At 43.6% G+C, this 244080-nt stretch overlaps 10 protein-coding genes and 2 long non-coding RNA genes across 21 annotated transcripts; 6 read left to right on the top strand and 6 right to left on the bottom strand.

The window, feature by feature from the left end:
* Positions 1-1041: 1041 nt before the first annotated feature.
* Positions 1042-11217, bottom strand: LRRC73 (leucine rich repeat containing 73). 2 transcript variants are annotated; one of them, XM_083434660.1, is made up of 6 exons: positions 9784-11217; positions 8838-8998; positions 5921-6043; positions 3375-3475; positions 2960-3143; positions 1042-1588 (listed from the first exon to the last, which is right to left on the bottom strand). In XM_083434660.1, exons 1-6 carry the CDS (start codon positions 10053-10055, stop codon positions 1518-1520), a joined length of 912 nt encoding a protein of 303 aa, XP_083290786.1. In that variant the 5' UTR covers positions 10056-11217; the 3' UTR covers positions 1042-1517. The 2 variants fall into 2 exon arrangements, with proteins under 2 accessions (XP_083290786.1, XP_083290787.1); XM_083434661.1 differs by lacking the exon at positions 5921-6043 and having other exon boundaries at positions 9784-11208.
* Positions 11218-17962: 6745 nt separating this feature from the next.
* On the bottom strand, positions 17963-28126 carry YIPF3 (Yip1 domain family member 3). The gene is made up of 9 exons (XM_083434657.1): positions 27861-28126; positions 25901-26101; positions 24428-24534; positions 23803-23848; positions 23373-23465; positions 22996-23127; positions 20640-20753; positions 19415-19538; positions 17963-18412 (listed from the first exon to the last, which is right to left on the bottom strand). The coding sequence occupies exons 1-9, from the start codon at positions 27957-27959 to the stop codon at positions 18291-18293; spliced, it is 1038 nt and encodes a 345-aa protein (XP_083290783.1). The 5' UTR covers positions 27960-28126; the 3' UTR covers positions 17963-18290.
* A 31-nt stretch (positions 28127-28157) lies between these two features.
* On the top strand, positions 28158-37010 carry POLR1C (RNA polymerase I and III subunit C). 2 transcript variants are annotated; one of them, XM_083434659.1, is made up of 9 exons: positions 28158-28286; positions 29327-29398; positions 31106-31213; positions 32997-33129; positions 33631-33747; positions 33989-34138; positions 34737-34886; positions 35611-35727; positions 36360-37010. In XM_083434659.1, the coding sequence occupies exons 3-9, from the start codon at positions 31124-31126 to the stop codon at positions 36476-36478; spliced, it is 876 nt and encodes a 291-aa protein (XP_083290785.1). In that variant the 5' UTR covers positions 28158-28286; positions 29327-29398; positions 31106-31123; the 3' UTR covers positions 36479-37010. The 2 variants fall into 2 exon arrangements, with proteins under 2 accessions (XP_083290785.1, XP_083290784.1); XM_083434658.1 differs by lacking the exon at positions 28158-28286 and adding an exon at positions 28330-28611.
* A 374-nt stretch (positions 37011-37384) lies between these two features.
* Positions 37385-72591, bottom strand: XPO5 (exportin 5). 2 transcript variants are annotated; one of them, XM_083434623.1, is made up of 32 exons: positions 72294-72591; positions 69530-69651; positions 68160-68232; positions 66131-66268; positions 65751-65933; positions 65329-65355; positions 64640-64825; positions 63881-63957; positions 63008-63107; positions 61902-61985; positions 61278-61403; positions 60697-60787; positions 60081-60209; positions 59325-59440; positions 57703-57858; positions 56914-56955; positions 55850-55939; positions 54358-54557; positions 54043-54142; positions 52858-53039; positions 48148-48248; positions 46384-46480; positions 45659-45795; positions 44841-44938; positions 43970-44016; positions 43045-43142; positions 41659-41721; positions 41414-41496; positions 40893-41000; positions 40576-40716; positions 40225-40389; positions 37385-38891 (listed from the first exon to the last, which is right to left on the bottom strand). In XM_083434623.1, the coding sequence occupies exons 1-32, from the start codon at positions 72396-72398 to the stop codon at positions 38754-38756; spliced, it is 3603 nt and encodes a 1200-aa protein (XP_083290749.1). In that variant the 5' UTR covers positions 72399-72591; the 3' UTR covers positions 37385-38753. The 2 variants fall into 2 exon arrangements, with proteins under 2 accessions (XP_083290749.1, XP_083290750.1); XM_083434624.1 differs by having other exon boundaries at positions 43045-43139; positions 72294-72557.
* Positions 72592-73118: 527 nt separating this feature from the next.
* Positions 73119-85544, top strand: POLH (DNA polymerase eta). 3 transcript variants are annotated; one of them, XM_083434636.1, is made up of 10 exons: positions 73119-73427; positions 74894-75028; positions 75520-75737; positions 77144-77313; positions 78632-78735; positions 79322-79441; positions 80804-80927; positions 81581-81646; positions 82519-82691; positions 83016-85544. In XM_083434636.1, the coding sequence occupies exons 2-10, from the start codon at positions 74943-74945 to the stop codon at positions 83857-83859; spliced, it is 1905 nt and encodes a 634-aa protein (XP_083290762.1). In that variant the 5' UTR covers positions 73119-73427; positions 74894-74942; the 3' UTR covers positions 83860-85544. The 3 variants fall into 3 exon arrangements, with proteins under 3 accessions (XP_083290762.1, XP_083290761.1, XP_083290760.1); XM_083434635.1 differs by lacking the exon at positions 73119-73427 and adding an exon at positions 73440-73808; XM_083434634.1 differs by lacking the exon at positions 73119-73427 and adding an exon at positions 73463-73742.
* Positions 85545-86438: 894 nt separating this feature from the next.
* Positions 86439-98406, bottom strand: GTPBP2 (GTP binding protein 2). The gene is made up of 12 exons (XM_083434637.1): positions 98078-98406; positions 94379-94405; positions 93691-93875; positions 92765-92873; positions 92269-92466; positions 91992-92166; positions 91564-91783; positions 90738-90873; positions 90142-90200; positions 89583-89754; positions 88904-89068; positions 86439-88606 (listed from the first exon to the last, which is right to left on the bottom strand). Exons 1-12 carry the CDS (start codon positions 98261-98263, stop codon positions 88409-88411), a joined length of 1830 nt encoding a protein of 609 aa, XP_083290763.1. The 5' UTR covers positions 98264-98406; the 3' UTR covers positions 86439-88408.
* Positions 98407-98476: 70 nt separating this feature from the next.
* MAD2L1BP (MAD2L1 binding protein) lies at positions 98477-107322 on the top strand. The gene is made up of 4 exons (XM_083434662.1): positions 98477-99723; positions 100467-100931; positions 101048-101319; positions 104127-107322. The coding sequence occupies exons 2-4, from the start codon at positions 100847-100849 to the stop codon at positions 104664-104666; spliced, it is 897 nt and encodes a 298-aa protein (XP_083290788.1). The 5' UTR covers positions 98477-99723; positions 100467-100846; the 3' UTR covers positions 104667-107322.
* LOC310674874 (epoxide hydrolase 1-like) lies at positions 107291-121329 on the bottom strand. Its single transcript, XM_083434645.1, has 9 exons — positions 121179-121329; positions 115303-115513; positions 112654-112834; positions 112263-112493; positions 112033-112162; positions 110540-110745; positions 109500-109608; positions 109147-109272; positions 107291-107707 (listed from the first exon to the last, which is right to left on the bottom strand). Exons 1-9 carry the CDS (start codon positions 121205-121207, stop codon positions 107506-107508), a joined length of 1425 nt encoding a protein of 474 aa, XP_083290771.1. The 5' UTR covers positions 121208-121329; the 3' UTR covers positions 107291-107505.
* Positions 121330-147700: 26371 nt separating this feature from the next.
* RSPH9 (radial spoke head component 9) lies at positions 147701-165850 on the top strand. Of its 3 annotated transcripts, none has more exons than XM_083434663.1 (5): positions 147701-148021; positions 149707-149866; positions 150972-151101; positions 151867-152013; positions 165168-165850. In XM_083434663.1, the coding sequence occupies exons 1-5, from the start codon at positions 147795-147797 to the stop codon at positions 165326-165328; spliced, it is 825 nt and encodes a 274-aa protein (XP_083290789.1). In that variant the 5' UTR covers positions 147701-147794; the 3' UTR covers positions 165329-165850. The 3 variants fall into 3 exon arrangements, with proteins under 3 accessions (XP_083290789.1, XP_083290791.1, XP_083290790.1); XM_083434665.1 differs by having other exon boundaries at positions 147703-148021; positions 165138-165850; XM_083434664.1 differs by lacking the exon at positions 165168-165850 and adding an exon at positions 163916-164123 and having other exon boundaries at positions 147703-148021.
* Positions 165851-166673: 823 nt separating this feature from the next.
* LOC310674889 lies at positions 166674-167692 on the top strand. The gene is made up of 2 exons (XR_014509815.1): positions 166674-167362; positions 167477-167692. It is a non-coding gene; the product is annotated as an uncharacterized lncRNA (long non-coding RNA).
* On the bottom strand, positions 167634-197811 carry MRPS18A (mitochondrial ribosomal protein S18A). 3 transcript variants are annotated; one of them, XM_083434677.1, is made up of 6 exons: positions 197684-197811; positions 194774-194805; positions 190283-190387; positions 178385-178508; positions 177262-177334; positions 167634-168048 (listed from the first exon to the last, which is right to left on the bottom strand). In XM_083434677.1, exons 1-6 carry the CDS (start codon positions 197781-197783, stop codon positions 167904-167906), a joined length of 579 nt encoding a protein of 192 aa, XP_083290803.1. In that variant the 5' UTR covers positions 197784-197811; the 3' UTR covers positions 167634-167903. The 3 variants fall into 3 exon arrangements, with proteins under 3 accessions (XP_083290803.1, XP_083290801.1, XP_083290802.1); XM_083434675.1 differs by lacking the exon at positions 197684-197811 and adding an exon at positions 197551-197683; XM_083434676.1 differs by lacking the exon at positions 197684-197811 and adding an exon at positions 196819-196846.
* LOC310674890 lies at positions 197722-212314 on the top strand. Its single transcript, XR_014509816.1, has 4 exons — positions 197722-197815; positions 210250-210357; positions 211292-211387; positions 211995-212314. It is a non-coding gene; the product is annotated as an uncharacterized lncRNA (long non-coding RNA).
* The last annotated feature ends 31766 nt before the right edge of the window (positions 212315-244080 follow it).

Genomic DNA, 244080 nt, shown 5'->3' with positions numbered 1-244080 from the left:
CACACCCCTGCAATTTAGCAATAAAAACCCCTCCCATTGGGGCTGACAATGAGTTCCTCCCGCAATGAAAATTGCTGTAGGGTCAATGTGAAAGAGAGGGTTGAATGAGAGGTGCTTGTGTGCATAGATCGATAGGGATGTGGCCACCTCCACTGCTGGCAAATGGCCCAAGTTATTACCTTCAAGGTAATGCAGCCTTCTGAAATTAGGGATACTTCAAGAGCACCCAAAGTGTGCACTCTGTCCCTATGCAATTTTTTCTCCTGGGTATTTCTGGTAGCACCTGTGACTGCCTTGAGTGTCTTAGTACAGTCATTATGGAACTCAAGGGCATTCACTCCAACTTATTTGGGGAAAATAATTATTTAGGCCAGGGGTCAGCAACCTTTTTCATCTGTGGGCTGGTCCACCGTCCCTCAGAACTTGTGGTGGGCCGGACTATATTTTTTTTGGGGGGGGGGGAATGAACGAATTTCTTTGCCCCACAAATAACCCAGAGATGCATTTGAAATAAAAGCACACATTCTACTCATGTAAAAACACCAGGCAGGCCCCACAAATAATCCAGAGATGCATTTTAAATGAAAGGACACATTTTACTCATGTAAAAACACGCTGATTTCCGGACTGTCAGCAGGCTAGATTGAGAAGGCAATTGGGCCGCATCCAGCCCACGGACCTTAAGTTGCCTACCCCTGGTTTAGGCTATATAAGGCCTGGTTCACAGGAGCCTTCTGCTAACAGAAATCAGCTTTCTCTTTGTGGGGGTTGTAGACTTAATTATCAAGTGCTAAGTTGCTTTCTCAGCCCATTAGAGGCAGCGCAACAAAAAATGCATTACTATAAGGTTGCATTGTCTTTGTCACAATGCAACCTCATAGTAATGCATTGAAGACTGGAGTGCCTGGCGTGCTCTGGTCCATGGGGTCACGAAGAGTCGGACACGACTAAAGAACAACGTAAGGTTGCATTATTTCCCTTAGTGAAGCTGCCTTGCTGATGTGTAGTTAGAAAGGAAAGAGCCTCATGGCCACAACTGGGCCATTTCTGTGAACTTTATATAAAATTCTACTTAAGACATAGGTACAAGCAATAAAAAGTATCTGTTATACATAAATATACACATCTGAATAAATACAGCCTCCCGCAAAGATTAGTCAAGAATGGATGGTGCGACCTAAAAATACAGCAACTGGACAATCACAAGCAACTGACAAGTTGTGTGACACAGACACAGAGATTAACTTGGGTCACGTCCCAGTGTGGAGCTAAAAGTGACTTCAGTAAGACACAGTGTGTGGATCTGCACTCAGGGCAGGCGCAGCAATTACACATAGACATTAGGCTTTCACACCCATCTGTTTGCCTAGTGCATACACTCACTTGCAAACACACAAGCACAGTACACATTCACACATGATATATGTGTGAATGCACTTTTTTTTTTTTAAAATAAACACAGTCTTTCCACATACATGGAAGTGATGTTCTCATCAGAGGCAATGGGAGTTTCCTTTTCACATCTCTGTTTCTGCTAGAAGACTTTCTCCAAGGCCCGAAGTTACCAAGACCATCTGGGAACTAGAATCTGTGAAATGGAGAAAAGGTGGTTTTAGCCAATGAACAGGATATGGAGGGGGACAACTGTGATTTGTAGCTGGATCCTAAGCACAGGGCTAGGAAGACTCTATTATAAAGGAGAACATGAAGCGTTAAGTACAATTCAAGAAAGCACCAGCTTGAGCACTCCTGAAGTGAAGCACTTGGCAATTAAATAATTCATTTGATGCCTAAAGTGTATAGCACAATACTCACCATGTCTACGCAGAAGTGTCTCTTATTGAATTCAATGGGGCTTACTCCCAGATAAGTGGGATTACAATTGTAGCTGCAGACCATGGCCACATAGAGTCCCATCCCTTCCCTTCCTCCCCAACTCCCTGGATTCCTATGTGCTGTTTCCGCAGACAGGCTGTGTGGTTCCACTAGCCTTCCTTAACCTGGTGCCCTCCCTGTTTCCAGCATCTGCCAGTTTGGTCAACGGTCAAGGATGATGAAAGTATAAATAAGCACCAGGTTGGGGAAGGTAAGGGTTACACAAGCAGGCAGCTCCTCTGTTGTAATTATTGGGCTCCAAGTGCAGTATCAGAACACCCATTAGGATGTGCTGCCTCTTGATTTGAAGTCTGCACACTACAAAGTTTCCATTTCCAAAATACACAGTTAAAAAGGAGACCTGCTAATGTGAAGCTGGATTAAACTCTGTGCTTAGACATCCACAGTTAACTTGCTCTAGTATTTTCCTTTTCCTCTAGTATTTTCCTTTAACTCCTGGAGACAACGGTAGCTCTCTGCTTGATAGGCACATGAGATGTGCTTTACAAAATCTTCGGGTTTCCATTTAAGGCTTTGCCCTATAATTACACAAAAGAACCCAAATGGGATACCAGACTTTGGTTTTTGTTCAAACAGGAGATTACCACCCCTTCATAAGCCAATTTGTAGGGTTGATTTCAGAAAATCATTAGCGGCTGGATTGCATTTCAGTTTAGTGCTGCCAGTGCATTTGTGCCAAGGACTAGATTTCATAGTGTAGGAAAGTGTTTTCATCCCTAACTAAGCTCTATTCTAATATCAATACTGGGACAAAAGTATACGCTTCTATGTGTGCATTTTAGCTCAGCTGGTAGAGCATGAGACTCTTAATCACAGGGTTGTGGATTCGAGACTTGCCCTGGGCAAAAGATTCCTGCACTGAGGGGGGTTGGACTAGATGACTCTCATGGTCCCTTCCAACCCTATGATTCTATGATGCTCTGAAATACCAGTACTGAAATTTTGTGACCTTCAATTTTTTGAGGGCCTGAATGTCATGGTTTCCCATGGTCAGCCTCCCCCTTCCAGCTTCACCTCCCCCCATCTTCCTCTTCCTCCTCAGTGGAGACCCCAGCAGACTTACTGCTCTGGCAGATCCAGTTGTTCTTCTCTCTTGCCATGACTTCACGAGTCTCCGTCTCGTCGTCTTCCTCACCCTCAGAAAGAAGGTCGGAGATCTGCTGCTGAAGTTCAGGGCTGATGTTGTTCTCTGCCAGGATCAGCGTCCGCAAAGCTGTCGGGTAGTTTTCCACCATATCCAGCAGGATCTGAACAGAGCAAGAGTCGAGAGGCTGGTTGGTAAGCAACTCAGCTTAGAGGCAAGAGAACCAAGGAAGGAGAACGCAAAGGGGCTCCAGTCTTCCTGACAAACTTCCCCTGAGACAGGGCATTTGGGGAAATAGTGCATTTAGGGTAGATAAAAGCAGACGGAACTAGTCTGCCCACTTCCATGACTTAGAAGGCGAACGGAAGGCGGCAAAGGACCATGTTCTCCTTACCAAGGCTGATTGGTTGGTGAGTCCCGTTCCTTCCAAGTCCAAAACCTCGAGGGTGCGGCTGGACGCCACAGAAACTGCCAGCATTCCTGCTATTTGGTCACCTAGATGGTAGAAAGTCAGGTGTTAGAGGCCATGTTGCATGCAGCCATTCCAGGAGTGGCAGAATTTGTTGGGCAGTACAACAACCTCAACTCTACCAGCACCTCCTCACTCCCCACCCCCAAAATGGCACTTGTTTAATAACGCCACAGATGCATTCAACAGGTGCAGTTTTCTACTCTCACTCAAAGGTGCTGCACCTGTTTAATGTCTGCCTGTTAAAGACACTGGGGGGAGAGTGATCACTTTATGCATCTGTTTTGCTGCTGCTGCTGCTGCTTTTCTTTATCTTCTTAAATTGGCTAAGGGGAAAAAATGGTACCTCTCCACCTGGGATAGCAGCACATAACCTCTAGGCGAGCTTAGTCTTAATTAGAAGGAATTGCTTCTGGGTCAGAGAAGAAGCCTTCTGCCAGGCTTTAAGGCCCGAGCACCTCTCATTTTGCAGGGTAAACCCTGACAGCGGAAAGGCAGAAAGAAGAAAGGCCTCGCCCAGTTTTGAAAGGGCAAGATTAGGTGGGGTGTGCTGAGGAGCGTCTCATATTTGCTTCCCTGAGGCAGGAGGGATGGGGAGAGGAGAGAGCTGCCTGGTCTAGTCTCTTCTCTCACCAGCTGCCAATTCTGCTCAGGCAGCGCAGCTGCAGAGAGAGGCGGTTTCCATGGTAACCACTGCTGGGGCTCCTCTCCTCTTTGCTGTATTTGGAAGAAGATGAGGAGGCAAGGGCGGGGGAAGAAGCATGGTCTGACTCCCAAGCCCAGTGGCGGCAGCCTACATGGGGCTGCAAAGATAACATTCGGAGGACGGGTACTGCCACACTGTACACAGGAAGAGGAAGTGCACATAACCTAAGGGCTGTATGGCGGGCTGCTCTTCAGGCCTCCTCAGCTTGGAAGCAAGTCTCATCCCTTGCAGAACATGGTAGGCCGCCATCTTATATTCTCCCAGGCCCAGGCTGGCAATTGTCGGTTTCATTTCGTATTTTGAATGGCCAGGTTCTTTAATAGCCTATTGCCTAGGCCTTTTTTTAAAAAAAGGCGCAAAGGTGGAAATGACAAAGGGCACACTAGTTTACACACATAGGCAAACTCTATCAGGAAAAGAAAGGGGTTGTAGCTCAAGGGCAGATCACACAGGCTGGGAAACATTCCTGTCTGAAATCCTGGAGATCTGCTACCTAAGTACAGACCAGGTGGATGGAGCACCTCTCTGCCCCTTCAGGTGCCTCTGGACTACAACTCCCATAATCCCTTACATTAACCATGTTGAGTGGGCTGATGGGAGTGGAAGTCCAACTTCTGGAGGGTGGCATTCTCATTCTTGGTGCAGATCGAGATGGACTGACTCAGTAAAAAGCAACTTTGGCCCTCTGTGGATGCTAGCTGCCAGTCATTCAGCAACTTCCAAATTGGACCATTGTAAGGCACTCCATGTGAGGCAAGGCCTTCAAAACTGCCCAGAACCTGCAAACAGTGCAAAATACTGCAGCCAGGGTGCTGACAGGTGCAGTGGTGGATTTGGGTACTACTATTATGGTAGCCTGTGTGCCACCCTCATGTTTCCTTCCCAAAGGCAAGTGAGGAGTAGCCCAGCTTTGAGAAGGAGGTGCGAGGGCTCTGGCAAGGTTTAGAACCCTCCTACCTCCTTCCCAAAGCTGGGAAAGTGCTAACTAGGCTTTAAGAAAGGGGGGGGGGGGACGACAAGACTCTAGGACTCTCTCAGAGCCCTCATGCCTCCTTCCCAAAGCCCAATGCCTTTGAGAGGGCGCCCCCCCCCAGCTCAGCACCCAGTGTGTGCACTTCTCACACAGCCCTAAATCCGCCCGACAGGTGTTTGGTGATTTGATTCCATCATATTGGTTTTCTGTTATCAGAAACTAATCACTGCTGATTAGTTTCAAGCTCGATTCAAGGTGCTAGGGTTGGTTTTAAAAACCCATAAACAGCTTTGGACCTAGGAGCTGCCTCAACCTCAAGAGGCAAGGCTGCTTTAAAGCAGGGTCAGGACCTTCTCTGCTTTGGCACCCAACTATGTGGAATGCTTTGCCAAGTAAGATGTGCTGGGCCCCGTCATAATACTGCAGTTGCAGGCATAGCTTTTGACTGATTCATTTTCTGGTAGCTTAGTATGATGGTGGTTTTGGAAACGTTAAATTAGCTTTGGGTTTATTTTCAGAGAGTGTGTGTAATATTGGAATGGATACTTGTTTCACAGTGTTTTGTTATCTGCTCTGTTTGCTGCCTTGAGAAATTTAAAAAATACATAAAATAATGAAGAGAAAGGGCCGAGTTGGATTGTGATTGGACTTGTCCTAGATGTGGGCTCTTTAACTATCGTTAACCAAGCAACATCCCCACTTGTTTAAAAGAGAGAGAGAGAGAGAGAGAGAGAGAGAGAGAGAGAGAGAGAGAGAGACATAAGCCACGCACGATATCCATGCTCCTCTCACCCAGTGGGTTGTAGTCCAAGTTCAACACTCGCACCTGGGAACTATGAGCCACTGCAATAGCCAGGCGCCCCCATCCTTTGGCTGTGATGCCAGGGTTAGCACTGAGAGTCAACTCCTTCAAACCTAAGGGAAGCCAAGTGAGTTTACACAATCACAAGATCTCACTCTTGTATTCAGGATTATAATCAAGTGCAAAAATACTGCCCTTTTCTTCTCCCTGCAGAATCATGGGTGTGGATTAAAATCTCCAATCCGCATTTTACATTTGCTTTAAAATACTACTACTACAGTCATACCTCATGATATGGACGCTTCAGGTTACGTCTTTTCAGGTTGTGTCCCGCAGCGACCCGGAAGTACCGGAAAGGGTTACTTCCGGGTTTCGCTGCTCATGCATGCGCACAAGTCCCAAATCGCTCCGCGCACCTGCATAGATACGGCGCTTCAGGTTGCGCTCTTTTCAGGTTGTGAACAGGCCTCCGGAATGGATCCCATTTGCAACCAGAGGTACCACTGTAGTACTACTACTAATAACCCCTGAATACATTTTAACCACACTTTTGGGCAAACTATCAGGATGGTTAAAAGGACAGATTTCTTAAGAACAAACTGTGGGAGAGTTGTATGTTAACACAAGTTGTATTCAGAGACATTAAATGTGTAGTTAAATTGTTGTCCTCCACCCTTTTAAAGGCTTCTTGGATCAGAAGTGGCTCAAGTCATTTTGGTGGCTGGCAAAGGAAACTCCAACAGCACCCACATCCCCAAGGTTGATAAAAATAAAGGGAAAAGAAAACTAATCTGTACCAAGTCATCTTGTGAATGCTTGATTAGAATTTGACATTTTGATGTTTGCCACTCTCGGCTCCTTTGGGAGAAAGGGTGGGACACAGTGGCGTAGCATGGGGGGTGCAGGGGGGGCCGGCCGCACGCAACATCTGGGGGTTAGGGTTAGGGGGCGCAAATCCACGGGTTAGGGGGCGCAAATCCACGGGTTAGGGGGCACAGATTACTTGCCTTGCCCCGGGTGCTGACAACCCACGCTATGCCACTGGTGGGACACAAATATAATAAGTAACAATTAAATGTTCCTGAATGCCCTGCAACTTCGGCAGCATTTGATGACATGCTACATTTGCCCATGTGAACACACACGTCAGCTGAGTCTGATAACTGTAGACATAAATGTTGTGGAAACTGTTCCCAAGATAAGCATTGGGAGAACATGTTGTGCTAATTTTCACATGCTAACAGGATACAAGCAGAATAATTTGCATCATACTTACAGAGTTAATTTTCTGGTATGATGCTGTCTGAACGATGCCCTTATTTGTCTACACTAGAGATGGGAAACCTTATTATTTTTATTATAAAATATATTACCCGCCCTTCACCAGCAGATTCCAGGGCAGGTAAAAAAAAATAAATCCCTCCAGATGTTGTGGACTTTTTCAACCCCCATCAATCCTAGCCAGCATGGCCAATGGTCACAGATGAGGGGAACTTTAATCCAAGAACGTACGGAGGACAACAAGTTCTTGATCCCTGGGCCCACAGTATCTGATCCCTTTCCCTTTCACAGCTACAGTGGTACCTCGGGTTAAGTACTCAATTTGTTCCAGAGGTCCGTACTTAACCTGAAACTGTTCTTAACCTGAAGCACCACTTTAGCTAATGGGGGCCTCCTGCTGCTGCTGCACTGCCGGAGCCCAATTTCTGTTCCTAACCTGAAGCACTATTTCTGGGTTAGCAGAGTCTGTAACCTGAAGCGTATGTAACTTGAAGCGTATGTAACCCAAGGTACCACTGTAGCTGCAAACCACCCCAACCACAGAAACAGCAGGCCCCCAAAGAGGACAAAGTGCTATCACAAGAAGGACAAGAAGAAGCAAGAAAGAAGAGCTCTTTAAGGTAAAAGGATGATCTCATGCTAAAAGGCAGAGGGGCAATGTTTCTTTCTAACGGATCGTGTTAAACACCGAGGTTCCAAATTTACCAGAATACACACAACAGATCTGCAGTGCCCTTATTTTTCTTTCTCCAGATTTTGCTCTTGCAAGCCTAGTGGCATGCTTAATGCAGTAGAGTGGAAGAGGACGGCTGAAAACTCGGTCAAAGTATTATTTTCCAGTCCGCCAGTCTCCAATACTCTTTTCTCAAAAGACTTTTGATTTAGCTCAAGATAATTCCTTCAGCAAAAAATAACCTTTGGTGATATTTCTGAGTAGCACCAACAGATAAAATTCACAGCAATAGGGCATTTCAGAAAAAGGAAAACGGCTTTTAATGTGACAGCATCAAGTTTTGGTTGCAAAAAATAAAATGCAAAACAACTGCAAAGCCTACAGATCCTCACACTGACAGTGAGAAATGACACTGTTTAGTTCTATAACAGGACAAAGTATAATTACTTCTATTCTGAATGCCTTCTCTCCCAGAATGAGAATCCGTTTATTCTTAGCAAGCCACAGATCCTTAGCCGACAGAGTAAATTTCACTATAATTTCACTGTGCTGAAAACTCAGTGCTACAATTTGTCAGGGGGTCTCTTTACTCTCTGAAGAAGAAAAACAATGGTTTAAAGGGATGTCATGAAGGCAGAGCAGACTTGTTCTCTGTTGTTCCGGAACCAGCATGTGAAAATTGCAGGAGAGCAAATTTTGGCTAGAATTCAGGAACAGAAACTTCCCCAATGGTTAGAGCTGTTAAACAAAGAACAGGTTGCCATGGGAAGTAATTAAGACAGCCATCTGTCAGGTATGCTGTGGTTGCATCCTGTACTGCAGATCCTGTACTGAACAGGGAGTGGACATTACCTCCACAACCGTTCCAACTGTAGAACTGTATGAACAAAGATCTGAAGTCCATTATGAGCTCCAGAGATATACAAGAACTCCACACACCCAGTTTTGCTTACCTGACTTGGCCCCATCAGGAGGGAGCAGTCCACAGATCAAGTTAATACCTTCATCACCCAGCATGCAGTCCCCTAAGTCCAAGGCCACTAGTGAGGGATGGATGGAGAGCGCTGGGTTCAGAAGAGCCAGACCAGCGTCTGTCAGGGGACTTCCGTGGAGGCTGTGCAAGAATAAATGGTTAGGAATTAAACTATCGTTCCTCAAGAGTCGCAGTTGACTTCACCCAGCTCAAACTATGACAAAGAAATGCAGTAAATAAGTTAACGGGCGATTCATGCCAACAACTCTAAAAGACGAAGGTTAATTAAAGGAGTCTTTGAATCTGCTTTCTTACTCCCCACTCCGTTCTCTGTCATGGTAGCAGATTCCTTTATCACTATGGTTTCCTCCCCCACCTGCGTTTCAGTGTCCTACTCTTCCTTCTGACACAACATACATCGCTTTGTCCTGGGTTTGCTGCCCTGAGATATGCTGGAATTTTGCTTAGGGTAATAAAATGTTGCCCAAATCCAAGTTTCACTGTTTCTGTTTAAGAAGATTAATCTGTATTGGGTTTGAAATAATCTAGAATGCTATCATCATTTTGGATTAGAATCACAACCTTGCCCTCAAAGCCCTTTTGGGGTGTGTGGGAAACTTTGCACCTACAGCAAAAGGTTAGTTAAAAGGTGTTAAGGACTAACAGCTCAATTATATATCCATGTCTACTCAGAAGTCAATAGGATTTGCTCCCAGTAAGGGGTTTGGACTACACAGATACACTAAACAATTTTGGAAGCCCACCAGCAACAGCTGCAATCCTATGCACACTTACCTGTGAGTAAGATCTATTTAACATAATGGGGCTTACTTTTGAGTAAACATGCATATGAATCGGACTGCAAGACTTCTGCCAGCAGAACTGGGCACCTTTCCTCAAGTCCTACTAAGTAGAGGGCTACTCACAACAAAGACTGGACAGAGCGGTTGGTCTTCAGGGCTTCAGCCAGTTGCTTGACCCGATTGATATTGGAGACAATCCCCAAGTTAAGATTAAGTTGAGCTAAGGAGTGAGATTCTGCGACCCCCCTGCAGATGCGGCCAAAATCTCTGTCGGAAAGCTGACAGCCCCGGAGCGAAAGCAGTTTGATGGAGTTCTCTCTCAGGCTCTCACAGATATCCCGAATCTCGGCACTTGATAAAGTCTCCCCAGAGATCTGGATAGATCCCGGCAACATATTTATATCTTTGTGAATAAAACACTCTCAGCAGCAAACTAATCCGGATTTGTGCAAGCAACGTGCAATCCAGAGCAGTGCAGGGATTGCTTTGCAATCCGGATCAGAAGAGGTAAGGAGCGCGTTAAGGAAATCAGTGGACCGACGGTTGTGCAATCCTGTGCAAACGAAGCTGGAGGCCACGGTGCAATGTTACAATACCCGAATTCAATGTGCTATTCGGCTCAGGCCAGAATACAGTACTTCTTGTACGCAGTTCAAATAGGTGCTCCTTAAAGCAGCTTTAAGCGTTGCGCAAGCCGGATCCGCGTAGAAACTTCTATGCGACCCGGATGCATCAAGGTAAATTCTGTGCAACTCCAAATTAAAGCATGTGGACAACAATAATGGGTACTCTCTAAGATATGTCAAAAGCAGAGCGCTTTCCAGTCCCGAGCAGGGTTGTGAAGAGGGTAAGGTGAGCAGACCGGGATAAGGTGGTGCAGGCAGATGCCAGGCAATGTGAAATAACAGGAGCAAGAAATGCAAATCCAAATCGGTGCCAGATCCTTTCTGGAATTTCACACGAATAGAAAAAAACGAGCGTGTGTGTGTGTGTTCAGGCTTCTGCGCAATCGGAGAACAAGCCGCCGTGTCCGCCGGGGAAGGGGTGGGGGCGGGCTGCCGTGCCCTCCAGCTTCAGGCGTCTACGAAAGATCTTCCCCCTTCCCCGGCGCCCTCCTTGCCACCCACAGCAATGCAGCCTCGGTCGCTGAGGCTTGTACTGCCGCTCCTGCCGCCGCACCTGCTCCGCCTTTACTCCCGGGCCCGGGGCAGATCTGACGACTCCCGGGCGCGAGTCCCTCCTTCGGCCGCCGCGCCTGCTCCTCCTCCTCCTCTTAGCGCACCGGCGGCTCCCGCGGCAGCGCCCAGCGCATAGTGCCGGCGGCGGGACGGCGTCGCCAGCGCCGCTGCAGAGACCGGAGCTGCGCTGTCTCCTCCCTCCTTATGCCCCCCGGGTGCGCGTGTGGCGGGGCGGGAGGAGGGAGCGAGGGAGGAGGACCCAGCTTTGTTTGGCGCTGCGCCGGTTCCTATGGCCACAGCCAGGCACCGCAGCCTGCGCTCTTGCCAAGCCGGGCCACGCGGCTACTGCCGCCCCGCCGCCTCCCCAGGCGCGCTGTCCTGCCCCGGGCTCCACCTCCAGGCCCTCCCCGCCGACAGGGGCTGTGCGTGAGGCCGGGGCTGACGGGATTTCATTTAGATCCAGGCGCTCGGTTGGTGGAGGAAGCCGGGGCCGGGCGGGGTCCTGGAGACCTCCGTCTTCCCTCTCGGCGAGATGCTTTGCGCCATCTCTTGGATGCGACTGTGCGGCGGATCGTGGGCCAAGCCGCACCCTGTGACCCAGAGCTGACCTTCAAGGGAGTGGGGTCGTGGAGGGGGGGGGTGGGATTGGGACCAGCATTTTCGCGCTTCCTCGGCTGCGATGAGAGAAATGAACTCTGCAGTTGCTCAGAGGCGCCCCGTTTTGACGGCGCAAGTTCCAGAGCAGGGAATCTGCCGCTTAGAATAGGTTCGGATGGGGGCCTCTCCACGAGTAAAAGGAGGCATGATATACAGTATGTCTGTTTTATCTGTCTAGTAGTTTAAACAGCAGCGGCAACGGTGGCTGGTAGATCCTTCCCTGTTTCCAGCACCACGTTTCCAAAATGGCTGAGAAGTCAAGCTTGGACATCCTCCGTACCCCTCACGTCCAGGTCCTTATTCCCAGCAAGACCACTCCTGCAGTCATAAAGACAATTCCCACATCATCTTTCTTTTAATGGAAGCACTCATGGGAATGTGTTTTTTTTTCATCTGTACATTTTTAATAGATCTGCTCTGTTTATATATAGTTTTGATTTTATAAATGCTTAATTGTTTTTAATTATTGTTCTTTTCAAAAAGTTTTTAGCTGTTCCTATTTTATCTGTAAAACGCTTTGAGTCCCTGTAGGATTCATGCGAATGGGTGAGTGGAACACCCAAAATGATAGTAAAAATAGCCTTTGGTTCTCTGAGTGGCTCTGCTCTGCTCCTGTATTCATGAACTCTACAGGAGCAGGAGCCAAAGGGCAGTACTGTACAGTAGAGGTTTGTACTGTATTAAAGGATTACACATCTCTTAATCTGTGTTTCATTTTACCTCAGCTTTAGGTGTAAGCAGAAATGGAGATGCAAGATAAAGCAAGGTCTGCAACTGAAGGAGCAGGAGTGTTAACCTTTTGTATATGAGTATATCCACCCAGAGCAGGCCAGAAGGACTTATTCCTGCCATTATGGAATGAGGGAATTGGGGAGGAACCACTTTGCCTTTCCTCCATTGCTGCTTAGAACAGTCTCCCAGAACACCTGTGTGATCCCAGCTCTCTTCACTTATTTCAGCAGCAGCCTCCCCCAACCGGGTGCTGGTCAGTCCCAGTCAGCTCCAGCCAGCATTCCCAAAACATTTGGAAGGCACCAAGTTGGGGAAGGTGGACCTACAGGTAACTAGGCCCATAATCAAGCCTAAATGTATGTGACTGAGTTGCACATTCTCTGCCTGTTTACTCCTACCTCTACTTCCTTTTCCTGCCTTGTGTCAGATTTTTAACAGCCAGCGCCTCAGGGCAGTGACCTGAGCCTTTTCTGTAACATTCCTTATGCACACACAGTGCTAATTAGCAAACAATTTATACTTCACTTAAGTGCTGCTTGCCATGTAGACTGAAGGAAAGTGAACAGAAGCAGCTTTTTACAGGAACACAGATATGAACACATCTGATTCAGTTCGGGATCTGTTTACAGCTGAATTAGATATTCCTGAAGGGGTTATTAGGGCAATGAGTACATTCTACTCAGCCTCCTTCTAAATAGCTCCATCTGATTAAACCTGGGATGGTTGCATGAAAATCACGTGCTCTTCCAGTGTGCTAAACTGACAGTGGATGTTGACAGCTGGAGAGGGGCGGGGAAGGAATTTCCTTTAGTGGAATTAATAGTGTGGGCCTCAGCTAAATAGATGGGTACATGAAGGCTCTGTGAGCGATAGATCTCATCAGCCACACCAAGTCTTGTTGAGTAGCCTATTCTCACTGTTATAATCCTGTATCCTTTCTGTGTTACTACTGCTTGCTCCCAGTGATGGCTGCTCTTTGTTTTCTTATGGCATTGTGGATGTACATTCATGGTACCATATGAAGACACAGTGACCAGAAGCGTTGAAGTGCCCACAATCAAGAGGAACTGCAAGTGTGGAGGAAAGCAGTAGGTGTGAATAACTCTGATGACAAGTTCTTTTTTTAGCAATAGTGGTGTTAAGGGATAGGCTGGGAAAAAGAGCCAGGAAACTGAAGTTCCTCTGCTCTGGCAGAAAGTTCAAAGGACAGCAAAGGGTAGGAGGCATTCATCCGCAGTATGCTCAGTGATGCAATTCTCTGCCCTGAGGAGTTTGTGGTCTAAACTAATCTAGCCATGATTTTGCTTTTCCTCAGCTGGAGGGTGGCAGCTGGTATTAAAAAATAGCCTGGCAGGCACAATTTTTACAAAGAAGCTTTGCTTACTTCAGCAAGCATACTGCGCAGGGCTTTTTTGGCTGCAGCTCTCTGCAATTAATTAAATGCTAGGAACGCAGAGGAAAGGAGCATAAACTCCTGCTACTCTCCCCTTCTTACTGGGCAATGGGTTGTAACATCAAGGGCCCTAGGAGCTTTGTACCAAGGGGGGGGGGGCAGGCAGGCAGGCGGGGAGCAAAGCCCAGAGATAATGGCTAGAACAATAAGTGATGAAAATGTTAGTGGGACTGAATGGGGTTGGGACTATTAGGATCAGAAGCCTAGAGAGCTTTCTACATATAACTAATCTGCTAATGCAGAGTCCAAACTCCAAGCAAAATCCATTTTGTCTTGTAATTAAGGGGGGAAATAAAATAAGCACTTGAGCATTAGTTGCAGGATAAAGGAGAAGAATTAGAAGACACAGAAGTAAGAAACACAATATTGGGGAATATAATAGCCGCTTTGCAGTTTGGAATAGATGACCTGGCTTAGGACTTGCATTTCATTTGATTCTCCAAAGGCTGCACACTGTAACCAAAATAAACAGTAGGACAAGCCATAGAAGACTCAGATGACAACCCCAAAGCTTTGACAATATGGTCTGCATAATTGATGTAATAACATCCTATGGCATGAAAGGTAAAGAATATCAGGTGCCTGCCATTTATCTGGTGATTGAGCATACTCCAAATTATCCAAAGTGCTTCGGCCAGGAAAGTACTGGACTAGGCCGTGTTAATGGTCTGGTTATATACAGTTTTAAAGATCCAGGGATAAAGGCATGCAAAGAGTTCCAGCCTAGAAATAAAGCAACTTCATATGATTTATGGTTCCTCACTAATATATTAATTAGGCCAAGCTGTTCACGATAGGCTTGCATTTCAAACCTTTCCTTCTCTTCAGTTGCTGTTGGAACACTTGCCTAGCCCAAAATATTTGAAGCCAACATAATAAAATTAGGAAAAGGTAGCATAGAGATTTCAGCTTTGAAAAAAAAACCTTGATTAATCTTAAGCAATTAAATCCCCACTTCAGATTTTTTTAATGATAACTAATCAGCTTCCATCTGAAAACAGATTGCAGGATGGTTACCAGGGTAAAGCAGTGAGAATGAAGCATCATTTCAGCCCTTTGGACCAGCACAGTATTTGAGACATGGATGTTACAACTCTGCAGCAAAATCAGTTGCAATTCTCAATTAAATTATGTCTCATTAGAAAGACTGTTATTAGACATAATAGCGTAGGAGAGAGGACTCCAGGGATGTATCCAACTTCTGTTAAGAGGTCATCATTATTGCTTGCTAACTAACTAACTGCTGACATCTTCCCCTTCATTCCCCATCCTTGCTTTGAAGGTGACAGTTTGTGATATCTTCATTACCAGGCCCGTTTCTTGTCTGTTGGGATATATGGCAGGGCTCATAGATTCATACAATTGAAGAGTTAGAAGGGGCCATGAGGATCATCTCATCCAGCCCCCTGCAATACAGTAATATTTCACCCAACGTGGAGCTCTGATTGGGTGGGAAGCTTCCATCATATCCATGGAGAGATTCTTGCTGCTGATGGGAGATAAAACAGCTTGGATCTGAACCTTTTGGGATTTGCCTGCTGGTTTCTCCCTCCCCCTCCCCCTCCATTGTAGTACAGTCCAACATGCTGTATCTACCTCCCTGAAGCTCAGCACTGGAACCCCATAGGGACATGTACTGAGTCCCTACCTGTACTCATTGTATACATGACTGTATTTCATCTGATCCATCCACTGTAATTAATAAGTTTGCAGATATAATGCGTCTAATTCCAGGTGGAGATGAATCAGCGTACAGGGGGGAGGTTCAAAAAGTATCTACATGGTGCTTAGCGAATAACTTGTACCTAATATTAGCAAGACAAAAGAGATGGTGATGGACTTTCGGAGGAAGAGAGGGGAACTAGCCCCATTATATATCCGGGGGGGTGGGTTGTGTGGAGAGAGTCTCTTCCTTTAAATTCCTGGGAGTTTACCTTAGTGAAGACCTCACTTGGAAAAACAATATAACTCAGGTGGTTAGGAAGGCCCAACAGAGACTCCATTTTCTCAGGGTCTTTTGAAAGAACAATGTTAAACAACAATTGATGACCTCCTTCTACCGGTCCACAATAGAAATTGTCCTTATATTGTATCAGAGTGTGGTACGTTGGCTTGACAGCCACGGACAGAAAGTCTTTACAGAGGGTGGTGAACACAGCCCATGATATCATGGGCTGTCCCGAGCCCGCTAGATGACATCGCAAGGGATCGTTGCCTTAGGAGAGCATTCACATCCCGGGCAGCACCTCTTTAATCTTCTACCCTCGGGCAGGAGGTATAGAAGTCTAATCAGTCTTACCAACAGGCTAACAAACAGTCTCTATCTGTGGGCTGTTAGGCTGCTGAACGGAAAAGAATATAGTGCAACTGACTTTTGGGGTTGGTGTGTTGTGCGATAAGCACACAGAGTGCAATGAGATTTGAGTGTTTGGGGGGGTGGAGGGAGGCTCGGATAATTTCATTGTACACAGGTTGTACATTGACAATAATATGTTGCATACCACCTGGGAGGGTACCTGCAACCCCAGGAATGGCTTGGGGCATAAGAGATGTATTGGGACGTTGAGCAGGAAGGCTGTACTAGGCAATCAGCACTCAAGCCATGATTCTTCAGACCCAAGCCACTGCACAGATGAGAATGTAGGGCTAAGAACTGTCAGTGTATGAATGTGAGCAAGACAGAATTAAATTAAATATTTTGAGTACATACACTCATTCGGATACTTGAGCCCAACCTGTATAGCTTTCCATCTGGCCAATGTGTCGGCCGCTGGGCTTTTGGTGCGCAGTATAGGCCATGTGGAAGATACAGCAGCATTTCCCATCCCCCCCTATAGTTTCCCACATGGCTGGGTTATTTAAAATAAAGAATGTGGTAACCCTCCCATGCAGACATAGTTTCAAATATATGATGGCAAATCTGGTAAAATTGTTCCAGTTTTTCTGACAGTACCAACTATTATGTTACCGTTTTCACAAGTGAGAATGGTTTACCACCATTAAAAGTTTTATTCCCTTACTGGCTAAGGTATTTGTAGGAAACATTGGCCTTATCACATTGAAACCCAGTAATCTGAAAAGGCACTGGAAATTTAGAAGGATTTGTAAGGTTCAATATTCATGATACATCCATTAGTGTTAAGAGTTGCATTTTATTTATACCATTTTTTCAAAAAAACAGAAACCTTTAATCTTTTTCTTGTTAAATGAATCTCAATCCCTCTTTTCTATATCCCTGATTACGCATTGGCTGCTTAAAAATAGAGAGAATTAGATCAGGGCAGAAAAATAAATGAAAGTGCTTTGTGTTCTAGTGGAAATTGTGAATAGAATGTACCATGCCACATGTATCAGCAAATGTAACCTAACTAGTTATGGTAATTATGGTCTAAAAAAGGCTCAGCTTTCTGTTATCCAGAGATTAATAGATCTGGATTTTTATCTGAGAATTTCAGCTGTTAAGTCTTGCTCTCCACTATTCCAAAGCAATATTCCTAATTATGTAACTGTGAAGGCTTCACACTTGTCAACATTAACTAATTACAAAGATAGGACAGCATTTAAGTTGACTTGCTTTAATGATCTGCTCTCTGCTTCACTAACTGGCCAATTTAATAAGATTCTGCTTAATGAACATCTTTGTTCCAGTGCAATCAGAGGCCCGTGTCTAAACATGTTATATTCAAAGACCTTTTGAAATCAATGGGCCTAAATTAGTCATGTCCATTATTTACAATAATACAACTCAGTAAATGGAATATGTGGGTTATGTCCTTTTGTTCTGCAATTTATATAAGGAATCCAGAGAGAGGTTGTTTCTGTATTAATAACTCTAATCAGAAAAGCCAGTGCCACTGGTATTTCTTTTTAAATGATGACTTTTTCCTTATTATTGAAAAGTAGCTAAATTCTGCCCTTAATTCCTTTCAGGCTCTTATGCAAATTTATCTGTATTCTTAGACTAAACCTCCAGATTTAGGAAGGAGAAAGTGTGGAGGATAGCAGCAGTTGGGAGAGAACACCACATGGACGAGGGGGAATTAAAAGAGGCACAAAGGGTTGACCACTCAAATTCATCTGAGGTCTGCACGGGCTCATAGCCTGCCATGGTTTGCATCAACCAAAGTCAAATGCTGCTCACTTGAGGGAAGCAACTTGGGCAAATGAAATTATAGGTTTGGTTGGATTTTAGAACATAGCAGGAGAACAAACAGGACAGAACTATCTGCTCTGCTCTTCTTAATTTATGACGAGGATCCAATGGAAGAGATTGCTCAGAACAGACATCCATTAAATTTAATTCTTCCCTCAGCAAAGAGGAGGATTACAAGTACACAGGCTAAAGAGACAAGAGCAAGAACAAGAGGTGTATGGAGGAAAGTGAATGAGCTATGCAATCCAAGCTAAGTGGGCCAGAAAAAGAGCTCTGCCCAGTACAATCTGGCCAAAACCGGACAAATACATCTTCTCTCTCTTCTGCTGCTCTCCGTTTCCAAGGGGAGATCTGCAGATAAAGCCAGGTCCTGCTCCCGTTACTTTGTCCCTTTTCCCAGGTAACAGCAACAGAGTACATGACCTATGTAGAGGCAGGGGGCACACAGTCTGTAAGGCTATAAGTTAAGTCCCACTGCTTTGGTTGTCATGTTCAGTACCACAGAGGAAACAGCTGGAATGTCTCTGGGAACTCTCTGAAAAGGAGGGATGTTGGGTCCTTCCAATGTGTCCAGGATGCCTGTGAGAAAAGGAACAGGTCTAGTCAATATTAAACATAGGCTGTACTTACATCAGTTTTGTTTCATATTACTTTGGCCCTTTGCTGTTTCACAGCATTAATCTCTTCAGCCTCCTCCTATATGTGTGTGTCTTCCTGGATGTTATTTTTCTCAATACATGTCAAATCTGCAGTTCAGTGAAGCGGTGGGTCTTGAGATGGAACTGTGTATATAGCCAGCTTCCAGAATCATGGTGTAGCTGAGCATTGTGCTCTTCATAGCAGATGACATTAGGAAAGTATTTTGCTACATGGGCAACATGCCACAGATTCACTCTGCCCACCAAGGCAGAGATGGGGCAGTGCAAGACTGCTGTTGGTTCAGGCTGAATAAAGTTCAGGACTTGATATGATAAGCAGTACAACTGTTGCAGATCATGAGACGTTGAATGCAAGTGTTAACATAGCAGACTGTACAAAACGTTGACAGTTTCAGTGCACTCTCAAAGCTGCTCGAAAAACAGGCCTCTACCTACCTGATCAAGTTCCGTACTGAGTAACACAAACAAAATCTACTCCCTCTCAGACATTTTAGGGACTCAGAATTCATTGCTTTTATTTATATAACATGAGTGTGTGTGTGTGTGTGTGTGAGAGAGAGAGAGAGAGAGAGAGAGAGGGGAGGAGGGAGAGAAGTGGCTACTTATTGAGTTTAAATAATGTCATATACATCTGTGCATTCATCACAGTGACAAAAGTGTGGACATTTACCATGTACAGAAGTTTCAGCTCTGCAGGAAAACCATTATGTGTGAAAGGCCTCAAAGAAGGAATGGGGCTCAGACTATATAATTTATGAAATCCAAGTAGTTATCTGCTCACAGGGAGTGGAAGATGCGGCATGAAACAGACAATCCTTTGGGTGATGTTCTCACAGAGTTCTGAAGCCTTCATTTCAATGGGATGAAAACAACAAACAGCTGGAAGTGTGTGCTTCCAAAAACCTACATTGATCTCTCTTACCTTCTACAACCTTGTGATAAGCGAAGTGCAGATAAAGGAGGAAGAGCATGTGCAGGGCAGCAAGTGCTCCACACAAGATGAGTCGTTGGGTATGCCCCACTGTGCGTGACACCAACACAGCAACCTAGGAAAGACAGATCTCATAGGTTTCTCAAACTCTGGCTATAAAACCCAAAGTACAAATGCATAAGGCAACAGAGCTATCATTTCCTACGGCAACATTTCCCACAGAATTCACAGCCCTAAGAGGTACAGGGATGTGTGGTTTGGTTTCACATGGATTTCACTTTTAAACCTCTCAATTCCTTCTTTAAATATTTCCTATAGCTGTGCCTCCAAGTGCCATCAGAGTTTGGGTATTTAAACCAGATCTCATGGGCAACGTGTCAATGCCAAACTGAGGAAGCAGCTGTTGCCAGCTAGTGATATGACAAAATGGTGCATGAGTTTAGCAGAGGTCTTTGGGAATCCACACACCATTAAACAAGAGTCAGTTCTTATGTGCTGAAATGGAAACGAGATCCTTAGTTTCAAAACACAACATCTTTCAAGTCTCCAGTTACCTATAGCCAAAGCAGATCCAGGGGGAGAGAGGGAGAGAGAGATTCAACCGTGTCAGAAAAGCACTTACACCACCAGACCTGTGATTCCTTTTGTTAGTATTCTTTATGTGTATTTGATGGATGGCTAAAGTAGCCACCATTGTTGTCAGCATCCATCTGCCCCGAGAGACAATGGAGTGCGCCTCCAGGGGTGAAGGCAAACCAGGGTTGAAGTGACCTCCCTGGGGTGCAAGTATGGGCAGCATGCATGGAGATCTCGGGCTGCCCAGACGACAAGACCTTCTCAGCCTCGCTGATGTGGTCAAAAGGAAAGCATAGCAGTATGTTTGGAACCAGCTTGACCTCAGGAGTTGCCAGAAGGAGGCTTACAAGGTGCCATCCAACCAGAAATAACCACTGTAAATATTGTTTTAATGCTATTCAGTCAACATACTTGGAACGACAGAGGTGCTAATTTTGAAGGAGGCATTCAATGGCTGATGAGTGCATAATACATTAAACATTTCATAACCTAGGGTATACACAATCTACGGGATGCTAATAGAAAAAGAGATATAGAAGGAAGTGGGGGTGGGGGGAGAAAATGCAAATACTACTTCTTACATAGCTCTGAACAACTCCTAAAAACTGATACACATGAAGCATGACATGCTGTTACTCACCATTCTTAATGTGGAGAGGCCGCCAATCACCAGCCAGAAGATATAAAAAAGGGAGTGGAAGTGGATGTTGTAGGTGACAAAGAGGGTGATGCAGTGCCCAAAAAGTCCGTAGCCCTGTGTGTAGGAAGGGAACCCATGAGAGACAAGCATGAGGGCCTGTGAAAATCCCCAATGCAGCAGTATGTTCTGACTGCATTTTCTCACACAGCCTAAAGTGCCAGGAGCTGTACAAGTCAATGTACTGCAGCTGAATGTCAGAATTATGCCTGGCTACTAGAGCTATTAGACAAATGTCAGATTATGCCCAAGGCATGTCTGAATATATTATGGGGTTAATCACTACACAGGCCTGGAGAGTGTTTGGAAGCTAACGAGAATGGCCTAATTTCACAGTCATTGTCCCTTTCCAGTTTATTTAAAGCATTATTTAAAACATCTCTTTAACCAAAGAAGATCAATTACTTGACCTCACCACTGCACTCAAATCAACCCCAAAGAGAAAGAGCTGTTGCTCTACCCTTGGTGAAGATACAAAGCCAACTACCAAGAGGGAAATTCACCTTACAAGGGGCCTCTCGGGACTTCGTGGAAAGCATGGCCTCCATGGGGCTGTCCCTGAATAAGTCTGGCCCAACCCATAGCCACGGACATGCCTTGGACCAGGTGTTTACCTCTATGGATGTTGGTGATCTGACACTAAGTAAAAGCGAAACGAAAGAAGTGCCATGGTCAGATCACTTCCTGGTGCAACCGGACTTCTCTGCGACCCATCCCCTCTGCAGGGAGGTGGGACCAATTCGGATGGTCCGCCCCCGCCACTTAATGGATCCAAATGGTTTCCAGAGAGTGGTAGGGGATGCTTTATCCCATGTTGATGGCCTTTCAGCTGATTCCCTGGTGGCCCGCTGGAATGTGGAGTTAACCAGGGCTATTGACTGTTTGGCTCCGAAGCGCCCTCTCCAATTGCATGGAGCCCGGACAGCCCCGTGGCGGCTAACAGATTGAGGTTGAATCCTGACAAGGCAGAATTACTGTTTTTGGGGGACAGGAGGTGGGCAGGTGTGGAGGATTCCCTGGTCCTGAATGGGGTAACTGTGCCCCTGAAGGACCAGGTGCGCAGCCTGGGAGTCATTTTGGACTCACAGCTGTCCATGGAGGCACAGGTCAAATCTGTGTCCAGGGCAGCTGTTTACCAGCTCCATCTGGTACGTAGGCTGAGACTCTATCTGCCTGCGGACTGTCTCGCCAGAGTGGTGCATGCTCTGGTTATCTCCCACTTGGACTACTGCAATGCGCTCTACGTAGGGCTACCTTTGAAGGTGACTCGGAAACTACAACTAATCCAGAATGCGGCAGCTAGACTGGTGACTGGGGGCGGCCGCCGAGACCATCTAACCTACATTGGGCCGCCGAGACCATCTTGAAAGACCTACATTGGCTCCCAGTACGTTTCCGAGCACAATTCAAAGTGCTGGTGCTGACCTTTAAAGCCCTAAACGGCCTCGGTCCAGTATACCTGAAGGAGCGTCTCCACCCCCATCGTTCTGCCTGGACGCTGAGGTCCAGCGCTGAGGGCCTTCTGGCGGTTCCCTCATTGCGAGAAGCAAAGCTACAGGGAACCAGGCAGAGGGCCTTCTCGGTAGTGGCGCCCGGCCTGTGGAACGCCCTTCCAGCAGACGTCAAGGCGATAAACAACTACCTGACATTCAGAAGACATCTTCAGGGAAGTTTTTAACGTGTGACATTTTAGTGTATTTTTGGTTTCTATGGAAGCCGCCCAGAGTGGCTGGGGAGGCCCAGCCAGATGGGCGGGGTATAAACAATAAATTATTATTATTATTATTATTATTATGACCAGGGCTGGGGAACTTCCTGCTCACATGTGTCATTAGCTTCCTCAGCCTTTCCTATTTGACCCACCAGACCATTTGGGTCAAGCCACGCCCATCTGCCAATCATCTGGTATCATGCATGATGTCAAATGTGTGCATGTAAAAAGGTGGCTGAGCCAATTGGGCCTTTTGAAACACCAGCAACCGGTGGTACGCTGTGCACCTGGCTTTTGAAGCACTGGTGCTCAGATGTTTGTTGGGAGTTCAATGTACAGTGCAAAGCTCTTTGCAAGCCCCTGCTTGAGGATTTGATGTCTCAATGGTCAACTGACTATTGGTCAACATCAAAGCGCTGTGTCACCCGATTTCACATTGATGGCAGGTACCTGCCCATCTCTTGCCTAATCTAGCCCATAGGGTTAAAGGAGAGTAAAATTGGATCTACTGGCTGGATCCAGTTCCCAACCCCTGCTTTAGACACTCTTGGAGACTGTTAGTTGGTTGGAGAGCTCATTCTTACTTACCAATAGCGACAACATTTGGACCATGGTGATCTGAGCATTGCACAAGTATGCCAGGAAGTAGATGAAGGAGGAGACGCCTATCCAATAACCAAAACAGGTGCCAATTGCTGTACCCATCAATGTGCCTTCCCTCTGTTGAAAAAGCAAGAGAAGCTAGAGGAGCACTCTTTGCAAACTGGAAATGGGACTATCAAGCAGTAATTGCCATGAAACTCAACTGGAGAGAAGTCTGTAGTAGTAATTACTTGCACCTCATACACAGAACTCTCTCTCACCATAGAACGTTTAAGATACTTCAACACTCCTGTGCAGAAAGTTCAAAAGCTAAATAAGGCTCTGGCTCGTAACATGTCAGGAAAACCAGTTCCTTTGCTTACAATGATAGTATCAGATGTCTTCATTCCATGGAGCAAGATGGCCACCAATGTGAAGACCAGCATGAGGGGACCATAAAGTTCACCAGCAATCTTCTATAAAAGAGGAAAGGTGTAATTGATCAGTTAGGTGGGATTTTAATGACGGATGAATTTGTGAAGAGGAATACAAATGCAGAAAGGGAACAACAAAAGTATGGCCCCACTAGGTCTGGAATAGGAATTGCAGTCAACCTGCCCCAAAGAGCTTCTGACCTACTGATTCAACATCTGAGGACACACCAATGCACATCCACACGGGTAGAGTACCTAACCAGCTTTAGAGAGGGGGAAAGTGAAGCAGAGCCCCAACTAAACTCCCACTTTGAGTTTAAAAGCTCCCTGTTCTTCTGACACAAAAAACCTAAACCTATTATCTACCACACAAACTCACCTGGGGAAAATTAATCATCTTAACAGGTATCATAGACTCCAACAACCTAAACGAGAACAAGGTGTGCACGAGAGAGTTAATAGCTGTGAACAAATGAACAAGCAGCAAGGTCTCTTAGGACAAACATCTCATTTAACATTCACATGCAACTCTGCTAGACTAAAAATCAGGCTAGAAATTTAAAAAAATAAATAAAAATTAACTTAGGACAGATTAAAGGAACTCTGATTTACATTCATTTGATAGGGCACTCAAGGCTAAGCAATTTGTTGAATTGATACTACACAGCCCTGTTTTGCTTCTGCACTACCATCAAAAGATTGAAAATGAAAAAGTTTGGAATAAATGGTTTGAGAAATTACAGCACAGCTAGAAGAATTCTTGAACATCTCCCCCAAAGCTGCATTATAAAAGGCTGGTAAGCAAAACAGATGTGTGGTACGGTACTTGTCTCTATAATCTGAACAGCCACCTTATTAATAACAAAGATGTGGGGTGCCAGGTAACTGCTTTCTTAAATGAATTATGCTTCTGTTATTAACATAATAAACAGCAGTCTTAGGAAAGCCATTGGTAGACAAAGCAAATCTGGAAAAGTGGAAGGAAGAACCTGCCATTTGCTTACCTGTTCCGAACCTGGTTTGGCTCAACATCAAAGTAGGGCCTGAGGATATCAATGTTGGCATAGAGATTGAAAGCCTTGGAGGCTTGTCTCTTTCCTGCTTGCCACATCTAGAAAAGAGAGATTGTAAGAAACTGAACTCTCCTTTCTTAGTGCTGATGACTAGATTATTGCATTGAATTCTACAGCTTTCGCACACATTCATGCCATATTTTAGAATGCACCACGCACCAGTGATCTTTGTAGTTGTGCAACAGAAATTTATGTTGCTATGAAAGTTAAGACAGTAGTTTGCAGCTGTGGGTAGAGACTACTACCTCTTCAAATGAATGCGGAGAAGGCTCAGGCACATTGCTGATTCTTGCTCAGTTTCTCACGAGGAATGCAAGATTGTGCAATAGAGGGGTGTCATGCCTGGGCAGACCCAGTGCCAGACATTGGAGAGTTAACCAGACAGTCCACAGGTTGAGGACCTTGAGGAGCGGGCAGGGACTCATGGAACCAGTGCTGAGGATCCTTTCAAGGGGCCCTGCTGAAGAACCCTTGGAGCTGTCAAAGGAGGAGGTGAAGCCACCCATCAGTTCTTGAGAATGCTGGCGCCAAAAGGGGCAGGTTGAAGAGGGATGACATAGCGTGGGTCTTTGGACCCAGAGGCATGGCATGGCTTGTGAAGCATCTACTTGTGAGTAAGCAGGCCCACAGAACTCCTTTACTACCAGCAGTTGTGGTTAGGGTGTGGTCTAGGAAGCCAAGATATAAGGTCTCCCTCTTGAGCCCCATTGGAAACAATGCAGGTCTTCAGCTCCTTTCCCATGCCTGAACTCCTGTGATATTCAGCTTTGGCTGTTGCCTGACCTTTCCTCTGGATCACATTTTGGAACTAGACTGATTTTCAGTGCTTGACTTAGGCTTACTTGGCCTGTGCTGCACCTTCAACCCTGCTGCCCTTAGTGAGTGTTTCATGAAGAGGCCTCTTCCTCTTGGGATTGAGACTCCAGCCCCAGAGGGAATCCCCTGGAGCATGACAGGGGGATATGCAGTTATTTATTTTCATAAAATTTATTTATATACTGCTTGATTGTAATAAAAAAAAGTGTCAAAGAAGTTTACAAGTCTAGCTTATGTTTCTCCAACCAGAAGAGAAATAAACGGTCTGTTTTCTACTGTGTGGGTTAAAAGAACAGGAGCTAAATCTAATTTTGAGTAATAGGTTTTTATAAATCTAGTTCCGGCTGCACTGTCTTGCATGCATATAGCAAGGCCTGTGGCCCATGTGAAGGTCACAAAATATATGTTGTCCATCTGAGAAAGACAAATGTGAACATAGAGCCCAAGTCTATGCTCTGGAAGAAACGCCAATCAATCATTGTCCTTAGAAGATTACAGTCAATGAGCTTGCAGGAACCAGCAGTCTCCTGGGCTTAGAACTTCTTCACAGCAGAGAAGCAAGAACAAACCAAGTAGAATGCGGCTTACCTGATCAGCTACTTGCCGACCCAACTGACCCCTAAAGCCCTTCATTCCCAAGAACTCGCCATCTTCCTCATCTGCAGCTGCCGCCTCTGCGTCCACTTCTTCTTCTTCCTTCATGCGTTGGTGTATCTCACCCATGTCTTCAAAACTGGAGCCAGATGTATCATCCATATTTTCCATATCAATTACAGCAGAGCCCCCGCCCTGAAGAATGCAAAGATATGCAAAGCATTAAAGGTCGCTGGGTGCCATTTTTTGTGCCTGGCTGACACACAAGGATTACTGAAACGCATGTGCTTTGAAGCCTCAAAATAAATGTTAAGGATAGACAATACGTTAAGGAGTTTAACAATAAAGAGCATTTTTATTGTAAACACCAAATTAAACATGTATTAACAATTTCTGCTAAAAATGTGATATTAACAATGTGTCACTTACGTGAATTGCGTATTAATTCATGCTTATCAAAATAATACATAGAAAGTAGTGTCGACCCCCCCCCCCCCAGCAAATGGCAACTAGACATTGTTTTGATGCCCACAACCCAGGTCCCAGAAGCCATTTGGCTCCTGGCGTTTCTATCCCAGTTTCTAACACTGGCTCTCACCTAAACCAGTCTGTACACTACAGTAATTATGGGTGCTCTCACTACTTAAAACAAGGCCCTGATGATCAGGAAGTGGGCCTTCTCAGATACAATCCCACATCTCTGGAAGTTCTCAAGGAGCCTCGCCTTGCTCTCACTTTAATATCCTTGTGGCACATTTTAATGAAGTTTTGAATATGTTGTAAGCATAAATATTCATAGGACAACTCAGCAAAGCATAAAATGAACGGCATTTTACCTAAATAGTGGCACAATTTCGTGATACCTGCTAGTCAAAATTTTTCATTTTACAAGATACTGCTTCCCCACCTCTCCCCTACATTATATACGGGTCCAACTTAAACTTCAGGAAAAACTTTCTGACACTAAGAGCTCTTTGACAGTGGAATGGGCTCCCTCAGGAGGTTTTTAAACAGAGGTTGAATGGTCTTTTGTCATGGATGCTTTAGCAGAGATTCCTGCACTGCAGGGGGTTTGGACCAGAAGACCCTCAGCACTCCTTCCAACTCTACAAGTTTATGATTCTATGACTGAAGCCATAAGTAATACATCAGTAGACCTGGCATCCATGCCTGAAACTATCTGACAGTCAGCTCCTTAAACCGGAACATCTTCCTCCCTGAAGTATATTTTGGTTGGATATGTGTGTGTGTGTGTGTGTGTGTGTGTGTACAGACTGCTAAAAACCAAAAACATTTTGCAGTCCTCCAATACCAGATGTGTCAGTCTCAAATCAACTCCAGCAGGGCTGGAGGAAAGCAAGTTCCACTTATGACTGCAATTTTAATCCTACTTACCTGGGAGTAAGCCTCACTGAATTCAACAAAACATACTTCTGAGGAAACATGGTTAGGACTGAGGTGTATGGCCCTGACTGACAGCCGCCAGCTATGAAAATAATTACTACTTCCCCAAACTTTCAAGTAGAAGACGAGCATTTGGTGGGTTGTTGTGGTTGGTCTTAATACATTAGATAGATAGATAGATAGATAGATAGATAGATAGACAGACAGATCTCCTTTTGTAATTCTAGCCAAGCGCTGAGGACATAAATGCCATCTATGTGTTTTCTTTTACTCGGACTGAAGCTGATCTGTGGGGTTGGATCTGACCACAGTTTATCCCATTCCTCATCTAATATTGTAAATCCCATAGCATCTTGGCGGGTTGGTCGATGGCTTTACCCCGAACCGGGGTAAATTTCTATGATTATGTGAAGGGTGGCAGTTACTCCGGGTTAAGTTACTCCGGAACAGGGCAGCAAACGTAACCCGCAGGGTACATACACCATCGCGGATGGGACTCTATCCTGCACCCCTTTTCTCTCCTCCCTCCCTCCCTCCCTCCCTCCCATACCTGCATGTTGTCCTCGAAGGCTCCCCACTCCGGCGCCGCCGCCCCAGGACTCCTCGCCCCTCCGGCGCCTGCGGCCGTGGGCACCCCGGGTCCGGACATCTTCCTGCCACCAGTTGCGGGGAGCGAGCAGGCGCCCGCCCTCCTGCCTCACCCCACTGGCGGAGGATACAGGAAACCAGGGCCCCGACTGGAGATACAGGGAGAGGGACCCGGATGTAACGAAGCCAAGGCAACCCTCCCCAATAAGGTTATGGACCGTCCCAGCCAAGCTAAGGACGTGGAGACTTAGGAGCTCTCGCGACATTTCGTGACAGGCGACCTATCCTTTGCGCCATCTTGGTTGCTCCGGCCTAGGTTGCCCAAGGAGGGACCTATGAAGCCGTGGTCTGTGAGAGACGGACAGAGAGGAAAAGGAAAGCCTAACAGGTAGCACCCGAGGCCAATTTACGTTCAGCTCTAGGCCAAACCGATCCAAAGAGCGTTTTTTGACGCCACGCACAACATGGCAGGTTGAACGCGAGCAACGTGTTTTCCTTTCGGTCTATGAATGTGCCTCAGCCATAGGCTGGCCTGTATCACGTGACTCAGAAAGCGTTGCTCTCCCCCCGCCTTCCTCCTGAAAACAAAACTCGACGCCGCGCGCCGCAGCTGCGTGTTTTTTCCGCAGCCGGTGGAGGGGAAGATGGCGGCGTCCAGGAGCGTGGAAGAGATGCGGAGCCGGGTGGTCCTGGGCGAGTTTGGCGTCCGCAACGTAAGTCAAAGAGCAGGAAAGATGCCGGAGGAGCGACAATCTCTGGTCCCGAAGTGGAGGCAGCTAAAGGGCTTAGTGTGAGGCTTTCATGGGGACTGGAAGGGATACACGCGTCGAGGGCTGCGTGTTGCGTGCGCGTGGCGCCAGTCTTTGGTGTGGACAGGCGTAGTTCCTGCTCAACGATTCATATATATTTATTTTATTATTTATACTGTCTTTTTAATGACTGATGTCCATTACAAAATAAAAACCCAATGCAAAAATCCAACTAAAATACTCTACTAATACAGAAAACATCTATTGGTTGGCATATATGAAGTGGCTTCATTAAAAACAAAGTGATGTGTTAGAGTTGAAGTAATGTGTCTGAGATGCTTGGGAAGTTTTGCCTATTTTCCACATGCAAGTCGACTTATTGGACAATCGTTAGATGACCAGTAACACACGTGTAAATTCTGCCCTCTCCCTTTGTGCTGCAGATAACCTACGTAAAGTGAATATCTGCCACTCGTTCTGCCCTTTGAACACCTGAATCTGCCTTACATTGAGTCAGACCCTGGGTCTGTCCAGCTTGGTATCATATACTTTGGCTGGCAGTGACTCTCCAGGGTTTCAGACAAGAGCCTTTCCTAGCTCTAGCAGGGGATTAAGCCTGGAACCTTGTGGGTGCAAACTACATGCTATACCACTGAGCTGTGGTCTTTTCTTCTTCTAGGTCCACACAACAGACTTTCCTGGGAATTACTCTGGATATGATGATGCCTGGGACAAGGAGAAGTTTGAAAAGGTGAGTACTTTTGGTGCTTAAGTAAATGGGTTGTACATCTTCCTATTGGACACTCTAAAATGCTGGCTTCCTTTAGGCCGGGGATCCCCCCTCCAATGGCGCTCCTGTGGCCGTCCAGATGTTGTTTGACTCCAACTCCATCAGCCCCAGCCAGCATGGCCAATAGTTAAGGATGATGGAAGTTGTAGTCCATGCGCATCTGGAGAACCCCAGGTTTCCCACCTCTTCTTAATAGTTTTTCTTGTGCCTACTGATGTCCTTCATAGTGTTATGAATTTGGGGTGGGAGGAAGAAGGCTGAATGCAGCTCCCTTCTAACCCCTGGATCCAGCAAGTGTTAAAATATAAACTAGGCTAGCTTCCTGTGTTGAGGTGATAGCCAGTGTGATGAGCCGTTAAGAGAAACAAAGGAAAGTGGATCTGTGTGAGGCAGCAAATGGATGCCCTCCTCCTTCAACTGACTGGTAACTGGAAAAAGACAGAAGCAAGAATTGAGAGCTGGCAGTGAGGTGACATAGAACTACAGCAGTAAGCTGGAGGGAGACTCATAGCAACATTTGAGATCAATGTTTGATTTTTAATTGAATCTAAGTCTGCGACTATGGGAAAAACAAGACCCTCCATTGTAGGCTCAGGTTATGTGTGTATATATATATTTACATACATACATACATACATACATATATATATATACATACATATATATATGTAAATAAGCCATATATTGTAAAGACACCACAATCTCCACTGTGCCTCATTTCCAAAAGGAAACATGAACCCTGGGTAACCACCTAAACCCCTGGAATCTTGCATCACTCAGTGATTGTGGGGGCATGCAAAAATAGCAACCTGTAGGGTTGTGGAATATCCTGTCTTTCTAGATCAACCTTCTCCAACCTGATTGCATCTAGATGCTTGAGATCAAAAATCTCATCACTCCAGCCAGCATGGCCAGTGGTTAGGAATGATTTGTAGCTTTGTTCAGGCTGTCGTACTGTTCAGACAAGAATTCAGAAATGCTGTCAGCCTAGTTGGACACTATGCATCTGGGCTGTGGGTTTAAAGTGTGCTCCAGGATGCTTTTCAAAGGTACACAAATGAAAAAGTGCATCTTAGCTTGAGGTTTGTTGAGAATGATGCTGCTGGTGGTAGGCAAATGACTCTCAGTCAGAGATACAGGAGGCACCTTCATTATAATGTCTCCAAGGGCAGTTAAAACATGTTTATTCACGCAAACATTTCACTCTGGTTCAATTGCCCTTTGCTTTGTCATTAAGTTTTTACGCTGTTGTGTCGTATTGCACTGTTGTCAGTGAAGGGTGCTCTCTTAGAAGAAAGATGACACTGCCCCACCCAGCTCACCTAATCCTGAACAAGTCCTCACGTGCCTGCCTTCTTCCTTACATCCAGTCCAGGGGGTGGCACTGGCCATGAACCTCCTCCTGCTTGATCTCTGTGTTGTCCTTGTACGACTCAGGAGGGAGGTGGATAGTAGCAAAGCTAAAATTAGTTGGTTCTATCTGACATTGGCTCTGGTGTCACCTACTGTTGGTCTCCTTGCCTTCCACCCTACGGTTCCCAATGAGCACCAGCCATGGGTCCTTGGGTTGTGTGGGTTACTTGCCACATTTTATTTCATGGCATTTTTATCATATTAAACCTACAAACAATGTCCATTTTGAACACTTGTCCTTCTTGTCCCCAACAGAATTTCAGAGTAGATGTGATGCACATGGATGAAAGCACTCTGGAATTTGACATGGTGGGGATTGATGCTGCCATTGCTAATGCCTTCCGACGCATCTTGCTTGCTGAGGTATCCATTTCTCTTCCCAAGCAACTAATAAGACACTTGCAAGATAATCCTTTAGTTGCCCAGGTTTGGCTGCTACTCCTTTCTGCAAGTACAAAAAGGCCAGAATGGAGTTGTTTTAGAATATACAATAAATATATTTCAGATTTCCCTGAAAAATATACAAAAATATGTTGGGAGGAAATCTGTTGAGCAGGTTAGTTAAAGACTCCAATATGGGCAAAATGAGATGGGAGGCCTTGAGAACCATTTGAAATATATAGAAACACTTCTGAACGTTGCAATGTTTAAAATATACTTCTCTGTTGTGGAAAGCAAGCAGACATTCATGAATTTCAGATGCCATTAGAATCTAGAAAAACTGTTGTCTGGAATAGCAAGCTTGGTGCTGTGTATAGATTATCTAGTCATTTGGGGATAATTTGTATAAATCAGATTTTTAGTGTTTTATTGGATGTGTCAGTGGCCATTGGTGTTAGGCACTTTCATAGAGCATGGATCGAGGAACAGCTCTTGGCCAATGTGACTGCACAAAATGTTCAAATTCTTATGATATGAATGATAGAATTGTAGAGTTGCAAGGGATCCTGAGGATCATCTAGTCCAACCCCCTACATTGCAGGAATATGCAGGTGTCCCATATGGGGATTGAACCTGCGACCTTGGCATTATCAGCACCACCCTCTAACTAACTGAGCTATCAATGCTCAAACCCATTGAGCTGTTCCATGATAGCTTAATTCCATAATACACTTGATAGTATTTAAGGTGCCACAAGACTCCTGCTAATTTTTCTGTATTTAGAAGCAGTATAAATCTTAGTCCCCTGCATTGCATACTAACAATGAATGGTGGCATCTCTGCTTATGAGATTCTTGGTGGCACCTGGCTAGTCTTTGTTGCAAACAGACTGATGGAGTAGATAGGCCACTAGCTGAATCACACAAGCTCATTCTCAAAATAAAATGCCTTGGTAATATTTTAAACCATCCTTGATGAATTTGCTAATGGTGAGGTGTAGACAAACTTCCTGGCCCAGCGTCCTCATCAATGCACTAAACTGGTCCTCATTTATTAATTTTACTTGATTTCTTACCCACATTTTACCATATGGTTCCAGGGCAGGTTAAAGAAATTTAAAATCCAATAGTGAAGATTTAAACAAACTTTCATTTTATTTATACACCACTTCATTGTAAAAAACACACCTGCAAAACAGTTTACAAAAAGGTAAAACAACAAAACTGAGAAAAAATCACAGCCATACTTTAAAACACACAAAGGTTGAAACATGGAAACAGATTAAAATCACCATAGCTTCCTAAGCATCTGGCTGGGCTAGTCTAAACAAGAATATTTTTAGCAGGCACAAGGAGTTCCAAAGTGCAGGGAACTTACACACGCTAAACAACCAAGTTATTTCAAAAAAGTATTACGTGGCATCTGTAGTAGTTCCATTTCCGCCATTTGAAGGAGTTGAGTGGGCACATGTGGGGTAAGGTGATCCCACAGGCAAACTGGTCCCAAGTTGTCCTCCTAGAATGCCTGCAGCTGCCCCACCATGGCCCTCTCCATTAGCTTCCCCCAGAAGGGGTATTCTGGCTGATACCTGTTCCGATCCAAAGGGTCCAGAGCTAGCGTCTTTAGGAGCAGCCGCACCACAGCCTCTTTCAATGCAGGTAGGGCTGAAATGATCGCTGTAGCTCTTTATTGAGGACTGCTGCTTTGAGAGGAAATGTGTCTGGATATTGATTTGAAATGACCTTCTTTTTTTACTCTTGCTTAGGTGCCAACTATGGCCGTAGAGAAGGTCTTTGTGTACAATAACACCTCCATTGTGCAGGATGAAATTCTAGCTCATCGTTTGGGACTGATCCCTATCTGTGCAGATCCTCGTCTCTTTGAATACAAGAGTGAAGGTGAGAAGAATTTGTGGAAGATCCCATTGGCTAGGACAGACTAGAAATTAAAACAGTGGTGGCTAGTCTACAGGCTGCATACAGCCCACTAAGAACCCCCCACAATTTATTTATTTTTTACTGTTCCCTTCCCACTGTGATATTACAATGCCAAAAGGATTTTTGTAACCTTCTCTGCAATTTGTCCAGTAAAAAAATGTATTATTATTTTATTTTACTAACCTATGACTCCACTGATGTGATTGCGTAATACCAAAAGCTATTTGTGCCCCAACAAAATGTGTCTTTAAAAAAAGGCATCCCTTAGAAGTCGGCCACACCCACTCTTACACTTTGGCCACACCCACTTTGACTCCTGGCCTCCAGTGGCTGCCTGTGGGTCAATGCAATGCTTGGCCTCACAAAAGATTAGCCATCCCCTGCACCAGAAGAACCTGGGCATCCAGTGGAAGCAGCAGTTGCTCAGGGTAACTTCAGTTTATTCTTCCGTTCCTTTTGCAGAAGACGAATGTGATGAAATTAACACTCTGCAATTCCAGTTGAAAATAAAGTGCCACAGGAATCCTCAGGCAGCCAAGGAATCGTCTGACCCTAACGAATTGTATATCAACCATAAAGGTAAAGCTGCTCCTTCCTCTGCTGTTAGTGTCATGAGAGAGACAGTCCCCAGTCCCTTTGCTCTCTCACAATTGCTCTGAGATGACAACACCAGAGCTTGCTTTGTATTATTAATTGCTTTATGCCTTCCCCAGCTTCCAGCCTATTGTTTGTTTCCTTTTGTGGAGAGAGGAGTTAAGAGTTGATTCAGTTGCCTGCCTTGTTACGGACGCAAGTCTTTTTTGGCCTTTTCTTTTTTCAGTTTACAGCAAGCACATGGAATGGGTGCCACTGGGCTCTCAGGCCGACAACATGAATGCCAAGTTCCGTCCTGTACATGACGACATCCTCATTGCCCAGCTGCGGCCCGGCCAAGAGATCGATGTACTTATGCACTGCGTCAAAGGCATTGGTGAGGCAGCTGGAGTGCCGGGATGGAGTTGGCAAACTTTTTGGAAATGTGGGGCATGGGACCACTGAGATTTCTGGGTTTGGCTAGTATTTGCTCCTTGGTGATTTACAAGATGTGTTTTGCTAATATCCTTTTTACCAGAGGATAGGATGTCTTTGGTTTGTTGGAATGGGCATTCTGCATTGTTCAGTAGTTTGTCTTTGCTTTAAGGAAGAAACTTGTCTCTGGTCCATGGTGAGACCTTGCAGTTCTCATCTCTTTGCATTGTTAAAGATCTGTCTGTGACCTTGGGCTGTGTAAAGTACAGGCGGTGACCTTTCCGTGCAGGGGTTACTGCAGGATGTCTCTGCAGCTAATGAAAGTCTGCATGTGTGTGGTCCATCATGAGGCAACAGAAATAGATTCTTTCTGTTTCGAATTCCAAATGACCTAATTTCTAACCTGTTTTGGGTAGGGCAGGTAATTTGAATTATTAACCACCAAGGAACTGGTTGTGTATATAAGTTTAGGTGGCTGATTAAAGAAAAACAACAGTTCCAGGTTTCTCACCGACTGTCCCTCTCTGATTTTTTATTTAATGAACACTCTCTTTACTCAGGTAAAGACCATGCAAAGTTTTCTCCAGTGGCTACAGCCAGTTACCGGCTATTGCCAGAAATCACTCTACTACAACCTATCGAAGGAGAAGCAGCTGAGAGGCTGAAGAACTGCTTTTCTGCTGGGGTTATTGAGGTCCAGGAAATCAAAGGTATTTTGTACCTCCTCCCCTTTGAGGACTCTGTGACCCTCCAGAAACTGTTAAGACTGTAGCTCCCATCATCTGATGAGAGAGACTTGGCATCTAACAGTTTCTGGAGGGCCAATCTCTACCCTAGACTGCAAAAATCAGAGGCTTTGTTTATTGAGATGAGAAAACCAGAAATGCTGATACACCATCTCTATACCAAGTCTGGGTAAATGTGTATTCTTCTGAGGTCTCATTTCTGGCCTACAGCACCTTGCCGCCCAGGTATTTTGTCGAGTGCGGTTTGTAGAAATTGAAAACTTGGGGCTACGATTCTTTCCTTCTGCTTGTTGTCTGCACAATGTTTCAGGGATCCTATCCTATCCTATCTGACCATCAACATGTCAGGATAATTTTAGCTTGTGAACACTCTTTGAGGTCTTGGTGAGTTCCTTGAAATAGTAATATGATTTATGCACACATACTTGGGGAGTAAAATTCCCTTGAGGCCTGTTGTTATGCATAATAAGATTAAACTGTAATTGCCCTCTGGCTAGCCTGGAAAATGCCACCTTTGGCTCCACTGCTCTGGCCTTGAGGAAATTCTTTGAAACTGTTTCCTCATTAGAATATATGTCCCTTGTCTTTGGGATGCAGAAAGGTTCGTAATTCAGCAGTAGAGAGGGAACGTTCAGTAAACACACTAGCATACCTGTTTAGCATATTAAGTGTTGGTCTGTTTCTCTAGGGCAAAAAGTGGCAAGAGTGGCTAACGCTCGATTGGACACATTCAGTAGAGAAATTTTTCGTCACAATGACCTGAAAAACCTTGTGCGCTTGGCTCGGGTGCGAGATCACTACATCTGTGAGTAAGCCTTCAAATGCTTCTGTCGCTGCCCCTTTCTCTGACATTTTACTATATGTAGTAACTGTGGGTGGTAGTCATGCGTCTAAGGGGCCTCAAGTAGTTTTCTATGCTTTTACCATAGTTCTATATAAAATCTGTTTATGTATGTACTGATGTGAAACAAAGTTGCCAATCATTTTAGCTGAGTAAGGCTGCAACCTAATTCTACTTACCTGAGAGTAAATCATAAATATGAGGTATTTCTAAATAGTCAGGATTGCAGATTTAGCACCAGATTTCAGTCTTCAAACGCTTAAGCTTACCCCTCAACCGTGCTTAAAAATCTAAAAACAGTAAAGTGTTCTTGGTGGTTACATGGTTGATGGTTACAAAAGCATAAAGATTTTCAAAGAGCAAAAATGTCCTCTCTTCCCCCCACCCCCTATTGGATGTTAAGACTGTTCTGAATTCTTAGGATTATTAACAAGAGCATAAGACCACACAGTGCAATGCTGTCTATTGAGGCATTATGTTGCCAATTGAATTGCCTTGCCTGGAGCATGTTTTGGGGTGGTTATTTTTTTTTTTTTTTTTGTATTTTCAGTTATTAAACTGGCTACCTTGGATCTAATTCTATCCCGTTTCTTCAGTTTCTGTTGAGTCAACAGGTGTCTTGCCTCCAGACGTGCTGATGAGTGAAGCAATCAAGGTGTTGATAGGAAAGTGTCAGCAGTTCCTGGAGGAGCTTAAATTCATCCAAAAGAAATAAGTTTTTCTTTCTGAAAAGTTCAGCATAAGGATTCACTTGGTTGGGATTGCTGCAGCTGTGTCATGAAGGAGGGCGTCAACCAAGTCTGGGTCAATAGACAAGGAGAAATGGACCCTCTACCACAGATGTGAAAGGCTGAAGCAAGTGGTTGTGTACCTTTTACTTTTGTGGCACTCAATTTGATATGTGGCTGAAAAGGCAGGGATATGTGATGCCACTAGGCAGCTTATTGCAAAGACCAAATTTGCCAGATATATCATAAGTGGATAAAAAATACCCTGCAAGCAGAAGATGGGTAGGCTCCAGCAATTGCAATATCTTCTAAGTTGCTTTTTTAAAGACTAATAGGACCACCTTTTCTGAGAATTGCCATTAACTTTCCACTGATGTATATTGATGGATAATCTCAAAGGTGCTACACAGTGAGGTCTAATGCCTATGATGATTCTTCTGCCACTCAAATAGCAGAATTCTAAAAAATATGATGTCATTGAGCTTCTCTATTATTTATTAAATAATTTTGAGACCTCAACTGCCTATGGAGTAAGATGATTTTTTTATCCTCTAACTGCTTTATTTTAATACATGAATGGAGGTGCAGTTGGGCTGATTATTGATCTAATAGCTTATATGTAGTTTGGCAATTTCAACTGTTGAGGAGCGTGATAAACTATCTTTACCCCATATTCAGAATGAATGGCCAAGATAATTTTAGCAATGAACTTTACCTTTGAACATTAAACTAAATAGATTTTGTGAGCCTTCCAGCAAATATAATCTTGCAGCTTTTGACCTATACAAGTTTTGCCATAGTAAAAAAGCTGCTGTAAAATTCAAACATGAGAAGAGTTGCTTCAGTGAGAACTAACTGCAGAATAACTGTGAGAATAAACTCAGGACCAAGAATTTATGTATAAAACTGAAAGAGCTTTATTGACATTCAGAGGTGTATCACAATTGATTTGAGACATCTTTAGATACAACATCCCTAACAAAACCCCTTAACATTATTATTATTTTTTTCTATTATGGCCACAGAAAATTAAAAATATACTCATGACACAATAAATACAGTTAGGCTAGACTTCAACGCTATTTGTCGTGGCAGTTTTGTTTTAATAAAAGTTACACTGAGATCAAGACTTTAAGAGGGTAAATGGAAGTTGATTTGGGGGTACTAGTGAGGATCTGAACACCAGCTTAAGGCCTGCTTCCTTCACACTTTTCTATTAATGTGACCAGATCTATGCACTGCAAAGCCACTTAAAAACATACCGGTACTTCTCTCCAATGAACGTTCTTTTGCATCTCCAGCTAAACTACTGCGGCAGTTATTAAGCAAAGACCAAATTAGTGCTGAAGATTTAAACTTAAAAGCGGGCTAGGAATCCTATGCTATACAAGCAAACCCTAGCCTACTTTAAGGCCCGATTTAGAGGCATTTTGAACCATCAGGCACTGCAGAGGATAATCCAGAACTCTGCTGCTGCGTCCCCAAATGCAGCATTTCATCCTAGTTGTTAAGTATTTCAGACCAGCACAAAGTATCCCTGGGCTATTGTCGTCTACAGTACTCTGGCGTCTGACAGCAAAGACCAGAGTTCAAGCTAGGATACGATTTTTATAATGTTCTTAGGCCAAACGAGGACCGATAGTTCACTTCAGGCTTCCTGAGGTATGGCTGAGCCAAACTGACAGTAAGAGAGACTTCACCAGTTCCTGAACTGTCTCCGGTTTGATGGGATATATGGCAGAGTGCTGCTTCTCTAGAGAAACCTGAAGTCGGCCGAGACTTGTCGGGTTCAGCAATGCTCAGTGTGCAGATTTGGGTTAACTTGGAAGAGCTGGGCCTTTCCAAAGGGAAGCAGACGAGTCCTCTGGTAGTGCCATATTGAGGCAGCCACAGTGCAGGGATCCTGAAGACATAGTAGAGATCTGGCAGCATGCTGCCTTCGCTGGAAAAGCATTGTGTGCCCATGTGAAAGTTAGTTCCGACAGAACTGGTCCACTGATTGATAGGGCTGAATGGCTAGGCTCCATCCAGGAAAATGAGGTTGTGCAATAAAGCTGCAAATGGAAATAGGGAAATCCAACAGGTTTTGTGTAGTAGATGGGATGTGACGAACTCAGTCCTCCAGCCTCCGAAGCAGAAAGAGCTGGGGGGCCAGTGAGAGAGCTGAATCCAAACACAGGGGGAAGAGTAGACAAAGTAGGCAAATGGCTACCGTGAAAGAACACAGAATAGAAAAGGGGGTAGTGAAAGTGTCCTGAGCTTTTATTGCTCAAAGAGCGCAATGAGGGTTCCATCTTCTTTATCCAATGGACTTGTATCTAGGGGTGCCTTCACCTTCTTGAAAAGAGAGGGAAGGTTTCTGATATGAACTTCCTTCCTAAATTGCTCTCCAAGGGGCTTCTGTAAGGAACAAGAGAAGTCTCCATTAGGCATTGCACATGCACAATAACTCCAGTAGAATTTCCTCTGCTGAAAAAGTAAAATATCTCTCATGCCGATACAACACTTTCATTTTGCCACAACCCTTTAATTGTGAGATTGAAACAACTCAACCTTCCTGGGCTACTGGTGGTAGAGCCATGATAGGGTCAAAGCCAATTCAAGTGTCTGTAAGGTACTTTAAGCCTTGCCAACATCCTTCTATCAGTTCTGTTGAAACAAAGAGTTGACTTGCTGCATGCCAGCAACAAAATGCTATCTTTGCTAATGACTTTTCTCCCTGCTGGATGCGGGTGGCGCTGTGGGTTAAACCAGAGAGCCTAGGACTTGCCGATCAGAAGGTCGGCAGTTTAAATCCCCGTGATGGGGTGAGCTCCCGTTGCTCAGTCCCTGCTCCTGCCATCGTAGCAGTTCGAAAGCATGTCAAAGTGCAAGTAGATAAATAGGTACTGCTCCGGCAGGAAGGTAAACGGCATTTCCGTGCGCTGCTCTGGTTCACCAGAAGCGGCTTAGTCATGCTGCCTACATGACCCGGAAGCTGTACGCCGGCTCCCTCGGCCAATAAAGCGAGATGAGCGCCGCAACCCCAGAGTCTGTCACGACTGGATCTAATGGTCAGGGGTCCCTTTACCTTTCTCCCTGCTAATGCATTCTTAACAGTTGGCCTGCCACCGATTACAAGCTATGAGAGAGGTACTTTTAACCTTTGCTCTAAAGATCAGCATATTCTGCTTTCAAACTGTGATTATTTATTTAATACTTTTATTATTATATATCCTATCTTTCCTCCAAGGAGCTTTAAGTGGCAAACATGGTTCTCCGCCTCCTCATTTTATCCTCCCAAATGTACATTAGGTTGGGGGAGAGCAACAGGCTCAAGGTCACCCCGTGCGTTTCATGGCTGAGTGGGGATTTTACACATGGGTCTCCCAAGTCCTAGTCCAAAACTCTTTAACAATTACACCACAGCGGATCTTGCATTGAAGCTGTATACTTATCCATGCAGCCAATACATGCCTAGGTCCTTTTTTTTAAAAAAAAGAGAACTAGATCTCAAGAGAAAGGCATTTGAGTTTTGCTACTGTTGTGACTAACCCGAGGCTGGTGGGACCTAGAGTCAGGACTAATAGGCTAAAAAAAGCTGTCACTGATCTAACAGTAGCCTAAGTAGAGAGAGTTGTAAATTGCTTCGGGATGCCTCATGGGAAGCAATTCATAAATGAAAACAACAACATTTTTTCCCCTGGAGGTAGGAAAGAGAGCTGTTTCTGTGCTGCTTGATGCCACAACCTACCCCTATGCAGCCTGCGATCAGGCGTTTAAAATGGTCCTTCCGGCGCTTGTCTGTTACTTTCTGTAGCGTTACGTTGAGTAGCTTGGAATCAAACTGTTCCAGGGAGTCTTTCTGAATTTCTGGAATCTGTTCCATCACTGCTTTCAGCTCAGCATACCGTGGACGCTTCAAATAGCAAAGAAGATAGTGAACAGGGATCGTTACCAGAACAAAACCAACACATAAGCCCTGGGAAATTAAGAGCCTCCCTCCCAGATCCAAATCAGGTCATAGGGGGTGGTTCAGTGGGCTTGCATCACCACTAATCCTCAAAGATGGCAGCAGACAGAAAGAGAAATTCTTTCCCCTTACCAAAGCTTCATAGATCTGGAAGGCCAAGTGAACGAGAGCTGCCATACACCCGTCATGTTGCCCATGTACTTGTAAACCTGTCAATACACTTCTGAAAAACCAGGCCACTGCTTCAGGAATCATCATGTTCTTTGTAAGCGCCTACAGAAGACAGATGAACATGTAGCAAGATAACCCAGATTCTACCCATCTTCCCAGAAAAGGTGATTTCTACGATTCACTCATACTATGCACACTGTGCCCAAAAGGAATCACTAACTCTTGGCCATATTCATCTTCACCACACTCCACCCTACTAGCCCCTGTAATGGAAGCACCTCTTTGAGCAGCGGCCAGCACAGATTTGTGGTAGTTCTTTGGCAGGACAATGTATCTTTCCATGAAAGGGATGTGAAGGCTGTAACCAGGAGCGCACTGCAGACATTCTGGAGAGAGAAAAGATAGACACGTGGCAGCCTGTGAGATTTGTTCTTGGTTCCTGAGAACAAAGGCTCTTGAGTGTAAGTATTGTATAATGTGCTGTGATACTGAAGAAGGCCAAAGTAAAAAAGGCTGAAAAAGGATTTATGATCATATCAGCCATGAAAGCTCCCTGATGCCCTTCCAGTTCGTCCAGGACAATCAGCCATCTCGGACTCAGATTTGCCCAGGAACCTAGATATGCGGAGGGCACATTTGGCTGACTGAAGCTCACAACTGTTACTGAATTTCTAAGGCCAAGGGTTTCGCCAATAAAAGTTCAGAGCTCTGTTTTAGGCTTAGAAGGGTCTACTAAAGGAAAGTCTGTTTCAAAATGTGCACACAACATGGGGAAGGAATGGAAGCTCAGCTTCCTTACCTCTTGCTTCATCAAACACTTGCCCAATTCAGTGAGCTCAGAATTAGATGGTGGAGTCACCTCTGTAGACATCATCTCCTCATCTACGGGGGAAAAAAGGCAGCATGAATGCATTCTTCATGGCACCTCAGCTTCATGGCTGAGGTGGGAAACTGAGAGTCCATAGATTTGTTAGCTTAATGATTAATCTGATCCGGAATAGAGGACCTCAAATGTGGAACAGAAAGGACAATCCATTTCCTCACCATCTCCATCTGCAGCAACAGCACTGTTCTGCTCAGCACCCTTCTTTGCGACACAGCAAACAGCTGCAAATACACCAGAGGGGGAAAGATGTGAGATATTCACAGGGGAAAACACTTTACAAGACATTACACATCCCCCTCAGGACTACCCAACTTAATTCTTCCTTTGCAATGCCTTTATATGTATATAAATGCCCTGGAGGCCGTGCCCTCCTTGCTCTGTTAGCCAATCCCCCTCCCATTCTTCCACATTAACCTCCTAGGGCTTCCCCTTCTCACCTGAAGCAACAACTAAGTTCACTTTTCACCTTCCCCACCCCATTTCTAAAACCACCTCTCTTCTATTCTCCAGTCTCACTTTGTACTCATTTTCACCTTCGCCCCCGTGTTCATGTGTCCTCCCCCATCCTTTGTGTAATTTCCCTTTCACATAGGCTACTCCTGTGGGAACCTCCGGCATCTTTCTCCTCTCACATCTTCAACACCATATCCCACCCTGACTTCACACAAATCCGGGATGGGATTTCCAATGGGAGCTATGCATGATGACAGCCTTGCATTTTTATGTCTATAGGAAGATATTACTATATATTGATAATGTATAATAAGGAGGAAAGGAGTGAAACCCACCTTTGCAGAGCAAAATGTATTTCAAATGGAACAGTATTTCCTCTAAGCCTCCCATCAGGGTGAGAGGTTTGTTATGGTTGGAAACCTACATATGAAGCACTCTGGAGGTCACTAGAGAAAGGCTATTGCTTGGTTATGTGTCTTGGACACCTAAACCAAATGGCAAAGGAAGCTGTAAGACCCAGTTCCAAAAATGATGGCAATTATTTAGGTCAGTGGCTTCCAAACTCCTTATTTTCAGGGAACAATTTCTACGGACATTTATCTGCTAATGAAGTCCTGTTCCTCTACTGCAAAATCGCCACATATTGCAAAGGATTCTGGGCCACATTTTAGGTCATGCTATCAGATCCCACAAGGTGCTGGCAGAATTGTTTTGGCCTTGCTGCCACCCTGTGTGAAAATATAGTGGGCTGTACAACATGCCCAACTCCGTTGCCATACATTTTGGGCAGCTTGTCTCTCACTACTATTTTCTCCAATTAAGGAATTAATAAACTTCCAAGGAACACAGACTGAAAAGCAGTATTCTAGGCCCTATTTAGGCTTAAATTGGGTGTGCGGCGTAAGACTGAAAAATGACAGCTTTGACAATGGAAGCACTTTTGGAGCATGAAAAACAAGATTAAGAATTATCACAGCAAGCCACTGTGGTCCCACAAATCCCAGAATAAACTTACTACTGGAATTTATTTTGCTCAGAGAGACATACTACAGATGGCTAGGCTTTTCATGCAACCTACCAGTTTCACTCACCAATTAGATCCACAACTTCTCGGGTAAGCACCCTAACTAGCTGCTCCTCTAACATCTCTTGGGATTCTGGGTTGTCATCTGCTGCATCTTCGTCACTGCTGAAGGAAAAGATGATCAATTTTAAAAACGCAAGATAGACCTGAGGACTACAACTGAAGCTGAGCATGATAGCATCACCAAGATGAAGGTAATGTTGATGGGTAGCTCATCTGTCCTGGGCAGTGAGGTTCAGTCTGTCCTAGGCAGGGTTGCACTCTCCTAAAGGATCAGGTTCATAACCTGGGGTGCAATTAGATCTAGCCTTTACTTTTGATGCCCAAATGGTTATCTGTGACAGAAAACACAGCTCAGGTAGATGTCTGTTTACCCTGGACAGAAGCAATCTTGTATTTGTTATTGTTGCCCTCAGAACACTCAGGTTATGCTATTTTAATGTATTATATGTGGGGCTACCTTTGATGACTACTTGGCTATTTAAAATTGTGCAAAATACAGCCGCAAGGAACATCTCTCACTGTTTCTGGCCTATTTATGAACATAATTCAAGCTGCTGGTCTTAACCATAACTGCTTGGGACCCAGGTAATCCAGAAGACTGTTTGCACTCCCATGAAGTTGCCTGATGCTAGACACGGTTGGTAGAGCCCTTCTCTAGGCACTTCCACAATCAAGAGGAAGCATGGGAAAGGATATTTTTGGTTGCGGCACCTAGACCTTGGGGCACTCTCCTTAGAAAAGATATTCTGAACTCTTTGACCTCTGGGCACGAGGTGAAAACCTTTTAATTTCCCCACATCTTTTAGTCGGTGTTTTAGAAAATGTTACTGCTTTGGTTGCCCCCTTCCAGAGAGACTGCAGTAGTGCAGACATCAAGTGGCATTTTTGAGTAGCAGTCCCCCCGGTTTCCTTTAAGCCATCACACTTACCAAAGCACACTTCGCTGGTTGATCACCTGCCATTTCTGGGACAGCCTCTGACAGAAAGGAACAAACAAAGAACAGTAGCATGACATGAAGGCAATCAATGAGATACACTCAGGGCTGTGTGTGTTCCATGTCAAGGGGACCCAAATTATGTGACAATAAAAACTGAATTTGGTAATCCATTTAAATTATGCAAAGTAACACCTCATCAATTCTGATTCTGCTATTTATGGAAATGAGCAGAGAACTATGCAGGACATGAAAGCCTTCCCTTTCCATGCAAGACATTTTGCTCAGCTGCACTTTTCAGCCCCTTCAGCTTTTGAGAGTTCACTAAGCTTCACCTTGCTACAGAGCATGAAGCCTCCTAGACCTCGTTGTTGGGCTAAAATCTGAAGCCTGAGCCAGTGACCATTAGTCTCTAGAGAGCTGTCTTGCATCCAGGAAACCTGGTTAAAATGTGTCCCCAACGATAGTATTACCTAAGTATTTGGGCAAGCCACCATATCCCAGTTTAACAATTTTAGGTTATATTTTAGTGATTAAGATTTAACTTACATATTTTTAACTGCTGCTATATCTGTATTGCCCCTGTTATACCCAATTGCAAATTCAAATGTATCCCTATCATGTTTTATGACTTCCCTGATATTGTATGTGAGCTGGAACTGGTCTGTGACCAAATTTCATAAATTCTATCCCAGTTTAACCTGCTTCATACAATATTGCTGAAGTGAAACTCGGGGCTCTCTGGAGAAGGGGCAGGATGTAAATGTAACAAATGCATTTCAGAACCCTGAACGACAACGAAGTCTGGAAGCCCTGGCCAGTAACAGCAGCAAATGATGCAAGTCATACACATGCTGTTTCTTACCACATACAAGTAGGTGAAGAGTGGTCCAAGTATAGGACAGATAAGAGATTCATAGTGTTCAGATGGACAGGAAAGGACCAAGGGCTTCACAAACACACCTGTGCGGAGTGAGTTAAAGAAGTCTAGCATAAGCATCAGCATTTCCACATGACAAACTACTGAACCACCCAGCCCTGCGGCTGAAGCTCTCCTTTAATGATAAACAGACTAGGAGACCAACTCCATCACCAGAAATCCCAAAGCCTGATCGGTACAGGCAACTGCACAAACCGCTCCTACTTAAAATGCTCCATAAATCTGAATTGAGAAGAAAGGCTGATTTATACAGGCTTTTTATTCCTCGAAAAAAAAGGGAGTTAAACACATGGCAGGCCACAATACATGGTTGGAGGGCTGAATTCTGAAAAGAGGGCCACAAGTTCTGCAAACTGGGCTTCCTACCATTTTGGCTGAAAGTGAAGATGAAGAACTAGGATGATTGCTGTGGCTGTTTGGACAGGAAAATCATTTACTGGGAACTCTGTTGGAAATCTCCAACTTAGACACAGAGCCAGAACCATTCTGAGCCATTTCTTCCCATATTGTTTTGAAACCCTAGCAGACATGCCTCCTCCAGATATTCTGCTCTTTTCCATATATTTTTTTCTGAGAAGTGAACTATCTGCACCAGGTGTGGTCAGGTGCAGAAGGAAGGCAAAGGGAGCAGGACATCGTTAGTACTATTTTGAAAAGAAGACCTCTCATGTCATGGACAAAGAGAGGAAGTCAAAAATGATTTTGGAAGGAGAGCCTAGCAACAAACATCAGATAAAGGATACGAAGCATGGGGCGGAGTCTATAGTCAGGGATGTTGTTTAGGTTGAGAAAAGCAGAGTTGAGCAGCTCAGTTGCTAGGCCCTCTACTGTGTAGAAATCTTGCTGCATTGAAGAGCCAGCATTCCCCAGGACATGGAAACTGCAATTCAAAAGACAATTCAATTTAGACAACAAACATGACGGTTGGAAGACATTCTGCTCTGAAGATACAGATTTGTGTTTGCTTATTCATTTGTGAAAAGGAGGATTGCCTTTTGGGGTCAGACCAAAGTCCAACTAGTCCAGCATTCTGTCTCTGACAGTGATCAGTTGGAAATTCCTACAAAGCTTACAGGCAGGACATAAACTGATACCAACCCTTTTGTCCCAAAGGCCAAGGCACCCAAGGTGCTTTACACATTTAAAATATTAGAACAAACAATTGGTACAAAATATTCTCAGGCCAACCTCAGGAGTCGATGGCCCGTTTCCTTGTCTGAGGTTCCTTGTTTCTGGCTTCCCTCAGGGCACACAGGTCTTTCTTAAGTCGGCCCAGGGAAGGTGGTGGGAGTGAGGCTGCACCAACAGCTCCCAGGACGGTGATGGTTTTATTGAATGAGGCAATAAAAGTTCACGAGACAAGAAATTATAGTAGATAAAGGGCACCAAACTGCACTGTATGCCTTTTGATCTGCTGCTGTTTATGTGCATTCCACAAGTTTTTTTCCTAAATCATTGAAGTTCTTACCAGTTGTCATACAGGGTACAAAAAAAGCCCTGCATCCTTTCCAGCACTGTTTTGTAAACAGGAGAGTCATAAATTTCCAGCAGAGGCTGAGGAAGGCCTAAAAAGAGTGAAATATTATCAGTGAATAGGTTCATCTCCACAAGCAAATGAAATGCTAATGGAAGAAAAAAGGATTATTACAGGAAATCATGTAATGAGACTGTTTGGGGAGCCACCAAAAGGAGCAAACACAGATGTGGATATATAATCAGGGTTGCAGGATCTATCTAGAGCAACGCTGCTGCTATAGCTTTAAAAGCTGGTAGGAAGGCCAGAAAAAAAATGTGATACTCTAGTCACATTATCTCAGGCTGAACTAGAAGAAAGCTGGCATGTTTTAACAATTTCTCCAAAGCACATTGGACATTCTAATCATATACATTTCTACCTGTGTCAGAGATTGTATAACTTAAGATGCATCAGTGCCTGAAATGGTTTAGAAGATCCTTTGCAAAACAAATCTAAAGCAGTCGTCTCTACCTGGCATGACATGAGCACAGGCTACATAGGTACACAGAGCTAGCCACATTGTAAGATTTATGTAAGAAGTGGCCCTGAGGCAGAATTAGAATCCAGCTCCGTGTCACAATTGTACAGATCGTCTCTAAAAGTCAACCCTCCTCTGAAAATGTGGTGAATTTAGAGCAGAAGTAGGGAACCTTCTTCAGCCCCAAGGCTGCATTCACTCATGGGCAACCTTCTGGCAGATGCATATCAATGGTGGGGGCAGGGCTAGAGGCGTAAGTGGGAGCAGCAACGGAGGTGACTCTTCCTTTTGTACAGTAGGTCACATTTCAGCCCTGCAAGTCAGAGGTTTCGACACATATACCCACCCTCCTTTCCATCCAGACCAAGCAAGAGGCAGTACCACAGTTCAGGGACACATTCCAGTCACATTGCAGGAGGGTGGCGGAAAAAGTCTTGTGAGGCGTGTGGGCTGTGGGGAGGTCAGAATCGCCCGAAAGGCCACATTAGGCCCCTGGGCCTGAGGTCCCTGACCCTTGGGGTTGAGAGTTAAGATCTGGAAAGCCTCTTGGTGATGGGTCACCAGAAAATGGTGAACCTGTGTGTTATTAGGCCAATTCAACCTCCTCAACTAAGCCAGGAGATGGCAAATAAGTCAGCTAGAAATTAAAAAGCCCTTCTCCTGGGCCAGGAACTTCTTGGATCTTGCTAGAAAAACTAGGCAAATCAAAGGCTTAGGACATATCTTGAGTGACACAAAGGAAATGAATTTGTTTTAAACTCCAGACTCCGGCTTGTACAGAACAACAAACCACGTTTCATGGGAAGTGAATCAAAATTCTGCTGAGGTCTTTCTCTTGTGTGTGGGCAGCCCAAGGATCAGGGCGGCTCCTTCCTGCTCATGCAGGCACCACTAAATCACAGTTTAACATTACTTGCACAGTCATTATATGACATGGTGCCTATTCCTGTTCCCAGCAAAAATCAAGGCAGCAAAAATCTTGCACAAAAAGTGTTGCTCTCTCACACACATGGCAGGCAAGCAGACAAGTAGGCAAGAGCTCAATCCTTGGGTAACTACATTTGCCTAGGCCTACTTCAAACTCTTGTTGAGCTAGAGAAATGCAGCATATGGTTGTTTTAAGCAGAATGCCCTGACTGCAGCTAAGGTAACAATTTATGCATCTTGAAGAGAACACAGCGGCTGTAAAGATTAACACACAAGCTGTAGAAGTGCAATGAAGAGGAGCAGATACTTACCTAGGATGGCATTCTTCTCCACTTCCAGCAGGTCTAAGGCCTTTGCAAAGGTTTCCCCAAACCTGGCCACCATCTCTGGCATATACAGATTGTTATGAGTCCTGGAAGAGAGAAGGATGTTCCACAGTCACAAGTTGTACCTAACAGCTGCTTGGCAGCAGGAAGACACCATCATCGTATGAACAGCTCCTGTGTCTGGCGATGAGGAAGGCGAGACCATGCACTCGTGCATGGGATCCCCCTTCCTTACCAATAAAATCGCTATACTCTCTTGGGGACATGGAGAAGTCTCCGCTTTATCACACAGAGGGTACCAGCTGCCCCACACAACAGTTACCCTCTGTTCACCTCACCTCAGCCCTTTCAAATACTGGCTGCAATGACACCATCAAAGGCCACAATCGGAGAGAGGCCTTGGACCCCACAGGCAAATTCTGCTTCTAGCAAACTGCTCTGCACCCGCTGAGCAGCAAAGGAGAGGCCATCCCACCTCTGAAAGACACAGAGTGCCTCTCCGAGGAGGGATCACAGTCCCTGCAATGGCAGCTGACGCTGGAGGAATATACAGCTCTTAAGTGATGTGCTTGTATGCTGTAAGCAGCTGTGTGGCAGAGAGATGACCCCCTGAAAAGGAGAACAGCTCTGCGTTGTCCACACCACGCTGCCAGGGAGGAGCCTCCGTCCAGCCCCAGATGGCTTCTCTCTTGCCATCAAGGCTATCGCAGGGTCCCTCACCTGCGAGATGTGTCATCTGAGTGGGGGTGGGGTGGGGAGAAGGGTCTCTGTCTCACCTACCTCTCTCCTTTGAGACCACAGACCTCCACTCAGGGCTTCGGCAACTGCACACAGCACAAATTCTGCAGCCAAACGGCCCAACAGCCTCCGCCAACATTGCAATGCCACTGTACCTGCTGCTAGAGGTGATCAACGGTAACTCAGTATCTCCCTCTAGAGCAGCGTTTCCCCCCAAAGTGTGAGGGTACAGGGGTAACAAAGGACTAGGACGTTGGGTGGCAGGGGCAGGCCTCTCAATTGCCCTCCAGAGTCTCATCTTTCATTTCTAGAAGTCTCTAAAGGAAGTCTCTATGCTTGTGAAGACAAAACCTTCCAAGAATGTGATCAAAGTGCAACCAATGCAGCGATGTTTGCCTGAGCTTGCAGACAGCCTGGAACAATAGTTCTGAGGTGTGAACTGCCCATTCATTTCAAGGGGTGCTAACAGAGGCTGCAAGAGAGGAGAAGCATCGTATTATGAAGACTAAGTGACGACGTGTTTTGGCAAAAGCCTGCAAACACTATATAGAGGACTTTATTGTTTAAACATTTGTGCTACCCTGACTATACTAACTGTGAAGAGAATGGGAAAATGCTGCCTTAGAGGTCTTATACATCCCAATATGGCAACCAGAACCCTTTTCACAGCACTGAATGTTAACACTTACAAAGATGTTGTTTGCTAAGCCTGGTTTGAAATCTTATTGCTGTAGCTAAGATGGCTTTTGGGTCAGACCCAACTAACGTATTTAATCAACATCAGAATAGGCAGCACAGGATGCATGGTTGTGGAGCATGCATAAACTGAGTATGAACGCCACAGCCTGGCCTCTGTACAATACTATATGCCTTCCTTAAAGCGCAAGGATGAAGCTCTCAGCAATAAAGCAGGGGGATCATGAAGATCCTTGCTGGTAAGGCCAGGTGTGCCAAGGACACTGGTAGTCAGTTTCACATCTGCAGCTTAGTGCTCTATTGAGAAATACTCTCATAACGTGACTGACCCTAGCTCACAGAATTTTTTTAATACCTACTATCAAAAACTAATGTGGAATAGAATTTAAGATCTGGAAATAGCAGTGAACAGATAGAAAAATTATTCCAAGTTATTCCAAGTTTTATTCATTATGTTATTCATTTAGTGCCCTGTAGATCTCAAAGTTGATCTTACCATTTTATGATTTTACCAATGTATGTACTACCACACACTAGGTTTGAAGCAAGACCATTTAACATGTGACACATTCATCAATGCATGATTTTAACTGGTGTGTTTTAATGTCTTCAGAATGATCCAATATATTAATTACTAGGACTCTTGAAGGCCAGTCTGGATGTGGAGAATGTTTACCAAGGCCACATGAGCATTATATTTTTTTAAACCCAAGAAAAACAGTGAAAAACCTTTCCTCTCAGCAGAAGCTTGCCCCCATTGCCTTCTGCAGTCCCCAATCCACCCCGCAAACTGCTGCCTATTTACAATGTTTTCCAACATACACTCCCTATCCCTTTCCCATTCTGCCAGACTGTTCTTTCCCTCTATGATTCTGCATATTCGCAGTATTAGGATGGCCTCCGCAGGCTGATTAGTGAAGTCCTTACATGCCAAATCACAGAACAGTCCCATGGCTGCATACAGGCTAACCCGTTTCATTCCCTATTGTGCATAAAGATCTCATAGGACCAGGAGACGGTAGGTGAGCACAAAGGGTCTCATGAGATCTCTACAAAAGGAACCATTAGTCTGGTTCAGAAACTTCTAACAAAATAAAAACTACAACAAAACAATAAAAGCTGGAGTGGTTAGGGAAAATGAAGTACCAAGGGCAGTAAAAGGAGGTATTCTGCATTTAATAGGTAACAGAGCAAAACTATATATATCCAATAAGATGCAGATATGAAGCCAATATAACTGTTAAGCATGGATTCCCTAAACAAAAGATTTCCATATATTTAAGCTACTTATATGCTAAGGGTATATAATGAATTGTTCATCTTCTCAAGGGCATGACAGATAATGTTTTACACACTTAAGTTACCCTTGTGCAGACTGTGAGCTGTATCCACAGCTTTACCTGCCACACATTGAGCACAAGGCACCATGCAAAAACCCCAAAGAAGAACAAGTGCAACCATTTACTTGACATTCTCATCAGCCTGCAAGCTGCCATAATTCACAGTAGTGCCGCGTTGTGGTCTAAGACAGCACAGGAAAGGGCCTACTCAAGCTCATATTTGATTCCCCTCCCATTTCCTTTTTTAAAAATTTGAATAATTGTGTAAGCTAAGTTCACCTGAGAGCTGTTAACATAAAAAGGTGGAAGCTCTTGGCCTTTTATCACAACAGCATCCAAAAAACTATGTAGTTATGGATTGGCTACTGTAAGCTCCATTAAGCAGAAAATTGTGCCATTGCCATGAAATGCTTGGCAATTCATCCAAGTCAAAGGAAAATATTTATTTAGACAATTCATATGATACCCTTCAATATAAGTATTCCCAGGGTGGATAAAGATAAAAATACAGATTACCATGGTCAAGGCTCAGTATCCCTATTAGATACATTTTTAATTGGTCAGCCAAAGAGCTTCCATGTGGGCTTTACAATAAAATAAAACAAACCCTAATGATTTCACTTCCCATCCCTTGTTTAACTCTCTTTTGATTCTAGTAGATGACATCACCTCCACTGCTAGTCACAAGAGCATATGATGCTGCCATTATAGATGAGTTCAAAGGCTCACCTAGCCTAGTTTCCTGTCCAAAAGTCCCCATTTACCCTATTTCTGAGAGAAAGCACACAAGAAGCCAGGCAAATAATGTCCTTGTCACAGATCTCCATCTTTTTTTTTTGGGGGGGGGGAATTGGAAGTAATAACCAGTTTGAGAATCAGAACACACACTGCCACCCATATTTCTTAGATGTCTGTTGTCTATGGATTTTTGACACCACTTATATACTGTTAGCCATCACAGCTTCAAAGAACATATAAACACAAGAGGAGCCCTGCTGGATCATACCAACAATCCAACTAAGCTAACATCCTGTTCTCAAAATGGCCAGCCAGAAGCCTATGGGAAACTGAGTGCAAGCAGGACATGAGTGCAACGTTATTCCCCTAACAACTGGTATTCAGAGGCATGTTACCTTCAATACTGAGGGCAGCACATAGCCATCATAGTAAGTAGCTATTAATAGCCTTCTCCTCCATGAAAAATATATAATCTTCAAGAAGACAAAAATGGGGGAGACTGAAATCATTTCTCATGGCAATTGCCCCAGAGTGGCTGGAAAAACCTAGCCAGATGGGTAGGGTATAAATAATAAAATTATTATTAGTATTACTTAATAAAGCTCTCAAATGCTGTTGATAACCCACATATACCATGACTGTCAGGATCGTTCCTTGTTACGGTTTCACGAGTGCTGCCATTTAAGCGATCAGGGAACAAGTCATCACAATGTTCCCCAGAGCACCACGAACAACTTCACTGAGTGAGGTTGATTTGCACTCTCCTCTTCAATTTCTATCTTCAGGAAGAGTAAAGAGACCATGCACAACAACAAGGAGTGGAGGCAGCAAGCTGTGTTTTAATTTTATGTTCAATGAAATTTGGGGACACCTCCTCCAGTAAGAATTCCCACAAGTAAGTGTGTCGGGCTGTTAACCAGAAGGCTGGTGGTTCAGGCCCTCCCAGGGGCAGCTGTGGACATGATTCCTGCACTGCAAGGGGTTGGACTAGATGACCCTCAGGGTCCCTTCCAACTCTACAATTCTATGAAATGTGCAGGGTGGAACTGGGCTTCTTTCCCCTTATCTACTTCCTTACAAAATTTCAATGTGCAAGAGCTGAATTGGCCCCAATGAGGAAACACACTCCTCAGAGTACATAGCATTTTCACTACGAGACTGTTACCAAGCTGAGCTGACCCACCTTATGAGCGCAAGCAAGTTGTCAAACAGTTTCAGGACCTGCACAGAGCAGGGATTACGGTAGATTGGATTGCCATTAGACATGTACCCAACCACAAATCCTCCAGCCTTCGCCTCTTCCAAGGAAGCGGGCCAACGAGCCCGTTTTATAACGCCCAGAATGGTATACACACAAAAGCTTATCTATAGAGAAACAAACAAAGAAGGAAATATTCTAAGGGTTAAAGAGAAAGAACAACAAGAGGCCAAAGGAGTCACTTTCCTTGGAGCTTCTCAATATAGCAACTTGGTAAGACTGCTTTCTGCCTCTATGAAAACCTTGGGCATGGGAGAGGGGAAGGAAATGTGGCCCTCCGGGGCTGCCTACTTGGCCCTCGGGAGCCTCCCCAGACCACATCTCTCACTGGCCCTGTCAGCATCCTCCTTAAGTGGTTTTGCTTAGTTGGGTATGTGTCACTGAATGCCTTTTGCTCGTCTGGATGGAAAATGGGAAGATGCACGTGGGGCTGTGTGTATAGAAACCTCTGACAATGGCTTCAATTTATTCATTCATTTGTTTTATTCCTATACCGCCCTATACCCGAAGGTCTCAAAAAAGAAGATTCCGACTAAACATAAGGAAGAAGTTTCTGACAGTAACAGCTGTAAAAACAGTGGAGTGGACTCCCTCGGGATGTTGTGGACTCTCTTCCACTGGAGGTTTTTAAGCAGAGGCTGGACGGCCATCTGTCATGCATGTTCTTGTTGAGATTCCTGCATTGCAGGGGGCTGGACTAGATGACCCTTGGGATCCCTTCCAACTCTACAGTTCTAGGATTCTATGACTTTTATGTAGCTGTACAGCAGAAACCATCTGCTATTTGACTGCTTTTAGTAGTTCAGGATTAAAACAAGAAACAAAACCAGCTGCTGGTTAGGCCATGTCACTTATAAATTCCTTTGTAGGAGGTCCAGCCAAAACAATATAGATAAAAGAAGCAGAAAACCCCCCACCCTAGCTCTCATTCTCATAAATGGTCCAGATCCCAGATGTTCAAGCTTTTCTCCCCCCCCCCCCCCGAGATGGCATATGCTCAAAAAGTCCTTTATGAAATAGCAAAGACTACGCATCTACTGAGCAAGGAGAAATATTCCAGAAAACAGCTAAATCCCCCTTCTCTAAGGGTCATGCTTAATAACTACTTACTCTAGAACGGTTTAGGCCACAGGGATCTTCCATGACTGGGTCTGTAAGTTTATTATCAGCACCAACATAGCGGACAAACTCTTCAGGATTCGTCAGGACTCTTAAGAGAAAGAGAAAGAAAGAGAGAGAGAGAGAAGTCAGATTCAGTTTGAGAGCTGTTTAAAATTATGTTGCCAATGGTTAGCATGCTGAATCTCATGATCTGGATTGCTGGTGTGATTCTTGTACAGGATATTATTAAACCTTACAGCCTAGCACTGTAATCCCACCCCCCACTGTACTACATTAGAGAAAGAATGGAGGAAGTCCTTGCACCTCCTCATCTCTTCAGACAGCCACATGGTTGCAACAGGAGACATGAGTTCTTCCAAGAAAACCTTCTGCCGCGGGTAGTCCTTGAACTGGTTGCTGACCAGGACTAGGGCTTCCATGAGAGCACACTTCTCCATCTGGGTCAGGAGTAGCTCATTGGAGAGCAGCTGCTTTACATGGTTGTACAGCATGTCGAAGTTTGGCTAGAAGAAACAGATTCAAGCAAAGGTCAGTCAACTGACAGAATCACACAAAACTCGACTTCTTGAATACATGCGGAATTCCTACACAGAATATTTGGTGGGAGACTGCTTTTGTTCGAGGCAACGCCATACATTATTTGATTTAACATTTCTATCCCGCTTTCCCAGCAACAAATGTTCAGCTCAAAGTTGCTCGCAATAATCACAGTAGCATTAAAAATACAACCAACATTGCAGTCACTATAATATCAAATGTAATGGCTATAAATAAAGCAAACAACAGCAACGAATTGATCAAAACAATTAATAGAATTCAATAATGTAATAGTAACTCATTGTATTGCCAGGATACTTCCTAATCACATGGAACCTTATTCCAGAACAAAAAATGGATTAGCTGTGCCAGGGATGCTAACTTGAATAAAATACTGGGAAGGGGGCACATACTATTTGAATGGCAATGCCCATCAATTTGGGGGGAACGGCCCCCTCTAATATTTTATGGGGGGAAGGGATCTTGGCCCCTGGGAGTTGGCTCCTTTGAGCTGTGCCCTGTTGGTTATGGCATCTGCAGAAACCACAGCATTTCCAGCACCAGTTAACATATGGAAAAAACAATTAGGTTTCCCAGATGCATATGCACTGGTGCCTAAAAATACGTGTACAATTGTGAATGGGATGTTTACACATTTGCTATGGAAACCACCCAGTATTTTTCACCTCACTATGTGTGAAGCTGTATTCAGTTGCTGCTTTAGGTTCTTAGCTCTTGTATCCATATGCTGAATCTTATATATACTCCACCCCTATGTTTTCCAGCCTCTCCCACAAGGACTTCTCTCTTCTGTGATTAATAATATTAATTTATACTCTGCCAATCTTGCTGGGTTCCCCCAGCCACTCTAGGCACCTTCCAGCATTTATAAAAACACAGTAAAACGTCAAATATTTAAAAAAAATCCCGATACAGGGATGCCTTCAAAATGTCTGTAGTTCTTTATCTCCTTGAGATTGGATTGGAGGGCCTTCCACAGGGAGGACGCCACTGCTGAGAAGGCCCTCGTGGTTGAAACAATCAAGATTGACTGACTGACAGACAGACAAGACCTCAAGCGTCCATGAAAGGTGGATGACAATGATCAACGCCACTGCTACCAAACACTAACAACCACACATAGAACAAACACAGGAGCTTTAAACCACAAGGGGAATAACGAAAGCATACACACACCGCTCTGGCCTACAACACACACCAAGTAGCTCCATGACATATAGAAAATTCAATAAAGTACCAGGACAAGCTGAGGGTAATCCCGGCACATCTTGATTATTGAGGAACAGGCATGTCTTCTCACATTCTTCACTGCACGGGTCCTTGGGGCCTAGGAGAATCAGTCAATAAAGCTTGAGGATTGCATTTTTCTCTGCACATTTTAACAGAATCAGCTGTTGGTCATACTTAGAATCACAGAGTTGGAAGGGACCGCAGGGATCATCTAGCCCAACCCCATGCAATGCAACATGATCTGTAGCTTTTTTGTAGGTATTAAACAAAAAATTACCACCCCAGGTCAAAAGCCCTCTTAAAGCAGGAGCGTTTTCAGCATCTGTTGAAAGGATAGTCGAAACTCAATACAACAAGCCACCCTGGGCATGCTAAAGGCACAGGCTCCCCATTGCAAGACCACCTGACTTTCTAATGCTGATTGAACCCTTAACAGCAAGCCTCTGGTGACCATAAATCCCAAGGTGTGGGAGAGGTATGCAGAACATCTGCACAATATTTTCCGCTTTGGCTAGTTACAAGGAGGGATAAAGAGTTGCACAGCACCGAAATCGCACCCTTCCCTACCCCCAGGTAACTGGAAATGTCACCTGATATTTTATTTGGCTTTGCTGACCCATTTTCAAACCTACCTTTACAGTCATATGAGCTGAAGACTTACTTTTTTTTTTAAGTGAAAGCTGATATTCTAAGGAAACCGAATTCTATACCTAATGTAAGATTTTGTAACACTTGCTCAGAATTGTGGAATGCACAACCTTTTGTTATGATTCTCCACCCCCCCCAACACTGTTTAAATGCTTCATATAAGCATTGCTTATGTGGCATGGATGCAGTTGCTTATCAATCACATCCATGTCAATTGCATCCATAGAGAACTAGTGAAAGACGTGTGTGGTCAGTACTGAAATTTACTTCCCCCAAGGGTCCCGTGAAAGAACTGGTATCCAAGAATTTATATATAGAATTTTAGTCTAGAGTGCCACTATTGCATATAAGCATGCTACTTTGCTATGTGGAAGTTTAATCCATGCACCTATACGTTGTACAGTATGGCCAAAATTATCTTACCTTACTTTCTTCTACAACTTCAAAGGTAACAGAGGCAAAGAGCTATGGGAACAAGAACAAAAGCCACTTATCAATGGTTCATGCTTTTGAATGTGCTGCATACCAGTCACTAGTCTATGAATAGCTGTTCCAAGTCCACGAAAATGTATTTATCAGAGAAAAGTTTCCTCTTTTCTATTTCAACACAAGACAAGGATTCCATCAGGTAGGAGGAGGTATCCCTAATAGTGACAAGACCAGCACTGTGTTCAGATAAACATATTTTACCCAGGGAATTAAGTGTATCACAGTTCTTCAGCGTTCTCCATTTTGAAAACTGAGGGGTCACCTGTAAGCATGAAGGCAGACTAGCAGTAGTACAGAATCAAGTACCAAACCTCACCAGCTACTAGAAGCAACACAATCTCCCCTTGAACTTCTAGTATTTAAAAGAAACAACCATATATTTTCTAAGTATGTCTCTGCAATGTACATATGCATAAAAATAGATGTAAATACACACACATATGTACATATACATACACATACATACATACTTATATCTGGTACACACATGCACAAACTTTAAAATTCAGCCAAATTATTGGGGAGGGGGTGTTCTTAGCATGCTGGATATGGGTCACCCCAACAACAAAAATAGTCCCTCCTAGGGCATCTGTTCTCTAGAATGATCAGAGAAAAATGTTTAGCCTCCCTAGATCTATCCTATGAAATGTTTACAGGTAAGGATCTACACGGTATCACTTTTAAAAGCCTCATCATATTAACAGGATAAAAAACAGGGCTTGCCTTTGAAAGAACATCTGGCAGGTATTCTGGCCTGTAAGTGACAAATGGAAAGAGTGCCGAAACGTTAGAAAGGACACAGGACAGGATGAGGGGATCCTTTGTTTCATAGCTGAGGACAAGTTGTAGCAGTTCTATGCCATCGGATACTGGGATATCCTAGGAGAAGAGAAGAATTCAACAATGTTCAATGCACTCTGGCTTTGTAGAATGTCACTATTTATTTCTCAGGCAAATCCAAAGCAGGCTGCCTGTACCTTTAGCTGAAATGTGACAAACGTAATACTTGCAAAAATGCCACATTAGCCTATTAACAAGTTTATATGGAAAGTATTATTCAACAGAAAGCATAACAAATTAACACAAAGGTATTGCAAGCCATGAGTGGGAGTTAAAAATGACTAGCCAATGATGTGATAGAAGTTTGAACCAGTGGTTGTCTAGGCTCATTATAAACAGGGAACTTATCATTTCCTTTTTTGTAGAGCTTTTGGTGACATACTTGCACAAAGTCAAAAGCATTTAGCAATATCAGCACACCTACTGGCCTACTGAATCGTTTATAGTCTCTTGTTCAACTTTTACCATCACAGTAGAGAGCGAGTAGGCATGGGGGAAAAGTTTTGTAGCGGCAACCACACTGCAAAAGCATTGTGTGAATTAAGTCTTAGTTTTATTGTTCAAGTTCTACGGCTGGAAGCCTTTAAGTATGGCAAAATAAATGTCAGGAAATATGTAACCACATAATTAAACATTTATTACATTTACATTCTACCTTTCTTCCAAAGACCTCAAGGTGGCATACATGGTTCTCCCCACTTTCCACATACAGTGGTACCTTGGTTCTTGAACTTAATCCATTCCTGAAGTCCATTCAACTTCCGAAACGTTTGAAAACCAAGGTGTGGTTTCCAATTGGCTGCAGGAGCTTCCTGCACTCAAGCAGAAGCAGCCTTGGACATCCGGCTTCCGAAAAACGTTCGCAAACCGGAACACTTACTTCCGGATTTGCAGTGTTCGGGAGCCAATTTGTTCGACAACTAAGCCATTTGAGAACCAAGGTACCACTGTATTTTATCCTTGCAACAATCCTGTGAAGTAGGTCAATCTGAGACAGTCTGACATTCTAACCCAAGGGTGTGGCAGGAGATGATGGCAAGTGCGGCGGAAAGATTCAAGGGCAATCAAAGAAACATTTAAAGTTCTTATGTAGCTGCATTGTTGTATGCTTTCTGGATGCCTCATGATTATGTTATAAAGCAGTTGTGCTCTATGTTATAAATCAAGTGCTGCTAGGAGTTGTTTCTTTTTCTTTTCCAATATATTTCTTATCAATAAAAGAGTTGATGTGGTGCCAGCAATTTTTTATTCTGAAAGTGTGGCCCAGAGGAAAAAATTTGAGAAGCACTGTTCTAACCACTACATCACATTGGCTCTTTTGCTCTTCATAAAAATAGCAGCGCTTGAAAGACTTCCTTAAGCTAGTATTTTCCAAATATTATGTGCTACTGTAAATGTAATATAATGTGGTCAAGTTAGCATCCCCACTCCATACTCTTCAAGAGACATTGTTGTCACAGCAAGCCAACCGAGGCAGGAAAAAATGAAACATCAAGACTACATACGTCCTTTTCCATGAACCGGAACATCGGGCTAACGACACTCTCCAAGAAAAAGGTCATAGCATCCCATTGCACAAAAGAAACTGAAAATATGGAGCAGAGGCCTTCACCAGTTTTAGCTATAAGAGGAAGAAAAAGGAAAGCATTAGAACACTTCCAGATTTGTAGCAGTGTAGGCCTCTCTCTTTGGACAAGAATTTACTTTCCTACACCAGTGTAAAAAGTTCTCAAAAGTCTTGCCCTATGAACCGCACCCCCCCCCATCCAATTGTTTGGTAGCCTGTTTAAAAGCTGTTTATACTTAAAAATGAGCTTAAAAATTTAAGAGTAGGGTTTGCGTTTCAACCAGTATCAGGTACTAACCCCTTGCCCTCTAGCTGAAGAAGAAGAAGAAGAAGAGTTTGGATTTGATATCCCGCCTTTCACTCCCCTTCAGGAGTCTCAAAGCGGCTAACAATCTCCTTTCCCTTCCTCCCCCACAACAAACACTCTGTGAGGTGAGTGGGGCTGAGAGACTTCAAAGAAGTGTGACTGGCCCAAGGTCACCCAGCAGCTGCATGTGGAGGAGCGGAGACGCGAACCCGGTTCCCCAGATTACGTGACTACCACTCTTAACCACTACACCACACTTCCACCACTAGCTGGAAGGCCTAGGCTGGAAAAAATAATGAGGAACTGTTTGGGTGAAGAAAAGGTAAAGCAAAACGTCCACCACTGCTGGAGACCAAGCCTACTTCCCCTCCCATTAAGGAAACTTACAGTTCACGGGTCCAATATCAACCGGAGTGGACAGCTGATATTTCAGCCATTCTCCAGCCATCTGGAAGCCAGTTCGAGGGTCCAAGCGACATGCCATCCTTATCACCTCTCCCTGTTGTGCACGGAAAGCTGCCAAGGAAATTACACGTGAAAGGCTTGGTTTCAAAATGCTTTTAAGTTAGAGGGGCACCTACTGCTACAGCTCAAATAATCCAGTCATGTAAAAGGCAGCAGTAATCACCACGAGGGGTGTCCAGGTGGCAGCTGCTTCTGCTTGCTCACTTCAACAATTGAACATTAAGTCAGATGAAGGAAGATTTGGGATGCAGACACTTAAGCATAAAATCAGGGCATGAAGGCAACAGATTGTGCTCCAGCAACTAGGATCCAGAGTCGTATTGCTTCTGAACCCAGAGGGCCCACTTATCTACCATGGCTAATAATTGTTGATATACTTTCATGAACTGTTTTGACTGAAGGCACCGAAGCATCTCCTTCTGCTCTCAAATGGCCCATTCTGAGATTCTGTTATTGCCATTCAAACTGAAGAGCATAGGGGGAAACTTCCAAGTTATCCTCCAAAGAGATGGGTTTTACTAGAACAAAGGTAACTTACAGTTGAAGAAGCAATTAAAGTCTTCATCACTGTCAAAGTCGAAGTGAGAATATTTACAACTGGGGCTGTCTGTCTTGGAGGGAAACCCCACCTGCAAAAAGAAGGGGTGTCAGATTAAAGAGATTGAGTGGGAAAATAGTAATTTCACAGAACTCTCCCACTGGCAGAATTCTCATGTGTGTTGCAGCAAAACATTTTCAAGAACTCAGCTTGTTGAGCCACACAAATTTCAACTAGGATATAACTATGCAAGTGGCCTTATGGTATCTACTTATGTTTTTAATCTAGAGTAAGTTTAAGCAGCAAGACTTCTAGGGGGCTGTCATTTCAGAATAAAAAAGCATGGAGGGGGGAATAGGTTGTCCCTTTGGGACATGATCTGCACTAACCGAAAGGAGGCATAAATTGTTATTGTTCTGCCTTCTAGCTGAATCAAAATACCCAGTGAAGGGAGATGATGGCAGAGACCTCCACCAGCATACCAGCAGCCTTCCAACTATTTCTCAAGATTGCCGCTCCACACTTGGAAAACCAAAGGTCTTAAGAACACTCTAGAATTAAAGACTCTCGTGGCACCATACCTTCACAAGATTAGTCATAGATGCTCGCAGGTATTTTGGAATCATAGCCAACAACAGAGGATCACGTGACAGGATTTCGTGCCGAAAAAGAGCTCCCCATGTGATCTGGGTGGAAGAGCGTAGGAACTAGGAGAAAAACAAGGAATCAATCTATCAAGCTAGTAAACTCCAACTGTAATGCTCAAATGACAATAGTGATCCACACTGATCCTCTCAAGCTTAGGCACTGGTAAATACTCCCAAGCTCAGCTGAAAGCAAGCAGCAATTACTTCCAACAAACACATGCCAAAACAACTGAAACTTTTGTTCAACACACACACCACCCTTTGCTACTGCAAGCTGGATCTTCATGAATGTTGGACGGCAGGAAAGAGCATGCCACATCACTTGACAGAGTTTCAGAGAAGGAAAGGATACAAGTATGCAATAGTTACTATCCCAAGTTACATAAACAGACCAAATCAGCACTGAGAATGAAGTGTTTAAGTTTAAGCGCCATGCTGCTGACAACAAAGCCTTTCTTCCATTGAGAAAGGCACCTAAAATATTTTCAATACACAGGCACAGAGCACAAATGGCTGTTTTTATGCACAAGAGGTTGGAAAACCTCCCCCTTTACCTACCTGGCTGGGGTGGGTTGTGAAAGCTAGAAATGACTCGAGGTATTTTCCAAGGTTGACAGGTGTTTCCACATCTGATTCAGAGCCCTGTTGAGAGGGGAGGCAAACTTCAAAGGTGGATTCAGATGACAAGCTGCCACACGGCAGCTGCAGAAAACCTAGTATGGCATAGTGCAGAGCTTTCCAAACTTTTCATGTTGGTGACACACTTTTCAAACATGCATCATTTTGCAACACAGTAATTCAGTTTTACTATTAAACTGGAGGTTAAACTTGTCAGTTTGCATTTCTTAGTACAGAAAGTGTTCATCCGATGTGTTGAGATCTTTCCTATTCTAATTAATTCAAGAGGGTTCTGGAAGCTTCTCTGTGTGAAAGAAACAAGCAGAAGTTTCATGATGTTCAGTTATTCCTTCAGAGAAGCTGAGTACAGCTGGCTTAAACTCGTTCTGTTATCTTTTCTGTCAAGGTCATGATGACTACAATAGTAAGGCTAGAAGGAGACTGGATCTCTCTTTCTGTCTCTCTTTCCTTCTGGTGGGGTGTTCTGTATATAGTGTTAAGGTTTAGACTTATTGTAAGTTATTATAAGTTTAATCTGCTGCAACTGGACTTCTTATGGACAGTGCCAATCCCCAATGTATTTGATTTGTGACCATTATGCTTATTTACCTTCAGTAGCAGTAAAGCTCTGATGGATGAAATACAATTGCCTCTGGTCTATTTTTTGAGAATCTTGCAATGTGTTTAAGTTTTTACTCTGCTAACTATATGTTGGAGTTCTGCTCTGGATCAATACTGAGTAGAATTCCATGATAAAACTAACCCCTTTCCAGCCCCGGGAGGAGCACAGGGAGCGTTCATGTGACATGGCTACACACGGAAGCCAACACACGAATGTGTCATGACACACAATTTGGAAAGCTCTGGTGTAGTGGTTGGCATGTCAAACTAGGACCTGGGAGAACAGGGTTCAAATTTGCACTCAGCTATGAAGCGCACTGGAAAGAGATGGGAACTGTATAGAGCAGTTCAACTTGGGGCATGAGATTATGTAACAAGTCACTGAATAACAGTCTTGGAAAAATGCTTTGTGATGGAAAACTCACCACCAATGCATACAGCTGACTACCCAAAGAACACAAGACTTGGCAAAGTCTCTTTAAGAAAACATAGTGCTTCTCTACTAGGCCTTCACCATCTGCTGTCCTGAAAAGTACAAATAAAGCATGTATCACTATGAAATACTGTAGACATCAGTTTATGGATTTAACTTAAGTAGTATGAAACTTTAACAAGAAAACTTACTGGATTAAGTACCACATGTATCAACTCTATTGTGTCTGTCAATAGGACACGAAGGAGAACACTAGAAGCAAAGAACTATCTTAACTGAACTGTTTTATAGCACCAGACCTTCTGACAATACAACATGCTTCAGGAGGTAAGGTGTGGCCATTACTACACCAAAAAGGAATGGGCGGAAATTGTCACAAAGTAATTTTATCACATCAATTTTCAGTACCTGTGCATGGCGAAAGAAACACCTAGCATCCAGTGGCTAGTCTGATGTGGAAAATGCCAACTCACATCATTCTAACAAAATCACCTTGAGATCAAAGGCAACATGTGGTTACATCTCAAGTGGTGACTGCTGTGGGCGATATCCAAAAGTGATGTCCTGCTTAAGCAATGGGCTCTGCTTGTGTAAAATGGGACTTCTCCTTCCTCTCATTTGCACTGCAGCCTCCTCAGCACACCCCAAATCCACCTGAGGGTTTGGGGGCACTCTCTATCAATCTGGACTTGTGGATCATGGCTGGAATAGGAGGCATTCTATGGTGTGCTCCTGGTACCTTCGTCCAACTCTTGAGCCACTGGCTAAGATTTATGAGCTCCACAATCTATTTTGTGCCAAAACTAAGAGCAGCTTCTTTCCCTTGGGAAGTCATCATGCGCTCACAGAAGCGGATATTACTCACTGGGCGGCAGAGAAGATGTAGTGCATGGCAACATCCCCAAACAAAACCATCAAGGGCTTGCGATCATCCAGTTTCCCCTGAGCAGAAAACAAAGGAGATCTTTGTCACAACATATGAAATTAGCTCTTCAGCATCAACTAGCAGCTGCCAGTTCATTAGTTACCACTTATACTACATGTCAGCTTTCTTTACAGATGTGACCAATAGAAACCACAAATGCTGCTACAGGTTAACGTGTGATAGGAAATGGAGCAGTAACTCATCCAGTGCTCAAAGGGCAGACAGCTATCATACTGCAGAATTCATTCTCCCTGAACAACATGTCCCTCAAATCAAAGAGGGATAATTACCAATTTTTTGCTCTATAAGACTCACTTTTTCCCTCCTAAGAAGTAAGGGGAAATGTGTGTGCATCTTATGGAGTGAATGCAGGCTGTGCAGCTATCACAGAAGCCAGAACAGCAAGAGGGATTGCTGCTTCCACTGCGAAGCGATCCCTCTTGCTGTTCTGGCTTCTGAGATTCAGAATATTTTTTTTCTTGTTTTCCTCCTCCAAAAACTAGGTGCATCTTGTGGTCTGGTGCATCTTATAGAGCGAAAAATATGGTAATTGCAGTGCGGAACAGGACAGGACAAAATCCTCAGTAGACAAGATATAACTTTGTGGCCTTACCCTACTCATTCCTGGATTATATCCATAAATATATTCACACCAAAACAACAACAACACCTTGAAGGGGACAGAAAAGAGAAACTCACTTTTCTGCTGACCACGATCAAGAGACACTCTGCTGCTCCCACTTGAAGTTCTGGCTCATTCAAGAGCAGACATAGCATCTCTAGCAGCTTGCAGTTATCTGCTGTGATGTGGCTCATAGCCACCCAGTCAATGTAGCCCGCCAGAGTATTGAGTGCTGCTATCCCTACTCGACAACTTGCTTGTGCCTGTGAACAGAAAGTAATTGAGAGGTTATAAACAGTCAATACTGGATTCTGCAATCTACTTCACATAGTCCCAAAAGAACAATAATACTTTGGCATCAGTGACAGCAGATCCTATGGAAAGGTGAAAATAAACAGCTTTTTGGGGTTTTTTTACTAAGTTTTGGTTCTGATGTAAGTCATTAAGTACTATGAGAAACTTATTTCTCCTATGGATACAGAGGAACTAAGTAGAAATAAAGTTGATGCAGCTCTATGAAAGTTTCCCAGCATGCTTGTGAAAGTTAGTTTGGAAAAATCGTTTTAGGATGAATGGGTTCTCCTTCTACCTCTGTCATTACTCTCTCCACAAATAAAATGAGCCGTTTCTCCATATTCTTCACAATTACTCCATCAAAGGTAACTGCTAACTTATATGGGACAACCACAGTTCAGCAATAGACTGCTAGCTCAGCACAACGAACAGCAGGGGGGGAAATGTGTCTCTTTGTTCTGGCTCCACTTACTTTTGATTCCTGTGTTGCATCCATTTTCTGGAAAGGAGAATAAAGAATGAATGAGCTACTGACATGTACATGGCTTCTCACTACTAATTCCCACCCCATCATTATTATCGTCTATATTCTTCTTAAATGAAACAAGTTGAACAGCCCAACTACTACCACGTTTCAAGTTCATTTGTTTCACTTTGAGGGGTAGATCACAAAATCAAGTATATTGCAATAGCCAAGATTAGAGTTTACATATCACCTCTTCCACCCTGTAGCATTTAAGCAGCAGCAGGGTTGCTATTGTAGACTGAGGATCTCCAATCCTAACCACGCAATCCTAGTCATGTTGTTTCAGAAGTCCTAATGAATTCAATGGGGCTTGCTCCCAAGTAAGTGGGGCTAGGACTGCATCATAAGCCAAAAGAAAAGAGACTTACCATGCGTCTGTATTTGTTTACATTCTGCTGCAAGGTGTTGAGCAGGAAGCTAAAGATAGTCTCCATGTTCTGGGTGAGAGTTTGCTGGATATCACGGCGTCGCTGGGCTGGCAGAGTCTGGAAGGTCACCACATCTTCTGCCAGTCGTAAAAGTATGAACATCACTAACTCTGTCTGAGTCTCCTAGAGTCCCAAGCAAAACAAAAAACACAAATAGACAAAATGAATACAGGAATAACCTTGTGATCTTTGATTAACATATTTCAATAATGCAGGAGGAGTGCTCATATGCATTACGTCTGTATACTTTGATATAATTATATCCTACAAGTTAAGCCCAGAAAAGATGCAGCAATTCGATTGTAAGATGTATTTCATACCCCCTGTTTGGAGAGAGTGTCCAGCTCATTTAACAAATCAGGCCAGTGCTGGGGCCATTCACGCTTGATCATCTCTACTACAATGCGAGAGAGAACATCTTTAATGTGACTTTCTTCTTCTAAAATATTCTGAGTACCCTGTAAATGAAAAATTAAAGTGTTAAAAGACAGAAATTTTAGATAATCCAATACCTAAAGGTAAAGGTAAAGGTGCCCCTGCCCGTATGGGCCAGTCTTGACAGACTCTGGGTTGTGCGCTTATCTCACTCTATAGGCCGGGAGCCAGCGCTGTCCGCAGACACTTCCGGGTCACGTGGCCAGCGTGACAAGCTGCATCTGGCAAGCCAGCGCAGCACACGGAATGCGTTTACCTTCCCGCTAGTAAGCGGTCCCTATTTATCTACTTGCACCTGAGGGTGCTTTCGAAACTGCTAGGTTGGCAGGCGCTGGGACCAAGCGCTGGGAGCGCACCCCGCCGTGGGGATTCGAACCGCCGACCTTTCGATCAGCAAATCCTAGGCGCTGAGGCTTTAACCCACAGTGCCACCCGCATCCAATACCTACCCCGCAGCAAAAGCTTGCTATAGACACATTCCAGACCAAACAAACTTCACATGAAATTTGCACCCCATCCTAGCCTATCATACCTTGGGAGCCTCCATGAGCCAAGGAAACGGTTGCTTCAATAAAAATAGATCTATCAGAAAGGGACAATCTGTACTGAGACAGATCAGTAAGCTTTGAGTTTTGTTATTAATTATCCTCCAAAACAGAGGTTCCCAAACTGTGGTCTGTAGCTTTATTATTGTGGCTTGTGACATTTCTGTGGACTTGTGGTCGAAGATGGCACATCCATCACATGAAGTACACATATTGATTTTTTATTGTATTTCATGTACTTCTATTCCTTACGTAGTATTTTACTGCATTACCATTTGCATGCTATGGATTTCAAACTCTAACACAATACAAAACAATGTATAGGAAATAAAAGAAGCAATTAAAATGCAATTAAAAATCATGCCGCATCTAGCACAACACATTACAATTGTCACAGAAGGCAGAAAAATCATCAAGTGGTCTGTCAAAACTCTCAGCAACTGTCAAGCGGTACATTGGGGAAAGGGAATTTAGGGAATCACTGCTCTATAATGTCAGAGAAACTTTTTCTTAGTGGAACTGAGGGCTATATGACTGAATTGTCCCAGGAGGACAACTTAAGTTGCATTCCCCACTTGAAGGTCTCACAAACATGAGCACCCCTTCCACAGCTGATTTATGGGTTCTCTCTTTCTCACAGGTCAAATACAGTGACACAACTGCAAAGGATAGAATGGAACTGAGGTGGCTTCCGGTCCCACGTGCCTTAATGGAGACAGCCCCCATGACAGCGGGGGATTATCGGTGAATGAAAAACAAGGATGAGAGAGGGTAAATCATCTTTGCAACTTCCCCCCAGGGATGGGGGGAATGGGCTTCACTCGCAGTTCATCTTGGTACCTGGCTCTTGCTCCAGCATGGAATGTGGGAGGCGGGGAGGCGCTGATTGCAAAAGCACTTTCCCTGGCAAAAACCCTCCTACGCCGCCATTAAGAAGCAGAGGTTCTCCATTTAATTGGATCCTTAATTGGCTTTAAAGTACCGGCATTTGATGGGAAAAGGTTGCAACAACATACTGCTGAATATACCAGCTACATAGATCAAAAGTTTGAATTGAGATTAAGATTTCTTTGGCGTGAGAGTCAGCTGGGGAGAGGGAAGCCCACAGTTTGTTTATATATTTATTCTAACCTTCTTTTATATATTTATGCTTTGGCAACCCTCTCTGGAGTATAAGATAAAAAAAATATTTACAAGTGAGGAAGGGGCACTAGAGTAATATTGATATTAACAAGCAAAAATGGAAACTGCATGTGATCTGAAATGAAGAAAGGAGAGGGAGCGGAACCTCAAGCTCGCTTCCTTGAAGTACATTCTATTACTAAAAGAAATAACTCAGAAATTTAACTTCATGAACAGCTTGACTCACGTTGGATATGAGCTCCATAACGCTGTTCTTCAAAAAGACTTTCTCAAGCCGACCCATATTGTTCCACCGGAACCTGCCGAATAAAACACAGAGGCATCATCTTTACAATACACTGATAGCATAGCTAACATGGCTAGGGCAAGAGAGAAGTTTGGTTCTCAAATTGTCTCACACTACTCCACTGGAACCTGCCCAATAAAACACACAGTGAAAGCTGAAGTGTGTGGGCCTCTTAAGTTTAGAGAAAAAAGATAGGGAGGAGCAGCATGGTAGATGTCTGTAAAACTATGCATAACACGGACAGAAGTGGATCGAGAAAGTGTTTTCTCTTTCTCCCTTAACACTTGGATCAGAGGCTACCCAATGATTGGAAGCAGATTCAAACTAGGCACAAAAAGGTAATTCTTCACACAGACAATGCACTTATAGAACAAGATGTGGTGATGCCCCCCAATTTAGATGGCTCTACAAGGGAATTAGACAAATTCATGGAGGAAAGGATTTTCAATGGCTAGCAGCCACAACAGCTAAATAGGACCACCAGCCTAAAAAGCAGTACAGTTGTACCTTGGAAGTCGAACGGAAGTCCGTTCCAGAAGTCCGTTTGACTTCCAAAACATTTGAAAACCAAATCGCGGCTTCTGATTGGCTGCAGGAAGCAATGGAAGCCCCGTCAGACTTTCGGATTCCAAAAGAACGTTCACAAACCGGAACAACCAGTTCCGGGTTTGTGGTGTTCGGGAGCCAAAACGTCAGAGTTCCAGGGCGTTCAGGATCCAAGGTACGACTGTACTGGAAACCAGTTGCTGGGTGGCAACAGTGGGAAAGGGCTACAAGCTCTGCTTGTGGACTTCTCAACAATCATCTGGCTGGCCAATGTTGGAAACAGAACTCTGGACTAGGTGGCCTTTTCATCTGATCCAGAAAGGCTTCTTTTAAAGTCTCTGTCATCAACACAGTCCCCTCTGGAAACAATCAGTCATGAACATTACCTAGCACAGCTAAGAAAATAGGCAGGAGTCAATACTACACACACACACACACACACAGAGAGAGAGAGAGAGAGAGAGGACATAAGGTGGTGTTAGTTTGCTAGAAACAGAGAGGAGGAAGTGGAATCTCCAGACAGCTCAGCAAAGAGAAAAGTGGGATCACCATACAATGGAGTGATCTCGTTGCTGAACTAACACAAAAAATACTGATTATAAATTCCTTATTCAGCTTGTCACTGGGTTTCCCTTGCTATATATAAACTGTAGAAGTATTAACAACCAGAGATAATTATGGTGACAGGTGCACGCCTGATTTTCTCCTAAAAAGCTCTCAAAAGTTGCAATGCCACACCACTTGCTTTGCATTCACTTCCTTACTTCACCACATGCTCCAGAATCTGAAGACCAAAGTGTCTGACAATAGCAGTCTGTGTTATCTCGGCCAACTTCAGTCCACAGGGAACACATACTGGGCTCTTTTCTTTAAACTCTTCACAGAACTGAAAAAGAGCAAGAATTATTTTTTTAAGCAAACAAGAACGTTCATATTTAATTATTTATTACATTTATATCCTGCCTTTCCTCCAATGAGCTCAGGCATCCCACATGGCTCTTCCCCAACCTTTTATCCTTACCATAACCCTGTGAAGTAGGTTAGGCAGAGATGCATAACTGAAGGTTTGAACCTGGGTCTCCACAGCTCTAGCCTACCCATTATACCACACTGGCTCAAAAAATATCCGCTCTCCAAGATAATGCAGAGAAAGATGTGTGAGGAGGCCAGTATTGGTTTTCAAATAAACTGTTCCTAGAAAGGAAATCCCCTCACACTTGTTTTGAGAATATAAAGGGCTTGCTAAGGCAACAAAGCATATGGTACTGAAATGTGCACCAACTGTCAAAAATCTGAAGCATGTAATGGTTTTGAATGCAACCTTTAGGGTTTATAACCAGTAAAACTGCTGTTCTTACTACTCCTTTTTTCACTTTCTATTTTAATATGTGAAACACACACACAAATCTCAGTGGACTCCTCCTTCCCTCATACTTGTGGGGGGTTTTCCATGTAAGAACTGATAAGTTCTGTGCTACATAGACAACTGTGCACACATCAATTACATTACGCCCACTACAGCTTTATTTTGCCTGTCTTCTCTCTGGTAATTTCATTTATTGTGTCAATTCACAAAGCTTGTAACCAAAACCATTCTCCCTTCACCAAGTTAGAGCACTTCTCCTCAATTGTCTATATACATTAATTCATTGCTTTCTGCATCAACCTCAAGTTGCTAGAGATTACGCTAAAGGCTGTCTGCTATTCCTTCATATAAGTCTCTTATCTCTCTAGTTTCTCTCACTGCTGTTTATGCCTCTTTTATTCTGTTTTCCTACTCCTGTCTTTGCTCATCATTCCACAACCATTATGCCACCAACATCTTTCCCCTCCTGGTTTAACACCCTTTGCAGAAATCCTGCTTCTCTGGGGCTATCCTAGTATCACCTCGAATGGAAATGGAAATGCAACCAATGTTACTCTACTTCATCCAGGGTTATGTCATCTCTTTTAATTCTGGCAGCGCTCTTCTGTGCGCAATACAGAGAGAACCTATTCAAGTAGAAATACCAGGGAGGTGCAGTGGTTGGACCTAGTGGGTCCCCACTCTGCCACGAAGCTAACTGGGTGATCTTGGCCCAGTCACTACCTCTCAGGCTAACGTACCTCACAGGACTGTCATCAGGACAAAATGGGGAAGAGGTAAACTATGTACACCACCTCAAACTTCTCGGAGCTGCCTTCCCCAGCACTTCTACTACTGGATAGTTTTGGCATACTTAGGAACCGAACGTTTTGTGTCTTTTGTAGGAAATGTATACTTTTTGTGCATTCTGCAATGGGATATAAATGCAACACAGAAACAAAACAAAAAACTGGTGTGGCTTTACATGGCCTGCATCTGTTGATTTTTAATTTGTCAGTGTAGTTGGACTCTTGGGTAGGGGAGGGGAGGGAGAGAAAGGAGGAGGGTGGCAATCCCAATATAACAATCCTGGCCCCTGCCCAAGCATTCTTTCCCCTTTTATATCTGCCTGCTTCTTGGGAGAAAAGCAATGACAAACCTAGACAGCATCTTAAAAAGCAGAGGCATCATCTTGCCAACAAAGGTCCGTATAGTTAAAGCTATGGTTTTCCCAGTAGTGATGTATGGAAGTGAGAGCTGGACCATAAAGAAGGCTGATCACCGAAAAATTGATGCTTTTGAATTATGGTGCTGGAGGAGACTCTTGAGAGTCCCATGGACTGTAAGAAGATTAAACCTCTCCATTCTTAAGGAAATCAGCCCTGAGTGTTCACTGGAAGGAACAGATCGTGAAGCTGAGGCTCCAATACTTTGGCCACCTCATGAGAAGAGAAGACTCCCTGGAAAAGACCCTGGTGTTGGGAAAGGTTGAGGGCACAAGGAGAAGGGGACGACAGAGGACGAGATGGTTGGACAGTGTTCTCGAAGCTACCAGCATGAGTTTGACCAAACTGCGGGAGGCAGTGGAAGACAGGAGTGCCTGGCGTGCTCTGGTCCATGGGGTCACGAAGAGTCAGACACGACTAAACGACTAAGCAACAAAATCTGTCTTGCACTGTCGAGATCGCACCCAGCGGGCACACTCACACACTGCCACACTCCCAGGCCAGCGCGGAGAGTCCGCGGAGGAGGCAAGGGTTTTTTTTTGCTCCCGCTCACCACTGTAGGAAGCCGGCCATGCAGGATGCTCAGCCCCCTGCAATGGAGACACTCGGCCACGTGGGCCCCAGGGCGGGCATGGGGGCAGCATGGCCGTGGAGCGCCACCACACTCTGGAAGCAGAGAGGTCGAGCCTCCCCACGGCGGGGCAAGCCCTTTCGAAAGCGGAGAGGCCTCGGGGGGCAGAAACCGCCGCAGTTTCTGCTTTGCATACGGAAAGCCAACGAGGCACGACCTGCATCCGAAGGAGCAGCGGTGCGAGAGGCGCACGGGGGTCCCGAGCTGGCGCCGGCCATGTGTCTACCTGCCACCCACCCCGGCTCTCCTCAGACAGCCCCCCGCCCCAAAAACAACCCCGCGCCCGGCCTCAAGGGGCTCTTCGGGAGGCGGAGGCGCGGCGGTACCTTGAGGGCCTCCAGGCGGTACCGCTGCGTGGAGGCCGGGTCCATCATCACCGTCACCGCCTTCACCAGCTGCTCGCAGAGGGTGCTCACCGGGTCCCACGACATGGCGCTGCGGGGCTGGGGTGGGGGCAAGGGAGGAGCGGGGGGGAGAGGAAAGCCGCTGTTGCCCCAGGCAACCGGGCTCGGGGAGAGTAAGGGGAGCAACGCTGCGCCGGGTGCGACGGCCAAAGTGGCGCAGTGCGCAGGCGCAGGCGACCCCGGCGACCTTTATTCGCACACGCTTCTTAAACGCCGGCAGTGAATGCGATAGTAGCTCTACGATCGTCATGTAGAGATAGGAAAGTTTAGAGAGGCTTCGTTGTTTGACGTGGAACTTTCGGGTTGCTTCAGGCTCGCTCCTGTAATTTTTTTTTTAAACTTTTAGTCCACGCATCTTTCTCATAAAGTAAGACTTGGACTAGAAATAACACCTCTCTCTGCCTCTACTTTTTATTGGAGGGGGGAATACTTTGCCGCCCCGTTCAGCTAGCATAATGGATTTCAGCTAGTTTTCTAGTTTTCTTCCTAGGAACGAAAGTAACTCTTTCAGCTAGAAAGAGTTACTTTCTAGGGAAAGAGTTACTTTCGTCCTTAGGAAGAAAAGAGAAGTCTAATGAGCCCCGTGAGTTTGCTTTTTGTGTGTGTCCGCAGTAAATCTATGCATCATTTGGAACAATAATAAGCGGCATAACCCGTTTCTGACGTATAGTGATAGAATTGTAAAGTAATGCATGCGTGCTTTTTTATTTTATTTTAAATTGGGGTTATTGTCAGCTTCCACTGTCCCTGAACGAGCAGCTATCGCTTTTATCCCTCTCCGAAAGTGATCACACGACCGGGGGTGGAATCCAGAAAGTCCACAGAGCAGCTCAAGGAATTGCCAGTCTAACATTTCTACATCTGTCATCCCGCTAGTCTGGTGAAGGAGAGTCGCGTCACGGTGTCCCTGAGAGAATGACGTAATCGATGTCCTTCCATTATGGGGCGGAGGGAAATCCGTTCTCGGTCTATCTAGCCCGTGGCCTTATTTCCCCCCCCAAGACTACATTTCCCAATATGCATTGCGGTATAACCAACTGCGTTCGAGGCGCGGAGGTAGTTAAAGGCATGCTGGGAGTTGTATTCCCTTAGGCGTGAAGGCGGGAGTTTTAGCGGCTGAGGCAGCTGAACAAGCCTGTGCTTGTTCAGCCTCCGCGCACCCCACCTGCGGCTCTCAAGCCGAACCCGGCTCCGTTCTCTGCCTCCTCGCCGTGGCGGCCCTGTGTGGTCCGCCATGTCTCGCGGGCGGGAGCGGGTAGTGGCTTTGGCGGACATGGACTGCTTCTACATGCAGGTGGAGCAGCGCCTGGAGCCCAGCCTGCGCGGGAAGCCGTGCGCCGTGGTGCAGTACAAGACGTGGAAAGGCGGCGGGTACGGAGCTGCTGCTGCTGCTTGGCCCTGCTAGCTTTGCTGCTCTGCTCGTGTCTGCGGAATGAGGTGGGAGGAGGAGGATCTTGACCGAGGAGCTGGGGGGAAAGGGCCGTGCAGCTCAGTGGTCAGAGCAAAAGGCTTTAATCACCGGCACCCCCAGGGAGGGCTGACAAATCCAGAAATCCTGCTGAGTTGCTGCTGCCGCCCCAACCGGTGCTGATCGATCGATGTGTGGTCGATCTAGGGCGGCTTCCTAAGTTGCTCTCCCCCCCCCCCCCCAATTGCTTCCCCGCGTTGTGTTTTGTTTTTAAACTTCTTCCAAACAAGCCACAAAAAACTAGCATGCCAGGGCGTAACGTTTAAGCCTCGCTGGCTCCTTGCTGTGCTCGTTTTTATGTTTCTGCTTGCAGGGGGTTTCTTCGGCATTAAACACGAAACCTTCAGCCTTGAGACAGGACTGTCCATTCAGGCGCCTCATTCTGCTACATGTGTAGAGCAGATCCTATTCCCACCCAGAAATGGCAGTGGGAGAATATGGTTTCGTGAATGTTTTCTGGTATCAGTTCAAGGGTTTTCTGCTGATTTCAAAGAGCAAATGTTCTCGCCAGGCTGGCTTCCAGCTCAGCCTGGGTTTCCTAGGGTTTCTCTGGACTATAGACACCTTCTCCTTCCTGTGACCCATGTTTGTTTTTCTTTATCCGCTCCCCCCAAAATGATAGGATGCATTCCTGCACACTCCCAGTCTAAAATGGACTTCGGTTTTCACCTCTCAGGGTGGGAAAGCCAAATGCAGCATAATGGAATCCACTTCCCCGAGCCATTATACGACTAACAATTATATATTTCTGGACCCAATTTGATTCTAGTATTCCATAAACTATTTATAGTCTTCCACCTGCCTCTCAATATCTCCTCAAAACCTTTATAAATGTACCTTCCTCTTAAGATGGCTAAAATATTATAACGTGCAAGAAAAACTCTCTTTTAAGCTACAGTAATTTGTAGGTGGGTTTTTTAAAAACATGTTAATTTGTTAAAGACTCATTATCTAATGCTAAACTGAACCAAAAAAGTGCCCGGGTTTGTGTGTGTCTTTCATTGTCTTAAATCCATAACTTAATAGCTCATCATTTCTCCCTCACCCAACTTAGAATCATTGCAGTGAGCTACGAAGCTCGTGCTTTTGGAGTTACCAGAAACATGTATGCTGCTGATGCAAAGAAACTATGTCCGGATCTCCTGTTAGCGCGAGTACCAGAGGCCCATGGTAAAGCGGATCTCACCAAGTAAGCCCAGGATTGATTATTACGTGCAGCTATTGTTGTCCATGTGATTGTGAAGTATTCTGAAACAAAATAGGGTTCAGAATGGTTACAGATCAGCTATTCTTTTGATGAGTTTTCTGCTTTGTGGCTTAGGTTTGCTTTTTGGAAAGTTTTTGGAATCCTCTTTTGCTGTCTCTTTTCCAATGTGGATACAGTTTGTTCATTCTGGGTCTTCAGGCAGCAGTCTCTCTAGAAAGTATTTTTACCGTTCTTTGCAAATTAAACAGTCCATGCTTTCTTCAGAGTATAGTGAACTGAGCTCAATTCTTTTTCAGCCAGAGTTTATCTGTAATAGGTAAGATAGCTCTGTTAGCAGCATGCGAGGTGGGGGGACGACAACTGATACTTTCTGGTATACCCCTGTTGATGGCGTATTGCTAATTAGTTACCCCAATTATCAGTTAAGATGGAATGGGAATATTAGAGCATTGTTGGGTCTCCTTCCCACGTAGGTACCGAGAAGCCAGCGTGGAGGTGATGGAAGTGATGTCACGCTTTGCTGTGATTGAACGTGCCAGCATTGATGAAGCCTACATGGATTTAACTAGTGCTGTGCAGGAAAGGCTTCAGAAGATGAAAGGGCAGGCTATTGAAGCAGAGCTGTTGGCAACTACCTACATCCAAGGATGGCCAGACAGCCTCACAGCAGAAGAGAATACAGGCAACAAAGGTATTGCATGCCTTCAGACATACTGTTCCACTCTTTTACTTCAACTTCCCTTGCTCTTAATCCTGTGTAGATTATAATTCTATACAGAGGTATTTTCAATCTCAAACTTGTGTGCCTACAGAAGAGCATGGTGATGGTCTGGAGCCAATCCACGACTCTCAGGTTTAGCATATATTTTTCTTTTTCTCTTTGCTTCAGTGTTCATGTGAGGGTACTAAAGGTTTGAAGGGATGGTATGAAATTGGAAGTGTGCCCTTCAGAGGTAATGGATATGGTACCATGGCATTTTCTTCTTGAGCTGCAGCTTATAATACAAGTATATTTTCTCTATTTTGTCACTTTCTAATCTTTCGCGCACTTCTTGTTTAGCTTTGTAAGACCAGATTAATTTGACCTCAGCAAAATGTTCCCTAAGAAGAAAGACATGTCTGCTTTCTAACCTGCAGCAGGAACAAAGGAAGGTGATTAGTCCGCTGCTGAAAGGCCAGTATTGCAGTGGAGAGATCTGGGGAAAGGTTAAGAGTAAAAGCAGTAGGAATTGCCAAAACTGATGTACTTTGAGAGAGCTTATTGCTCAAGTCTGCGTGGCTATTTTCCATGTGGCTATTGTCTTTAGTTCAGTTCCAAATTTGGAAATTTATTTTAAGCTATTTAAGTTTACAGTGGTACCTCGGGATGTGAACGGGATCTGTTCCGGAGCCCCGTTCGCATCCTGAAGCGAACGTAACAAGTGACGGCGCGCGTGGGCAGGCTGTGTTTTGCTGCTTCCGCACATGCACATGACGTCATTTTGAGCGTCTGCGCATGTACAAGCGGCGAAACCCGGAAGTAACGCTCTCCATTACTTCCGGGTTGCCGCGGAGCGCAACTCGAACGTGCTCAACCCGAAGCACATTCAACCCGAGGTATGATTGTATTGCACATCTTCAGCTACCTTGCTACTAGTGTTAGAGCATCTTTTAAAGGCCAAATGGTATGAAACTTCCCTGTTGGGAGAGCTGTATGCTAGGTTGTGTGTTGCACTCTTACCTTGATTAATCTAATCTTTGAGACTTGCCTAAAGGGTAGCCTTCCTTTGGCTGCAAACATTTTTACAAAAATCAAAACCGTTTCCCCCCTCCTGCCTCCTCCTGTTTTTTTGCTTGCCATGCAAGTTTTCTTTCTTTCTTTCTTTCTTTCTTTTTTTCTTTCTTTCTTTTTTTCTTTCTTTCTTTCTTTCTTTCTTTCGTGGGCTTATTTGACCAAGGGTGGCCTTATAAAGAGCTTTCTGATTTCTTCCTGTTTTCTTCTTCACTAGATGTTTTACAACACTCTGTGCTTTTTGTAGCTTTCCTGATCTGTCACTCTGCCATGACAATAATTATTCTTTCAAGATTGGAGATAGGTTGCTTTGTGTTCCCCTTTAGAAGAACTGCGGGAACGTGGTTTGCGACAGTGGCTTGAATCATTGCCTTTCGGAGATCCCAGCAGTCCAGAGCTGCAGCTGACTGTGGGAGCTGTCATTATGGAAGAAATGAGGGCAGCTGTGGAATCTGTCACTGGATTTAGGTGTTCCGCTGGCATTTCTCACAACAAGGTATGTGTAAGACCAGCATGTTTGTGGTTTTGAACTCAGCACTACTAAAGCATTGTACCTCTTGGCCTCTCTATGTATTCAGTGGAATCTGTGCTGAACAGATGATTATTGTGACCTGGCACAGAAAACAGTAATGGAGGAATCAGGATAGGATTACACCCAATAATTGTAGTAAATACCATCATCACTCTGGTTTTGGTAAAATGTATTTTTATGAACAGCTCCAGAATGTGAGATTGGATGATGTGATGGACTGAAGATTTTGCCATCTAATGCAGAGCAGGATTAACAGGAATACATCTCCAGGTTGAGCCTCTTGTAAGCTTCCTAGACATAGATGTGTGGCTAGCTAATTGAGTTATTCAATAGGTTTCAACTGATTAGATCACATTTGTGTGGACCTAGTCAGTTACTAATGGCAATTGCCTCTGAACCTTCTTATACAGAGGGCATCAAGCTGGAATGAAGTATTCTGATTCGGAAGCTAGGAAAACTGCTTGTTATAGCATGCAGGCAGAACATCTTATTGTGTTTCTTGCTCTAAAACTATTGGCATTTTTATAGAAGAGATTAATAGAGGGAGAGATGATGCAAGTTGTAATAACAAAAAACATGGAGTTAGCCATTCCTGCCCTAGGCAATAACCGTATTGATGCCACAGGTGGAGGCCAGGATACCTAGCACCTGAGGGTGAGAATAGTAGATTACCTCTTCCACACAGCTATTCTGCAAAATGCTATAATTTAGAGGTAGTATTATTTATTTGATCAGTATTATTCTGTATTCAAAATATTAGGAATAAACAAATTGTTGCTAGATTTTGCAGCCACAGGCTGTAGACAAAAGTCATGTACCCAAATAAAAAGAGGGTATCATTGTATGAGGTTTCCTTTGAGGAGACAAGATTAGCCCAGACAATAAGCTCTGAAGCAGTAAATGTTTTTAGAGTAGAGATTCTCTTCTCCCTGCCACCAAACTTTCAATTTAAGAAATTCAGTAGGACGTAATTATTCTTTGATTATAAGAACCAAAATCTGACAGTATGAGAGATTTTCTATCCCTCTAGCGCCACAAATGCAATGTCTAGTTTCATTTAATTTTGAATTCCTTTCTCAAAACACTGGGTGTGATTTGGAAAAGAAAATAATCCATGATAACATTTGAAAACAAAAACTGCCTTCTCATTAGTTGCAGTATTTGTGTATTATATTCAACCTTTTCTCTAAGATGACAAAATAAACTCTGATAGACCAGGTGTGCGTTGGAAACCCGACTTGTAAAGCCAAGCTTCCTAAATTGGATACTTTCTTTCTTCTAGGTATTAGCAAAGCTGGCCTGTGGTCTCAACAAGCCTAATCGTCAGACTCTGGTGTCACAGGGTTCCGTCCCTCAGCTCTTTAGCAAGATGCCAATCAGCAACATGTATGTAAAACTGATGATCTGCTTCTAGAAGCCCCATGTGAGATTGCACTCATGAATATCGGAACTAGCATTTTTCTTCTGCACATTATTGTTTAGGGGTATTCTGGGTATACTGTAAGCATCAGACCAATGGCAGTCAAGAGATAATAAGAAGAGTGGATGCTAGAGAAAAAAAAATCCTTGTGCAAGCACCAGAATTTGGGGAGCCATAATTATTTTTCAGCCATCCTTCCTTTGTGCAAAAATTGATAAACTATCAATATTTTATATGCCAGTTTATTATTAGGTAGTGGACTGGGATTTTTCAGGCCTGGTTGCAAATGTAAATGAATTCTAATAAATATGTGGTGCTGTTTTATTATATTATCTTCCCAGTTGATTTCTTCTCCTGCACATACTAGTGTAGGCAAGGAAGAGGCTACTTGTTAATTTCTTGCTCCGTTAGGATGTCTCAAAAAGCCAAGTTTTGCATTGCTTTTTCTCCTTGTCCTGCTTATCTATCTGCCTTCTGCTAGCTGGTACACAAGAACCTGAGTCTGAAGACTTCTGCCTTTTTACACACGACAGCTTTCCTTTTCTCCCATAGCCGCAACCTTGGAGGGAAGCTTGGGGCCTCTATCACTGAACTTCTGGGAGTGGAGTATGTAGGAGAGCTGATCCAGTTCAGCGAATCACAGCTTCAGACCCACTTTGGAGAGAAGACTGGGTAAGTTGCTCACTAAAGTTCTGGCCTCTGCTACAGATTCAGGTTCCATTCATGTTTGCTTATGCTGCTGTCTTGAGTTTCCAAAGTCTCATTTCTACTGAGAACTTGACACAAACACATTAAGAGGCGGTGCATTTGCCTAAAGCCAGATGAAACATCTACAAGATTCAGGGAAGATTGCAGCATGTGCATTTTTAAAAAGCTCACTTCAGTCATTGCATTGAAGTAACACTTAATATGACAAAATAACAAAAGGTATTATGCATATACTGTGCAAATTCTATAGCGGTAGCTGTGTTAGCTGACTATTGGGTCGCTTTAAAAACTGACATTTATTATGGCACAAGCTTTCAAAGGATAGTCTGTTTCATCAGATGCATATGGAGTGTCATCCTCAGGTGACAGATATGTAATAGAGACTGTTGTTTTCACGGTCCAAATGTTCTACTCATGGTCACCCATAGCAGGAAGCTGCAATTTATTTAACATATTCGCTTCCACAGCAGATGAGGTTGTCATGTAATTACATATTTATCCAAGTGGGACAACAGAGTTTATCTGACTCCGTTAACCCCATAAGGCTATTATGAAATCAAAACAATATACCCTCTGGGGGTTTTATACAGAGGGCTGTAGTATAAACACTGACAACTGAGAAACACTGGCCTGTGAGCGTTCCAAATGGAGAACAGCCTTTCCCAAAGGTGTCATGGGTTCTGAAGATGCTCAAACTCGGGATGAAAGGGAGAAACACACTAAGAGGAAGGCATGCTTGGCAAACCCTCATCATGATCAATTCCCGCCCGGAAACCTATGTCCCCACTGTGGAAGGATGTGTGGATCCAGAATTGGCCTCTACACTCACTTATGGACTCACTGCTAAGACCATGTTTGTGGAAGACAGTTGTCCTCGGCTACAAGTAATCACCAAAAGAAAAAGATACAGATGGTAGCAGTGGATTATGTCATCAACTGTATTTTGGACATAAAATTGATGCTGATCTACCAGGATCATACTTCCATGTTCTTCCCATAATATCCAGCTTGGTCCTTGGTATTGATTCACTGCACCCCAGCAAAATGTCATAGCAGATTAGGGTGCATCACTAATAGCCACTCCATGCAGTTTGTATACCAATATCTATTCAGATGTGCTGTTAAGTGGCAGAGACACTTATGATAGGGAGTTCTCATTTGCCTTGCCTGTATTCTCTTTAGAATCTAACTCTTGGACTTGATCCTCATCTCCATTGATTTGTGTGCAGGTGCCAGATATATTGGATGTCTCTAAGTAAACAAGTAACATTTCCAACCTTGGAACCACTTATTTATTCAGCTCGAGTTTCTATATATGCTTTGCAGCTCCTGGTTGTATGACTTGTGCAGAGGGATGGAGCATGAGCCTGTGAAACCTAGACAATTGCCCAAATCCATTGGCTGTAGTAAGAATTTCCGCGGAAAAACAGCTTTGGTTACTCAGAAGCAGGTAAGAGAGTGTCCAGAGAGCCGAACCAAGTTTGTCCTGAGAGCAGGAATAAAAGATAAGGCAGCACACATTGCTGCACCCTTTCTCAAACCTAATTTGGTCATCACCTTTCAGCATCACTTTGCGCTGAAACGGTCAATAAATTGTTGAAGAATTCTATCAATGGGGAGGGGAGTGCCATATGTCTCTTGTGACCTGCTGATGAGCTAATGTAGCAGAGGAGGAATTATTCCTTGGACCATGATCTCTCTCTGCGGTGCTAGCAAATGAGATCCTTGTTCCATTTTAGCATCTAGCGCAGTGTCCTGTCCTTTGAGCATTCTGTAACCACATCTTTCCCTGCAATTGAATTGCTCCATGGCAACATTTCTGATCATGTCAAGATTATTTTATTTATTAAATTTCTATACTGCCCTTCATCCCAAGACCACAGGGTGCTTTACAATATAGAAACACAAACAAAACCAGAAACGGAAACAGTACTCTCCCCCTACAGTATTGTTTAGAGATCCGAAAGCTTTTGTTGTTCTTCTTGGCTTTCCATCTGATAAAAATGTCCTGTGGATGTTCCTTGCATATTTTGGTTTTCTATTTGTAGTAAACTGAGCAATGTCCCAAGACAGTAATAAAAAACACAGTAATTATGTATGTAGGTGCAGCATTGGCTTCTGCAGCTGGCCTTGGAGCTGGAGGAAAGACTGAACAAGGACAGAGATCAAGTAAGTAGGGAAAGATAGAGGTCCTATTATCTCATTGAGTACTTGATGTCTGAAGGAGATCTATGTGAATTGGGCTGAGAAGTGCAAGTGTGCCTGCCTCTGGTAACCATACATATCATTTGACTGAATGTAGCTTGCTAGAGGTCTGAAGTAATTAAGTATCTTCAGCAAATCGGGGTATGTCCCCTCAACCTGTTCTGGGTCGTCGTCGTCCCCGACCCTGTCCTCTGTAGTAGATTTGGGAGCAGGGATGGAGTCGAAGAGGAGGATTAAGCCCCATCACAGAAGTGGATGTCATTCCACTTGTGCCATTATTTAGTTAGCATATGAAGCCTATGGGTGGTATATCCATCTTTCCGCTAAGCACTGACTGGACCTTGACCAGCTCATTTTATTAAGCTGACTAAAGTGTGTGCCTTTAGATCACTTCCTGAAAATAACACAGATACATCCCTTTTTAGCATTGGGCTTTCCTTACAGATGTTGTCACGGTTGTGGTGAGCTGCTCATGAGTACTGAGCTCTTGTTAAAGACTAGAGTTCCTACATTTTTAGCTTCAATGGAGAATCATGGAGAAAGACAGTAGGGTTAGCTCCGTACTGGAACACATCTGGATTAATCCAGCCCAGGCAAACTCTGGCCCTCCAGATGTTTGGGACTACAATTCCCATCATCCCTAGCTAACAGGACCAGTGGTCAGGGATGGTGGGAATTGTAGTCCCAAACATCTGGAGGGCCGGAGTTTGCCTATGCCTGATCCAGCCTGATATCCACTACCCCTTTTTAAGAGTGTCTTCCTAAAATCCAAGTTATTGATATCTGAAGTATTTCTTGTCAGGATTCTTATATACTGTATATCTTTCTTCCAACAGAACAACCGCGTAGCTAAACAGCTGACTATTGGGATCCATATGCAGGGCTATAAACATACCAACAGCTTATCCCGCTGCTGTGCCTTAGCAAATTATGACGCCCATAAAATCAGCAGAGATGCTTTTGTGCTAATCCAGAACTGCAATACTGCAGGTGGCCAGCAGGCTGCATGGTGAGAACTTTTTTTCCCCTTGGACATAAGAGTGTTACTGCAGAGGAGGAAATGTTAGCTTTATCCCTTCTTCCAATGTACATATTGCAGAGTCTGTGCTAGAACAGAAAATGAACTACTAGTGGGCTGGACAGCCACGCTGTTAAGACAAATATTTATGATATGAGAACATTTATTCCGATTAGAGCTAAGATGAGGGTTGCTCATCACATATCCTTGGGCCAGCTTCTTCCACGCTTAGCAAATTGTTGAAAAATATCTGTGCAACCTTATTTTTTGAGTTTACTCCCTTTGAATTGCTTGCTAATGTGCCCTCGCCTACAGGTCTCCTCCAATTACACTTCTTCAGCTTTCTGCGAGCAAGTTTTCAGAAGCTTGTGCTTCCTCCGTGAACATTACATCCTTCCTGACGACTGACAGCCAAGGTACCCAAGCCACTTGCACCAGTGCATCCAGCCCAAATGGCAAGTCCATTGAAAGCCCCAAAAAGGAGACCCTCAAGAAGACAACCAATCCTATTCAGATGCTTTTTCAGAGGGCAGTGGAAAAGAAACAGGCCCAGGCTATGGTCAGGAACTCTCTTCCTGGTGTCAGCAATGAAATGAACTTACCATCAGTACCAGAGTCCAGTATCTGTCAGGATAAACGACTCACTCCCATTAACAACCAGATTCCAAAAGTTCCTGCGGAACAAAGTATCACCAGGAGCGACCCAGACTGCATGCAGAAACAGCTCTTGGTAGAGCAGTCTGTGGCCAGCTCTGAAGCAGGGCTCCTGGAGACCCCTTTAGAAACAGAAGTGCCTGAGGTCTCTTCAGAGCTCCCTGATCTGTGCAAGGAAAAGGAAGTGCATCCTGCTGCTGGAATTTCCCAGGTAGGGGCTGATAGGTGGGCTCTTCAGCCCTGTACTGGTGACACGATGCTGTGCGAGAAATGTAATCAACAGGTGTTGGTATGGGAGTTCACAGAACACTCGGACTACCACTTTGCTGTGGAGCTGCAGAATTCTTTCTCAGGAACTGACTCCTTCAGGCCATCTTTGCCTCCCACTAGCCCTCCAGCTAAGGGCAAAAGTAAACAGAAGACACACACAGCCTCTAGGGCCAAAAGGCCAAGGCAAAGCACAGATAGGACTTTGGATTTCTTTTTTAAGCGGCCACTTCCTTAGGATGAAGCTCATCTGAGCAGCTTATCTTGGAAAAAGAAGGCGCAACTTTATTTGCCTTTATCTATCTTATATCCATAAGTAAATAAATAAACAAACAGGATAATAAATTGTTTCAAACAGGTGCTTGGAAAGCTACAGGACTCCATGTTGTTACGAGACCCTGCACTTGGTAGTCAAGGTTGTTATGCCTTCTGCAGCACGTTCTTGCTCTGTAGCTTCAGATGGTGGCAGATGTCGCATCAAGGTGCCATATTAACAATACTACCAATTTATGGTAGTCATTGGGGCCGTCTCTAGTCAAACTGTCCCCCTCCACAGGACCTTCTTTACATTGTATGTCATTCATTTGTTTGAGTATTTTAAACTTGTAAACTGCCTTGGCAGAAGGGAGGTTTTAAATGCAATACAGTCATACCTTGGGTTACAGACACTTCAGGTTGCGTTTTTTTGGGTTACGGACTGCCAAAACCCAGAAGTACTGGAACGGGTTACTTCCGGGTTTCAGCGGATGCGCAGAAACGCCAAATTGCAACATGCGCATGCGCAGACGTGCCGCTGCGGGTTGCGAACGCTGTGAGTTGTGAACGTGCATCCTGCACGGATCACGTTCACAACCCGAGCGTCCACTGTACAGTCCATGCTTTTGAAGATCTAGAGAGGTGCTGCTCATGGGCTTTCCTAGGCCTGCTCTAGGCAACGAAATGTCAAGGGATGAACTTGGGCCCTTCTGCATCCTGCTCATGTGTTCTCTCATTGAGCTGCTTATATCAGAGTTGTAGGTTGTGACTGGCCTTTACTATGGTGGGGATTGCCCTTCCATAGGCACTTTGAGGAAGACGGTCGTTAGAGTTGAATGGATGCTGGAATATGCATTGCGCAAGTCCACAGGTGCCCATTTGACCACTTTGATCAGCGGAATTGGTGCTATCTAGGTGCCATGTGATAACTGTTCTGCATTTTAAAGAATTTGATTGTTTAGTGTGGCAGCACCTGCACTTTGGAACCCCCCCCCCCCCGCCTACTGAGATTAAGAAAGCGCCTTCATGGTACTCTTTTCATCATCTGCTAAAAACATTCTTGTTTAGACAAGCCTAACCAGATGCTTAGAAAGCTGAGGTGATTTTAATCTGTCTTTAATATTTTAACTTGTGTATTTTAAAGGATGCTTGTGAATTTTTCCACTTTGAGGTTTGTTTGTTTTTACAATCGAGTGGTGTATAAATTTTATGAAATAAATAAAGTGTAGAAACCAGTGTATACATATGGAAAGTTGAGGCAAATCTATAACATCTGTACTTTAATTTGATGGCTTGATTAAATATCTACTTGATGAGTATAGGTTTTATCTATATGAAAAAGCAGGACCTTATTTAAATAAAGTTGTCCAGTATGATTTAGGGTGTTTTACACCTTTAACTTTCCTACCTGGATAGTAACAAACATATACAATTATTGCCCCATGGTGCAGTTAGGGTATTGGACTAGGAGATGGTAGAACGGGGATCAAATCACCGCTGTCATGAAACTTGTTGTGCAACCTTGAGCCAGTCAGCCTCTCACCCTAATTTGACTCAGGGGTTTTGTGAGGATAAAATGAGGGGGGAAGGGAGAACCATGTATGGCACTTTGAACTTCTTAGAGGACAGGTAGGATATAAATAAAAGTGTCCAATTGCAGCTTTCTAATTCCTTGGATGTGATCTATAGTTAAGTATATTCCATAGGAAACCCATGATGTATGAAGTCTTCAGCTATACTTCTGGAACCATGGAAATGTGGTTACTGCTAGTGCAAAACCTAACAGCCTGTAGCACTCGGTGGTATCAGGGACAGGATTTCAAACTACGGTAGTTATAGGGCTTTAGAGAGTGCATTATTATGCACAGGTTACAGACACAAGATATCTATCTGGTCTTGTTTTGTTTTACTTCCTGCTAAAACCTTGGTCTGCTTTTTTCCCTTTTCTGTGGAAGTTGCTGGAAAGGAATTTTCCTCATAGGCAAAAATACTATCCAGTAAAGCAGAATAAGGGGAAATTTTATGTGTTGAAAGAAATTTTGGCAGGTTTGGGGCTTCTGTATAGAAATTGCAGCCTCTTTGTTGTTTTGTCCACAATAGGATGGAAACAATGCTAGCAACAGCACCCGATTTTAGGCAGTATTGCTAACATAACAAACAGGCTAAGCAAGAGCTTCATCCCACAGATGGTGGAGTCAGTGCTATTAGGATAAAGGAACTAGTCATAATTGGCAAAACGTGTGGCACTTTGCTACTTCAAATGCAAGTGGCAGAAGTTCTTGCGTTATCTATATCCAGAGACCTATTGGCATAGTGTGGGAGTAGAGAAACCTTCAAAAATTCATTATCTCTGCAAGCAAGCAGCAGCATACAATCCCCCCCTTTATACTCAAAACTGCTGTGGTCAGGCCGATAGTTCTCTGCACGCACTGCGGAATGTCAGATAAGCATGTGCTACCAACTTGTAAACACTCATCTGCATGGAAAACTAACAGAAAAGCCTCCACATATTGCCTGGCATCTCAATGCTGGCACAAGTTGCTGTTCAGCCGTACAGCACAATTTTATTCTTTTCAATAAAACATCTTTATTTTGTACATTATATATCTATATATAGAGAGAGATGAAAACACCTCTCTGATTTTTAAAGAATCCACAAACAGTGAATATGAAAAGCATGGCACCGAGAACACTCACACAACAGAAGGCAAGGAAAAGACAACCAGAAAGAGCACCTTTGAATGTTTGTCTGCAATGGGGTTAACTCTGCCAGAACTGTAAATTGCAGGAAAAGCACCTATTCCTCCCACAGGACAAGTATGTAGTGGCAATGGGTAACAGCAAACCCTCTAGAGGAGTGCATTAGGCGGCCAATTTTCTTTGTCTTTTCTAAAACAAGTGATCCAAAAATGCCTCTTGTAGAACCAATCCAAGTGATTAAAGGGCAATTGAGAGAGAAGCCAATTTAATCAGCAGATAACCATGATGCTTTGGGCCATGTTCACTACTACTTTATAGTTAACTGTCCATTGTGCTATTAAAAGGATGATTAGCAGAAAGATAAATGATTGTGGGTTATACTTAAAAAGCATCAACTTGGAAGCTGGCTGTATGGTTGCGCAGCTACAAGTTAAATCTCAAAGAGTACTTGCATTAAATAAACAGCTGTTGGATTGAAGTGAACTAACAAGGGTGTGCGTTTTATAGTGAATAAAAATGGATCGTTGTTTTCACTGGCCATGTTGGCTGTAGCAGCTGAACACTCAGTGCAGCAGTGGCTAAGATGGGGATAGGCAAAAACGAGAAATGTATTGCTGACTTTTAAAATATAATTTCCTACCAAAATGTTAAAAATATCCCACAATGTTTGACTGTCTTGCTCTGTTGCAAACTATAGCTTTAAGTGGACTGATTGAAATCTTAGGTATCGTATGGTTTTCTGTGGTGCATACCAGCAATATAGACAAACTGCTGCAGTAGGCAGCGTTGATAATTGTAGTAATAGTAATTGTAGCAACACTTCAAATCTTCCTGGGATAACCAAGCAGCGCTTACTGCATTAGCTTTGAGAAAATAAGGCATGTTTCCCAAGGAACGAGTTGGATTGGGGTGCTATTGAACTCCTAACGAAAGCCAGACGGTACCAATCTTTCAGTCAAGAAAACCACCAGCTCAGAAAACCACCAGCAAAGTACTGAGAAGTGCCAGAGCTAAGGGGGGGGGGCAGTTCTGCTCTAGGAAGCCACATTATATACAGGGTAGCTGCTCAACTCTGCCCAGGAATAAGTTGTCTTAAGATGTTTGTGATTGTACCTGCTGCATGAGATGGGGACAGTGGTTTCCATCAGGTCAGGGTTATTTCAGGGAAATGTCCCTCTTCTCCCACACCCCCAACCCCACATTTTCTCTAGAAGCAAAAACAAAAACCCCACAATGAAATTAGCTGTTAAAAATCAGCACACAACGGTAGTAGGGAGGGGGAGACCCAATAAGCCATTAGATTAAAATGAAACCAACAAACAGTTTAAAATGAATCAGAAATATCCTGAGCTGTACTGTGGGCAATGCAAACTTTTCAGCTGAAGCTTCTTCATCTGTCACAGGCAGCCTGTAAAAATCAGGCAGCAGGACAATGGAGACTGAGTGCTGTGGGCAATGGATGTGTCCACTATTGCTGCCTCAGGAAGCAGAATCCCCGAGCTGCAGTCCAACACACTAATTGGCTTTGCCCTCTACCCGGCAGTAACTTCCCAACAAAAGTCAACAGAACCAGGAGTTGCCGGTCCAGGCAAAGATGCAGCCGCTCTCATCTATTCCGGGGAAGGGACATGAAAGCAGCAGGTGATGAACAAACAACATGCTTAACTCGCTCCAGGAGGGGCACTCAATCCAAGCGGCAGTTCTAGCTTCCGCAGGAGCAGAAGGGGTTTGTCCATGTAAATTGACTGGCCAGCAGCAGCTCTGGACAGTGGGGAGAGACTTTCTTCCCTTCCCCTATTGCTAACATCAGGAAACCCCACTGATTTTGTGAGTCAGAAAGTGACCAGGTCAGAACTTAAGCCCTGATCCAGTCCATTCTCTTCGATGGTGATGGCTTGGATATAAGTGACATGTCCAATACCTTTGGTAACTCCTTCACGGAACAGCAATTTGGCTCCTATCTTCAAATATTCAGGATGTTTAATGAATCTGAAACATACCACAGCCTTTTCTCCTGTACGCAGCTTATCCTGAAGGAGGGAAATAATAAGAGTTACAAGGTCAGTCGCCTAGCTACTCAGCTTAGGGATTCTAGGAAATGAGGGGGGTGTTTAAGGCCACTGAGCAATTCAGTCCCAATATGCTTTGCGTGCTTATGAAACTCCTAGTGGATTTAACTATGCAGGTTCTCTTCTGAAATGGTGAAGGCATTGCAGAAGGGAGTCCTAATGTCATGGTTACAATAACTGATGCAGGATGAAGACGTGAAAGCAATGGAATGATTCCTTGAATAGACTAGAAAAGCACCCCTCTTCTCAAAGACCTACCTTCCCATGGATCTTCTCCACAATTGCTGTTTGTCGTACATTGCCAACATGCACCGTTACTTGAAATCCCTTCCGGAAAGTTGTGGCATGGAAGAGCAGAACAATTTCAGCTTCAAACACTGAGCAAATGGTGGGATTCATCTCTGGGCTGACCATCACCATACCCTAAGTGACAGCAAGACAGCTGAACCAATACTCTTGACAATGGTGCTCCTCTTTCCCCCAATATATGCACACTAGGTGGACTGCTACTGTCCTGCATGAAGTGCCCCATTTTCCATTTGCAGGAAGCTGGCCTCTCCACAGAAAGCCAAAAAAGGGAAGGGTAAGATAAGAAGTGTGTACATGATGAAGACAGACTAACAGTGGGTGAGGATGTGTGGGGAGTGTTTAATTGCCCCCTTCTGCTCAATGGCTTTCACTCCATTTTCTTCATTGTAGTTTTTTGTGGAAGCAAACCACCCAAAGCCATGGATTCAACTATTCCCAACCCCTGGTCCCGAATCAAAATGGCTTAAGTGAGTATATTGCCTGCAGAATTTTAGGGTGTCTTCTCAAGCAGGAGTTCCAGAGGAACCACAGTCCCTCAAAATATCATCCCTTCACAACACATGGTTCCCAAGAGGGTAGGGGAAAGCTTTTTAAAACCACAGCCCCCAGAAATAGGAGACGGACTCACTTTGCGCAGCAGCGAGCGGTCAAAGTGCCCAAGAGCCAGCGTGGCAGCTTGCCCAGCCCGAAGCACACGGCACGCCGAACGATTTCGCTGCATACTGCACACTTTCAGCTGGAGGAACTTGCCATCATCGGTTGGACCAACCACCAAGTTATCTCCCTCTCTACATATCCCGCTGGCAAGGGCACAAAAATCAGGAGTGTGTATTTAGCTCTCATAGAAAGGGAAAGCTTTTGCTTTCTACCTTCTTAAAACATACCCTGGGGCAGTTTCTTTACAGTCTTTCCCACCTCAACTACCCTCTATATCCCACAGGGAATGAATCCCTTCGGATGTATTCTTGTTTCTCTTTCACAGTCACTTCTGTCCTTGAAGTGAAATTGTATCCCCTTGATTATTGAGACAAGGCGTTCGGCTTCCACCTGCACAGTATTCCCAAGCCTACAATGAGGAAGGAAATGCTAAACTACACTGCCAGTCCTCCCCTGGGGGACAGAAGCTCTTCTGCATCCCCTCCCTATCAATACTGACCCCAAGGCACCATGCAAATAGCAACACCCACCTTGACAGAGTTCCTCCAACAACAGTGCCCACCTCTGGTACTGTATAGATTTCATCCACCTGCAGCAAGACAAAATCAGGAGCTTGAGACCTGCTATATGGCTAGGCCTGCCACCCCCCATGAATGCAAAACAGTTCTGTCTTCAGGACCCATTCCTGAGCACTTTCTTCCTTACACTATTTCTCACGTCTCAAGCATCCCAGGGTACCAGCCCTCAGTGAATACTCCTCATTCTTCAGGCGTTTCCTATGCTTGTCTACAAATGAAATAACCTAGACGCAGCCTTTCTCAACCTGTGGGTCCCCAGATGTTGTTGAACTACAACACCCATCACCCCTAGCTAGCAAGGCCGGAACTCAGGGATGATGGGAGTTGTAGTCCACGAACATCTGAGGACCCACAGGTTGAGAATCACAACTAAATGATACCAGGGACCTACATCAAATCCATTTCTTTGTATAAAAGCCAACCATAAAAAGAGCCAGCCACAATCTCACTGGGCAACCATCCTTCCATCTCCAAGATGTCCTTGCCCTCGACACATGAAGTTACTTACTGTCTGAGACTCCCAATAACATCAAGAGAGCCTTGTGTACCTGGAACTCAGTGAGTTGCTGCATAAGCTCTTCCTGTTCTTTGCTGTTTGTCAGAGGAGGAAGGATGTTGAGGAAAACTTTCAGGTGATCCAGGTTATCTCCAGAAACACTGGACAAGGTGAAGATAGGAGTGATGCTGCCAACACACATGAAAGAAATAAGATGGTGAGCTGCAATTCTGTGTACGATTGCCATGGAACACAATGGGAACTTGACTTTTACAAGTAAATAGGCACAGGGAACAAGTCCCTATGACTGGCTCCCAGAGAAGTTTGAGAGGAGTCATCTAGGATTACACAAACTGTGCCCATAAATAGGTCTGATCTTAGCTCTGTACTGCAGTCCCAGTCCCACTTGCCTTTATAATTTTACCTATTTAAATACTGCCTTGTAACAGGAGTCCTTGGGAAGGCTTACATTAACAATTCACATTTAAATAAAGTACAACAAAAACATAAAAAGTCCATTCAAAACAGAGAGAACCTGGCTTGTTTCTCCTTCTCATGGAAATGTACTACCAGCTGCAACAGTTCAGGATGCAATCATATCAGAGGCATAGGTTATCTAGTCCCATAATGCAACACTAGAACTACTAACGCCTGTACCACCTAGTTAAGCCAGTGGGGTAAGGACTTCATCTATACATGTTTTTAAAAGTAGAACATGAGAGTGATCCCATTAGTCACACTGCAATATTCCACAGACCTGGAGGTACTCGCACCTTTCTCTTTAAATCCACTCTCTTCTAGTGAGTTCGTTGCAATTGCACCACCCATGTCAGCAAGTGATCATCCCTCCCACGCTGAGAAGGGCAAGTGATTCTTACTTGGGAGACTGTGCAAATTGCTGTGCTGCCGTGACGGCATCGTCGTCCGATGTTACTAGCAAGGGGAGCTTGTTACAGCCAGGCTGCTTCAGGATCCTCTCCAGCTGCTTCACTGTCCGCTCCACAGTGGCTTTCGAGCACAAGTCCACTTTGCTAATGACAATGAAGAAGGGGACCTTGAGGGCCATAGCCAAGCCGAGATGTTCTCGTGTTGTGCCTGCTGCAAGAGATAGGATGGCAGGGAGGAAACAAGTTGAGAAGATGGGACCCCAGAGCAGTTTACATTCTGCTTGAAATGGGCATATGTATTACTGTGCTACAAGGAGTGAGGTCTTGATTTTTATTGACTGCACATCATCTTTGAACGAGATGTGTCATGCCTAGGTTACAAAATATGATTAAATCATAACAGGAAACATGCAGCTTACCAATTCCTGTGTTAGCGCTCACCACCAGCATTGCAAAATCGGGGCAGTAACTTGTGAGCCCAAAGATAGTGGTTTTAAGGTACTTGTGGTGGCCAGCCAAGTCAATGAAAGTGATCATCTTAGAGGAGCTCTCGCAGATCTCTTCAGCTGTCCGCGAATCACTGTAGTTGACCACCTAGATAGCGGAAGACACTGCTGTTGAGCATTCAAAAGCCAAGGCAAGAAGCCATATTTTGAACCAAAGGAGCAAGACAGCAACGCAGCAGCACAAACACACCTCTCCTTTGCTGTTAAAGCCAAGAATTTCAAAGCTGATGCTGGACGTCCTCCCAGATTGGATCTCGTGCAAGTGCCGAAAGAGGTTGAGACGAGCTCTACCTCGCCCGTTATCTAGCTCTCCTTGAGTCAGGACACCCAACAGAGTTGACTTGCCTGAATCCACATTCCCAAGCACAGCCACTCGCAGATCTAGGAACTTAAGGGGAAAATGAAGAGTTGTACAAGCATATTTCGAAACAGAACTAACCGATAGAGACAAGAGTTTTTGAAGTGCAAGGTGTGATTCAGACCTTGACTGCCTTGCAGAGTAAAACACTAAGGGATTCAAAATCACTAGGACAATTTGTATAATTGCCTGTGATGTACGGCAGCTCTCCAAAGCACTAGCCAATGGAGCATCCTTTGAAGTACCTTCATGGGACATGAAGTTCCAGTTGCAACTTTCTAAACAACAAACTGCTTGTATCAGAGGGCATTTGAATCGAGTGCGTTACCTGCTGATTATCTGGGACCTTTCGGACAAGGACCTCTGTTATTTTCCTGGGAATATCACTGTCATAATCCACTTCTCTTTCCCGTAGCACCGTGATGTCAGCTCCTACTCTGCACATTATAAAACAGAAAGCCGTTGGGTGTTAATACATCAACTGCAACGACTTCCTGAATAGGTGATGGAACAGGACTATTTTGCTGCATCTTTCAGAAAGGCCTCATGTGGACACAGCCTACAAATTTAGGGTGAAATGTTGTCTGCTTCCCCATTTGGCGAACCCTCATCAATCTCTGACCATTAAGTAATAGCTTGCTTGCCATTTTTGTGGGGGTGAGGACATTCACATGTGACATTTCAGCATAGATATTAGCCCAGTTTTCCAAATTTAATAACTAAGGAGTCTGGGGAAATGTACGCCACCACATATCACAAACCATTTACTAGCCAGACCACACAGCTGCTCATTTGAAATCACTAGACATGACAACACAGACATATAATTTTCTCACCATAGAGGAGTAAAGTGGGTTAAAACAATGTGTGCAAATATAGCAAACTATGTAGTTCTCATTAAATAAATCTAATAGAGAGGAATACTGACTGTATTAGCACTGATTAGTGAGAAACCAGCCAGATTTGGCTTCTTTTCAGACAGAATTAGGCACCTGCTGTGCAAGGAAACTACATAGATTTCTTTTTTTTTAAGGAACACTCTCTTCTTACAAGTGTGACTTGCCAGTAGGTGCACTTAAGGGATTATGGTAATGTGAGAAAAAACCCTTAGGGCAAAGGACTTGGTGCATGGAATGCATTTTCCTAGGCTGGAAATATTCTGTGGGATAGCAAAACCAGAATGCCAGCTCATTTGTGGAAATAATGAAGCATAATTTGCTTGCTCTGGCCCAGAAGTAGGACAGATGCACATACTTCTCAGCCATCCGCCGCAGTGTTTTGAGAGAGGCACGCATCTCCTCTTCTGACAGTCCTACCAGCAGTCCGTTGTCCTCTACACCAATCTGGTACACTGCCTCACCACGGCCTTCTTGTAGTCGCCACTTCATCTGCGTTACTAGGTGTTCAAAGCGGTACTGGGAAGGATTAACTAGTTTCAGCTGCCCAAAGAAAGGAGTGATTACAGTCAACAAGCAAGGAGATCTGATATGGGCAAGCAATTTGCTTTTTTTAAAAGGAAAAAAAGTAGAGTTCAGCACTAGAGTTTGATCATTGGGTTGAACAGTTTATCATTTGTTCTGAGTGACTCTGTCAAGTTCAGATGCAGCAGTTAAATTCCAGGCAGCTCAATAAGAGAAAAAACAATTCACTGGGTAACAAATCTGAAAAATTATCCAAGATAGCAAAAATATCTTGATTAATTATTACAGGTTGTCTACTACTTAACATTAGTTTTTGAAGAGAGGTTCCCAGATTCAGTAAAATTAAATACGAGATATCCAATACAAGCACAAACATTTCATTTGCTTTGTATCTTCCAAAAAGTATTGTTTTGTTTGCAGCAATATACTCTAATTGCTAGGTAGTAGTATGACTCGTAACATAATTTGACATATGGCTCTTAAGAACTTGGTATCAAGAGCCCATCCCACAAGTAACTCACCTTGTATTCTATGTTCCCATCTTCTGCCTAATTAAAAGAAGAAAACATCACAGGTTAGTGAATTCTGCACTGCTCATCATTTTACATACAACTCTTGACATCTCATTTGTCAGCTCAGGGAAGCCAGCACATAGCAGTGCCTGATTTAGACAGAATCAATTATATCAAGAGTTGCTAAATGCTATAGTTCTGGGCTCCATATCTATAAAAAGGACCAAACTGTAATGAAATGGCTCCCATAGTGCACTTTTAGAACTATGCTTGCCTGGGTCATCACTGTTCTGCAAACAAAACAACAAGCAGATTTACGAAAGCCACAAGAGCTGACTGTGAGTTTTAGTAGTATATTTCCAGCTGCTGTAATAGCTCAGATCACGGAGAAGGCTTCAGAAATAATTCTCTGAAGAAAAAGTAAATCTCAGGTCAGTATTTCAAACAGACCCAGTCTCCTACTCTGCCTGCATGAATCACTTTGAATCCTTCACTGGGCCTCTGTCTCCAAGATACCTCCTGAAATCTGTGTGCTGGCTGCCAGTTTTTGAATCTGTGGATAGACATTATTTTTTGAAGTGGAGTAAGAACTCACAAATTCAGCTTCTACAACTAACTGGAACAACTTATGTTGACCAACAATATCAAAAAATTCTGAATATGTAAAACAAGTTCAACTGACTACCATCCAGCTCCATAGTAAGCCTGGAAACTGGAATAGACATGAGGAGAAAAACACCTTGCTTCATTAATCAATAACGAAGACATACACCTGCAAGCACTGTCTGTTTCTTAAAGATTTCTTCCTCCTCCTTTCACCCTCCCAAGATATTCTCCTGCACTACCTCATACTGCTCTGGCAAATAGCATAGTTCTCTAACAAATGTGCCTTATGCTGGTCTCTTCCTTCAAGCACACAGAGCTTCGAATGACTAATGTGACAGGCAGCTGAGGGAGAAGAAACTACGGTAGTAACCAGCTTGTAGTACAAAAAACATCCCAATGCCATGGCAGATCCACAGGAAGATTGCCACTTCTGATATTCCCTAAGTACTCAGAAAATATTTCTCCAGAAGACACCCCCATATGAGCTAAGTGTTAATAACTAGCACTAAAAATTACTCAAGTGGGGTGGGGGAGACAAGACTATCTCTAAAATGTAGATATGTGACATTGAATTGTACCCTGCTAATCTTAGTTCAGAGATAGTGGTGTGAGTGCAGAAGGGAAGTGTAATAAACAAGACTAACAGCAGCATGAAATCTGATCCACTCAAATTTCATTTCTTCCTGAAATAATCTTGTTTTTCTGGAAGTAAATATCACACTCCCTCTATGAGCACATTCAGAGTTCTTTCCATGCAGCCTGCTGCTATTTTCTAGCTAAAAATGATGGTGGCAAGGGAAACACATAGTAAACAACATCATGGAATAAACCACCTACATACTGGAAATGAGACAGGTATAATGCTGAGTTTTTCTCCTAATATGCCCACTCAATCTTCTAGCTTTTATTTTATTCATGTAGCATCATCCCCACCAGCTTGAGTTTAGAGTGCCTAGGAAATCACTGCCTTAGAAACACAACATATCAATGTATTTTAGGAAGCAAGAAGTTGTTTAACTTTTATCTACTGAAGCTGCCGTAGAAGTGATGCAGAAAAAGTGACAAGCTTAGGCATGCCCCAAAATAGTCCACTCAAGTCAACTGAGGGCAGAGAGGAAGTACAGTACCACTAAAGTCTCAGGGGGGATGAAATGACTAATTCTGCTCTCTGGGGAAAAGGAAGGCTCACCTCCCTAAAACAAAGGACCAAGTTTTTATTATTAATAATATTGTTGCACATCTTATATGGTTTGCTTCACATTGATTCCAACTGCTATCAATGCTTGATGAGACAGAAACAGAACAGTTGGAGATCAGCTTTCACTAGTATGAAAGAACTGAAGGGGCATATGTGTGTATGCATATATGAGTTTTGAATGAAAATGAGCCAGGATAACAGAATGGGTTTGAGACTGTAATACAGCTTTATTAAGCTTTGAGTCTCTAGACCAGGCACCCCCAACCTGCGGCCCTCCAGATGTTTTGGCCTACAACTCCCATGATCCCTAGCTAACAGGACCAGTAGTAGGGGTGATGGGAATTGTAGTCCAAAACATTTGGAGGGCCGAAGGTTGGGGATGCCTGCTCTAGACTATCTGCATCAAGGTCCAGCCCACGTTCAAGCTAATCTGCCACTGCCAGGTGACACACAGTAGGGACTAGTTCTCATAGAAGTAGTAAACCTATTTCTAGGTTGTACAGTTTCAGGTGGGGGGGCTCACTTAACAGTGCTTCTCTATAGCACAACCCAAAAAGAGACCACCTACACATAGAAATCTAGATGTTAGTGAAAACACTAGGTTAAAAAGAAATTCCTGACATCATGTTTTCTATGTACAGGCAACTGTTAAGAGACAGCAGTAGGATCGAAGAACATGCAATTATGTGAGCCCCTAACTATAGACTGAAGCATGCCATTGAAATTCAAAGAAACCTATATTATACTCAGACAGACCATTGTTCCATCTAACTGAATACTGAACACTCTGTCTGGCAGTAGATCTGATGGGCTTTGGTTCAAGGTTTTTCATATAACAAATTATCTGACCTTTTTAATTGGAGAATTAAATTGGACAGAAGACCTCAATGAGAGCTAGACAGAGCTTTCCACAGGAACAACCAGGGCTTTTTTTCAGTCAGAACTCACCAGAACTTAGTTCCGGCATCTCTCAGGTGGGCGCCATTGCCATTATAAAAGAACAAAGGAGGCATTTGTGGTGAGTTCCAGCACCTCTTTATCTAGAAAAATAGCACTGGGAACAACATACTACAGAGTTTCCCATCCACAATTCAAGTAGATATGGACTAAATATATTTGCCCATTAACATCATTAGGAACTACTAATGAACTTAAGTTTCAGTCTATGAGAGTCCTAGTCCTTCCAAATTGGACTGGCTCCCTTCGTTTCAAGTTAACAGCTGTATGAACCAATAAAAGCACAACTTTAGTGACTCGGAATCGCCACAAGTGGAAGAGAGGAAAACAAACACTGCTAGACGTTGACAAAAATGGTATCTATTTCCCTTTTGACACTCAGGAAACCTACAGTTTCCGAGCTCAAGTCATTCACTGTCAGAGAGAGGTCAAGAGAAACTTCAAAGTGTGGCTGTCAAAAGGAGTGCGGGGGGGGGGGGGGGAGAGAGAAGGAAAGAGAAAGAAAGAAAGAAAGAAAGAAAGAAAGAAAGAAAGAAAGAAAGAAAGAATCTACTATAAAACCACACATTTCAGTCCAAGGATACTGCAACTGAAGTGAAATGTGCGTACATTGCAGAGCACAACAACCGGGCTACGAGTGTGAAGCCGATGGCAGTACCAGCTGTCCAAAATATCGAATGGCCCTATTCGGTAGAGCTATGCAGTCTTGGTAGGATGGTCTTCTACCCCTTTCCTCTAAAACACAGCCCAGCCTTGGACGTTTCCAGCATCTCCCTCTCTTCCCCCACATCCCGATTTGCCACAGGGGGCTTGCCGCCACCTCCCCCAAAGTCAGGGGGACCACAAAGGCAGAAGCGGGAGGAAAACCCCGAGAGAAGCCCATCGGATGCAACACGAGAGGAGGACCCTGCAAAGACAGCCGACCACCGAAGCCCCGCCTCACTCACCTCCGGGGGCAGGTAGGGCGGGTTGTTGGCCTTGCCCCCCCGGTGTCTCCCGTTCTTCTTCCTCCCCCTGGAAGACCCTCCGCCGCTACCGGAGCCGCTGCCCGCGCGGCCTCGCAGGGCACCGCCGTTCCCGCCCCCCATAGGCCGGCAGCAGCCCCCAAATAGCTCCGACACCCCCGAGTCCATCCTGGGCCGGCCTGACACCCGGCCCCGCTCCAGCCCTTCCCCCGGCCACGGATGCTGCTGCCGCCTCCCAGCCCCGGACTTGGCTTATGACGGCTCTCTAAACTCCGGCTCCTGACGTGAGAAAGAACCGCAAGGCACCACGGGAAACAGGGCGGCAGAGCCGCTGGACTACAACTCCCAGAGTCCTCTTCGCCGCGCGGGCCGCGTTCGGATACAATGCCGCTCTGGCATACGTTCTCTTCCAATGACGGCGAGTCCGGCGGCGTTAAGGGACGGCTCTCGGGACGGGGTGCAGAACCACCGTTTCCACCAACGTATACGGGGTGACTTATGCAGCTGCGAATCTGAATAGACATAAGATTTGTTTCTTCTATGGTTAGGACCGCGGTCCTCAGGAGCAGATTAGGCAGGATTTCCTTTGCTTAGAGAGCTATGGAGGTGCAGTTTGTTTGCTTCTTGCATCTATTGCAACTCTCGAAAATAAATTTAATGGAAAAGGAGCGCAGTTTAGCAATTGCATAGCGACACAAAAATACAAATCATCTCAGAGTAACGGTCTCAGAAACACGATACGTTTGCATGTATCTTCACGCTGTAGAAATGCAAAATAACGAAAGGCTAAGTGCACTAGTAAAGCAGCAGAACTACAGATACCATCATGCAATCGGAACATATGCACTGAGCTCCTCCCCCATTCGTGCGAGGCTTTGTTTTCAAATAGTATAGCCACATCTTCATATTTCTTTCAGGAACTTCCTCAGTGCTAAGTGTCTGTTGATGGCAACGCATTGCATCAGTTGGAAGGGATTGTTCTCTTTAATACGGTCATTGCATCAGGTTGAGATGAAAGTTCAGGGCATGTTCTGTGTGGCTCAGCTGTTTGCTGTGACAACTACTGCATCCAGGAACTACTAAAAGTATATTTGCTTACTGAAACCGCTTTAAAGATAGGATAAAGGTGGTCACTGTGGGTGCTCTTGCTCAGAGAAGATCAACTGAAATTAATGAACATGACTAAATTAGGTCCATTAATTTCAATAGTCCTACTCTAAGTAAAACTTAGCTAAATGTGACGCTTTGTGTCAGGTTAATTGTCATTAGGGCTATCCATAGCAAAGACACAATTATCATTTAAATAGCACTTAAAGAAATGACAACTGCTTTCCAAAATGTATTCCAAAATGTATTTAGTTCATTACCGCAGTCCAATGAAGTAGTTTATTTCCATATAATCCAAATTATGATTATGTGTCAGGGGCAAGTGGGGGAAGAAAACATAATGATATAGGTACTAGAATTTAATTAAGGTTTGGGGTGTCAAAGCTAATTTCCTTGGAAGTAATAACCAGACTCATGTGTACTTAAGATGTGTGTTAGAAGTTGCTAATCTGGAATTAGCACATGTAAAAGCTAGTTAAGCAGGCAGCTTCCTGCATTGTGTATTGGACACTGTAATCCTAGTAAAATCAACAAGTGTTAATGAAACCAGACCGTCTGGAGCAGAGGTTTTCAACCTTTTTGAGTCCACTGCTCCCTTGACCAGCTACATTCTTTCTGTGGCACCCCTGTGGGGCTCAGGAACCCAGTTATGTCACCCCTTGCCTGCAGAGCTGGCAGCCTCTCACCCTTTTTCAAACATGCTCCCTTGTGGAGTGTTCCCTCAGCCTCCTCTCCTCTCTTGTCTCCTTGGGAGTCCTCTGGGCAGCTGCTGCTGCCGCCCCTGCTTCAGGTTACAGACACTTCAGGTTACAGACTCCGCTAACCCAGAAATAGTACCTCGGGTTAAGAACTTTGCTTCAGGATGAGAACAGAAATTGCACGGTGGCAGCTGGAGGCTCCATTAGCTAAAGTGGTACCTCAGGTTAAGAACAGTTTCAGGTTAAGAACAGACCTCCAGAATGAATTAAGTTCTTAACCCAAGGTACCACTGTACTGAAGGTCCCACTTCACCACAGCTGCCTAAGTCCCCTCCTCTCCAGGATTGTCCCCCCCCCCAAGGAATCGAGAGATCACATCTGCACACAAGCAATCTCTTCTCCATCCTTGTTATGCCTCTTCCTAGGAGACTAGGATTGAAATAGTCACTCAGCCATGAATTACACTGGGTTACTAGACCAGTCACTGTCTCTCAACCTAAACTCCCTCACAGGCTTGTTAGGATAAAATGAGGAGCGGGGAGAACTGTGGTGTGCTCTCCTTGGAGAGAAGGGATACAAAAGTAATAAGCTAAATAAAAAGCAATTCAAGTTTAATAAAATGTATTTCATTTTATAACATGGAATAGAACCAGGGCTGGCACTAGATGTCATGAAAGTACAACAAATTGTGGTTTTAATTATTGTTTTTTTACTCCCAGAAAAAAACAGGGTTTATTGATTTTCTGTCTCTGGTGCAACATATTTTGATAATATATATAACTTGACTTGGTTTGAATGGGGGAAGGAAGCGGCATTCCCCTCAAACAGTAAAACGTCTCGGGCCAGCCTTGAGTTAAAAGGCGACCTTTCCTTTGGGTTGAAGAGCGGCGCGCCTACTGGCGCCAAGACCTCCTTCCCCGCCCACTGACGTCCCTAAGAAGTTCCCATGATGCTCCGGGAGGGCGGCCATTCAAACCAGAGCGACGTCGAAGAGCAGAAAATGGCCGCGCCCGGAGCGACGCAACGAGAAGGTAAGGCCGGGCTTTGGGTCTTCGACGGCGGCCCCTTCCCTTGTGGGTCTCTGGGCCTTCGGCATCACCGCGGCCGAGTGATGAGGCCGCTCCGCCTTCTCTCTCTTTCTGCGCAGCCGACCTGCCTCGCGTCGCCGACTCCGGCTTGGAACTGCGCGACGCTCCCGCCGTTGCCGTGACTGTGGCGCCGGCGCCGCCCGTGGCTTCGGTTCCCGGCGCCTCCTCCTCGGTGTCTGTGGTTTTCCCCGGCTTCGTGACCCGCGAGGGCTGCTTCCGTTTCACCTCCGAGTTCATGAAGCACGTCTTGTACCAGAGGCAGCAGCTGCCTTTGCCTTACGAGCAGCTCGCCTGCTTCTCCCGGAGGCAGCTTCCGAAATCCCCCGGCCAGGTGAGTTGAGGCTGTTCGCGCATACACGGGATCGCATCCTCGCGTTACACGCTGTGCACCCGGGGAAGCGCTGATTGAGTTTTTCGCTTTCGCTTTAGGAGCATCAAACCGACACTGGCTCCAGGATGTTCACTTGTGTGGCAAAAAAGGTCTCTCTCTCGCACGGTTTCCCGCATGTTTTCGGAGACGAGAGAATGTGGGTTTTTTGATGGGGGGTAGGCTATTAAGCCACAAGTGCGGATGTATTCAACTTCCTTTTCCTCATGCTTGCAACCACAAATACAAATTGGGATCTTCACTTTACCTCTGGGTGGTTTAGACTTGGTTAAAAGTATTTCCTGTGTTCTGGAGGTCGCTCTAGATTCAGCTGCAGTTCATCTTCGGTGGTTTCATATGGTTATGGCAAGTATTTGGGGGCAGCCTCTGCATGGTGATAACAACTTGTGCATTTTAAAAGGGATTTTAAAAATGGGAGCAATCAGACCCCATTAAACTCCCAATTATGAGTCTAACAGGGTGACTGAGCATCACAGGCTAACTCTGATGCATTGGGTGAAAATGTACTTATGCTTTGAGGTTCTGTAGGGTGGAGTAGCCTACTTCACTGATTATATGGGGGATGGACGCACGTGGTTGGATTCTTCATTTAATTTTGAAGGTTAAATCATATAGCTTTAATTACTAATAATAATTGTTCTTAGGACTGGATTAATCAGGAGTTCTGAAGCAATGGGTGCTACTGTTGCTGTGTACATCACAGGGACCCACAAACAGTTCCTACTTCTTGGCATATGTACCTGCAACAATCATGTGCTGGAAAATGCAGTATTACTGGAAGGAGGGAATAACTCAGTTGGTAGAGCATGGGGTTGTGCGTTCCAGCCCCACGTTGGGCAAAAGATTCATTGCAGGGGGTTGGAGCAGATGACTCTCGTGGTCCCTTCCAATTCTATGATTCTACTGTTTCATTATTATAAACTTTGATAATGTGCCTTTACCACTTTGGAATCATTACCCTGGTGTCAATTGTCTGCTGTGGCTAGAGTTGTAATCCCCTTGAAGAAGCAGGTTCACAATCTGGAGGTACTCCTGGACCCACTTCTGCTATTAGTGGTCCAGGTAACCTCAGTGGCTAGGGCAGCCTTTTATCAGCTTCAATTGGTAAGACAGCTGTGGCACTTCCTGCATCAGGTTAGCCTGATCAGTTAATCATACACTGGTAACTCCAGCTTGGTTTACTGCAATGCACTAAGTGGGGCTGCCCTTGAGGCTGATCCAGAAGCTGCAGCAAGTGCAAAACGTGGCAGTTGGACTACTTATTAGGGCAGAACAGCAGAATATGACCATTGTATTATGCCTCTGCTGAAGGAATTCCACTGGCTGCCAAATGGCTACAGAGCTTGCTCCAAGGTGCTGTTATTGGAGTGTGCATCCTACAGGTACCATTCTACCAGGTGGTCTGTGACACGTTGGAATGGTGTCTTCAGTGTGGCAGCATCTGCCCTTTGAAACTCCCTCCCACTGCATGTCAGGCAGCAGCTTTCTCCATTGGTGTATCAGTGCCTACTTAAGAAGTTCTTCTTTTAACAAGTCCTCTAAAATCTTTATCCCAGCTGGTATCTACCCAGGACCTGAATTGATGTTATGTATATATATATATGTTGCTGCTTAAAAAACTATAAATATAAAAACAGTTTAAAAGTTGCTTTTAAACTTTTTATGTATGCAACAGTTTTATATACGTTACTTCATTGTAAATCACATCTAGATAGATGACTCATGGGAAGAGATTCATAAATAAAATAATAACAAATGATGTGGTGAGCTGGTTTGTAGTGAACATAGTATAATACACCATTATGACTAGCTCCTGGCAAAGAGATAAATCCTAAAATAAAGATTCACTGCTTATAATTAATGGCCATGAGCTTACTATGCACACATGATACTTCCTAGCATATAGGTAGTTGTAGTATTATAATAGTTGTCCCTAATCTGCTAATATTAATAACAGCAAATTTAGCTATTATAGAAATGACTTACAATATGGCTAACTCCTGGCTAGCTTCGTACGTTAAGGTACTCACCAGCTACACCTTTTTGGCATCTTCCAGAGCTTAGAGATCTGATTGACTGGCAGTCGTTCTTCAGATTTGTACTTTTGGCCCCCTACCAGAGCTCGTTTAATACGACAACTGAACTTGGAATGGCTCTTGCATTAATAGGGATATTATTCATTGTATGAAACATACTAAGCAGACAAAACCTCACACTTTCTAATTTTCTAAAGCAGTGTTTTGAACTCCTGCATTATATCTTCCTAGCCAAGGCTGCATCTTCTATGGAACTTGCCTGTTGTATGTTTGTTGGTTTAGTATGAAACTGGGAACACCTGCTTTTATATTTGTTTTGACACCTTCCAAAGGACAGACATACTGTTCCCAAACCTGATCATATTTTGATGCAGATTTTATGGTGTGAGAGAAACTTTGGGTGAAATGGCACTACAGAAATAATAAGTCTTTGTATTTATTGGGGGAATGAATTTCCATAATTTAATTGGTGCTGTGCAGCAGTTAAGAGAAAAGTGGTCACTGTAGACAAACCACCTTATTAGTAACTGGCTTATTTAATTTAAGTAGTGATTTTGGTTTGTTATGATTATGACACTTTCTGGTTTGTTCTATATGTTATCAATTATATGCCTGGACTTTGAGATAATGTGTGAAATAACTATATTCGAGATTAAATGTTGTCATCTTTTCCCCTAAAATATTGACATCATTTCAACTACCTTAATCTCACAGGATGAAGATGTGGTTAAAAAAATCAATCCAAAAGATCAAGACAGCAACAACAAGAAGTGTCAACAAGTACTGAGTGAACTTGAAGGAATGTTTCAGCACTTAGAAAACATGTTCAGTTTGACATTGGTCCCACGAGTTCTTATTCTGCTTGGGGGCACTGCTGTCAGTCCCAAAGAACTCTATGAGATCAATCTGCAAGGTATCTCCATGAGCAGTGCTGATGAGAGTCTGCAGACAGGAGCCTGTATTCGCAAGCTTTTCCGTTCGCTCTTCCTGGCAGATGTATTCAGCGAGCTTCAAGCCGTTCCCACTATGGGTGTTGTTGTTATGGTTCAAGGGCACCGCAACTGTGGCGTTAACTGGTTCAGACCGAAACTAAACTACAAAGTCCCAGCCCGAGGGAGGAAGTTGACGGTCAGCTTATCGTGCAGTCACACCAAGAATACAGCCCTTTCTGCCAATCAGGAGATGAACTTTAACTTGGATGATTACATATGGTTTCAAGCTCCAGTGACAGTGAAGGGCTTTCGTTACTCTTGACAACGTTTTTAAGACAGAATGCTTAACTTCCTGTCTCCATATTGCTTTGTAATAAATCTGATCAGCTGCAGCCACAAGTTCCCCTAATTTGAACCTTTTTGCCAGACCCTTTAGAAATCTGTGATGAGCAGATGAGCACTATCATATTCTCCAGAGTTAACTTCCTTTCAAAATGATGGAGCTTAGAAGCAGATCCACCCAGGAATATAGGAAGGGCCTTTGGGGAATTGATTCAAAAGGGAAAAGAGATTGCTTTAAGGCCTACGAAACCTATTACATGATACTTGAAATAGTTATACCAGCGGGGGAACTTCCTGCATAATATATTATGGACAATGTTTACAGGTAGATAACTACAATGTTCATGCATTGCTTTGGTTTCTGTGATTGTGCAAGAATCTGGTAAAAGCCATATAACTTTCTGCTTTTTCCTGAGTAATAAATGTTACTGTCTAAGGAGCTATTGTAAGGGTTGTGGCCATAATTAAGAGCAGCACAAATCCCCTCAACACTGGAGGCCTAATCACTTTTAAAGTTTGCATCCCCACAGGATTATTAGAGTGGGAAAAGTTGGTTTAGAAATATTTATCTGGTGCTATGCAGGTGCTTTGAACTACAACTCCCACCATCCCTGACCATTGATAATGCTGGCTTCAGGTCCCGAGAGTTACAGGGCACGTGAGGGGCACTAGGGAAGGCTGCTTGTGAACAATGATTTGTCTGAAAAATTACAAATTGGGGTGAAAACACTTTCTAAATTGTGGAATGTAAAATAGTGGAAGCCTTTTTGGCTGAAGAGTAGGGTACAAATGTTATCTCCCATATTGAAAAGCTCATTTTGCTTTTCTAACAGTTTGCGTACATGAGTACTCTGATTAAGCCTCCTCCTGTGTTTGTCTCTGTTAGTCAAAACTAGAAGCTAACATTGTTAATGTGATCTTTTTGGAAAAGGCTCTGAAGTACAATCTTTGCTGTAATATCAGCTTCTATAAAGCTGCACAAGGTGTTTTGCTCATCTTTAATTGCTGTGATCAAAGTGAAGCTATAGTTTTGCCTTCCCATACCTGGTGTCCTCTGGGTGTTATTGGACTCCAGCTCCCATCAGCCTCAGCCTGCATACCCAGTGGTAAAGGATGATGTGAACTGTTATCCAAAGCATCTACAGGGAATAAAGTTGGTTTTGTTGATGTAAAAGCAGATGACAAGGCAGGTTCTCTACTCATTTGCCACAGTGTAACATGGCACTGATTTTCTTCATCAATGAAGGTAAATTGCAGGGTAGGGCTGGGGGGTTGGGACAACCACTGCTGGGCAAGCATTAAAGGAAGTAGCATCTTGTTCCCAACCAATGGGCAACATTTTACTTAATGTGAACATACCCACTATGAAGGGTCTGAACGCTTTACACTGAAGTGAGGGAAGAGGTTAGTTAGTTCGAGAAGTGTGGCTTTCCTGAGGATAGATCCCTATGTGTTTAGGTGGGAGTAACATTTACCAAAAGAAGCTCATGACAGATGTAAGGATAATTGGATGTAATAGGTTTTCCTCAGTTCCCTAAGGAAAGATTTTTGTGATGGGAAGCAGGAATAATAAGGATTTTGTTCTGCTTGGAAGTTTTCAGGTTAAAGTTGAGACCTATGGGAGATCTAAGAACATATGTTAATTCTTGGGCCAAAGGCATTTGAGCTCCATTTAAACTATTATTTATTTACAAAGCCGCTTGCCTGTTCTGGGCCAGAAAAGTTGCAAACTTTAAGGGAGAGTTTCTCTAGTCTCCAGCATTATGGATTTTCTGACCTTTGGGACATTTTTGTATTGTGTTCTAATTGTTCTGGGAGAGGCTAAACAAACATCCTGCTTTTAAAAAATGCCTGTTGAAGGATAACAGAAGCACAAAAGAAGCTGCATCGGTTACTGTAGAGCAAAATATTATAGCTACTGAATGTATTTTTTTAAAACAACAACACTTTTTTCAGAGAAAATAGCATGGATAATGAGGAAAGTTGCCTTGCCTTCTAAAAGGCTGCCTATATAGTGGAGCCCAGCCCTTGACAGTGTTCCTAATCCTAACTTTATAGCCCCTACATGCAAACTCAGTGGTAATCCACTATAATCTTACAATGCAGAACGCTGTGTTAAAAAGGTTGAGGAACTGTTTCTTCCCACTTGCCATATTTCCTTGAGGAAAATCTGTTGGGGAACTACAAGGCAGTAGTGGGTGAGGTTCATAGCCACTAATACACACACTCATTCCATTCGCCTCTCTCTCTCACGCCACCTTTCCCCCTGCACAGCAGTTAGGCTTATACTGGCACCAGTGCAAGCTGTTTTTCACAAGGGGGGAGCTCCTTCCCAGCGGTAACTTTCTACCAAAAATTGTCGTCCTTGCATGGCAATTTGCTTCCATTGAAGCAGCTAAAGCCTATTTTCTAAAGCATAATTGCACAAAGCATAATCCTGGGTGAGGCAGGACTGAAAGAGGAGAGGCTGCTTGCCAGATGGGGAGGTTCCTCACCCCTGGGAAATGTTTCTGTTTGATTTTTGTGAAGGTGAAATGAAATGTAAAAGGAATCTGTCTTGTAACAAATCTTGTAAAATCATAATAAGACAAGAACTCTACTACCTTGGCTTTAAAAAGAAGTTGCTTTAATGTAAACAGTGTCTTTTCCCTTTTTTCACACTACTTTGTATGGCTTCCACAGCTAGCCTCATAGAAAAATACTTGCCTACCCAAAACTTAAGGAGTAAATACATGCTTTAAGTAATGTTTAGTTGTCGGAAAGCTTCCGACTTTTGGTTCATAGAGCTCTCTGCAATGCTTGTGCCATTTAATATTAACTTACAGGTGTTCCACCTTCTTCACAAACTGCCTGAAGTCTTGAGCTAAAAGTGCTGGTTCCTCGAAGGCAGCAAAATGTCCACCCCGTGGCATGTAGGAATAGGTGACAATGTTCTTAAACAACTTCTTTGCCCAGGAACGTGGGATATGAGTAAGTTCACCAGGGAAGGCAGCAATACCAGTAGGAACATAGACTTCAACCCTGTAGCAGAAGATACCATAACTTCTCAAGAGCTTACTAGATAACATAGGAACTGCAAAACACTTTATCTTAGTAAACCTCACATGCTCTTCCATAGCTCACCCATTAATACATATTGTATCCTTTGTCTTCTCCAATTTTTTACCATGTATGCAAACTAAACTATGGCTGGTTCGCTAGTTATAGCTGTTCCTGGACTGGGACAACCTGCCTTTATAACTCTTGTTCTAATAACCACATAACTGGATGTGGAAGCGTTCCACAATGTGGTCTATATGGTATGGGGTTTAAGTACCTGTTGAATCCTGCTATGAGATCTTTGAGGGAGGCCATGCTCAAGGTCCCTTTGCTGTGTAATGATAAGAGATAGGGCCTTCTCCTTGGTGTCACCAAAGTGGATAATTTTCAGGAGTGCACTGAAGGCTCAGACTTTGGGGGCATAAATGTGAACTGGATTCCAATAGTGTATTGTCTGCTGCATTACGGGAGTTGTATCTAGAGATGCACTCAAATGTTTTAATTGTAAGCTGCCCTGAGCTCTTATAGGAGAAATAATATAACTTTGCTAGTGAATACTAATTGCCAAAGAATTGATGCTTTTGAATTATGGTGCTGGAGGAGACTCTTGAGAGTCCCATGGACTGCAAGAAGATCAAACGCATCCATTCTTAAGGAAATCAGCCCTGAGTGCTCACTGGAAGGACAGATCCTGAAGCTGAGGCTCCAGTACTTTGGCCACCTCATGAGAAGAGAAGACTCCTTGAAAAAGACCCTGGTGTTGGTAAAGGTTGAGGGCACAAGGAGAAGGGGACAACAGAGGACGAGATGGTTGGACAGTGTTCTCGAAGCCACAAACATGAGTCTGACCAAACTGCGGGAGGCAGTGGAAGACAGGAGTGCCTGGCGTGCTCTGGTCCATGGGGTCACAAAGAGTCGGACACGACTAAACAACAACAACTAATAATATATTGGCAACCATAAGGGATAAATGGTTCTCTTCTTGCAGATGGGTTGCAAGAGAGTTGGGTTTGAAGCTTTCATTCCAGCTTTATAGCAACAATGGACCCTGTGATAGTTTTGGTAATTGGGAAAGAAGCCATCATGGACTTTGTTCTCAGTGAATCATTTAGACAACTTAAAACTTGGAGAACAATTACCTGATCTTTAGGCATGGCCAAAGAATTCCATGATGCTAATTGGGGCTTTGTTTATTTCCTTTGAATCAAAGCATGTAAGATTTCAAAACTTGCTTTCAAAAGCAAATTTGTTGTTTTGGAGAAAATACTTCTGGATGTGATGAAACAGGAATATTGTGCTTCTACTATGTAACCAGCTATTGCTACTACCACCATAACAGCTATAAAAATGCCTTAAGACAGAAAGCACAGCATCTTTGCAGTGCAATGACTTCTCTTAAAACAGCTTCTGGTACCTCTTACCTGCTGTCAGGAGCATTCCGGGGATTCTGGGAAAGATTCTCCTTGTAAAAGCGCATTGATGGTACAATGGAGGAAGTGACCCAGTAAATCATTATATTGGTCAAAAGGTCATCAAGAGAGTATTTCCTAAACAGAGGAGTTTGAAGCATTATCATAGTTTTACCATCATACCTTTGGTACTTGACTAGAAAGTGAGCTAATAACATGCTACCTTTGGGGTGTGTTAAGAGTATGCTGAGAAAAGCAGTAATAGGTTAAAAAAACAAACACCAATTTTATCGGCTGTTTGAGATGAGAACTCCCCTCCCCCTTCCTAAAAAGGATCCTCACCCCATTACACTTGTGGTACAGACCTTTCCAGACCTCCATTGTCCATGTTCCGGAATGATTTGTCTGTCCAGGTGGAAAATTTCTCCAGGATGTATGCAGCAAGTCCCACAGGAGAATTATTCAATCCACAGCCTAGATCAGGGAAACAGCATATTACCGTTTACATCAGACACTTGCACCACCTCTGGCTAGGAACTGGGCCCTGCATGGGACTTGCTCAGAGATCAAAGTGAGAACTAGGGCTTTGGATTGCAACCAACTTAATGCCACATCATTCTGGATGTCTTAACTGCAAGGGCCTGGTTCTTCCAAGGATCTAGTTAACCTAGCTGGAGAAAAAAAGCATTTGGATAGAAAAGTGGCCAGTGTGAGCACAGCGGTTGCTGCTGACTTTCACCTATGGTACCTTGGCAGTTTGCTCTCCTCCCTCCATGTAAGCCCATTACCAGGGGAGCTTATTGTGTGAATCTTGTTTACTTGCAGAGTTATTTTTGCTGTCTGTAAAAGTGGGGGACAGAGATCTGTGTGTGTGTACCGTAGTCTCGTGTAGGTGTTACATTCCGGGGAGGGGCATAAATATGAAATCACGTATAGCCAAAACAACACCTTTGAATTTTACCTGCCAGAGCAAGTGTGAGACCTTCCCAGAGCCCGGTAAGCAGGACAGAGAGCTTAAAAGCTATTTTTGTGCTGGGAAAACCTGGCATGGAAAGAGCTTTTGAGCTCTCTACCTTGTGTGTGTTTAATTTGTGCAATATCAGCTGGCCGGCTACCAAGCACGTACAGCTGTGATCATGCAGGTTAAATGCACATAAGTTGTAATCCTACTGTATTACTTTGCCCTTTCTCATTTGCTTCTGCAATTGTTGGCATCCTTCAGTCTCTTTGCAGTCCCTTTTGCAATAGAAAGTTATAATCAATGAAGCCTGATTAATCCGAATCTCTATAATTTATTGCAGTTATTCCTATGTGCCTTAGCTAGTATAATGTCATTCTGTATTGGGGAGACTAAAATGCCTCTTTTTCAGTGGGGGCATCACAAAACACAGGATGATCAACAAACCTGCTGTGTCAGGCTTGGTGGCCTGGATGTGTAAGTAACCAGATTCTCGCAAAATTTCATACACGTGCTTCTCAAAGTATGGGAATAAACGACGCGCGTCTTCCCTGGTGAGGCCCACCAGCCATGGTACGTAGGCTCCCAGTAGTAAACCAACCAAGCTAATGTTACTGGTGAAAACCATGTTCAGATGAAGCCCTTTTACAGATCTGAAAAGAAGGCATGGAGAGTTTTCCTGAAATTTCTAGTAAATGTGCTTTGGCTAGCATTAGAGTCAGAACCAGCAAATATGGAAGAAGAATGAGAAAATACTTGGGAGAAGTGACATCCAGGGAAGAGATATAATCATCCCTTGTAAACACAGGCAGGGATATATTGCTGTTATTTAATATCGCTTTTAATAGTGGTTCTTGTGGAAGCTGGCATTTCTCAGTTGCTTGCCATAAGTTCAATTAGGAGCAAAATCTGGATTTTCTTCAGGGCAGAAATTGATTCCTCATGCAGATGTAATCCAAAACCTATGTTTCTGTTCTCAATTACTTCCATGAGTCTTACTTTGACAACAAATGCTCATTATATTCTCCGACATCCATCCTTGCAAACAATAACCAAGTTGCATGAAGAAAGATTATGCCTAGATAACCCCCTGCTTTATAACGTAAATGAAGGTAAAATAAGGGATGCGGGTGGCACTGTGGGTTAAACCACAGAGCCTAGGACTTGCCAATCAGAAGGTTGGCGGTTCAAATCCCCGCGAAGGGATGAGCTCCCGCTGCTCGGTCCCTGCTCCTGCCAACCTAGCAGTTCGAAAGCACGTCAAAGTGCAAGTAGATAAATAGGTACCGCTCCGGCGGGAAGGTAAATGGTGTTTCCGTGTGCTGCTCTGGTTCGCCAAAAGTGGCTTAGTCATGCTGGCCACATGACCCAGAAGCTGTACGCCAGTTCCCTTGGCCAATAAAGCGAGACGAGCGCCGCAACCCCAGAGTCGGTCACGACTGGACCTAATGGTCAGGGGTCCTATTACCTTTACCTTTAAGGTAAAAGTAAAGGACCCCTGGACAGTTAAATACAGTCAAAGGCGACTATAGGGTTGCAGTGCTCATCTCGCTTTCAGGCCGAGGGAGCCAGCGTTTGTCCACAGACAGCTTTCCGGGTCATGTGGCCAGCATGAATTAACCGCTTCTGGTGCAATGGGACTGAAACCAGGGCGCACGGAAATGCAGTTTAACTTCCCACTGCAGTGGTACCTATTTATCTACTTGCATTGGCATGCTTTTGAACTGTTGGTTGGCAGGAGCTGGGACAGAGCAACAGGAGCTCACCCTGTCGCATGGATTCGAACCACCTTCTGACCGGCAAGGCCTAGGGGCTCGGTGGTTTATACTACAGCGCCACCCACTTTACCTTTACCTTTATAATGTATAGATATGCACAGCCACTAATTTATGTTGAATGATAAGGAATATGTAATAGAGAGAAGGACCTCCACCACTTACTGTGGCACCATCTGGGCTATGTTTGTGGTGATCTTGGAACCCCAGTCTCCACCCTGTAGATAATATTCCTGGAAGCCGAGTCTCTGCATTAGCTTGTGAAAGATTCGAGCAGTAGCCAGTGAATCAAAGCCTGTCAGTGGGGAGAAAAAGTATCATTAAAAGACATCTACCACAGCTTTTAATTAAAAGCAGTGCCCTGGAAGACCCTTTTTGGTTTATCTGCCTCTTACCCTGTTTGTGAGGGGCCTCTGAGAAAGCATAACCCGGGATGGATGGACAGATGATCTCAAACACCACATTTTCGCCACTCAGTCCATGACCAGCAGGGTCCGTAAGCAGTGGGATGATTTTATAGAATTCATAGAAGGAGCCAGGCCAACCATGCACCATCAGCAACGGCCTGGCACTCTGACCTTTCGGGGTGTGAGATGGTTTCACATGGATGAAATGAACTTCAATTCCTGCCAGAAATCCAACAGACAAGTGCTAGTTTTTTAAAGTGCTAGTTGCAGCAGAGAAAGCTCACTGTGGAAAATAGGGTTGGGGGGTTGGGGTTGGATTGAAAGGATTCACCCCATTACAGGATATATTTATGTGTAGTTCAATGGGGAAAGAATTCACCTTCAATGGTTGTCTTATAATGTGGGTACTGGTTGAGGATTTTAACTTGTTTTTGCCAGTCAAACTGGGTTCTCCAGTAGGAGACCACTCTCTGCAGATAGTTGGAGTTGAAACCATAGTTGAAGGCAGCCCCTTCCAGTGGTGGTGTGTAGCGGGTCTGATCGAGACGCTGATACAAATCCTACAGAGGAGAGAGAGAGAGGGTCCCCATAAAGAATACTTTCAAAAGTGAGGCATCCTAACCTCCATGAATAGTTCTTAGAGCCAGTGTGGTGTAGTGGTTAAGAGTGGTAGTCTCGTATTCTGGGGAACTGGGTTCGCGTCTCCGCTCCTCCACATGCAGCTGCTGGGTGACCTTGGGCCAGTCACACTTCTTTGAAGTCTCTCAGCCCCACTCACCCCATAGAGTGTTTGTTGTGGGGGAGGAAGGGAAAGGAGAATGTTAGCCGCTTTGAGACTCCTTAAAGGGAGTGAAAGGCAGGATATCAAATCCAAACTCTTCTTCTTCTTAGAGGATCAAAGGCTTTCCACTATATATTAGGGGTGCACAAAGATTGCACTTTCTATATGGCCCTAAGGAATATTATGCAAAACAGTGTTGTTTGTATGGGTTTCTGGCTGGATAAAGACTTTGACTGAAGGCCTCAAACTAGAATAGTTTTTTTTAAACACAGACGAGAGAGGCTTTCATTTCATTTAGGAAGAATTATTTCTTTTGTCTGATTGGGGAATGGGAAGTATAGAGAGTGTTCCATGTCCTAAAATGCATGCCAAATACTGGGTAAAAGATTCTGAAACAGTCAAAACTCAGGAGAGCTAGACTGTTGCTAGACAGCATAATTAATTTTGTTCCTATTTAGAAAATGTGACCCTCGAAACATATCTTAACATCTTGAAAGATTTTCAAGTCCCTTACAGAAAAGGGGCTGTTGCAATTTTTGAAGCTGCTGTGAACATGTCAATGATAGCATATTGCCAATATAAGCCAGCAGGTGACAATTTATTAGTTGAGGTCTTCCCTCTCTTCTTCTTCTCTTTGGCGATTACTCATAGCGATTACTCATATTGTCTTCCATGAACATGGTCTTAACAGTGTGTCCGTAGGTGACTGTGGAGGCCAATTCTGGATCCACACGTCCTTCCACAGTGGGGACATGGGATTCTAGGCAGGAGCTGATCACAGTGAGGGTTTGCCAAACATTCCTTCCTCTTAGCATATTTCTCCCTTTCATCCTTAGTTTGAGCATCTTCAAAGTCCATGACACCTTTGGTAAAGCCTGTTCTCCAATTGGAGCACTTGCAGGCCAGTGTTTCCCAGTTGTCAGTGTTTATACTACATTTTTTTAGATTTTTAGATTTGTCTTGAGATAGTCTTTAAACCTCTTTTGTTGGCCACCAGCATTATGCTTTCCATTTATAAGTTTGGAATAGAGTAGTTGCTTTGGAAGACAATACTCAGGCATCCAAACAACATTTTAATGTATTTTTAATCTTTGTTGGAAGCTGCCCAGAGTGGCTGGGGAAACCCAGCCAGATGGGCAGGGTACAAATAATAAATTATTCTTATTATTATTATAATGACCACTCCAATGAAGTTGATGTTGAAGAATCATTGCTTCAACACTAGTGATCTTTGCTTCTTCCAGTCCACTGGCATTAGTTCACCTGTCTTCCCAAGTGATATGCAAAAATTTTCAGAGACACCATAGATGGAATTTTTTGAGGAGTTGGAGATGGCATTTATAAGGGGTCCATGTTTCACATTAAGGTTGGTAGTACAATAGCTTTGTAAACAAGCATTTTGGTTTCCCTGCGAATGTCCCGGTCCTCAAACACTCTGCACTTCAATCAGGAGAAAACTGCCCTTGTGGAAAGATAACTGCCTAGGTAGGAAAAGTGGAGGTCGTCCTCTGAGTGTGCACATACTACATTGTCATCAGCATACTGAAGCTCTATGACAGAAGTTATGGTAACCTTACTCTTTGTTTTCAGCCTGCTCAAGTCAAAAGAGCTTTCCATCTATTTGATATATGATTTCTACCCCAGTGGGGAGTTCAACAATGTATAGGGCAATGTATAGAGGTCTTCTCAGCCCTCCTCCAACACAGTAATGCTTGAATTGCTAGGGTGATGAAACCTGACCCCCTCCCCCTGCTTCAGCTAAACCACAATCCTCTGCAGCCTTCTAAAATCAGATAACATGGCATGGCCACCTCAGGATCACCTGTAGTTCAAGTAATTAGTAGCTGGAGAGTCACAATGATACAAAGCTTGTTTGCTAGCATAGTATCCCAACGACACAGGAAAACTGGCCTGGCCAGTTTGGGCTTTACCAGCACCCTCATCTGACCTACAAAAGCATGACTAACATGATTGGCTGAAAAGAAGGTACCGTAGGCAGCTACAGAACCGGAATGTGATCAATTCTTAGTGTAATCCTACTCAGTTGGCAGACTTATACACTCTCCATCTCTCACAGGGCAGTTAGAAATTCAAAACACAATATTAAAAGCAGTTGAAAACAATCACAAAAATAAGCTGGGTCCTGAAAATATATATCTCAAGTGTCAAAAGCCAGGGCAAACGCGTTTGTACCATAAATTTTACACATAACACCCCCCCCCCCCATTTCCCTCTTCTCATTAGTACCTGGATTTCTTCCTCTGATGTCGTTACTTTGAAGGGTCTAATTCCTTTATCTTCTTCATCAGTATGTGGTCTCTCTCCAGAGCCCCACCATCCATCTCCCATTTCTAGGGTCTTCATCCTCTGCCTAGACAGAAGCCAATATACTAGGAGGCCTCCACCTCCGAGCGCACAAGAAGCTGCAATCATGTTTTTCTGGGGTGTGTCATAAGACCTAGAAAGGCACCCAACATTTTGTGAGGCAAAGGCTGATAAGCAATCTATGTGTGCAAAAGGAGTACTTGCAAGTCTCCTTAGAAGCAAATAGTGGGTTTTCACTGAAATGCTTCTTGGTACAGTGGTACCTCAGGTTAAGTACTTAATTCATTCCAGAGGTCCGTTCTTAACTTGAAACTGTTCTTAACCTGAAGCACCACTTTAGCTAATGGGGCCTCCTGCTGCTGCTGCACTGCCGCCGCGCAATTTCTGTTCTCATCCTGCAGCAAAGTTCTTAACCCGAGGTACTATTCCTGGGTTAGTGGAGTCTGTAACCTGAAGCGTATGTAACCTGAGGTACCACTGTATTTAAAATCGTAGCTTAGTAGAAATTAATAGGACAAAAAAGTAGTTCTGAAAAAGCATATAATCAAAGGTTGTATATGCAAGTGTTCTTTAAACATTTTAATCACTCTTTTATGCTTGCAAGAGGTAATAAACTGAAATTTCATTCTTTGTTGGGATCAGCAGTGGCCCGAGAAATAAAGATTGGGGTAGATGGAGACACAAAGGGGATTCTAGGGCAAGATTTGGTCTATGTGTTAGGTTTCTGTAAAATAAATATTAGTATATTTTACATTAACGCCCCAATCCCAAACATATTTCAGAAGTAAACCCTATCAATTTTGATTGCATGAACTTTCAAGTAGACATGTTTAGGATTGCAGCCTTGTTTTAATAATTTCCAGTTATCAACTTTCAGGCTACAGATTATAACTGAATATGCATTTCATTCAAATAACCCCAGCGGTAAGGTGAGTGGGTGAATTACTTGTTTGGGTGACTTGCATTCCCCCCCTCCTGCTCACCCATGCCTCCTGTAATTTTGATTAGATAAACAGAGGATAGTAATTTGCACTGAGAGTTTCCAGGCACTATTGGTATTCTAAAAGTTAGACTAGTTGGAAACTGTTACTACTGTCATCCTGTGATGTCCAAATAGCTACTGTGTTTAAGACTGGTGTTGTAAATAAAAATATGCCCTTTTCCCTTATGGGGTATCCAAGAGCCCATATAGAGTCCTTACATAGGTTCCCTATTGGTAGGAGAAAATAACAGAGGCCAGCCAGAGAATATTGAGAAGCAAAGCAGCTAGTAAGCTTGATCTTTATTGATCTGTTGCAACAGGGTGTTCCCCTCACTCGCAGGAAAGGAGGAGGACCCACAAAAATGCTGTGCAAGGGCTTATAAAGACTTTTGAAATTCCCATCCTGTCGATCAAGACCACCCCCAGAAACATTATACATACATTACAGAAGGGGTGTAACCTAAGACAGAAATTTCAATATTTTTTTTCTCTTATCCTTGTTTATTTCCTGTCTGGCAGGTGACTTGATTGGATTGCCTGCGGAGCCTGGCCAGTCTTTTGTAGTGATAAATAGTTCCTGGGCCAGGTCAAACACAGACATCCCTTCAGGCAGGATTTGTGAAGGAAAAGACAATGGGGAGGCTTTTCGCCATTGAGAAAACATTTGGTCAGTTTAGGAATCAAAATGGTTCCAGGTTGGCCTTCCTGTGCTGATCCATGTATGTGCGGTTATGAACATTACCATATATCTAAGACCATAAAATTCTTATCACACTGGGTAATTTGAAAGGAGCCGAATCATATAAACAGAATGGGCATAGTCTGGGAATATATTCCAAAGCGGAGAACTCAGTTTCAGTCCCCATTTTTTTAGCTTGGCATAACTGTCAATCTGGACCTGTTTTTAACTGTGAGTTAATTTCATTCCTTGAGAATAATAGAGGATGAGGTTGGGTGCATTTTCTTTGCATACAGATATGAATGTGCAAATGTGGGCATATCTGAGCATAACATTTTGCTTCATACAGCTAGCTTAAGCAGTGAGGTATGAAAGCCTGTCATTCCTGTAAAGTCTAGGGGGGAAATACACTACTATTAATTTTAAACAAAATGGCAGAAAGTGCTGTAGAACAGGCATAGGCAAAGTCAGCCCTCCAGATGTTTTGGGACTACAACTCCCATCATCCCTGGCTAACAGGGAGGGCCAAGTTTGCTTATGCCTGCTGTAGAAGGTGAACACACAACCACGTTTTTAAAGAGAAAATAGTCCTAATGAGCACTGCTACAGGAATTAGGAAAACTTTGTTGGTATTCTGCCATTTTTCGTTTTGTGAAGAACACATAATCCAAGAGTACTAAGAAATACTTTTAAAAAATCTCTTTAAATGACATTGTAGGGGAGTGTCTTGTTCATCATTTGTGATGTCTTGCTAGGCACTATCCTATCTATCTCTAACTCTATGGAATTTCACAGTTGTGTGAGTTGGCTGGAGGAAGAACATCATTTCCCAGTGACAAAAATATTGCTCTTGGAAAAATGCAATGTCCTGGCAAGCAAATCACTGTCTTGCTTTAAAATGTCTTGGTCTTTCACAACAAATGAGTAGCAGCTGCTTATGTATTAAGCAAGAAATGTTAACTCTGAAAGGACCTCAACAGTGCAATGCACGACTCATTATTTTCAAGGGGGCTCTGTGCCAGGTAAGTGAATATCAAATTGCAGCCTAACGGAGAAACTGAGTTGGGTTACAGGGGCCATAATGCAAGGAGAACCCTGATGGAGGAGGTCAAAGACCACTCTGGTCCAGCATTCTGTTCTTGCAGTGGCCAACCGGATGTCTGAGCGACGCCCATAGGCAGGACCTGAGCACAGGAGTGCTCTCCACTTGTGTTCCCAAGCAGCTGGCATTTAGAGGCAGTCCACCACCATCCTGGCTAGCAGCCACTGATAGCCTTACCTCCACAAACTTGTCTAATCCTCTTTTAAAGTCATCCAAACTGGTGGCCATCACAACATCCTGTAGCAGCACATTTTGCACTTTTAACTATGTACTGAGTGCATAAGTACTGTATTTTTCACTCTATAGGATGCACCCGACCATAGGACGCACCTTCTTTTAGAGGGGGAGAACAAGAAAAAAAATTCTCCCCCTCTCTGCTCAGCACCCCTTTAGCGAAGTGGCAGGAGAAACGGAGCCCCTTCCATTTCTCCTCCCACTTGGCTGAAGGGGCGCTGCACAGCTCTGCCTCTGCCTGTCTGCTGAAGCCAGGAGAGTCTAGCTCTCCTGGCTTCAGCAAAAGGAACCCGAAGCCTTCGCAGTGCAGCATGAGTTCCCGCTGCACTCTGGAGGCTTCAGGTTCCTTTCGCTGAAGCCAGGAGCGTCTTTCTCTCCCAGCTTTAGCAAAAGGAGCCTGAAGCCTCTGGAGCACAGCAGGAGCTCCCGCTGCGCTCCGGAGGCTCCAGGCGGCTATCCCTGAAGCCAGGAGAGTGAGAGGGGTTGGTGCGCACTGACCCCTCTCGCTCTCCAGGCTTCAGCGAAAGCAACGCGAAGCCTCCAGAGTGCGGAGGGAGCGCTTCCTCTGCGCTTTGGAGGCTTTGCGTTGCTATCACTAAAGCCAAGTAGCCTGCATTCGCTCCATAGGACACACACACATTTCCCCTTAATTTTTGGAGGGGAAAAACTGTGTCCTATAGAGTGAAAAATACGGTTCTTCATTTTGCCTGTGCCAAATCTTCCTGGTTCACTGGTTAACCTTGGATTTTAGTATTAGGATAGGAACTTCTCCCTATCTACTTTCTCTACACCAGGGGTGGCCAACTCCCAAGAGACTGTGATCTACTCACAGAGTTAAAAACTGGCAGTGATCTACCCCCTTTTTGGGGGTTCAGGGCAAAAATGTTGAGCTTCTTTGGGGGGAGCCAGTGATCTACCAGTGATCTACCACAGACGTCCAGTGATGAAGAAGAAGAGTTTGAAGAGTTTGGATTTGATATCCCGCCTTTCACTCCCTTTAAGGAGTCTCAAAGCGGCTAACATTCTCCTTTCCCTTCCTCCCCCACAACAAACACTCTGTGAGGTGAGTGGGGCTGAGAGACTTCAAGGAAGTGTGACTGGCCCAAGGTCACCCAGCAGCTGCATGTGGAGGAGCGGAGACGCGAACCCGGTTACCCAGATTACGTGACTACCGCTCTTAACCACTACACCACACTGGCTCTACCAGTAGGTCGCAATCTACCTGTGGGACGTGCCTGCTCTACACCATGCAGAGTTTTATGTGCCTCTGCCCTCCCCTCCACCCTTAATCATATTTATTCCAAATTAAAAGCTCCAGATGTTGCAACCTTTCCTCATTGAGGAGGTAGCTCACTTTGATCATTTTAGTTGCCCTTCTCCAGTACTGCCTGCTAACCCATCCTTATTTCTAAACTTTGTTCCATTCTCTTACGTAAACTGGGCACCTGGCATGTGATTGTGGGTTGTACTTTGGCTCTTTTGCCAAAGCCTCTCTGAAGGGCTGCCCTTTGCCCCAAGCACAGCAGTAACAAAAATCAAGCTTATTAATGCACAAAGCATTTCAATTCCTGGCCGAGCACAATAGAGCAACCAGCAGAAGCAGTTAAGCAGTGCTTTTCTGAACATTCAAAATGCTTTGCACAATCTTCTTGCAATCCTTATGTCCTCTATTACCCTCATTTGGCAATTGAGGTTTTCCACTGAGAGGCAATGATTTACTTAAGGCCACTTAGTGAGTTTGTGGCAGGAAAAAGTAGCTTTCCATGAAACCACCAGTTTGGGTACATATGACATAGTGAGCAGTTTTGCTACTGAGGGACACCTGGATTTCTGCAAACCAGGAACTCCCCCCTCTTCCAAGTTTTCGAGCTCCTTAGAAGCAGAGTAGTCAGATCCTTGTTTATTTAAATCTCACAAGGATTTAGCTACTCAGAGGCCTTATCCTGGTAAAATATGGCGTTGATTCAGCACCAAGCAGCTTTAGTGGTGCTAATCTGCCTCAAGCAGGATCAGAACTTGATGGCTTTGTGGAGGGGTCCATCTTCCCAGCACTTCCTCTGCAAACAATCCTAGGCTCCTTTCAGTCTGTGCTTTGGTACATATTTGAAGGGAGCTTTAAAAACAAAGTAGCAGCTCTACCTAACTATGCATTGAAATTAAGAGCTATGTGGTGTTTACCAACCTGATGAACACCCGCTTGTGGATAAAAAGAATAAATTGGGGGGTGTTCCCACCCATGGGTGTAGCCAGGGGGGCAACTGCCCCCCAACATCAAGCGAATAAATAAAAATACTTAACTAAAAGTAGAAACTGTAGAAAGATTTTGACAGACTTTTCTGAGCACTTGGGGTAAAAAAAAGTAATTTAAAACAACTGTTGCTGAGATATTACATTCAGAATCTGTTTGACAGAGCCAGACAGAGAATGATGACAGGCAGGTGTCATGCCTGCCCCCTAACATAAATCTTGGATACGCCCATGTCTGCACCTCTTTTCTATGTATGTTTATGTAGGAAGTAGGTATTCCAATCTACCTGAAACATGACTGTGATTATCTAACTGGGCTGGTAGCTATTCTAGTTTCATTGCTCCACAATAAAAATAAGGAGTTTGAACTGCCCTTTGCTTCTTAATTTCAGAGCACAGTGAACTGGGTTGGCTGCCCTGGCTTCACGACTCTACAGCCAGCATTCAGACCAGTCCCTCGCCATTTAGCTTCTAGCTAAATACCAAGTCCAGCTTATCCCACCCCCCATAAGCTCCCCCAAGAGCAGCGCCTGCTGCCTCCTCTTTACACTCACCTGACATTCTGCAGGATCTGCTGCCACATGTCTGCAAGATGGAATCAACAAGAGTTCAGCTTTGACCCACGGACAATGCCGTTGGAAAAACCTTCCTAGGTCCGTACTTCCGCCTTCAACTGCCTGTTCCCAGTGCTCCATTGAGTAACATTGAGTAAACAAAAAGATTACATAGTTTCCTACTGCCATCTACTGCCTAAAGGCATGTTTCGATGATGGCTAGCAGGACTGGTCAAAGACATTTTGCTGCCTTGAGGCAGAGCAGCAAATGGCGCCCCCTGGCTTTCTCTCTGTCTTCAGTACTTATACCACAAATCCCTAGTGTGCTGCTAACACTACAGTGGTACTTCGGGTTACATACACTTCAGGTTACAGACTCCACTAACCCAGAAATAGTACCTCGGGTTAAGAACTTTGTTTCAGGATGGGTACAGAAATTGTGTTCCGGCGGCACGGCGGCAGCGGGAGGCCCCATTAGTTAAAGTGGTGTTTCAGGTTAAGAACAGTTTCAGGTTAAGAACGGACCTCCGGAATGAATTACCGTATTTTTTGCTCTGTAAGACTCATTTTTTCCCTCCTAAAAAGTAAGGAAAAATGTGTGTGCGTCTTATGGAGCGAATGCAGGCTGCACAGCTATCCCAGAAGGCAGAACAGCAAGAGGGATTGCTCCTTTCACTGCGCAGCGATCCCTCTTGCTGTTCTGGCTTCTGAGATTCAGAATATTTTTTCCCCTTGTTTTCCTCCTCCAAAAACTAGGTGCGTCTTGTGGTCTGGTGTGTCTTGTAGAGCGAAAAATACGGTAAGTACGCAACCAGAGGTACCACTGTATATGCATGGGTGAGACTGCCTACTTGACATGACAGAACCTGTGCTATATATGAAAGTCAGGGATGCTCAAATGCAAGCAAGCTTTGTTGACCCTGGAGCTTCTGAAAAACCCTGAATGAGACACAGAAATGGGAGTAGGTCTAATAAAGTTATCTAACACCATGCTCACTTCTCTGGCACCAGCATGTCCACAACCACTTGGAGCCACATCTCTCTGAGGTTCCTTATTTTTTGAAATACAAATCTGGACAATCTGTCGCAATATAGAGCAACTGCAGTAAACCCCACATTTAAAAATGGCTTTTCGCATTGTGACCTCTCGTGATCACAATGCAGAACTGCTTTTGCTGAGTTTCATTGCAACTCATGCACCTGCAAGCATGTGCCCCCGTTAGCTCTGAGGATGCCACAGCAACTTTACTCAGGCAACACAGTTTATGAAGGAAGACTACACCATCTGGATAGATACCAAATCTTCCATATGGAGTGTTCAAATTGAATTATCCCAAGTAAGCTGCTCAAAGGGACTTTTAAGATTATTGTTATTTTTGCGTAATGATCACTGAATTGTTAGCCTCCCCCCCCCTTTTTTTTTTGCATAGAATCCAGACAGTGTTTCTCAGGTTTTGTTTTTCTGTTTAAAGATGTTGGATTTTCCAAGTGTTCAAATTATAATATGTTATCCAATTTCTTGTGTTCTATGTCAGTGCAGACAGTCACGTTCTTCAGGCACTGCATAACGCAATGGCTATTGGATCCACTATACTGTGATAAAAAACAATGATGGCAGAAATGGGCATGAAACTGGGCTTCTTGCAAAGAAAAATATTAGAAAATGAACATTTTGGGGACCTTAGTAATGAAAGTCAAGCTTTGCAGTTTCCTGCCAGCAGATCTATTTGGGGAGCTACCCTTTAATAATCTGGGAATATTTCTCATGAGTAGATCCATTTGTTGGATTGCAACTCTGTGAGTAGTATATTACAGTGCATGGGATACTTTGCGCAGGGGAAAATTTGTGTTTTAAAGGTATGGTGTGCACACAGCCCTAGACTTGCATGACCTGAAAGTTGGTTTCAAACGCTGTACACGCTAACATCTTTCTTCTAGGAAAGTGATAGTCTCAATTGCTACATGCTGCTTGGATTCCACAGGAACATTCTGGTTTGTTTTGGGATGATCCAATAGGAAAATACGAAGAAAGCTCTCGTGGATATACAAATACAGCCTCCTCTGTATTTGTACAAAAGTCGGGGGGGGGGGGGGCACACACAGAAAAAATAGCTTGGAGGGTTCAGTGCTGGCCGGACTAAGTGAACAGAGCCTCAGGCAGACAACAGCTGCAGTGGACTGCCTCCCAGGAATAGGGTGGACATGCACAGAAAACATCTGTGCTTTTAAAAATCTTTTATTTCTTTGTGTTTTGGCCTGGAACTCTTCTGTGCAAGGAGTGACCCTGCTTTGGCCCTGCACAGTCCCTGTCCTGAACTGAAATGCTTCCAACTGGTGGTGGGACACTAGCTTGTTTGTTTGTTTGTTTTAGCACTCCACAGATTCCTGGGATGCTCCAGAAGGCAGTGATTTATACTGTAATACGGCCATTCCACGTATTTCAACATTCAATGCTGTACTGTAAGACCATCACTCCCTCTAACAGCAAAATCAGGTGCTGAGTGCCAGCACCTAAGAAAATCAAAACAGAGCCACACAGGTTGGCTTCAAAGCTCATTTCCCACCTCAAGGAATTCTGGGCACTATAGTTTCCTCCTCACAGAGTTACAATCTCCAGCAACCCTAGAATCATAGAATCATAGAGTTGGAAGAGACCACAAAGGTGCTTGCTTCGGCAGCACATATACTAAAATTGGAACGATACAGAGAAGATTAGCCGGAAGAGACCACAAGGGCCATCGAGTCCAACCCCCTGCCAAGCAGGAACCACCATCAGAGCACTCCTGACATATGGTTGTCAAGCCTCTGCTTAAAGACCTCCAAAGAAGGAGACTCCACCACACTCCTTGGCAGCAAATTCCACTGTCGAACAGCTCTTATTAGAGTGAATTATTTGAGGTGGGAAATGTGTTTTGTTTCAAATGTGCTTTAAAGGTATAGCGTGTACCCAGCCCAAGAAATAAGAGGGAGGTATCAGCATGCTCAGGGGAACCCCAAAGTTTGCAGAAGCACAAGAAGATCTGGGGAGAAGGGAACTAAGTCAACAATCTGCCTCCAAACAGCTCAATGAGAACTGAACATGGTCAGTAGCCACAGAAAGCCAAGTGTTTGCATTGAAGAAGTGGTGGAAGAAAACCAGGACTGGATGGGAATGCGAACAGAGTGAATGTCTTTGAAAGGGTCTTGTGTGGTTGGCTAGAACTCTGAGCTGAAGCACTCCATGCTGCAACACTTGATTGCAGTTATCACTTGCTTCAGTATTGCAATCATGTGTGGGAGATTGGATAGAATCATAGATTTGTAGAGTTGGAAGGGACTTCATTTTGTTCACAACAGCCATGACCTTCACCTGTTGTGGTTTCGCCTGCAGGGCTGGCACATCTTAGCATCACTGAGCCTGCTGTCAGACCAAAAAAAGGGAAATACTCAACATGTGTTTAATCCCTCAGACCTTCAGCAAAGGACCTGGGGCTTGCCAGGTATCCGCTCTTGATGCCACTGGAAGCTCAGTAGCATGCAAAGATTAACAAGCAGTTTGCAACATGCAGGACATCTTAACCCAGGTTTCAGCAACCTTTTTCAGCCGTGGGCCGGTCCACTGTCCCTCAGACCATGTGGTGGGCCAGACTATATTTTGAAAAGAAAAAAAAAGAGAACGAATTCCTATGTCCCACAAATAACCCAGAGATGCATTTTAAATAAAATCACACATCCTACTCATGTAAAAACACGCTAATTCCCATAACATCTGCAGTCTGGATTGAGAAGGAGATTTGGCCACATCCTGCCTCCGGGCCTTAGGTTGCCTACCCCTGTCTTAACCCATACAATCCGCTGCAACCAGGGTGGAGTTCATAAAAGTGTATCCAGGGCTCAGGGAGAAACGGTCCTCTCAGTGACAATAGTCCCTACAGGAGAAAGGGCAGCTAAGCAATTAAAGGAAATGTCAGATATCGTTGTATATTTCCTGAGTAAATGCTGAGGAATAATCCATACCTGCTGCCTTGTGGGACATCTCTGGGAGAAGAAAAGGCCAAAGAGTAAACCCTGCACAAATCCAGAGTGAAGTCCCTTAGGCAGTTGGGTGATGCCTTGTACACCTCCTTCCTGCAACTCCTGCAGCCCAGCTGGTTTCCATATCCAATGGTTTGAGTTCACCCCCAAAAGCTCACCCCTCCTCCATTGTCTCCCGAGACAGAGGGATGCCAACATCGATCTTGGGAAGGTCTTAACTGACTTTAGTCATACAGCTTTGGCTGCATACTCGAATAGAATAGAATCCTAGAGTTGGAAGAGACCACAAGGGCCATCGAGTCCAACCCCCTGCCAAGCAGGAAACACCATCAGAGCACTCCTGACATATGGTTGTCAAGCCTCTGCTTAAAGACCTCCAAAGAAGGAGACTCCACCACACTCCTTGGCAGCAAATTCCACTGTCGAACAGCTCTTACTGTCAGGAAGTTCTTCCTAATGTTTAGGTGGAATCTTCTTTCTTGTAGTTTGGATCCATTGCTCCGTGTCCGCTTCTCTGGAGCAGCAGAAAACAACCTTTCTCCCTCCTCTATGTGACATCCTTTTATATATTTGAACATGGCTATCATATCCCCCCTTAACCTCCTCTTCTCCAGGCTAAACATGCCCAGCTCCCTTAGCCGTTCCTCATAAGGCATCGTTTCCAGGCCTTTGACCATTTTGGTTGCCCTCCTCTGGACACATTCCAGTTTGTCAGTGTCCTTCAGTGTCCTTCAGTTTAACTGGCAAGGCATCTGTGCTGTCTGGAGGATATTGGGCCATGAAGACGGTTCTTCATTGTCCAGGAGAAAGTGCTTGGCCAGAGGGTCGTTCCCCTTATGGCTGGTATAGAACTGTAGTTATTAAACTTGAAATGAGTTGGAGGGCAGAGAAAGAAGCATGAGAACAATAAAAGCACCAGGCAACAGATCATAAGGCAAGGTTGTGTTCTGTTAGTCTTGCCGTCTTTGCTGCTCCTACTAGTCCCCACATTGCCATGATGAAGACCAGCAGAGATCAGCACAGGAATTGGCACAGCCCTATGATGTCTTGTGCATGTCTTCTCACTTGAGTCTTGTCACTAAAAAACCCTGTCTGGAGGCATCCCAAGAGTCTTCTTGTTAATCGGTGATAATAGTCAATGTTCTCTAGTGTATGCACAGCAAATTGTTAAGCATTTGTCATACAGGAGCACATCATCCTTCTATCTCTAAAATCAACAACCACTGCATTCAATTTTTAAGAGGCCATTATAAACAGGACACAATCAGCTCGAGTACAAATGTGTAACCACTTGTTCCCGGAAATCAGCCTGCAGGCAAAGATCTTGTGTAGTCCTGGAGCAACTGCCAGGGAAAATAAACAGCCCTCAAGTTGCAACTCCCTCTCCAGGACTGCACTGTAGCATCACATCTCCAGATCCACCTCAGTGTATATCTCATTGCCTGGTATTTTTACCTTGATCAGACACAAGGCAGCAATAGGAGACATCCATTAGGTGGGACTCCATCAGGATTTTAATTTGGAATTGTGGAATGATAAGGGATTCTGGTTCTTCTTACTTGCAGGAGACAAGAAGGAAGAGGCAAGCAATAAAATCTGGAGTGGGGTGCAGTGGTGGTGGGGATCCCTGTACATGTCAGTTTTTATTTTAACTCTAAAATGACATATTTCTGTCTCATTAGCTGTGGGATTAAATCCATGCTTCTGTAGAAAGACAAGGGGCCCATGATACATTCTTTGCAGAAATTTCAAAATTATATTTCTTTCTTGGCCCCCTTCCCCAAAATACTTGTCACTGCATTAATACTAATATGTATTAAAGTGGTGGAAAATATGTCAGAAAATATACCTGCTAACTATACTGATGGCTGTACTACGGCAGCTCATGTGTCTGCACAAAGAGCAAAAGCAATGCATCTGGAATTGCTTCCAGCTATACATTATGGTGATCAACTGTGAGGCTGAAGCTCTGGATGGGCTGGTAAAATTTTGGCCGGTCAACAACACACATCCCCAATTCCTTCCTTGCTGTCTGTAGCATAAGGCTCCCTATCCTATTATTGTAGAATCGGAGAGTTGCAAGGGTCATCTAGTCCTACTCTCTGCAATGCAGGAATCTCAACTAGATCATACATGACAGATGGCCATCCAACCTTTGCTTTAAAACTTCCAGTGACCTTTTGTGCTGTCTCTCAAACTCTTACACGTTAGGCTGAAGAGGCGTAGAAGGGGAGCAGGATCATGCCTAGCCCCCTTTGCTTGCTTGGCATAGCCTGTGAAGGAAGCAACACATGTACAAACTGAGTTTGCATGTCCCTAAGTGAGGACTGTACCACTTCAGTTAGGCACAGTTGATTCAACCCACAACTTATTCCATAAGGTTCCATCTGGGATTCCTATCTATTCAGTGCAGAAGTGTATTCAGAATGGTTAAACAGCCGTGCAGTGACTACTTAGTGCATGGATGTGAGTGAGGGGTGTGGGGTGGGAAACATAGGAGAATTTCTACCTTTCATTTCTTTCCTGCATTCTGCCCCTGCTCCTTCAACCGCCCCCCAAAAAACCCTGTTTCAATGCATTTCAGTCCCTTTTTCAGGGGTAAATTTAATCCAGATTTATAATAGCCTTGTGCATTGCTTTGGAAGAGAAAGAACTGACAACAGAAGAAAGAGACAATTCAGCAATATATATGTATGTCTGTGACTTCCCCATAATAAATTCGTTCCTGGATTATCTGAGAGATGGGCTTGGGGACAAGAGATGGCAATGCTGCTTGTTCCGGATGCTGAAGTGCTGCTTGCAACCATTTATTGTGTGCTGCAATTGAGTAGCCCGCCAATTACTCATCTGCTCATCAACTTGCTATTGTCCTTCCAGCTGCTTAAATACTCTTCCTCCATCTGCTCTGTAAACAGAGGCACAGTGCCACCAGCCTGAGAGCTTCCATGATCTTCCATCAGCAAAAGAACCAGCAATCCTTTTTTGCTGAAAGGTTTCTTTTCCTTTTGGTGCTTTCAGGTCTGTCAATATTTGCCAAGCGAGGCTCCACCTTTACTGAGCTGGAGCGTGACGGCCTTGCCACTTTTGCAGTTGGTGGCTCCATTAGGTAGCATTAACATTAGGAGGTGAAGAGTGATCTGGCTTCTTTGATAAATGAGGAGAGATTTGCAAACAGAGAACAGCAAATACTTCCGGGGAGTGGGTCAGGACACCTGCTCAGGAGGGGGGAAAAGATGCTCTTTCTCCAGGTCTCGTTTGACTCCAGAGGCCTGAGTTTATGGGGAATGTACAGTACAGAGCATGAATGAACATTACAGTCCATTGGTTCTCCTTTTAGTTTTAGCACTCTCTTCCTCTTGCTTCTCTTAACCAAGTCATTTTCATCATGTGGTTTGAGTTGGTACTGACATACCTTCTGAGTCATGCACATGCCCTGTGTGAGACACCAAACATGGCTTCAAGTTCTGCAGTGGCTCAACATGCTCAGCTTATAGCTAACCCTCCCCATTTTCTTTAAATACGCACATGCTCTGGGAAGACAATTATAATGTGTTTTAAGTGGGGCTGCCTTTGAAGTCAGTTCAGAAACCTCAGCTGGTACAGAATGTAGTTGCTTGGATGTTTCTAAGGCCAAAGCTGTCAGAACATCTAATGCTTATACCAGGCTTCCTCAATCTTGGCCCTCCAGACGTTTTTGGACTACAACTCCCATGATCCCTAGCTAGCAGGACCAGTGGTCAGGGATGATGGGAACTGTAGTCTCAAAAAGATCTGGAGGGCCGAGGCTGAGGAAGGCTGGCTTATACTGTACCAGCTGCATTAGTTGCCTGTTTGTTTCTGGATCCAATGCTAGTAGTAGCCTTTAAAGCATTAAACGGTTTAGGACCAGGTTATGCCAGAACTGGCCCAGACCTTGCCCTTGGGGGCCCAACATCAAAATGTTAAGTTGGCAGGCTTGAGACAGATTGCCTTTTCAGTAGTGGCCCCGTGGAACTGTGGAATTCTCTTCCTAGAGAAATATGTATGGCTCCTACTCTAATGGCTTTTAAATAGACCCTGAAGACTTTCTAAATTTCAAACGGTTTTTAAAATCTGTAGGTCACTGTCTTGTTTCAACTGCTGCTTTTTAAAGGTTCTAATATTTTAATTAACAAACCAAACTAATGTGGTATTATTGATACAATGGTTCTGATGTAAGCTGCCTTGGCAGCGTTTTGCCCTTAAAAAGGGCATTTTTGAAAGATATAATAAAAGTTGAACCTGGGAGCTGTCCTGCCTGTGTAGACAACTGTCTGAATGCTTAGCTGAATTAATAATATTTCAGCCATTATACATCATACAAATGCCTTCCTATTGATTGTTTAATCTCAGTTCCATCAGTTTAGTTAATGTTTTACTGTTTGCTGGCAGTTCTGCCTTACTGTCATGAGTTATGCTACTAAGTGCACATTTCATGGTTACAAATGGAAATCAATACAAATGAAATGAGACTTAAAAAGTCATAACCATCTTTCCACAAATAAGTTTGATGGCCTCAAAGTAACATGGGGAACAAATTTGAGGGAACTCCTAGACGCCCAAACCTGGGGTGCCATATGGGAGAAAAGGCCCCTTAGCTCAGTGTCAGCCAACCTATGGAGAAATTCTCTTAAAGCCATAAACCTGGTACCGCATGCTGGTGCACATGACCTAGATCTGAGGAGAGGGATCAACAGACTACTACAGGATATGTGGCTTCAGAGGCTTCTGTTTTAATATGTGGTGGCAATGCCCTCTGGCGGATGTCTTTGGGGGTGAAGTTATTGCTGAGATGAGCCTCACTATCTGCCACCCCATGGTTAAAAGACCCCAGCTTGTGCTTGTCATCCATACTTTCTGGTGATAACACAGAAGCACCTTCTAAGGACTTGATTAGGTTTATGCTTGTGGCAGCATGTCTGAGGGAGTAGACTAAGAATTGTGGACTATGCCACTACAGACGGGCAGATCATATGTAAAATGTTCCCTGCATTGTGTAGTAAACTAGCACATCAGAGGGAGCTCTAGGCTAAAATTGTTCCCCCAATGTGCTTTTCTACTATGTGGAGGGCGACTTATGCTGGGTACTCAAGCTAGAACTACCCATATCCCCAATGTCTGGAGCATGGTTCTGTTTTTAAGTAAAAAGAGCAGATCTGTGTTTATATAGGAGTTGTTTGGCTTGATAGAAATAAGTCAGCTGAGGCACCCAGTTGCAGAGAGGGATCTGGAAGGGTAGCAGACTTGGCTGATGGAGCTCAAAGGTCAACAATCACACAGCTGCTCTGCCTGGCTCAAGCACCCAGGTACTTCGGAGGTCTAGGGACATCTTAGTTCCAAGAATTAGGAAAAGCGGTAGCTAGGCCAGAGACGTAACAAAAACACAAACTACATAATCCAGAAAAGGTACAAACTGTGCTTAGTTTCAACTTGTCTTCAAAGCATTACTATGTCACTCATAATCGTTTTTAGAGATCTTGTCCCCAAAGAGGAAGTCATTAAGGTCAGAAATCTTCTTCCCACAGGGATTATGTTTATTTTTTTCACCACACTGACTATCTCTTATGAAAATATTCTTCTGTCCACCTCCAAGATACATTCTTATTTCAGCCAAGCAATTCCCTCTCCGAGTGACTCGGGTCACGTCCGCCTGAGCCAGAAAAAGAGAGCGCTCAGAACATAAAAAAATATATATTCCTCAATAATGTTCTACACATTAGAAGTTTTTGAGCTGAGGTTGGATGGCCATCTATGAAGATGCTGTAGGTAGCAATGGATTTCCTGTGCAAGGGTGGGGAAATAGTGGACTATATGACATTGGAGGTACCTTCAATGTTTCTGATTCTATGACTGAATTCAGATGATTATTTCCCCAATGTTACTGCCCAGTGTGCATGAAACATGTGCTCAGCTGGTTTTCTTGAATATCTTTGGCTCCATAAACATTTGTCTCTCTACTCAGTGGCTTCAGCTGAACTACAGACTTTTAGCTACCTATAAATACTCTCTGGTCATCTTCCAGAATGTGCCTTTACAATAGTTTGACTCTGCGCCTCAGGTTGTGTACACACTATACTTTTTTAAAAAAATATTTTTATTACAGATTTTATTGGTTTACAAAAGTGTGTGCATTGTCTCTTTTTTTCCGGGTTGCAAGGTCTTTTCTACAGATCGGTTACATTTGTTGTGAGGCCTTAGCGTTGAGTACATTATAAGGTTGGGGAAGAAGAGGGATTCACACTATCAGTGCTTTTTTCTGGGGGTACACAGGGGTACACATACCCCTAAACATTTTGTGAATCTAAGTTTGGCCTCATTGAGGGGCAGTATTTCAATTTGAGTAGGAAAATGAGAATACCCCTAAACATTTTTTTTAGAAAGAAAGCACTGCACACTATATTTTTAAAGCACATTCAAAGTACATTCTTTCCCTCAAATTACACATCACAGGGTTATGATCCCCAGAAACTCTTAAACTACAGTGCCCAGAATTCTTTGAAAGGAGAAATTTGTTTTGAATGTGCTTTAAAGGTATAGTGTGTATGCTGCCTCAGTTTCCAGGCTCTTTCCTTACTACTGTTGCTCTTCTTTCCTGCCAACTTACTCATGCCTGGTGTCCTCCTTCTACCTAAGTTCTCTCGCCTCTCATGCTACATCACTGGGGAAGGAGCGCACCCTAATTGTGGCTCCACTATTCCTTCCTGGACTAATACTGTGTGTCAGGTCCAGTGTCCCCTCCACCCACTGAATCCCAGAGCTTTCCTATTGATCGCTTTCTCTGCCTGTACACAAATTCATGCTCTTGAAGAAAATTCCTCTCAACAAATATTTGCTGTTGTCTACAGAGGCTTTGCCAGTTTATATTCTAAACCAGATTTGTTTAAATAGGTGGCTCTGAACAATGAAAGTTTCTCATATTTGGTTTAGCAGGGTGAACAGTGTGTGCAATGTAATACTGTTTCTGGAGCAAGAGGGCAGCATTGACTAAGTTTCTTTCCCCTATGTGGAGATCATTCCAAAGACATATTGCCCTGCTCTCAATTTCCTGAAGGCTGCTGCCTCAGCCACCCTTTCTAAACCGTTTAATTTACTATCTCCCCATCATCACAATGAAACGTTCAGTCCATATAAATTGTCCATCGAACACAGAGCACATCTGTTCACCGTACGTAGGGAATGAGAGATGGCTCCTTCTGGCCTGTCCAGATGTGTTTGAAAAAGGTCAATGACCTAGAGAAATAAGGAGCTCTACAGAAAGAGCAGATTAAAAAAGGAAAAGGAAAAATGTAGATCTATTCTTCAGACAAAAAGAGCAAAGCACCTCACTTTTCATCACCCCCTGCCCCAGGATTCTGCTAGATTAAATCATTCTCTCTGACTGGAACAACGGAGGAAGAAGAAGATAAAAGAAATGAAATCATCATCATCATTAATTATTTGCTTCATGCAAATCCCCAGAAGGCACATATTTAAATTACAAGCTAGATCTCCTGCAAGACGTTTTGCCCCAGAAGTGGCTTCCTAAATGTTGTATGAGAGGAATTACCTGCTTGACATTCTTATGAGGACAGAGGATGTAAGGAGTCTAGGAATGTTTACAAGGCAGGATTTATAGGGTACACAGAGCCAGCTAGTCATCCGTCAAGGTTACCACCGGCTTGAGCAATCAGCTTAATGCATTTTAGTACAGTTATACAACTGTAACCATATAACCAGAAATCTCCCTCTGTGTGAGTTAGAACCGGTGCCTGATGCAGGAAACAAATTTCCTGGACAAAGATGAGTAGCGCTGTTTTGTTCAGGTTTTAATCCTGAACTCAGTCTAGAATATGCCACCTGGAACTCAGTGGAATTGATTTGTGAATAAACATATTTAGGATAAAGCTGCAAAAGTTCTGTTTCTAGTAATCTGTCAGCCTCATCCAGCGTTGACAGCTGAAGGGCCTCATCCCTGTTGCGCTAAACCAAAAACATTGTCTCCTGCAGCTACAGAGGTTTCTACAGCCTCTCCCTTTCTCGTAACAGCACTTGTGTTCTTGCCATCCAGAGGCCAAACCCCAATAAAGTTATTTTCCCACATCATGTTGCCAGCTCAAGCAGAGATTCTTGAACTCTTCCCGAGAGCGGCCCTTTCCAAGCCAGGAAATGGCTATCCAAGCATCATTTTATATTGACAGGCTCAACTAGTAACGATCCTATCTTGTGATGAGCACAGGCACAAAGACATGCAATGACTGAGAGGCAACACGATCACACGAAACACTACATGCTTGAAGGCACCAGGGGCATGTGAGTATGAGGGGAATAATGGCTGTCCCATATATCTTTTGTTTGTTTTTATTACTTAGTATTTTATAATAATGTTTGTTAAATGTTGAAAGGTGCCTTGAACCCCAACTTGGGAGAAAGGCAGTATAGAAATACTACTTCTTCTTCTTCTTCTTCTTCTTCTTCTTCTTCTTCTTCTTCTTCTTCTTCTTCTTCTACTACTACTAAATATCCTCCACAGCAGCAATGAAGGCAAGGACTGCCACACAGATTATTCAGCCAATAGGGACACTCAGGGCTCAGGAAGGCAGCCCAAGTTTCCTATGACAATTCCCTGTGTATCCATCAGGGCTGGCCCCAGAAGGCAAGGTGCATTGTACCTGTTAAGTTGTGGATGAACATATCAGACGACACAGCGATTCTTCAAACAGCTCTTGTTTATTCACAGGCCAGAACAGAACTGAACTGAAGGGTTCAGTCAGCCTGCTTATATAGAGCTCCAGTACAACGTAACTGTAACAATTTTCTAAAACTATCCAATCACTCAACGTCACTTTCGATCCCTTATTTGCATAACTATCTACACTATCCCCCTGCTGGCCCAGGGTGAGAACTTCAGTACATAATAGTACCAAAGGCTGGCCAAATTACTAGCTCCACAAACACCTCTCCTGTTCTCTGGCAGTAAAAGTAGAATTTTTTTTATTAAGGCTGTAATCCTATACGCATTGAACTGGGAGTAGGGATGGAGAAGTCATTCAATCTAAATCTAAATCTCACTTGGTTACAGGTACCACTGTAATGTGAAAAGCGGAGTACTGAACAGAAGGTTGGAAATTGTAAGGTTGGTCCTTAAGGAGGCCTACCTCCACACACTGAGAACCTCAGAGATTTCCAAAATCTGATCAATACACAACTATATTCCAATACAGTGGTACCTTGGGTTAAGAACTTAATTCGTTCTGGAGGTCCGTTCTTAACCTGAAACTGTTCTTAACCTGAGGTACCACTTTAGCTAATGGGGATTCCCGCTGCTGCCGTGTGGTTTCTATTCTCATCCTGAAGCAAAGTTCTTAACCCGAGGTACTATTTCTGGGTTAGCGGAGTCTGTAACCTGAAGTGTCTGTAACCTGAAGCGTATGTAACCCGAGGTACCACTGTATAATATTAGAATCCACTTCCTGCACTGCAAGTCATAGGCTTATATGAGACTGAGTTGTTTCATCTTCAGAATTTCCTTCAGTCTGGAACTTAGTCATCCAGTGCTATGTGGTTTTAATCTATTCTAACCCTTCTCCAACTTCGTTAAAACCCTAAAAACAAGGCAAGAAACATTAACCTACCTTTAGTGAGAGCTGAAGCTTGTTACTTAAAAGATACCATCTCCTTGCTTACAAAGTACCAGATGTTAAGCTGACACAACTGCATTTTGCATAAAAAGAAAAGGAACCATTAATTGCTTCCACATTGTGAAAACAATTACGCTGGTGTTTGCAAACACAAGTCACAGAACACCCAGATCAATCAGCACAATGGCTCCAGAGATTTCCCTGGAGAGTTTTGAAGGGCAAAAAAACGACTTGCATTTAGGCTGATAAGTATCAAACACCCAACCTGTTAGAAAAAGTTGCTGTTGCCCGGGTACCTCCCCAGTGCTAACAAAGCAGGTAAACTCTGTTGTAACACACAGTGATTTATTTTATATTGATAAATCTGCCTTGGCACATGGTAGGTAACAGTAATTATACAATAAAAAGTTACATCCAATGGGTTTAGTAGCTTAACTACTTAATCAGATAGGCTAGTCCTATACCCCTAATTCAGCCACAGCAGCTGGAGTAGCATGAAATTTATTCTAATTTCTAATTTCCCCACTCTTAAATTCAGTTCTCCAGATTCCCACATCACTGGAATTTTTGTGTGTATGTGCAAAGCCTCTTGAAAATTAATCAGTATTTTAGTGCAAAATTATTTTTGTATGCAATCTTGCCCATTGTACATATTTTTTTTTGCAAAGCAATTTCCCCTGATGTAAATAATTTTTTGTATTTTATATTAACTAATACATGCATTTTAATGCATTTTTACCCCAATATAGGCATGTTTGTACAAGTTAGTTACTTGGCTTCCATTGCAAAGTTCAGAGAAGTGTGAATTTCCATGACTGTGTTTCAGAAGGTGTGAGATTAGGTAGGTTCATATTTAAATGCAATCTGAATTGAATTTATCCCCCATTGCTAAGTCACTTTGTTGCCTCAAACAGAGGCGCCCAAGGTAGCTTACATAAAAGCTAGCAAATTTGCTTCAACATCTGTTGCTCCACAGGGTAAGACCCAAACCAATGAGCTCAAATTACAAGAAAAGGGATTTGACTGAACATTAGGAAGAATTTCCTGATTGTATGAGCTGTTTGACAGCAGTACAGGCTGTCTTGCAAGGCGGTGGGCTCTCCTTTATGGGAGGAGGGGTTGTTCAACAGAGGTTGAGTGGCCACCTACACCTTTCAGAGAAAGCTCTAGCAGTGGATTCCTTGCATTGAGAGTGAGATGGAATAGATAGATGACCTAGAGGTCTCTTTCAGATTCTGGGATTCTAAAGGCCAAACTACACATTACACTTGATATGTAGAGTCAGTGCTTTTTTTCTGGGGGGAGGGATGCATACCCCTAAACATTTTGTGAATCTTTGTACTTTTGTCCATTTACTATATTTACGGTATTTCCTCCAATTTGAACGATAAAATGGTGATTTTCTTGAGTCAAAATGAGAGTTCCTCTAAACATTTTTTTTAAAAAGCACTGTGTAGCGTGAAGTTATGTCTCCAAGTTTTATATATTTCTATAATTGCAGGTTGCCCATAATTCTGACTGTTTTCAGGATCACAGCATCTGAAGAATGCAGAAGACGTTTATCCCTTCCTGCCCTGCTATGCAACTACAAGGATTAAGAAAACATTTCCATTAGGATCTATGGGGATTTTTTTCCTTATTGTTGTAGCTGTGCTGGAGGCAGTACAGTTTTTGACCTGATCTTGGCTTGGAAGGAAGAATAAACCTCCTCTCCCTGTGCTTTGTGATCCTGATAACAATTGTTCCTTCTGCTCCTGTTATTAATTAAAATAAAACTGAAGCTATAGCTGCATGCTGTACGCTAAGCCTTATGTGTGGCTTGGACCTCAGTGTGCCTGGGACTGCGCTCTCAGTTAACCTTATGCAATGCCTCTTGCTACCCATAGGTGGCAGCAAAGCGAGGCAGATACCCCATAGAGCAGGCATGGCCAAACTTGGCCCTCCAGATGTTTTGGGACTACAATTCCCATCATCCCTGGCCACTGGTCCTCTTAGCTAAGGATGGCGGGAGTTGCAGTCCCAAAACATCTGGAGGGCCAAGTTTGGACATGCTTGCCATAGAGCATATAGGTAAAAGGTAAAGGTACCCCTGCCTGTACGGGCCAGTCTTGCCAGACTCTAGGGTTGTGTGCTCATCTCACTCTATAGGCCGGGAGCCAGCGCTGTCCGCAGACACTTCCGGGTCACGTGGCCAGCGTGACAAGCTGCATCTGGCTAGCCAGCGCAGCACACGGAACGCCGTTTACCTTCCCGCTGGTAAGCGGTCCCTATTTATCTACTTGCACCCGGGGGTGCTTTCGAACTGCTAGGTTGGCAGGCGCTGGGACCGAACGACGGGAGCGCACCTCACCGCGGGGATTCGAACCGCCGACCATGTGATCAGCAAGTCCTAGGCGCTGAGGCTTTAACCCACTGCGCCACCCGCGTCCCTTTTCATAGAGCATATCCTTCCTCTCAATTCTTGATCCCTGTGATTGCTGGCACTTTCATATACAAATTATCACAATGATAAACTGGGAATTAAAACAAGTCTGCAGTCCTAAGCATACAAACTTGAAAGTTAACACCATCAAAGTATTTAAGAGTTACCTCAGATAGAATTTGTTTAGGATGGGGGCACTACCATGACATATACTGTAGTTGCTCTTTCAGGGCTATCTTGCTCCCACCTATGAAATACACTGTTCCCCTACTGCCCTGCTCCTCCATTCCATCCTCTCGCCCCCCTCAGAAGCTGCCACTGCTTACTCCCTGGTGCACAGTTGCACAGCAGAAGGCAATCTTTACATGCTACACCTATGAACCACATTTCCTGGGGCACTAGAATGCTCTGAGGACCCAGTAAAGTCCCCCCCCCCCCCGCATGAATAGCTTCAAATGTGAGAAGGGTTTTCTTTCTCTCCAAACCACATAACCCTATGCCACTTAACGTACTCAAAGCTTGTTCTGCTTTTTGGGAACGTGATTTCATTTGCCCTTGCACTCCACCAAAATGTAATAGAAATAAAAAGGCCATATAACACCCATTAAAGTATATTAAAACAGATTGTGTTTGCCTAGGAAACATCTTGTGCCTGTTTTTGTAACTGTCAGCTGCCTTTGGACAGCAAACTGATGCACTCTGCTTAACAGAACACTCCAGATAAGGGAGTCTCAATCCTGCTCACCATCATCATTTGTTTTTGATGAACATTTTCTACTTGCCAAGGCCCTGCGCACATAAAACACTCGTCGCATGGAAGCTGCTGTAAATCACTCTCCAGGGAGCTTTTCTCCACACGGTGAGTTTTTCAGGTGCAATGCTTGCCCATCTACTTTAGCAGTCAAATAAAATGATGGAATTGCATTAACAAAGTTGGTCGATGTGGGTGGTCAGCTGGCATATACAATGGTTTGTTATTGTTGTGGTGGTTTTAAAAAAATAAAATATAAACCCACTAAGGTCTTCCTTTCTTTTACACTGTTATACTGGAGGGTGGGAATTTTCCATAAGGCTCACCATCACCCACGTAGTGTCACATTGTATATTGCACTTAAAACACACTTAAAACATTTTACAGTCGTACCTTGGAAGTCGAACGGCATCTGTTCCGGAAGTGATTCTATGATTCTATGAAGTCCATTCAACTTCCAAAACGTTTGGATACCAAAGCGCGGTTTTTGATTGGCTGCAGGAAGCTCCTGCAGCCAATCAGAAGCCATGGAAGCCCCGTTGGTAGTTTGGCTTCCAAAATTAGTTCGCAAACTGAAACAGTCACTTCCGGGTTTGCGATGTTAGGGAGCCAAAATGTTCAGGAACGAAGCTGTTCGACTTCCAAGGTGTATTTGCAGCTGTATAGCTGAGTCCCAAATCAGTTTGCATTTTTTAAAAAAGGTCTGCATTAAAATTCTTACAGAATTTCATGTGAATTTCACAAAATATATGCATTTTTGTAAGCAATTTCCCTATTATAGGGAAATTGTAGTATATCATTTCACAAATATAAGCATGTTAATGTACAGTTCCCCCTAATACAGTGGTACCTCGGGTTAAGTACTTAATTTGTTTCAGAAGTCTGTTCTTAACCTGAAACTGTTCTTAACCTGAAGCACCAGTTTAGCTAATGGGGCCTCCTGCTGCCGCCGGACCGCTGGAGCACGATTTCTGTTCTCATCCTGAAGCAAAGTTCTTAACCTGAAGCACTATTTCTGGGTTAGCGGAGTGTGTAACCTGAGGCGTATGTAACCTGAAGTGTATGTAACCCGAGGTACCACTGTATACACTTTTATGGTAGGCATTTTTTAGCTGCAGAAAAGAATCACAATAGTCAGAGAAGTTTGAATTTTAAAGATGAATTTTAAAGAACAAGTTACTTTGGTTTGTGTATCCATTCAGAAAGTATGAATTAAGTAGGTTCACATTAAACGAACCAATTTTCCACTCCACATTCCTACTGGTGCCATCTTTTGAATCAAGAGAGAAACAAAAATATAGCCAATGAAAAAGAACATTCAGCAAAAACTTTTCCCCAATACAATATAAAACACAACAGGGTAGCTTTTTTACTTCACTCTTTAATATACTGTTAGCTATATATGCTCTACTGTGTTTTGCTGTTGCTAAGCTGGGGGTATAAGTCCATTAACTATTTCAAATATTTCTCATGCGACCCCCTTAAGGAGCTCATATCTGCAATTAAAAGAGACAGTTCCTGTTCTGAATTAGATGTATGTTTATATGAGCGTACAGCTCGATTTCATGCATGTTTACTTGGAAGGAAATCCTACTGAATTCAATGGGACTCACTTCCAATAAAGTGAACAAACATTTGAGGTTCACGTGGGCAAGATTAACTCTCAGTGTAATGACCCTCTGATAAAACAATGCTGCTCTGATCTCTTTTGGGAAGGATGGGACACAGATGCGGCACATAAAATCAAGAGTGCTATGCCATTAACATAAGAGAAACTGCTTCTAAAGCTGAATTTAGCACCCTAAAATGAAGCAGCGTTATGTGCTTTCTAAGGCTGTTGTTTTAAATGTCCCTGCTATGGAGAAAGTGCCATTCAGTTTAGTGGGACTTACTTCTGAGTAAAAAGGCACAAGGTTGGTCTGATATATAAACAATAATATGTTCAGGTCCTTTGTTTTTGAATGTGCATACCCAGTCTGTACATAAAAGGTACTGAAGAATTTTGGGTGCCAGTATTGGGGAAAGCTATTAGCAAATTAAATCATTTAATCCCAGTCTCTACAACTCTCTGACATCCAGGAGGCTCAAGTTTCTTCTGATGTGATCACAAGATTGAACCACAAGATTGGGGAAGGGGGAGTATGGATTGGATTTCAGGAACAGGGCAAAGCTTTCTCTGAAGCCAATGCTCCCTTTCTTACATCTTGAAAACCAGAAGGAATACCCCTTCCTCATCACCAGTTTTATTCTATAGGCCTTTCTAAATACCTTTTGTGCAATAAATGTGAAATTGTTGCTCATTTGATGGAAGACAGGACATGTCTCCCATCAAAGCTGTGCTTCTGTGGCAGGGATGCCATATTTTTTTGAGGAAAGCGTCCATTGCTGTGGCCAGGCACTAGTCCAGCATCTTCAAACCCTCACCAGGCTCCGGTGAGGAGAAATAAAGTTGTGTGTCATCTGCATATTGATGACAACACAGACCAAACCCCTCTAGCCAGAGAGCCAGTGTGGTGTAGTGGTTAAGAGCAGTGGACTCGTAACCTGGTGAACTGGATTCGATTCCCCGCTCCTCCACATGCAGCTGCTGGGTGACCTTGGGCCAGTCACACTTCTCTGAAGCCTCTCAGCCCCACTCACCTCACAGAGTGTTTGTTGTGGGGTAGGAAGGGAAAGGAGATTGTTAGTTGCTTTGAGACTCTTTAAGGTAGTGATAAAGCGGGATACCAAATCCAAATCCAAACCCCTCTAGGACTTTGCTCAGCAATTTCATGTAGATGCTGAACATCACAGGGATAAAATAGAAACTTGTGCTATTGGTTTGAGCAGAAACTCCTCAGTACCATCTTCTGGAAAGAGCTGTCCAGCTGAACTGCCACAAGGCAGACCACAACCAGCTAGATCTGGCCAGTCACTACTGACTGATTGAATGTAGGTTGGTTGCCATAGGAAACAACTCCAATAAAACAACTCCAATAAAATATTTGAGCTCCCCCCCCCCCCAAGTTGACGGGCATTGCCATTCAAATGGTGTGTGCGCGCTGTGTCATGTGATCGATTTCACGGGATGGGGCTTACCTGCCCCTCCCCTATTTTATTCAAGTTGGCAGCCCAGCATTCTGCCAACCCCTGCATTCATTTCAGGACACTGTGAGCAGCATACCAGCATTTTTTGCACAGTAACTTTATATTTTCCTTAGTGGCAACAGATGATTTGGGAATAAAGTTCCCTGGAAAGAGCTGAATAAAGTAAAAAGAATGAGAAAACTACATGTAACCACATACTTTAATTAAGGCAGTTCTTTGGCGCCTCTTGCCTGTCTTCTTCTGGACCTGCGCATGATAATCACACTCTTTGGGCACACTGCCTTCCTATATCATGCCAAAAGAAGGCAGTGAAAACATGCTATACAACTCCTCAGCACAGATGTTCTGATCATGACCCACTGGCCTGCTGGGGTTTGTTTGCTGAAATGCTACTACAGGGGTTCCAGATGTTGAATGCATCCAGGGCACTGCAGCATTTAGAATTACCCACCTCGTCTTTTCATGGAAACTGAAGAAACATGGCAATATGTGCTTCCTGGGGGTTTGTTCACTGTGTGTGTGAGTGTGTGTGTGTGTTGTTTGTGTGTGTACAACAAGCCCACAATTTACACACATTTAAATTGTGCACATTCAGCTTGGCAAATTTTTTAAAAAGGGGGCAGGCATCCGGGGGGAAAAGACTTTGCCAATCCCACCTGCCACTGAACCCAGTGTATTTTGAGTATACATAATTTTGGCTTGAGTTTGACCAAACTGCGGGAGGCAGTGGAAGACAGGAGTGCCTGGCGTGCTCTGGTCCATGGGGTCACGAAGAGTCGGACATGACTAAACGACTAAACAACAACTTTGGCTTTAGGTGCAATCTCTGGAACATAAACCTCATGTAAATTGCAGGTGTGTGTATATAACAAAAGTAGCAATGTGATTTGCAGAGTAATTGCTATATGGAGAAACTGGTTGGCAACGTTTGATTTGAAAAAAATTACTCCTCCTCCAGGCAGAACCAAAGGGCTGCACTTAGGATGGTGGACTGGGTGGGGCAGGGGCTTTGCCCAGGCCCATCAGGATCTTCCTGGGTCAACAGCAGAGTGTGGCAAAACCTGGAGTTTTCTAGCTCTTCCAACTGCAGTGATGGTGTGGTGGGCCAATAAAATCCTGTCCTACGGGTATGGATAATGTGATAATAGCTTTCTAAAGCATATTTTATAATAAATGAATTGCCACCTAAATGCAAACTATGAGCACAAGAAGTAAAATATGTTAAGTGGAGGACTTACTAAAAACCTTATAATGGAGAACTGAACATGGGAATGCATTATTTCCTTCTAACTGGCCACTATGTGAAAACAAGGGTCATTTGCTGACTTGTACATTGGTTTTTAAAGACTCTCTCTAAATGGTATGGTATTGCCCTTTCAAATTGCAATGGAAAAGCATTAAACACCTGCTTCTATCCCAGGCTTCTTCAACCTTGGCCCTCCAGGTGTTTTGAGACTACAATTCCCATCATCCTTGACCACTGGTCCTGCTAGCTAGGGATCATGGGAGTTGTAGGCCAAAAACATCTGAAGGGCCGAGGTTGAAGAAGCCTGTTTTTTTTATTTATCTATCTATCTATCTATCTATCTATCTATCTATCTATCTATCTATCTGAGGATGGATGGTGTGGGGTGGGGAATTTAGCCAATGTATTTCAATGAAGGGCAACACCTTTCTGTTTAGCCATGTGGAGACTATAGCAAAGAACTACTGTGAGGGCAGCCATGCACTTTTGGGTATTATTAATTTAATGACCATGTGGGTATCCAGTTCATTCCCATTCATTTAAAGCACATAGCTTTCCCCAGAGAACCATGTGAACTGTAGTTTGTTAAGAGTGCTTGGAATTGTAGCTCTGTGAGGAGGAAACTACAGCTTCCAGGATTTTGGGGGGAAGCTATATGCTTTAAATGTATGGTGCAGATGTAATGTCATTCCTTACTTCACACTTACTACTACTACTACTACTACTACTACTACTACTAATTGTCTCAGCCACTCTGGGTGGCTTCCAACACATAATCAACACTATTTGAATTAATTAAAAACATGTTTGGAAGTGTAAGACTTATGTCTGACTTTGTTTTTCTTACCAAATAAGGATGGCATAGCTTAGCACTGAAAGATGTAACTCTGAATGGTATCACAAATGAAATGAGGAAAAAAAAGTGGAACACTGACTTCAAGTAAACTGATATAAAAGAAAAGACTTTTAAACAGCATGGAAAATCTAAGGGCTTAAATGTCCCTTTAAAATGTAATGAAAAATAATTAGGAATCTAATTAGTAGCTTAAACTGAATGAAATCGGTAGAACCATCATGAGGGGATTGAGTACTTTTAGGGATTGTACTCATGTATTTGGAGCACAATGGCCCTTTATTTGAAAAGGAAAGCAGTTATCGTAATCAAGCCATGATGCAAAATGGTGACGTACGGATGGGAAGCCTGATTATGGAGTCTGAAAAAAGTGAGGTAGAAACCTGGAATAACACAGAGAAGCCAGAGGTATACTGGGAAGACCAGAGAACAAATAAAGGAGAAGAAATGAACATGCCCTCTGTCCCTTGGAAACAAATGTTTGGATTGAGTTAGTCTGCAAAACATTTTGTGTTTGTTTTATACAGAGCTATGCACATTAATTTTTTTTATTGTACTCCTTTTTCAAATTCATTGCTAAGTGATGTGAGAAAAATCCCCAGTGGTTTATGGGGTGAGGTAGGAGGTGTTATTGAGGAAAAGCTCAGTTCCCCCATAGGCTGAGCTCTGTTTTATACTGTACACTAGCAACTGTACAGAGAATGTGCTTGGTTCCTCCTCTTTGAAGTAAATCTTAGAGTTTCTTGGTAATAAAACAAACAGTGTGTTCCTAGCACATTGTCAGATAGCCAAAGAACAAAGTGCTACAAATAAAAAACATAAGTATATGCTTGAAACACACTCCTTCAGGACTGAGGGAAGGGAAATGGCATGTATCTCCAAGAAGCTTTTCTTCTCATATTCTGTGGCATCTTTTTTCCTTGACTTTGTATTTAGTAACAAGTTCCTGCTGAATAAATCAGCCCGTTCTAGAGCAGGAACTCTATACACACACTGCAATGAAGAGCAATTATGCCGCAGAACGAGCAAAGTTGTACAAAATGACTCAATATATTTATTCCAAGCCATGGTGGGAAGACATGTAATGCAGCAGTTTTGCTGAAGCTGATCAAGTCTGGAGCTGGTCAATGATTGGCTATGATATAGCTTCAGAGCTCCATGTATGTCTCCTTCAGTTCCACTGTAGATGGGATATAACAGTATAAATGTAATGCATAAAATGTAGATGTGATCTTTCACATTTTTGTAAAATCTGGAATGTACTGCAGACTCTCCTGTTCTCTTACACCCATATTCCTCTTTACCTTTCTTGGTTTTCTGACATGTGAATTGGATAAACTATAGTTAGTGCTACTGGGATTGTCTCCAAACAATAGATTACAAACCTGTTTCAACAAACCTATTTGGAGGCAGTCTAGTTAGCTTGATCAGTTTGCCTGATTTGGATGTCATGGCAAATTATGGTCAAACCATGAAAAGAACAGGAGAATCAGCAGGCAAAAGCAGAGGAGAGGAATAAGACATGATATTTTGTGATGTGCTCCCAATCATTGTTCAGATGATTATCAGTGTGACATCTTAAAAGAGACAATACTTATTAGCATACGTAAGCTAGCTGTCCCATAAAACCATTTTATACAGACAAACCATGATATAAACCAAGCCCACGTCACATCTGAATATTGTTTTCTATGCTCATTTCTCTCTCCCCCCCCCCCCCCAACATTTATGGCTCTTTGCTTCTCATGTTCACAGCTTACCAGATGAATCTTTGATTTGGTCCAGTTTCTCATTACGGTGATTCATAATATTTCTAGACCATCTTTCAACAAAAGTACTCTCAAAGCAGTTAACACAGAACAACTAGATACTGGGCTAAGCACACAGCATTAATAAAGCATGGTTGCTAATCATGGGCAGGCTTTCCATAATACTCTTATGATGGGAAGTGGACCTGAATGTCCCATTGCAATTTGCCATGGTCCTACAGCTCATTCATATCTTTCTCAGCATACTGAGAGCCAAAGTGTAAAAACAGACAAGAGAAGAGAAGCAGCAACAAGGACCAAATCAGGGAGGCAATAAGTTTCTCCAAGACCATGTTTCTTGAGATACTGGAGTCTAATCCTGGGAAAGATCTAGCAATCCCACAGGAGAGATCACTTTCATATTGTTTAATGACAGTGATGGTAACCTCTGACCTTGATGAAAGACAGTGCTTCTGACCTTCCGTTTGTTAAATAATACCAGCCACTTACTTTCTGATTTTTATCAGTGTTTGGTAATTGGGGGTCAGGACAAAGCCAGCAGAGAACACTTACCACCGAGCTTTATTGAACGTAGAAGAATTTGTATTAAGCAACAGATTTTGTTGTTTTTTTGAAAAAAGAAAGCTCAGCCACGATGGGTGGGAAGTGGAGACTGAGTAGCTTGTAAAATCAGTTATGGAATAATGAGCTTTCAACTCTGACATCTGCTTTGAATCCGGTTTGTGCTCAACAGTGGAAAATTCATTAACACCTGAGATTGATTAGTTGACCTTGCTCATATAATCTGGGGTCCTAGGCCAGTTCAAACTGGATAGGTGTTCATGCAATAAAATTTACAGTCACCATTTATTCTAACTGGCACCCTCTGAGGCTGACACACCAAAGGTTCTGTGGCAAGACAGAGGGCGTAGGAAAGCAACACATGGCTGAGTTTTACAAAGCCATTTCCTGGGGTGAGTCTCTTGGATAAACTTCAACATGAACCCTGCACTGCTCATGCCTCTCTTTGTAGCTTCATTTCACTGGCCCTCGAGATCCCTTCCAGCTCTGTGTTTCTCTGTGTGCTTCTGTAGAATTCAGCTACATGGAAATAAAGGTCTGCAAGCCTTTTCAATGAAATCAGAATAGTAAAGCTAATAAATAAAAATACTAATAAATAATCTTTTTTTAAAATAAAGGAAGTCTGGTCCGACTGCATTGGCTTTCAACCAGTTTCTGGGACCAATTCAAGGTACTGGATTTGACTAATAAAACATTAAAACAGCCCAGGACCACAACCCCTCAAGGACCACCTCTCACCATATGAACCAACTTGGACCCTCTGCTCATCATGTGAGGCCCTTCTTCCTGTGCCCTTACCGCAAGAGGTTTGGAGGGTGGCAACATTAGAATGGGCCTTTTTTGCAGTAGCTCCCTACTTGTAGAATGCTTTCCCTAAGGAGACTTGCCTGGTGTCATCATTATATATCTTTAGACACTAGGCAAAAGCTTTCCTCTATAACCAGGTCTTTAACTATCTGTGGTCTTTTAGAAGTAGGTGAGTTGTTTTTAATGTATTTCTCTTTCTTCTTGGGTTTGTCTGTTGGTAGGTTTGTTGGTTGTAAGTTGCTTCGGGTTGCCTTAGGCAAGATAAAGCAACTAATTTAATAAATACAGTGGTAACTCGGGTTACAGACACTTCAGGTTACAGACTCCGCTAACCCAAAAATAGTACCTCGGGTTAAGAACTTTGCTTCAGGATGAGAACAGAAATTGCACAGCGGCGGCAGGAGGCCCCATTAGCTAAAGTGGTGTCTCAGGTTAAGAACAGTTTCAGGTTAAGAATGGACCTCCAGAACGAATTAAGTTCTTAACCTGAGGTACCACTGTAATAAATAAAATAAAATAATAATTAGGTAAGCAACTTCTGTAGTGTGGTGTAGTGGTTAAAGTGTCAGACTAAGATTTGGGATACTAGGGCTCACTTGGCCATGAAGCTCACTTGGTGACCATGGGTGAGCCACCGACTCTCAACCTAACCTCAAAAGGTTGTTGTGGGGATTATATGAGGAGGGAGAGAACCATGTATGCCACCTTGAGCTAATTGGAGAAAAGGTAGGATATGAATAAAACAAATAAATAACCATGTACATTTTAGACAATGTACATTTAGCTATTAAGTTACACATATTTTGCACAGCCATACAAAACAGAGTTCTGTCATATCATTTTTTCAAATACAGTATTTTGGTTTGTTTGTACAGAATAAGTGATTTGTCGTTTTTCCAAAAAGGGGGAGGGGAATCAATTACTGATCTATTAGTACCCCTCCATGGAAAACCTCGTACACTTCCTATGTTCCCCAAAGTGAAGAACATTTGTTTGTTCACCACTGCCATGCAGGGCTTCCTCTGGAGCAAGTGTGCATGGGAAACGTTATTATTCTGGGTGCTCTAGATATAGTCGTTGCTTTTTAACCAGGCAGCAATTCTTCAAGCAAAGCTTTCTGGCATGCCGGCGTCGCCGCGGTGAGATCGGAAAAGCTGCGCCGGTTGAACTTTTGCCCGCCGCGCTACTGTTTAAAGGGGAGGGCGCCAAGTCGAAGCGGGAACGCGTAGCAACAGCCTCAGCTTTCACTGCAAGCCCCGTTTCTAGGGCATTGGGCTCGTTGGCTATGAAAGGTTTTTGGCCGGCTGCGAGGGGGGCGGGGCGGGGCAAGATGAGAAGCTGCCTTCGAACGCCGAGGCCGACCTCTGACCTCACGTCCAACGCGGCGCCTTAGAGACGGTTGCCCGGCAACGGGACGCAAGCGTCGGGGCCTGCGCTCTCTGGTCCCCACCGCCACCCAAGCCCGGCGGCCATGGATGCTGAGACGCTGCCCTACGCGCTGGACCTGGTGGCGAGCAGCGGCGTGTGCCTGAGCCCGGAGAAGCGAGCGGCCCTGCGGAACTCGCTACTGCTGGTGCGCCGGGACTACCGCTTCGAGCAAGTCCGCCTGTGGGGTCGCATCCAGGGCACCCGAGGAGCCTACTACATCGCCGAGGGCGTGGGGCCCGACAGGGCGGGGGCCAGAAGCCGCCTCTACAGGTGGGCAGCTGGGCTGGCAGAAGATGGACTGCGGTGAAATAGGGCAGGTGAAATAGCGGGGAGGGAAGGGGGGGGGGAGAGAGCAGGTTGCCCGTCCTTGTCTCCCCTTTACTCCTGTACCTTTAATAGCTGCTTCCCAGGTAGAGGTTTGCACAGGTGCGCTGTTTTCTGAGAAGGGTTGCAAGATGCCCCCAAAGTGTCAGCTGTCAGACTTTTCAGCAGGTCAAGCTTCTCCCAGCAGCGCAGCACCACGCTAGAAACCCTAATCTCACAGTCATTGGTTCAAGCCCCACATTGGGTGAAAGATTGCAAGAGGTTGGACTAGATGATCCTCATGGTCCAACTCTACAATTCTTTGATTCTAATGGTGAGCCTAAGTTAATCACAGCTACTTTTAAAAATCCAGTCAAAACATTAAGTTCAAATCAATGGAGCAGAATTCAGGTTGCAAGGGGACAGTAATGTCTAGAAGCAGCAGCATCCTGATGCCTTATTAAAAAATGTGTTTGAGAGAGGGAGTGAGATTAATTTTAAATGGCAACATAGGCAGAGAGGGCAAGTTAAACTCTAAATGAAAGTTAACACTTGTGGAGCACTTCTGAGTGTTCAGAGCACTTTGCAGGCATTATCTATTATCTCCATATTGCAGACAAGGCGACTGAGGCTGAAAGAGTGACTTGGCTAAGGCCATCTAATGAGTTAATGGCATAGGCAAGAGGTGACCCATGAACATTACAGCGCAGTCCCTTAACAGTACATTCCTATTTAGAAAATAGTCTCACTGAGTTCAGTGTGTCATACTTCCAGGTACATTTGTACTGGATTGTAGTCTTAGTCACTATTTAAAACCATTTTCTTACTGGCAGTGGCCACTTTGGGGCATGGAGCCACAACACGAGGAAGCTGTTGTTTTTTTTAAAAAAAGTTGTTTTGCAAGGCAAAGGGCATGTTCAGCGAGAGGTTCATCTTTGGTCTTTTGCATGTCCCTGCTTTATATAGCACCCTAGCTTGGTAGGAATTCTGACCTGATCCTTTATGAGTTTGCTACTATCTGTTTTTTGGGACGCGGGTGGCGCTGTGGGTAATACCTCAGTGCCTAAGACTTGCCGATCGTATGGTCGGCAGTTCGAATCCCCACGGCAGGGTGAGCTCCCGTCTTTCGGTCCCAGCGCCTGCCCACCTAGCAGTTCGAAAGCACCCCTAAGTGCAAGTAGATAAATAGGTACCGCTTTATAGCGGGAAGGTAAACGGCATTTCCGTGTGCTGCGCTGGTGCTGGCTCGCCAGAGCAGCTTCGTCACGCTGGCCACGTGACCCGGACGTGTCTTCGGATGGCGCTGGCTCCCGGCCTCTTAAGTGAGATGAGCACACAACCCTAGAGTTGGACACGACTGGCCCGTACGGGCAGGGGTACCTTTACCTTTACCTTTACTATCTGTTTTAGTTTGGCCCTCAGATTTAGTAGCCATTCTGCCTTTCCTCCTACGTATCTCAAGTGGCTTCCCCACTCCTCCTTCACACATTGTGGTGCCATGAGGGGGCAGTTGGTTTTTATCTCTGCTTGCCACCTGTTCTCTTGCTTATTTCTGTGAGATCTTTCATTGGCCTTCAAATGTCTGAAAACATGAGGTTTTTTTGCCAATAAAAATATGTTTTACCCTTTTATTATGTATGTGTGAATGACAGCTTGAATTGTGTGGAATGGAGCCTTCTGCCACCTCCTAATGAGGAATTTACTGCACTGACTTCAGTGCTAAAGGGACGTTTCCAAGGGGACCCATCCTATGAATACGAACACTATGAGAAGAAAGAAGAAGGTGAGAGACCATATGAAGAGGAAGCAACAGTGAGTACATTGCAGCACCCCTGGGATCCCGTCACCTAATGCTCACAATATATTTTTTCACAATTTGCACTTGTGCTTTTTTGAAGTAAAACATTTTCCCTAGTTTTCTAGGTATGCAGAGCAATATGATATAATTATGACATAGGACTACTAACATTTTTGTGTTGCTTCATATATTTTTTTACTAGTGTAGAAATTTATTATTTGGAATTTTTAAAAATTAGGTACCAGAGATTTTAACTGGAATTTCTTATAAACCTTTCTTATCCATTTAACATATCTGGTCCTTGGAGCTCACTGGGCTTGGTGCAGGCAAAGTTAAAAGGCTTAACAGAAGCTTTTTATAAACACACACACAAACACACCTGCCCTCAGTTTCATACAGATATCACACAGGCAAATAAAGAAAAGATACAAAAGAGCTAATTCCTATGTTCCAAGGTTGGAATGGAAAGGTAGTAGAAGTTAGAGGTAGCAGTGGTGACCTGCTATCCTTTATCCACTCCAGCAATCCAGGTACATATTCACTAGAGTTTGTCAAGAGATTCATGCCAAGCTTCTTCTCCCTCTATCCCTTTTTATACAGTTCTTGTAAAACATTGAGGTTCCATAAAAAGTAATGTACCCCACTCCACTACCCTGCTAGTAATCTAGCCTTCCCTTTCCCTCCACATTTGACTTTGGCCTACACCCCAGATGTATTCCATATGTATGAGTTGAATATTCCAGCAAGTCTCTATATACTTATTTCCCACTTCTCTCTGTGTGTGTCTCATGTGGAACACATACATACATGTGCTGAGTACCTTCTCAGTTGAACCCTAATCTCACTTTCCTGTACTCCTTACAGCTGGTCCCTCTTTTCCTAATCTTGCTGTAACCTAACTGTAGGCTGTTTTGACGGACTTATTGTGTGTGTATTAAATCAGCATCTGTCTTAAGCCCCAATGCCATATAATGAAAATAAATGTTTTGGCTTACGTTTCTCCTATGATAGATGAAGGGAATATATATTTTAAGTTTGTAGGTGCATGATTCTGTTCCAGTTTTCATTCTAGTATGTAAAACTAAGGTGGCTTTTCTTAATGTTTGCTTTTTTCTAAAGAACTTGATCAAGGAAGAAGTTCGTCTTGTATCTGCAATAGATCAGATAGATAAAGCAGTGGGTATTGTTCCACGGGGTGCCTATATAAAGTCACCACTGGGACCTGTGCATGAAAACAGAAACTTTGAAGGTAAGTCATAACTGTGTCTTTGAACACAAAAGTCGCCACAAACAGTTATATCTTCCATGTTTGACTTGGTGGCAAGGGTCTCTGCTGCTACAGTGAGCTGAGGGGAAATAAGGGGATGCACACATCGGCATAAATTAAAACACTAGAAATACTTAACTAACTGAATCACTTTGATTCTGCCCTCCCTAACCTAGTCCTGCCTCCGCCCCCAAATCCTGGCTATGCCCATGGATGCACAACCAGAACTCTTAATTGTTTCTTCTTGGGGCAACGACAGCACTAAAGTAGGAAAAACCATATTTCAGTTCATTTTTTGCACTCATGATCTTGAGTCTTGCTAGTCATGTGAGGAAATGTTACTATGCATGACAGTGTAAAGCATCCTGTCCCTCATGTGGAGGACCTTAATCATAGTAGATGTATGACAAGCCTTGTACATTGGACAACATAGGCCTATCTGGAACGACTTTGATTTTGGAGCTACCTATCTCATGATCCTGTAGTGCTTTTGATTATGGTGCTGGTTTGAAGAATGCTTCCTTTGATTTCAGGGCTCAGTTTAGATTGCAGCCACTACCAATAGTTCTTGGTTCTTGGTTCAAAGTGGGCTGAATAAAAGTAACTGGAAGACTACCTATTTCTGGAGGTCTCTGTCTACTTCTGTTGGTTCATTTAGTGTCATCAGCACATAGATGCTTCATAAGTCTATTAGATAGTGAGCTTGTAGTAAATTGAAAGATGGCAAAGTTCTTATTAACCCAACAGGTCTGTCTTTGGTGGAGGCTAAAAAATTAAGCTCCTATTTCCATTTCACTGAGCCTGTAAATTTGAAGAACAAAACTCTCCTGGAGAAAGCTGACCTGGACCCTGCCATTGACTTCCTCGATTCACTTGAACATGATATTCCTAAAGGTAGGGAAGATGTGACATTCCAAATGCAAAATGAAAATAGTGTTGTGAAGCTTTCATATCCACTTAAGAAGTGCTATCTGCTTTTTCACTGTGTAATAATAACAATAAGCATTTATATGGAGCTTCTTAGTGCTTAGAGAACACTTGTTTCAACCCACTGCAGGTTTGTAGGTCTACAATTCCCATACTGTAGACTGTGGGAAGGACTCTGAGCATGATGGCAGTTTACCTAAGGCCATGTAGCTTTTTCATGACTAAGTTGAGCTCATAATTTCCACTCTTGTTGGTGTGTGTGCATAAAAAAAAGATGTATGGCCTTCCTTTCAATACAATAATTTTCAAAGTGGAGAACAATCTAAATACAGCAATAAAGCACACACACACAAAAGCATGAACCCCATAAGCAGAGCTGCTAAACCCAAATAAAATCAGATTAGGCACACCAAATAGCAAAGGCTGCCCCAAAACTAACATGCCACATTCTTTCTCATAGCAAAACATGATACATATAATTTGTGCATGGTCTGGTTTCTTCAGATATACCAACCTTTCCAGTGGCAGGATAAAACACATAAAAAACAAAATGAGCTGTTGCATCCTTTCACTGGGTAGCTTTGTCTGTGTCTTGTGTCAGCACCCTGTTCTGCTTGAACTTTCTGTGTTTTCTCTTCATTAAAAGGGGCTTGCAGCAGCCAGTGTCCTGGTGGGCGAGATAAGGCTACTCAGAGATAGGAACATTTTTATGTGGTTTGAAGTATTTTGCAAGACCATTTCCACCCAATATTGCCTCTTATCTAAATGGGGTCTTGTTAACTCTAACCTTGTATCCTGGGCAGTCTAAGTTCAAACTTTTCTTTGATAACTCTTTTACCTTGGCAGGAGAAAATGTTTAGGAAATGGAGGAATACACTCATTATTAAATGTGAATATCTTAGCCCCTAAGCGCAATGAAAACAATTAATGTAGCTCTTATTGTTTTCTAATTTATGCTGTTTTACAGCTCCCTCCTTAAAATACTTTTTGCTTCCATATAAACATAACAGAATTACCAGAACTGAATACAGATTGCTCTTTTGTACAAATATGATCCTTTATTATCTGCAAATTGAACATGTCAGCCCTTCTGAAGTTTCCTAACCCCTCATCAACACAAACGTTATTACCTCTCCTACTTTCACACATTTCTTTTGCATCCTATATGCTGTTCTTGAGTTCTCATCCTCTTAATCTCTTCTCCATTCCACACTGCTCAGTATGTTGAATTAAACTATTCCATATTGTGTATCCAATGCATCTCCTTCACCTCTAGCTACTCTACACAAACTCTGTTGGAAGTATCTAGAGGTGAAGGAGATGAGCACCACAGACTCTAAATACTTCCAACAGAGTTTGTGTAGAAAAGGGTGTATTAGAGTCTGTGATGCTCAGACTAGGATTTGGTTTGTAGCTTAGAACCCTTTTTATCATGAATTTTTATATCTTTCACATAAAAATCTTTGCTGATTTTGTTACTGTAGTTAGGGCTAACGGTGTTTGTGCTCAGCCATTATTTCAAACAAGAAGTCAAAAGGAAACAACAAAAATTACATGAGTTAGTTTTGTATATAATACCCCCCCCCCACCTTTATGGCAAGTATTAGTGAACTTCTCACAGCCAATTTGCTTTTCAAAGTCATTAATCTGTTACCTTTACTTCATGAGCAGAGTAGCATGTGGCATGGCTCCTTCCTATCAGTAGGGTGGCCATTTGTCCTACTTTAGAGAGTGTAGCCCTCTGTTTGTAGGGCTGTAAAGTACAAGTCCTGAATAAAGATAAAGAGCTTTAAGAGGAGACAGCAGGGTCTTTGAAGTTGCTCATCTGCATTCAGTAGACTGAGCATGCAGACAGGTTACCTGGTCACAGTCTTGCTCTCTGCTCTGGTGAGAGGTATTGTATTTCTGTTTGAAATATTTCTAAATCTGCATTGTACTTCTAAATTGCTATATGCAAATCTATGGTGCCACCTTTATTTTGGCGATGCATGTGGTTTTTGTACTTATCAAACTCTGTGGTTCCGTGACATGGGGAACCAACATGGAAGCTGCAAAGTAAGGGCTTCTACACTCAATATGTTATATAAATAGCAGTGTTTGAGAATGGTGAATGAGCTTTCCCGTTCCAGTGCCAGAAAGTAGCAATAGCACTTGAAGCAGCTTGGCTGGTCAGTAAATGCTATAAATTTGATATGGCTTCCAAGGGGTTCCTATCAAAAAATGTTTCGGAACTGCTGAATTGGATGAAGCATTGTACAGAATTTGAGAATGGGAAGCTGGAGTGAGAGAGGGAGAATATTTGTGCTGTGATCTGCATGACTGCATTCAGAACAGCAGTTAATTCATCCTGCTAAATACTGAGTTTTATAAATTTGTAACACAAGGTGGCATCCAAATACAGAAATGTCTAAATAAATTCCACATTAATGCATGAAAATATCCCCCCAATATCACAATGCCAGTGTAATTACAAAAAATTCTGCTCATGCTTACTCTACAGAAGTGACAGGAAAGTATAGGTTTGACATTAGATTAGAAGCAGCTGCAAAAGAGAGGACTTTGAAGCAAGTGACAATGGGATAGTTACTCATATGTCTGTGAAAATGTGTAAGGCATGCCTCACAATACAGTGGTACCTCCGGAGCCCTGTTCGCATCCAGAAGCGAATGCAACCTGCGTCTGCGTGTGTGCGGGTCATGATTCGCCGCTTCTGCGCATGCGCATGCCATCATTATGACCGTCTGTGCATGCACGAGTGCTGAAACCCGGAAGTAACGCGCTCCGTTACTTCTGAGTCGCCACATTGCGCAACCCAAAAATACTTATCCTGAAGCTACTTCAACCTGAGGTATGACTGTAGAGCTATGAACTCTGAAATACTAGAAGAGGTTTTAACAAACAGGCTTGCTATAAATTTTATTATTTTTCAGTTACAGCAGATCACTTCATCTGAGCCTAAGCAGTTGCTCTAGTTTTGTGTGGTATACTGTATTTTCTGCTCCATAAGACACACTTTTTTCCTCCTAAAAAGTGAGGGGAAATATCTGTGCGTCTTATGGAGCGAATGTGTGGTCCCTGGAGCCGAATCGTCCAAGTGTGGCTCGCGCCGTTGCCCTGCCCTCCCAGGTTGCCAGTAGCCTCCCCTTTCCCCTGAAGTCCCAGGAAAGTTTGGGAGTGGCGGGCAGGCTGTGCACCGCTGCCTCGCACTCCCGGGCCGCTCTCTTTGTCTGATTCTAGAACAGAGATCTGATTTTAATCTTGAGCTCTCAATCTTGCATTTATAGAAATTATGTTGAGTTGTGTGATTCTTGAATTGGCCCCTAATTGGCCCTCACACATTTATGGGCATTTAAGATGAACAGAAATATAGCTCATATTATGACTATAATATACCACAGCTACGAAATGTATATCACGAGCCAGAGCCCCAACTTCTTCCAACTCTCTCCCCAAAATAACTGATGATGGTGCTCATTGTGTCTGATTACCAGGAGTTACTATTAGGTCTTATTATACTATATTATACTTCCCTCACTGCTTCTGAGAACTATCTGTATCAGAACTATCCAACACCGGTTTCCTTTGTAGGGTTGAACTTTATCGGTACAGCATTTAATGGGGCTTTAGTATTGGGCGATGGGGCCTCTCTGTGCAAGTGCTTGGAGAAAATCCTCCAGGTTTTATGTTAGTGCTTTAATAGATGCAAAAGCCCCAGGTGCTGGGAGGATTGAAGCTAAGAGACATGAACCTGTTTTATATCCAGGCATTAGCACAACTAATTTATTCCCTTTCACAGTCCCCCGCTCCCCCTGAAGTGATTAATCCCCTATCAAGCTCTGTCTCCAGCTATTCAAGAAGCCTGAGTCTGTAGGGTTTTTTGGTTTTTTTTAACAGCCCCTCGCCAGCAAGCAGACTGTAAGGCAGCCTGTTATCGGTGTGTGGTGGAGGTGGTTTGAAGACAAATGGCTGCCTATCTCCCAAGTGGCCTTGCAAAACCCAACAAAGTGCTATGCTGTGCTGGCCACCTACTTTCCCCCAGCCTCCTCTCCCTGCTAACGTTTCACAGATGTGACCTGAGCCCTCCTCTTTCATAGCTTAACACTAAGCAGCACCTCCACAGCCTTGTGAAAACTCTGAGCCCGAGAGCACTTTACCTCGCAGCCTGCCAAGAGCCACATGGGGACAAGACCTTTCAAGCTGCTTTTCTGAAATCCAAACTAAGAAGTTTATAATGGATGAGGGGGAAGTAATGGTGTCGGAGAGAAAATGATGTTACCAAGAAGGCACAGAGAGGGGGGGAGTCTGGTGGTGCTTCTCTAGTCTGTTCTTCAGTGGGGAAGGGCAGCTTTGAGAACTTGTGGGTTCAAAAGATAACAGCAGTACAGCCTTTGGAGCTTATGCAACATGGCAGAACAGGCATAGGCAACATTTGGCCCCCCAGATGTTTTGGCCTACAACTCCCATGATCCCTAGCTAACAGGACCAGTGGTCAGAGGTCATGGGAATTGTAGTCCGAAATTGTAGTCCGAAGGTTGCCCATGTCTGTGGTAGAACAATCCAGGAAGCAGCCATGCAGTGAAATGAGTTGCTGAAGTATATGCTTAACCTTCTGGAGGATAAATGACTCCCCAGACTGTGTGGATAAGTTAATCTGGTCAAATGGCCAAGTTAGCAGGTAATTTGCTTGTGCGTTAATACTATTTTAGCATTGGGCTGCTGTACCAGCCACCTTCCAGTAGGAGACACTGTGGGGTCAGCCTCAGTAGGAAGAACAGAAACCCTAATCAAGTAATATGAGAAAAGTTTGGACTCTTTAGTGAAGTGAAGACAGAGAAACCAGACTGTGTGTGGTATATGCTGACCTCTTGAACTGTGGATATGGAGAGGAGACTATCAGCCCTGCTAGAGTTCGCACAACTTTCAGGAGGCTATATTGCTTTCCCTTAGTACCAGCATCTTATGTGTGTTCAGCTCAGGGTCTCCCATGATTTTCCCTATCAAAGGCCACACACTAGGCCTGTTCGTGCCAAGAATGTGTGTCTGTATTGACACTTTTGGAGTCTGATGTTGCTACTCCTACACTGATCATAGGGTGTTCCCTCAAGGTGTGACCTTTTCTTTGGAACTGATCCTTATGAGACAATTGTAACATGAACAAGAGCCAGTTAGAATTGCTGCTTTTGACTTTCTGACCACCCACAATTTGCCCAAATTATTGGAACTATGCCTATATCTCTTCAGCTTTGGTTCTGTATGTAATAAACTGTCATACTGGATTTTTGGGTTCAAATTGTCAAGTACTTCAGGGGTCTGGTGTATCAAGAAATCTTGGCTACTCTTCGTGAAGGAGACTGTTCATTGTTTCTGAGGTGGTTTTACCATCCCAGAGCAAACAAGGACAGGGGAGCTGAGAGTCTGTCGTGTCATTCCAGGGCATGTAATTATAGGCTTTTAATTTTACTTTTTGAAAGGGAGAAAAACATTTTCTCCCTTCAATATGTGACTTAGTTCCTGCTTCATATCTTTTCTTTCAGTTTTGTTATAGGGCTCTTGATTCTGCGTTAATAGCTGCTGAAGCCTTGAGACAGAACCAGGTTATATTTAATACATAAATCAGATATGGTCTAAATCTTGTTCTAGGGACTGATGAGCCTTAATGGAAGTAAAACCCTACCGCAAGAGGCCATTTTTTAGGAAACCAGAAGAAAATTCAGTATAGTCAGACTTTGTAAAGCTCTATCTGCAACTATCTGGTGCAGGTTGCTTTGGGAAAGGAGACATATCCCAGTTTCCCTTTGTAAATGAGGGGGGATAGGTAAATGTATAGGTCTTCTTTATGAATGAACTGTATGCAAAAACAACTTCAAAGCATGACAGTGAAAATTTCATGCAAGCTGAGAAATAAGGATACAAAGCCCCCCCCCCCCCCCGTTTTCATAGCTAATCCTTTTTAAAGTTGACGTTAGGGATTCACTGTTTCATAGCTCCCAGCTAGCTACCTGTGTGCTCCATTTAGTAGTGGATGGTCTGAATATTTCTGAATACCCACTGATTGACTTTTAGAAAGTAGTTTCTCCTTGGCTGTTCTTAATATTTGTGATGAAGAACTCTTATAGTTGAGCCAGATGTTGAGATCTCAGTGATGGTCATCCTCAGAACTGCCAGTGCTCTTTTTGCATGCTGAAGAACTTTTTTTTTATTACCTGATGCAGAGTCTACCAGGCTGAACCTTCACAATTTGTGCAAATGTTGGAAGAATTTTTCATTGTCACTGTCAGAGCATGATGCCTATCCCAGAATTAAATTGTTATCCTACCATGTGTCCCAAAGCATGCCATGGTCAATACAGGATATAGTGGTTTTGAATCCAAATTACAGATGTTATCAAGTTGCATTATTGGAAACTGCAGCAACAAAAATAAGTGCAGACAATAAACTGCCGGTGGATAGTAATGGAGATTCACTAATTTGAACAACTAAGTAAGAGAAGCCTTTGGAAACTGTCATGAGGGTTTTTTTATTTGTTATTTTTGTCCTGCTTTGTATGCTATTTATGAATTGGTAGCTTAATTTGCACATTGTATGTCTGTTTCAGACATGTCCCTCTTATTTGTACTGTATGCAATGACCTATGGCAACAAGCAAACATTTATTGTACCAACAGAACATGGGTGCCTTAGTCTTTGAGGTCAGCATGAAAATTTCAGTTTATATCTAGCATATTTGCAAGTTGTTTTGGCATTGTATTCAGCAATGCATTATTCTATTGCAATAGTACCTGACAGAGATCACTGTTACTAGATTGGAAAGCTGAGATGAGAGATAAGAGATGGTACATGGAGAACAGTAATGCAAAAGACAGCTTCAGTGTGACTCATTGGGTAATTTTTAGATATAGACATGGAAGACCTTGTTTCAAATCAAAGTTCATCTATGGACTCATGCGTTCAGTTTCTATCCACAAAGTAGGAAAAATAATAATCTACTTAACAGGATGAAAGTAAATGCTTTGAAGTAAGTCATTCTATACATCTGAAATGAATAATAAAAATTAATCATGTACTCTGGCATGATGTAAAGGAAATAAAAGGAGCAGCCATCTTATGAGCATAGGTCTATGCTTTCTGGACGGGGCTGCCATACCACCACCCTGCCCCTCCTTTTTTATTTCTGATGGTGAGAAAGGAGAGGTTGGGGTCAAGTTTATGTACATGATACAAACCGGATAAGCTGTAATGAAATTCCCATCAAAAGCCTACCCACATTGACCTAGGGCATTGCTTTCCCCTTGTTGTGGGAAAAGGTTCTCAATCCACATCCTTCTCCCTGCTGTGTGTGTTGAATTATTAGTTGGAGGACTAATTGCCCTTGTTCAGGTTTGCCTCCTGCCCCAGCTTTTTTGGAGTGTGGCCAATTAAGGTGCTTCTGCCCCAGCACTCTTGTCACATTTCATCTCATTTCAGTTTTGATCCCTGTAGTTCTGGAACTAATCTTTATATGTTTCCCATACATGTGCACTTCCTCCTACCAGAATTGCTGTTTTTTGTTTTAAAAAGTTATTCCCTTCTTAATAAATACTGAATTTGTACAATTCTATCCATACTCATCTCAACAAAGTCTATCATATGTGTGATTCAGATGTAACGGGAAACCATGGTTTCTTATAACTCCCATGAGCTGCAGCAAGCTTTGATCTGTGTGCTCCCTTCTCCTCTTGCATGCCAGAAGGGAACAGAAGTTGCAACTAACTTCTAATTTTAAACTAACCAGTTTTCTGCAGTGTCCACAGTTGGGGTAACTGATTTGCCTAAACCGGGGTGGGAATCCATTTTCAGCCTGAGGGCCACGTGTGAATGGCTTGTATAGGTACCCCTCCCTCCTTCATCCAGGAAGCAAGATGTATCGCCACAGTTCAAGAACAGGGACAAGCACTTGCAGAGGGATGGGGCTTGGAGTAGGCAAGCAACTGCTGGAGGGCTGAATAAAGAGGACTGGAAGGCTGCATTCAGCCATGGGTGTGAGGAACATAAGAAGCCATCTTACACTGAGTCTGACCACTGGTCTATTTTCCACAGTATTATCTACACCAGGGTTTCCAAACTTGGATCTCCAGCTGTTTTTGGCCTAATGTTTAATGTTGGCAAGAACATGTTGGGGGAAATGGGAGTAGTTAAAAATCAAAGTGCAACTGTATATATGGATGTGAGAGAAGTGATGTAGTTAATTCCGTTGCAGTTGTTTTAGCAGGACAACAAGGAGCAGAAAAGGATGTATGCGAACACAGCCATAGCCATACGATGCTTTGTGAATAGATATAGATATAATAGAGATATAATAGAGGTGTCACTGTTTTTGTTTCCCTAATGCGGCCTTTTGGAACAGGCAGCTTTTACGAACCTTGAAAACTGCTTCTTCCCATCCCCACCCCTGTTCTTTGAAATACATCCAAAACAGGAGTGTTATGGAAGAGTAGATTTGAAGTGGATCAGCTCTGTTGTTTTAAGGGCCTCTCTTTTTACAGTTAGTAGATCAAGCGTCTCCATTGCCTGCATATCATAGAGGGCCCAGGTCAGAGCCCAGACAGACATGGGGGATGAGAGTGCATACAGTGGCAGGCTGGAGAGAAAGCAGAAGCCGAGGGGAGGGAGGTTGACGTTTAAAACACAGGCACTAGGGTCCTGGCAGTTGACAGAGGGCCATCGAGGAGTCAGTGGCTGGTTGAGCAGACAAGCTTTCGGAGCAGTGTCTTGTTTGGAAAATGGTTAAGCTCCTCCTCAGCATTCCCACCCGTATTTGGCAGGGTGAAGGTTGCAGCCTGCTCCAGAGGGGGAATGGGAAGCTCCAGATCTTCATCCAAAGGATATTTTTCCCAGGCTCTTTCCTCCCACACAGACCTGACAGGCAGTTTTTTTCAGTCCAGACAGTATTTGGCTTAAGCTAGTTCTGGCGGGTGCAGCTTAAAAAGCAAATTATGGGGTTTATAGTTATTTGAAAAAATAACATAGTAACTGTGCAAAGCTTTTCTCATGAACGTGCCATATGCCGGATCTCTGATCCTTAGTGAATGTCATCTTCACTGCTGCTGAAATACTGTTGGAGCCACACCTCCTTGTGCCTCAGCTGGTGTCTTGTGCTTGCTGCTACGTGCTGAGCTCTGCCCACCAAAGTTTCTGACTGGGATATTGACAACAGAGGCAAGAAACCTTCAACCATAGAGAACATTTATGTGCTTATTTAAAATAAAAGTTGTGCGGCTACAGGAAATAAAGGAAGCATTAATTTTGGTCATAATCCAGCTAAATTGTGATTAAGTCTTTTTGAAAGTTGCAACTCACTCGTTCCTTTGGTTTCATTGGAAATGCAGTACAATCTTACAAATGTTTATTTGGAAGTAAGCCCCACTGTGTTCAGTGAGGTTTCCTCCTGATTAAGCCCAATCCTAAACATAAAAGTAAAAGGTAAAGGTACCCCTGCCCGTACGGGCCAGTCGTGTCCAACTCTAGGGTTGTGCACCCATCTCACTTAAGAGGCCGGGGGCCAGCGCTGTCCGGAGACACTTCCGGGTCACGTGGCCAGCGTGACGAAGCTGCTCTGGCGAGCCAGCACCAGCGCAGCACACGGAAACGCTGTTTACCTTCCCGCTATAAAGCGGTACCTATTTATCTACTTGCACTTAAGGGTGCTTTCGAACTGCTAGGTGGGCAGGAGCTGGGACCGAAAGACGGGAGCTCACCCCGCCGCGGGGATTCGAACCGCCGACCATGTGATCGGCAAGCCCTAGGTGTTGAGGTTTTACCCACAGCGCCACCCGTGTCCCAATCCTAAACATACCAGGGAGTAAACCTCACTGAATGCAGTGGAACTTAATCCTGCAAAAACATGCATAGCATTATGCTCTCAGTCATGCTTAATTTTTTTTGTTAACTCATTATGAGAACAAGATACATTATGTAGCATTAGTTGACAATTCTGTTACATCCTAGGGTATGAGTTTCTATTGTACATAACACCATAAAAGCTACCTGAGATTCTACTGTATGTAATGGAACATAATTTTGAATCCGAATTTAATACTTCGTTTTCTTATAGGATAATTTATGTCTTGCACCTTCTGCCCTAAAAAAGGCCATCAGATAGATCTCCCAATTATTCTGTTAGAACAGCCATGCTACTAAACCCCTAGTCATTTACTGTACTACGCTGCAAGGGTTGTTTTTTACCTGCCTGCCTGCTTTTTTTTTTTTTTTTTTTACTAAAGTCCTCTTGTGAATAAAAAGCAAGTAAAAAATAATAATAACTAGCAGGCTAGAGGAAGCATAGCAGCTACCATACTTCCTCCTCTACTCCCCATTGGTCTGTCTATTTTCTCCCCTGCTCCATTACTAGAGATCCTCATAGGAAAGGGCTCTTTTTTCTTTTTCATAGCAAAGGGCAATTGGGAGCCAGCTCCAGCTTCTGTCTCCATTTGCTGGAGCGTATCATGGCCTCAAATAGCAGGCACAGACAGAGCTGGCTCAATGAGACTTGTGCAGAAGCTGACCGGGCTGGCGAAGCAGGGACCTTGCTTCATCAGCCTGATCACTTGCCTTGAAAAAATTCCATGCATTTGCCTCTGTGAAATTCCTGGGCGCCAATGGTGATCAGATGAATGGTTAATACAATTCTGTATTAAAAACAATAATCCTGCCTTGCAAAATTACAGACAAGAACTCAAAAAAATCATTGTCTTCCAGGAGTTGCATTGAATTGAGGCCTTTAGTGCTTTTAGCACCCCAGCTTTGTGTTTTGCTATGTAATTTTGTGTAACAAAATAGGTAAGAGGTTCCGTGAATAAATTGCACCTTAATTCACAGCCTGATCTCATCATGGAAGAAATTTTATAGAATTGAGAACGTAGCACAAATGTTCCCAATTTTGCCTCGTGAAGCAATGTGTTGATTACAACTAAAATGGTGGCGTGCGCAGAGAGTGACTCATTTGGGATAGTCCGAGTCTCAATTCGGCTGCTCAAAACAGGAGAAATGGGACATTGTGGTGGGTCTGAAGTTGGATTGGCAGGTAACAAGGGGAAAAGCAGTGCTCTTTTACGCAGTCCTCTTGTTGGAAAGGCAGCTGCTTTGTGCAACAGCTGCAATTTCTGAATGGCCTTTAATGGCAGTCCCAAAGAGGATGTCCCAAGGAAAGTGTGTCAAGGAAATCAGTATAGGAAAATATGGCTTGCTGGCTGGGGTTGTGCTGGAGAAGATGCATCAAATTGGCCTTCAGAAAAGAAAGGAGAGCACCCCTGCCCATTGCTGCTCTTCCGAGTGTCTCTGATATTTATCTTAAAGCTAAGTTGGGATAATGTATGTAGCTAACACACCTTTCAGTCTTCTTGCTTCCTTTTCTTTTGCTATATGAACTACTTGTAGCATCAAGCATTTGCCAAAGCTGACAAGCAGCTTTTCTGAATTAGCTCTGTCATCAAGTGAGGATTATCATCTGTGAGTCTTTTTCCTTTCATTGCAGTATTTTGATGGTTTTAGGTTACTGTCTCCCCCAAACATCTTCTAGCCTCATGGAACCAAATCTGCTTTAATACTCTTGCTTCTCAGGCTGTCATTTCAGGAACTGAAATACTCAGCAAGCCATTGAGCAGCTGATTATAGTAGAAAGTTCATTTTCACATTGTCTCTTAACCTTCTCAGCAGCACCAAAGCATAATTAATATTGAAGCTAATCCCTTTACTGCCCCAGTGCACACTTCCTCCAAAGGTGGAGGCAAATTAAGACTCCCAAGGAAAATTAACTCTTCTATAAACTACTTCCGAGCTGGAAGCTCTGTTAAGTTTCTCTGTCATTCACTTTCCTCTTGCTTTCTTTTCCTTAGCTTGTCCATTGGCCAAATTTCCTTCCTGATACAGGCAATCGGAAAATGTGTCCCAAAGTTGCATTTTAGCCTCAGGATAATAGTCTCTCAAGTCCCAAATCAAAACATAGAAGGTGCATTGATTTCAGTTGGTCTATGCAGTTTATGACTAATGTTGGCTATTGACAATTAGGGTAGCTAGCCCACATGTAGTCTTGCTTCAGGTGGAGAACACACACACAAACACAAACTGGATGAAGAGCTGCATGCTTAGTCACTGCCCCTAAAATGCCTCATGCAGTAGCTGGGGTTCACACTTATCAATGGAGTTGGGGGAAAATGAACAGCTATTGGCTCCCATTTCCTAAACAATTTGGTATTATCAATCTGTCTGGAGCTGCACATAGTTTTGAGTATCAGCAACTTTGCATGTAGAAACTTTCATTTATTAATTTATACTATGTTTTTATACATGCTGGAAGCTGTCCAGAGTGGCTGGGGCAACCCAGTCAGACGGGCAGGGTACAAATAAATTATTATTAAGCCAATGTGCACCTCATGCTGCTGGTGGTTGGCCCTGAAGGCTTTTGCCACTAGAAATCAAATAGGCTGTAAGGTGCAATGCTTGTCCTTTTGGAGCTTCTCTTTGGAATAAATCTAGCTGATTACTGTACACCTTCCTGATATTATGGGAAGAGCCTTAGCTCAATGGTAACCTGTTCTGCATGCAGACGGTCCTGCCTTCAATCAGACATCCCTAGGTAAGGCTGGGAAAAGACTCTAGGTTGTATCCAACTAAGTCTTACTAAGAGAGAATCACGGCAAGTCTTAGAATGAAAAGGCAGAGCACAGAATCCTAGAATTGCAAGATAAGTCATCTAGAGAGGTTACTTACCTATGCTGTTATAATAGAGAAGCTTAATGTCGCTCATTAGCAGACCTTGCTTATGTCTTAATGATAAAAAGGTTATTGTATGATAACTGGATCTTACTAGCATTATTTGCTTGTTATTTTGTGGACCTGGGACCTCATGCTGGAGTTAACACGCTTCACATACAAAGGTAGCAGCTACATGAGGGGGTAATACACAGTTACATTGGTCTGTTTACTTGTGTGATTAACTGAGCCAAGAATACAGTAGTCTGTACTACAGCTAAGTCAAGTTTGTTCTAGTGCCAGTGTTCACTGAACACATATGATCCTAGTTTGGCTTATCACAGAAAAGCTGTCTTTGTCAATTAGGATGAAATCCAGCATCCTATTCTTATGCAGGGTCCTGGAGCATCCAGTTTGAGAGGGGAGGCAGAGTGGTAGTACTACGAAGTTTGCTCTGGCCTGGACTCACATTCTACCATGTCCCCAATACTAAACAACATGGCTACATCTACTTTGGCAACGCAGAGAAGAACCTGGACCTGCCCTTCATGCTATGAATAACAGCACGAGGCTGAAAATGGAAGAGATGCCTTGTACTAATTTTGTATTTGAAACTGGGTATGTATTTTTGCTTTAATAGATCAGCATGGAATCAGTCTAATGTGTTAGTGAGACCATATTTTAAAACATTAAGTAGAGCAGCTGTGTGCCATCTAACCTGTAAGCTAGCTGTATGTCATCTACTCTTTCCCTCTAAATTATAAGTCAGTCTCCTTAGAATGCAGCAAGACCAGTACCAGAAGCATTATTGTTGGTTCACTTTTGGTTTACTTTGTATTTATGTACTTAAACACTGATTTGGCAGGGTTTGTTTGTTTGTTTTGGTAATACTGATTTATTCTGCATTTGTTGAATTGTTGATTTTTGTCATTTGAATTTACTAACATGTTCTGTAATTTGTATGTTTGTATTTTCAGTGTTTTGATTTTTTTGAATGTTTGGTGTGAGCTGCACAGCTCATTGTGGAAAAGCAGCATATAAGTAAACTAAATCATCAGTAAACACCTCTTGATAAATTACCATATGCACTTGCCATATGTACTCATTCCCTGCAGGGCTCATATTCTGCCTCCATTACTTTACAAAGGAACTAGAAATAAGAGACCTCCTGGGATTAGGAAATCAGGAATCCTAATTGTTGGTTTGCTATCCAGGCACATAAGCTATGTAAACACAGAAAATGAAATTGTTTTGTGGTATAAAGTGTTACAGATGGTTATGCATAGTCTACAAGTCTAGTAGGACACACGAGTGATTTCTGGTTTGACTATTTGCTCTGGACTCCAACATTTCCTTTAATTATGCACACTTTCTAAACACACATCACTTTTCCAATTGCACCAACAAAATCAGGCTGTAGTACAATCATTCTTCGTGTACAGTACTTCAGAACTTGATACTTTATGGACATTATTTTTGCTTTAAGTATACATTATATTGGGCTGACTGCACATATTCACAGATTCCATAAGTTGCATGTATTTCTGAGATGTAATTGTGTGTGAAAATGAAGTTTAGAATGTACAGGTCCTCTCTAGAAGGTTTCATTTGCAGCATAAAGGTAAAGGTAAAGGTACCCCTGCCCGTACGGGCCAGTCTTGCCAGACTCTAGGGTTGTGCGCTCATCTCACTCTATAGGCCGGGAGCCAGCGCTGTCCGCAGACACTTCCAGGTCACGTGACAAGCTGCATCTGGCGAGCCGGCGCAGCACATGGAACGCCGTTTACCTTCCCGCTGGTAAGCGGTCCCTATTTATCTACTTGCACCCAGGGGTGCTTTCGAACTGCTAGGTTGGCAAGCGCTGGGACTGAACGACCCCGCCGCGGGGATTATTTATTGCAGCATAAAAAAGCCATTACAAAAATACCATTCTCTCCAGAGGCTCCTTTAGGAATGTTGCTGTGTCTGATGACTTTGGCTAATAGTTCAGGTAGGGGGGGATTACTGCGAGCTGGTAGATCTAATAGATTGCTGGCCAGTGCCTCAAAATAGTGGCTGCAATAAAACAAGCATTAGAGCTGAGCAGCAGAAAGAATTAAGCATATTTTTTTTGACCCAGAGCATTTCCCCAGCATAGAAACTGAGGTAGCCTTTAGAGGAAGTGACAACTACAGTTGTGTGATACTAGTTGCCTCACTTCTATCCAGGCTTTCCCCCATATTCACCATTTAAGGCTCCCTTGTGCATGTTTCCCAGCAACCTGGCTATAGCAATACTCCCCCAGTCTACCCCATCACCTTGAAATATTCAAAATTTTACAGGACAAAAAGTATGCAAATCATAGGCTACAGATGAAAGGTGGCATACAAATAAGTAATAATAATCACAACTGAGCAAAGTTGTTTGATTTTGTCTATACTGGTTGCAGGCTGTACTGTTCCCAGAATCTCCTTTTGGTTTCACAAATATTAATCTCATTTTTGTCCTCAAAATCATAAGTTTCTCTCTCAAGGCTAAAGTGGACCTATATAACTGATCAGAAGATTGAAGCTGAATGTGTATTTATTGCATCTGTGGGGAACTACTTTGCGGTAAATATTCTTCCTAAGTTTACACATGCACTCCTGTAGGATTTTTTTTGGGGGGGGGGACGGGAACAGGACAATGGGATTTTTATTCTGCTTTAATTGTCTTCCTCCCATCAGCATCATGAGCAGTAAAAGACACCAGCTATTGATGTCAATTAAGGACATCACTACAGAAGGGGGGAAATCCACTTGAGCAGCGAGTTACAAATACTTTCTCTATTGTACGCGTGCAAGAGGTAGAAGCTACCCAAAGAACTGAAACAGTACACGGCACTAGGAGTTGACTCAAGAGTTTAATTGGGATTTAAATAAAGGAAAAAGTTTTCTTATCCTGAAGCAACTTCTATTGCATTATCTTTCAGTTAAATGACAATTCTACTTAGCCATTAAGTTGCCTCTTTCCTGAAAATTCCTGTATGCTTCCAGAGGAAAAATGTTCATTTGGCTCTTTCCAGAGCACCAGACATAAAAATACCTGTAATGGATTGACAAATACTGAGCCACAACTACTGTAATTTGCTGCCAACACTAGCTGTATACCATCCTAGTGGTTAAAACGAAGAGGTTTTGACCCATAAGTAACATTATCACGGAGTATAGGGTGCGATATAGGCATGGGAACCTTGCACCACTTGTGTCCCTTGTTCCAAATGGGCCGCACGGATTTGATAGAGTATCGGGTAAGGTACCTGTGAAGAGAAGCAGAAAAGAGGTCATGAGTGACTCACAATTGAGAAAAGGTCTGACACCCAGGGGTTCTCACTTTCATTTGTACAAGAGTGAATGCTGGGGCACTATGAAGCATAGTGCAATAATCTTGGTGTCTTATTCTAATGGGTTTTTGACAAAAAGAAACTGAACATCTTGGAGCAAGTGGGCTGCATCTCTTAGTTGTGACAGCGGGTGCAACTCACTGAAGCTGCGCATACCCAGAGCTGCTTGACTTGGCAAGGACCAGTGTAGCTTATGACAGGATAAATGCAGCTCCTGTTCCCCTTCCCTACTAGCTGTTGTTATACAAGACCGGCTTGGGGCATGTACAGTGTTTCTGAATCATGATCACTCACCCTCTTCTCCATTTCAATATTTAAAATAGATCAGACACAGATACAGACTTAAGCCTCTGGCAGGTTCCAATTCTGACTGGCTATAGCTGGATGTCAGGTTTTTTTGACTGCATCAAAGGCCAGTTTCAAATGTATTCCTCCCGTTTCATCTTTTTGGGAAGACCCCAAGCTCTACAGAGTCATAAGCTGCAGGCACAAGACAACTACATAATAGGCCAGATTCATTAGAGAGTCTCCAAAGGAATTAAGTCTATTTTCCTAAGAAACTAGGTTAAGTTTTCTTTCTGCTTGGGAATAAGAATTTGGCAGGAGAACGTATTTTCACACATGCCTATAAGAGACTATAGTGAGACTCTTGTAGGATTCCGTTTGATTTGCTGGTGTTGGAAACAGAATCTGCAAAACAAAGAGGTGCAGCTCGAAAACTGATGTTATATGAGTCTGGTTGGCAGTGTGTGTCAACACCCTGGAAGCAGCATTCTGCACCAATTTCAGCCTCCATTTTCAAGGGCAGTCCCACATATAGCTGAATGCAGGCACTCCTAGTCATTGTAGCCACCTGGCCTCCAAGTATAAAGGTAGATCAAGGAGTGATCTACTCTTTCAAGGGGAGTGTAACCCTATCCAGAACAGATTGTCTTTACAACTTCTGGACCCCAGAACAGAAGTCCCCCATTGCTATTGGAAATTGTCCTGGAACATTACCACTGTAATACTGAGCCTCCAATGCCCAACCCTCAGAGCTGTTTCAAGAGGTCAATTGTATCAAAGGCAGCTGAGAAATCAAAGAGAATCAACAGGGTTGCACTCTACTTGTCTCTTCCCCAACAAAGGTGAACAGTTAGGGCTACCAAGAAAGTCTTGGCACTAATTCCAGCCGTGAATCCAATCCAGTCTGAAATGGATCTAGAAAATGTGTCCTCCAAGCATGTGTGAAGCTGAGCCACCACCACCGTCTCCAGAACCCTGCCACAAAAGGGGATGTTAGCAACTGGGTGAGTTGTCCAACACTTCAGGGTGCAGAAAGGGCCTCTTAAGCAGGGAGCAACCTCTGCCCAACCATTTAAAACAGCCTGACACATCAACTCAGGAGGCATTTACCACTACCAGGACCCACCCTCTGGCTAGCTTTTGTTAGTCCTGACTGGCAAGCCAAATACACTCAAGCAGCTTTCTCAAGTTCTCAGGCTGCAAATACATGGTGGTTGAGATCATTTTTACCATAAGCAACTAGTATTTTGGTTTTCAATCTACATTAACACAATTGTCATTTATTTGCAAAACATTCTATACCACCAACCTTTTTTAAAAAGGTGGTAAACAACATGAAAGCCAACAATAAAATTGCATAAAATACAGAATACTTCCTAAATCAATAGATCAGCCAAATGAATCAAAACAGGAGGGAAAGCCATGCTGTAAATGGTGTGGGGGTGCTGGTCTATCAGCATGGTGGTGGAGAACTACTGTTCTTCAGTGAAAGCACAGTTGGGATTGGGGGAGAAGAGGAAGCAGACTAGGTTCTTCTGTAGTCTTGCAAGAGCACTAAAGCACTAAAAACATGGCCACAGTGTAATCTGCACCACTAGACCTTGGCTCAGTCCAAAACTGGAACTGCTCTGCTTCTTTTCTGAAAAAAATGCAACACTGCTGAGCGCACAACTCTCTGGTGAGCAGTAACATGGTCTTATGACCCCAGTATGGTTTCCATCCCTGTGGTTTGATCATCCTGTCTTCGTTGCACCATGCAAATTTAGATGTTAAGTGCTCTGGGCAGATCCTAGTGTAATTTATTTGATCAGTGAAGTGCCGAGCAAGCATTGGGGGCCTGTAAAATGGTAATGAAATCTCAACAACACCAAGCAGTTATGGAACATACAAAAACCTCTCACATTAATCCAGCATTTTTCACAACAAAGGATCCCAAAGAGCTTTTCAAACCAAGTGAAAAAACAGACTGCATTCTGCATTCAACACTGTCAAGCTTCAGAAACAAAACAGCTTCCAAAGTGAAGCTCAGCAATAACCCTCTATCCTCAGCACATGGCAGTAGCTAGTATTACAGGTCCATTAGTGCAGAAGCCACTTCAGGTACAAGTCAAAAAGATCAGCAGCAAGGAATTAGCAGAAGTATTTTATGCTTTATGCAAAAGGAGCACCAATTAATTTTTTTTTAAATCAGCCCAACGCATTAACTCAAACCAGCCTTTGTGCTCTACTGGTATTTCATTGAAAGTGGGTAAATTTGTTTTACCTGAAGGCCAAACATGAATTTATTTCCCCCAAAGGCACTCAAGGTGGCCTACACAGTTCTCTCTCCCCATTTTATTGCTGCAACAACCCCGTAGGTAGATTATGCTGAGAGTGAGTGACTGGCCCAAGGTCACCCAGTGAGCTTCATGGCTGAGTGGGCATTTGAATCCTGATCTCCCATGGTCATAAACCCAACACACTAACCACTGCACAACACTGGCTCTCCACTGGATTATAAATAAAATCCAGTGGAGACACTGCCTGTTCACTGTAACGGTTGAGGAGGATACCAATGTAACCTGCCAAACAACTTTTATAGGCATTTAATGGAGGAAAGGAGGCTCCTTTGATAATAAATGATCTCACTGGAAGAGGAAATCTGGAGGTACACAAGCAATGAGAGGTAGTTATGTTGAAGTCAATGGCTTAAGACATCCCTCCATTTTCAATTAGAGCCTTGGGAGGCACACACTCCAATTCTGGGAAGGAAAAGGGATTTAGCAAAGGCCAAATTTTAAAGCTTTTATTGTTTTTCTTAAGCAGGTTAATCCAACTCTCTGGTCCAGGCCTGTGGCTTCTTTTGTGAACAGCAAGCCGACTGGGGGCTTTTCACTGTTAGCTGAAACAGACTTTTGGACATATGCCCTTCACGGAACACACTTTACTTTTACTACTTCAAACATGCTTTGTCCAAAACTAAAAAATGCCCCTGTTTATTTACTCCTTTTAACGTTGATGATTTGGCACGGGAGAAAAACAAGCATTTCCCTCAGGCTGGAGGCAGTCTCTTCTACGCCAAACATTCCCTCTTTGCCTAACCCCATTTCACTTTGGTGAAACTAATTTTCTGCAGAGGAATAAGGTTTCCACATGTCCCTAATTTCCAAATACAGTCATCAGTGGTACACTTGGCAATAAGAGAGATACTACAGTTCCTTTATCTCTTCTTTTCAAAAATTTAAGCCAAGCAACACCAGAGAAATCCAGGTTGATATTGTGGGCGTTTATTTTGGACAAAATCCCAAGGTGAGGCTTTTCCTTAAACAGGGAAAAGTGAGGTTACAGGGAACCAGGCAGAGGGCCTTCTCGGTAGTGGCGCCTACCCTGTGGAACGCCCTCCCATCAGATGTCAAGGGAATAAACAACTACAGTGGTACCTTGAGTTACAAACGCCTCAGGTCACGAAAGCTTCAGATTACAAACTCTGTGATCCTGTTGATCCTAAATTGTCTAGCATCCATTGACCTTCAAAAAGCATGCTGCAATTACTTTCTATTGTTTTCAGAGAAGCACAGCACAATATACAAATGTACATTAGTACATCCACCGATACAATGAGTATTACTTTTACCATCTACAGCAATTATGAATTTAACTTCATGCAAGTAAAATAGCTAGGCAGCAGTTGTTAGAATGTTGGTCTAAGATCTGGAAGACCAGGGTTCAAACCTCCACTTGCCTATGAAGCTCACAGGCTATTCTTGGACCAGTCACCATGTCTCAGTTATAAGCCCATCATAATACAACTACAACTGATCAGATACTATGTCGAAACTGAAGAACATAAACATGTGAAAGCTTGCTAATAGTTGCCAAATTGATTCTGGTACAAAAGTGTTTACCCCTCCCCTCCTCCCCGTGTCAATTTTTATGAATGGCTCAACAAGGCTTGAAACATTATAATGGCATTAACATATAGTTGGTCTGCACCAACGTAGATGAACACAACAAAAACAGTTTCAGTGGCCTAGAACAAGGATTCCCAAACTGCAGTTTGTGAACCACTGGTGGTCTGAGCTTCATTCAGGTGACCCACAGCCTGTCTGTACAAAAAAATTTAAAATCATAAAGCACCTATTACAGTGAATTAAAATTAGAGGGGCCACTAGGGGCGCATCAGAAGATGGCTGACAATAACATCTCTCCGACCCACACGAGGTAATTTGGAGGCTGTGATGGGAGTAAATAGCCTCCCTACCCCCCCCCCAGGATTGGGGGGCGGGCTGCCCTTGCCTGCTGTGCCCTATACCACCCCCGAATTTGTGGGGATGGGGGCACTAGGCAAAATGCCCTTCTGTGGATATCGGCGCTCCTGGACGCTGCCTCTGATCCGCGCCTCTAGCTGCAAGAACTTCAAAAGAAACGATTAGGATGTAGCGAATGCACATATTTCAAGGAAGGAGGGGGAGTAAAGACTGCTAACAGAAGAGATCTCTGATAAACAAGACGAGTCGGAAGAACAAGAATTAACCAGATGAAGGTAGCAGATTCTGTTGTTAATGATTTGTTATGCAAAGAAGTCCTTCTTTTTGTCGGTCCTGAATTTCAACACTTTGGGTTCATCCATTTTTGCCACCAGGGCACAAGCAAGGAATGATGAGCACTTGTCAGGATCAGAGGGAAACCCCGCCCCTCTGCCTCCCTTCTATAGCTCTGAGCTGGAAGCAGAGGTATGTTGGCTTGCTCTATCTACCTCCATTCCTGAAGTGTGTAACAGGGAGAATGCTCTGAGCCCATAGTGCAAACCAACACACCATCCTCTCCAGCCTGGAGCCGAGGATGGTAGGCAGAGGCTTGTTACTGCTGTGTACTTGCACCTGCCAAGTGCAGAGCAAAAACAATCTCAGGCTTCTGCCACAACTTTGGAATAGGGAGGGGATGGAATTCATCAACCTTCACTGGAGGAAACCTTGGACTCATCTCAGTCTCCAGAGCCTGGTTAAACACTCAGCATTGTGAATGGTGAGGGAGACTGTCAAACCCCATGAAAGTGAGAAGCAGAGCTGTATGCTGAGCTCCTTGGAAGTAAGGTGTGATATAAAATAAACTTATGGTATCTCACTACAAAACTTTAAATGACCTCAATCTGAGGTTTCATGTAGATGGTAATTCTCTGTGAACATCTGGCTGCAAGATGTGTGTGGTTTGGGAGTTCTGGTTTGGGGGCTGGTGCTTGAACGTTATAGCTTGCATTATAGATACAGCCTGAACTTATCGTCATTTGGTCCTTTCCATTTCAGAATCACTTTTCTTGTTTTCAAGCAGATCATTTACCCCCAAGCCCAGTTGGTTGGTCAGTGCCATCTGATATCAGCCAGCTTCTTCCCACTGTCCCATGAGAGAGAACTCCAAGCCTTTGTACAGTCAGGGCACCAGGCCAGACAAGGACAGCTCAATGGGTTACTTATCTCTTTGCTTAGGGGGAACAATGAAAAGAATTTTGAGGGGGAATTGGGCATGGAGAGTGGCCTTCAGGTTAAAGTAACCATTTACCCATTACATGTAAAGCAGAATTTCCCATGAAGTCACACACTCTGTATGCCTGACTTTCCATTCTGAGAGAATAAAAAGAAAAAGAAGAAGAAAAAAACCCCCCTCTTCCTGTCCTATTATGAGGTGGTAAGATGGAAAATTCTGAATGCTTGTGTGAATGAAATAAAGGATCTGAGACACACAAACTCTAGTGGGAGAAATTTATCAGTTCTGATATTTTTCAGGTAGCACTGCAAGCTGCTCTCACAAGATCTGAACATGTTCAATATATAGTCTATAATGTTTTTAGACAACCATTTCTCATGAACTGTTATTTCTGATTAAGCTTTTTATGCCTTCTTCTCTCAGTACATATAAAGAAAAGGGAGCAGGGATACATCTTCCTACTGAACAATTTGTTCATACTGCAAATAAGGACCCCGCAGAAACTGCCTACCAGACACAGGACGGCGATTTTATTAAGGAAATAGCTTTCTGGGTCAATTCGTTTTAATGTATGGTGAGATCATTGGGGGGTGTTGTTGAAAGGAATGATTGGGTGGGACACACACACTAATCAGGGATTTGCTTACTTCACCCCCTTTCAACTTTAATTAACTTTATTTTGGGAAATATATTCCTGTATATTAAAAGTGTGTTAATGGAACCACAATAAGACCACTCTTTTTGAAAAGCATCCAAGGTCATTTTCTTGTGTTTGTGTGAAGGCAATCTAGTCAAGCTGTAACCAGTGGGACTCCATCAGTCAAGTCAGAGCCACTGCACAGCTTTTCTGTCACTTTTCCAATTCTTCCTTGGAGAAATATTCAGAACTCTATGGTGGCATTTCAGATGAAGGACCTGCTTGCTAACTCAAGTAAGCATGAGGAGCCTGCTGCATTTTCAAGGAGCTACTTTGATCACCATGGACAGAACAGGCTCAATGTGTGAGGCAAAGCCACCTGTGGAGGGAACAGATGTATCCATCTTTTGTTTCCTTTGTCTTTTGTTTGGAGAAGGGAAGCAAACTGAAAAGTCTGAACAAGCTATGCTAAAGGAAGCCTTGAGCTAAGAGATCTGGTGTTTCCAAAGCAAAAAACATTATTTCTCCTATACTAAAGACCTTCAGTGGTCTGCCCAACTGCTCAAAGATGGCACTTCAAGACTTAGTAGCCCAAAGGCAGGAATGGCAGATGAGATGACCAAGAGGAGTAGAGAAACGAAAGTCCCCAAAATATTGCTCTTTCTTCACAGCAGGAAAATGTGTCTCTATTTCCTACTGAAGATCCTGTCACTTCCCCCTTTTAAACACTGTGATTTATGACATTGCAAATTATGTAAGTCTTACAGGTGGAAGCATGAAGCACCAAAGTTGGAGGTACTTAAACAAGATTGCGGCAGAGCTGAACACGGCAACTTTCAAGCTTGGGGCCTGTACCTTAAACACAATTGCTTCTTTTGAAGCTGCTCTAAAGAAAATGGGACATGGCAGTTTGGACAGAGTGTCATGACCTAACCCCCCTAGGGCTGTAGAAAGGAAGTGGTTAAAAAGTCTCCTGTCCTTTGCATCACTGGCTGTTCCAGAGATCAACGTGGGAGGCACAGGTGGGGGTAGGCACAGAGCCAAACCCCTCAACACTGCTGTAGCGGTTGAGACATGGCAAGGCTCCAAAAATGCAGAATTTTCTACCTCCAGCCGACAGAGACAATACCCTGATGAACTGAAGTAGCATTCCTAAAAAGCAGAACTCCAAGCAGCCCCCATAAATATTAGTACCTACTTTCCTTAACTATCCCACCCTAATAATGCCTTCTCCACATTCAACTTATCAGCCCTTGTTCCTCCCTGGCTGCCTGGCTCTGTTGCCAGATCCATTTCTGGCTTTCTCCTTGAGCTCCCCACTCACCCTCATGCCTCCCAGATTCCTTCTGGGTGGTGGGAAAAGCAAAGGAAAGCAATGACAGGAGATGAAGAAGGGATACCAAAACTAATGTTGTAGATGTGGTGCCAGACAGAGCGACTACTCCTTTTGCCTATTCAATTTTGGAGGGGGGCAGGGGACTAGAATTCATCACTTCCTGCCTTCATCTAGTAGGCATTATTTCACAGCTGTTGTGAGTCACCCTGGAGTTAATAAATCAATGTGTGAAACTCGCAAGAAACAGATTTGATATTCTGAAAGCAAAGTTGTGGAGCGGCAGGAGTCTTCCTTTTCAAACCTCAGGCATGTGCCGCCACACTTAGACTCTTCCCCAATATTTGCACAGAACATGATCTTCAGAGAGAAACACTGGCCTATGGCACCACATCTTAAGAGAAATGGACTACCAAGGGCTAGGCCCACACTGCAAGAGGCATCTTGTGCTGAAAGCCTGGAGCCTCTGATTTCTCAAGCAACGTGCCTGTGGCCTTTAGTAACCCCACAGCTTGCTAATATGAACTTCATAAACTGCTTTGACATCCCCATGGAAACAGAAGGCGAGGTCATAAATAGGGGATTAGCACCTCTTAACACAGAGCAAAGCAAAAGAGGCAACAGGGGGTTTAAGTTCCCCCATTAAGGGGCAAGGGGCTGCTTGGCAAAGAGGGAGGGCAGGATGGAGAAGGAAGAGTGCGACAGAGGAAGGGCAAACCGCGGGTGAACTACAAACTGCAGACAAAAGAGGAACAGGCACAGGACAAAGAGGGCAACAAATCTAATGAGCTCCTCCTTCCTGTCCCGTCCACCACCCACTGCCAATACCTAGACAGCCTGTCTATTTCAAAGCTCACACCAGCACAGAAGACGGCAGCGACTGTTTTCCCCAGCTCCATTTTTCTTAAATGGCACTCAGCTCCTTCAAAGTTGACAGTAGGCAAGAGAATTAATGGGAGAGGGAGGAAAGATAAAGAAGGCACCTTCTCTCTCTCTCTCTCTCACACACACACACGTTTTACAAGGTCAATATAAGCAGGTTCGTTCGTGTGAAAAAAATGGAAATATCAACCTGTCTGCAGCATTTCTCAAACTTATCCCCTGCCCATGTCTTAAGCCCTCAATATCTCATTTCTCTGCTCCAGTTCACCTCAAGCACTTGGCAACCAGGCCTGCACCAGTCAGCAATTGGCAATTCCACTCTTTTCATTCAACAAATCCAGTCACATTATCACCAACATAGCACAAAGAGGCTGCTTGCACTCTCTCCTCCCCAGGACTAGGAAGGCCTGCTCCCCATTTTGAGAGATGTTACATTATAAAGTCTGGCTCATGAATAAGTTTGTGGCCTTCACTCCATGCATTCTAATTCTGAAAACAACAACAACACCCCTGTTTTCAGAGGACAACTGACCTGTTGAGCTTTGGTTTCTTGTTTTTTGGAACAAAACCTTCGGGAAGTTTAGGTTTATGATTTGGCAGCAAACCTGAAAATTGGGGTGGGGGGAGGGGGAGAGATTCAGATGTCAGTTTGAGTAGAAAATGTATGATTAAGATCACAGCTAAAGTACATACACACCCACCCCAGAGTGGGATGCCATAAGCTATTCTAGGTTACATACTAATCCCCAAATTATTATTATTTAAATAGAATTATATTTTTAAAATGCTAGTTTTAATATATGTATGTGTTTGTTTTTGCTTAAAATATTGTAAGTTGCTTTGAGTTGCCATAGCAAAAAAGTCACTAACACATGTATTAATAGAAACCTCACTCAGATTCCATCTATTCACCAAAGTACGCCACCAAAACTGACCAGAATTTTCAAGTTTCTCTCTTAGTCCAAAACTAAAAGCCTCAACATCTCACTGTAGCAGTGTTTTTCTTTTTCCTCAAAAAAGAGATCTGTTTGACATACTGCAAAATAACTGCAACCTAACTGGTTTCTAGACTCCCTGTATGTATCAAAATGCTGCCGATGGTAAATCTCTAGCCATACTGGGCAACATTCCAATATAGAAAACAGGAGTCTGTTTCCTCTGTGTCCTCCTGAATGGTTTATTTCACACACAGCATATGGGAGCCTGCCTAGTATTAAGGTCAAAGAACATAAGGAGAAGAGGGGCAGTGGGGAGGCTCCTGGCAGCTCTGCTGCTGTTTTGCTCTGTTATACCTGGAGCACTAACAGGATTCAAAATCCAAACATTCAATGGGCTCTACAATGTTACACCACTGCCTAGCTAGCTTAACTCATTGTGAGTTGTCAAATGCATCAAAAGAAGGGTTTAATTAACCAGTAATAGGTAGCCATTAACTACTTAGAAAATCATAGTTGGACTGATACTCTGTGGCATTGCAAAGTAGTAGTCTGGGAAGCATTCTTAAGAAGCAAGGAACTCAGGATGGGCAAATCCTTCTGATCATTATAGGGTCGCTGAGTCCCAGTTATCTTTGGCAGCCCAGTTTTGGCATGTAATGCATTCCAACGCAAGGAAGCCTCAAAAACTGAAGTTAGCTCCCAAACAAAATGAATTACCTGCTCGATGAGCCATTTTCACACAGACTTCAACCTTTCTGTGCTCTTCCGTACAGAGGCCTGTGACTCTCCTGGGCAGCATCCTTCCCTCAGAGGTTATGAATTGACTGAGCAATAAAACATCCTTTAGAAGCAAAGAGAAGGGAAAAACCCAATCAACACCAGAGCATGAATGACATAAAACCTGCAAAGTGATGTTTGAGCCAAAGCTTCCGAAAAGCAAGAGAGATTAGCCGTCTTTGATGTTTCTGCACAAACAGCTCCTACAACACTATCAGGCGTTTCCAAGGCGCTTTGCTCTATCTACTGGACTAAAAACCACTCCCTCTAACTTGCCATGGAATGCAGAGGATGGAAAAAGGGAAAGACACAGCACAAGTTATACAGGCATTTTCTTGCTGAGATCTTCTGCCTTCACAGTGTCATTTCAGTAGTGCAAGAAACACTGCAAAAGAAGAATAGTAAAATAATCTGATCCTGAGCATGCCCATGTCAGTTACAAATTGGTTTCCATCCTGAAACATAGCATTTTTTATTTCTTATTTATAAAAGTTAAACCTGCCTGCTTAGTGTTATTTGTGCCTCTATAAAATGAAGAATCCAAAACATCACAATACCCTCCAGAAGAAAAATGTTTTGCACTTTTTTGGAAATATATCCACGGAGCAATATTGCAACCCTACCTCAGAGGACATTCCAGAGCTTTCAACCAATATCTTGTGGCAAAATGAGTAACATACAGTATTTCTTTAGTGGAACTGGAATAATAGATAGAAATTTTGCTAAGAGGAACATTATTTTAAAAGCTATGTTGAGTTGAGATGAAAGAGCAGGATTTAGGTAAATTAAAAGGCTAACTTGCACAAAACTACATCAGCATGGGAGCTGTTTCCCCATGAATTCTTCCCATGCTGCACATGATAATTTTATTTATTTATTCAAGCCAAAGGGGAGTCTACTACAGGCAAATAGATAGAAATGCATAAAATAACAAAATCCTTAAAAACACACAACAAATCACTCTTTAAAAAGTTACTAATAGCAGCAGTGATTGAGTCGCTCCTCCTCCAAATGCAAGCTGAAAAATATGCGTCTTAATTAGTCACCTAAAATATATAGAGAAACAGAGCCAGATGCACCTCAGTAGGGAGGTAGCTACACATATGAGGAGCTACCACCGACTATGGAGGGAAGGCAATTCCAGTACACAGTTGGCACCAATTCTTGAGGTTTTTTGCACCCATTGAAGACCCATCTGTTTCCTTAGGCATTTGCTGAACATTAGCACTTTGATGGATTTTGTATTTTTCTCCTGCTCTTGCTTATTAAGATGTGGTCCTCTTTTTATCATTGCTATGTTTCATTTTATGTTGTTGATTGAATTTTAATGTACCCTGCACCAAAACTGCCTCCGCAATGAAGGGTGGGAAATAAATATTTTTAAATAAAATAAACACTGTAAACAAGTTTACTTGTTAGGGAACTGGGATGGGAGTGGAAGCTGCTTGAAAAGCCAGCAGTCAGCTCAAATAATATGCACACCACCCACATGAGCAGTCACTTTGCCCAAGTAAGCTGTTTAATATCATTGGATTGACTCCTTGTTACAAAGTTTTGCAACAGTGTAATGTATGAAACAGCCCTGGGCCACCTCAAATGACCTGGCATTTGGGGACCAGGATAAAGCTTTCAAAGATCTAGGATTACAGCACACGCTCTTACATGTATTATTTTTGAACTGTATTAGCTTGTAATGCGAATTCCAAATCTTGTGTTTTTTGCAAAATGATAGTCATCCCCCCCGCCCCTTTTGTCTTACACACTGTCTGGTTTACAAGAATTAAAAAAAATAAATCAATTTAACTGGAGTTGGAGAGCTACCTAAGAACAATAGTAACTCTGAGCTATGTGAATGAAGGTTGTTTTAAAAGATTTGTGACCTGGTGTATTCATTTGGACCTAGTTGGTGTATTTGCCAAGATTAATTCAATAAGCATCTCCTTATGAAAAAATATTTAATACAATGGTTTTAAATACAAAAATAAAAATAAGGGTGCTATCCAAACAAGGACTTTTGTTAGTGCAAATAAGTTTGGCTGCACAACTGAATTTCCGCTCCCTGCACCCCTTTAATCTGCTCTGGGTCCCCCCCATGCTCTGCAGCAGATTTAGGGTATGAGGGGTGTAGTGGGGACAGGAAAAAGGAAAGTTCCACTGTGGAAATGGAAATCCTTGCATTAATGGAACTATGTCCTATTGGAGAGATGTTGTTTGTAGATGACACAGCTTTGACAGGGCACTCTGAGGAAGCTCTCATCAACTGTTTTGCCCAAACCCACACGGAGTTCAGCCTTAGCATCACCTGATGAAGACCAACATCTTGGGTCAGGATGTTGCCAGTACAGTGGTACCTCTGGATGCGAACGGGATCCGTTCCAGATCCTGTTCGCATCCAGAGCAGAACGCAACTTGCATCTGCCCGTGCGTGGGTCGTGATTCACCGCATCTGCGCATGTGCGTGATGTCATTTTGAGCGTCTGTGCAGGTGGCAAAACCCGGAGGTAACCTGTTCCGTTACTTCCGGTTTGCCGCGGGATGCAACCTGAAAAGATTCAACCCAAAGCTACTTTAACCCGAGGTATGACTGTACACGCATCAGCACTGGTGACTACTTGCTTATGGTGCTAGACAATTTTGTCTATCTTGGCTCCACCATAACCAGCAACCTCTCCATTGATGATGAGCTGGACAAGCATATCGGCAAGGTGGCTACGGCAATGTCTTGCCTCTCCAAAAGGGCACGGGAAAATGTGATGCTAATAACCAATACCAAGATGAAGGTCTACAAGGCTTGCATGTTGAGCACACTGCTTTATGGTAGTGAGACATGGGCAACTTACACCCACCAGACATGACGCCTCAATGCTTCCCATATGCACACTATCAGGAAGATTTTGGGCATCATGTGGCAGGACAGTCCTCCCAAGCCCACATTGCCAGCAGGTTCGCAGATAATCTATGCCGGCTTGGTCATGTCCACAGAATGGAAGGTGGAAGCATCCCCAAGAACATGCTCTACAGGGAGCTGGCTTCAGGCACCAGGCCCATTGGCAGATCAACTCTGCATTACAAAGATGTCTGCAAATGTGACATAAAAGCTGGCAACGTGACATGAAGGCTGGTAACATCAACCCATGTGGGAATCCCTTGCAGACAACCGCAGAGCCTGGAGACAGGCAGTCAAATTATATTTCCATAGCAGTGACCAAAGGAGAAATGACCACTTGGAGGTGCGCAGAGAGAAAAAATGCCATGGTATATCTGCATCAGCAGACACCTTCATCTTCCCCAGCTGCAACAAAACATGTCTCTCCTGTCTCTACAGCCACAGAAGGCACTGTGACTCTCCAACAGTTTGACTTCACCCGCAAAGGCATATACTTTCATTGCCTCTCGAGGCAGACATATGCCAACCAAATTCTGTTAAGCCAGGTGGTGCAGCAAGCGGCTCAAAACTCCGCAAATTTTATACAACACAATTTCTCTCTTTTAATTTTTTTAAATTAACATTTGCACCCCATTCTTCAAATCCAGAGAATCATCAGAGCAACTTGCAAGATTTAAAATCCATAGCACTAAACAATGAGATGAACACACAACAGAAAAAGAGCAGAATTCAATCTCATTGACAAAAGGCCTGGGGAAATAGATTCCTTTGGGAGCTGATGAGAGAAACTTGGCACCAGATGAACCTTCCAGGGGAGAGAATGGTGAAGTTGGGGCAGCATCACTGTAAAGGCTCCATCTGTGATCCTCACCATCTGTGATCCTCACAGCACCTTGGCAGTAGCAGAATCTGATGAAGAGCCTCTAAAGCAGACCTGTGAGAAAGGGTCATGTGGGAGAAGGGGGCCCTTAAGTACCTGGGTCCTGTGCCAACTGTATGTAGAGCAAAGTACTTAAAAAAAGAATACGAAGGCAGAAACTCTGTCAGGTAAATGGGATCACTGTGGGGTTTAGTCATGCTGCTGCTCTCCTCAACATGCCCTCTGGCTTCTCAATCTTTAGTAGATCAGTGCCTGCACCTTTCTCTTAAAAATGGAAGCTGGACTGCATGAATATTTGGCATTATGAGAGGCATATCAATATATAGAATAAGATATTGTCCAGACGTAAGATAAGATGTGCAAGCTAGCACTCTTAAAAAGCACATCAACAGAGGTATTAGAACACTGCCAAAATGACTTTTGTAGCACTGCTATCAGGCTATTCAGAGAGCCCATAACCACCTGCCCTCCTTCAATATTTGATTTTATTTATTAAACTAGTATCCTGACTTTCTTCTGAAAAGAGCCCAGGGTGGCAATCATCAAAATGTTAAAACAGTGAAATGCAAGTGTGATGGAGTGTTGGGACTAGGATCTGGGAAACCAGGCTACAAATCCCCACTTGCCCACGAAGCTCACTAGGTGACCTCAGGCCAGTCACCACCGCTCAGCCTAAACTACCTCATAGGACTGCTGTGAAGAAAAGATGAGGAAGGGGAGAACCATGTATGCCACCATGGAGAAAAGGGAGGAAATAGATAGATAGAGATAGTCATACTTACCCCCTACTTGAAAAAAAATCTCTAGAGAAGTGCTTAGCAACTTGTTGCACTGCTCACTTTATCAATCAAGTAGCTTTCTTCAGAACAATGTAACTACAGTGGTACCTCAGGTTAAGTACTTAATTCGTTCCGGAGGTCCGTACTTAACCTGAAACTGTTCTTAACCTGAAGCACCACTTTAGCTAATGGGGCCTCTTGCTGCTGCCGCGCCGCCGGAGCCCGATTTCTGTTCTCATCCTGAAGCAAAGTTCTTAACCTGAAACACTATTTCTGGGTTAGCGGAGTCTGTAACCTGAAGCGTATGTAACCTGTAGTAGTTTGAAAATTTCCTAGTTACTTTGGCCTTTACCTGAAAGTTTCAGGAGCAAGACTGCAGGAAGCACCTCCTGCCAGAGATGGATTGTAATCTGCAAGGTCCCATCAGCAAACATCTTAAGAGACCAACTTAACTAGTGACTGTATAGTTACCAGTTTGTTTTGAGAGGCGGTGCTGACAGTGCTACACCCCAATGACTGCATGTAAAGTGAACTCACTTCCATGGAGAAGTTCAGCACAAGAAGAGTTCAGCACAGGGTGCCTCAGAGGCACAGGCCTCAGTTCAGTTACACAAACTGTTTGGGAGCAGCAGAAGTCAGTGGCAAATTTCATGCTGCTCAGAGCAGCTAGCATAATTTACATGAAATATGAGAAGATTTTAGTAAGTCCTATGCCTATTATGTTCAGGTTCCTTAATGTTCCTGTGCCTTTCTAAAATGCAACACTGCTCATGTGACATTTTAAAAATAGGGAGCAGAAAAAGGCGCTGTTTCTTTATCTCAGTTGTCATCAACAGAATGGGCTCATTTCCAGTTTCTGTTTGACCAAATAGAGGCAGCAACTAATCTGCTTCTCACTTGCAAAATGTCATTTCAAAACAAATCAATTAGGTCCCACCCATTTCCAGCCATGAAAATTGTACCCTAAGCCATTTGGCTTAAGAGGGCTGCTTGTTAGCAAAAGGTCACAGCAACTTCAGAAAAGTCCCAAGTGCAACAGGGACTCTCCCACTAGCATCACCACATGGATTTATCTAAGCAACAGGGACAATGCAGAAAGATACAGTCAGGTTTTAGGGCACAGGAGAAACAAACAAGAATGTAAAAGGGTTAAAGGAGAGAAAGAGAATTCTGGCAGATTTGCACACTGCCGTCATGTTCCATGAAATTAACATTTTGTGCTAGTGGGCAGCCAAGACTGCAACCACAGATTTGCTTTAATCACTGGACAGCTCCTGGGAGAGGCTGAACCCAGATTCCCACCCCTGTAATCTGTAGGATCTGATGAAAACAACTTGGATTGAATTAATTCAAGGCTAATAAGCAAATACTGCAGTTCTGTCTCTGCTTTGTGCTGCCAAAGTGAGATGACATTTACTGCATGATCAGACTAATCATGTTCCAAGGGAGAAAAGAGGAAACATGTTTTGCCTTCACCTCCATAGGGTATTTGATTTCTCCCACTAGGTAAACAAACTCCAAAGTGAACAACACATTTTCTGGATTTAGAGGTTCACTGGAACAGTGGACGGAACCAATACCTGAGGCCACCTGGAGAACTGACAAGTGTTAATAATCTGACTGAACACCATCAGAATCTGAGCCAGAGTCTGTTTATACAGCCAACACACTCTTATCTTAGAACACATACTATCCCATCCCCTTGGGTTGCAAAAGATCTGCTGCCTCCAAGTTCTCCTCTGGTACTTCAAGCTATCAATTTAAAGGGTTTTTGCTGTCTAAAGTTTCCATGTTCTAAACCTCCCAATTTCCCAGTGAAAAAAATCTGGTTTTATTTCCAATCATGTAAGAGTGAAATAAATAACAAACCTAAAAGAAGCAAAAATTTAACATCAATGTAGCCCTTCAAAGTCTTTTTACTGTAACCTTTACAATCACCCTATAAAGGTGATTAGTATTACTATCCACTGGAAGCTGAAAGAGTGGCTTCATTAAAGGTCACCCAGTGAATTTATGGCAAAAGGGAGATTCATCAGAGGTCATTAGCAGCTTGTCAAAACAGTTATGCCTGGAATGAACTCTAAATTTTCACCCCAAATTTAGTCTGCTATCCTAAGTCATTGCATTCACATTACAACACCAGATACATATATTGCCTGTCATGTCAAATAGACAATGAGAAAAAAACTGCAGAGAAATGAAAATTTGAATATCTGGAGGTATGTTAAAACATAGACGGTCATATTTTGTAATGTTGCCTCTAAGCCTGCAAATCTATCTATTTCACCTTTCAACAGGAGAATAGCACCAGCTGGGTTCTGAAATGTCAAAATCACACCATCAGTTTAAAACTAACCCTGCTCCGCACATGCTATGAATTGGAGAGGAGTCTGGCAGTGCACTCAAGAGTGAGACTAGGAGGTCACATCTCTGCAGATCTCTATGAAGGTATGGCTTGGAGACCAGCTCCTTGCCAACATGAGAACATAGGAAGAGCCCCCCCCCCTTTACATTACATTTATATACCACCTTTTCCTCCAAGGAGCTCAAGGTGGTGTACATCATCCTGTTTTCATAGTGGCCAACCAGATGCCGTGGGAAACATGCAAACAGGACCACAGCACAAGAGCAATCTCTTCTCTTATGGTTTGCAGCATCAGCATGAGAGTTTGTAACTCCTTGGAAGCAACACTACTACAGTGGGCTTGTCTCTGTTCAGCTCAGGCAAGTACAGCAGAGCACTTTCCCCACCCAAGAACTTCTGGATTGAACATCAACCTTGACATGGCTGGCTGATTTATTAAAAGGGAGTAATCCAAAGAGGCTCATCAGTGGAAAGGATAATACTTTGAACAAAAAACATATTACTGAATTACTGCAGAAGCAGCAAGTCTTTATGCCTTAGCCCAGAAAGTAGAGGAAATACTATTTGTCACCCTGTGAAGTTTGGTCCAAATACAATCTAGCCCCTGAACGGGAAACTAACAGGAGGAACACACACGGCATATGCAAACACAAAAACTTATCTATACATAACCAGTTAGGATTTTACAAGAAGAAGAAGAGTTTGGATTTGATATCCCGCCTTTCACTCCCTTTAAGGAATCTCAAAGTGGCTAACATTCTCCTTTCCCTTCCTCCCCACAACAAACACTCTGTGAGGTGAGTGGGGCTGAGAGACTTCAAAGAAGTGTGACTGGCCCAAGGTCACCCAGCAGCTGCATGTGGAGGAGCGGAGACGCGAACCCGGTTCCCCAGATTACGAGACTACCGCTCTTAACCACTACACCACACTGGCTCTCAAAAAGAATTATGTTTAAAGCCATAATCTTTGAGGATTCAGCAGCATTAATTAACATGGTCAAGAGCTGGTATTCCATGCTAAGATGGAATCTACTGAAAATTCAGCTACAAGAGATCCTATACTGTTGTTGGCATCTGTCTGTCTTAGGAGACGGTGGAGGAGTGCGCCTTTGGGGGTGAGGTCAAGCTGTTGGAAGGTTGCAGAGCCTGCTGTGGCTGTAGAGACCAATGTGGGAGAGACATGTTTTGTTGCAGCTGGGGCAGATGAAGGCGTCCAGTTGTGCAATTGCCATGGCATTTCTTCTCTCTGTACTCCTCCCACTGGTCATTCCTCCTCTGGTCACTGCTATGGATACACAATTTGACTGCCTTTCTCCAGGCACTGCAGTCACCTGAAAGGGATTCCCACATGGCAAGGTTGGTGTTGCCAGCCTTTAAGTCACATTTGCAGACACCTTTGTGTTGGTTTGCCAATGTGCCTGGTGCCTGAAGCCAGCTCCTTGTAGAGACACGTCCTTGTGGATCCTGCCATCTTCCATTCTGTGGACATGACCAAGCCAACGAATATGTTGCCGAGATGGGAATGTGAACATGTGGGCTTGGGCGAGCACATCTTTGTCTGGAATTCTGTCCTGCCATGTGACACCCCATATCCCCCTGCTGTAGCGCATGTGGAAGGCATTGAGCTGCTGCTCCCGATAGTTGTAAGTTGCTCACGACTCACTTCCATAAAGCAGCACACTCAACATGAAAGCCTGGTTCCAATACTAAATCTTCATAGTAACTGCTGCCTTAATCAGCACAAATAGGTAAAGGTAAAGGTACCCCTGCCCGTACGGGCCAGTCTTGACAGACTCTAGGGTTGTGCGCCCATCTCACTCAAAGAGGCCGGGGGCCAGCGCTGTCCGAAGACACTTCCGGGTCACGTGGCCAGCGTGACATCGCTGCTCTGGCGAGCCAGAGCCGCACACGGAAACGCCGTTTACCTTCCCGCTAGTAAGTGGTCCCTATTTATCTACTTGCACCCGAGAGTGCTTTCGAACTGCTAGGTTGGCAGGCGCTGGGACCGAACAACAGGAGCGCACCCCGCCGCGGGGATTCGAACCGCTGACCTTTCGATCGGCAAGCCCTAGGTGCTGAGGCTTTAGCCCACAGCGCCACCCGCGTCCTCAGCACAAATAGAGTATTACAAAACTTCTGAAAAAATGTTTGGCCAGCAAAGGGGGTTCAGTAGTTGTTGAGGGTCAATCAACAATGCTTCCTAATATACCCTAGTTGTCAACTCAGCACACTGATGGTTACTTTGGGATCCTCTCAGTCACCCTTAGCAACGACACAGCCATCTTCTATTGTTCAAACCTATATTAATTATTAAAGACAAGAAGATCACCTTCCCTAATATTATTTTTCCATGTAAGGCAGGCCGATTTGACAAAATAGACAGGAATTATGTGTCTGGACAGGAGATGAAGCTCACCAGACAACCTTGGCCAATTCATTATCGCAGCCTAAAAGTGCCTTACAGGATTGTTGTGAGGATGAGTTAAGAACTGTGTACCGTTCTTAATAACAGTGGGTGCCAAAAAATGGCTTGACAGTACTGGGTAAAAAGCAGGCCTGCCAGATGTCTCTTGTTTTAAGGGAATGCCTTGTATTATCAGAATGCACAGACATAAAAAATAATGGGTTCTCTTAGGACAGACACTTCTCCCTTATTTTTGTCTTACTAACCTGTAAGTGCAGTAGGAGGCAAAGAATTTTTTGGAACTAACTGTGGCCTACAATATCAGATCAGCTGCTCTGCAGTGATGTTTGTGTACTTTGCTTTACAATTGTTTTGAATTATCTGTTCATTTAACATTATGTTCTTCGAGATAATACACTTGATCTGAGCTTCTCAAAAGCAAATAGCAGCTTCAGAGAAGCTATTTTTGTTGGGCCTATGACAGGGGGAAAAGAGGGTAAATTTTCCCCACCCCCAACAGCCCCAGTGCTGACATAACTCCATACAACTACTATTTGCAGCTTACAACAAAATACATGTGACATTAAGCCATGTGTTTAAGGTCATATAGTGCCTGGCCTTAACACTTTCCATGCGGCAAATGTCATGATCACTTCCTAAACTTTTGATTTTGGCCTGTCATTTTCCATTATTTTCACACAAGCCTCCTCAGCCCTTTGAGAATTTCTAAAAATGACTCTGGAGCAGTATCTTAGCAAAACCCCTTGGGATGCATGTATTCCAGACTTGCTAATTAACTCCATGTCTCTACTGTTTCCTTACCTGCTTTCTTGAAAGCTCATTCAACAAGGCCATCACCACTAAATTGTTTATCGCTCCTTTTCAATTCCTTATATTTCTTGTTTTCCCCTCTTTATTAGTGAGCCAGCCATCTCACAAACCATTTATTTTTCTCCAGATGCATTTCTGTCTCTAGTCTATTAATCCAATTGACATTAGCTTATTCTGCAGCTATGGCTTCCTTATCTTTAATGGTGTGCTCTTGTCTGGTTCTCTTCCTTTCCATTTCCAGCATGGTATTGCCTGCCCCTTGTCTATTCCAGACTTGGAATAACCTTTGGAAAAGCAACTTCTGAGAGTGCAAACATTGTTGCTCATATTCAATGGTACTTTCATTTGCTTATTTTTCTCTCTTTTTGTATTGTGTCTATTATACTCCAAGCCAGTATTAGTTAAAGTACTGGTGGAAAGGTGATGTGCAAACATAGCAATGACAGCTACTTAAGTGTGCATAGCTGCAAATCAGGGAAACAAGTGCCCCACTGGTATGTGAATGGCATGGAAGGACATGGAATACCAGTTTTATCTATATTATGGACAGCAGACTGAACAGGGTTGATGGTATCAAAAGCCACTGGGATATGAAGCAGAGTTAGCAAGGTTACACTTCCCTTGTCCCTCTCCCAATAAAGGTCATCTATAAGCGTAACCAAGGCCGGTTTGATGCCAAACCCAGGACTGAACCAAGAATTAAATTGGTCTACATCAGGGCAACCCAACTTTGCATACCAAGTGGGCCGCAAGAGTACTTTGACAAAGTACCTGTGGGCCGCACACTGCTTGGGGGGTGGGCGAGCGAAGCCAAAATATGATGTCCTCCCCAAGCCATCTCATTGCCTTCCCAAAGCTGGCAAAGTGAGGCACAGGCTTTGGGAAGGAGGTGCGAGGCTCTGGCAGGGTCCTAGAGCCTTCCCATCTCCTCCCCAAACCACAGTGCATAACTTATCCAGCTTTCAGAAAGCAGTGCAAAGGCTTGGGGGGGGGAGGGTTAAGTGTTGCTGTGGGCCGCCAAAAAAAGGCCTAGAGATACCCGATGGACCACCCTAGTCTAGGTAATGTTTCATCCAGAATGCCTGCAGCTGCTCTGCCATGACCCTCTCACCCATCTTCCCAAGAAAAGCAACTGGTCAGTAACTATCCTAAATGAGGGAGTCCGGGGTGTTAAAAAATAAATAAATGAGCAAGTGTTCCACCACCTCTTTCAAGCCAGCAGGCACCACCACTGTGTAACATCGCATTCACCATACATGGACCCACCCAGTCATGCCTTGCCACATAGATTTTATTAAACATAAACAACCAGGGATTGAGAGAACATGTGGTTGGACAAACAGCTCTAAGTACCTTGTCAACACTCTCAGGCCACATCAACTGAAACTGATCTCATAAAACTTGGCTAGATGTGGTGTTGGACATCTCACAGTTCTACACTAACTATGGCATCAAGGCTGCTACTGAGCCAAGCAATTTCACCCTCAAATTGTCTCAAGAAATATGTCATAGTGGGCCTCCAAAGGGTCCAGGAAAAGTCCCTCAGGAGCCTGTAACCTCTGAACCACTCTGAAGAGTAATTTATTCTGCTAAGAAACAGGAGAGTTGAGAGAGTAACATATAGTAGTATCTGGTAGCTACATGCAATTTTTAAGCCTTGAAAATACACTACAGGTCCTGAAGCTGTACTCACCTCGTAAGAATACTTGTGCTTTAGGTTCCAGCGACAGATAGGACATTGACCAGAAGGATTTGGAGGAGTCGGGGCTTCCTCAACTTCCAGCATTTTACCTTCAATCTAGGAAAGAGAGGGCAGATGGAGGGGAAGATTTAGATTTCAGATTTCCAATATATATTGTACTGCTTAATTTCCAACAAGTGTCCCCCCCCCCCCAAAAAAAAACCTTAAGGAAACTTAAGGAAAGGGTTAACTGGTATTAGCTACTGGCAATCCAGAATACGACAAAGAATGGACTTGATGATAAACGCAGCAGAGTGCAGTTTAAGCACGCATGCACACACACACACACACACACGAGATTTCAGCACTTTTGCAAATGTCAACAAACTCAAGAATATTAGTCAACTACTTACAAGGAAGATTCCAATTTACTGTGTAGCAATAAATTCATAAATGGGCATGGCTCCCTCTAAAAGACACAAACTGCACCTCCCTGGCCATGAATAATAAGACATACTTTTGAAATTGCCGCTTTGAGGATATCAGCAAACATGGGCTCTTAAGTTGCATAAGCCTGGAGTAGACTCTTCTTAAAAAATTGGCAGCAGGACAGAGACGCTTCTTCCATTGGTCAAAACGGCAGGAATGTTTATGCAAACTGGGGTGGCTCTCCACAGCACACTTTCCTAAAGTGTAGTCTGAATTTAGCTTTAAATTGCTCAAACTGATGAAATTGATAGCATTTCCCTTGGGGAAGTATTTAACAACTTAGCCTATCTGACAAGAAGCATTTCCTGCCAAGCAGCTCATGTATTCCTTTTCTTTAAGCAGACCACGACAAGTTTTTAAAAACAAACCAACCCCAGACCTCTCTCATTTGATACAGCCAGAACCAGGGAGTTCTTTTTTAAATATACAGCTGCAGTCAGAACTCATCAATTTAAAACTATCCTGAAGAAAATTCAATTTAGATGCAGTAGGCCTGACAGCTACAAACTTGGGCAGGCTATACATATTCCAAATGGCCAATTTTGTAAATGTTCAGGCTTTACTATTGATGTTTACATGCTATGATATAAAGCCATTATTCATATTGACTAGTTATGGTAGTATTCTCAACCAGTAAAAGAACTAAATGGTATATGCTATTTGTTTCACATAGTTGTGATTTGGGGCGGGGGGGGGGCAGAAGAGACATTCCTCCTTCAGTCAGGGAAGGAACACGACTAAATGTTTTTCCTATAAGATCATTATTCACGCAACAGAAATCTACATAGATTTGAAGAGCAGCATGTATATTATGTGAAACGATTCAGAGAACTGCATCAATCTATGGCAAAAGAAATATCAGAAGACGCTTTAAAAATTGGCTTTTAGAAAGTAGCCTGACAGTTGAGCTTTACATCTCAATATTTTCCATTTGCAACTCTTTCCAGAGTCTCTCTGAATGAGAACTGTAAAGCTTGAAACCTGTGACACCAGAACAAGTCTTCAACAGCACCTTTTGGAATATTTCCTCGTGTTAACTGTCCTTTTTTGTAATGATAAATCTAAAGCTTGTTTATATCTATGTTTAAAGCAAAAAAAGCACATAGTTTGGGAATCAACAATACTCAAACAAATTCACTCTTCTATAGAAGGATGGCCATCTTGAAATCATTTATGGTGAAGGAACAGAATAATTCTTTTTTGGAGATGTTAAAACCTGTATCCTTTTACTGTAACTTATTATTTTGAAATGAATATAGCTGGGTCACAAGTACACCAAATTGATTTAACATGGTTAGTAGTACACAAGAAGTATATTAAAGATGTATATTAACATCACCTGGCTCAAAAACAGCCTAACAATTCAGATAGCAAAATGTTTTATTACACCACTCAAAATGTAACATGAGTTATTCTGGAAAGGCCCAAAGATCAAAGCTAATGTTCATGCCCCCACCATGAGTATCTTCACAGAGCTTCACTAAGTGCTGGCTAGAGGTACACGCACCTTTCTCCCCCAAGATTTTGGCTTTATTTATTTCCCCAACCAGACATTTATGATGCTAAAGAGAAAAGCAAAATGTTCCAGAAAGCATATTCAGATCACACTTATAAAATCAAGAGAAAATTAAAATCAAATGAATGACCTCATTTTTTAAGCATATTTAATTTCATCTGTGCTACATCTTTAACATCGCAGAGTATTCTTTTCCCCACGAGAACATTCACCCTTCATCAAAGCACAGATGGGGATTTTCAGTGAACTATCCCTCATTATTCGTGAGGATGCTAGGGAAATCTTCACCATTCAGTACTGAATATTGATGGTCTATCAACTACAGCAGTCTTGGGAATTCTTCATATCTAAAGTGTTTTTGCTTGCCTTCTCCCAAAATAACCTTTGCTTGCAGAGAACATTGCATTTTAAGCAAAAATCCAACACCCAAAGCACCACATGATGCATTTTTATTCTGTAGCGCTGTGAGGTCTCCGTTTCTTCCCAGAGAAGATGTCTCTGTTAGAAAACCTCCCTATACCCAGGAATGATGTCAGCATATGAAGCAGTATTATCATAATATCATAAACATTTTAAGATGTGTTTTCCCCCAAGTGCACCTCAAGTGGGGAAATTCATTCCTTCTGTTTACTGACAGAGAATGTAGGGAAATGTCTCCCACCCAAAACCTCAAAGTATACAAGATACTTAAGGCTGTCTAATTTCTGCTTGTAACTTACAAAGATATTCTGGAAAGCTAATGATTAGGGTTTTTCTTGGCTGTATTATCACAGGCAGAGTTTCATAAATTATTCCTCCCACTTTCACTTGTTTGAGGAATTCTCATGGGCTAGGATTAACCTAAAATTTCCAAGTTCAACTAGCATTCCTCCACCAATTTACTTGTGAAGAATTTTATATATTGCCCTTCACCAGAAAAAGATTCTATGATTTGTAGAAAAGAATCAATAAAAACCTAAAGTACAAATCAGCATAAAAAAAATCAAAACACTAATGAAAAGCAGCAGACTGAGATTTAAAAATCTGTAAGTGTCTGGGAAAATAAAAGGAGGTTTTCCTGATGCCTAAAGAACTCTCAAGGCTGTGGTATGCTAATAGTATCTTTATATATTTAATAATAAAAGCCACAATTCAGCAAACATTTGTTCTGACTTAGTCCCTTGAAAGCAATGGAACCAAACCAAGCTCCATTCCATTGCTTTCTTGGGGCCTAATCATGACAAACATCTGGTGGACCATTCAAATTCCAACCGGATAATAAATACTGCCAGAGGAGTAAAAATAATCTGTAGAGATAACATACTTTGGGCAATATAATCACTGTAGGGATAACCTGGTATTTAACTTTTGGAAGGAGATCTGGGGTAAGACCAGATGAAGAAATGAAATAGAAGAGGGGACTAGGAAGAGAGGCCACAGCACTAGTACGTAAGCCATTTTGTGAGCTTTGGGCACATTTTTGGGGAGAAGTAGAATACAACTTGATAATCTACTACATATTTTGGAAAGCTGTCTATTTGTTTGCTATGCATTTGTACACCTCTGAAGGTATCGTAACCAAATTTTGCATTAAGGTTCCTGAAATCAAGAAGCAGGTTTTCATCTATGTTTGGATACAACTGAATGCCATTTTGAATCAAGATAATGGACTAAAACTTTCAAAGCTACACTAATTTGTTTGTTTGTTACAATTCCTGAGCAATGCTGGGGACAAGGCTTTTGCTTTTGTTATTAATATTTCTCCTACTAATAGTCACTATGGTAGGCCTTCTAACACACTTGTTCACTCTTCCAAGACAGTGTTTATTAAGCAGTAAGGCTTAGCCTAGTGAATACTATATTTATAGTCTCATGTAGCTTTCAGAATTAAAAATTCTATGCCACTGTGCTTATTAAACTAAATTCCTACTTTTTGGCTTTTATTCATAGCACATTTGGTTGATATTCAAGTCGGGTGCTACTTGTCTCTTTGGGGAAAAAATTAAAAGGAAATTCCAATAAATTAAAGCACAGTAAGACTATATTGTGAGTGCTTAATTTCCATTCAGAATAAAAAGAAAAGTTTCAAAAATATCAATGAATGGAGAGGTTTCTTAAACCCTTTTCATATTACTTCATGGTGTGGGAGCCACTGCAGCATGACTTCTTCCTGCACCATGAAGTCAAAAGCTGAAGCAGCTGCTTCCACGTACTGTTATGGTAACTTTGGGCTCTTTTGAGTATGCATAACTGCAGGCATTCCTAACCTTTGCATACACCTCTAATTTCTCACAAATTTCTTTCACTGATGCAATGGGCACTAGAAAATTTTGAATAGGGTTCAGGAGATGAAAAGGTCACCTGTTCACTCTCTTCAGGAGAATCACTGTATTGAGGCCTAAACTTACATTGGTTACATGATGGAAATTATTCAATTGCATTTTTCTGCACAAACACAGTTGCTGCGTTACAAAGACAAGGATCTGAGACTTAGAAAATAAGTCAGTTATTGTACTTACAATAGTGGTGTTTCCTTCAGTAGTTTCTACAACTGCAGGTACAGAAAAAAAGACAGGATGTCAGATTCATTCAAATACAATTATATGCATTCTTGTTCAGTACAGAAATTGTGCCTATGAAACACTGAGAGGAATGCTGTTAAAAAACTGCTATGACACTGACAGCAAATAAGCATTTCACCAAAACTGAGATAGAGGTATTTCACTTAGTGCAGGTAGAGACAGATGACATGAAGTAATTGTTTTTACTGTCTGCCGTCATAAAATCATCTCCCTAATACTGCTCCCAAAAACTACAAAAAACCTTATTAACTCTTAAGGATGGTGCAATAAAAAATAACGCTAGCCTGTATTGAGGGATTATTCTGCCTTGTTTTACAGATTATTGAAATAACATTTTCATATGCATTATAACTTCTCACCAGGAACCATTTCAGAACTGCTTATGGCAAAAAGCAGCCTAGCCCTGTTGTCCCTCTGTAAGGCTTTGGGCCACAGAGATAGCATTAGTTTTTGTGCTCTCTCGAATATCAAAGGGCCATACCTCTTCCTTTCAGAGGACCTTCTACTGCATAACTCCCTAAATACTCCCTGACAAGGAAGCTAAAAGCAACCTAATACTAGAGTTGGAGCCTTTTTCAAATATGGCTCATGTGCTCTTGACTGCTAGATATCCTAGCTTTTCCTAACCTTTTTGTTCTAACTTTCCTGGTCTTGCTTGGACCATTTTCTATCAAGGTTCACTCACAGTAGCTACTCCCCTCTGCAGGGATGAGGGAGTTGGTGACCCACTCCAAAAGGCTAATGAAATAAACATAATTTTCAAGGATGCTTCTGGATTTTCTGTTGGCATAATTGACTTTCCTGTCAATGCTTTGGTCACTCTGTGGAAAGTGGAGATGACTTGGGCCAGGAGCTGACACAATCACACCTAAGTGCCATTTTCTGCTGAGCAGATCCATGTCAACTTGTTAAGGTTCTGGGGAGTTGAGGACACTGAATCAAATAGGAAGGTATCTATAGTGCAAGCAGGAAGAGATTCACTGGGAATCTGACTGAATACTAACGGAGTGCTCATTTTTGAGTCTGCATGGTAGATGTGATGTCAGCAATGCAACAGCTCTTTTCCATAACCACTGCATCCTCACAGTGCTGGGTGGTTCAGGGCCTTTTGGAATCTGTTGCTTGTCATGCAGGTTTTAAGTATAGCCACAATATTAAAACAGAACCTCCAGGTTTAGAGGCAATAATCAACTGAATACCAGAAGCTGGGACAAATAATTCTGGTGGTGGGAGAGCTATTGCCTTTAAGTCTTGCTTTTGAGATTCCCAGATCATCTGGCAGGTGTGGTTGCTTATTAACCAGGGGGAAAAACAAGTTCATTATTCTTTCAACTTTTCCAGGCTAATTGCCAAAAAGTAAGGGTCAAGGCTGCTTTTATCTCACTTGTTTTGTTTATTTTCTTTTTTTTAAGAAAAGGTGTACACTTTTAACTAAATAGACAGTTCTGTATTACATTTATAGACCCACCATAAAAATAAATGCTGGAGCCCGCCCTCAAATCCACCATGCCTCTGGCTCTAAATTTCTCATTCAAGGCTAGAAAACCCTACTACCAGGTAACCAGCATTAACAGACGTGACAGAATTCTCATATGCCTTTTATTCTTTTACAGGACTCTTGAACACAATAATTCAGTGTTGCTCAGTGCAACATAGTAATAGTTCCTGCTGTGACCAACAAGTTCCTGAGAGATACAATGTGCTGGAGAAGGGTTATTTTGCTTCTGTTTAGCTGTTGCCCCAAGTACAGACAGAGTTCTGATTGCACCATCAGCAACTGCCCCATAGCAGCGAAGAATGGGACTCCCTTGCCTCTGTCTCATCCTAGGCAGAGAGGATTATACTATACACACAACAATCAAAAAATGTGCAATCTGTATACAAGAAGCATACAGTCTTGCATACACAATAGTTCAACTATATAAATCAACAAGTGTACATTTTTTCACACAAATACCTGTAGGTGTGTAGACAGTTTGTACCTGTATTTGGCATAACTGGTGAATAAGCCTGAAATGAAACCTGGAGTGAAGAATAATGGTGTTCCCAACCCGCCAAAGCAAAGAGCAGAAAATGATACAAAAAGGGGAAAACACTAGACTAACAAATGATCTACCTGGGGTCACTGGTGCTTGTGATAAAAATGAGGGGTGCAGGACACGAGAATTCTGAACAGCAAACTAGAATTTTGGGACTCTGAAAGGATTCCGACTTGATAAACTAAAAACAGGATGCTTGACTAAATATGCCATCCAATGCACCCACCTGGGAGTAAGACCCAGATCATGAGACCCTTAATCTCAGGGTTGCGGGTTCGAGCCCCAGGTTGGGCAAGATTCATGCATTGCAGGGGGCTGGACTAGATGACCCTTGTGGTCCCTCTTCCAACTCTATGAACTTAAGCGGGGCTTACTTCCAAGCAAACATGCACAGAGCGGCACAGTACAGGTGGATCCTCACTCTGCCCCTTCCACGTCCAAAGGAGACTTGCCCGAAGAAGCTGCCCTTTCAAGCCTTAGCGCCTGCTACCTAGCAAGGGACCGTGGCCACCTCCTCCGAAAGGATGACTAACCAAGTAACTGTCCTTTATTATTGTCGTGTTATTATACTGCCAGCCGGCCTCGTAGCCCCGACTTGAGCGAGAGGGATGGGGGATGGGGAGGGGGGAAACACCGCGGCTCAAGTTGTTTATTCTTCCCCTCCTCGGCGGTTACCGGAAAACGAGCCGGCTCCGGCCATCCAAGAGCTGACGGGAAGGCGCCTCTCTCGCCGTTTCCCTACCTCAGCCCCTCGGCTCCCCTCCCCGCTGCAGCCGGGAGAGAGAGAGCAGGAGCCGTTGGCACTCACCCTGCCTCAATCCGCGAGACGGGGCGCGAGGCCAGCCCCCCCACAAGAACCCAGACACCAGCCGCCTGCAGCCGGAGAGCAGCGACATGGACGCAGCCATCTTGGCAGCCCTCCGACGGCTTCCGCTTCCAGGTTTCATTGGCTGGCGAGAGAACGCGCGGGGGGGGGGAGCCGCTTTCTTCCTCGCCCGCCCCGCCTCCTGTGGCGGGAAAAAGCGAAAGGCGTTGAAGTGCCGCCATTTTGGTATCCAAATCGGGGATGGGGGAGGGGGCGGACGGGGGCGCGAGGATGGGATGTGCTTGGGCCACGCCTGGTACACGCTTGTTATTGGTTGTTATGGCAGATTTGAAATTTCCTTTTTCCTTTTTCCTTTTAGTAATAGATTAAAAAACCCAACATTGTCAGCTGAAATTTAGGTTACCAAAGCGCACTTTTCTTTCGATTTTTTTTTAAAAGGTCATTTTATACACTGAGCTATATAAGCTGTTTTTAATATTGGATTCTAATGCTTTAATATGCCTGTTGGAGTTTTCTTGGCAGGGATACTGGAGTGGCTTGCCGGTTCCTACTCCAGGAGGATCACGGTTGGTCAAAACTCTCCACTATAACCTGTCCATCTTGGGTGGCCTTGCAAGGCATAGCTCATAGCTTCTCTGAGTTATTCAAGCCCCTTTGAGAGCTGGACCATAAAGAAGGCTGATTGCTGAAGCATTGATGCTTTTGAATTATGGTGCTGGAGGAGACTCTTGAGAGTCCCATGGACTGCAAGAAGATCAAACCTATCCATTCTTAAGGAAATCAGCCCTGAGTGCTCACTGGAAGGACAGATCGTGAAGCTGAGGCTCCAATACTTTGGCCACCTCATGAGAAGAGAAGACTCCCTGGAAAAGACCCTGATGTTGGGAAAGATGGAGGGCACAAGGAGAAGGGGACAACAGAGGACGAGGTGGTTGGACACTGTTCTTGAAGCTACGAACATGAGTTTGACCAAGCTGCAGGAGGCAGTGGAAGACAGGAGTGCCTGGCGTGCTCTGGTCCATGGGGCCACAAAGAGTCGGACATGACTAAACTACTAAACAACAACAATGCTTTAATCTGCCCTGGGACTGTAGGATGAAGAGTGGGTAATTAATCATCATCATCATCATCATCATCATAACCCATCCTGGCACTTTAGAATGAAGAGTAGGTAAACAACAACAACAACCACCACCCATCCTGGCACTGTAGGATGAAGAGTGGGCAATTAATACTACTACTAACCCATCCTGGCACTGTAGGATGAAGAGTGGGCAATTAATAAGAATATTGTACAAATCTTTTTCAGTACCCTAAAGTATTGGGAGGATGAGATATAGGCGCCTTCCCTTTGCTTAATCACTAGTTTTACTGGGGTACAATGCCAGCCTCTGCTAAAATAATTTGAGTGGTGCTGGTAAGCTACTTAGCTGCATTCAGGGGATTGGTAGTGGTGTGCAAAGCCCTGGGCAATTCGGGAGCAGAATACCTAAAATATTGTTTCAGCCATTGTATATCCAACTGAGCTTCCTTCAGGTATTGCCACAACAAGAGCTCTATGATGTACAAATCAGGCCTTCAGTGTGGTGGCACCTGCCCTTTGGGACTCCCTCTTGCTGCACATCAGACAGATGCTGTCTCTTTTATCTTTTTGGTGCTCACTGAAGACCTTCCTCTTCCAACAAGACTTTTAAGAAGATTTATATCCCAGCCTTTTTTCTTTATTGTATTTTTAAAAATATTTTCATTGCAGATGATTTTATTGTAAATCATCCTGGGGTGTTTTATGGGAAGTGATTCATAAATTAATGAATCACATAAGAAATGACTCTCTGAAATAGCTAACCTTATAGAAAAATACGAGTGCAAAGTTATTTGCATTGCTATTTGTGAATGAAGTATCTCAAGTGAACTTGTTTCATGTTGCATGGATGTTACCGCAACAACCTTGTGGCATTTACCCTTTTAGGCTGCGGTGTAATTTCTCTTAAGTGCAGGAAGTAAGTCCCATTGAACTCATACAGAGTTCCCTGAACTGTCATAAATTCATATACAAATACACAGTTCATTGAACTGTCAACCACTAACCTTTTACAGGCTGTTACTTGGAACATACATGTTTATTTAGCAAAATGTATACACCACTTGATTGTAACAAAACCTCCAAGCAGTTTACAAGAAATATTAAATTGTCAGGAAAACAGTTAAAAACAAATAATGAAGAACATTTTAAAACAAAGTCAGCAGTAAACTAAAAAGAGATTAATACATGACTCTATAAAAGGTAAAGGTAAAGGACCCCTGACAGTTAAGTCCAGTCGCAGACGACTCTGGGATTGTGGAGTTCATCTTGCTTTTAAAGGCTGAGGGAGCTGGTGTTTGTCTGCAGACAGTTTTTCCGGGTCATGTGGCCAGCATGACTAAGCCGCTTCTGGCGAAACCAGAGCAGTGCACGGAAACGCCGTTTACCTTCCCACCGGAGCAGTACCTATTTATCTACTTGCACTTTTGGCGTGCTTTCGAACTGCTAGGTTGGCAGGAGCAGGGACCGAGCAACGGGAGCTCACCCTGTCGTGGGGATTCAAACCGCCGACCTTCTGATCGGCAAGCCCAAGAGGCTCAGTGGTTTAGACCACAGCGCCACCTAAACAAAAATGTTCCAAGCAGGCGCCAAAAAGAATACAGAGAAGGAGCTGACCTGATGTCAATAGGCAGGAAGTTCCGAAGTGTAGATGTTGCTACTCTGTAGCACAGGGAAGTGCCACTGCTGTGGCTGCTGCAGTGGCAGTAGTGGCATCTTCCACTGCTGCCATCCTTGTTGAGAAAGGGGCCTGCAGTGAAGCAGGTTTGCTGCTGCTGCTCACCAACTGCAGTGAGATTGCTCTGGACCGTGCAGACAAGTTTGACGCCTTCCTGCTGCGGAGTTGGTGAGGCATGCAGCTGTAGCTGTCATGGCAGCTGTGGGTGGAAGACAGGAGGCTGTGAAGAGCACCTGACCTCAGCACAGCTGCAGGATCCACCCTACTTAGCCCATCCGTGCCATGCTGTGACTTCCTTCTTTCCCCCAACCCCTACCTCAGCTGTATGACACTAGTCCTGAAAAGTGGACCTCTCCACCTTTTCCAACAGGAGGAGCATCAGCTCATAGGAGACAAGCAGATCAGCACTGGACACACGCACACTGCCCCATGCATCTACTAGAAGTGCATCTGGGTCCTAATAGATCATTGCTTCTATTTTGTCTTTTGTAATACAGTGGTACCTCGGGTTACAGACTCAATTCGTTCCAGAGGTCCGTTCTTAACCCGAAACCGTTCTTAACCTGAGGCGCACTTTTGCTAATGGGGCTTACTGCTGCCAGCGCGCTGTTGGCGCACAATTTCTGTTCTCATCCTGGGGCAAAGTTCTCAACCCGAGGTACTACTTCCGGGTTAGTGGAGTTTGTAACCCGAAGTGTTTGTAACCTGAAGTGTTTGTAACCCAAGGTACCACTGTACTTAAAAAATGTTGTCTGTGTGAAGTATTAAAATGGCTATTCTTCAGGGTCTAGCCTTCATCTCAGAAAATCATGAAATTAAATATTTGAATGGAAAGCAAATGCATCTTTATCTCAGTGGACTGGCAGAGACAGGAAGACAAAAAGCAGTTTTTGACATAGCTAAAAGCCTGTTTGAGAAAAGGCTTCATGTTCCAGTTGAACGCATGTTCCTTTTGCCCCAGTTAAACAGGTTTTTAAAACAATACAGAAACCAGTTTATGAAACGGAAATGTGGGATAAATGTACACACCAGAAAATGCCATCTGACTGTTGGACAGTTTTCAGCTTTCTGTCCACAACCAAAATGTCAGTGCATTCCTTTCCTTCCAGCTCCTCACAATCACCTGCTATCTAAATTACCTACGTTGCTAAATGTTTTTATTTAGCTGCAGTTATTCTGTCATTAAGTATGACCAATCCACTGAAATGAAATAATCTAGATTGTTTAAACTCTTGTTAGTGAGCCAGCATGAAGGACTTTGGACCAAAGGTAGGTCCATATATTACAAATACTCAAGCAATGTAATGTTTCCTCTGAAGTATTCTTTGCTGGACACTTTGGAGAAAGGACAATGAACTAAATTGGCCTGTGATCAAATCCAAAAAGTAGCACCAATCTTCTTCATTTAATGGCATCTAGTGGCAGTTCATACTTTCCAGAAGTGACCAGGCAAGTGGCGACCTGTCAGGCTAGTCTATGCAAAAATGTAATTTCTTTTCTTTATACATAAATAACATTTCCCTCCTAAAGATGCATTAATTAATCTCGATCCATGCCTTATGTAATGCCACCTGATTTAATGCAAATTAACTGTTCTCAAAGCAAATTGGAATCAGAGAACAGCCTGAACATTTGTTTCTCATGTTTTCTTTCCTTATCTGATCAGACAGCATTTTCTGTCGTGATTGTTAAGTGTAGCTAATTCAATCCCAAGGCTACAAACTGTGTGCCAGCTTGGACAGAAGGCCTTAATATTTTTTGCAGGCTAACCATAGCTTTGATTCTTCCCTGTTCTTCTGTATTTGGAAAGATTATAAGATTTGGTCCGAAAGCTTTTCGTTGAAGGAGAAAGGGGAGAAAAATAATGATAGAAACTACTTGTATGTTGCAAGAAAAGAGTGTTCATCTCTCTATAGAAGGGGTGGCCAACCCATGTTCCATGGGCCACATATGACCCCCCCCCCATAGGTTTTGTGGTGCTTCCCCAGGACCCCTCCAAAATGTGTCATTTCTCAAAATAATTAATTTTAAAAATTATTTTTAGCAAATCCTTTGTTTCCCTTGATGTGATGCTATGATGTCAAAAGGTTTCTTTTTGTAGACCCTCAAGAGCACCCCAATTTTAAAAAAAGTTTCAAAAAAATTACATTTTTTCTTGATTTTTCCCATAGGTCCCCCACTGTGATGCCAAAATAGTTTTTGTATCCACCAAGGCCTCTTGTGCCTCAAGAGCACTTTTTTTGCTGGCTGCTCTTGGGGGTTCGCTGCTGCAATTATGTGCTGCCAAAGAGTATTTGTAACCGCCCCGCCCCCCAAAAAGTGTATTTCAAAAATGACTATACTCACTTTTACACTTTGGACATGCAAAGTTTGACATAAGGAATTTTTTATTATTGATTTTTAAATAACAAATTTAAAGTAAAAGAGAATAAAGAGAATATGAGAGATGGAGAGAGAGAAAAAGGGAAGACACCCTCTCATTAAAAATGGAATAACCTTTGATACATCCACACAAAAGAATGGTTTCAAATGTAAGAAGGGCAGTGAGGCCCTTGGATCATTGCAGAATACGATATTTCAACGTGAGCGTTGACCATGGTTCATGTGACACTTGATATATGATGGTCAATTTTTAGCTTTATAAGCCAAACTGAAACTCAAACTTTGGAAATAGGGGCTGTGTCTTGAAGGAAACAGGCAGTACTTGCTTGCAATACACCCCCTGCCCCCCGGTATTATAGAGTAGGCAGGTTCCTGTTTTGGAAGAAGGAAAGTGGAGCCATTATTACTGTGATTTGAATATTCAAGAAAAGGGGCTTTCTCTCCATCTGACTTACTCTTTTCCTTGTTCGTCACTTCATGTTATGCCTGCCTGCTTCCAGCCACAGAGGAAATGTTCAGGCTCCCATTCCCCTCCCTGCCCGTGGCCTGCCAATGCTAATGAATGGCATGTGTCTGCCTTGCAGGGTACCTCCATCCAAACTGCAGATCTATTTCATTGGTGGGCTGGTAGCGTTTTAGACAATTCCTAATTAAAGAACTAGAGAAAGGAGATGGAAAAACCTATTAGGTCATCCAGTTCCCACACAGTAATGCCCTATTCAGGTTTGCTCCCCACAGGACATTTTCTTCTCCTTTCCAGAGGGGGCACTACAGGTCAGACTCAGTGCTATTTTTATTAAACAGTCCTCCCAGATTTAAGAAACTTCAGGAAATTTCAGCAGCAAGTTGGCTGCTGGATTATTACAGTCTACATTTTTGAAGTCATAACTATTAATTCTTTGTGGCACCGGGAGATACCTTGGGGCAAAAAAACCACCCACATTATCGTTAGATCTACAGCCTCTCACAAAATGAAACTGGAAGACATAGGCTATAATCCTAAACCAACTTTCTGGCACAAACTCTATCCCCTGCTTTGAAAAGCCTTGACAAATCTGATTGCCAGTGGCAACTGCTTCTATCAACTGCACCTGCCCTGACCAGAATACTGAGCAGCACACAGATCCCCACTTCCTTCACAATTTTGCAAATTGGAGAGAATTTGCAGGTCTCATGCACACCTTTAGGACAGGCAGAATAGCTCCCTTTTGAGTTCTCTGGCGTGAACTTGGGGGATAGGTGGGGATCTCTCAATTCCTGCTGAGCTTTGGAGGTGTTTCCACCTGTCTCTTTACTTACTGGAATATTTATAATCCACACTTTGATAACAGCATATAAAGGCGGGACACATCACACAAAATATAATAAAAAAGGCATCCTTTAAAACATAATTCAAAAAAATCAGGAAATATTGGTTGTGTAAAAGAGAAATTCCTATTGTGAAGCCCTGTCTAAACTATACAGTGTTACTGGAAAAATCCGAGGGCTCCCTTGGACAAAAAGTAAAGACACCAACCAGAGTAAATTGAAGCAAATCAGCAGCCTGTAGGCTTGGCCTTTATTGTACTGTTGCAGCAGGGTGTTCCCCTCACTCGCAGGAGAGAGGAAAGACACAGAAAAATGGCGTGCAAGACCTTATAAAAACTTTTGAAATTCCCCTCCTCTAGGTCAAGCCCACCCCCAGAAACATCATGCATACATTACAGAAAGGAGGGGTTGAGGGAGGAGTTGTGGTGGTAACCTAAGTGTCCTGTCACCTGGCTGGTTCCCCTCTTTCCCCCTCCCCCATGAGTCATTTTCTGAAGACAAAAGGTAGTCGCAGTTTCCTGCCCCCTGAGGGGGAATCCAATCACTGTTCTTTTGTTATAGTCCGTGTTGAATCCACTCGTGTATGCAGGCTGTTGTGTTTTTTTTTATTGTCTTCTGTCTGGGACCATCAGGGTTGGCATAGCAACTGGGCAGGGCTCCTGTGGATGTGCTGCTACGCTCAAGGGATTATGGTGGCCTGTATCAAACTTTCCCCATTTTGTAGTCCTTCCTTCATGGAGTAAAATAAAAGTGGAACAGTGCAAATCTGATGTATGGTTGATTTTCTATGAATTTATAACAGAAGTGTAGCGTGTGTAGTGTGTGAGTGTGAGTGTGTGTGAAGTCTGTACAAACTGAATGATGGGGGGGGTTCCTGCTACCAGTGGCGTAGCGTGGGGGGTGCCGGCCGCACTGGGCGCAACATCTGGGGGTTAGGGTTAGGGGGCGCAAATCCACGGGTTAGGGGGCGCAAATTACTTGCCTTGCCCCGGGTGCTGACAACCCACGCTACGCCACTGCCTGCTGCAACAGTTTTCAGAAGACATCTGAAAGAGCTGACATAGGTTGCACAGTCCACCACAATATGAGAGCTCCTCCTGAATCCTCTGCATGCTAGGGAGCTTGGGGGCTGATGTCTTGTGCCCTTTTAAGGGGTGGAACAGGCAGAAACAGAGACATCCCTGCTGCTCCTGCCTCCTCCAAGCCCAGTGCAATGTGGGAGCCCTCCTTTCGCTTCCCCAAGTCCTCTGTGTGTGCCAGAGGAGGTGTGTGCATATGTGCGAGGTGGTTGGTTGGTGATGCCCATAAAAAATGATTGCTCCTCTGTGGTCGTGGGGAAACTCAGCAGCATGCAATCTGGGAGATTACCCTTCAATTCTGATTTGGAGGTAGAGTTCTTGATGACATTTCATTGTCATCAGATTATGTTATCAGAATGGGAGTAGGCTCACCCACCCGGGTATATTTCCTTTGTAAGCGTGGATCTTGAACCCTTGCTGGGAAAAAGCAGTTTGTGCAATGAGGCTAAAGTTGGATGAGGAAAGTGCTGGGAGAGGGAAGGGAGTTCCTTCCTCCTGCTTCCTGCCTCTTGCTCGGAATTGTACCTTCCTGGTACTTCTTTGCAAAGGTGAAGCAACAGCCAGCATTTAAAGGCACATGGTGGAATCAGCATATGTAGTTTTGCCCAGATGGACCATTAGAACATTCTCCTGGAAATGATGCATTTAGAACATATAATGGGAATCTTTGCTGCCACTTCAATTTAGGATAAGGCCTTAAAGCCCACAAAAAGGCATAACGGTGGGAAAATATGAATAACAGAGGATGATGGCACACTGAATAGGGAAAAGGGCGAACTGGCCTCAAGATGAAAAAGTGGACTTGAAAACAACATGTTTATATTGCCAAGGTTTCTTGGTTTTCCCAGTGGACATGGCTATTTTTCATAGTAAAACAACCAAGTCATAATTTTATTAGATTTCCTTCAGGCTAAGTGTAAACAAGTCAAATCCAGTGGGGAAATTAATTGAAATGTATTTTGCAACAACATTCTAGTCTAAAATGATTTATTCTACTACAACATTTGTTCAATAAAGGAAAAGTAAGTGAAGATTTAAAGAAGAAGGTTAAGAAAGCAAACATTTGAAAGCAAAGAAATCCAAAATTAAACAGTTCCTTCCCACCGCGCCGCCGGAGCACGATTTCTGTTCTCATCCTGAAGCAAAGTTCTTAACCCGAGGTACTATTTCTGGGTTAGCGGAGTCTGTAACCTGAAGCATATGTAACCCGAGGTACCACTGTATATTAGGTATACCTTCCTTATTTTGCACTTTCCTCTGCTTATTCCTTTTGTGCTTACCTCATTTACTGGTGCAGATTTAATGCTATTGCGCTGGCCACTTGGGTGGGGTGGGGCGGTGGCAGGAATGGTTCAGTTTTCAGTTCTTTTGCTTTTTGGCAGCTATCTTTGCAATTATGATTTTTGGCATTGCAGTTATTTGTGTACTTGGTATGCCAGATAGCTAACAAGAGTATCCTGCAGTTAAATATATCTGATATTTGCTCCTAAATAGAAAGCAACTGTGCTAGTACTTGCCTTTATTTCGAGACATTCCTTAATTCTCTGAAACCTCCCGCCACCATCCCCTTCCCTCCAACAGTTTCTGCCACTACAAATCTCATTTCCTTCTCACTGTGTAGGAGCACATTTTCCTCAGGAGGACATAGCCCTATGCCTACATTCATTTGCAGCCCCTCAGCACTATTCTTCACCGCTATCCCTTCAGCCAACAAAACTTGGTTCCTCAACTGTCCTTCTTCTATGAAAACAGAATATTTGGAAGGAGGGAAAAGGAAAAAAATTGACATTCAAATGAAGATTGCCACTAAGCATTGGGAAATTTTCTTATTTTTATCTGCCTATTTAACAATTATATATGGCTTGTAAAAAGCGTCAGAATAAGTGGTTTGCAAAAACCCAACAACATTAAAAGTATCAGTAAATGACAGTTGAAAACAGGCATTTAAAAATATTGAATTCTTGGTGTGAGTGGACAAGAGGGGGGGAAATGGGACTGAAACCTGAGGACAGGTCTGGCTCAGCACATCTTCACCTGAGGAAATATAGGTGATACGTTACCATGGGAACTAATTCTTAGACTAATTCTTAGTTGGAGACAGTTTGGGAAAGCTCCCTGGGGAAAGTGAGCTCAGAAAGCCATTTCCCCACAGATAGGGACTGGATTCAAGAAGTACCATTTCCTTAAGGAGCTGGGTAAGGAAATCAGCCTTCTCTCAGTCATGCTTCATGAAGGAAGTTTAGGGAAGCTCTGCAGTTCCTCCAACAAGCTTCCTCCCTGGACAAGGATTGTTCAGGGTATGACTTTCCCTTATCCCAGCTTCTGCCGTTGTAGCCCGGAAGACCAATCTGACCCTCTCTGGGTCCCCCCCCCCCGACTTTTCAATGACTACCATCATGATGATCTTCTTTAGGCCTTCTTATGACTGCTTCAGCTGGATGGCTTTAGTCTTCTATCCAGTTCTTTGTGCTTTGTGTGTGGCTTATGGACAAACCCAATAGAATTTGCGTTCTCTCTTTTCTCCTTTCGCCATCTTGTCTTGCTAATGAACTATCAATTTCTTCTTCCTTCTTTTCAAGCCTGGAAGAAGCAACAGTATTTTATTTATTAGTATCTTTGAAAAAAGAAAATCAGTATACATTATTTGGCAAACTGAGTAGCGGAGCTGGCACCACTCAGGCAAATATGCTGGGTAGAATAACAAAAACAGGCCAAATGGATCTCTCTCCAGTTTCTGAAATCAATGTACAATTTTAGCTTCACTGTTTTGGGTGTCTTCACCGATTGCACATCTTTTTACTGATGTTTTCTCCAAGCCTCCCCTTTGCACACTTTACAGAGTTTGATTCAAGTTTTCAGGCAGTTACTGATAGTTGCCAGCTTGGAAAAGATCCGATATTAATTCCCCAATGTTATTCTGATCCTTCTAAATTGGCCAGAGCAGGTGACTTTTGGGTGACCTCTGGAAGGATAAAGCACTGAGTAAAGAGAAAATTGGAAGAAAAATATTGATGTTTTTGATTTTATAAAATCTTAATGGGTGGATGTGAGATTTAAACAAAGATTCAAATTGGTTGGATTAGAAATTTTAGGTGAAGGTTCATGTTGACAGTTATGTCATCCAAGCCAGTTTACTTCATTTCTAATCAATGTGTGTACCCTTTGCTCTGCATTACACATTTCCCAATGAATGTTTGTTGATACTGCGATGGAGACATTTTCATTACTCAGAGACCTGTGGCCTGTGAGAGGTGGGAACTGCTGTGAAATACAGCACTCTTTGGTTCTTCTCTGCTCAAGAAATCATACGCCTTTTAGTCAGGTGGGTTTAATCTCCTAGCAAAGTTTCATGAGAACATGTTTGAAATATTTGACTATCCTAGGGAAGGATAGTCATCTTTTAACCCAGATCTTGGAGACCCCTAGCAAAGTTTATTGCTGGTTCTAAGTCTTGGGGGACTGCTCCACCACAGTTTACCTCATTTTACACCTGTCTAACTCATTTCTCATTTCCACTCTTTCTGCTTTCTCTGGCATAGGGTATCTGATTCATGTAAACGTTCTGAGCCGTTGTCTGAAAGTAGTAATGTACTGGATGGATGTTAATAAATTGAAATTTAACCCAGAGAAGACAATGGGGGCTGCTAGACTATTACTATTTTACAGTAGGATTCAATCACATACCGGCCCTTTCTTGGTGCAATGCTGCCTAACCTCAGAAACAAACTAGGATGAATGCTCAATAAACAGGTTGTCTGAAAGTGCGCAAATGTCAGGACTGCTGATATGGAAAGAGGAAGCCAACCCATCTTGGATGGGGTAACACTTCCTTGAAGACTCAGGTTTGCACTTGTGAGGTATTCCTGGATCCTGCCTCCTCGTTCCTTGATGCTCAGGTGGTGGCTAGGAGTGACTTTGCCCAGCTTAGGCTGGTACGTCAGTGTGTCTATTCCTGGAGTGGTCCAGTCTGGTTGGGGCTACACACGTCTTAGTTACATCAAGACTGGATGACTGCAGTGTGCTCTATGTGCAGCTACTTCTGAGGTGTGGCAGGCCCATAGTGTGGCAGTCAGGATGCTGATATGAACTAGACCTTGGAAGCTTGCAAGTCTCATTAAAAGAGCCACAATGACTTCTGGTTCATTTCTGGGCATAGTTCAAAGTGCTGATTATTAACTTTTAAAGATGATGATTTTGGATCAGGGCATCTAAAGGACTGTCTGCTCCAGGTTCTGAGACCCTGAGCTTATCCCCTGAAGTCCCCAGTGCAACCATATTATTGCCATCTGGAGGGCTACTCTTGTGCACAGCAGAAGTGGGACAACACTCTCCACCCCCTGGGGCATTAGTGGTATGGAAAGTTACAGAGTTTTCCTGCAGGACATGCACCTACTGCAAACGAAGTATTACGACCAACCGAAAACTTTTGCAGGTGCCAACGGTGTTGGAATTGTGATTGCATATAACTGCCCTGATTACGTGAGCACAGACCATGATGAATGCTCGATAAAAAGTACGTCCGCAGGGGCCCTCAAATGCAACAGTCGGATAACTGTTTATTTCTTCTGCTTTTTCCCAAGTTAATTGGCCATAGTAGAGAGTAACAAGCTTGGGAAAGTTTTCTTAAAAGAGGACAGGTTAGATAAACAACCTCTGGGCGGCTCTATCAGCATGATGCTGAAGCTTACGTAGGTGGAGAGATGCACAGCCGTCATAGTTTATTATTATTATGAGCTTGGCCTGTGTTCGTGCATGGCTTGTGAAATGGGGGCAAGAACATGTGTCTGAGACTTAGACTCTTGTTGGCCACTCGGTTTTTTGTGTTCATGTCACTAAGATTCTAAACAAAAGCTAGAAGTGAAGTGGTTGTAAGGAAATGCTTGGAGAGCTTGAAAGTGGTGTTTTAGCAGTGGCCTTTTCTCTTGAGTGTCCTTCTAGCATCTGTATCATTAACAACAGAGATGATACGGTTTTAGGAAAGGAAAGCTCTTTCAGAAAGCCTTTTTTTTTTTGTCTGCAGGCATTCCTACCACCAAAAAGCATTGGCAAAAGTAGGCCTAGGACAGGGAAGAAGCTGCAGAAAATATGTATTCCATGGCAAAGGAGCTGTAGGAACAAATGCCAAAAGGTCTGACTTAACTGCACTTTCTCTCAGCCTTAGTTCCCCATTCGTAAAATGGCACGATAAGCTGCCATATGGATTGATGAAATACAGTTTGTAAAGTCCTAATTAACCTTCTCAATATTTTTGCTATTGATAGTTTGTAAGGATCTGTTTCTGTAGACTTGGACCATCAATTTATGTAATCTTTGCAACAACTCTGCGAGATAAAATATTACCACCTCTGTACAGCAGATAAGGCGCTGAATAATGGCCTAAGTTTACCCACGGACCAATGCAGTGGTTCTCAAAGTTTTTTTAGTGCTGGAATCCTTTACAAATTTTTGGCAGAACCCTTACAGTAAAATTTAATTTTAATTTTTTTTAAAAAAAGCAAAGCAAAACAGAATGGTGTTGATTATTTGGGAGATCAAGGAAGGGAGAGCCAGACAGAGTGGCAACTTTTAAAGTTAGTGACGTTGAGACTTAAAAAAACTTGGCTGTTGATCCCCTCATCTCTGATAGGAGAAGCCTATGCTTTGCTCCAGCTCATTGGAAAGTGCAAAGATTCCTATGATGTGGGATGGCACAGGCAGCCTGGCATTTATATTCTATACAATTAAATATCCCGTTGGACCATTTAAAATCTATTCTTTGTCTCTAGTGTTACTTGAAATTGTTTCCATGAAAGGAAGTTCACACCCTCCTCTGTAGACTCTGAACTATTTAGCACATATATACAAAAAAACCTAATATATACTTTCCTGGATTCTTTTCAAGGAACGGTAGAGCCTTGTGAAATCTCTTAGACTCCAATCCTGTGCACACTTACCTAGTAATAAGCCCCATTTAGCTTAATCATACTTACTGAATATACATGCAATGGATTGTGCTGTTCATCATGTTTTAAAACACAAGTTCCTGTTTCAGTTGAATACTTTCTTCCTAAACACTTCACTAGGAAAGAGGTTTCTAGCCAGAATCTGCTCCTTGCATTTGAGAACTTTGTATGGATTTCCCCTCATCAAACTTCCTTTGAGACTAGCAGCTTTGACATGTGAGTGTATTTGAGAACATGCTGGCTCAGCAGAACTTGTGAGGTCCTCATTTGTCTTGTGAGAAAAAGGACACAGAATTCTCCTCCAGAATTTGGGACAAAGGCTACCTGCTTTGAGCACCACGTCCTATTTTCAAATTTTATGCCAATGCATTCTTGGCTTTTATGTTTCAGGAGACATCCTTTGTTTCTTCCACTAATTTGAGGGGAAATAATTTCTGTAATCTTGTAGGGGATTTTTTTTTTTTTTTTGAGGCGGGGGGGGGGGGGGAATGAAGCACAGTGCCAGTAACATAACTACCGGGGCACCAAATCACTGCTCCTTTTTAGCTACGATCAAGGTCCATAAAAAGCTGTGAAACTGAATAATGTAATGCATTTTGTGTGTTATTTTTGATAGTATATACATTTTGTGCAAACTTTGCCCTAGTATATGCATATCTGCGGTTTGCCAGGGACAGTACAGCATTATCATTCATGAAGCCCAACGCATAATTAGAAGATTTTTAATGGTTTTGGCTTCAGTCCCCAACAGAGCTCAACATCACTTAATGGTGGTTCCTGCACGATTTTTGTTATGTAGTAACATTAAAACTACTTTGAACAGATGTAAAGGCGCGAGCTGCAGTGACCAGGAACAGGTCCAAACCATGCAGGAGAATGAAGCTATGATTACTCAGAGCAAGAAGACTCATTTGCTCAGAACTAATGGCCAAGATGAAGTCTGACAGGTCCACACAAGTGGGCTACTCTCCCAGCAGGGAATTTACAAGGTCTTGCCTTATGTAGCCACTTCCACTTACTAATGGAAATGAAAACCAGATATGCCCTTCCCAGCAGCTGCCTCGCCACCACCAGAGCTTTGCATAACTCTTGCTCCACCGTCCTTCTCTAGGGGAGCTCTATAAAATAAACAGATTCATTACATGCGGATTTCCTCTTCCTCTCCTCTGGTTAAACAAAAAGCCTATTAGAAACAGAAACACACACATGCACAATATAATTATGCATATATATATATACATACATACACACAGCACAAAAGGGGTATGCATACACACAGAAACATGCACAGCACAAAAATATTCACTTCTCTCTCTCTCTCTCCATAGTTTTGCAAATATGTAGCTTTATAGTTCCATGCACACTTTAGCAAATGCAAACCGTGTAGTAGAAGGTTCAGTTTGCATCTTCATTTTGTTTGTGATGTTTCTACATGGGTGGGGTTGCCATATTTCAGAAAGTAAAATTCCTGACACACGCAAAGTTCTTCAGCTTTTTTTCGGGGGGGGAACCTCCCCCCAAAATAGTGACTTTAAGCTTCTGGAGCTGTTTCCGCTGTTCTTCCCATCACATTGCCATACATCCAGGTGTTCCCTGACATTTTGCCAATTTGGCAACCCCCCCCCCCGATGCCATTTTTACACCCAAAAACCAGGGCATGTCAGGAATTTTCCTGATATATGACAAACCTAACTTAGGGTCAAACTGGATCTCTGTTTCTCTATAACAGCTGAATCAAGTTTGTGTGTTTGAGACATCAGAGAATCATCATCATCATCATCATTATTATTATTATTATTATTATTATTATTATTATTATTACCCAGTGTATTCCCAGCCACTCTGGGCAGCTTACAGGACATATAAAAACATAGTAAAACATCTAACTTTTTTTTTGGGGGGGGGGAGAATTTAAATCTTTGAATGGGGTTTTGCTTCTTCTGAAGGAGAAAGCATGCAGTCTGATCCTGGATACACCTGAGGCTCAGGTGGCCTTGGTGCCTTTTCCCAGCTTTAGCTGGTATGGCAAATGTGGCCCTTCCTGTACTAAGATAGTTTGATCCTAGTAGTCCAGGCATTGGTAGCTTCAACTTCAACTGGATTACTGCAACCAGAGGCGGAGCTAGCCAGGGGGTGGGGCGAGCATCACGGGGGGGGTGGGGCGGGCGGTGCAGAGATGTCACCCCCCCCAGGGATGACACCCGGGATGGACCGCACCCAGCGTACTCCCCTTCCTCCGCCAGTGACTGCAACGCACTCTAGGTGGGGCTTCCCTCAGGCCCAGTCTGGAAACTGCAGTTAGTGCAGAATTCCACTGCACAAATGCTGACACCATGAAAGAGATCCTACCAGCATGTAAGAATCTAAGAGTCGGGGGGGGGGGGGGAGAGAGAACAACCATATCACTTTAGCCAAACATAGGGTGCTACCAAATGGTGGCTAAGTATTGTAAATAGGTTTGATTTTTCAAACTTAAACAGAATTATATGATAACAATATTCCTGTTTAAGTTTGAAAAATCAATACAGAATGTTTAAAAAACTAAAAGCAAAAGAACTTGAAAACGGGCCATTCAGATATTGCCAATGGGTAATTGGCAACAAGATTGTTTATGTTCTTGGATTTCCCCTGAGAAACGTAAATCTGGATTAAATGTGGGGCGGGGATACAGGCTAGAATTTAAATGCTGATGATGTTGTGTGGGTGCTGCAGAAATACTGCATTCACTTTAAAAATGAGAACTGAACAAAACCCTCAGGAATCCCTAGTTCAAATTGATGGAGACCAATCAAGGTTTTAAAAAAGAAGCAGCTGATGGCAGCGTGGCCACGTTCCTAGAAAAACAGAAGCCGTGTGGAAACATTTCTTACCTTTGTTTGAGGCTCCATCTCCCTTCTCACCACAAATTGCTTCCAGGGACTGAGACAGCAACTAAGACCACAGAGTTCAGCCAGTGCTTCAAACAAATTCTGGTTAACCAGGAATCTCTATCAGCTCCCACCAGCCTTGTGCCTACATGCTTGCCTCATGGCTGAGGGAATTATTTGGTTGCATCTGACCTCCTGGAAGGGTGTGAGGTTTGAGGACCTTCCCAGAAAAAGCTCAGAGATGATTCTGTTTCCATGGCCACAAATATCTACATTTTTCTCCTCCGCAATTGTTTTCCACAAGTTTTTGTGTGCTGTTTTGATGCCATTGCCTATCCACACCCAACAAACGCTGATGTCAAGTAGAAGGAAAAAAAAAAAAACTATAGTGAGGGAATGATTTTTATTTTTTTGCTCTTTGGCATTTTGCTCTTGGATAAGCAATGATCTTGGTATTCTAGCAGGCAGATTTATAGCCTAGCAGGAAATAGGGTGTTTGAAATCACCTTCTTTTACTGATTCAATAGAATTCAACAAGTGAGAAGTCACCGCTCAACATGTACTGTGAGTAGGGGCACCATTGTCTGACAGCACCAGGATAGTGGTGGGTGGAATTTCAGCCTTCCTGCTTCTTGCGGCACCCTTGCCAAATCCTATGGGAGGATGGAAACTCTCACGGGATTTTGCAAGGAATTGAGCAGCTGTGGGCTTAAAAGTCTCAGCTGCACAGAAATTTGGGCTATTTTGCCCCATGTGCTCCCACGAGCTGCGAGATCAGGACCGGGTCCTCCTGCTGGAGTAGTCATAAGAAACATACATTTTACCTCAAGGGTTCTGGAACTGGAATGTTGGGATCTCATTAATGACAGGCATTGGCTTGAATTGTTCAGCCCAGGCAGGTTGGCTAAAAGCATGGTTGCCCCAAATGGAAGGGCCCTACTTCATAACCCTCCCAAGATGGTTCGCTGGGAGTACAACCAGGGCAAGTGTCATAGGGTTAGCTGCTATTATGGTCATGACTGTGACTCACACATGGGACCACACCCCAGTCAAATCATAAGTATGGGCAGTTTCAACTCCCAGGTAACAAAAAAGACAGCCCCTCTTCTGCCTTTGCCACCAAGAAACGACTCAGTTCAGGATGGTGTGAGCTCCCTGGACTTGGCCCATATCCCAATCTGCCCAAGAACCCATTGATCTCTCCTTGATGCTCACATCCACGGTCAAATAGCAGTTTGTCTCTGGGAAGGCTTCACCCATGATTTCCAGATTCTAGCCATGTGTCAGCATTGTACCATTGATGCTCCCAATCCACTATCAGTAAGGGGTATGCTTCATATCACAGACAAAATGATAGCAAAGGAAGTCACAGTGGTCAGAATCACTGGCCCCTTCTCTCTCTCCCCCCCCCCCAGTTCTGGACTTTAGGATTCCTACCTCCATCATCCCAGACAGTATCCAAAAAGGCATCAAGTGAGTTCTGACCGATTCACAACTCAAAGGGTTCTTCAATTAAGGATCTTGTACCACTTGAGCACTGCTCCATCAGATGTACCTCTTTCAGCAAGGTGGTGGAACTCATGCAGAACTGTAGCCCAGACACCTTTTTGGCAAAATTCAATACCCATGGGTGTTTTGGGTGCTTCCCAACCATCAGACTTACAGTAATTCCATTCCAATAACAAAGGCGGCCTGGAATGCTGACCCAACCTTTATACTTCTACCATGCCATTTCCCTCATGTATAACCAAATAACATTGTGGCCTGCTTTACCCAAAACCATTATCTAAAGTATATTACTTCTTCCGCACACATGAAGCACAAATCTGCAACTGCTGCACAAATAAATAGTGGCAAAAATGTTACATTCCGTTCTTATCATTTTTAATATTGTAAAAGGCATAGTGGAATACTTGCAACTTTGCTACCACTTCCAGCCACCATGATTTAATTTTCAGCTTTAAAATGAGAACATTAGCTAAGAGATAGATCACCTAGTCCAGCATCCTGTTTCTAAGAGTGACCAGCCAGCTATTTCAGGGAAGCTAACAAGCGGGACTTGTCTCCATTGTTTGCCCTTCAACTAGCAAAGGGATGGGAAACTGGTGGTTCTCCAGAGGTTGTTGAGCTCCAACTCTCATCATCCCTGCCCATTGATCATGGTCATCAACATCTGTAGGGCCATAGATTCCCCATCCCTGCCCTACCGGCTAGTATTCAGAAGCACAATCCCTCCTATTCGGTCTGTAATTTCCTCCTGGATTCCTTTTTATAATTGAGTTTATGTTGCTCCAATGCTCTAGGTACCAATTAAGGTGGAGAAAGAGGGAAAGAGAAAACACCAGGACCTGCATTGTGGAGTGTCTCCCCTCCCTCTAAATAAATGAGAGATGTGGGGCAAGCCCAACATCCTCAAGAGCCCATAAAAGAGAAGCCCGTAAACCAGGAGTGAAGGAACAAGATGAAGCAATCCAGTTAAGCAGGGAGGAAACCACCAATTAGGAGTAGCCCCGAAGGAATTTTTTTTTTTTTGTGGCCTGAGGGCAATTTGCCAGAGGTACGTTTTGAGTTGGATCTGGGTTGGCTGAGAAGGGCAGATGTGGTGAAAACTGCTCCCCAAAGACAGCTTGCCCTTCTAACCTCCTCCCTTGTGTCTCCTAAAGTCGAAAGAGCTTGGGCTGCCCTGGAGTTTAATAGCAGTGAGGCAAGTATACCAAGACCTGGAGGGGAAAATGATACATTCTTCTTTCAATTTAAATTATAAGCAGGACAATTTGATCCAGTAGCTAACAGTAAGGTGGGCTTGCCATACAGTAATACATATATAATCATGGCCAATAGGTTATTTTACAAGCGGGATAAAGGCTGAGAGGAATACAGAATATTAATGCTAGAGTAGTGCCATTAAATCCCTGGTTATTTACTGAGGGAAATCCAAACCCTCTCAGGGCACACCAGCAACTTACATTTAAAGCACTCTTATCCCACTTTAACTGTCATGGCTTCCCCTCAAAGTATAATGGGAACTGTAGTTAGTTAAGGGTTCTGAGGGTCGTTAGATCTCTATTCTGCTCACAGAACTACAATTTTAAGAGTTCCCTGCGAACAGGGATTGATTATTGAATCACTCTGAGAATTGTAGCTCTGGGAGAGGGAGACTCTCTATGTACGCTCTAGTAAATGAGACTCCAAAAATCCCTTGGCTGCTTCCTCCATTACTTCTAACATACACCATCTAACAAATACCAAACCTAGTCTTGATTCTCCCTTTTCCTATCTATGGTTTTTGCACCATTTTATTTGTTTAAAAGGGGATTACTCATGCTGTGTCCAGCCTTTCCACCTGTGTTAGATATACACAGTCACTTGGAATAAAACATTATCATATTGGTTCTTCTTTGAAGTATCCATACTATTCCTAGATCATAGTGCCCACAAAAGGCCACAAAACATCAGCTGAGCCCTGGCTACTGCCAAGCAGAAAAGTCTTTACTTCCTGTATTTGGGAAGCAGTGCTCTCAGAGCAGTCAGTGTAAAATGGATAAAATTATTAATAGATCGAGGATTGCTTTGTTGCATAGCAAGTGTCCTACACCATCACTTTTCCAAAGTCATTTGAGAGGAATGCACATTATGGAAACTTGCCACCATGGGCTTAACAAATGTGGCAAAATGGGCATGATTTGCACATGGCTTAACTGGAACACAAGCAACAGAAATATTTAGGCCTGATTTGTGATCTTTTATTTCATCAGGTTAACCATCTCTTTGCGTTGACTGTGCTATGTCTGATGTCAGAGTTGTATTGTCCTCCTTCTCCATCTCTGGCAGAACACAGGACGATCCAACCAGAATCGCTAAGGCTGAAATGCAAGGATGTGGCTTGTGGGCTGACTATGATTCTGTCTAACAAAGACCAAACCACTGTGGTGTGGTTCTTATTCTTTTCATTCATTCTAGCTGCTCAGACTCTCTTGGGGGGTTCAGACTGTCCACAGGGCAACTTTGTGGGGAGACACATCTAGCTGGAAGTCATTGACCAATTCAGTCAATCCGCAGCCTTTTGTTTGGGAATATCACTACGTCAAAGGCCGCTGTGGACATATTGCCTGGAAATAAGGAAAGATTGTTGTAGAAACATGCAGCTAAAGGCAGCTGAATGGATTTCGTTTCTGGGTCAGGTTTGGGAAAGATGGGTGTTTCTCAAACAAAAACATATTTTGCTGCAGTCAAATAGCTCTGGGAGGGGAATAATTATTCTAGAAACACATTGTTTATGCTGCTATCCACTGCATTTCTACTCAGAAGTAAGTAACACTGGGTTTTACTGAACTTGTGCTGTTGGGGAATAGGGAACACATGGCTCTCCAGATGCTGCATGTATCCACCAATGTATTCACCACTTAACAGGGAATAAGTGGTGAATACATTGGTGGATACATGCAGCATCTAGAGAAATGTGTGTTCCCTATTCCCCAACAGCACATGTAGCTCTGGGAGCCAGGTGGTAAGTTTAGCGTATTGATACATGAAACCCCACTCTTTAGTGCTCAAGAAGAGCAAACGTCAGTCAGGGTTTTCAGAGGATTGCCATTTGTTCCAATTCAGCTTCAAAGAGTGGATTTTTCACAGGGAAAGCTCCAGAAGAAGGAAAAAAGAGCTTAGACACAGAAGTTTAAAGTGTGGACCATGCCTGGAAAGAGCAGAGGAAAGCTAAATGTGGATAAGTGTGCATAAACCTCAGGAAGACAGCTTTGTTTCTGTATGCAGTTTGACATGGGAATTTCTGTTGTATCTTAATTACATGTCAGATTGCTGACAGAAGAAATTTGCTGGTGTGAATTCAGTATGTGATTTCTGTTCCATTGATGGGGGATATATTTTTTTTTAATGGAATTTCCGAACCAAATGAATGCAAGTCTGGAAATACCAAGATAGATCGGTGGAGCAGTTATTCAGATTATAGCAAGAGAATGATGCAGATTCCTTCCTACTTCCATAAAAACCTCAACATTATGGAAAAACTGAGAAATTTGCTTGGTCAATTAACATTTCCAGAGAAAAGTGAGATTTCAAAAGGAGGGATGTAGGTGGTTTTAATGGGTATGAACCACTAAGACTTTTCTTCCTGAATCATTTTTGAACTTTGATTCCATGTTATGAGAAGTTAGTGATTCAACAGTTTGTACTTTCCCTTGCTGAATTCATCTAGAATGGCATAACAAGATAGGGGGCACTCAAGCACAAGAGGTGCCATCTTCTGAATGGGTTGAACTGCCATTACTTTTTTTTTTGTTTGGTTGTAAAATTCCAAGTAGCGTTCAGACAGTGCTGTGTGGAACCTGGGCAAGTTTTATTTTAATCGCTTCCCTTCTGTAGTTTTCAATTGCATGTGAGATTTACCTTTATTCCCTAAAATTGGGCCTGTTTTCTTTCACTTTATTCTCTTCGATCTTCACTGCTGTGCTACTACAGCACCTACAGAAATCAGGATATAAATACTGAACATGGTGTTTGAAGGCATATGCTGAGTAAGATAATGCTGGTTATAGCATAGCAGAATTTGTTCGTTGTGGAAGTGTAATGTTTTAAAAATATCCTCCATCTTAAAATTTCATCCAATATGCCAAAATTTCTCAGTTAAATAAGTTTCTCAGCCCCTTCAATATCACTATATAATATTGTAAATCAGGGGTCAGCAAACCTTTTCAGCAGGGGGCTGGTCCACTGTCCCTCAGACCTTGTGGGGGGCCGGACTATAATTTGAAAAAAAAAAAAAATGATTGAATTAATTCCTATGTCCCACAAATAACCCAGAGATGCATTTTAAATATAAGGACACATTCTACTCATGTAAAAACACACTGATTCCTGGACCGTCTGCGGGCCAGATTTAGAAGGCGATTGGGCTGGATCCGGCCCCTAGTTTGCCTACCCATGTTGTAAATGGTGGCCCCATATAATGCTGCTGTATTTGCTTTTTTCTTTAAGATCTGACAGTGGCATGCAGGCTTACCAGATTGTGGTTAAACCGCTATCTGATTATACACCAGCCACCAGATTGTGGTTAAACTGTCAGTTGATTATTACACCAGCCAAAATGCTTGGTTTCCCCCTCTGTGACTCCTCTATGAAGAAAGATTGCAGTGTTTGAAAACGTTTTAGTTTAGAGAAAAGGTGAGTAAGAGGTGACATGATAGAAGTTTTATAAAATTATATATAGCATAGAGAAAGAGAGTAGAGAAACCTTTTTCTTCCACACTAGAAACTTGTGGATATCCAGTGCAGTGGAATGCTGGAAGAGTCAGGAGAGATAAAATAAAGAACAGTGGTAACTTGGGTTAAGAACTTAATTCGTTCTGGAGGTTCATTCTTAACCTGAAACTGTTCTTAACCTGAACCACCACTTTAGCTAATGGGGCCTCCTGCTGCTGCAGCATGATTTCTGTTCTCATCCTGAGGTAAAGTTCTTAACCTGAGGTAACATTTCTGGGTTAGCAGAGTCTGTAACCTGAAGTGTATGTAACCCGAGGTACCACTGTACTTCTTCATGCGGTGCATAGTTAAACTATGGAACTCTCTCCCACTGGAGGTAGTGATGGCCACAAACTTGGATGGCTTTAAAAGAGGATTCAACCAGTTCATGGAGGGAAGGGCTATCAGCAGCTACTTGCCATGATAGCTATGCTCTGTCTCCACAGTTGGAGGCAGTAATGCTTCTGACAACCAGCTGCTGGAAACCACAGGAGGGGAGGGAGCTCTTGTGCTTGAGTCCTGCTTGCGGGCTTCCTACAGGAATCTGGTTGGCCACTGAGAGAACAGGATGCTGGACTAGATGAACCATTGGCCTGATGCAGAAAGCTGTTCTTATGGTCAGTCAGCAACAAACTGAGTACATTTCTTTTACTCTGTGTCACGGTCCGGCTTATGGGCGGTCGAAGTCCTGGCGGAGGATGTCAGGACTGGGGGCAAGACGGCGGGGTGGGCGCAGGAATGGGAGTCAGGAAGCCAAGGGTCCGGGAATCAAGGAGTCAAGGGTCCAAGGGTCAGGAAGCAAGGAGTCAAGAACCCAAACACAACAAGACAGGAAGCGTGTTGCTGTGGCAAAGAGCCAAAGGGAAATGCTGACCTTATATCCCTTCCCGGCTCTTGCCACCAGGTGCGATGAGTTACCAATTGCCCTCACTTGTGCCTCTTGCCTCTTCAGAACAAACTTGGGAAAGCCCCAGTCCTGCGAAGCCCTACCAGTCACAGCGCCTGGCTCCTGCATGCACTCCTGACACTCTGCTCTTCACAGGGTGACACTCTATCTGGATGCATGGTTCAGCAATTGAATATCCACTTCACCATTGCATTGGAAATGCAATGAAGCCTGTCAGTACATGATTTTTGATGAAGCTAAGAGGCAAGAGGCAGTGTAAGGATGCTTCTTTACACTGCGTTTGACCACTGATGGTTGCAACAAAACTGGAGGTGACACAGGGATCATTCATGAAAGAAGTTATCGGAGGAATTGATTCTACCATTGCAGGCTTTCTGTGACGGTTGCTATCCTCACCTGCTGATCTTGCTTGTTTGTTGGAACTTGCTGCAGTCAGCATGAAGCTGGCACAACTAACAATTGTGGGTGCCAAGCATGCCAGCAAGTTACCGTTCTGGTAACCAGAAAAGGACCCTGTTCACTGGAGAACGCTGACAGCTGGACGGTTCCTAAAACGCAGCTACTCCAATGAGTAATTAAGCAATTAAAGTATAAGAATCCCCATGTCAAATTACTTAATATATTTTATCTGAAGCAGTGAGGGGCTTATTCCAAAGTGCTGAAAGATATAACTTTCTTTGTCACATAATTGAAGGGATGCTTAGCGCAGAGCGCTTGGATTGACCCGATTGAACAGAACAGTGTAAATATGAGATTTTCCCAGAGCAGACTAGAGAGCCCGTCCAGCAGATAAATGATGCAGAAGCCTATAGACTCTCCAAGGGCTGTTTATCCTCAGCCCAAAAGCGTCTCCAGGCCTCACCCTGGGCCTTTCTGCCAAGTTGCACATGGAGAATGATGTCAGGCTCAACGGCTCACTCAGATTCTAAAGATCTCTGACACACGCAAGGGGGAAGTTGGTGACGATCCTTCCAGACCCCACTGAGGATAACAGTTTTAAGGACCAGGCTTTGACCTGACTTTATCAGACGTGGGTCTCTGAGTGCAATGTGTGAAATCATGTCCTCCAGGCAACTCACTGCAGCTGCGGGGGGAAAGCCAAAAGAAAACGAAATGGCTTCACTGTGTGCTTAGTAACATGTTGCTGTGAATACATCAGCGCTGCAGCTGCTCAGGACTCTTTGCCTGCACACTTAGTTAAAGGAATATAACTTCAAGTCTCTTCTTTGCTTTTTGAAGGATAATTGTGCATGCCATTGACGGTGTGGCCCAATAGATGTGACTGTACAGTAGATTACAGCCCAGCCATAAAGAAACCAGAGGTTTCTATACATATTTATGTATAGTTTCTATACAATTTATTGCTATTCACGTTTTATACTATATTTTATGCTGTTTTTGTTGTATCAATTAAGTGTCTTAAATTTGTTGTTAGCCGCCCTGAGCTCAGTTTTCTGAACCTGGAAGAGCGGGGTATAAATAAAAAATTATTATTATTAATTATTATTATATCTATGTCCAACTGGGCAAGCAAGGGCATTATTACAGTGCAAGGACACATTCTAGCCATGCCAAAAAGCAAAATGTAGAGGAAAGTGTGAAGGAAGCACAGTGAGGGGTATGGACAGGGGATGAGGCACGGCCTGTGGAAAGTCCTGGGAGTTAGGCAGAGGAGCTCAACCAACCATGTTTGGCACCCAGGCCTGAGGTTACCCCATGCATTAGCTGGATAGTGTCATCTTCCTTGGACTCTTGATTGTGTCATAGCTGAGCCAAAGGCAGCCATGAAAAGTGAGACTGGAGATGGGTGAGAGAACAAGCTGCTCCTGAGCCAGTGAACATTGTCACTGCCCAGGCAGACTTCAAATCTGACTCCAAGACTCCTTCCTGGTAAGATCAACCAATGGCCAGCCTGACTGGACAGAGCTACTCCAGTATCCAGGATCTTGTTATTTTCTAGAAAACTACCCCGCCCTGTAGCCCTTGTACATAGAGCTGTGCGTTTCCAGCCCTGTCAATTCCTGTTAGATGGAAACTGCATTCCAAAAACTGGAAAAGCTATCCAGGAACATTAGTATAATCTTGTGAAATCTCTGGCCCCTATCAGAAGAACTTGTGTTTTTGTGTGTGTTTGTTTTTTGCGAAACCGTTCAGAGTAATCAGAATAGTCCTAACTCACAACTCCAGTATGATGCTGCTAATTTGAGACGGGGCTAACAAGGGCTCAGCTCAATAATATATCAAACGAGGGTAAGTGTGCCATGGCTCCTTTTTGAAGAAGAAATCCACTTCTGAAAAGGTGACTGGTAGCCGAGAAGGCATAGACAGGCTGAAACTGCTTAACCCTTTCTACTTGCTCTTTCTGCATTCGAGGCTGCTGTTCACTCACCCCAGCAGCTTTCAAATGCATATTATGAGTGCTTGCGTGTAACATGTGGTTGGACCTGAAGTGTTATTCAGTTATGCTATATGGCCTGTATATTCTTTCTTGGTGTGCTGTAGTAGTTGACTGATAGACAGGGCCGTAGCTAGGGGGTGGCGAGGAAGGCCCCCATCAGGGGTGCAGGCAGGGGGTGGGGCGCAAAACCGGCTAAAAAATATGTCCATAAATATGTCTATAAATAAACATATTGACTATTGCCTCATAAAAAAGGTTTTAAATACAGTGGTACCTTGGGTTACAGACACTTCAGGTTACAGACGCTTCAGGTTACAGACTCTGCTAACCCAAAAATAGAACCTCAGGTTAAGAACTTCAGGATGAGAACAGAAATTGTGCGGTGGCGGCATGGCAGCAGCGGGAGGCCCCATTAGCTAAAGTGGTACCTCAGGTTAAGAACATTTTCAGGTTAAGAACGGACCTCCAGAACGAATTAAGTTCTTAACCCAAGGTACCACTGTAGAGGGTCTTTGTATGATATGTGGGGGCCCTGTTTTTCCCTATTTTTCGTGGCTAGGGGGTGCAACCTCAATGGTTCTGCCAGGGATGAAAGATCGTATAGCTACGGCTCTGCTGATAGATGCTTGTACTTTGCAAAGAGATTGGAGATAAAAGAATCAACGTGAAGGCTCCTGGGTGAAGTGGCTCAGAGAATATATTGACCAAACTGAACTCACTGTACTTCTCCAGTACAGATGTAAGTTAGACTTACTTCATTGCTTTCTGGAATAAACTGCTCTCTCCTTATTCCCTGTAATGTTTAGTTCTAAAGATGCCCAGAGCCAAACTAAACAAGGAAAATGAAGCAAGGAAGTGTCTGAAGAGAAACCCAGTGTAACAGAATAGACTAAGCGCACCAGAGGGGGCACTGCCTGACATTTCAAAGATTCTGCAATCTTTAGAGTGCATCATGACCATAGAAGGGTGGTAAGGGGAAGACAAGCTTCTTATCGGTCATCTTCAGCATCTAAACAGTTAGATCAGCTGTACGCAAGACTCAGTGAGGCAAAGAAGAGACATAAGTTTGAGGAAAGAGCCAAGTGCACTCATCTGCAGGGAGGAGACAGCTGCATTGCTGGCTCCAGGATAAAGGAGGAAATGTGTAACTAAAGCCCATAGAGAGAAACATGATTAATTCATGCTGGCATCTGCTCACACTTTGCATCTGGCCAGGTAGTTGATATGGAAGGAGAATTGAGCCTCAAAAATGATTTCCTTGGTTGCAGATGTTTGGGGAATAGTGGTCTGAAGGACTAGTTAGATATCTGGCTCTCTGTTCTAGGGACCAAAAATATTCAATAACAATACCGTAAAAGATGGGTGGAGAAATTGGCTTCCTACTAAAACCGTGGATATTCCAACAAGAAGGACCCACCCCCAATAATGCTGCCATACATATATTTCTTGGGAGGAGGAAGTCAGCAGTTCTCATATTTCCATCCCTAGGCTTCAAAAACTGGGTCACAGGGGACACAGTCCAAGTCTAATCAATATAATATACTGTGGCATCCCCTTGGTTGAGAGCCTGAACAAGTCACATTTCTGAATTACATTTATTTAGTTGACCCATAAATCTAATCTCAAGACTTCATTTGATATGCTTTGCTTCAGATTTCCTGTTAATTGACAATTCCTGGGCAAAGTTCAGGTGTCACTTCCGACAGGATCTGTCCTGCACTTGAGACTAGTAAGCACTGACTGTCTTGTGGTTTCTGGTCTAGCATTTGAAATAGGACTCTGATGAACCAGCAAATGTAGTTTGAGACAGTGGTGGTGTCTACTTTCCAATGAGGTCAGACGATGACCTAAACCAATTGCTCCTACAGACTTGCGTGAGTAGATGCAGAAAAGTCATAAATCCCAGATACTCACTATTGACTCACTAGAGAGAAAGTAACATTCACTGGAAAATAATAATTCCATCCAAAGTTTTCCTAAAAGTTTTCAGAAACTAACTACCGAGGCAGCTGTTATTGCTTTCAGTTCTCCTGTGAGCAGATGGCCGCAAGGGAGATGCACTCACAATAGCCAAATGACAGCCCCTTCCATCTGCCCCATGGCTCCAATCTAGAGGGCATCAGGTTGACCCACCCTGGGTTGACCCGTAGACCACTTCATACCCTTCCCAACAGTCCTTGCATGCATCACACTGTAAAAGAGGTGAGCTATGGGTCTTTGGGGACTGTTGCATGGGGAATAGTATGAGTTGTCCTATGGTGCTTTCGCTGCTGAAGGAGGTGCCCAAAGTATAGGTGTTGACTGCATACCAAGAATTTTGCTTCGGACAGTTTGTGGCATACAAGACAGCATGCAGGCTAGGAAAGATTGGGACCAGGCTGCAGAACATCTGGAGGACATCAAGCTGGCAAAGGCTGCACTGGCACAACCTCCAGATCCAGCTCCAGAAGTGGTGGCAGGCAGAATGGAGGGCATTGTAATAGTTCACATGCTTTAATTAGGAAACTCCCAAACATTCCTAGAGTACATCAATCCAGCTTCTCTGGTGTACTTTTTTTCTAACACCTAGAGCAGGTCCATAGTACAGGATGCCTACATTAAAGATAGAGATAGGAAAATCTGTTAATCTGTTTCTCATTTTTTCCAATGTTAAATTCAGTTCTCTCCACATTTCCACATCAGTTTGTGATTTTTAAAAAAATCAAAAGTCCTCATGAAAATTCATCAGCATTTAAATGTAAATTTATCCTAATGCAGATAGGTTTGCGTGCAATTTTGCGCAATCAACACATTTTTACAAAGCAATTTTTCCAACCGTAATGCATTTGTATGTGCTATTCTTGCAAATATATGCATTTTAATGCACAACTTTCACCAGTATATGCATGTTTGTATGCTTTGTTTCACTGGTAAAGGTAAAGGTACCCCTGCCCGTACAGGCCAGTCTTGACAGACTCTAGGGTTGTGCGCTCATCTCACTCTAGAGGCTGGGAGCCAGCGCTGTCCGCAGACACTTCCGGGTCACGTGGCCAGCGTGACGAATTGTTTCACTGGAGAACTGATCAATTCCAGCTCAGTTTATGCCAAATGAAATTATGTTGTCAGTTTATACTGGTGGGATGAAATAAGCAATGGGCTGGGCAATGTGGACTGCATGGAGTAGGCTTCATTCAACAGTACTAAATTGGGCTGGGACAAAGTTGCACTGGAAATTCCCTGCCTCCTATCTTCAGACAGTGAAAATTGGGGGGGGGGGCGATTCTCCAGCAGTTCAGAGGCTGCCCCAAAACTAAGATTCCCAGAAACGAGTTTTCTGTTGTCTCATCTGTAGTATGCAAGTAACACAACTGCTGTGTCAAATGCGGAGCAACTGTGAATCTCCATCCTCTGTGGGGCTGGAGGTTGATCTTGCTGCCCTGGAAACTACTCATGTCCAGTCTCTGCTTACAAGCACACCATGTCTCCAGACAGCCTCCTTCCTCTCCCACATGTCTGGTTGCTATAGACTGAGCTACAACCCAGATTGGTTATGTGCAGCTTTCGCAGACAGCCTCTAGGTCTGTTAAATATTCCAGCTGTCCTTGCGCTTACAGCTGCTAGGCCATGCTCAACACTTTACCTATCCATCCAGCCAAAGTAGCAGCTGAGAATAATTTCAACAGGCATGGGCAGAAGGTGGTTCTGCAAGAGGGCAGTGGGTGCTCTTTGCACTGTGGGTGCAAACCTCCAGTGGGTGCTCTTTGCACTGTGTCAGAGGATGTTTCTGAAGCTGGCCTATGAGGTTTTTTTGATGGGTGGGATGTTGTGGTTTAGGAGGAAGTGTCTCATAAGTCCTCCTTAGCTAGGATGGCTTGAGTCCTATTCTACAGTGCACAGGAATCTATTTTAAGGGGTCATCTGTCTGAAGCACTGCCCAGTCCAGGTCTGGTTTAATGATAAAGAGTCATAAGAATGGAAAGCAGGAGCCTTGAAGTTGCTCATCAACACCTGGGCACCAGACCGAGCAGGCAAATAGATCACCTGGCCATAGCTACAGTGAGGTGCATTGTATTTCTATTTAAATCATAGTGGTTATTTCTAAGTTTGCATCTATGCATATGAATCAACATATGCAAATTGCATGCAAATTGCATCCTCACCTGCCTCTTTGTTGGTGATGCACTTTCTACATTTTGGCTTCTTCTTCTTCTCTGGCGATCACTCGTAGCCGAGTAAGATTGTCTTCCATGAGCACGGTCTTAACAGTGAGTCCATAAGTGACTGTCCTTCCACAGTGGGGACATAGGTTTCCAGGCAGAAGTTGATCGTGATGAGGGTTTACCAAGTGTGCCTTCCTCTTTAACGTTTCCCCCTTTCGTCCTGAGTTCGAGTGACTTCAAAACCCATGACGCCTTTGGTAAAGGTGCGCTCGCAGGCCAGTGTTTCCCAGTTGTTGGTGTTATACGCAAGTGACCACCCTATGCTTATCATGCGAGCTCTTGGGATTGAAGCTTATGTTGATGTTCAACATAGGGATAGTCGTTTGGTAGCATCTTGACTCTTCAACCCTCACATTCCTCTGTGTCCTCCATCCCTTCAGCTACATAGTATAATAGTACCTGTTTCTCCTGGTTAGTTCTGGTTGCTGATGCATCCTCAATGCATACCCAACACTAGAGCTTACCAGTTAGTTTACTGTCTTTGGCAGTCACAATACAATCTCCCTCACATTACTTTACTGGATTTCTCAATCTTGGTAGTGTGTACTGTATTCTGAAACATGGTAGTAGTCTGGCAACGCATTATTGCATTTAAATTGTATAAATACAATATGTCTAAGGAAAGCAAAAACCTGCTTTGGGAGCCTAGATAGATGTATATTTTGAAATTGTCTTTGGGCATGCCACCAAAATTAATGAAGTCAGCTTGCTCACTAGGCTATTATTCTGTGAACTTTGGTTCAGTTAATGAAAAGTACAACTACACATGTTTTTGGTTTTTCTTTTCCTTTGGCAGAAGGGATGTTCACAAGAGGTGGGGAAATGTATCTATTCTCAGACTTCAGGTGGGTATGAGTTAAGGCTTCCTAATTTTGGAATAAGGCTTCCTAATTTTGGAATAAGCCTAATTAAGCAAAATGGTCCTTCCAAGTAAGCATGGATAAATTCAGGGATACACAAATGTTAGAGGCTATCCAGAGGCGTAGGAAGGGGGTTGCAATGCGCCCCGGGTGTCATGACTGAGGGGAATGACAAAATGGCAGGTGAGTGGGCAGCACACCTTGCGCCTGGCGGAAGCAGCTCTTCTGACCCAGCGGCAGAGAACAGCCCTCCTCAGCCGTGGAGAGGCGCACCTGGCCGCTGCAGCTCCATTGCTGGGTCATGTCTGACCCGGCTGCGGAGAGCAGGAGAAGAGTGAGCAGCAGCTTCCTCACTCCTCTCCTACCCTGAACTATAGCATGTGGGAGGGCACCCTCTGCACCCCACCCCCCTCGGAAGTGAGCCCGCCCAGGGCAGCGCGGGCATATGCTCTGCCGCTGAGGCTATGGCAGTAAAAAACAAAACTCATTTGTAGAAAAAGAAAAGACCCCGAGCTGTGTGGTAATCATATTTGGAGAGAGAGAGAGAGAGAGAGAGAGAGAGAGAGAGAGAGAGAGAGATGTCTTACTCTCTGTGTGTACACACACACACACACACACACACACACACAGAGTATATATGTGTTCAATGGTTTATTTTGTCTTTTAAATCTTCCATTTATTTCTACACTTTTAAATGAAAAAATTCAAGCCAGCCAATACACTTTGAAGCTCTGGAAGGTCATGGAAGACACATTTAACTCATGAGTGCTCGTGCGGCTTGAGTGGAAAGAAGATGTAACTGCAGTCTCAGATTTCTCAAGTGCACTATGTTCCCTGCCTGCTGACTGCTCCAGCCTTTACTTTGCCAAAAACAACACAACGCAGGATGATTTGGTCACAGATGTGAATCAAGCGTAAGCCATAGTTCTGGAGCACTGTGATGCATTCAAATGAAGTCAGTGATGACACTTCTGGCTCCTTTCTGTGTTGTTCAAGCAACGTGCTTAAAGTTAGGTAGAGGCAAATGTCTTAGTCATAGCGCCCCAGATCTGGATAGGCTGACTTGCGTAGGCTGGGCTTGATCTAGGGATGGTAGAGGATTTGGGTTTGGACCACAATTTGTTGCGATATCCTTTTAATCAGGGGTGGCACATCCCGTTTTTCCACCTAAGGTGAAACAAGAAGGTGCTTCCCCAAGCTGTCATAGTTCCATGGAAGCCTTCCTTACCTGGGTTGTATGGTGGCACCTGTGAAGCGGCACCATCTGTGGGTTCTGACGAGTTACCATTGCAAGCTGGCGATGCTTCTCTACTGGTTGCGGAGGTGGGGGGGCAGTTGCCTGCAGAGGTGCTTCTGGCCAAGGCAGCTGCCTCAGCCTGCCTCAGAGGTGGCCTGGCCCTGCTCTTAATCACCCATCAAACCATTACTTGGAACAAACCACAGATCCCCAATACCAGTGTTTGAGCACTGGTTTCACCATTTCACTCGTACTTTATGTGTTGGAGCAAAGGCCACTTTCTTGTTATAGAAACAGTTTGGAACTACTTCAAAGTGTGGCGCTTCCACACGCTGGCTAGAACTGCTTTTTAAAAACGATGCAAGAAGCAGCACGCCACTCCCTATGTAATTGTACATACAAAGGACCACCATTTAGACAATGGGAGCTTAGATCATGCTGATGGCTGTTTAGCCTTGAGAGAGATAGAAAGGAAAAGGTGTCTACAGAAACCAAAAGTCAGGTAGACTGCTTGCAGGCCCTTTCAGATGCTCTCTTTAAGAGTTCAATGAATATGGGTGGGTCGGGCTGTGGCAATGGACACAGACTAACTTCCCACCATCCATGAGCAGGGAAGCAACCTGTGCTCAGGGAGGCTCTCTGCATGTTTAAGAGCTATGTGAGGGGCCTACATGAATACATGTCACTCCCAGTGTCATAAGATCACTCTCCACAACAGAGATGAGGGCAAAGCTAGTCCCCATAGGCCTCTCCTCACACATTTAATGAATTCTTTTTTTGAAAAAAATATGCCTGAATTGAGCTTATGGTTGAGGGTGGTTGAGATTCATTGAAATGCAGAATTATATTGGTTGAAAAACAGCCACTCCCCAAAGGAGCATGGAGGCTGAGGTGGATTTAGGGGAGCACAACCAGTTTGGTCGCATTGGGTGTGGAGCCTCAGGAGCACCTTAGGGGATGCCACAACTATCCTTTAGAATGTAGTGTGAGAGGTGTGGGGCACCAAATTTTGGTGTTGCGCAGGGCACTGCTGAAATTTGAGACCCTAGGTTCTGCCACTGATGGAGGACAGGAGTGGAGTGGCAGTTGGCCTGCTCAAACCCTAAGTAGATTAGGGTTGGGGGACGGATACATGTTATGAGGTTAAACCTCCTTTCTCTGCACCAGGAAGGGATGTTTCAGGAAGGAGAAAAGTAAACATGAGGTCTTTTCCTTCTCTCCAGAACTTTACATAATGCTCAGCTCTACTGCAACATTTTGCTCCAGGTCCTGCTTGTTTATTTGCAATTGTCTAATTGGGGAGTTTGCTGCAGAAATCAAATCTATTTTGTTTTTATGTTTATAGCATCTCTCTGCCTACTGCTTCTCTGAAATGTTTGTTTTTCGAATGTATGAGCATGACAGGTGAAGGAAGTCTACTGCGTTGGTTGTGGCATTTCTTGGATCACTGTACGCTCCCCTGTGTGGTTTGGCCAGACACCCTGCTATTTCCAAAATCTGTAGTGTCACAAGCTGCATCTTCCTTTTGCTGTAACAATGGTTCCACAAGGGGTGAGGCGGAGCTGAGTCATGCTGTCTGGGCTGGTGTAAACGTGCTTTCTGGCCACACTACTTGTGCTCTGAATCACAAAGAGTGAGTTCTCAGGAGAAGAAGCTGTAACATGAGGAAGCTAAAGCTGCAATCCTCTGCATGTTTACTCAGGGCATAACTTCCATTGAAATCAACTGGGGTGATTTTTGAGTAGGCTTGCGTTGAACTGCACTCTAGTTACCAGTTTATGAAAAGGCTATACTGAGTGAATGGTGGAAGTTGGGAGAATAAAAAGAAAGAAAAAAAGGAATGGGGGAAACAGATAAAGAGTAAAAAGGGAAGGCAAATAAACAAGGCAGGCAAAAGAGAAACAAAATACTTACACAACAGTGGTAACAAAAAAGAAAGATCTCTGGCTATTTAGTTTTTGTAGCAACACATAATCTATACTTGGTGATCTCTTTAGTTATCTAAAGACCCATTCTCCCTACATCAAGATCTCTGCCATGTAAAGCTTGTCCTCCTGGTTTGATCTCTTTCATAACTTTCTACAACCAGAGTCGTAACGTTGGGGTGGTGGGGCAAAACCCCATCTAATCTAGCCCCCAACTTCATTACTGTATATTTACTCAAACATAAATCCCACTGAGTTCTGTTGAACTTTACTCCTGAGTAAATGTGCATAGGAGCACATTCCACCCCTTCCCAACCAACCCAAAACGTTTTCCAAGTCAGAAAGGCAGTTTAGAATCAAAAACCTGGTAAACGCTCTTGGATCATCATTCAGGAATCCATGAATTAGGATGAAATGTTAAGAGCTCCTATATCCAGGCTACCAACAAGCAGTTCCCTATTTTCGGGGCTGGCTAACCTTTGGCCCCCCAGATATTGTTTGAGTGGAATTCCTATTATCCTGGATTGCTGTCTGTGCCAGATGACGCTGATGTGAGCCAGAGTCAAACAACATCAATAATGCCACCCCATCATTTGGAATCCTGTAATGTGGACAAAGGTCCGTATAGTAAAAGCCATGGTTTTCCCAGTAGTGATGTATGGAAGTGAGAGCTGGACCATAAAGAAGGCTGATCGCCAAAGAATTGATGCTTTTGAATTATGGTGCTGGAGGAGACTCTTGAGAGTCCCATGGACTGCAAGAAGATCAAACCTATCCATTCTTAAGGAAATCAACCCTGAGTGCTCACTGGAAGGACAGATCGTGAAGCTGAGGCTCCAATACTTTGGCCACCTCATGAGAAGAGAAGACTCCCTGGAAAAGACCCTGATGTTGGGAAAGATTGAGGGCCCAAGGAGAAGGGGACGACAGAGGATGAGATGGTTAGACAGTGTTCTGGAAGCTACAAACATGAGTCTGACCAAACTGCGGGAGGCAGTGGAAGACAGGAGTGCCTGGTGTGCTCTGGTCCATGGGGTCACGAAGAGTCGGACACGACTAAACGACTAAACAACAACAACAACAATGTGGAAAACCACTTTGTAGGCAACTTGGAGTGGAAAAGCTCTGGGTGGGTAAAATGTTAAGGATATCTTCTCCACACCTGCTTCTCAACTCCAGTTTACCCCCTCCCAATATGGCTTGTCAGGGTATTGTTAGATACATTGATGCAGTGCTTTTTTCTGGGGGGGACGCAGGGGTACGAATACCCCGGCCTAAACATTTTGTGAATCTAAGTTTGGCCTCATTGAAGGCCGTATTTCAACATGAGTAGGAAAATGAGAGTACCCCTAAACATTTTTTTAAGGAAAAAAAGCACTGCATTGATGTGTATTGTGTAGTTAGACCCATTGTTTTCTGAGTTTCCTAGGTTCATCAAGAAGCTCCATAGACACATTTTGATGGGGATTTTACGTGGCATCCTCTAGAGGGCAGCCACTCCTCATTAGCATGTGCTAATTTAGTAAAATATATACAAACTTAAGGCCTCCCATTGCCAAACCACTGATAGTTGCAACACACCGTTTTTGTGAACTGAAACTATGTGAATGCTTCATCCTAAAAGAATGAAAACAGAAGACCTCACAGGTACACAGAAGACAATTTACTGCCCAGTGCATTTCAAGTAGTAATAACTCTTCCTTAGTGCCAACTCTGAGTCACTTCTTTCAAGGAACTGAATTCCACACTGTCTCAAAATGCCTACATTTCCCTCTAAAACCCAAGTAGATTTCGAGCAGGAGTACCTAAACCTTTCAGGGATGATGGCTGCATTAACTCAAACCCAACCTTCTGGGAGCTGCAGGTCAAAGTGGTCATGGCCAGTTTTTTGTTGAAAGGGACACATTTTTCTTTCTTGAGCAAAGGTAGAATTTTTTGGAGGGAGTTATGGAAGACAGCAGGGGACTCTATGAGAGTGGTTGGTATTTTTTGTTAAAAAGTATAATTGTTGTTATTTTAATGGGCAATTTGGGGGCAGGTACACAAAATCTTTTTGCATCTGAGTATCACAGAGGGACACCTATGGGTGAAGTCAGTAAAAAAACTGGAGAAATTGTATTTAAATTTAGTCATTCTGACAGCAGCTGATGGAAAATGGTAATGCAAAGCATGTGGAGGGCACCAGATTGGGGAAGCCTGGAGATGGGGTACACTGAAGGATTACCTTTACTCAAACTGGACACCATATTTTTATTTATCACATTTTAGCACACCATTAAGGAGTGCAATTTGCTAGAGTTTAGTTATGAACACCAATTGAGGCCCCTTCTGCACTATACCTTTAAAGCAAAACTATACCACCTTAAAAATCGTGGTTCTCTCCCCCCACTCCCGAATTTTGGGGACTGTAGTTGTTAAGGGTGCTGAGAGCTGTTAGGACACCCCCTATTCCCCTTATAGAGCCACAATCCCCAGAGTTTCCTGGGAGGAGAGATTGATTGTTAAACTGCTCTGGTAATTATAGCTTTATGAGGGGAACAGAGGTCTAATAGCAATTCTCAGCATCCTTAACAAACTACATTTCCCAGGATTCTTTGCAGGAAGCTGTGACTGTTAGAATGATATAATAGTGCTTTAAATGTATGGTAGGGATGTCCCCTCAGGTAAAAAGCAGGTTTCATATTTTTCTGTTTTCTTCATTTCTCTGTACATTTATTTCATCCTCTCATTGGGGGCTAATAATAAAGAAAGAACTAGAGGCTGTCATTTTTGCTCGTGTTGCCAAAATCACATTAACTTGCTTCCCCCAGACAGCATCTCAGTTGAGGCTGCCATGTTCTCACATGAAGAAAATTAGCCACTGACTATGCCATATGTCTCCTAAATATATACGGGGGCACAGCAGGCATTGCTATTTAACCACACACATTCAGTGTCCTAGCTGCTCATGAGACAAAATATACCTGTTACCACCCTGTGTGGAAACCCCTCGAAGGAAACCCCTGCTTCATTTCAGTCAGAGAAACTTCGCTTCATTCAGTCCTTCTAAAGCAGAATAAGGCTAACACAGCTGGAAGCATTCTCATTGCCTAATGCATTCCAGATGTGGGGTCACATGCTAGAGTTTCATACATGTGGTGTTAATGGAGGATTCCCCCAGGATGAGCTTACAGATGGATAAATGACATCCACTGTCTTGGAACTGTTGTCATTGTCAGATTCAACTCTTACGATGAGGTGATTCACTGGGGGAGGTCCCTCTAACTGTCTGCCTCCGCTGGAGCCAGTTTAACTCTAGCTGCTGCCACGAGTGAAGAAGGAAGTTTAATTGGTGCATGGTGTATGGCTCCAATGAGCACATACTTTCACAGAAGAGCATTGGACGGAAGTTATTGGGGCTTGCTATCAAGTGAATTAAATGAGCCTGTGGCATGACGCCGTGGTAAAAGGGGCTGAGAGACCCACGGCACCCAAGAGCCTTTCTGTCTTGCCCTCTCTGCAATTAGGCACACCCTACAGGACATGATAGAAGCCGGTAGTCACATGGGACAGGCATATCGTGACCACATTCCCTGGATGTGCGGACATTTAAAATTCCAGTGGCCTTCTCAGTATGGCCAGACGTATTTTCTCTTATCACATTCCAGGCATAATGGGCTTGAGAGAGAGCCCAAGCTTTGTTTTCCTGTGGGCGCCATTGCAAGACACTTATGTGGTGGGGTCTCAGAACACAGGGTTGCCACAGAGGGAATGGCACAAGAGGTAGCTTTTCTGTGCATGAAAATGATCAGATGGGCTAAGGCTCTAGCTGTTGAATTTCTGCCTGACATGCCTCTTGCAGGGTGGGAGAAAACCATCAGGACACTTTAATCATTTTTTTATGAAGGACCAAGACTGTATGAAATAAATTAAAACAGACCCAAGTTTACAATCTCAAAGCCAGATGAAGGCCAAACAATGAGAGGAAAGGGAGAGGTGGAAAGAAACAGAGGTTATTTCTAATACTCCAGTGGATAATTGCACGCAAAAGTAAGATGATGAAGCAGGGAACTGAAGGGTTGGAAGCGAACACAAAAGCCATCCAGGCCAAACTGCAGCCCTGAGGATCCATCCAAGACAGCCAGAATATCAAAAGCAAAATATTTATCCATGTTAACAGAAGAATAAAGGTTACTATATCTGAAATAGCATGTTGCAAGTGATATACACCAGTAAAGTTTAGTAAAGACAGAGCTATCCTTGTTACTTTATTAATTGAAGGCGTTCACAGAAGGTACCACCTGGCTCACTGCTGTTCCACTGGACAATTTCTGGTGACCAGGTAGTACCTGTCAGTTGCTGGATTTCTTGAAAATAATGCTGGATTAGATGCGCTTTGCTTTGGATTCAGTAAGGACCTTCTTATGTTCTTAAGGATGAAAGCATACTCAGGATCACTTAGTACAGATTAGTTATGGCTTAAATAATACATTGGCAGCCTGTCAACTGCATGCATCCCTCCTTGGACCCCTGCTGTCTCCCGAACACCCCCTGCTGCTACCGATTTTACCGTTGATCTGGCTGCCAAAAGACTGCCTTCCATGCTCCGCCCCTTGCCTTCCTTCAAATGTTCTAACCAGGGCTGATCCAACCAGCTGTTTCCTGCTTCTCCTCAGAACACACTGTGGTCGCTCTGGCACCCGGAAGCAGAGGGCCAACCACAAGCAGAGCGTGTGAACGAGTGGCGAGCGAATGAATGAATACGGAACTGCTTTGAGATGCTAAGTTATCTACAATTTTGCTTTGTAACTTTTAACGCGACCTGGGGGAGGCTAGTTAAAAATGGAAAATAAACAAACAGATAACACAAGGCTGACCAGGCAGCCTCCATCGATTGCAAGCCTGGAGGATTATGCAACATGCATCCTGCTTGCTTCCCTTTGCCTCTTTCCATGGTTCATTTTGCATATCATAAATTCCTGCATATTTTACATAAACGAAACCATTCAGCATTCCATTATTACATCCATCAAAACTTATTTACACTGTGGAATTTATCTTACTGCTGCCAACGTTTTCAAGTGTACACAATTCCCCCCCCCCCATATTCAATAAACATTTTTCAATCTTCTCTAAACGTATGTTCTTCTTGTTCTCTTATTCTATATGTTAAGTCTGCAAGCTGTGTATATTCTTGCATCATTCCCATTGGAAATTTGTTTAGTTGCAATGCAAGACAACAATCATCCTACGCTCTGGATTTCACACACACACACACACACACACACTGCTATCTCAATGCTATCCTAGCACCACTGGCATGATATTCCTTGCTCACAGATTGCATGGGACTAGCCTTTCTTATGCTCCAAGCGTACTGGCTTGAAGAAAGGCAAACTTTCCCCATCTTAATTCACTATACTGTCCCACCACCAGCACCAAAAGTGCACATAGAGAAGGCAGAGTCTTAGGAAGCAATTTAGGGCTCATCCACACTTCCCCTTGCATGGGGCTGAGCTGTTTTCCACTTGACCTAGATCTGAGTGGTTTCCCCTGCCCCACTCCTTCCCAAGGGAAAACCCACTCTTCTGAGATATATGGGAACAAATGGTAATCCAGGGAAAACACAGATAGCTGTTTGCTCTGAGTGAGTGCTAATGAGTGGTTTTCCTTGGGGGCGGGGGGAGCAGCAGGACAAGAGGAAGTGTAGATCTGGTCTCTCCCAGATTCAAAATACATTTTTTGTACATTTCCCCCTTCTGATTATATTTTGTGCTCCTGTATGGTTGATCAGTTGGGGAGGACACATCACCTTGCAAAAATAATAAAATGCAGGAGGTGGGCCCATGATTGATGGAGGGATAGGAGAGGGAGGCATAAGTGAAGGAGGAGTCATGAGAGATGCAGCCAGTCAGCTCCCCTAGTTGGACAGTGTAAGGATGGATGCCTTTAAGGGCACCTCACATATCTAGTTTAGAAGATTAGGCCCAAGCAGGAGGCAAGGCTAGAAGCAGAGTGGGAAAGTAGCTAAAGCAGAGAAGACCTGTTGTGCATAGTTCTGTAAGAGAACTATTTCTTGTTCAACTCCTCTGCCTGCTCATCATTTAGACAGAGAACATTACAGCCAGTTTCCGTCAGCCTCAGGCTGCATACACATACACACCATACATTTAAAGCAGCCACCCAAAGAATCCTGGGAACTGTAGTTTATCCCTCACAGAGCTACAGTTCCCAGCACCCTTAGCAAACTACTGTTCCCAGGATTCTTTAGGGAGGGTGTTTTAAATTTATGGTGTGCACAAAGTATAGAGAAGCCTCCTCACAATTAATAGTCTGATTGTGAGAAAGGGTAAGCTCACAAGAAGAAAGGCAACACTGGTGTAAAATGGGTGTGGACAGGCAGCCATGTGTACAAGGCAGAGGCAGGGTTGGCACCAAAGGTTAGTATCACTGGACGCCTGCTATAGACCACAGCTCAGTCTAATTTTGATTTCTTTAAAGTACAGTGGTGCCTCAGGTTACATACGCTTCAGGTTACAGACTCCACTAACCCAGAAATAGTGCTTCAGGTTAAGAACTTTGCTTCAGGATGAGAACAGAAATCGTGCTCTGGCGGCGTGGCAGCAGCAGGAGGCCCCATTAGCTAAAGTGGTGCTTCAGGTTACGAGCAGTTTCAGGTTAAGTACGGACCTCCGGAATGAATTAAGTACTTAACCCGAGGTACCACTGTACATAGTACACACCTAAGCAAGTCACATGGCACCCATTGCAAATGAAGTTCCCAGATGTAGGAAATTGTGGGGTTAGCATAAGGGCATTGATAGGCAGGTACTGTCTACACATCTAGCTGGAGTGACACTAGTCTTGCACTTTGGGATCATATCATGCTTGTTTCACTCCCTGCATTTCTTCCTTGCTTTCAGTTTTGCATTAGAATGGAGTGTTCCTCTTGAGAGCCACCTTCTTTCTCCAGATCTAGCAATGTAGTAATTTTTCATGTTTCCTTCCAAAGAGATTATTTCCTTGTCTTGCTGTGACAATCTGGGCATGTAACAACTAGGAAAACCCAAAAATTAGAGATTTCTAGAAAAGTTCTCTAAATAATTAAAATGAGCTGCCATTTCATGTTCAGAAGGCAGTAATTCTTTTCCAGTTCTCAAACTGAAAAGTGCAAAAGCTTAATGAAGCTATGTGACAGTTTGTTCGAATTATCTGCAGGAAATGCTTTTTATCATTGAAATGTCCAGCTGTGTAATAACTAGGATTGTGGAAAGAACTTAAACAGTGACATGTTCGTGCTATAAATGTAGCTTATGAGCAGCAGAGATTAATACAAATAAAAAGACTGAAAAGGGACTCCCACTCAAGAGGGAGGCAACAGGAATGTGTATTAACACAGGGCAAAAATGAGGGCCAAAGGACTTTTTGCAAAGCAGGAACTTCTTTTGGGGGGGAAGGGAGGTCTAATTCAAACAGATCTCAGCTTCACACAGTACAAAGATCTGTAGGAACCGTATACCATGTGGCAAGTCTGCTCAGAAAATCTCTCTCTTTCTCTCTCTCTCAGCACATTGGTTTCTATGAGCAGCAAGTGCTTACTTTATGTATGGCAAGAGACTCTTTTACCATCCATCAGCAGAGTTTCCGGAGCAGCTTACGAAACAAGATAAAACATAAACATGGCATAAAAAAATATTTATACATTAAAATACATTAGAAAGTGGCAAAAACTGTATCACTGGAAGTGGAAGAGCCCACAACTCCCAACAGTAAGGGTATACAGTAGTTCCTGAAATGCCTAGCACTCGCAGGGCTGGAGAAGTTAACTGCTCTAATACATAGCAATAATGGTTGCTGAAAAATGGAAATATTTTGTTGAATATAGAAACTTGTGACTTGTCAAGAGGAGTGTATCTGATGATGATTGAACACTGTGCTTTGTGTAACTTTTGAGTTTGTTTATAATAATTATAGTGAGAATTAGGGCAGGAAGTAAAGCCAGAGAAAAAGAAAGGCTGAGAAAATAAGAATACGAAAACAAGAATGTTGGTGCCAGGTGGGCCTCTCTGGAAAAGGGAACACCACTGGATTAGATACTGTGAAAAACCTATATATGTGGTGGTGCCTGCTGCCTCTTGGGAATGGTAAGCTGGGAGGCAGTAAAGGGAGCCAAAGCCAACGACAAGAGAGAGTCAGCTAATTCTAGCATTATCCCCGGTCTGAAGGCACCTCTGGGGTCCCTCCCTGCATGGAATTAGATGAAGGGAAGCATGAGTCTTTGGGTCACAGTTTGCCCACCCTGGATATACAGAAACAGTCTTGTAGGGTATTCTGGGAGCCTTCTTTGGGTGAAGAGTAGGGCAAAAATGCTTCAGATAAGCAAACAACAAATAAGTAAGAATTGCGCTGTTCTCACCTGGTGATGCGCACATGACTTTAGGTATCAAACATATGCATGCTCAAGCTGGTCCAGCGTTCTTTTCAACCCCCCTCCCTCCGCCATGCTTTGCCATGTGGTTACTTAGGATGCGCAGCATGAAATATACCCATTTCATTTTGTGTCATGTGAAAGATCCCTCTGGGTTTCCTTATTGGGCTTATGTAACGCTTGTTATGTAACGGGTGGCGCTGTGGGTAAAACCTCGGCACCTAGGACTTGCCGATCGCATGGCCGTCGTTCGGTCCCAGCGCCTGCCAACCTAGCAGTTCGAAAGCACCTCCGGGAGCAAGTAGATAAATAGGGACCGCTTACCAGCGGGAAGGTAAACGACGTTCCGTGTGCTGCGCTGGCTCGCCAGATGCAGCTTGTCACGCTGGCCATGTGACCCGGAAGTGTCTCCGGACAGCGCTGGCTCCCGGCCTCTAGAGTGAGATGAGCGCACAACCCTAGAGTCTGGCAAGACTGGCCCGTATGGGCAGGGGTACCTTTACCTTTTAACTCTTGTCAGAACACTGTTAAATATCACAGTAGTTTTCTGAAGGGGAGCACTACCCAGGCCTCACAGCCTTCTTGCTTGCTTGTTTAGTGTTCGTTTTTTAAAAGTAAATAAATTATTTACTAATTGTAAAATAGTTTCATAATGCTCCTTAACTGTAAGAAAGTTGAATGCACAGCTGTTTTTCCTGCACTCCGGTAAGGAGAGGGAGAGGTTAGCCCCGCCTGACATGAGCTGCTCCAGTCAGAGGAAGATCAGAACAAACAGCAGAGCCTGAGTTGGCAGCTTGCTTGGTTGCGTGTAAAGACTGCAGCCGGCGGAAGGTGGAGCGCAAACAGGCGTAAAAGAAGGTGGGGTGGGTGATGTCATTGTGGTTATCGAATACCAATAATCAGAACACATGACAAACGGAGAAATGCAGAGAAAGAAGAGAGTGAGGGCTGTGGAAACACCGTAAGCAGCACCACATTCCCCGGATATCCTTCCTGCCCCTGTCAAATATGAGTGTAGTGCAATCTCTTGCCTTTCTCTGCCGATGGGCTGATTGGGCCAGAGATGACAAGAAGCTGATAGGTTCAACCCAGGATGTGACTCAGGCTGATATATATCCCTGAACAAATTGCAGCTGGGTCTGGTTCTCAGCACACCATTGACTAAGCATAGTGGCTCCACCATCATCTGGACCCTCCGGCGAATCAGATGCTGGTCTGCGTCCAGCAGCGGTGATGCAGGGATAGGCTCAGCCCACTTTTCATCATGCCCTGTATTAATGGCAGAGTCAGAACCATTCCAGAACAGGATGCAGAACCTGCTATTTATTGATATTTTTGGTGATGACGTCGTGCTAGCCCAGACCCAGGGCTAGTTGCACGATATCTAGGCCACCCACAAAATTCTTTCTGTAGAAGTGTGCAGACACACTGAGGGCGAATCACCCACATGACGTTTATTATAAAACTAAACAAAGTAGATGTGAATTCTAGGGCTGGGGAAGGGGAGAACCCAGCTGAGACAGACCTAATAGTGGAGGGAAGAAGCAGGAAATAAAATAACTGGGTTTTTTTTGAAGTTATGAAGTTGTTTTGCCAGGGATTGATATAACATTTACGATGTTGGTGACATGGTAATTCAGCTTTTAAAATAGACAGGGGAAAAAGACATTAAAAACCTTACTAAAGTTTCCAAAGTGCAAGCCCAGGGAAGGAGTGACATTCTTTTTACTCTTCTTATTTCATTAATGAATTGTATCCCATGTGGCATTTTGAAGTGATTTACAATATACTAAAACCATATATAAGAAAATGATATTTTTGTTCTTTGGAACTCCCTGCCTATTGACACCAGAAAGATGCTTTCGCTGTACTTTTTTGTTGGCACCTACTAAAAACATTTTAGTAGACGTTTGGAATGTTGACATGTTTTAATCTGGGTTTTAGTTTATTGTCAATTTTAATTATTTTTGAGGTTTTAAATACTTGTTTTAACATTTTCCTTACAAATGATTTTTTATTTTATTTTTTACAGTCAAGTGGCATATACATTTTATTGGAAAAAAATAGCTATCAATGATTCTAACCCCAGTTTCTGCTATGATTGAAAAACAACAACACAAAACCTGTAATAAAACTCTCCATCCGATGTAGTTTCATAGTGTAATATTTGGGGAGGACAGAGAACCCTTTTCTGTACTCTAGACCTTATTGTGAATAAAATGCAAATTTGCACCTTGTAGAGCTTCAGTGTGGAAGACAGAAGTGCCTGGCGTGCTCTGGTCCATGGGGTCACGAAGAGTCGGACACGACTGAACGACTAAACAACAACAACAACAACAGAGCTTCAGTGCTGGTCACTTATATGTTCACTAGAACTTCTGTCAGTGGAAGTAGCAAGAATTGGAATGCTTGGGCGAAAAACATTGCTGTAGGAAGGCTGAAGAATAGAGGGTTTTCATCATTTCCAGAGGGAACGAACCATTGTGACAGGTATATGGCACAATGCCTTTCACAGTTAATGTGGGTGCTCACCACGCCTTTGGGTGATTACCTCAGGGGAGAGTTCCCTGTTCTGTCTGGCCGAGATGACAGTACAGAACAATGCCACCATTTACATGACAAGGGGATCAATAGCCACGTCCCTAGCTGTGTCAAAATTTAGAGCACTAGTTGCCTGCTGAGCGGGAGAAGTGGAACAATAGTACCTTTTCATGTTGCAACAGAATCTTGGAGGGATTAGCAGGACACCCGGAAGCTGCCATCCTGCCGGCATGTGGCCTCTGCACAGGCACCATGGACTGCCCTACTGTTCAACAGAGTGAGGCAGCTTGGTCTCAGGCGACTGATTTCAGGTGCCATGAAAGGACAGCAAATGGTTAAGTTACTTTAATTATTGTTACATTTTTAGGAGGGAGAGAGGTATTTGTGGAACTTTGCCCATAGAACTTGGCCAGCTTTATGCATCTTGACTTGAGGGAATGGGTGGTGGAAGACTAGTTGCTGTTGTACCTCAGGCTGACCCTGACAGGGGAAATCGAACAATTCAGAAAGTATAAGGTAGAGATTCGGTACAAGATCGCTCATCTCTTTTAACCCAGCACTAGATTCAAGTGGTACTTAAAATGAGCCTCAGTTGAGAAAGCCTCAGAATAATCCAAAATTCTTCTCCCATGCTAGTTTTAGCAGCTTTTGGGAAGAATTAAACAAATGTGTGGTAGTACATATGGAGGGAGTTGACTTCTGGCGGGTGGGGTTCTCTATCTTGCTTTACATATATGCGAGAAATGGTGCTATTCTCCTTTATGTGATTCAGTTGTGGCATGGAATACTATCATACTGTGAGAGACTGAGGCATTGGGCTCCAATTCATTTGCTTGCTTGCATTGTTTCCCCCCCTAGTCATTGACTAGGGGGTGGGGGAGAAATTCAGTTCTCATTAAAAGACGAATCTACCTAATATGCCTTTTCAGAAACAAGATGCAAACCAAAACACAACCATCCTTCAGAAGTCACTTTTCTCTGAATTTTGCAATTCACTTCTCCATTCAAGAAATGTGTAGAAAAATGTATACAGCGAAGTATGCATAGAAACAGTGAAATGGCAAACAAAAATGAATTATACCAGGAGAAATTGCTTTGCAAAAATGTGTGTTTTGGGCAAAATTGGATGCAATAATGTGTCTATTCAGAGAAATTCAGAGTAATATGCTGATGAATTTTCAGGTGGACTTTTCTTAATTGCAAATTGATGTGGAAATATGGAGAACTGAATTTAAGATAGGAAAATAAGAAACTGAGTTAAACAAAAATGCCCAAATTGGCCCATCCCTAGCTACAGCAGTTCCGCTTCCTGA

The sequence above is a fragment of the Podarcis tiliguerta genome, assembly GCF_965153285.1.
Source record: "Podarcis tiliguerta genome assembly, chromosome: 3".
Classification (NCBI taxonomy): Eukaryota; Metazoa; Chordata; class Lepidosauria; order Squamata; family Lacertidae; genus Podarcis; species Podarcis tiliguerta.
This window is presented reverse-complemented; position numbering and strand designations above follow the sequence as displayed.

Excerpts from the sequence above, each read along its gene's own strand:
- LRRC73 (XM_083434660.1), bottom strand. The coding sequence starts at position 10,055 with ATGTTGCCGGGATCTATCCAGATCTCTGGGGAGACTTTATCAAGTGCC. Across the intron at positions 3,144-3,374 it reads TCACCAACCAATCAGCCTTG|ATCCTGCTGGATATGGTGGA; the intron begins GTAAGGAGAACA and ends TGCTCTGTTCAG. Across the intron at positions 1,589-2,959 it reads CAACTGGATCTGCCAGAGCA|ATTCTAGTTCCCAGATGGTC; the intron begins GTAAGTCTGCTG and ends TCCATTTCACAG.
- LOC310674874 (XM_083434645.1), bottom strand. The coding sequence starts at position 121,207 with ATGTGGCAGCAGATCCTGCAGAATGTCAG. Across the intron at positions 112,835-115,302 it reads CATCAGAGGAAGAAATCCAG|GATTTGTATCAGCGTCTCGA; the intron begins GTACTAATGAGA and ends TCTCCTCTGTAG. Across the intron at positions 109,273-109,499 it reads GACAATGGAGGTCTGGAAAG|GAAATACTCTCTTGATGACC; the intron begins GTCTGTACCACA and ends TCCTCTGTTTAG.
- XPO5 (XM_083434623.1), bottom strand. The coding sequence starts at position 72,398 with ATGTCGTGGGACCCGGTGAGCACCCTCTGCGAGCAGCTGGTGAAGGCG. Across the intron at positions 44,939-45,658 it reads TAGACTCCGCCCCATGCTTC|GTGTGTTTGTGAAGCCCTTG; the intron begins GTATCCTTTATC and ends CACTCCGCACAG. Across the intron at positions 41,001-41,413 it reads AGTGTTTGATGAAGCAAGAG|AATGTCTGCAGTGCGCTCCT; the intron begins GTAAGGAAGCTG and ends TTCTCTCTCCAG.
- POLR1C (XM_083434658.1), top strand. The coding sequence starts at position 28,543 with ATGGCGGCGTCCAGGAGCGTGGAAGAGATGCGGAGCCGGGTGGTCCTG. Across the intron at positions 34,139-34,736 it reads GCACTGCGTCAAAGGCATTG|GTAAAGACCATGCAAAGTTT; the intron begins GTGAGGCAGCTG and ends CTCTTTACTCAG. Across the intron at positions 35,728-36,359 it reads GGTGCGAGATCACTACATCT|TTTCTGTTGAGTCAACAGGT; the intron begins GTGAGTAAGCCT and ends CCGTTTCTTCAG.
- MRPS18A (XM_083434677.1), bottom strand. The coding sequence starts at position 197,783 with ATGGCTGCGTCCATGTCGCTGCTCTCCGGCTGCAGGCGGCTGGTGTCT. Across the intron at positions 177,335-178,384 it reads GAAAATGGCTCATCGAGCAG|GTTTGCTGCCAAATCATAAA; the intron begins GTAATTCATTTT and ends CCCAATTTTCAG. Across the intron at positions 168,049-177,261 it reads AAGAAACCAAAGCTCAACAG|GTACCTTACCCGATACTCTA; the intron begins GTCAGTTGTCCT and ends TTCTCTTCACAG.
- MAD2L1BP (XM_083434662.1), top strand. The coding sequence starts at position 100,847 with ATGATGCTCCGGGAGGGCGGCCATTCAAACCAGAGCGACGTCGAAGAG. Across the intron at positions 100,932-101,047 it reads CGGAGCGACGCAACGAGAAG|CCGACCTGCCTCGCGTCGCC; the intron begins GTAAGGCCGGGC and ends CTTTCTGCGCAG. Across the intron at positions 101,320-104,126 it reads TTCCGAAATCCCCCGGCCAG|GATGAAGATGTGGTTAAAAA; the intron begins GTGAGTTGAGGC and ends TTAATCTCACAG.
- YIPF3 (XM_083434657.1), bottom strand. The coding sequence starts at position 27,959 with ATGTCCGGACCCGGGGTGCCCACGGCCGCAGGCGCCGGAGGGGCGAGG. Across the intron at positions 23,466-23,802 it reads AGATGATTAATTTTCCCCAG|AAGATTGCTGGTGAACTTTA; the intron begins GTGAGTTTGTGT and ends CCTCTTTTATAG. Across the intron at positions 23,128-23,372 it reads AGACATCTGATACTATCATT|AGGGAAGGCACATTGATGGG; the intron begins GTAAGCAAAGGA and ends CTTTTTCAACAG.
- POLH (XM_083434634.1), top strand. The coding sequence starts at position 73,606 with ATGTCTCGCGGGCGGGAGCGGGTAGTGGCTTTGGCGGACATGGACTGC. Across the intron at positions 75,029-75,519 it reads GGTAAAGCGGATCTCACCAA|GTACCGAGAAGCCAGCGTGG; the intron begins GTAAGCCCAGGA and ends CTTCCCACGTAG. Across the intron at positions 75,738-77,143 it reads AGAGAATACAGGCAACAAAG|AAGAACTGCGGGAACGTGGT; the intron begins GTATTGCATGCC and ends GTTCCCCTTTAG.
- GTPBP2 (XM_083434637.1), bottom strand. The coding sequence starts at position 98,263 with ATGGACTCGGGGGTGTCGGAGCTATTTGGGGGCTGCTGCCGGCCTATG. Across the intron at positions 92,874-93,690 it reads CTGCGGCGGATGGCTGAGAA|AGTAGGAGCTGACATCACGG; the intron begins GTATGTGCATCT and ends TATAATGTGCAG. Across the intron at positions 90,874-91,563 it reads CAATTTGCACAGTCTCCCAA|CATCACTCCTATCTTCACCT; the intron begins GTAAGAATCACT and ends GTGTGTTGGCAG.
- RSPH9 (XM_083434663.1), top strand. The coding sequence starts at position 147,795 with ATGGATGCTGAGACGCTGCCCTACGCGCTGGACCTGGTGGCGAGCAGC. Across the intron at positions 149,867-150,971 it reads CATATGAAGAGGAAGCAACA|AACTTGATCAAGGAAGAAGT; the intron begins GTGAGTACATTG and ends TTTTTTCTAAAG. Across the intron at positions 151,102-151,866 it reads TGAAAACAGAAACTTTGAAG|GTCTGTCTTTGGTGGAGGCT; the intron begins GTAAGTCATAAC and ends TTAACCCAACAG.